Source organism: Micrasema longulum, unplaced genomic scaffold (assembly GCF_059751315.1).
Source record: "Micrasema longulum isolate JH-2025_06_02 unplaced genomic scaffold, ASM5975131v1 h1tg001558l, whole genome shotgun sequence".
NCBI lineage: Eukaryota > Metazoa > Arthropoda > Insecta > Trichoptera > Brachycentridae > Micrasema > Micrasema longulum.
The window spans coordinates 71,613-359,970 of record NW_028278741.1 but is presented as its reverse complement, the minus strand read 5'-3'; the positions used below and the strand labels follow the sequence as shown (position 1 = coordinate 359,970).

General features: G+C 32.8%; 3 protein-coding genes and 1 long non-coding RNA gene across 11 annotated transcripts; 3 read left to right on the top strand and 1 right to left on the bottom strand.

Annotated features, from left to right (window-relative positions):
- Nucleotides 1–73,242: 73,242 nt before the first annotated feature.
- On the top strand, nucleotides 73,243–194,269 carry dsb (scavenger receptor class B member debris buster). Its single transcript, XM_088236456.1, has 11 exons — nucleotides 73,243–73,451; nucleotides 119,020–119,111; nucleotides 128,335–128,495; nucleotides 153,013–153,151; nucleotides 169,320–169,538; nucleotides 181,433–181,566; nucleotides 183,749–183,870; nucleotides 185,493–185,630; nucleotides 187,699–187,817; nucleotides 191,133–191,255; nucleotides 193,922–194,269. The coding sequence occupies exons 1-11, from the start codon at nucleotides 73,307–73,309 to the stop codon at nucleotides 194,267–194,269; spliced, it is 1,740 nt and encodes a 579-aa protein (XP_088092582.1). The 5' UTR covers nucleotides 73,243–73,306.
- A 20,547-nt stretch (nucleotides 194,270–214,816) lies between these two features.
- LOC148274899 (GDP-L-fucose synthase-like) lies at nucleotides 214,817–247,868 on the bottom strand. 6 transcript variants are annotated; one of them, XR_015824171.1, is made up of 9 exons: nucleotides 247,820–247,868; nucleotides 232,513–232,674; nucleotides 231,832–231,946; nucleotides 228,603–228,731; nucleotides 225,693–225,766; nucleotides 223,024–223,163; nucleotides 221,011–221,139; nucleotides 216,224–217,040; nucleotides 214,817–215,652 (listed from the first exon to the last, which is right to left on the bottom strand). XR_015824171.1 is itself a non-coding variant. In XM_088236459.1 (8 exons), the coding sequence occupies exons 2-8, from the start codon at nucleotides 232,665–232,667 to the stop codon at nucleotides 216,805–216,807; spliced, it is 978 nt and encodes a 325-aa protein (XP_088092585.1). In that variant the 5' UTR covers nucleotides 232,668–232,674; nucleotides 247,820–247,868; the 3' UTR covers nucleotides 214,817–216,804. The 6 variants fall into 6 exon arrangements, 5 of the variants coding, with proteins under 5 accessions (XP_088092585.1, XP_088092587.1, XP_088092589.1 ...); XM_088236459.1 differs by having other exon boundaries at nucleotides 214,817–217,040; XM_088236461.1 differs by having other exon boundaries at nucleotides 214,817–217,040; nucleotides 247,645–247,843.
- On the top strand, nucleotides 233,511–281,322 carry Gmer (GDP-L-fucose synthase-like protein). 3 transcript variants are annotated; one of them, XM_088236467.1, is made up of 7 exons: nucleotides 233,511–233,592; nucleotides 262,165–262,314; nucleotides 264,050–264,164; nucleotides 266,183–266,311; nucleotides 268,608–268,681; nucleotides 278,712–278,851; nucleotides 280,410–281,322. In XM_088236467.1, exons 2-7 carry the CDS (start codon nucleotides 262,166–262,168, stop codon nucleotides 280,772–280,774), a joined length of 972 nt encoding a protein of 323 aa, XP_088092593.1. In that variant the 5' UTR covers nucleotides 233,511–233,592; nucleotide 262,165; the 3' UTR covers nucleotides 280,775–281,322. The 3 variants fall into 3 exon arrangements, with proteins under 3 accessions (XP_088092593.1, XP_088092590.1, XP_088092592.1); XM_088236464.1 differs by lacking the exon at nucleotides 233,511–233,592 and adding an exon at nucleotides 253,949–254,109; XM_088236466.1 differs by lacking the exon at nucleotides 233,511–233,592 and adding an exon at nucleotides 259,421–259,561.
- LOC148274898 (uncharacterized) lies at nucleotides 269,774–272,213 on the top strand. The gene is made up of 2 exons (XR_015824172.1): nucleotides 269,774–270,643; nucleotides 271,172–272,213. It is a non-coding gene; the product is annotated as an uncharacterized LOC148274898 (long non-coding RNA).
- Nucleotides 281,323–288,358: the final 7,036 nt, after the last annotated feature.

The following is a 288,358-nucleotide window of genomic DNA, read 5'->3' as shown; positions in this document are numbered from 1 at the left end:
GATTTGATAGATATGAGGTCTTTAGGCCAATCTTACATACATACGAAGAAGTAAAATGAATTGTCTCATTCGCCCAAGCCAATATTGAATCAACCGCTTCACAAGTGTATGTTAGGTTTTTGTTCTTTCGTTGTGCGTTTTGTAATATAAATAATAAAGATGTACATAAATGAATTACAAACATAAATACGTATTCAACAATGCTTGATTATGTCCAAATGCTTGCAGACTGGCTGGATTTCCTCCCTAAGGAGTTATTCATATTTAAATTTATTTCAACAGAGAGGGAAACATTTTCTGAGAAGGGAATATGGAAGTCTAGGCATTTACAGGGCTTATGACCTGTCATTGGCTGGTTTAAGTGGCCACTTTATACACTGTGTAACATTCACCATTCTGCCCATGTTTGAACATCCACATTTCCTCAACTCTTCCATCTGTTGACTTTTGTGAAGTAAAAGAGCTGAAACCTTTATCACGTGGGTGAGATTCATCCGGCTGAACCAAATCACCTACTAGGCAACGCCTGAAAACAATTTTCCAATTTTTATACTTCTTCTTTTACCAGGTAGTAATTCAACAATGTTTGATTATGTCCAAATGCTTGCAGACTGGCGGGATTTCCTCAAAAGGGAGTTGTTCATATTTAAATTTATTTCAACAGAGAGGGATAAATCTCACCCACGTGATAAGGGTTTCAGCTCTTTTACTTCACAAAAGTCAACAGATGGAAGAGTTGAGGAAATGTGGATGTTCAAACATGGGCAGATTGGTAAATGTTACACAGTGTGTAATATTATGCAGAGCTCTATTAACTCTCGATAGTTATCTCTTACAATTTCTTTGGTAAATTCAGTTCTGTAATACTCTAAAAGTTCATCAATTTTAGAATCGTTCAGACGTAATAGCGTTTCTTTGATAATAGAACTTTTATTAAAAAAGTGAATATTCAAATCTACACAACAGTGTGACAAGTTTTTGACTTTGACAAATGATGAACAACGAATACATTAGTTTCTCATTATGTAATTAACCAGATTTCATGATTTTTAAAGTGGCGTAAGGTTTTTCTAGTGTTGTGGGTGTTTTCTGCAAATTGAAAAATGCCATTTTTGTGATCGACACTATTTTCATAAGGTAATTTTAAGTTTTTGGTATGAAAACGGTCTGGCGGTTTTTAAAAGAACATAGAATTGACCTTACTGCGTCCGATAACACCAATGTCTCTTTTTTTTCTTTTTTTTACTATGGACTTGCCCCTGTCTCGAGCTGTGCTTGCGGAGATAACCATCAGTCGGCCGAACACATCCTGTGGCACTGTGTGCTATTAGATGACGCCAGAGATGAGATGCTGAATGGTCTGACAGGGGTCATGCGACCAGCGTGGAATGTGGATCTGATGGCCAACGGTACGCATTTTGCACTCTTCCGTCAGTTTGTCCGGACTTGGGTATCGCGCTGGGAGCTCCCCAGATGCGCGGACGCCTAGGTGGGTAAAATATGGTGGGACAGGCAACCGTTCCTGTAGGATGCTCATTCAGTTGGGTCTGTGCTTCCTTCCGAGCGGAACGCACACGTTCTTTTGTTTTGTCCTCCCCTTACGGGGGTGGTATTCGGATCCTCTGCCTCTGACCACCCAGGGAGTCCTTCTTTATCCAAAGTTGTTCTCTTAATGTAAATATCAGTGTTTTTACTTATGTTTTATGTCAGTTATGTTTGTTATGTTACTATAGTTTTAAGAAAATGTTTTTGTATATTTGGATACGTTTATTTAACGTTACGATACGATACGTTTGTTAACATATTTTTTTGAATAAAAAAAAACAGAAGCATTGAGGGGATCTTGAGGGGTGGGGGCGACGTGTTGGCCTCTGTTCATACGTCCTCCTCCCCCCTCCTTAATCTGCATAGAGTTTGTATTCCTTAGGAATATTTATAATAACTTTCTTCTATGCGCAGCTGACAGAGAGTCCCTCAGGACTCTATAACAGCTGCGGGTGGATGGTGGGCTTAAGGGTCTCTCCCCTCAATGGCTGCTTTCTGCATAACTCTCAGAACCAGACGACTCTAGTCGTGGTTTTCTAGTGGAAGTTGCATGCTGGTGTAATTAGTGTCCCGACGGAACCGGCAGACGCAAATTCGGTAAACGGCCAAGTACAAATATTTACTAGCAGTTCGAGATTCTAACAATGGTTAGAATTTCTTTTGGTAATCTAAGTTCAATACTAAATGTTTCATTATCAAAAAAACACAATGATTTTGTATTTACTTGAAATACTGTCATTGTCAAAGGGGACATTAGTTCAAAATGACATGTTAACTTTCCAAGAAATACAATAAATTGCTTAGTGGGTATTCTATACCAAAACTGCGATAATCGCAGTGATGATGTCATAATACGCCACAGCGGCTCGAGCGACGGGTGTTGAATGTCAATAAAAATATAGCATCGGCAGAAATTTGAAATGAACAATAATAAATATATAAATAAACCAAATCCAACAAATAATCAAAGATGGACATGTCAAAAGTCGGAATAATCGGCGCGCGTGCACGTGAAGATGAATGAATGTAGAGGAAGCGAGATCTGTATGCAAAGATAGAGTGATGTGGCGTTGTATCTTCTCTACCTACCCTTACGGGGAAACGGCGTGATGGTTTTGTTGTTTTTTTTGTTGTTGTTATTTTTAGATAAACGGCATGAATTGCCTTTAACAAATATTACTTATAAACATGAATAAATAAATAAATAAAATAAATAACAAAAAATGATAAAATTAAATAACTATAACAATTTTATTTTATGTTATTTTATATTCTAACAAATTTAAATATGAACAACTCCCTTGGGAGGAAATCAAGCCAGTCTGCAAGCATTTGGACATACTCAAAAATTGTTGAATTAACTACCTGGTAAAAGAAGAAGTATAAAAATTGGAAAATTGTTTTCAGGCGTTGCCTAGTAGGTGATTTGGTTCAGCCGGATGAATCTCACCCACATAATGAAGGTTTCAGCTCTTTTGCTTCACAAAAGTCAACAGATGGAAGAGTTGAGGAAATGTGGATATTTAAACATAGGCAGAATGGTAAATGTTACACAGTGTGTAAAGTGGCCACTTAAACCAGCCAATGATAGGTCATAAGCCATGTAAATGCCTAGACTCCTATATTTCTTTCTCAAAAATGTTTTCCCTCTGTTACAACAAATTTAAATATGAACAACTCCTTAGGGAGGAAATCCAGCCAGTCTGCAAGCTTTTGGACACACTTAAACATTATTAAACTATAATAATTGTAATAAGTAGGTAAATACACATAAGCAACCAAAAATTTTGACGACATATATACATGAATATTAAAATTCAATAAAGAAAAACATTGTTCAACATAAATAAAAGTTTAAGAATTATATTGCGTGAAAAAAAAAAATGACTCGTTTTTATAACTATCAAGTCCAGAACAAAATAAATTAGCCTCGTCTTCATACTGACTACCATATCTATGGAGCCTAAGGATCAAATCAGGACAGTCAATGAATGAATTGATCCCTTTATAAAGTAATATTAGGTCAGTTGGGATTCTTCCATCAGAAAGTTTGAAAAAATTTGCTAAAGATAACAATTGGTTATAATTAAATAAAGTTAAATTGTTATGTTTATTATATTGGGTTGTTTTTTTTCCTTCCTATAATTACATGGGTTTACAGTACACGAGAAGAATAGCACAACAAAATGATAGGAAAAAATATCCCATATAGGCATAGCCTGTGCGTAGATATACTGATTTAATCAGTTAAACGTGACAGTACGGTTTTGTGAACAAAATCACACATGCATGCATGTGTATATCGGGGGCGAATCGTGAAAACAAGCCATTATGCACAGCGTACCATTATATTTAACTTTCGATAGTAATGTTTAAAAGTAAATATGTTTTATGCGAAAATAAATACCACAATTTAAATATATATATATATATATATTACTCTTCTGTACGTGTGATGTTATTGAAGTTTTCCTAAGCGGCTAAACCTATTTTTAATGAAATGTAGATCTTTGCACTGCGCGTGCTTCTAGATATTCAAAGTTTCAATTGAATCTGTCAATAAAAGTTAGAAGCATAAATATTTTTTTCATCGACGTACCAGGATTGCATTCGACGAGAATGCATATACAAAAAAAACGGAAGGATGTTGTTTTTTTGTGTTTAAAACAAGTTTGTTTTTTAATTTTTACAAACAAAATTAGCTTTTTATGGATCCCAATAAGTTTATTTCCTTACATTCCTTATAATTTATTCCTATTTATTTATTTTTACTGGACTTTTAATGATACTAAAACAATATATTAACTGACATTCAACACATTTTTGAAAATCGCATTCACGAATAAATTGCACCCCTGTTGGTGAGAAGAGCCGAGTTTAACATTTGCAAAAGGAATTCAATATTTGAAAATTATTTATTTTATGTTTTGGAATTCAATTATAACCAAGTATCTACTTAAATTCAACAATTGAATATTAATATTTTTTAGTTCTGGAATACAATTAGAAACAAGTACCTAGGTACCTACTTATTAATGAAATGTTTTTTTCCAATGTAATAGCAGACAAGCCAACGTCTGTCGCGTCCGCTCGTTTTTAATAAAATCCTGTTAATGTTTATGTAATAAATTTTTAAAACATTTTGTAAGACTTTAGGACTTCAGTTTTGAATTTTTGTATGGCTGTTTACTTCAGTCTGTGTATGGCATGGGTGGCGAAATTTAAAACCAATACGAACGATTTGCTTTAAAATTTTGTGGCGGTATTCTACTAACAATAAAAATAGCAATTCAAAGCCGAAAATACGTTCAAATTGACAATAAATATAGAAAATACCAAAACCAATTCAGTATATTTTTTTTTTATATCTAAATATGTTTTTTATACAAAACTGCCGTGTTATATAAATAGTATTTATGTAAAATAATACTTTTATATTTAATTTTTAAGTTTTTCACATCACATTATTGAAATGTTTATATTATTTTTAACATGTATCTTTTTGAGGTAAAAGGTACTGCGTGTGGTGTATGTTAATAAATAAATAAATCAAGTTATTTTAATGACAACAATTAATTACAACTTCACGCAAACAAAAAAACAGTATGTAAATAATAATAATTATAATGTAATAATAATCATGGTTTACTAACAAAAATAACAAGTTTTTTATCTACTACACACACATTTAGGTAATAGAATTTTCTGGATCATGTCTAGTCTGCCTAACTAGGTACAACCTGTTTTAAGGCAGACATTTTTATGCAAAATTACTACCTACCAGTTAATTGACTACACAGTTATACAATATTAATTTTATTTTATTTTTATTTATTCATATTTTTCCTTACAAACTATAATTAATAATAAAAATAATGTGACCTCACTGGGGTTTCCCGTGCCGAGGACACTTAACAATTTAGTTTTTTTTAATTACATTTGAGAATAAGCAAAGAAGACTCACTTAAAAAAAACATAATTAACGAATATTCAGACAGTTTTAAAAACAAGGTATTTATGTACATCTATATTATTTATATTACAAAACACACAATAAAAACAACAAAAACCTAACACAAGCTATACAGTTGTGGAGCAGTTGATTCAGCATTGGTATGGGCGAATGAGACAATCCATTTTACTTCTTAATAATACCATTTATTATTTAACAATGTATTTTGAGTAAATTTTCCGATTTTTCTCGACCTAATAAACCCAGTAACCATTTTTTTACAAATTCATTAAATTGAATCCGGGTCGTGGTTTTGCAATGTTTGGGTAACATATTAAATATTTTGGGGCCCAGAAACTTGAATTTTTCAAACTAAATTTCTTTAATAAATAAAACAAGATGTTCTTTATTTTAGCTTACTTACGCAACCAATATGCTTTTTACCTTTACAATTCGTAAATAATAACAATTAATTAACACGGCATCAAAAGACGCGCTGGAAACATGACATTGCATATTTTAAGCAAGTTTGTAATAATTTGGTGCGTAGGTACTAAACATGTAAATTCGCAGAGGAAAATAAAGACTAAAAAGTTGCCGAATACTCCGCGCATCACAAACATAGATATTGTTCTTCTCAATGTAAATTCATGAAATTACTTCACAACGAATTTCGTAATTACAAAAATATAATATATATCGCATTTCAATTCTCAATCAGTATTCTCTAATCAAGTTACCTCTTTGGGGGGTGGACAAAACTATATCGAAATCATTTACATTAAAACTGCCTCCTGGAGGCCTCCGTGGTGTAGTGGTCAAGACGCTTGGCTCACACGGAAGGTTCCAGGTTCGAAGTAAAACTTATATGAACGGCATTTGAGTAGTAAAATGTTATTGTAGTAATAGTAAGATTGTTGGTAATATCTGTGTTAAAAATGAATGTAATACCGTCATATGAGGTATGTTTAGAAGGTTCTGCTACTACTACTAATACTACCATCACGCCATTTCCCCGTAGAGGTAAGCAGAGAGAATGGACACATGTCTATCCCGGCATACATTCCTAGCTTCTTCCACATTCATACATCTTATCATACATGCCCTTCGGTTCTGTCTGCTTTAGACATGACCAGACTTAAGATTTTGGTTTATCTGATCATGCCACGTCTTTCTTGGTCATCCTCGTCTCACGTTGCCGTTCATTTTCGCCGTATATACTTGCTTTACCATTCTTTCGTCGTCCATTCGTTCTACGTGACCAAACCATCTCAGAGACCCTTTCTTAATCTCATCAATTATACCTGACTCAGATTTACACTCTCGCCTGATTTCATCATTCATAACCCTGTCGTACATTGATTTCCCACACATTCGTCTAAGAGATCGTATTTCAACCGCGTTCACTCGGCTTTCATCCGTCTTCTGCTAGTTCTATGTTTCACTTCCATACATAAGTGTTGAGACTAAAACTCCGTTGTGCAATGCCAGTTTAGTTTCGATAGACATTTTCTTATTAGCAATTACTGTGCTTAGTGCTCCGTTCATTTTGATGCCCGCATTTACTCTCCTTTCAACATCTTTTTCTATTCTTCCATCTCTTGAAAACATACTTTCCAGATAAATAAATTCTTCTACTTGTTCGAGACATTCGTTTTTTACATTTATTATGCAGTCAGTAACCTCACTATCCCTTTCAAATACCATCACTTTTGACTTACTTTAGTTCATCGCCAGTTCACTCTCCAGGCACACATCATACATTCTGGAGAATATTTGTTGCAAATCATCCTTGCTGCTTGCTAACAGAACTGCATCATCAGCATACAACAAGCAGCTTACTAAAAAATTATCTATTTTTGCTCCAATACCCATGCATCGTATCTCTTCCAAACAGTAGTCAATGTATAGATTAAACAACCATGGTGACATTACACGTCCCAGTTTCACGACTTTTGAGATCGTAAATCAAGATGTGAATCCCCCATTGGCTCTTACACACCCTGAACTCTCCTCATAGAGACGATACTCCACGTATAAGTTTATTGTTTACGTTTACTGTTTACTGTTTAAAAAGACACTGAACTTCCTAATTGGCTAAAAAGAAAAATTGAATTTTCTGTTCGAAAAAAAAAATTCATCTAATTATTTTTTAAAACATCTTCTTAGTGAAAAAAATTTTTTTTTTTACAAATATACACATTTTCGTACAGAAATGAGATTTTATATTTTAGATAATTGAAGATTACTCTGTTAAATTTCCATTGTAATCGTGCCTTCCTGACTTTTGATAACAATAACCAGTTGATAACATTAAGCAAAAGATAAATAATATATGGCAAACCTTCATTTAAACACAAAACAATATCATAATTCCCTTTGCCCGCTTAGTCGAAGAAAGATAATCATGATCATTTTCGTTACCAAAGAGGAGAAAAACAGTCTCAAAACTCATTGTACAAGGGATTGAAGCTGTACAATGAGTTACGTGCAAAAATAAAAAGCATTGTAAAATAATTTGAAAAAATATGTTGTTAAGATGTTAAGAACTTAATAAAGCATAAATAAATAAATAAAGGTTATCTGATCATCGACACATCACAACAGAGATGAAGAACATTTTAGAGAAGGTAATATAGATGTCTAGGCAACTATATGACTGATGACCTGTCATTGGCTGGTTTAAGTGGCCACTTTACACACTGTGTAACTCTCACTATTCTGCCGGTATTTAAACATCTTTATCCCTTCAATTCTTTCATCTGTTGACGTTTGTGAAGTTAGAGAGCTGAAACCTTTATTGATGCGGGTGAGATTCGTGTAATTGATTTATTTTACCTATATACTAGTGCCCACAAAAATTAAGACAAGCTCAAAATATTGTTAATAAATCCACCTGGTCCATGAAGAAGAATAGAAATTTCAAAAAATAAATTTTCAGGCGTTGCCTAGTGTGTAGGTAAAATAATTCAATTACACGAATCCCACCCGCATAAATAAACAATGAAAGAATTGAAGGGATATAAATGTTCAAATACGGGCAAAATGGTGAATGTTACACAGTGTGTAAAGTGGCCACTGAAACCAGACAATGATTAGTCATAAGCCCTGTAGATGATATAAGACTTCTATATTACCTTCTCTAAAATGTTTTTCATCTCTGTTGTAATGTGTTAATATTAACAGCTCCGCGGGGAGTTGAATCGAGTCCTTGTCAACAAAAATTTGGACAAACGTAAAATATTTTTATCTGATCAGCCTTATGCTCCGGTCCAAGGACTATAAAACATTCTAGTAAAAACTATTGTTGAAACGGATGGTGGTTTGGCCGGATACCGAATACTGGATATCCGTCCGCCGGATATTTTTTTGCGTTTAGATCATTATCCGTTATTTTTCGACATAGACCGTCCGTGTCTCTTGCCTATACTTAATAGCTATTATTGTATAATATAATCTGAAGTAAATAAATAACTCATTTTGCGCTCGTAATAATAAAGAAACCTCTTTTATAACAATCAAATAATACTTCATATTTTCACACACGACTGTGAACTCTGTCAGGTTGATTCCAAAGTCCTCTTTATTGCGTGGTTACATGTGTCTTAAAATCGATCATTATGAAGATATTCGAAAGTCATAAAAATATTGACAGAAACACCTATTTTAGTACTAAATTTTTAAAACAGAGATATAGAATATAAAAAAAGGGAAAATAGAAGTCTGGGCATATGATCTGTCATTAGCTGGTTTAAGCCATTATTATTATTATTTTATATATTAATATACACGGAACGCAGTGCTTTTTACCTTAAAAATATACATATTTAAAATAATATAAACATTTCAATATAATGTTAAAACCTTAAAAAATAAATTGAAAAGTATTATTTTACTTCAATACTATATATATAACATAGCAGTTTTGTATAAAGAACATATTTAGATATACAAAAATAACTAAACAATGTGTGCAGATAAAATTTTAAAGGAAAAGAATTTATATATTTTTTTCTTTAAAAGGTACAAAATATAAGTGTATTAAAAATACAATTAAATTCTTTTGTCTCAAAATTAAAAAAAATAAAAAAGTCGTAATAATGACAATCAAAGTAATTTAAAAAATAAGTAAACACGTAAATATGGTACACAATAGTAACCATACAAAAATAAACTTAGAAAGCACTGTTATTTATTTAAATTTGTTGTAACAGAGAGAAAAAACATTTATCAGAGGGGAATATAGAAGTCTAGGCATTTACAGGGCTTATGACCTGTTACACTGTGTAACATTCACTATTCTACCCATGTTTAAACATCCACATTGCATTTTATCATGCCGTGTAGATTTTTGCTTTGGTGTGAAATGGGCCAATCATGCGATATCACGCAGTGGGCTCGTGATTTGCACGTGCACAGCGGTCCAGTCTCCGTGAATGTACTTTAGGAATGGAAACGCAGTCGATTGGTCGAACACGATCAACGCTTTGGCCACCCATAGTATCTATATACCAGTAGCGAACGGCGATTTTATTTATAGGTAAGCAATAAAAAAATATCATTTATTTGTACTTTCATAGTACGTACATAATATAATCAAGATCTTTATAACTCCCTACGGAGGAAATCCAGCCATCCTGCAAACATTTGGACATACTCAAAACATTGTTCAATTATAAGTGAGTATCAACGTCGTTTTAAAGGCAACCGGAATCAACGGTGGTCGGAAATGTTTGGTTTAAGTTTCCGGTCGTGGGCGCCGTGTTGCGTCTCTGTACTGGCAGGCCTGGCACTTGAGAATTTCATGTACCCAAGTGTTGCAAGTGCCTATACAAGAAAATACAGTTTTTTGCTACCATTCGTGTTTGCAATATGGCCATGCAAATGAGAAGATAGGGAGGCAAAATGCAAAATTGGGTGAAAAAATGTACTGAACACAATTTATTTCATATTGGATTGTTTTAAATGATTCTTTGTGTGTGTTATTACGAAAAAACGATTGCTCATTTTCGTTTATGGTGATATTTTAATATTTTGTTAAAGGCATTCATTGGCCGTTGAATGAATAAATAAACAATTGAAACCGAAATGGATACCTCAAGCACACGCGTCAACCACTATACCATAAAGATAACAAATTTGTAAGTGGTACTACACGACGAAAACCCTAAAAAATATGTCAATTTGAGTATTTGAGACTTGAGTTATATTTAAGGAAAATGGCATCGAAAAAAACAGGAATTTAAAAGAATTCGTTGATTCTTGCTTTTTTATTAAACGTGTTTTTTCAGAAGGCAGTTGAAAAGGGGATTTAAAAAGTCAACAAGTTTTTCGAGTGTATTCTTAACTTTTTTAAATAATTTAAATTTCTCATTTTCCCGTTATTTGACCCTTTTACATTTTATTATAAAGGTAAAAGCCAACTCACAAAGAAAACACAAAAAAAGGTAAAAAATATATATATTTCTCAGCCTCCTTTTAGTTTGATTCACTTTTCCCGGCCACGTTCAATTGCTTTGATACCCTATTTATAGTGAGAACCGTCGAACTTCCTTAATATAGCCGCTAACCGCAGACTCCACTTCTTTCACCACCGAGATATTTTTTCATGTTTTGAAGAGAAAATAACCCAAAATGGCTGAGTCTGGCAAATAGGGTGCATGAGGAATTAATTCGGACTTGGGGCCTTATGCTGGACTCATTCGTCTTTAGAATCGTATGTGACTTCCATAATTCGACGAGTGACAGTATTCTTGAACCACCCATACGAATGCAGTCGATTGAAGACAAATCGACTTTATCTCGAGTGCCCCAAAGCACTCGACATTGACAATCGAATGCGACATCGTAACTCCAGCTATCAAATTTCCTTATGGTAAAAAGCTCGGCATTTATGTTTGAATGACGAGTACGTATTTTTGTTGCATTTAACTTAAAATTTACAACACCGATCAATATTATAATGATGACGTATCAACAAATGTGCAACAAATACAACTGTACTTATTTTTAATCCATTATCAAATGAAGTTTCACTAGAAACATGATTTAAAAATTATTTTATCGCTTGTCGTATTTGAGATATACTCGTATATTTATTTATTAACGGACATTGTCCATGTATACAATTTATAGGGTTTGAATATTACAATAAAAGAATAGTTGAAAACATAAGGGACATAAATACAAGATCTGGACTATTTATTTAGTGCTCGTTTAAATGTTTGTAAACTTAAACAAAAAAAGTCCAGATCTTGTTTTGAGTTAACAATACGACAAAGACGGGTCATTGGAGAATTAAGGCCATAGTATGTTCTATTCTGATCGATGAACAGTAATTCATTTTTTCTCAATCTACGAATCTACGATAACCTTATCAGAAGATGTAACAGTCTTCAACTTCTTTGGAGCCGATTCTAACATTGTATCAGTGGCGAGCCATGATTTATTTTATAGGTAATCTACAAAAAATGTTCATTAATTTGTACCTACATATATACAACATAATATGTAAGTAAAATAATTATAAATGACTATTTTTTCTGTGGTTCTGTGAAAATCAACTCAAACAACAATTATTATGAACTATTTATATGTATTTATCTTTATTCTACACTATTTGAATACAATACTTGTGCAAGAGTTTATTAACAAATACCACAATGACATTCAGCAGTAACTGTCAACCCTGAGCACTGGCCAAAAACAACCACTATGATCGCCACATGTCCTATGTGATACGTAATATGTCGATGGTATCCTATAAAAGAAAAATAGTCTATCGGAAATAATGATCGAAAAACTCATTTTCAAATAGAGAATCTTCAAATGATATTTGTAATCTGCAAGCTTGTTTTAGTACTAGAAAAGCCGACTTGGGTTAAAGGTGTAAAATATACTGTAGCTTTTTTATATGGAGAAATAAGCCGAGGTGATCGGCTAGTTTTATCGTTCACTAATAATGGGCTGGGCGCACTTCATAAATATTTTTTTCTAGGAAGATATAAACGGTGGTGGTGGTATATAATATATTACAATTATTTTATTTATTTTCGCAAACGCATATTTACGATAAAACATTATTATCAAAAGTCAAAAATAACGGTAAGCTGTTCATAATTGCTTATTTTGAAGATTCGCCCCTGCCTTGTAGTCTACTGTTTTGTCTTTTCCTTTGTATCGGGTGTGAATAAGTGAACCCATTTTTCATCCATGGTTATAAATTTATTCAAAAATATATCTATACTAGCGGACCCGACATACGTTGTCCTGCCCGAACGTTGGCTTACCTGCTATTATTATCTTGGAAAAATACTTTTCATCTTGGTACTTGTTTGTGATTAAATTCCAAAACTAAAAATTGTTGATATTCAAAAAGTATTGAAATTAAGTAGGTACTTGTTTATGGTTAAATTCCAAAACATAAAATAAATATTTTTTTCAAATATGGCATTCTTTTTGCGAACGTCAAACTCCGGTCGTCTCATCAACAAAGGGGTGTACTTATGTAGGAATATGTTTTTTTTAATGTATTGAATTTACTATTATTTTGGTGTCACCGAAAATCCAATAAAAAGAAATAAATGGGTACAAATTATAAGGAATTTAAGGAAAGAATCTGATTGAGATCCACAAAAAACAAATGCTGTTTGTAAACTTTCAGAGACAAACTTTTTTGACACACAAAAAAATAACATTTTTCCATTTTCTTGCAAATGCATTCTCCTCGAATGCAACCCTGTTAGATCGATGAATAAAACATTTATGCTCGTAACTTCTTTTTTGCATATTAGATTGAAGATTTTAATATCTACGAACATGCACAGCGCAAAGATCTATATTTCTCTGAAAACCGCACGTAAATCGGTTAAGTCGTTTAGGAGGAGTACGGTGACATCACACGTGCAGAGGAATTATATATATAAAAATATATAATACACATTTCATGTACAGCTTTCTCATGTCCAAATTTTCAGTCAATATGCCATGTACATCAATACAGGCACTATTTAAAATGCCTACCATGTCTGCTAGATAATGCATTCTCAATTGACGGTCATTAACTGCATTTTGTGCAAAACATCCTCAATCAACCCTTGTAATGAATGCATGGAGAAAAGTACCACTTGCTTCATTTGATTTTGAAGGGCAAGATTGAGGGTCGCTGAGAGGCTGGAAGAAGACATATGTCCTTGCATTCGAGACTCGACTGGCTTCGGATTTTGTAAAGTATTTACAGTGTGTAAAGTAATCATTTAAAACAGAAATGAATGGCGGTAACAGATATACCTAAATATTTATCGAATGTGTTAAAGAATACCAACATCTCTCATATATACGTATTTCATGTTTTTTTCTTTATTTCCAAAGAAGCTAATATTTTATTTCAACACAAGATACATCAATACAGGCGCTAATTAATGAACCTTGATATTGTTATTCCGAATCGAGTTCTGAGGCCCTTGTGTAGAATTTAAGAAACTTAAACAATTTTCACGTAAGTCCTTATTAAAACTGTCCAAAAACCACAATTTTAAAGTTTAAATTAAATTGGAAAGCCAATGTAAAATAACGATGATACAATGCACTACACGGGTGTAACGATCATGTTTTTATTTATTTTTAATTTATTGATAATGTTAATTTATTTGTGGAAATACACTTATATTACAATATGAACGACTTTAGAATTACATGCATTGGGGTAGGACAACATTATTTTCGTGTGATGTGGAGTGGTGTGTTAGGGAACTATCTGGTGCGTATCGCTTGTGTGAATATTTTATGGGCAGAATTACACTGCTCTAGCGTATCCTGCCACAACACAACACAACACACTAGAGCAATGTAGGTAAGACCCATGAACGGATTATAAGCCCTGTAAATTTCTAGACGTCCACATTCTCTTCTTTTAAATGTTCTCTATCTCTGTTAAAATATATTTTGTCTTTAAATTTATATTAATATTTTGTCTTAATATTACAATTCATATTTTGTCATTTTATAATTTTATAGTCTTAATATGAATATTTAGATTTGATATGAATATTTAGATTTAATATGAATATTTTGTCTCAATTTCAATATTTTGTCTCCTTACTTATATTTGGTCTTAATATGAATATTTTGACTTAATATGAATATTTCGATTTAATATGAATATTTGGTCTCAATTTCAATATTCTGTCTCCGTATTAATATTTTGTCTTAATATGAATATTTCGCCAAAATATTAATATTTCGACTTTATATGAATATTTTATCTCAATTTCAATATTTTGAGTCAAAATTAATATTTCGATCAAAATGCATACTAACAACTTGTTTTTATATGTTAATTTTTTTCTACATACCAATTTCAAGGCTAAACAAGTTACTTTATCAAGGTATACCTGACTTAGTTATAAAAAATAAGAATAAAACCAAAAAGTTTATGCTTCAAAAATAAAATTCACTCTCATATTTTGATTAAACATTAATCTATTTTCACAATATTAATATGACATCTTAATATTTAAAAAAAAACGAAAAATCTCTTCAGATTTCTGATTATTTTTTTTCTTCAGTTTTCCGATGCGTGTTATACAGCCTTTAGAGTAATTGCCAGTTTTATCACAGATTTAACGCCAGATGCACACCGCAATCGCAATTACGACCAATTTTAATAAGGAAGTACCGATTGGACTGTGGGATTACGAGACCGCTGTGATATTCATAGTCATTTAATATGAAATTGTGTCACTATCTATTTATTGCAAAGTGGTGGAGTAAGGGATAGGAATATCATCCTTATTACAGCGGTAGAATAAGAATTCTCCCTCACTCATTTACGCACACACACATTAACGTACACATGAATACAAACGTCACACACATACAATTACGTTAACTCTTTTCTTATATATTATGTGTCATTAGATTTACAGTGGATTTTTTTAATTAGCTTAAGTATTGTTAACATTTTTCCACTAATTTTGTTGATGTAATAGCTGTAAAAATCCTAAAATAAAATAGAATAGAATAGAATAGAATAGAATAGAATAGAATAGAATAGAATAGAATAGAATAGAATAGAATAGAATAGAATAGAATAGAATAGAATAGAATAGAATAGAATAGAATAGAATAGAATAGAATAGAATAGAATAGAATAGAATAGAATAGAATAGAATAGAATAGAATAGAATAGAATAGAATAGAATAGAATAGAATAGAATAGAATAGAATAGAATAGAAGAGATTAGAATAGAATAGATTAGATTAGAATAGAATAGAATAGAATAGAATAGGATAGAATAAATTGAAATGAAATGAAATGAAAAACATATTGTTAATTAAATATTTCATGTCAACCATGTCAGGAATTGAAAGAAAAATAGAGCTAAGTTGCTGTGTTGGTGCTTTCGGCAAACTTAAAAATATTTTAAAAAATAAAGAAGTCCCTATATGCCTGAAAAGACAAGTGTATGAATCGTGCATATTGCCGGTGACAACATGCGGACTAGAAACCATGTCTGTAACACAAAAAAGTAGCCAGAAAATAAAAATACACGCAACGATCCATGGAAAGACAGATGCTCGGTGTATGTCTAAGAGACAATGTAAGAAATGAAGCAACAAGCCGCCGAACCGGAGTCGTGGATATCATGGATCGAGCAGCGAAATTGAAATGGCAGTGGGCAGGACACTCGGCGAGACAAAATGATGGCAGGTGGACACCCAGAATAATAAAGTGGAGACCGTGGGCAAACAAAAGAAGTGGTGGAAGGCTACAGAAAATATAGGTCGACGACATTGCCTCTATTGCCAGTAAAACGTAGATGATGAAAGCGGGTGATAGGAAGTAATGGAGGCGTTTGGAAGAGGCCGCCATCCAGCAGTGGAGAGAATAAGCCTGAAGAAGAAGAAAAAAGAAGATGTCGGGAATCGAATCCAAGACCTCTTGCATGACGCGTTGATTACTGCACCGTGGGGCTGACTATATATAATTTACTTAATTCAAAAATAATATACCTTGACTTTTTTCAAATAACTAAAAAATATTTCAATTTTATGCAACAGAGAGGGAAAACATTACTGTGAAGGGGAATATGTAAGTCTAGGCATTTACAGGGCTTATGACCTGTCATTGGCTGGTTTAAGTGGCCATTTTACACATTGTGTAACATTTACCATTCTGCCCTTGTTTGAACATCCACATTTCCTCAACTCTTCCATCTGTGGACTTTTATGAAGTAAAAGAGCTGAAACCTTTATCATGTTTTCCTTCTCTGTTGAAATAAATTTAAATATGAACAACTCCCTAGGGAGGAAATCCAGCCAGTCTGCAAGCATTTGAATATAATCAAACATTGTAAAAAATATTTAAATTTTATGCAACGGAGAGGGAAAACATTACTGAGAAGGGGAATATGGAAGTCTAGGCATTTACAGGGCTTATGACCTGTCATTGGCTGGTTTAAGTGGCCATCACTGTGTAACATTCACCATTCTGCCCTTTTTTGAACATCCACATTTCCTCAACTCTTCCATCTGTTGACTTTTGTGAAGTAAAAGAGCCGAAACCTTTATCATGTTTTCCTTTCTCTGTTGAAATAAATTTGAATATGAACAACTCCCTAGGGAGGAAATCCAGCCAGTCTGCAAGCATTTTTTTAAATATATTTTTTTATTTATTTCTTAAGTTAGCTTATATTAAAACTAATATAAACTATTATGTACATTTACATCATCTATATATATTTACATTTCCTTACAGTAACTTATACATTTATTTTTAAATTCTTTCAGACACTTTTCATTCTTCATACATTCAGGCATCTCATCATACATTTTTAAACCCTTGTACATCAAACAATTTTGCGACTCAGCTCTTTTCAATAATGGTAGTCTTATTTTATCCTTTTGTCTAGTAGCATATTCATGACAATTTTTGTTTAAGACAACTTTATCCTTAAAATATTTTGGTAATTTATCGTGAAAAAATTTATGTATAAATATCAACATATTAAATTTAAGTCTCCTTCTTACAGATAACCATTTTAGTTCATCTCTCATTTTTTTTACATTGCTTTATTTATTTTTCTTAAGAACTATTCTCATCGCTTTATTTTGTAAAATTTTCTAGTTTATTTAAATTTCCTTCGTTTGCTTATAATAATATTGTTGAGCAGTAATCTATATGTGGAAGAATGATTGTTTTGTAAATTAGTTCTGCAGTATCTTTATTTAATTTATTTCTCAATCTACTAAGGAAAAATATTTTGACATAATCAAACATTATTGAACTAACCACCTGGTAAAAGAAGAAGAAGTTCTATAAAACATGCTTAAATCCTATGAGGCGGAAGTATGAGATTACTTACAGCTGTGATTTATGATCCTAAAATGTTGCAATCCTAAATGTTAAATAATAATATATTATATTATTGCGACTAAGAGAAATTTTCAGTAACTCCCATGCGTTTCAAAATTCGCGATACATTTCTTGCAAAACGCAGCACATACATGTGAGCAGTATAATAACAGTACCTGTACGAACGTCTAATTGAACGTTCAATATACGAACATATTTATTTTCATCATCATTCATAACGCAGTAACTATAATATAATTCATTTTTTTTGTTAACGATTTACGCTTCGTGAAAATTTTTAACGTTTATCGGTTCGTTTACCACTTCGTTCTAATTCACAAAGCACCCTTTAACTTTTATATTTTTCTTACTGTCCTAAAAACATCCGCGCGTTACGGTGCTGTGTAGTCACCACACTTTGAAAAAAAAAAGATATTTAAAAAGGGAAAAATTGAATATTTATAGAGATTGGCTTTAATTAACCATAATTTAATTCAAAGATGATAATATTTTAAATCTCACTGCTGAAAACATGCAAAAACCCTTAGGTATCGCTAACGACTCGGGCGAAACGTGCACCTAAGCCAACTTCCCGAGAACTACTAAGTAGCAAGTACTGGACTACGTGACTGGACGTGTAGTGAACGTGTAACGCGGCGTTACACGTTCACTGTTGGCGGCCTCCGTGGTGTAGTGGTCAAGACGCTTGACTCACGCACGGAAGGTTCCGGGTTCGATTCCCGGTGAGAACACAAAAATTTAAAAATGTGATTTTTCTCAAGCCTGGTTGATCTGTAATGTAATTCACCACTGTAATTGGGCCTCCTGGCCTGTTGTGGTGCAAAAAAATGAATTGAAATGAAATGAAAAAAAATGAAAATGTAGTAACGCCAGGGGTGGTATTCCAAACGCTCTCATGGCCAATTTATCAATTTATCCCCGATTTCCGATAAAATGTTTTTTTTGTGCCTAATAAGTACTTATGTATTATTTAATGACAAATTATTTCAGTCGATACGAAAATGTGCAATGGAGGAATACTGAAAATCTAAACCCAATATTTATTATATTTATAAAGATATCATAGTTATCAGACGCAATGACTGTGTTAAATAATCCCTTTGCGCGCGGTGATAATTAAATTAAAGATATGAGTGGCGATACCTCGTTCTGCTTGGCGAATGAAGATTTACGAGAGCATCCATGTACGTAATTATGAAATACAGTGTTACAATAGTATGTACGCAATTGAAAAATAGCACGGTATCACTATTTTTAAGATACCATATACTATTTCTCAATAAACCAAATTAAATGTAGATGTTTGCATTTTTTACCGAGTGACGTAAGAATGTGGAAGTTATACTCTACGGAAAATTGTATGCAAATATGTTTCTTATGTGCCGTAAAAATAAGAGCGTTAAATTGTACGGCAACGTTTTTTGAATTGTATGAAAAAAAAATCATATAAATAATTTTAATAAAATCGAGCTACCTTGAGCGACGTCACTAATTCTTCCGAATCAACCAGTGATAGTGCTGTGATATTTTATTTATTGTGGATAACTTATATAGCGCCATTTTCGTAATAAAATACCTCAAGGGCGCTTTACATGGTGATTCTATTGTTAAGTTAATTTAATTGAAGCTTTTAAATTTGTAATTTAATTAAAATAATTTATTTTGTTGTCACGTGCTACGGATTTATTCAAATGATTTAGAGAACAAGTGGGTTTTAAGTTTTTTCCGAAACATCACTTCACTTTCACAGCCTCGCACCTCTGCTGGGAGAGCATTCCATGCCATAGGGCCTGCGACCGCAAATGCGCGCTCACCAAATTTAGTGCGCCGTTTGCGTAGAGGTATAATAACTTTTCCTCTCGCCGTAGACGCAGCTGATCTAAGCGTGAGACGCCTGTCAGCTAGTTCATCTGGAATGCATAGTTCCCTTAGATATTCCGGAGCCGAGTTGTGCAGTGACTTATACATAAGCCAACAGAGCTTGTATTCGACCCTCTGTGGAAAACGTAGCCAGTGTAGTTCCCGAAGTAGTGGAGTGATATGACTGAACTTAGAGATTCCGAAAATAAGTCTCGCTGCGGCATTCAATACAGATTGTAGGCGAGTCATTTTGTTCATTGGTAGACCTGCATAGATACCATTACAATAATCGACTCTAGACACTACAAACGCATTTATTAATTGACGGGCGGCATCAACCGGCAAATTTTTGCGTATGCATTTAATTTGTCTCAGCTGGTAGAAGCATGAACTTATCGTTCTACTAATTTGAGCGTCAAGAGATAGGTCAGAATTGAGTAAAACTCCCAGTAGTTTAACAATGGGTAAAACGGTACTCCCTACATTGGGTAGAGCCGTATCCTGGATCAAATTCTGTCGTCTGGCTGAAGCCACCCACAGCTGTTCAGTTTTTGATGGGTTTAATGTTAGTCTGTTTTCAGCCATCCAGTTTCCTATTTTCTTGATGCATCCATCAATTAAATTGACAAGCACACTTCTCTCGCCTGGTTTGCAATAAAAATAAATCTGCGTATCATCTGCATAGCAGTGCGACCACAATCCACATTCTTTGATAATGTTCTCTTTATCTTTAGTGTAAAGGAGATAGAGAAGTGGTCCGAGTACTGACCCTTGAGGCACTCCTGTAGACACCTGAAAGTTGGTTGAGCTTTTACCCTGGAACACGACTGCATATTCTCTTTTATTAAGATATGAACTGAACCACATATGTGCCTGATCACAGATACCATAAGTTTTCTCCAGACGTTCAAGCAAAATATTATGGTCTACAGTATCAAATGCAGCACTCATATCCAGAAGAGCCATCAACACCAGATTACCAGAGTCCACCGCCGTTATAATGTCAGACAGTACTCTTATCACTCCCGTCTCCGTGGAATGAAAACGTCGGTATGCCGATTGCCTTACCGAAAATAAAGAATTCCGCTCGATATAGTTAACGAGCCTGTGAGAAACTATTTTTTCTAGTATTTTTGATACGATGGGAAGATTTGAAATAGGGCGAAAACTGGAAAGATCTTCCACATCTAATTGTGAATTTTTTAAAAGTGGAGTTACATTTGCTTTTTTTATGGCTCTCGGAACAATGCTGCGCTCCATGGATGTATTAAATAAATCTGTTAAAAATGGAGCTAATACGTTAATGCATTTTTTCAAAAGCCTGGGCCTTTTGCTGGTTTAAAGCAAGCCAATGCAATAATCGGCAGAACTTACCGAAGAGAACTTGTACGTCACACGCAGAGTAATTTCAAAATTACAAAAATTAAAAAATCAAAGAGCTGGTAGCTGGTTTTTATTTTCTTTGTGTAAGCAGAATATGGTCCGAAACTACGTTTGAAAGACCAAGAGGGGGTTGGTCAAAGGAATGCATGAATCGAGATATAGAAGATATTTAAAAAGGGAGAAAAGGATATAAACTAGCTGCAAGATTATATTCAATTCCTCAAACTACTTTGGAGCGAAAAGTTATGTTGGCCAGGAAAAATAATAACAGGATAGATAAGGTGAAGGTTCTTTTGGGTCCTGAACATACAGTTTTTAATGAAAATGAAGTAGCCATCGAAACGATCAAGACGTGACTCTTCTTCCATAAATGATGAAGATGATACACAGTGCCTGTTTTGTAGAGGGTCATACGTTGAGTCAAATAAGGCTGGATAGCGTGTCAAATGTGCCAGAGCTGGACACACTGTTCATGCGCTGGAGTAGACGAAAAAAAACAAGACACCATCCTTGTCTGTCCTAGTTGCGAACCGCAGTAGGCGGTACCCCATCTTTCCCCACCAGTGGGGCAAGACGGGATAATTACGACTGTTTTTAATTGATTTATTTCACTAGTTTTTTATCTTACTTTTAGTTTTTTTGTAACAAGTTTGTTAGATGAAAAATCAAAGTTTATAAAAATAAGCTTTTTTTAAGGATTTATAAAAAGAAACGCGTTTTATTGACGTATTACCTTAAAGGCCTCATCATGCCCCACCCTCCCCTACATGATCTTCAACACATAGCGTATTTAACGCAATCTAAGGGCTTGAATAATTATTACAGACTTCTTAAGAAAAGTATTTTTTCACATTTCATCTCGAGTATTCATTCAATGACTCGTCAAGTACTTCCGTTTAGTTGCAATAATTCGCGAACAGTATAAAACATACAGTTTAAAGACAGACCAGCAAAGTTTCTAAATAGAAATCATTCGTATTATTAAATTGTGTTACAACAAAAGGGTGTGTTTATGTGTATTTTTATGAGAGTAAGTGTAGATGTGTGTTTCTGTGTATTAGTGTAGGAGTAAGTGTTCAGGTGCGTGTAAGTGTGAGCATCATTAAACAGTAAGTGGGATCGTATCGCAGCCAGAAATAATTAGTCTTAATTTATTTTTAAATAAATTAAGGGGCATGTTAAATATATCAAAAGATGAAAAAAAAGCATAATAATTAGAGCAAGAACGATCGAGGAAAGAGTGTTGTGCATAGTTAGTGCAACAGAATGGCAGATATTTAAAAAAAAAAAATTATTAGTGAATTTCATAGTAACTCGTTATCACTGTAACTCTCTAAAAAAGAGACTAACTCTTGTGCTTGGAGAGTGACTTACACTGTTGTAGTTGTTTATTGTTTAATATAAGAGTTTATATAATTTTAAATACGAGTACATGAGAAAAAAATAAGAACATAAGACATACCAAGAAAAAACATAAAACGATAATACATTCATACTAATTAAAATTTAATGTAGTTTTTACACGTGTTCAAAAAATTTCTTTGGATTTTCTTTAAATTTATTTTTTGATATATTATTTTTGATAGTTTTTAGTTCATTGGGAATATAGATGGAATAAATACTTATTTCTCGTCACGCGAAAGGGAACATTGAAATTAATTTTGGAGAGTAGGTATTTATTATTTAATAATTTTTGTACATAGCATAATTCAGATACAGTGCGTCTATTTTTAAGGGTAAAAAATCCATTTTGTTTGGCAGATTGGCTGTAAGTACAAAGCGTTATATAAATTGTACTTTTTAAATTTTATGTTGTTTATATACTCAGTTTTATATAACTTCCATGTATGTAAATGCCTTATGGGCTTGAAAAATTAATAAAATAAATTTTTAAAAAATAATAGTGAAAACATATAATTGGATGGCAGGCCTTGCTATGTATACATTTTTTATAGTTTTTATTTATATTCATTTAACCTGTGCATCTGTTTGTATTCAAAATAAATAATATTAAATCATTACACGCAGCTGATTGTCCATAGGACACTGGATTGATGTAGAAATTTATTTATTATTAAAAAACCCGTGTTGAGTAGTGTCATTTAAATGTTATAATTTTTATATAAATAAAATACCATAAGATACATAAAATTGACAAATAAAATGCGTTAATATTTATATAAAAAAATGCATCTTGATGGATTTGTTCACCTTTTCTGTCTCACTTAACCTTTCACGACGGTGATAATCTTTCGCAATAAGTTAAATTAAACATGATCAAATTGAAAATGCACCAGAAAATTATTTCCTGTTCATATGATAAGTTATATAACATTAATACAGTGTTTTAATGGCTTCCTTGGTGTATTAATACACAATTTATTTTTTTATTTATTCATACTAATCTAGCCACTAGCCAGGAGCTGATGTACGTTCAAATAACTGGTTCGCGGATTTGCGTTATCATTACATTCTTTGCCACTGAACCCTAACACAAATAAATGCAAATACCTACCTCATACTGGGGATTTTGGCACCTTATTTTACGGAACTTCTCTTAAGGCAGGCAGGATTAGATCCTGTGGTCAAAAAGGCACTTGTAATGGTTTCTCGATTATTGATATGTGATAACACGACACAGTGGATTATTGATCGCTAAAACAAATTATTCGCGATCATGCTGGGAATATGAAATCACATGTTCACTCGGTGACAGTTCGGTTGTTATTATAGGGCAATATTCCATTGTAGGAATTGCAACATTTTTACTAGGGTCCAGTAGGTAGCACATAAATCCTAATGCCGCAATCGAGCAAATGTCTATATACATCCTTAGAATCGGAAGGAGTCAGCCAGATGACGTTCTAAGAATAATAATTTAATGCTGCCTTTAATCTTTAATTTATTTTTTTTATTAATTTTTTGTCAAACTTTCATTTTACACAACTAAAGCATCTTAGAGACCCTTTCTTAATATTATCAATTATCATTCGTAACCCTGTTGATTTTCCACACATTCGTCTAAAAGATCGCACTTTAACCACGTTCACTCGGCTTTCATCCTTCCTCTACCAATTGCTTGCCTACTTTACAAAGCATCAGGATCTCGACGTTCTGGACGTCAACTGCTGACTGTTCGTCGGCAGTTTGTGTCAGAACAACGGGACGCGAACCTGACTTGGGAGGATGCACAGAAGCTGGCAGCCGACAGAGATGCTAAGAAAATCTTTGTGGACACCGCATGCTCCAACTAGGGATTGGACATGGAATGATGATTACTGCCAATTCCATGTTTCACTTCCATACATAAGTTTTGGGATTAAAACTCCGTTGTGCACTGCCAGTTTATCGATTGACATATTTTTATTGGCAATTACTGCGCTTAGTGCGCCGTTCATTTTGTTGCCCGCATTCACTCTCCTTTCAGCATTTTTTTCTACTCTTCCATATCTTGAAAACAAGCTTCCCAGATACACAAATTCTTCTACTTGTTCGAGACATTCGTTGTTTACATTTATAATGCAGTCAGTAACCTCACTTCCTCTTTCAAATACCATCACTTTTGACTTACTTTTGTTCATCGCCAATTCACTCTCCAGGCATACGTCATACACTCTAGAAACTATTCAAGTAACTATTCAATACAAATCATCCTTTGCTGCTTCTAACAGAACTACATCATCAGCAGACGAGTACAGCAAGCAGCTTACTGAAAAATTATCCGTTTGATGTCTGTAATCAGTCAATTGATAAAACCAAGATATTTGAGAGATTTATTTACAATATTATCAATGCGTTCACGATAGGAGAGTTTACTATCTAAAGTAATGCCAAGATCCTTTATTGAAGAAACCATCTAAAGGAAAATATTTGCAAATACATATGCGAAGTTGAAGCATAATTTCGTCAAAACCTCTTTTCTCTCTTTTTGACGTACCAAAAATACTTGAATTGATTAATTTTAGAGTCCCCGCTGTCAACACTAGGAGTACTTTATTGTTTCATTGCTCCAGTACTTCTTCCAACCAACAAAACAATTTATCGATACCGAGACTGCATAGGTTAGGTAACACTTATGGAACGGCTGCAGACATTCTGTCCAATTCTTTACTATCTTATAAGTCCACAATATCACGTTTATTTGTAGCTGCTCGTCAAACTATTATTGACAATCCAATTCCATAAATTACAAAAAATACTTACTTGTTTATTTTTATTACCTTATACTTGTTTTTTTTTTTTTCTATTATATCAAATTGCATTGTCGTATTGGCAAAAACGCATTTCATAAGTACATATTTTTATTTCTTTTCGCAATATATGCTTGCTTGTTTATTAATTTAACTAAAATTTGTCTTTCTTGCTTACCGTAACACTTTATTTATTGTTTGCTTTACATAATTTATTTCATAAGCTTATATCTTTGCATTTTTTTTTATATGCTTAAGCTAGGGTTTCCTAGAACAGCGGTGCCCGTATCTTAACGGCCGTAGTGAACGGTGGTGCAGTAGACAGCCGTCGTAACGGTGACTAGAGAGTGGTTTCCTAGGAAAACGGCGTTATCAACACCATTTAACACCGTTTTCATAGAAAACCATTCTGTAGTCACCGTTACGACGACTGTCCACCGCATCACCGTTCACTACGGCCGTTAAAATACGGGCACCACTGTCCTAGGAAACCCCAGTTTTACTGTTTTTCTTGCATACCTTTGTTATTATTTTATTTTTTTTACTTTGTAAAACTTTTTATTATATCCTTTCTAACTAATTTCACATATTTTTTCTGTATATTCTGTGTTTATTATTTAGTATGTTAGCATGTATTTCATTTTTATTTTTTGTAAATGCCTTTTGGGCGTTAATGAACAAAATAAATAAAACCGGGACATTCTTACGGCGACAAGAGTGCACGTCGCTGTTACAATAACATGACATTCATATTTAAAAACATTTCATTGAGTAATTTAGGTGGGAGATATCTTCAGAGACAGAATCAACATTTCTTTATATGTTGCAATACTTATATACGCTATTAGGTCAGACTGTCGATTGACATGAATAAATTATATATTTAATGCGTAACTTGACAACAGTTGTACAAAAATATATAATTTTGCGTGCGATATCGATACATTGTTATGACTGCTTTTTAAACGAGTACTTATTTATTTAATTATTTAATTATATCTACGGCCTAAGCCAATTACAACAAATACATGAAGAAACATAAATGCGAGAAACTGAACAAAAGGAACATAAAACTATTTAGCAAAGACAAACAAGAGCAAAACAATAATAGTACACAATATATTCATAACAACGAAAGACTTAAGACTTCGAGTTAAACCATGCCAATCAAACTTCATCCCACACTGTTTAGTCGCGAAGAGATCTACGAAAAGCCGGAAGATCTATCCCAAAGAATTTCAAGTCGTGTGATGAATTGACTAATCTACACATTCTGGACATTGGGGCATAAAAACCAAAGTTGCTCTTAGAAGATTTAATAAATAGCAGATTTTGACTTCTGGTGACACGGTTGGGAACATGAAAAGAAATTGATTGCAACAGAGATGGGACATCACTTGTATCATTAAGTATTTTGAAAATGCATATAAGGTCCATCTCAGTTCTACGTCTCTCTAATGAAGACAGATTAAGAGATTGCTCTATTTCAAATTAGGAATAATTACGAGAGAGAGAAGTTTGAGAGATTTGTTTACAATATTATCAATGTGTTCACGATAGGAGAGTTTACTATCTAAAGTAATGCCAAGATCCTTTATTGACGAAACCATTGAAAGGGAAGTATTTTTTAGTTTGTAGTTGAATTGTATAGGTTTTTTTCGTCGCGAGAAAGATATTATTTTACATTTGTCAATGTTAAGTTGAAGACAATTGATGTCACACCATTCATTAAAACAATTAATATCATGTTGAAAAAGAAGACAATCACTGGAAGATTCAATCAGTTTAAGTACCTTGTTGTCATCAGAAAAAAGCCAGAATTTTGTATTTCGGAAAACACCGATAATATCATTTATAAAAATATTAAATAATAATGGAGCAAGGTGGGCTCCTTGAGGTACTCCAGAAGTAACAGTGATTGGAGAAGAAAAGGAATTATTAATTTGAATCAACTGATTTCTTTCACTTAGGTAAGACCTGAAAAATGATAATATACCAATGGCTTGTAATTTAGCCAGAATAATTGTGTGATTGACTTTATAGAAAGCTTTAGAAAAGTCTGTATAAAGCACATCAGCCTGAAGATTGTCTTCGAGAGCACAAGTAATAGCAGTAGTATGAGCAAGCAGATTAGTTGTAGTGAATTCGGCAGCTCGAAATCCATGTTGTTGATCTATCAACACATTTTTGAATACAGGTGTTATTTTTTTTGTTATAATAGATTCAAATATTTTTGGAACAATAGATAACATTGATAAAGGTCTATAATTTTTGACATCAAACTTGTCACCTGACTTAAAAAAATGCTGTTTTTGTGATCGACACCCTTTTCCGAATGTGATTGAAACAGTTTTTTTAGTATGAACGCGGTCTGGCTGTTTTTAGCAAAACATAGAATTGACCTTACTGCACCCGATTACATCAATATCTCATTTTTCCAAAATTGTGGAATTGCTTTCTGCATAACAACGTTCAAATGTCATTTTGTTCATACATTCACCTAAGGAGACTGCTGCCAAATATTGCATAGATTTATGCATACACTATTAAGCGTGTTGTCCAGATGCCCTTTGAAATATATGTAAGTTTGTATAGTAATATTTAATTTGTTATTTTTGCAACCAAAACAATATGGATTTTCAAAATACTTAATGCTTTCATTGATGTCCCATCTCTGTTGCAATCAATTTCTTTTCATGTTCCCAACCGTGTCACCAGAAGTCAAAATCTGCTATTTATAAAATCTTCTAAGAGCAACTTTGGTTTTTATGCCCCAATGTCCAGAATGTGTAGATTAGTCAATTCATCACACGACTTGAAATTCTTTGGGATAGATCTTCCGGCTTTTCGTAGATCTCTTCGCGACTAAACAGTGTGGGATGAAGTTTGATTGGCATGGTTTAGCTCAAAGTTTTTGATCTTTCGTTTTTTTTAATATATTGAATAGTTTGGCCCTTGTTTGTCGTTGTTAAATAATTTTATGTTCTTTTTGTTCAGTTTCTTGCATTTATGTTTCTTCATGTATTTGTTGTAATTGACTTAGGCCATATATATATAATAAATAAATAAATAAATTTCTCAATTTGCAGAAAAAACCCACAAAACTAGAAAAATCATATCGTACTTTAAAAATCTTTTAAACTGGTAAAATACATAATAAGATTCTTGTGGGTAATATTAAAAAAAACTTATGTATTCATTGTTTATCGTTTGCTAAAGTCAAAAACATTCCAACTATTGTGTAGATTTTATATTTCACTATTGTCACAAATGGCTATTATCTCAGTTTCACTTTTTTATGGCTGGCTGCTGTCTGTATAACTACGTTAATTTATAACTCAATTTTAGCGGTGTTTTAATATGTAAGCTTATATACACGGAATGGACTTTTATGAAAATAAAATTTTGAAAATTGGATTTTTGACAGACTTCGGAACAAAAATGTTTGAATTTCATGTATTTTTTGACAACTTTTTGTAAAAAAAAATAATTAAAATTCTGGGGTGATAATACCCGTAGATTATTCTATGCGTCTATATATGTCGAGTCGACCTTATAAATTTGAAGTGAATCGGCCTAGCCGTTCTCAAGATATGATGGAGGCATGTTTGAAAAACATAGTATTGAGAAAAACACGCTTGAAGTTTCAAGTACGGTTACAACTCATACCAGCGCTCCAAATACCTGCCTCTTCTAACTGCTGTATCTATAAAAGGCTTCAATTTTTTTTTAAATTACTATACCATACAACTGATCTGTCTTTCCTCTTCAAAATTAAAAAAAAAATTATCGATAGTCCATATCTCTTGGAGCGTATTTCAATCAATTGTCCCGTAAAGTCAACACGACAAGTTCATTTTTTTTATAATTTATTGCCCAAAAAAAATTATGTTCAAAACTCGTTTATTCATCGTAGCTGCTCTAAATTTAATTTACTTTGTCCCCATTTAGATATTTTTAGTACAAAATTTTGTGACTTAAAAAAAATTTTTTGAAACACTGTAAAATAAAACATTTGTCAGTGTGTAATAAGTTTATGTTCTTTTAATTATGTTTATTTTATTATAATATCAAAATTTTGAATTGGTCAAATATATTATGAAAATCCCTCTCCTCCACTCTATTTCCTCATCCCTTAACCTTCTTAAGAGCTCTTTTTTTTCTCATGTCTTTTATAATATATTATTTTTCTCTTTACTGTGTAACATGTTCTCTCATTATATTTGTGAAAAACCTTAAATGGATGTATGTACTATTTTTTATATTTTGTATTCTTATTTTAAAACTGTTGTTTTTCCTTAATAAATCAAAGTAAATAGATATTCTAGAAATATTAAGAAAACAATTTATGCAAAAAAAACGATTTTTTGAACCCAATCTAGCCAGAGAACCCCCCGTAAGATATTTGCTGCTAATAAATAAACAGTAGAATAATTGCGTAGGTATTAAATTGACCAGAGATAATTTACATATTATGAATCTTGTAACAATATTTATGTATTGCGGTTTCTCCGTCAATCAGTAAACTGACCATGTTGCGAATATTCTACTAATTGCTTCTGTTTTTACCGCAATGACGCGTTGTGCTGTGTAAAAGCATCAAAGTTGGGAAAATAATGCTAACAAAATAAATGCTACAATGTAGAAAGCCAATGAATAGATAACTCAAAGCAGGATGTTGAAAATAAAATACAAAAATAAAAATAATATTTTAAAAAACACAAATGGCAATCATGAAGTTTCGCATATATGAATTGAATGGTGTATCTAAAATTTTCCTCCTGTAGCTCAATCACAAATAACTATCGACGTGCTAATAAGCGACGTGATAACAATATTTTTAATTGAATTGGCATTCACTTCGTAACACTTCATTATAAATTATTATGATAATAAAACTTTGTTATTAGTGTTACACAATTTTTATTATTTTACAAGAACACTACTATAGTTTTGGGAGAGCACTCCTCCCATCGACGGGTGATATATTTCTATATTAGTTTTATATCACCAGTCGATGCGAGGAGTGCTCTTCCGAAACTATAGTAGTGTTCTTGTAAAATAATAAAAATTGTGTAACACAAATAACAAAGTTTAATTTTCTTAATAATGACGTGATAACAATTTCTCACTATAATTGTTTATCGTATTCGCGATCACAGTGGAAAATCCATGAACACCTAACAATAAATGTCAAAATATTTATGTTTCGCGACGTACGACTGCTGCGCAATCACATATTTGAATTTCACCGGTGTAAATAGGGAAAATATTCCAAAACTGCTATTTTTATTTATTTATTTATTATTTATCACGCTATTTATTGCATTTAGCTGGTGTTTAACGAGCCGAATGTCAAAAAAAGCAGTCGCCATAGTAATTGTAATTTAATTTCCATTTTTTTGCATTAGATACTCCTTACTATTTTGCAAATGCAAAATATTGTATTTTTTTATAGTAAACGTTAAAAAGCGACGTGGTAATAATTCCTCACCATGATTGCTTATCGTGTTTATTTATAAAACAAATTTACGGGCAATGTCTTATTTAAACAAATCATACAACGAAAAACAATAATTATTTAGTAACAAATAAAAGAAGCAATGCAACAAAGAAAAGCAAAGACAATTTAATCCATTAGACAGGCATTATGGAATCCAGGTTAATTCTTCAAATTTACAGTAAATTAATTGGGAATATTTCTTCAGTCTATTGGTAAAAAAACTCTATTTACAATCAAAATAATTTAGATCTTGATTTTCATTCACAAATCTAATCATTCTGGGTAGAGGCGCATGGAGACCATAATTAGTCTTATGATGACCGAGGAACAGAATTTCATTAGCGATCACAATGGAACATCCGTAAACAGCTAATATTAAATGTAAAAATATTTACGTTTTTTTTTTTTTAAAGTTTTATTCATTTTAACAAATAAGTAATATACATAATTGTATTTTTGTTCCCGCAAAGCCGAAGCTTGTCTGCGGGTTACATTTTTTTTCAATTTATAAGTAAGTACATAGTTTAATAATAATTGAAGAATAAAATATATTTATACACTTAAGTTTCACTTGCTGTTTAATAATTTTTTGACTATTTTTTAAAATGAAATTAGGTTTTTTTCTTCACGATTTTTAGCTAGTATTAAATTGTACAGTTTTGGTACTACACTACCCATTGTTCTGTCACCATAGTAGTTTTTCTGTCGTGGCACCATCAGCTGCTGTGCCGATACTTGTCGGGTGGTTTATTTTGGATTTAAAATTGCAATCGAGGAAATGATCTGTCACTATCTTATACTGACACTGTTTGTTAATTGGCAAAACGTTAACAAATTCAAATAATATTTTATTGTTGTCTTTTGCCTCATTCTTTATTTTTACAGGTATGATAATTTTTAAAATTTGTACCTGTAAGTTCAAGACTCTATCCGTACAAGATTTAAAACTTAGTCCACATATTCTTAATCCATATTGAATAATTGGGTCAACTAGCCCCAAGTAAACTAGTCTCAGCACTGGGTATGGTATGGTTTCGCGACGTATAATCCTGCTGCGCAATCACATATTTGAATTTTACCCGTGTAAATATGGAAAATATTCCAAAATTTACGATATTGATTTATTTATTATTTATCATGCTATTTACTGCATTTAGCCGGCGGGTGACAAGCCAAATGTCAAGAAAAGCTGTCTCTAAAAACATTGGAGTCTCCTGGCATACCACTACTGAAAAAGCTTGTTCTAAAACACTAGTAGTGCAGTACCTAATACTTTAGAGCTGAATACCTTGATGTTCATTTACAGGCTTTCAACAACTTTCAAAGGTTTGCTGGTATTAAAACAGCGCATACCGAATAAATTCCACAATTTTTAAAACAAACTACCCAGAGTCAGAACGCAGCAAATTAAGTTTTATTGTCATAATCAACTTTACTTTATTCACGTACTGTCTACATTCAATTACTGTTTTATGTCTATCAATAACATCTCATTAAATTTATATTTACCAGTTATTTTTATAAATAATTAATGGCATGTAATTTAGTGTTTTAACATTAAGAAAAATATTTAAATACTTAAATTTGTTGTAACAGAGAGGGAATACATTTTTGAGAAGGGAAATATGTTAGTCTAGGCATTTACAGGGCTTAAGACCTGTCATTGGCTGGTTTAAGTGGCAACTTTACACACTGTGTAACATTCACCATTCTGCCTATGTTTGAACATCTACATTTCCTCAACTCTTCCATCTTCTCATATTTATATATTATTTCATTAATTTATTTATTCAATCAGATATTTAGAACATTACAGAAAAAAGACCCAATTCATTATAAATACAATAATAGATCACAAATTACAGTGGATAGTTATGTTATTAAAATAATATAACAAAATATAAAAAGAAAAATTAAAAGTTAGAAAGTGCTTTCCTAAGGGAAGGCCCACTGTCGTGAAATATGTCGACATCCGAGGCGATGCGATAAATTAGCAAGATTGCTCTACCAACCGGCATAACCATTGGCAGGTTGGTTCTGTATCGTGGTAGGTAAAACAATCGATGCTGTCTTTGTCGAAGATAGTTATTAGGTACGAACAGACCTACATCCATCAGAATTTCTGAGTTGTGTATGCGACCACCGATCACCTGGAAAAAGTGAACACCCAAATGAACGTCCCTCCTCCTCCATAATGACTGATAGCCTAGCATCCCCAGTAAAAAGTCGGTTGGGAAGAGCCAAGGATAATATCCACACATATCAATATCATTCACAGGTACTCGAGGACCTCAGCATAAAAGTGGGACACAATAGCCATTTTAATAATTTTTCAATGGAGATTTCGGATACACAAGAAACCATTAATAAATATATTTTTATGCCTTCATAAAATAAATGAGTAATGAGTAATTATTTTGTATACTTCATACATCTAAGATAAGTATTATTTAAATTAAAAAATACAAATTAAAAATGTCTTTGTCCGTTTTTGAAAACAAAATATGCAATTGTCCGTTTTTGAAACCCACGGAACTGCAACTGTCCGTTTTAGATTTTTTTTTACTAAGGTCAAGATTCGTAAAACAACGAGAATTGTATTCATCATCATCATCATTCCCTTTCCGCACCTAATGGTGCACGGGACACTGCATTGGTACACCAATCGCAGTACGTCTTGATTATTTTTGTTACACACATTAATATACATTTTATAATATAATGAATTTACATATTTAATACATAACGTGCAGTTTACTTTAATTACTCGTAATTATTAAGAACTAATTATTATGTAAAATAATGATTTGCATTTTAAATTATTAAAATTGTCACCCCGTTACGAGCTATTCTAGAATAACCAATAAATAACCTTGATCTAACCCTTTTATACCTCAAGCTAATATTGAACCTCACATAAGTATTATTTTATTGAATGAAATATTTGCAAGCGAGAAGTAAAACATTTTTGTAATATTGTTTTGAGTATGTCAAAATGTTTGTGGACAGGCTGAGTTTCCTCCCTAGGATAATTAAATGTCAATTTGTTGCAACATAGAGTGAAAACATTTTGGAATTGAGATTTTTAAATATTTCAGTCAGATTTTTTGCATGCAATTTGAAATGCAGGACAAATTTACCGTTGTTGATGCTTGTGAGGAGAATAATTGGTCTGTTGAACAGCCTACCGGGAGAGGTGGATCTTTTCCATGCAGATTACCAGCTTTAGACTCTTCCTCTTTAAATATTATACGTATTTTCATGAATATCATAGAATCATGGAATAAAAATTATAGAAATATTGAGAGAAGTAGATATTTAATTAAATTCATTATTATTTACATATTTTTCATTTCTTATCAATTACATTTGTTATATTTAACAAAAAGTTAATTTTTGAATTAGGCGTAAACAATTGTTTTGGTGTGTGCATGAGTGTCTTACACTAAAATACAAAGAAATGGACAATATTTGTTTACACACTGTTTGTTTACCCAATAAAATAAATAAATAACTCTTATAAATAAACAACTAAAACAGTGTAAGTCACTCTCCAAGCACAAGAGTTAGTCTCTTTTTTTGGAGAGTTACAGTGATAACATTTACTACATGTGCAAAAGTAGTTATGTTTAGAATTTTACCAAAACTTGTATTTTTTATGAAATTTATGAATAAAATTAAAAAAATAATAATAATAATAATAATAATGTATATTTATGATTTCTTTCTAAATATGTTTGTAGATTTTTTATTTATTCACACTGCTACAGTTTTATTTCAGTCAAATTTTATAGTTGTCCTTGTTTGTTATAGTTTTGATGCACTTATTATTGTACCGAATTAATCTATTGTGAAATTTTAAACAAATTTTATTTTATTTTATTCAGACAATTAAAAACAACAATTTTTTAACATAAGACCAATTAAGTTTTCATAAATTAAAAAGATATAAATATTAAATGTGACAAAAAAATAAATAAGAATTTTAAGTGAGAAAAGAATAATTGTTGACATTTGCGTTTTCCATGGAGGTAATAAATTAAAATAAATAAAAATACCGAATGTACACTCCGAGCCAACCACGCACACACATGAACGCACATATAAAACATACACAAACATATACATTACATGCGGCACATATACATAGCATAAACCACTCAAGATGCACATTCAGTTAATACTTATCATATGTGTACAAATTGGCAGTTTTGCTGTATTGTACATTTAATTAAATAAATATATAATCATATTTCTCATATATAGTGCCCATTTGGGATATTTGTGAGATGTTCAATCAAATTATCAATAAATGGTGTTTTTAAGCAATAATTGCTAATAAACTTTTATAAATAATAATTTAATAAATTATTATAATAAATTTATTATTTTATTTGAACTAATATTGACAACATTCTTCCGTCCATTTCCTGAAGCTATATAAATTATTATTGCTTGTTTATATTATAAATATAAATTTATTAATAGATTATAATTAAATTATATATTGTTTTAATAAGTTGCGTAATGAACTAAATCGATTTATGTGTGTTTTATGAAATAATAATTTATATGGCTCAAATAAAAATATTTATTTATAAACGGGTATTTAAACGTTGTGTATCCAGCCGAATGAAGAATACAGTTCTGTGCGTGAAATAGAGCCAGAATCCCGGACGAATGTTTTTAACTCGATGGCTTTTTAAAATATTTTTTTTTTTTTACAAAGGTACATACACACCCAATGGGCATTTTTAAGGACATATTTGTACATAGAAAAAAAATATAATAGAAAGCAGAAATACACAATGGTATATAGTAGACTTGGTGGGAGTGGAAGCGGGAGAGAGGTGTTTATAATTGAATTTGATTCAGTGAACGTTTGAAAGAAGACAACTTGTTATCAAAGAAATCAAGACTGGTATGTTTGTTGGCAGACCTGAGAATTCTGGGCATAGGGGAATGAAAACCATAGTTGGTTCTATGTAACGTAAGGCTGGTTGACTGCTGCCAACCGGCCTTACGTTCCACTAGAGGAGTGTTCGGCATTTTCTTTCCTACTTTGGTTTATTTCACCAATTGCCTGCACTATATTGACCATGTATAATACTACCTCTCGTGTGAGTTCTTAATTACCTATCACCGATGGGATGTCGCGTAGATCATCACCCAGGCTTCTGCATCGCGCCTACGCGCCTCCTGACTTCTGACTCGACTTCTGCTCTCGAATTCTGCTTCTCGACTCTGACTTCTGCTCTCTGGTAAAAATCCTGAAAAGGCAAATTAATTTGAACAAATTCCGCCTCGTCGTGTTTTGCGCATTGTAGGTATATTAGAATCTTTTAATTTTAATGTAAAACAAAACATAGATATACACTGTATTTGGTTTACGAATTCAGTGCCATATGCATCATCTGATGAGAATAGAGACATGATAATGCTGATGTCACTTTTTGTACTGAGAATTTTGAGAGATTTTTCCTATCTACATAGTAATTTTTTTCAACCAACCACTCCATCTTAGACCAAAAATGTATTAGGCGTTAACAAACACAATGTTATTTATTTATTTGTTTAGATGTAAATTTACTTACTAGTATAACAATAATATCTCTGACGTTCCAAACAGTTATTTGGTTTTTCTATTTAGGTTTTGTATTTAGTTTTTTTTAACTTGGTTTTTCGTATTTTTTATTTTCTCTCTATCTATCCTCACCTATTGTATACACCATGATCGGTCTGACACACGTTTTGTATTTACGAATTATGTTTCCAATAATCATGTGTTCATTGTACTATACGACATTTCTTGGGCATCCAGATGTTTACTAACTGAGATGGATATATTCTCATCATCACTATGGCTGCATCATCTGCGTGGCATGTGATGTTAATGACCTTATCTCCCTTAGTAGATTCACTACTTTTTTCATTCTTAAAAGCGTTTTTTTAATATATTTATTCTGCTTGTGTAAGAAAAGGTTTTTGGCGTACACATTGTTGTGCTATATTTAGTTATAAAGGTGCTAAACTTGCTTTATTTCTTCGTTGTTCTCAAAATGTGTTATTTTTTAAATGTTAATATTATTTATGTCCCGAATTGAGTTGTTGTAACTCCTGGGAATGTAATTCAACGTATTATACTTGTAAAATACTTCGTGTTTTATGATTTATACATTTATGTATATATTTTTTTAAATAATATTATTAATTTATAATCAATCTAAATACACAAAAACTAAATATATCTAAAAGACTACATCACACAGATTAAGTATCTCTATCCTTAATATTCAAAAATCATTTCGCTGGAAAGCAGGAGATGCTTCCAGCTTCCCTAAAATTTTCTGGCAACTCATTTTTTAATCTGTATACTCAATTAATGACAATAAATTTATTTAGTTAATTAATATTACACGTTTTTCTGACTACGACAAGAAACCCCGGACGACCCCGATAGACGATAGTATTAAACGTGGAACAGCATGGATGCGAATAGCCCAAGACCGTTTAACATGGAGAACGATAGAGGAGGCGTTCGTTCAGGAATAGACGGCTACATTTTATTTACCTAAAAGAAAACTAATTAAAATATGGCCATGAGAAAGTATGAAAATAGCCGACGCATACCTTCCTTAAAAATGTACATTGAGTGGGACGTGGGACAATGAAAGCTGATAAAAGAGTTATACACGGTTTTTCAGGGCCAGACCGCGAAACTTCAGAGGAACATTCCTCATGGTAAGCTTTAAAAAAAATCCTAATAATTTTTTTACAAAAAGTCATTTTTAAAAAATTTTTTTTTTTTGTATGATCTCAAAATAGAATAAAACTTTAATTTTTCAGACTAGCATCCCTTCCGCAAACCCCACATTTTTTTTCATGAAATGATTTTTTGGAAAAAAATTATTAGGATTTTTTTCAAAGCTTACCATAAAGAATGTTCATCTGAAGTTTCGCGGTCTGGCCCTAAAAACCCGTGTATAATATTTAAATCGTCATTAAAATCGATTTTTGTAAAATTAACTGTAATTTTTGTATCTATGCAGTGCCCATTGCATCACTGTTAAGATGAGTTAGATAATTTAATGCGTACTGCCGAAGACACGATAAAAAACAAAAGACCTTCCGTCATCAGACGGTCACCGAACTTCAAGTGGAGAAGGTTCAGAAAAAAAGACATTTTCCTTCTCCCAAACACCATTTTGTCGCAATGATGCGCCGCCGCACAATGTTTCGTTTCATACAAGCCAGACGCTTTAATTTACTTTTGAATTCTTGAATGATGACGTCATTCATTTATTTATTCACAAATATACACGGCACGCAGTGCCTTTTACATAAAAAAAAATCATATTAAAAATAATACAAACACTTCAATATATTGTGAAAAACTTAAAAATTAAATTGAAAGGTATTATTTTACATAAATACTATACAGGGTGTTCATTAACCCCTTGTACATCCGAAACCACGATGATCAGTATGAGCAAGAAGATATATTGGCACATGAAAATAAATTTTTAGTATGAATAAAATTTTAAAAATTATAATATCAGGAAAAGCAAATGGTTTCTGACTTCTGCAAGGGTGAACCAAGGAGGGGGGAGAGAAAGTCTGATACGCCAAAAATGCGCGGCCGCGCTCCCCTCGCTCCTCCTCTGCAGAAGTAAGCAACCATCTGTTTTGTTTAGTATTTTATATTTTTAAATTTTCTTTGTTCTAAATATTGTTTCTTCTTCTTTCTGTGCCATATCAGGTCTCCCCGACGTTGGCGATCACTCTAGAGTAGGCATTCCGGTCCTGCGCCAACTGGAACAGCCTCAACTGCCCTCAACCCCGCGCACTCCCGTCCAGTCGCGGATGTTTCTCAGCCAGGACATCTGTCGCCTTCCAACCCCACGTTTTCCCTCGATCTTTCCCATCATAATAAGCTGTAGAAGCGTATATTTGCTTCCGCGCATAATATGGCCCAGATATGCGAGTTTTCTCTGTTTTATTGAGGACAGTAGTTCTTTTTCGGCACTGGCTCGTCTCAACACCTCCACGTTGGTCACTAAATCTGTCCACGGGATTCTCAGCATTCTCCGGTGAAGCCACATTTCAAAAGCCTCTAATCGGTTCATGGAGTTCACCTTGAGAGTCCATGTTTCAACCCCGTAGAGCAGTATTGACCACACATAGCACTTGACCATCCTCTGTCTCAGTTTTAAATTAAGACTATCACTGCAGAATAATGATTTCATGCCATTGAATGCTGATCGTGTTATTTCTATTCTGCATCTAATTTCCTTATCCGGATCCAGATCAGAAGTGATTTGACTGCCGAGGTATTTAAAGTTAGTCACTCTCTCTATTGTTTACCATTTATTCGCAATACAGCATTATTGTGAGGGTTTCGGCTAAACACTATCATCTTTGTTTTGGCCACATTGATGTTCAAGCCCATTACTCTACTCTACCAGCTTCGTCAATTTTATTAAGAAGTTCCTGAAAGACACATGCGTTGTCAGCCAGTATAACGGTATCGTCAGCATATCGGATGTTATTGATAATTTCGCCGTTAATTCTTATTCCCTTTCTGACATCAGAGAGAGCATTCTTAAATATCTTGTCCGAGGATAGGTTAAAAAATAAGGGCGATAATATGCAACCTTGTCTCACTCCACGCTTAATTGCAATATCTCTCGTTACATTGTGACCTAATCTTATCACAGCTGTCTGCTGCCAGTAAAGGTTAAATATTGTTTAAATATGCTAATATGTCTTCTTGCCCACACTGATCATCGTGGTTTCGGATGTGACAGGGTTTAAAGAACACCCTGCATTTATATATGTTATACAGCAGTATTGTCATTTAAGCATTACCAAATAATAAGTGTGAAAAAGTCATGCTTAATTTGGATGATTAATACAAGCATTGACATGGGTGAATACGAAATTATAAATATTTTTTGTGATTAAAATTTGCTTTTATTCTCTCTAATTGTCGCGTTACGAACAAAGCTGTATTTTAAGACTTTGAGAGTAAATAAGTAATTTTATGACCATCAAATAAAATGAAAAAACTTTTCGAAAGTTTGTTCCAAAGGCGTAAAAATATGGTTTCATATATTTTTTTGTACATATAATATAAGAAAACTTATGCTTAGCTTAACTCACTTCAGGTTTTTTGTCTTAACTCATTTTTTATTTATTAAAATAAAGATACATATTGCAAAAAACAAACGTATCCCTTACTCAATGTTAAGTTGGGATAGCAAAAAAATGGAAAGTGGAAGCCTGGATATTAATTAAAAATAAAAATTATTCCACGACAAACTTTAATAAACATTTGGACAACACGCTTAGTAGTACTGCATACGGGGTGGAGTGGAGTTACTTGTAAGTAGACCCGATCCTTTCAGGACGTGATAGTGTGGTTCAGTCGAAACCAATTTGACTATGAGATACCCTGGTCTAAAGCTGAGCTTCTTCGAGATTAATTGGATTAATATTTTTAATGAAAATGTCACCTTGAAGCCAAAGATTAATGAGATTTTTTTTTTAATAACGTCTCTTTTCGTAAATTTTTTTAGTGTTTTTTTGTAAAAAATAACTCACTTAACTAGAAAAGTCTTTTAAAATGTAAAAAATATGGTTAACGCTAGAACGGTTAGCCATTCAAATCTGAATCTAAGGTAAAATTTGGGCAAAGTATTTCTTTAAATCGACGTTTTCTCAAAAACATCTACCCACATTATTTTGTGCGGGTTATTTTTAAAAAATCTGCATGTTTCTAGCTATCCAAAAAGGTGCAATAGTTGAGGCCTCTGAGTACGATCTTTTGAAATATTTGATAACCAAGGACTCAGGTAGTCAAATTCAAAGTAACAGTATTTTAAGAACAGATTTAAAAAAAAATCATATATTGAGTTAAAATAATGTAATCTTTAAATTTAAGATTTTATTTTGTATCCAAAATATGGTTTGCTTGTACTTTTACTTGTTACGTGGCACAAGTGGGTTTTGAGAATTTTCCCTTTTAGCTAAAATGAAACAAAACGCTGTGCGCCGTTGGGAAGCGTTTAGCTGACTGACCTTAATGGCTACTCGTCGATAAATTGCTTCCTACAGTTGTGAAATTACCTAAAACGACTCAAAACTAGTTTCGGCTGACTTCCTAGTATTCGGAATCAGTTATTGATTGTCTTAATTGGGACCGCCTAGCCCTCAACTGTGTCAGCCAAGGATTTCAATTCTTGCGTATACTAATGTTCAATTGCGCACGACTTCGCTCAGCCGGTATAAGGGAGAAATTGTTTATTTATTTATTTATTAATATACACGGCCCGCAGTGCCTTTAACCTTAAAAAGATACATATTAAAAATAATATAAACATTTAAAAATAATGTGGAACACTTAAAAATTAAATATAAAAGTATTATTTTACATCAATACTTTAGGTACCGTAAAACGGGGTTAAATTGCATCACTTTTTAATAACTTTTCAGCTATAATGATTTTTTTCATCGAGGAGATGAGTAGTGTTTTTGACAATAAATGTCATGGTTATATAATATATTTCCTTTACTTTTTTGTGGTTATAAGTATATTTTGTAGTTTCATATACAAGCTATAATTTTTTGAAAAATGATGCAAAGTAAGCCCTCGGGCGGGGTGACATTGCATCACTTTTTTTTCCTTCGGTATCTTAATAGATTCCACATGGACATGGAAATATTAATATTAATATTTTTTGGTAAATTTAGTAAGAAATACTGGTATTATCAAATACATGACAAAATTCAACATACGAAACCACTTTACTCACCTTAGAATGATACACACTGTTGAAGATGTGATAAGAATTACCTATAGAAATTATTCATAAAAACTGCACAACCAACCCAAACCGCTAATCGCTCAGTACTAAAGTACCATATTGAATGGAAAATAACCTTAGGTAAGAGTGAAAAGTGACATCCATTGAATATTTGGAGAAACAATGAGTTATTGTTAGTAGCAATGACAACAGGTGTCTCTAAAAACTTTTTTTTTGTTGATGCAATGTTACCCTTGATGGTGCAATTTAACCCCGTTTTACGGTAATTAATTAAATTTAGGTTATTAACACTTTGAGTACCGGCCGAATACACATAGAATTTACCCTGTGCCCGGCCCGTTTTTGTGAAATCTCACGCTTTGTGAAGGGTTTCTTAAAAGTGTCATAATTATGAAAACACTGAGTTAAATCAATTGAAGCTGCTCATATTTATTTGAAGCAATTCAATAAGTCATTTTTGGATGATATTTTTGCCAACATTGGCCTTTATGGAGACCCACATTGCAATGTTTGCACATATAAAGGGTCTCACTCCTTTTTTGTGCTTTGTGTCCCGGAGCCGTGTAAACACGTGATTATAATAACCACGCGTTGTGTCCCAGGCCCATGTTTTCACGTATTGTTATGGTTGAATAATTTATATAGCGCCATTTTTGTGAAAATCGCCTCAAGGTAGTTTACCAACAGCGAAAAAGTACTAATAAAAGTCACTGAATGTCAATAAAATGCATTTTTATGGACAGCTGGTAAACCACGTGAAAACACGGAACCGGGACACAGCGCGTGGTAATCACGTGTTTACACGGTTCCGGGATACAAAGTGTTAATTAATTTAGTAAGGTTTTACAATTGAAGCTAGAAAAATGAACTTTATTTTAATGTCGAAAAGTGTAGTACAGCGAAGTTAATATATTTCGTCCGTCTTTATATACAAGTTATTATGGGTTAAGTATTCTAAAGGTTTTAATTGAATCTAACTAAGATTTTTTAATATTGTTCTTTATTTACTAAATTTTAAAAAAATGTGTCTTTTTTGTTATGTATACATCTATAAATACATATATTTATGTGTATGTATATATATATGTGTATGTATATATATAAATATATATATATATATATATATATGTATATATATTTATATACATATGTATACATATACAGGATGTTCATTAAGCCCTGTCACATCCGAAACCACGATGATCAGTATAAGCAAGAAGACGTATTGGCACATTTAAATATTTATTTAAAACGAATAAAATTTTTAAAAATAAAATATCAAAAAAAGCAAATGGTTACTTACTTCTGCAGGGGAGAAAACGAGGAGGGTGGAGAGGGAAGGCTGATACTACGCCACGCTCCCCTCATTTCTCCCCTGCAGAAGTAATTAACCATTTGTTTTTTTAAATATTTAAAAAAAAAAAAAAATCTTTGCTCTAAAAATTTTTTTCAATATGCTAATATGTCTTCTTGCCTATACTGATCATCGAGGTTTCGGATGTGCCAGGGTTTAATACTCGTTTATAAATGTGTGTACACATGTATGTATAAGAGTGTGTATATGTGTGCATATGCATGTTTATGTATGTGTGCGTATTTATGTTTGTAAATATATTAAATATCTTTTTCTGTATACCCCTATACCTATGAAGGTACATTTCCTTATTTTGACTTAGAATCGTTTCATTTAATTTTTCTTATGTTATTCTTACTTTTTATCTTATAAATATACTTATGTTACACTTCTGCACTTGAATGTATTACCAATAAATGTAAAAGTCCGTAGGGCGAATAAACAAATAAATAACATAAACGTAAAAAGTGAACGGACGCAGCAAACTCCGGTGATAACTGTCACCATGAGCTGCGTATGCCTCTTGAGAGCCTTAACCACGCTAGCCTACTTTACAAGGCATCAGGTTCTCGATGTTCTGGACGTACACTGCTGACTGTTCGTCGGCAGTTTATGTCGGAACTACGGGACGCGGACCGCGGACCGCGGACGGAAATGGAATGATTATAAAAATAACAGTTTTGTCGACTCACGACAAAAAAGGTAGATCAATAGGGCCATACTTACTAGTTCTTTGATCAATGTATTATTATTGTGTTTTTTAAAATTATTTTTTTTGTTAACTTTTTAAAATCATTCTTATGTTGTTGAAATTCCATTTTTCAACGCGTTTTAAAGCTTCAAGACTTTTTGTGATGTTAGCTATCATATTTTGTAAATGTTATCAACTATCAAATATCTAAATTTAGTAAATGGGGTCTAGAATTTCAACCGTCCATGCGCTCAGTAGCTGCAAGACTTGTTGTTATCTTACTTCTGTTATTATAATTTGCTTTTTGTTTTGTTTTTAAAATATCACTCAAACTTTAAACTTCACTGTTAAATAAAAAAAAATAAGGGCTAGATTTCTTACTATCCATGCGCTCTGAAGCTGCAAGACGTGCTGTTATCTAGCTCTTACATATCATAATTGTTATATATTATAATTGGAGACGAGGAACTAGAATCCCAACCGTCCATGCGCTCTGTAGCTGCAAGACGTGCTGGGATATTTATTTATTGTACAGCGCCCTTGAGGTGATTTTCCCAAAAAGGGCGCTATATAAATTATTCAAATATATTCTTAGCCAAAAAAAATGCGACCCGCTGCCTTAGGTAATGGAATCAGGTTCGTTTACAAACATTGAGCAATTTATGCCGTTTTCGGAAAACAAATAATTAAATAAACTTTTCGATAAAATAAAAAAATACATTTTGTTCCAAGCAGGATATTTAGATTTATAAAAATGGCGGATGTGAATTGCCTTGCCAACATAAAACATTAGCCGTGTTCTTAAATATTTAAAAAATAAACATTCATTGATCAAATAATAGCCATCTATTGTTTAATTAGATAGGGCTGCCAAAAGATATTTGTTGCGTAAAAAATATTATCCGTAATTCCTCCTTCTCTAGAGTTAAGGTATCCTAAGAAAGCGGTGCCGTCATTTAGCGGCCGTTATTCATTTAAAAAAGAACAACAGCCATTATAACCAAAAAAATACAAATACAAACAAATCAAATAAACCAAAATTTTAGACCAATAGGGAAATATCACGTTTGTTTTACAATTTGTAATTAATAAGAGTCTATGAAATAATGTCGAGTAAAAAAAGGTACTGTCTGTTATTAAATTAAATTGTAATCGTACGAGTGAACGAGGAACTATATTCTCAACCGTCCTAACTTAGCTTTGCTAAAGCCAGGTTTCCTAGGACAGCGGTGCCCGTATCTTAACGGCCGTAGTGAACGGTGATGCGGTGGACAGCCGTCGTAACGGTGACTAGAGGGTGGTTTTATTTTTAAACGGTGTCATCAACATCGTTTTCCTAACAAACCACTCTCTAGTCACCGTTACAACGGCTCTCCGCCGCATCACCGTTCACTACGGCCGTTAAGATACGGTCGCCGCTGTCCTAGGGAACCTAAGCGCTGTAGCGCGCTGTATAAAACGAAATACGCAGCAGCGTTGAGAGGATCATTCCCGCGCTTCTTCTACAGACAAAATCACTAAACCCAACGCTGGCTGATGCGGCAAACTTCCGTCATCATCACCAAAGTACTTTCAAAATGACCCAAATTTTAACCGGACACGGAGCTATGAGAAGTAACCTTTATATGTTTAACAACGTTTGATTATGTCCAAATGCTTGCAGACTGGCTGGATTTCCTCCCTAGGAAATTGTTCATATTTAAATTTATTTCAACAGAGAAAGAAAACATTTTTGAGAAGAAAATATGGAAGTCTAGGCATTTATAGGGCTTATGACCTGTCAATGGCTGGTTTAAGTGGCAACTTTTCACACTGTGTAACATTCACCGTTTTGCCCATGTTTGAACATCCACATTTCCTCAACTCTTTCATCTGTTGACTTTTGTGAAGTGAAAAAGCTGAAACCTTTATCACGTGGGTAAGATTCATCGAGCTGAACCAAATCACCTACTAGGCAACGCCTGAAAACAATTTTCCAATTTTTATACTTCTTCCTTTACCAGGTAGTAATTCAACAATGTTTGATTATGTCTAAAGTGGCTACTTTAACCAGCCAGTGACAGATCATAAGTCCTGTAAATGCCTAGACTTCCATATTCCCTTCTCAAAAATGTTTTCCATCGCTGTTGAAATAAATTTAAATATATATGTTTAAATTAAGGAATGATGACTATTGTCCATGCAATGATATTTCTTCACAGAGTATCGAACATCTGTTATTTCAGTGCCCATTTTTTAGTTTTCAACGCCATAATCTTCAAGCAAACAGAATGCAGAAAAGATGGGATATCCTTAACAGATATCCACACTGTAGTTAAAAGTAGTTATCACGCGCCATTGTTCTTGAACTTTACAACAATGGTGATTGAACTCATAAAGGTAATAAACTAAAATCAGTTATGAAACATCCCATTTCCAAGATAAACAATAACGATTTTTTCCAAATACCTTAGCCTTGCATATGATGCGTAAGGCAAATATATATATTTAAAAAAAAATCCTAACAGTTCATGCACTATGTAGCAGCTGCACGACGAGTTGAGATATTTATTGTACAGCGCCCTTGAGGTGATTTACAAAAAAATGGCGCTATATACACTATCGACGATAATAATTATTTTGACAGTTAAAATAACGAAATTTTCATTTATTTTTTTAAGAAAATCGTGAAAATTAAAAAAAAATAAAATTCTTTTCCACATTTATAAAATAAAATACAATATTCACATAATTAAAACGCACAGTTATAATTATTAGGCAAAAAACACAAATTGTTATCTCTAATAGACCTTTGATTAATAAAGCTCGCAATGTTAATGCTTTTTAAAAAAAATAAGGAATAACCTGCCAAACTTTTTTTTAAAAGGCTTGGCAGGGGATGAGAAAGAGAGGGTATGGAAAAACGTATTTAAGAAACACCACAATACTCACCCTAATTTAAAAAAAAATCTGTATTAGTTTTTTTTTTGTAACGAGGAATCAAACCCGCTAATTCTAGTCTCTAGATCTAGTTAGAATTTCTAATTTCTTGTTGGAAAATGTATGTTTTTGCAGTGTTTGGCCTACACACACATTTTATCTATCGACCATTAAAAAATATCTTCGACTAAACCTTATAGCACTTTTCGGTAACCGATTTTCGACCGAGTTTTTTAATGTTCATCCCTGTTTTCAAGTTGTCACCAGTATTATGTAACCAGCTAAGCCTCAGACACGCACATGTACACCCTCTTATATATATACTCGTACACACTTAGGTCTTTATTCACACAGACACACTTGCAAGGACACACAATACTTTATACTGATCAATCATTCCTATACAAATTGGGTACCCATCACAAAGAAATGAGGCTAGCCAATTAATCTTAGAAACACGTGATAATTTCGTTTTATTAATTTATTTATTAATCCACAAACAAACAAACCATTTCGCCCTTTTCCAGAGAGGATAAAATGCCACATTACTCTTTCTTCCTATTACCATGTCTTTCTAGAACCATTCCTGATTTCAAGAGAAAGATTCTCAGAGTTTTCTATAGCTCTGTGAAAGAAAACAACCATTGGCGTCGCGCTTCGCTACAATAGGGAGCTTTATGACGTCTACGGAGCACCCGATGTGATCAGCGCCATATGATTAGACTATTAGGAGGACGAAACCCCCATTAAACACCTGATTCTCTCCGTACAAGGACGACGAATACCAAGAAAGTTCAAAATGCGATGGATGAACTGGATCAGCGTGCATACGACAACGTTGGAGGTGTAAAGCTGGAGAAAAAGAGCAGCAGACCAACAAGAATGGAGGAGACTCCTGGATACAGCCAAGGCACACCTAGGGCTTCATCCACTCATACGGATTTATTTTAAAGATCTCGTGGCCTTTTTTAATTCCGCATATCGCAAAGACATTTTTTAAAAGTTTTTTTTGAACGGTTAATTAATTCGTGAGTTCGCATTTTTTTAGAATTTATATTTACTGCTTTCAATGCTTTTATCGCCGTCAAAGCAACCCCAGTATATATAATGCGACGGTAAAAAAACCTCAAGATGTCCCTCGCCTGTTGTAAATCCACTTTTGAAATATAAACCTTGTATATTATAAGCAAGGTAAATAATAAAGCAACTGCCATATAAAAAAAATATTTAAAAAACCCCAATATATATAGTTAATTTGTGTGACACCCTCGATCCAATTTTTCCAATTCTGATGGCAAAATTAGTTAGATGTTAGTTCATAAGCTTGGTAAACCGGAAAAAAACAATTCGATCGGAAGAGTCGGAACCGTCCACACCCCTCCATCGGCTAAATAATTCAAACCTTTAATAGGTTTGAATTTAATGGGCTTCGTACCCAAAAGAAAGCCATTGTTCATAAATTCGCTCTATTCCTGGCACCACCCTATTCATGAAGAAAACCTGGCATCATCCTATAGTCAAGACCTATCAATCAATCTACCAACCAACCTTTCAACCCGCCCAAGCCCACCGAGGGCTGTCCAGCTTATTTTTTTATTTTATTAACATAAACGGCAAATCTGCCTTTTACAATCATTTATAATACTAACATATTTGGCTTAATATATATATATATTAAAAACATTAATTTCCTTATACCCAAGATCTATAAAAAAAAATCAAACATAAAAATTGTACAAGATTTATATTTTTTAAATTAACCCTAAAGTTATACAGCATATTCAGTAGAAAGTTAAAATAATAAAACATTCTACAGTAATTCAACAAGAATATTATAAGTACTGTTACATACAGCTGGGCAAAGTTAACAAAAAACTGTGTTTATTATGAAATGCATGAATAAATAAATATAATTACCATTCACCATCTTTGAAAAAGTTCAAAAGGTTTGTTCTATAGGAACAATACCCTACACTAAATATATCAGATACGTGGGAATAACTATTGCCGAGTTTCAATTTCAATTTATTTATTTTATAAACGTTTATGTACATTATAAAAAAGTTCAATGCATACATAAAACGAAAAAAATAATACTAAAATTTAAATATACAAAAATGGTAAAATAAAAATACCCAGCAATTATAGAGAAATAATGCTATCCTCTCTGAACTTTTTTTCACTAATATGAAAGATGTCAATATCCGAAGAGATACGGTTGAGAAAAGACATTGCTCTTCCTACTGGCATTACCATCGGCAGGTTGGTTCTGCAAGCAGGAAGATAAAACAGCTGCCTATGTCTAAGGTAATCATTGGGAACATAAAGAAAAATACTCTCCGTTACACCTATGTTGATTGTAATACCACGGATCAATCGGAAAAAATACATAAGCAAGTATGCATTTCTCCCAACTATTGTAGCCAAGCATTCCCAGTATGAAGTCAGACGGGTACAACCACAAATAATATCCGCACTCCCTTAAGTAAAGATACATATAGTTCATGCAGTCTGTTTAATACGGCATTACAAGTATACACTGTCCGTGAATTGTTGCTACAAAACGGTGGCACCTGTCTAGTCATTCTTCCAGGCACCCTGAAGTTGATGAGATAGAATAGTTCAGGGCAATTCCGTATTGAATTTACAATTTTGACTAAATTTAAAAGGTCTATATTTTTTCTACTATCGTTAAGTTTTAACAAATTTAATGTTTTTAGTAAAAAAATCGTAATTTAAATATTATGATGATGATGATGACGTCTTTCTGGGTCTTCCTTGTTTTCTGCATCCATCAACATTCGCATCATAAACTCTTTTATCCGTTCTCACTGTCCATTCACTCTACATGTCCAAACCGACGCAGCCCTTTTTCCTAGGTTTTATCGATAATGCTCGTCTCAGCCGTACACAATGCACGCATTTCGACATGTGTACACCCATCATGCATGTTTTATTTTTATTTATTTTTTATTTATTTATTTAGTTCTATGTAACATAGTCTAATATATATTTACAACACAATATTTACATCTATACTTATTTTTACATTATACACTTAATATCCTAATTTATAATATTAACTGTTTCATATGTACATTTTCATCAATTATATTCACTATTTACACTATATACTACCTAATATTTTTCACATATATACTTTTTACATTTAATTTTAAATATATTTACATTAATTTCATTTTTTATGCTTTCTGGCATTTCCTCAAATAATTGTATTCCCTTGTATTCTGATGATTTCTTTTCCAGTCTTATATTTTTAGATCCTCTTGTTGCACAGTTTCTATGAAAGAACTCATTTTTTTTTAGTTTATTTGGAAAATATCTCGGAACTATTACTTTAATAATTTTGTTTATTTCATTGGCAACATTGAATTTGATTCTTTGATCAATTGTCATCAATTTTTACCACACACTTGCCTGGGAAATCGCGTGTAAGTGGTCATTAAAAAAGTGTGTAAAGTTGCCATTTAAACCAGCCCAATGACAGATAAAAAGCCCTGTAAATGCCTGGATTTATAAATTCCCTACTCAAAAATGTTTCCGCTTTCCGTTGCAAAAAAATTAGACGTAAAAACTCATTAAATGTTTACATTTGGCTGTTTTAAAATCAGTTTTTAAATGCCTTGACTAAATATATCTGTCATTCCAATCCCGGACTCCTCTTGTTTTGAACGTTTCAATCTCCAATCAGAAGAAAGCGATTCTTCGTCTTCATTCGCTATCGAGAGACAGAAGATGCCGAACTACTATACACCAATACACACGCATACCTTGTTGGCCTACATTAGCCGCCTTACGTCACATGCTGTAATACATACAACCTACTTCCGCTTCTCGCGCGAAACCGGTAAGGCTCGTTTGGCAGCCCGGATCCTCGCCACGGGCCGATCCGACTAACGAAAGTGTTCGCGAACGAAGTTACGAAACATCGGAATTAGTCAATAATTTATTTTATTTTATGCAACTAACTTCATGATAGGGAAATATCACACGCCACGAATACCGATAAAAAAATGTGGTATGTTTGCCTACCATGCAAGAGCTCTCGGGCTCGATTCCCGGTATGGTTGAGATGAAATATTTATTTAAAAAGGTGTTTTTAAACGGGAATATTTCACACCTCACGTGAAACATTAGACTGATCATCATGATTAAGATTCTCTGCGATTGGTGTGCCAATGCAGTGCCCTATGCACCATAAGGTGCATAAAGGGAATTAAGAAGAATAATTGAACGCAGTTATGCAGAAAGCAGCCAGCCATAGAAAAGTGAAACTGAGATAATAGCACTTTTGTGAAAAGGGTGAATAATCCAATCTTCACAACAGTCAGAATGTTTTGACTTTAACAAATGATGAACAATAAATACAAAAGTTTTTTTTGTACAACAAATTAGAATTCAATTATGCATTTGATCAGTTTTATTGATTTTTAAAGTACCGTAAAATTTTTCTAGTTTTGTGGGTGTTTTCTGCAAATTGAAAAATGCCGTTTTTGAAATCAACACCATTTTCAAAAGGCGATTATTACATTTTTTTTGTATGAAAGCGATCTGGTTGTTTTTAGCAAAACATAGAATTGACCTTATTGCACCTGATAACATCGATATCTATTTTTTTCAAAATTGTGGACAGGCTGCTTTCTGCATAACTACGTTTAATTGTCAAAATCAATGCAGGTATTGTGGAGAAATGTTTTCACACATGATTTAAAATATATATATATATATATATTTTTTAATTTCCTTACAAAAACGCAACACGTTTGACATTGACAATTGTAACGTCAAGATTCCTGACGATGATCTTTTTAAATTTTAACGGTCACAAACAAAGTTCAACATTCAACTGAATCGTGACGTATTAGGGGCGTGGCCAATGCAATCAACCGTATTCACGGAAATTTAAATTATAATTTTTTTTTAAATAGTCGACAGTATTTTATAGACCCTTATTAATTTGAAATTGGAAAAAAAAAAGAAATTTATATTTTTCTATTTTTCGAACCTTTGATTCGCTGATCAACATATAAATAGGTCTATTTGTTGGAACATAGAGGGAAAACATTTTTAAGAGGGGAATAGGGAAGTCTAGGTATTTACAGGGTTCATGACCTGTCATTGGCTGGTTTAAGTGGATACTTTGGACATACTCAAAACATTATATAAATATGCATTTGAAAAAAAAATACATTACAACAAGCCAGGAGACCTAATTACAGTGGTGAAATACAGCACAGTACACCCAGGCGTGAGAAAAATAGCATTTAATGTTTGTGTTCTCATCGGCAATTGAACCTTTTAACGTGTGAAGTTTCTGTGTCCAGCAAAATGATGAATACAGTTTAATAGAACCAGAATTCTGAATAAACATTTTGGCCACGATGGCTGCCTTCAGATAAAAATTCTGAATCAAAGAATCGAGTCAAAACAAATGCGGCTTATTCTGGTCATCTGATGCGTGAAGGTATGTAAGGTGATTGTTCTTACGCTTCAAATGACAGTCCAGAAATGATGAAATGCTGCTTTTCAAAAAACCCAGGACCTCAAGAAAGGTCGGCAAACGCGCCAATTACTTTAGTAAATTTTCTTTTTCAGATTTTGTTTTCAATCGAGTTATAAACAATCGTCCTGGGTTCTTGCGCTTTTTAATTGAATTGAATTTATTTGATTTAATAGCATAATTATACATTTTTACAATTTAAATAAAAAATCACTTGTTATATTTTTACTAAAACTAAAATCCCATCAAGCCACTTTTTGTAGCTTGTTGGTGAAGATTATATTTATTCTGACTTAATAATATTATTTACATTTATAAAAACAATGAATAACATATAAAAATTAACAGCCGGAAAGATCAGAATAAACATGTATATACAAATAATAATATATAAATTAATTTTTAAATACAAGAAAATATATGAAAAAATAAAATATTTACACCTAAGCTACTATTCATATAAACTCATGATCGAGTAGCCACTCTCTTATTTTGCTCTTGTTACAATGTGAGTTAAATTTAAGTTCTTTTGGTAATAAATTAAAAATTGTAGGTACTAAATATTTGAGAGTTCTATTTCTATATTTATTACATACTTTTGGTACTACCAAGCCATCATTAGACGTGAAGCGTGTATTATGGTTATGTTTGAGAGGAAACTTGAATGTATTACTATGAAATTGTTCCAAAATGATGCAAAGCCACAGTAGTCCTCGAATAGGCAGAGTTTTGATTGTTTTGTACAGGAGATCATTATTACTTTTTTGTTCGTAAATCTCTGCAGGTACAATTCGCTTAACTATAGACTTATTTCACTCTGAGAACTGTGTTCTTTATCCGTCCGGTCAATAAAGGTTATATTTTTAACATGTAACTTTAAATGTTTATATGTACTATGTACTCGTATAAAATTAAGCTAATCAACAGGCTTAACAGAGCCATTGTAAATTAACAATAATTATTTATAATACAATGGATTAACTTAACCTCCACAACCTTAGAATCAATTTAAATTTACAGTGGGTATAGTCATGGCATGATCTAGGCAGACATGGAAAGTGTGTCATATCAAGTCAGGAGTTAACACCGCTTGCTTCTGGAATGCATGCCTTTGCTGTGGGAGCACATCGAAAGTACTGTTTAGAAAGATTTTGTTAACTGTTCTGAGGATCCTTGGCAGAGGAGAAAAGAATCTGTCGTTGGTTCTAAAATAAGTTGGATAACCCACTGAAATAAAGGAATCAGAGTAGATCTTTTGACGTTTGTAAAAAGAAGACATTCGCGTTCGTTTTCGTCTTTGGATTCATACAAATTATTTAAGCATGAAACCCAACATGCAAGGCCTACTCGTGAAGCCTACTTTTCAGAGGTGTCTGCAATACAGAGGCGAAACGATGGACACGCGAACAGTTATTAATTACACTAATGATTATATCATTCGATCGGCTGACACTGAATTTTTTTCTTAATCTTCTTTTATACAATTTATTTTTATTTATATATTTATACGAATATAAGTAATGCAAAAAAAAATATTACACAAACATAAATTTCAATAAACATCGGGACAAGGAGCTTAATTTGGTTTTGGAAAGCTTTAAATGTTCATACAGGACTTAAAACACTCTTGGGGCCACAAATTTTTTTTTTTAAGCAAAGACGTACGTGTTTTTGGTATTGACTCTTGTGTGGCTGTGATGCCACACTAGTCGACATAGGACACAAGACTTGATATATCTCTCTTATTTAAAAAAAATATGAATTCGTTTTTACTGTAATCTTCAAATGGACATTTTCACACCCGATTTGGAAAGTAAAATTTGTGTAACTATGCTAAATGTTAATACAAAAATAAATATCCTTGCTACGTAAAGATTGAATGTTCGCTAATTCAGCAACACATCTATACAGATACCTTATACAAGAGAGAGCACGAAAATAGAAGTCATAACAAGGAAGACAGAGACGCTGTTCTGCGGTGGGTGTTGTCTAAAACAGATTCAGTCTTCAGTCGGTTGATGACGTATTTGTGATTTTTAAATTATTTTGCTAAAACAGGGCTAAATTATATGTTTATTCTCATAAATTACGGAAAAAAAACGTTTAAACAGTTTGACTTCATGTTTTTTTTTCCAAATGTCTGAACTTAAGAATATTCCGTATTTTACTAGTGGTATTTACATTTTTTTTTTTGCACCACAACAGGCCAGGAGGCCTAATTACAGTCGTGAATTACATCACAGTGCACCCAGGCTTGAGACAAATCACATTTTAATTTTTGTGTTCTCACCGGGAATCGAACCCGGAACCTTCCGTGCGTGAGTCAAGCGTCTTGACCACTACACCACGGAGGCCGCCATATCACGACGTTACATCACCGCGCGCGAAGGAATTATTTACCACAGTCTATTAAGAGTTAAATAATTTTAAATACAGCGAAACCTCGTACGAGCATTCTGCTGGGATCTCCTCTTGTAGCCGCATGACCAGAAATGTGTCAATGACTATTTTAAAAAAATTGTCTAAAGTCCAGTACTTTCATAAATTGAACAATTTCTCTGATAGAAAGGTGTATGGGAGCGATGTATGGAATTGGAAAAGAGGGTAGAAGTAGGCTGAATGTTGTCGAAATGAGATCTCTCAGGCGATTGTGTGAAATACTTAGGTGTAACTTTATGCAGAATTTATGGGCCTTACTTATAAACTTCGCATAACGTAACACTTAATTATAGTGGTATAATTCGGATGGGAATACCATCCTTATTCTAAAGAATAATACTACTTTACTCTGGCGTAACTTTACGCCGAGTTTATGTGCCTTACTCATAAACTTGGCATAAAGTTACACTTAAGTAAAGTGGTATAATTCGGATGGGAATACCGTCCTTATTATAGTGGTAGAATAAGATGGTATTCCTATCCGAATCATACCACTTTACTTAGGCGTTACTTCACGCTAAGTTTAAATGCCTTACTCATAAACTTGGCATAAAGTTACACTTAAGTAAAGTGGTATAATTCGGATGAAAATACCATCCTTATTATAGTGGTAGAATAAGGATAATATTCTCATCCGAATCATACCATTTTACTCATGCGTAACTTTACGCGGAGTTTATGTGCCTTACTCATAAACTTGGCATAAAGTTATACTTAAGTAAAGTGGTATAATTCGGATGAGAATGCCATCCTTATTATACTGGTAGAATAAGAATGCTATTCCCATCCGAATCATACCACTTTACTTAGGCGTTACTTCACGCCGAGTTTATGTGCCTTACTCATAAACTTGGCATAAAGTTACACTTAAGTAAAGTGGTATAATTCGGATGAAAATACCATCCTTATTATAGTGGTAGAATAAGGATAATATTCTCATCCGAATCATACCATTTTACTCAGGCGTAACTTTACGTGGAGTTAATGTGCCTTACTCATAAACTTGGCATAAAGTTACACTTAAGTAAAGTGGTATAATTCGGATGAAAATACCATCCTTATTATAGTGGTAGAATAAGGATAATATTCTCATCCGAATCATACCATTTTACTCAGGCGTAACTTTACGTGGAGTTAATGTGCCTTACTCATAAACTTGGCATAAAGTTATACTTAAGTAAAGTGGTATAATTCGGATGAGAATGCCATCCTTATTATACTGGTAGAATAAGAATGCTATTCCCATCCGAATCATACCACTTTACTTAGGCGTTACTTCACGCCGAGTTTATGTGCCTTACTCATAAACTTGGCATAAAGTTACACTTAAGTAAAGTGGTATAATTCGGATGAAAATACCATCCTTATTATAGTGGTAGAATAAGGATAATATTCTCATCCGAATCATACCATTTTACTCAGGCGTAACTTTACGTGGAGTTAATGTGCCTTACTCATAAACTTGGCATAAAGTTACACTTAAGTAAAGTGGTATAATTCGGATGAAAATACCATCCTTATTATAGTGGTAGAATAAGGATAATATTCTCATCCGAATCATACCATTTTACTCAGGCGTAACTTTACGTGGAGTTAATGTGCCTTACTCATAAACTTGGCATAAAGTTACACTTAAGTAAAGTGGTATAATTCGGATGAAAATACCATCCTTATTACAGTGGTAGAATAAAGATAATATTCTCATCCGAATCATACCATTTTACTCATGCGTAACTTTACGCCGAGTTTATGTGCCTTACTCATAAACTTGGCATAAAGTTACACTTAAGTAAAGTGGTATAATTCGGATGAGAATGCCATCCTTATTATACTGGTAGAATAAGAATGCTATTCCCATCCGAATCATACCACTTTATTTAGGCGTTACTTCACGCCGAGTTTATGTGCCTTACTCATAAACTTGGCATAAAGTTACACTTAAGTAAAGTGGTATAATTCGGATGAAAATACCATCCTTTTTACAGTGGTAGAATAAGGATAATATTCTCATCCGAATCATACCATTTTACTCATGCGTAACTTTACGCGGAGTTTATGTGCCTTACTCATAAACTTGGCATAAAGTTACACTTAAGTAAAGTGGTATAATTCGGATGAAAATACCATCCTTATTATAGTGGTAGAATAAGGATAATATTCTCATCCGAATCATACTCGTACTATTTTACTTAGGCGAAACTTTACGCCGAAATTATGGGCCTTATTCATAAACTTGACATAAAGTTACACTTAAGTATAGTGGTATAATTTGTATGGGAATACCATCCTTAATATAGTGGTAAAATAAGGATGGTAAACCATCCTAATTATACCACTTTACTTAGGCGTTACTTCACGCCGAGTTTATGTGCCTTACTCATAAACTTGGCATAAAGTTACACTTAAGTAAAGTGGTATAATTCGGATGAAAATACCATCCTTATTATAGTGGTAGAATAAGGATGGTAAACCATCCTAATTATACCACTTTACTTAGGCGTTACTTCACGCCGAGTTTATGTGCCTTACTCATAAACTTGGCATAAAGTTACACTTAAGTAAAGTGGTATAATTCGGATAAAAATACCATCCTTATTATAGTAGTAGAATAAGGATAATATTCTCATCCGAATCATACTCGTACTATTTTACTTAGGCGAAACTTTACGCCGAAATTATGGGCCTTATTCATAAACTTGACATAAAGTTACACTTAAGTATAGTGGTATAATTTGTATGGGAATACCATCCTTAATATAGTGGTAAAATAAGGATGGTAAACCATCCTAATTATACCGATATACTTAGGTGTAACTTTACGCCGAGTTTTTGAGTAAGGCCCCGATTTTTTTAATCAGAATTTTACCAGAGAGCAGCCATCGAGTCGAAAGCCTTCGTTCGGGAAGCTGATTCCGTTTCACACACAGATTTCTACGGCTGCCAGGACGCATAAAGAAAACGTTTATGGCGAATTGAATTCATTGGGGATTTCGCGTGTTCTCATTAATAAAATTCGCCATGTGTGTGTTCACGGAAAATGGATTACACGATGTTTTAAATAAAACAATTACATCAAATCAAACGTTTTATTACATTATTACCCACTTTCTATTTGACCTACATATTCAATATTCGATTCGGTACGGAATTGAATCAAAACAACTAAATGATTCGTTGTAACTAAATCGAATAAATATATGTTATTTGAGTGGGTACTCGATATAAATAATTGTTAAATTTAAAACAGTATTATGTTTGTACAGTACCGAACAGATTACCAAAAACAAACCTATTTTCACAATATTTTTTTCGTTCGTTCAAATGCTTGTAGTTAAAAGACTAGAATTTACTCCCTACGGAGTCATTAAGATTAACAAATTAAAGCGGGAAGAAAATAAGAAGTCTAGGGATTTACAAGGCTTTACAGTATTTTACAGGGATTTACAGGACTTCATTAAAACTCTGGTCTGGAGCATGCTATTGTATGGAAGTAAAACATGGACTGTCGGACAGGCAGAACGGGGGCGGCTGGAGGCGTTAGACATGTTGGGGATTCATCGATCCGAACATGTTGAAACATCCACTAATAAATAAATTGAAATTGAAATTAAAAATAGGAGTTGGAAGGAAGTGGAAACGTTTGGAAGTGATAAAAAAAGACGATTAAAATATTTTCCTAAATATTTTAATCTCTTGTTTCAATTAATCTGTACGGTACTGTGTGATCTTCTTGATTTCACTTTTTGTCGTAACGGCAAATCGAGGAGGAAAGAGCACAGAGTTGTTCTGGTGTCTCTCTTTGATTGTTATTAAAAGCGAAACCGGTTATGGAAGTTATCTTTGCTGAGAGGATTACAAACTGTTTACTTTACACATTGTAATGGAGTGGAGAATATTGTTGCATTGAGACGTGAAAGGCACAGGATATAAAGGATTAATATAAAATTGTATGTAAAACATTTAAGTTTGTAAGTGAAAATTCTTGATGGAAGTTCATTGTAATTTATTATATAAATAAAACACGAGTGATACTTTCATCCACAAATTTGAAATATCCAGTTGATATTGCAGTTGATATCCACTGGATATTCCAAATTTGTGGATTAAAGTATCACTCGTGTTTTATTTATATAATAAAATTGTATGTGTTTTAAAACTAATTTATTTATTATACGGCACAAGTGCCTTTACAATATAAATTATAACATTATAATGAGTTCATCATCATTCCCTTTCCACACCTAATGATGCATAGGGCACTGCATTGGTACACCAATCGCAACATACCTCGATCTACTTTGTTACATGAAAGTAGGGTCATCAGTCTTACGCTTGAGGTACCAGTCAGGGATTATGAAATATTCAAGTGTGAAAACACCATTTTTAATTAACATTTCATATCAATCATAATGAGTTTAGTTATATTAAAATAAAAAAACAATATTAAAACATGGATATTTATATATTTTTTTATTTTTTTTTGTTTATTTTCCATACATATATTAATTTACGTAGAAATATAATTACAAAAATGCACTTTAGAAAAATACACCTTAAAATTAAGACAAAACATGAATAGGAAAAAATGCCCACAAAGACTACAGCGTCTGAGCGTGGGCCATTCCTTTTTTAATTATTAAAAAGTTTAAGGCACATATATATGGTATTACATGACCATGAAAAGAAAGAAAAGAAAAATAAAAGAAAATAAAAATAAAAGTAAAACCAAATTAACATATGCTGATATTACGAAAATTTATTTGAAGTATGCATTTTTTTTTAAGAATGTGTATCTGCTCTTTCCATGCTAATCCGACACCTCAAACCTACTTTAAACTGTACTGATTTAATGTTTTGTACATACATTAGTTTATCGGACATATAACGGACTAGTTGCGGGGAGGGGGTGTCCGTTAAAGCCGAAAGGCCTTTATACAAAAAAAAGTTTAAAATAAATAAATAAACTTTTCGTTTTAAATATGTAGGTACACTGTATTTAGATATAAATATCACCATTAGGTGCGGAAAGAGAATTATGGTACTGATAATGACTATTATTCCAATTTAAAGCATCAACTTTATGGTCAAACATTCTACTAAATGTTATTAAATATTTGTATAAAACTACTTACCGACTTGTCTATGTCTACCGGTTTCGAGACGCACCTGTCTCCTCGTCAGAACACCAATTTAACCAACATGCAAAACCCACTATCCACCTTCACCATAGTTGTTGCACAGAAATATAAAACCAACATGCCATACATTTTAATAAGCAACCCTTACATGTATCGATTTTTATAGGTTTAATAGGGTGACCACTTTTTAAAAAATAAATTTATAGCAAAAAATAAGTATACATATTTAATAACAGGGAATCTATATAAAACGCGTGAATAGAAAATAAAAACGGAGTGTTCTCTGTTAAGAATTGTTTCCATCTAAAATGGCTCAGCCTGTTCTCAGATGGAGATTTTTTCCCTTTAAAGTATAAGTAGTTCTTTACTTATATGACAATAACAAAAAAAACTAAAACTGCTTAATTATAAATGCCTAGCTAATCAAATGTAAGAAATCAATAATCGTTATTATACTACTATAAAAGTATATATATGTGCCAAGAATACATGTAACTTAAATATAAATAATATTTATTTATTTATTTATTTATTTATCAATGAAATCATACAGTCTTTATATAAAACAAGGTACAAAAGAACAATTTTAAAAAGTAAGACCAATTACAGATTTCACACTAATGAATGCAGGAGGAGAGGGGAAAAATAATTTAATTCTAAAAAAGTAAAAATAAAAAAATTACATAAAAAGTTCATAAAAAGGAGAAGACATTGTAAAGCTACTCTACTTTCCTCCCTCTCTCTTTGCCTCCATGAACATTTCAATTTAATTGTAAAAAAATCACAACTAACAATAAATTATTCGATGCAGGTAGTAGATGTAGGTAAGTATAAAATAAGAGTTGAAATCAAATGATTAAAATTAAAAGTAAAAGTTAAAATTAAAATGAAAAGTTCAAATTAAAAGTTAAAATTAAGAATTAAAATTAAAAAGTTAAAATTGAAAGACAAAATTAAAAATCAAGTTAAAAGTCAAGCAGGAGATTAATTTAAAATGTCTTTAACTGATCTGATAAAAATATGGTATTTACAATGTAGTATGTCGATGTCACTAAAACTGTCATAAAAGGTAATCTGTATTCTTCGTAGAGTGCTATTTTTTAAATAATTAGTCATTGAGTTAGGAATGTCGAAGAGTACAGATTGACGAGTTCTACGGACAGGGACTCGATATGAAATGGCGGTATAATATATAATAAAAAACAAATATTAAGTAATGAAATACATAAGAATATAAATAATATGTGTACCAATTATATAAAGGACTACGTTTATAAATCTACATATACTTTTCAAAAAAAAATCTCGCTGCACTATTTATATGTACAGTTATTTTTATTTTAAAATTTGTTTGACATTTTGAGTCTTTTATATTTAGCATTAAATCATTAAATATTTTTGGAGCAATTACATTATATTGCTTTTTACTAAAGGCGGTTGATACAAATGGGACAATACAGTTAATTTGGGTTGCTGAACGAGTGTTTATATTTTGTTGGGTTCTATTGACCTCACTTAATTTATCATACGATTTAAGTAGTAGACACCTCACAAATAATTGTAACATCGTATAATGGGCTATATTGAAAGGTTGTTTGATTATTGATCAATAGAACTTAATTTTTAAAAGCTTTTCGAATGTGAAATATTACATTTTAACTCTTTATTATTTGTTTGTAAAATTTTAAGCCCTGTATTCAAGTCATGATTGATTCAAAATTGATTAGGTGATTTGCGAATTCCGAGAATCTATTATTGTGAAGACGCCTCATAATATGTTTTTTAACACGAATTTTGCAACAGCTATGGTGAAGGCGTATAGTGGGTTTTGCATGTTGGTTTGATTGGCGTCTTGACAAAGAGACGGGCACGTCTCCAGTTGGTAGATATAGAAGAGTCGGTAAATGGTTATATACAAATGTTTTATAACATTTAGTATGATAAGGACTATTTATGTACATTATTTATTTATTTAAACACGTTAGATACATATGCATTTTACAAACATATGAATAAGGGCGATTGCCTTAGGGCGATTTCTTTCTACCTACCAAAACCGTTCAATTTGAGAAAATCAGTTAAGTATATATGAACAAGAACATATCCTCTCTTCATGCATCCTTGTCCTAATCCCGCCCAATTTACAATAACTTACTGTTCTAAAAAAAAATTGAAATTCTTTTATTATTGAAAAATATTTACGAGTACATGAAAATAACATTTTTATATGTATAAACTTGTATGTATTTATTTAATCTGTAATATATTTTCTTTACTAACTTTGTATATTTTGTGGAATTAGTCCTGAGTTTATACACTATATCTGTTTGTTTACTTTAAATGTGTAAGTAAAACTGTTGATTTCCCAAATAAAATAAAAAATAAACTGTCGATTTATAAATAATTTTACTGGGGGTTAAATTAATATTATTATTATAAATAGAAAATTGACTAAATATTAACACTTATGGTCAAAATTGGTCATAAGCACTGTGAACGGCTTGACTTCCATTATCATGTCGCTAAAATGTTCTTATCTTTGTTGTAATCTTTATATATGTGATTCTTCCTTACATGTGATGTCCCTGAACTCCTCCTAAACGGCTTAACCGATTACGCCGGTTTTCAGCGAAATGTAGATCTTTGCGCTGCGCGTGTTGTAGCTATTTAAATTTTCAATCGAATCTGTAAAAATAAAGCTAGAAGCATAAATGTTTTTTCATCGACCTACCAGGGTTGCATTCGACGAAAATGCGCGTGCAAAAAAAATGGAAGGTTGTTGTTTTTTTGTGTTTAAAAAAAATTGTTTTGAATGTTTACAAACAACATTCGCTTTTTATTGATCCTAATCAGATTCTTTCCTTACATTCCTTATAATTTCTTCCCATTTATTTATTTTTACTGGATTTTTGGCTATACTAAAATAATATTAACTGACATTTAAAAATCGCATTCATGAATAAAGTGCATTCCTGTATATATGTTATTAAATGAGAAACCATTCACTAGCGTGTTGGAGCGCCATCTATGTATTGATATTGAAGTTAAGTATTTTTAATTAGCATATTACTTTATTTTATGTATTTAAGACTCTTCCGAGTTAAATTAAGTACTAGTACATTTAATAACATATGTACAAAAATCAAAAAAATGTTACCTGTGTCGATATTCGCTAATAAGCGGAATGGGGAATGTTGTAAAATACGTAAAGTGGCCACTTAACCCAGCCAATGACAGGTCATAAGCCCTGTAAACGCTCGAATATCCATAATCCTGAATTTGAAAAAAATTCTACCTCATCTCTGTAGGGATATTAATAAAAAAAATAAAAAAATAAACAAGTACCTTGGTACCTACTTATCAATGAAATGTCTTTTTCCAATGTAATATAGCCGACAAGCCAACGTTCGTGCAGGACAACGTCTGTCTGGTCCGCTAGTGTGTTAATTTTTATTTTTTATTTAACCCTTTATAAACATATACAACTTATATACATATAGGGGCGGGCATATTGCCTTAAGGCAATTTCTTCTTACGTACCCAACCGTTCAGTTTGAGAAAATTACAAGTACATGGCATATTGAATTTTTTCGTCCGCAGTTATTTTGTTTTCGGCGACACTTTGAAAGGATTACTATTTATGTATTAAAAAAAAACAGTTATTATGTAAGTAAATGTTAAATCATCATCTCAAATAATTAAGAGGGTCCTTCAAACATAAAAAAAAAAAATCGATTTCACCAACGCCAACGCTCACTAAGCTATAGGAACCAACATTTTACTTAGCTAAGCTAAACTTATACAAACAAACCATCGCGCCGTTTCTCCGTGGTGGTAGACACAGAAGATAGAACGCCATGGCACTCTCTCTTTGCATACACACCTCGCTTTCTTTTCATTGATATATATTCTCATGCACGCACGCTGATTATTCCGACTCTTGACATATCCATTTTTAAGTATTTATTTATCATTAGTATATTACAACAGAGATGAAGAACATTTCAGAGAAGGTAATATAGAAGTCTAGGCATCTACAGGGCTTATGACCTGTCACTGGCTGGTTTAAGTGGCCACTTTACACAATGTGAAACATTCACTATTCTGCCCATATTTGAACATCTATATTCCTTCAATTCTTTCATCTGTTGATGTTTGTGAAGTTAAAGACCTGAAACCTTTATTTATGCGCGTGAGATAAAATTCAACTCTGTTATAATCCTCCAGGGATTTGAATCCAGTCCTTGTCTACAAAATTTTGGGCAAACTCAAAATATTGTTTATTTATTTATCGCTTTATTTTTTTAATAACACGATGGAACATATTTTATTAAGATACAGGGACACAGTTTATAGCGACACAATCAGGATCGACCTCAGCCTGTGAACTTGCCACGACTCGCTAGAAAATCCATGTTGAATCGGGGCACTAATTATGCATTTATAAAAATTTATTCACACATATATATACATATATATTCGCGTATACATATATTATATTACCAATTACATTTGTATATATTGGTCGTTCACCAGTTGTTCCACATTTGTTGAACTTGATCATGCCATATCTTTCTCGGTCTATCTCATTTTCTGCATCCGTCAACATTTGTATCGTAGATCGTTTGAGTTCTTTTTTAGCTGTCCATTCGCTGTATATGTCCAAACAACGCAGCACCCCTTTCTTGATTTTGCAGATAATGCTTGTCTCAGTCTTACATACTTTAACAATGTTTGATTATGTCCAAATGCTTGCAGACTGGCTGGATTTCCTCCCTAGGGAGTTGTTCAAATTTAAATTTATTTCAACAGAGAGGGAAAAAATTTTTGAAATTCTCAAAACTTTTTCCCTCTCTGTTGAAATAAATTTAAATTACATACTTTAGTTCACGAATCTCGACATTTGTGCACCTATCATACATAGTTTTACCACATATTCGCCTGAGAGAGCGCATTTCGATGACGGCAATTAACCTATTTTCAATGACATTTACTTAAAGTACAAAAAAATTTACGCACAATTATACGATCAAAGATAATTCCATATCACGGTGTAGCGAGATTCGAGACTTAAGAGTTATTCTTGATAATAGATTACTGTTCCGGTCACACATAAATTCTATTGTTGAAAAAGCTTACCAAACGTTGGGCTTCATTTGAAAAATTTCCAAACCTTTTAAAACAGCAAATACATTAAAAAGTTTATACAACACTTTTGTACGCAGTAATTTGGAATTTGCATCCGTTGTGTGGAGCCCACAATACATAACAAACATGGAAAGGATTGAAAATGTTCAACGAATTTTTTATAAATATCTAGATTATAAAAACAATACGACGCTTTGTACTTACAGCCAACTTGCCAAACAAAATATATTTTTTACCCTTGAAAATAGACGCATTGTATCTGAATTATGATACACACATAAATTTTTAAATAATAAAGTAGACCTTTTTAACCTACTCTCCAAAATTAATCTTAATGTCCCCTTTCGCGTGACAAGAAATAAATATTTATTCCATTTGCCAGTCTGTAGCACTAACTATGCACAACACACTTTCCTCTATCGTTTTTGCTCTAAATATAATGTTTTTTTTTCATCTACTGATATATTTTACATGCCCCTTAATTTATTAAAAAATAAACTAAGACTCATTCTTTCTGGCTGCGATACGATCCCACTTACTATTTAGTGATGCTCACACTTACACACACCTGAACACTTACTCCCACATAAACACACCTGTAACCCTTACCCTCATACAAATACACATAAACACATCATTGTGTTCTACCACAACGAAATTTCGCTGGTGTGTCTTTAAAACGTATTTTTTTAATGTTATTATATCATTGTCGACTGTTCTTTTCTTTCAAATAAATCAATTATAATATTTTTTTTATTCCATACTTCGCTCCCAAACATAAGGATCGCACCATAACTCCATTGTAAACTGCAAGCTTTGCCTCCTGAGACAAACATTTGTTAGCCAAGGTAGGTTTCAGTGTTTCAGTACACAGTTTACCCTGTTCCCAGTACTCACCCTCTTTTTAATATCTTTCTCATTCATTTCATCCCTTATTTCCCAGATTCACAAACCCATCTTCCTGATTTAGAATATCTCCGTTCACACTGATCTCATATGTTGTTATACTTGCATCCCTTTCAAAAACCATTACTTTCGATAAATCAACATTCACGCATGCGCGCAGGCGGAATGTCGGTTAGAGGGGGGACTTTTGGGCACAGTATGACGTATACAAACTTGGTTATACGCGCCTAATGGTCTGTTATAATTATTTGGGTACTGGAAACATTTGGCATACTCTGAATAGTAATTGGTGAGATTTTTATTTTAAATACTTGTTTACGTTGAAAACGATACAAAATACTTATCCAAAATAGAATTCAATGAAAGAAATATATTTTTTGACGTGGAGTGCACTCTGTCAAAATTCCAATGATCTTAGGATGAAAATTAAATTGGAAGTATACGGTGAAACGTGAGTCAATATCCATTATCATTATCATTCAAATGTTATATAAAATATAGTTAACAACAACAAACCATCACGCCGTTTCCCCGCAGGGGTAAGCAGAGAGGAAAGAACGCCATAATACTTTATCTTGGCATACAGACCTCGCTTCCTCTACATTCATACATCTTCTCATGCACGCACGCCGATTATTCCTACTTTAGACATGTCCATCTTCAAGTATTTGATGGACTTGATCGCGCCATGTCTTTCTCGGTCTTCCTCGTTTTCTGCATCCATCAACATTTGCCTCGTAGATCCTTTTAGCCGTTCTTTCGCTGTCCATTCGCTCTACATGTCCAGACCAACGCAGCACCCCTTTCTTGATTCTGTCAATAATGCATGTCTCAGCCTTACACACTTCACGGATCTCGACATTTGTGCATCGTTTTACCACACATTCGCCTAAGGGATCGCATTTCGACAGCATTCAACCTACTTTCATCATTATTTTTCCAATTCCATACTTCGCTCCCATACATTAGAGTTGGAACTAGAACTCCGTTGTGAACTGTTTAGATATATATATTATATAGTTATATTATAGAAAAAAAATTGTGTATTTAGGAGGTATGTTTTCAAGAGATGGAAGAGTAGAAAAAGATGTTGAAAGGAAAGTGAATGCGGGCAAGAAATGAACGGCGTACTAAGCACAGCAATTGCTAATAAAAATATGTCAATCGAAGCTAAACTGGCAGTGCACAACAGAGTTTTAGTCTCAACACGTATGGAAGTGAAAAATGGAATTGGCAGAGGAAGGATGAAAGTCAAGTAAACGCGGTTGAAATGCGATCGCTTCGACAAATGTGTGGGAAATAATTGTATGACAGGGTTACGAATAATGAAATCAGGCGAGAGTATAAATCTGAGTCAAGTATAACTGATAAGATTAAGAAAGGGTCTCTGAGATGGTTTGGTCATGTAGAACGAATGGACGACGGAAGAATGGCAAATCAAGTATATACAAGTGTATATATCAAGTTGAAAATGATTACGCCGCATCTTTGATCAATTTTAATATAGAATCACTACAAAAAAGGCGCCTTAGATATGATTTAATTTTTCTTTTCAAAATTCTCAATAACATAGTTGATTCGCCGTATCTTTTACAAAATATTGGTTTCCGTTGTCCTCTTCGCTATACTAGATTAAATTCCCTTTTTTATGTACCAACTTGTAAAAACAATTATACCTCAAATTCATTCATTAGACGTACCTGTAGAAATTATAACGGACTCAGTATTGATGTAGACATTTTTAACTGCACGTTGCATTTGTACAGAAAATTTCTTCTTGGGGTCGATTATTTGGGATAGTTGCTGAATGTGCATCTTGAGTGGTTTATGCTATGTATATGTGCCGCATGTAATGTATAAGTTTGTGTATGTTTTATATGTGCGTTCATGTGTGTGCGTGGATGGCTCGGAGTGTGCATTCGGTATTTTTATTTATTTTAATTTATTACCTCCATGGAAAACGCAAATGTCAACAATTATCCTTTTTTCACTTAAAATTCTTATATATTTTTTATTTTTTGTCACATTTAATGTTTATATCTTTTTAATTTATGAAAACTTAATTGATCTTTTTATGTTAAAAAATTGCTGTTTTTAGTACTTATTTTGTATGACTGTATGTTTTCTAAATAAAATAAAATAAAATAAAATAAAATAAATAAATAAATACGGCGAAAATGAACGGTAATGCGAGACGAAGACGACCGAGGAAGACGTGGCATGATCAGATAAACCAAAATCTTAAGTCTGGTCATGTCAAAAGCAAACAGAACCGAAGGGCATGTATGAATGTGGAAGAAGCTAGGAATATATTTATTTATTTATTTTTATTTTCTTTTATTCGGGAAACATACAGTACAGTTACAAAGTTTAATATTTTACACAATTAGACTTAATTCTAATGGACCAGTGAAGTTTCCATATTAAAAAGCAATTATATGTAAGGTTAATTATGAAAGTATAAAAAAGAGAAGAAAAAAGAAAAACATAAATGAAAGTTGTTTAAAAATTAAAATTTGAGTGAAAAAAATGTATTTTAAAGTTTGTAGTGAGTATTTACAAATGGAAATAATATTAAAATTAATAATATAAGGAGGGTTAGTGCCGGTAACAGAGTTAATGGTGCCTTAAAGTCTGTCGTAGCAAATAAGTGTCTATCGCAAGAGGCTAAATTAGCAGTTCATAATGGAGTTCTGGTACCAACCCTAATGTATGGAAGCGAAGCATGGAGTTGGAAAAAAGGGACGAAAGTAGACTGAATGCTGTTGAAATGCGATCCCTCAGGCGAATGTGCGGAAAAACAATGTATGATAGGTGCCCTAATGTCGAAATTAGAGCAGAATGCAAGGCTGAGTTAAGCATTATCGACAAAATTAAGAAAGGTCTTTTGCGATGGTTCGGTCATGTGGAGCGAATGAATGATGAAAGAACGGCTAAAAAGATTTATGATGCGAATGTGTCTGGTTGTAGAAGTCGAGGAAGGCCGAGAAAGACATGGCATGATCAAGTACAACAAATTCTTGAAAGTGGTCATGTGAAAAGTCGGAATAATCGACATGCGTGCATGAGAAGATGTATGAATGTGAAGGAAGCAAAGGAAGTGTGCCAGGACAGAGTGGTGTGGCGTTCTATCCTCTCTGCCTACCCCTCCGGGGAAATGGCGTGATGGTTAGTTAGTTAGTTAGTTAGAAATAATATTAAAGATGAAAAAAAATTGTAAGAGTAATTAAAAATTAAGAATTGAAATAAAGAATGAAAAACATGCTCAGATGTAAAAATGAAATAAAATAGTAATAACATTTAAAAAAAAAAATGAAAAACATAAATATACTTTCACAAAATTATGACGGGAATAGTTGACTGTGCAGAATTACTTAGTTTAATAACTATACATGTTTCCGCCAGAATTTGTAGACGGTACTACCTGTTTCATGTACCAATAAGTTAAACATCCTATGCTAAAAATGCTTTTTTTCGAAGGATTTTTTCAGTGTACAATACAAAATTTATAGACAAAGATTACACAAACATACTGTCAGATTTGAAATTTACACTAAAAATGCATCATGTAACTTAGTAGACATTATAATAATAAACATGTACATCTCCCTTCCCCTCCTTATCCTCTCTCTCTATGCATCCTTGTCCTCATCCCGCCCAATTTACGATCACTTACTGTTCTTTTTTTTAAATGTAATTTTTTAGATTATTATAAAATAAAAACACAAAAATAAAAATTTTATATGCATAAACTTAAACGTTTTTATATAATATGTAATTTATATTATTTACTAACTTTGCATAGTTTGTAGAATTATGTTAATGATTCTAAGTTTATACACTATATATATTTGTTTACTTTAAATATGTGTGTAGAACTATTGGTTTCCCACATAAAATTAAATAAATTAATTTTTTTTTTTTTTTAAATAAATAAAAATAATAATGTGTTAATCATTACACTTGAATAGGTTCTGTAATGTTTTGTTAAGAGCTTTTGTAATGTTTAAAGGCATTAATACGATAAAAATAAAGGTCTTTCCCTTACATTACTTTACAATTGACATTTCAAATTATCTTGTCTTGAAAATCACTTTTATGTTAAGTGCTTTGATGTGCACCATGCTTAAATGTTAACTTAAATATGCAATTAACTTCATAAATTAATTTTTTTAATAAGTTTATTTATTAAAAACATTAACAATATTTCTTAAATATTATTTTTATTTACGTGAAAAAATCTTCAGTCGATTTTCTTTTGCAAGATTTTTATTTGTGAGTACTCGCTAAACGTAACTATGCATCCCAGATGAACTAGCTGACAGGCGTCTCACGCTTAGATCAGCTACGTCCACGGCGAGAGGAAAAGTTATTATACCTCTACGCAAACAGCGCACTAAATTTAGTGAACGCGCATTTGCGGTCGCAGGCCCTATGGCATGGAATGCTCTCCCAGCAGAGGTGCGAGGCTGTGAAAGTGAAGTGATGTTTCGGATAAAACTTAAAACCCACTTGTTCTCTGAATCATTTGAATAAATCCGTAGCACGTGACAACAAAATAAATTGTTTTAATTAAATTACAAATTTAAAAGCTTCAATTAAATTAATTTAACAATAGAATTAACATATTACAACAGAGATGAAGAACATTTAAGAAAAGGTAATATATAAGCCCTGTAGATGCCTAGACTTCTATATTACCTCTTCTTAAATGTTCTTCATCTCTGTTGTAATATGTTAATATAAACAGCTCCCCGGGGAGTTGAATCCAGTCCTTGTCTACAAAAATTTGGACAAACTCAAAATATTGTTAACCATTGAATCACCATGTAAAGCGCCCTTGAGGTATTTTATTACGAAAATGGCGCTATATAAGTTATCCATAATAATAATATTAGTGAATAATGATTTTTATAAAATTTGTACCTCAGAGGCAGACGGATGCAAATCCAGAATTTGATGTAATGACATTTCGATTTTTGTTTCCAGTTTATGATCACGTCCATTGATTTTGAAGAAATTTAAGCCATATAATGAAAGAACCAATGTATAAAGATGCTGAAAATACAAATTAATGTTCTGATTTATTAGAAATCGCTTAGTAGATTCTTTAGGATATTGTTGAACATTTGACATTTGGGTTTACATCCGTCTGCCTCTGAGGTACAGAAATTATCATCAAAATCAATTTTTTTACGTTTTACTTTATTATTTGAATCGGTTTGTGGTCCCGTGGCTAGTGTTGCGGACTCACGGATCAGAGGTCCGAGGTTCGAATCCCACTCTACCTCAACTTGATTTTAATTTTTCAATAGTGAGTTATTTACAACTCGTTGGCAGTCAAATTAAACTCGGTCAGCAAAATTAATATTTGGTAAATTATAAGAACGCTAATATTTTTATTTAAAAATATATATATATATTAACCGAGACCTCTTTATTGGTATTTTTATTTAAGTCATTAACTATGAAATTTTATAAAAAAATAAAAATATTAGCAAATTTAAATAGGTACTAAGGAATTTAATAAATGAATTTTAATCCACTATAATTTTACCGTGCCGTTTAGATTAAGATGATATGTGTGAAATGGGCTATTCTTTGTCGGGTACCACGTGACTGGTTTGTTTATTTGGAAATTCTTGTAATAATGAACAGACTTTAAATCAAGTGATCGTGTTATATATACATAATATCAGTACGAGTTTGATACTATCACATCACTGTCAATTCGAATGTACGACAACCTTCTACATTAATATTTCGCCCAAAGAACGTACCTAATGACATTAACCGTAATTAAGGTCAGTTGCCTCTAATAATTTATGATTTATTTAATTTGTTATGATTCAAATTCAACGTCTTTAAAATCTTTAAAATGCGTAAAAGAATAATCTGCTTTCGCTGACTGTTACATGGCGCTGAATTCGGCCCTTCGGGCCTTGTGCAACGGCCCTCCGGGCTTCATTTGATCTGCCCCTCGGGCCTCAGTCAATCGGCCCTTCGGACCTCGGCTGGTTAGGATCTCGGGAGGATTGAAATATCGCCCCTTCGGTTCAAAAATTGGCGGAAACTTCAGCTCAGCTGAAACCTGCGCTCGGGATGTGTCGGATTACGTTCGGCTGTATTCGGGTGGAAAATTAACACAATTCAAAATATTGGATTGTTGTTCAATCGAATAATAAGTAATTGTATTGCCATTGTCGTACATAAGAACAAGACTGATTTTGTGATTTTTGTTTTATTTATTTGATTGGGTAAACAAACAGTATGAACAAAAATGTTGACTATTTTTTTGTATAACATATTAATATTTTAGTTCCGGCCGAAACTAAAACAGATGCTGAAAATCTTATTTTAGTTGGCAAGTAATGTAAAATGGCATAATGGAAAAATGTCTTTGTTGATGGGTATTATGGAGTTTATATGGTTTTTGACCCATTAGTTTCTTTGTAGACGTCGCTCAGTACGCAACTCCTGATTTGAATTCAACTATGCCGTGTTGTGTCCTTTTAAAGTGTTGAAATACTGCTAGGATCTTAAAGAAACAGGATGCAATCACATTTCATGTATAATTAGCTAATGAATGTGTATATAACGGATGCATTACTTAAAAATTAAATTATTTTTCCACTTGTCAGATTGTCGAAAAAACAAAATGGAAATTTCGTTAGTGTTGCCAGGGTAGTATTTTTTTTTACCCTACTTTGCTCATCTAATAAGAGAATTAATGAAAATTAAATCTCGAATTAAACAACTCTGTAGTGGACGTTTGACCGATATTATCTTCAAAACATCAAATATTATTTTACATGATATAAAAATATCCGTTTCATGTCAAATAAAATTTTATTTATATTTTAAGTTCAGAGTTTATTAATTAAATTACTCTTATTTAATGACCCTTTACTTATCTACTCTGTTGTGTCAATCAATGTTTCCGCGTGCATAATAAAATTTTAGAGAAATTAACAGATTGCTTTTTTTTATCATACATTTGTGTTATGGTTATATTCTTCGCGATCTGGCAATATTACCCGGTGACTTCAAGTATGCGCGCGGCGAAAGTGTGTCTAAGTGAGGGAATTATTGGACACAGTCCGATGTATACAAATATGGTTCTACGCTCCTTCTGGACTATTCCTAATTCTATATATAGCGGTTTTTTTTTAAATTTCATCTAAACTGTAGTATAAATGTAAATGGTATCAAAACATTAAATTAAAATTCGTGAATTAACAATTGTATTATTTTTTTCAGATATTGAATCCAGAATTGGTCGTGTGAAGAAGAAATTCAATCAATCAAAATATGGTTACAAATTTGCTTAGCAAACGTAGCTCAGTAAACAGATTAAATAGTTACTTTTTAAATATAACAATAAATAATAGGACTAAATAACTAAAAATAATTATCTAATTAATAAATATTGTGATGTTAATCAAGTGCCTTAGATTAAATATTTAATTTCTTACCTAATTATTTTATTGGAGTGGTTATATCTGTGATAAGTTTTATTAATTTTATTACTAGTGATTTATTTAAAATTCCAATAATGGGTTTACATAAGCAATATTTGAGGGTGGGGCAGAGTGCTAGGAACAAGGTTTTTGGGATTAATCCCGAAACAGGATTTGCGGAGCGAACCGGGAATACTCCGCTGAATATGCTGATTTCTGAACAAGGAAAAATCAACCACGGTGAGTCTTTCTTAAATATTTTTAATTATTGTTGTTTATATGTAATGCCTATTATTATATGGACCTTACTTATGAATCGGGTATTTTTTTATATATATATATTTTTTTTCTTTTATTCAGGAAACATACAGTACAGTTACAAAGTTTAATATTTTACACAATTAGACTTAATTCTAATGGACCAGTGAAGTTTCCATATTATAAAGCAATTATATGTAAGGTTAATTATGAAAGTATAAAAAAGAGAAGAAAAAAGAAAAACATAAATGAAAGTTGTTTAAAAATTAAAATTTAAGTGAAAAAAAGATATTTTAAAGTTTGTAGTTTGTAGTGAGTATTTACAAATGGAAATAATATTAAAGATGAAAAAAAATTGTAAGAGTAATTAAAAATTAAGAATTGAAATAAAGAATGAAAAACATGCTCAGATGTAAAAATAAAATAAAATAGTAATAACATTAATAAAAATAAAAAAAAACCAATACACACATTTATTTTAAGGGATTCAAAGAAAAGATGAGAAGAATCTTTAAGTGAAATATAAGACAGTTAATTTAGGTCAATTTAAAAAAAATCTTCAAAATTAATGACACATTGTAGTAAGAGCAGCAATATATTGATTTTATTTACATTTATAATATAAGTAATTAAAAGTAGTTTAAAAGTATAAAAACATGCCAATGCAGCAGAGAAATAAGAAAAGATAAAGAAGGAATAACAAGTATAGCAAGTCATCTTTAAAATTTGAAAAAGCAATATAAGGAGAAGATTTTAAACCAAGAGCTATAAATCTAAGCTTGAGAATAGTGGTAGAATAATGATGGTATAGCAAAAAGTATTACTTATAAACCTCGCAAAGAGTTAAACACGGTTAAAATCTGGGATAGCGACCATAAAAATTTATGACTGTACATTATTTATTTATTTATTTTGTTCATTAACGCTCAAAAGGCATTTACAAAAAATAAAAATAAAAATAAAATACTCGCTAACATGCTAAATAATAAACACAGAATATACAGAAAAAAATATGTGAAATTAGTTAGAAATAATATAATAATTTTTTTACAAAGTAAACAAAAAAATAATAACAAAGGTATGCAAGAAAAAACTGTAAGCATATAAACAAAAAATGCAAAAATATAAGTTTATGAAATAAATTCTGTAAAGCAAACACAGTAAATAAAGTGTTACGGTAAGCAGGATGGACAACTTAAAGTTAAATTAATAAACAAGCAAGCATATATTATCGCGGAAAAAATAAAACATAAAAATTGTGATAAAAAATGAAACATGAATAAACTTACGAACTCGTTTTTACCTTCTCCTCTTCTTTACAATTTTGATTTATTTTTCTAACGGTTAAGTAGTGTCGATTCAATTATGACGCTTGTTTGTTGTTATTATAAAAGTTACTGCGCACGCGCACATATCAGTGTTGACTGTTTAAAAAATAAGGCATGAAATAACCTAAAATAAATAAAAATTTATAAATAAGCTTTTTTTTATAATTATTAATCAGTTATAAATAGTTAATTCGGGTATAGTTATTTATTAATGTAATCCTTGTGTAAGGAAATTTAATAAGTAAGGTCCTATGCATAATACTGTTATGCCTCTCTTTATAAGGGAAAAGGTTTAAGAGTGAAATGCGGAAATTATGGAGCAAGCAGTCTTTTGAGCGCTGTTGGCAAAATGTATGGAATAATACTGATTGCGAGAGTTACTGAGGATAGATTGTCGTATGTTCAGAGCGGTTTTATTAATGGAAGAGGATGTATGGATCAAATATTTGCTTTACGAAACATGACAGATTTTTTTTGCCATAAACCAGAAAAATATTTTAATAAATAATAGAATTTATCAATGCAACATTTTTTTTCTGTTACTGAGAAGGTTTACAAACGCGGTCCGACTTTTCTTTATATTTATTTATTTATTTATTTTTACATAAACGGCATAAATTGCCTTTAACATATATTGAACATAAATATTTTTAAAAAAATACATATTTAAAAACATAACAAAAATCATAAAATTGCATAACTATAACAATAGTAACAAGTAGGTAAATATACAAAAGCAACCAAAAATATTAACGAAATAAATACATAAACATGAAAAAACAAAAAAAGCAAAAACATTTTTAAATATAAAGAAAAGTTTAAGAATAATATTGCGAGAGAAAAAAAGAAATCAGACTCGTTTTATAACGATCGAGTCCAGAACCAAATATATCAGCCTTGTCCTCATACTGATTGCCATATCTATGGAGCCTAGGGATAGGCGAGTGCATGTGATAGTTGGTTCTAGAACTTGCAGAACAAAAAGGAGATCTGTGGCGGATATGTCGACCAGGTACAAGGAAACACACCAACTCCAGCAAATCTGGACAGTCAATTAATGAATTGATCACCTTTAAAAGTTAAGTTAATATTAGGTCAGATAGGATTCTTCTATCAGAAAGTCTTAAAAGATTTCGTGAAGACAACAATTGATTATAATTAAATAAAGCAGCTGGAATATGAAGTTTAAAATTAATATATTAGAATGTACACGATAATGGGGCGACCAGACTGGAGAAATATATTCTAAACGACTTCTAACCAGGGAGCAATAAAGTGACTTGATTGGTGCGATACTTTCAAATTTATTAGTAACCCTACAAATAAATCCCAACATACTTAGCGCCTCATACATACGTATTTACATATTTTCTCCCTGGATTCACTGAATTCAACTCAAAATATTATACCTGGGGTGGCGGTTATAATTTTGTGTGGGTATTATTTGACTGAATCGTTGATCTGTCATAATTTTGATGATGATAATGATGGCAAGAACGAAGAAGAAAAATATGCGGCCAAACAAATTACACCAGACAAAAATCCTACCTTTAGGAAGATAGGAAAGGGAATCAGGGGCAGGAATCCGGATGCTATCTCCAAGTCCTGGCTTCTGGGTAGTTTTTCCCTTTTTCGGTGAACTCAGCACTTTCTCTTTAGTTATTTGGGAAATATAAAGTTGAATGTGGCGGCGCGGCGGTCAAATGATGTAAAGGTGTTCAGATGCGGGCAGATGATTAAAGGACGAGCAGATGCGGGCAGATAAAATTATGAACATGCGGTAGTTAAAAAATAATATCAAGAAGAAAAAATGTGATTGTTGATGTTGGTTGTTGGTCCTGTACTCAGATGCGGTGTGCTGTATGTGGTGGGTAAGCTGAAGCTGTTGATGTTGGTTGCTATGGATATGAAAAATTGTTCTCGTAGCAACCGTAGCTACCCATGGCCATAGAGACGAGGAGAATAAACAAACATTGAAAGTTGGGAGATCACAGGATGGGTAGGATAGGTGGATCTTCATCTAACAGCCACACACCACTCGATCCCACCAACCACTCGCACGACCAATACCCCTTTCTCGGAGGTTCTTCACCGTCGTTGAGAAATAGTTTAAGTAATTAATCACTTGACGATTGAAATAATGAAATGCTTTAATCAAATCAGTGTTTACAGAATATATTTTTAGATTTCACAGAGTATGATAAATATGTAAGTTTGACCCACTTTTGAAGCGCCGCACATACAGGGTGGCCAGATAATCGAGGCAAAAAAAAGTTATATAACACCCTTTAGAACTGTAAAATTAAGTTGAATCATGCTTCCAGTTTAGACAATATAAAAAAGTACTTTTGACAGATTACAATAGTGTTGTGACAATCTTTTTTTGATATCGATTTTACATAATTTTTTGTCAGATGGGGTGAATTTAAATGGGTTTTCGTGACCAAATAGCTTAGTACGTAATAGTTCAACGTCGAAATTGTCGTCGATCAGTTTTAATTAATCGTATTGAGAACTCTTTAAAATGAACACGCCCAATATACGCCGATCTACCAATGAATAAAATGACTGCATTGACACTCATTTTTGGAATCTCTAACTTACATATCACTCCACTAGTTCGGGAATTAAACCGGCTACGTTTTCTACAGAGGGTGGAATACAAACTCTGTTGTCTTATGTATAAATCACTGCACAACTCTGCTCCAGAATATCTAATGGAACTCTGCATTTTACATGAACTCGCTGATAGACGTCTTTCGCTTAGATAAGTCAAGAGGAAAAGTTATTATACCTCTGTAAATTCGTCGAACGCGCATTTTCGGTCGCAGGCCTTACGGAATGGAATGCTCTTCCACCAGAGGTGCGAAACTGAAAGAGTGAAGTGATGTTTCGATGACAAAGTAAATTATTTTTCTTTAATTGCAAATTGAAAAAAGTTAAAATTAAATTTTTTTTTTTATATAATCACTTTGTAAAGCGCCCTTGAGGTAATATATTACAAAAATGGCGCTATGTAAGTTATCCATAATAATAATATAATTTAATATTCCATATAAAGTCGATATTGTCGATCGATCATGAAGTTTCCTGGGCCCCGATTATAATGGGAAGCTAAAATTTATCTTCAATTTTATCCACAAAAGTTTTCTGTATGAAAAGCAGAATATGCATACATTTCTTTGAAACATGTTCAAGTATAGGTAAAGCTAGAGTTTCCTAGGACAGCGGTGCCCGTATCTTGACGGCCGTAGTGAACGGTGATGCGGTAGACAGCCGTTGTAACAGCGACTAGAGAGTGGTTTCCTAGGAAAACTGTTTTGATAACATTTATTAGCACCGTTTTCCTAGGAAACCACTCTCTAGTCACCGTTACGACGGCTGTCCACCGCATCACCGTTCACTACGGCCGTTAAGATACGGGCACCGCTGTCCTGGGAAACCCTAGCTTTACCGACCAAGATACTTTATGTCCATGCAAATTAACTTCCCATTGTAATCGGGGTCCTGATGGTGATCACTATTGCGGTGACTCAACAATAAAGTACGGCATTTGTTTACTACACTTAACTGTCAATATTTACAGAACCTTATGAGCGTGCAAACGTCAAAAGTCTCTTCTTAAAATGACTAGAGAATAGTAAAGTATTTACCGTTTTTTAGATAAGCAAATTTTTACTGTTTTTTTTTTCCTCTTAATTTCACTTAAGTTACCTTAAATTATATTTTAGTGGACAAATATGTAATTATTTTTTCTTATATTTCTTAACCGTTAACTTTTACGAGCCTGAGCGTGTAAAAAATCCGCAAGTTCCTGAGGAGGATAACAGGAATACCCCAAGTAAAATGCCATAAATGACCTCTATTACGGCATGGGTTATCTCTTTGTTTTATTAAGAAAAGAACCCTTTCAATACCCACTAACCGCTTTGTTTTTTCCCCTTCTCTTTCACATAAGTAGCTGCCCGATTATGGAATAATCTATCCACTATTTTTTATATATTTTTTTATTTATTTATGTATTTCACAGTTTTAAAATGTACAGAGTTTATTTGTTTCAGGTCCCGACTAGCTAGGAAATTCCTGTGTTTAGGAAGGACCTTTTTTTTTTCATGTGTTTTTTTTTTTATTTCATTAAATGATGCTTAATAAATTCAAAGAATAATAATAACATTAGGAAAAATCTATATAAATATAAATTAGAAAACATGCAAGTAATAATAATAAAAAATTGAATCATAAAAATAAATTAGAAAATATGCCATTAATAGTAAATAAATGAGACATAATTATTATAAATTAGAAAACATACCGATAAAAATAAAAATTGAAACACAAATACACATTTTAAAATATAACATTAGTAATAAAGAAATTGAACAAAAATATAAATTTGGAAACATACCGATAATAATAAAAATTGAAGCATAAATACAAATTTGAAAATATATCGTTAGTAATTACAAATTGAAGAACAAAAATAAATTACAGAATATACCATTTATAATTTTAAAAAATTAAGATACGTGTAAAATACTAGTATTAAAAAGAAAAATAAAACATATGTAAATGAATAAACATAAAAAGTAAAAATGAAATATACATAAAAACAATAAGAGATTTTTTTTCAATTAAAAGCAACATAATTTTTAGTCATGAAAATAATTACAGGATATAAAAAAAAATGTCAGAGATGTTTATATTCATATCACGTCAGAAATCTCACTTCTTAAATATTTTAATTTATCCTTTCTCCTCTCTCTTTCAATCCCTCTTTCCTTCCCCCTCTCTTCATAATTTACTGTGGATAGTCAATTTTTATTATTTGAAAAAATGTGTAAACATTTATCTATGTTTTTATTATACTGAAAATATTATAGTATACACACAATATGTTCATATACCACTAATTTTCTCAAATTGAAAATTGTGGGTAGGTAGGAAGAAATTTCCTTAAAGCTATTTATCCGCATATATGCATATGTATTTAAAGTGTTTAAATAAATAAATAACTTCGTGATTAACACAGGTTTGGACGGATACCAGATATTCGGTGAGCCTCTAAGCCAGATAGCCGGATATCTGGCCCATTGTCTAAAAAAACACGCCGGTTCTTGAATGTCTGTCATAGTTAAAAACAAAACTTTTAATAAGCATAAAAAGGAGGATAAAATATTTTATTGGTCGCTGAGTTGTATATCAAGATGGTTTAAAGGATGATTGTTTAATTGGGAAATTTCACCCCTTTTTCTTAAACTTTTTCGGAAAAATAAAAAAAAATTGGTTATCATTTTTTATTTTCAGGTTAAATTAATTTTCTAAAGTGCATACTGAATACTGATAAACGTTTTATGCAAACACGACATTTTTTTAAACAATGAGAGCTATTCTATTTATACCAAACACAATCGATATTAATAAATTATTTTAGTGGTGTTTATTTCATGAATTTTTTTGTAGTTTATTGAGTATTAGGTATCTGCCGGATATTGAGCTGGTATCCGGTATCCGGCCGGATGCTTAAATACGGCTGGTAGGCCGTATATCAGATATATGTTTCGTTTCTACTACAAATACATAAAATTATTTATTTATTTATTTTCATTTAACGTTTTACATAACTTATTCTTAGTGGTGAGGGTCAGTGCTATGCAAGCTGCATCACTGCGGCTTGTGAACGTTTGACATACCACTTTCGTTTTTAAATATGAATACCTCACTGGGCACAACCCATGGTCATGATTTTGATAGTGGTGTTTTTTTTGGTAATGGATTATATTATGTACGGATTTATGTAAGGATAGCAGTGGCAAACGGTGATTTTATTTACAGGTAAGCTAACAAAAACAATAATTTATTTGTTATTAGTAGGTGCATTATTTAATGGTATTTATTTATTTATTTGACGGATTTATGCAGTCCATTCTAACGATGGTAAATACAATTTCCTATAATTAATACAGGCACTAATAAAATAAAATACAACTAAATAAAATTAAACTTTTTAATACTTGACACTGAACTTTCTTTAGCAATTCGTATTGAACATGTTATCAATAAATCCTTAAAACTCCTTGGATTTATTAACAGCAGCACAACTGACTTCAAAAATATCAATACCCTTAAAACTCTTCTGTTCCCTAGTCCGCCCGCACCTATTTCTACCTCTGTCTCGGTCTCCATATTATGATGTTTACATCAAAAATATTGAATCAGTTCGACGTTAATTTTTAAGAAAGATAGGCTTGAGGTTGGGCTTATTCAGAAACCGATGTACGTACAATGAGTTAGAAACTATCTTAAATATATCTTCTTTTCAAGACCTTTGAAATAAATTCAACCTTCTAGTCCTATTTAAAATTCTCAACTCACTATTTGATGCGCCTGAACTACTGACATAACAACAATCAAATTAAATATCCCAACTAGAAACCCCAGACAAAACTTACGCTTTCATACCGATATCCATAGAACTAACTATGGTTTTCATTCCCCTATGCCCAGAATTCTTAGGTCTGCCAACAAACATACCAGTCTTGATTTCTTTGATAACAAGTTGTCTTCTTTCAAACGATCACTGAATCAAATTCAATTATAAACACCACTCTCCCGCTTCCACTCCCACCGAATCTACTAAATACCACCGTGTCTTTGTATTTTCCTTTAAAATAAATTTTAATGTATAAATATGCCCTTAAAAATTCCCATTGGGCGTACATATAAATAAACAATGTAATTAAAATATACTATAAATTGCTATTTTTTCTGTGGTTCTGTGTGATTTTTGACAAAAACTTTCATCTATGAAATCAACTCAAACGACGTAACTTCGTGTAATATTATATTGTGTAGCTAAATTATCCATTCATTTAACACTTAGCTTATATAAAAGTTTATAAAAAATTGCACAATGAATTCAGTCAATATTTTGTATTCTCATAACGATTGAAATATCAACTGGCCGATTTGTTCTAGAAATGAATAATGATAAAAACGGCCGCGTTGAGCGCCACATGTGTTGCGAGTAATATGTCAATAGTATCATCTCAATGAAAAATAGTCCAATGTTTGAAATACTGTTTTCCAAATCGAGAGCCTTCAAAGAATTTGTTAATCTGCAAGTTTACTCTAGGAGAAAAATCCCACCACTGGGTTTAAGATGTTTAAAATATAGTACGCTTATTTGTATGAAGAAATAAGCTGTAGTAATCGGCTAGTTCTTTGGCTCATTGTTAGCGCTGGGCTCACTTTATTAATATTTTTTATTATATTTGGAGAAAAATTCAAATAGTGGTAATGTTCGTTTGTTTTTTTGTAAATAAAGTTACCGTAAAACATTATTATGGATAATCAAATATACTGGTAAGCTGCGCATAATCGCTTCTATACACGGTTCGCCCCTGAAGGATATACATGTGTTGTGGTACATTTTATCTGCGTACCCCTGCGGAAAATGCCGTGGTGGTCAAATAAGTAATATTATTCATTAGAGACATCCATCAGTACAGTACTCGATCAAAAAATAATATTTATATTGGATCTGTGAAGTCTACGACGTTTGGTACTAGATCTTTACAATACATAGGTTTCAAGGAATTTAATAAATTGCCACAAAAATTTAAAGTACCAATTTCAAAATATAGAAACAGGACGCGCGAATTGAAGAATTATTTTTTCCAGAAGTACTTTGAGTAAATAATGTTAGTTTATCCAGAGAATGCGCATCTTGAACATATTACTTTTAATATTTTACCGTTTTTGCTTGTATATGTAATTTTTAATACTATTAAAATGTTATTTGTGTTTTTTTTATACTTTTTTAGCTTGAATTGTGTATACGTAATTTCAATACGTTTTTGATATTTTTTAACCTGTATTGGGTGCGCATATTTTGTTAATTCAAAAACAACTTTTAATTTTTTTTAATTTTTAACATTTGCACTCTCGTACTAGTTCAGTTGGTACATACGTGTAATTTTTTAAACATATTAAATTTTTAAATTTTTCTTTCCCAGATTGTATAATGTATATATCATTTTGAATTTAATTCCATACCTAGTAATATGTTTATTTTGTTATTATTAAATATTTTTTCATACCCTTTTAATTTGTAGTGTGTCATAATTTTTATTCTGCTTTTGTAAATAATGTTTTAGTTTAAAATATATAAACGTCTTTAAATAAATATTGTTATTTGCATGTCCCTAAATGAGTTTTTTAAATAAAACTCATTGGGAATATTATATAAAATTATGATATGTTTTTCAATTTAATTTTTTTAAAAGTAGCAGATTTCGAAAATTTATTTATTATTTTTTTAATCGACCTGTATAATAGTATAAGCGGTCGTCCTTGCTAAGTGTAGAAGCACATTGACTACGTATCTGCTACCTGTTTTAAAAGCGGACAGTACCTACATAGTAATATTACTAAATGCTATAAGCGCCATGATATATTTACTTATCTACTACAATAGAGAAAATAAATTACTGAAAATAAAGTGGTTCCTTAAGCGGCTAACTAATCTGCTTTTCAGCAATACTTCGAGTATCTCCAAATGTTTTCAGGCAGGCCGGATTTCCTCCCTAGGGAGTTATTTTTTTTATTAACTCTTGTGTGGCTGTGATGTCACACTAGTTGACATAGGACACAAGACTTGATTTATCTCTCTTATTTTTTTAAATGATTAATTCGTATGTTTCGTAATCTTCAAATGGACATTTTTACACCCGATTTGGAAAGTAAAATTTGTACAACTATGCTAAATGTTATTACAAAAAATATTTATCCTTGCTACGCAAAGAATGAATGTCCGCTAATTCAGCAACACCTCTATACAGATATCTTATATAAGAGAGAAACGAAGATAGAAGTCATAACAAGGAAGACAACAACGCTGTTCTGCGGCGTGTTGTCCAAAACAGATTTACTTTCCAGTCTGCTGATGACAGTGATGGGGGACGCACGCCCATAACATGAAAGGCGTATTTGTGATTTTATATTTATTTTGCTATAACAGGGCTAAATTATATGTTTATTCGCATATATTATGGAAAAAAAATTATTAAACAGTATAATCTCCATGTTTCTTTTTTTCCAAATGTCTGAAGTTGAGAATAGTCCGTCTTTTACTAGTGGTAACACGATGTTACATCACCGCTCGCAAAGGGATTATTTACCACAGTCTTTAAAGAGTTAAACAAGGTAAAAACATGTACAGAAAATATAAAAAGAAAAATAATGAAACCCATTAAACCGCGAAAACGGCTTGTCAGCAGGTTTCTTATTTTTCCTTTACAAAGAGAAACGTTAGAGAAATTATATAAATTTAAAAAGTAATAAAAATATTATTAAGAACTAAAGGCATACCTAATTTTCACACAAAATTTATTTGTAAAAATTAAAATAGATGACATTAAATGCTATTGAATATAAAGCTCTGTTACACATTAACCATTTAATTATTTTTTTCTTAAAATCTTTGTCAACATCTTGGGAATTTTTAAAAAAATTTAGTAATTGTATAAAGAAGTGTTCTTTGGCCATACTTGTTTACAAACCTCGGTACTGACAAGCTTTCGCGTTGTTCTAGCCTTGTATTATGTTAATGTAAATGCCTCTTCTGGTAGTTACTGTCAAATTGGTATCTAGTAACAAATTTGAGCCATAGAATAGCATTTACGGACAGGCACCCTTGCTTTTTAAAAAGTTCGGGTACTTCTTCTTTTTAAATTTAAATATGTCTCAACACTAGAACTATAAAGGGTTTGAATCATTATTAATATTTTAAGCATTAACTTTGTAGTCAAACATTTTACTAAATGTTATAATATAGTTGTACATAACCACTTACCGATTTTTCTATGTCTACCGGTTTCGAGACGTACCCGTCTCCTCTACTTTTTTTCAACTAATTTCAAAATTAGTTGAAAAAAGTTAGAAGGGTTTGTATGTGTATGTAAGGGTGTGTATGTATATGTGTGTGTATATATGTATTTATATGTATGTGGATATGTGTATATGTTTTTGTACACTACTAATCATCGTTTATTATTTGGTAAAAAAATTAATAAATAAAAATCTACATGTATAAAGTTTATATTTGATGCACTTATTTTGTGGTTATTCACTATGATAAAATATATAAAACAAATTTGTTTTTAACCACTAATTTTTTTTTTCCACCGAACGGTTTCAAAGCAAACTAACTTCTACACTTAAACAATGGAACAAACTCACCTTTTTTTTTTGCTAATAAAAAAATTAACGCTTTATAATTTCTAACGCATAAAAGATACAAAAAAAATGAAAATACCAGATAAAATTTAAACAATTGTTTTTGTATCAACAACTATTAATTCAGGTCTGAAAGGGTGAAAACAAAAAAAACGCTTAATACTTAATAACGTAAAAAAGATAAAAAAACACAAAAAATACAAAAAAAATCTCGAAATTTCTTCAGTAAACACATTTTTTTTAGATCACCAGCAATTTATTCAGGTCTGAAAGGGTTAACACAAAAATACGTTTTATGTACTAATAGTTCTTGTTTGTATGATTAGATGCGAATCGCAAATGAGAGCAGAGACTACTTGTGGTCACAGATAATAGGAAATCGATATAATAATGACGTTTACGGTAAAATATGAACAGTAACATCAGAAAACGTGAGACGATATACCTTTTATCGTTTTTTTTTTCTATTTGTTTATGTTAGAGCCGATAAATATCAGGTGTTGACGTAAGTTGTGTCCATTTTTTTCCAAGTTTAAAAATGAGCACCAAAATTAAAACAAAATGGTAAAAGTTATACGTCATTCGAAAGAAATATTTCTTGTTATTTGGTAATGTATCCTAAAGAAAACAAGTTTATTGGATTATAATTCTACTTTATTTTTTATAAAATATACAAAGGGTATATTGTGAAGGGTAAATTGTGAAGGGTATATTGTGAAGGGTATATTGTGAAAGGTATATTGTTTTTTTTTTATACATTACCAAATTAAATAAAGAATTCTACCAATTGTCTGCATACACAATAAATAAGAAATATTTCTGCTCTATACGATACTGTATTTTTTTTTACGTTCCATATTATACCTTAAGCATAATTGAATGTAGTTATGCAGAAATCAGCCAGTCAACAATTTCCAAAATGTGATATTGGTGTTATCGGGTGCAGTAAGGTCAATTATATGTTCTGCAAAAAACAACCAGACCGCTTTCATACAAAAAACTGTAATAATCACCTTCTGAAAATGGTGTTGATCACAAAAACAGCATTTCTCAATTCGCAGAATACACCACAGCACTTGAAAAAATATGATACTTTAATTATCATTAAAACTGGTCAAATATATAATTAGATTCATGTCTGTTATAAAACGAATGAAACGAATGAAACGAATGAAACGAATGAAACGAATGAAACGAATGAAACGAATGAAACGAATAAAACGAATGAAACGTTTGAAATTAATTAAATTAATGGAATTAATGGAAATGAATTAAATTAATTAAATTAATGAGATTAATGAAAGTAATGAAATTAATAAAATTATTGAAATTAATGGAAATTAGTGAAATTAATGAAATTAATTAAATTAATGAAAGTAGTGAAATTAATGAAATTAATTAAATTAATGAAAGTAATTAAATTAATGAAATGAATAGATATGAATGAAATTAATGAAATTAATGACATTAATGAAAGTAATTAAAGTAACGAAAGAAATAAAATTAATAAAATTAATTAAATGAATCAAAACAATGAAATAAATGTAATAAATAAAAAAATATTTTTAAAAATACCTAGACTTCCATATTCCCTTCTCAAAAATGTTTTTCCTCTCTGTTGCAATAAATTTAGATTTAAATAACTCCGTAGGGAGAAAATCCAGCCAGTCTGCAAACATTTTGACATGATCAAAACATTGTATCAGTTTTGTTGTACTTGACGACCCTGATGAAGTACTGCAAATAAACCATTGATACTTACTTGGTAAATTTTTGAGGACAAGTGAATGGATTTCCATTGAAAATTCTTATTTTTCGTTTTATATCAATACGCTGTGGCATCGTTTTGCACCGTTTCAAAATAACACGGTCCAAAAAAAATTATAAAAATTCTAACAGTCGTTTAGCAGTATGCAATAGTGATGTAATTTATTTATTTAAATGTACAATACAGCAATACTACAAATTACATTATACATAAATTATATAATTAGGTAACTATAAAAACATGATAAAAAAAGCAAAAGAAATTAATAAGGTCAATAAAAACAACCGTAAACAAAGACGTATAAGTCATTTATACGCATGTGGGGTCCATGATCAATGACACACTCACGTGCTTAATAATTGTTTTGATTATTTTGTATATTGTTTTGATTATTTTGTATATTGTTTGAATATGTTAATAAATATTTTTTATTTATATACCGAAAAGTCCCGACTTAACGCGGAATTTTCGAACAAGTCGGGACATAAAAAACAAAGAATTGTGTATTTTGTGCATTAAATAAAAAATATAAAAAATTAAAAATTTCACCTAAAATTAGATTTCGACGACCGAAGAAGCAAGTCAGCGTTTTCTATTGAATTCAATACATAACATTCTGCGAAACACGAGATTAACGTCGTGCAGTACATTAACATCATCTCTATCATGGAGAAATTTTTCAGACTGGCGCCCCTTCCACAAACCCCCACCACTCCTCAACAATTTTTTAAAAATTAAAATGAAACGTATTTTATGGATGAAGCTATACGCACCAGACGCCGACAAGTGTAGCGGCTGGGTAGGAAAGAGGTGGGGGTTGTGGAGGGACTGCTTGTCCGAGAAATTAAGGAAAATACAAAAAATTTATGACTTTTTGGAAAAATTTAATTGGGATTTTTTTTAAAGCTTCCTTTAAAGTTTCGCGATCTGGCCCTGAAAAACCGTGTATATTGATAGTGAACAATCTTTGTTACATTTTTTATATTCTATGAGTATTCCGATGTCATCCTATATTTATGAAAAAAATATAAATTCAGTAAAAAGTAAGCAATTTTATTATTTTAATTGCGAATTTATTTTTATACCCATCCATTATTGTTTTTTTTATAATTTTTTTGCACGGTACTGTGTGGATTGAATCCTCGTGTAAAAAGAGGTTCCAGTTTATTGCAATATAAATGTATCGTTAAACTAAATACGTTAACAGACATGTAAACCTCCTTGAAAAGAAATACGGAACTCGCAAATAGAAATGCGCATGGCTTTACAAGGGCGCTGTACAATAAATAAACCACTTACAAAGACTTGCAGCCACAGAGCGAATGGGCAGTTGGGATTCTAGCATGCGTGGTCCGTCCATAGATTGGATCAAACCAATACATCCCTAAAAAAATTACTGCTGAACAATCTTTTTAACAAAATATATATTTAACCCCTGTATTCAATATTAGTAGCCTTACGTGTCATGTACAAGGCTAAGGTACTCGGAGAAAAAATATTTTTGTTAATCTTGGAAATGGGATGTTCGATCACTTATTTTGGTCTATTTTTTTTATTTTTTTATATGGGAGTTGCTTTATTATTTACCTTGCTTATAATATACAAGGTTTATATTTCAAAAAGTGGATTTTTCTGCTATTAAATATCTTAAAATTTATCTAAACTATTGGGATCAGGAGGGATATATTAATGTGGGCTAATCGGGAACTTCTCAGCATTTGCTCACGTGGAGAGGAAACCACTTAAAACTCTTCAGGAGAAGCCGGCCTGTTGGCAGCAGTCAGCAGTCAACAGGCCTTCCGTTCCACTAGAGGAGTGTTCGGCATTTTGTTCCCTACTTTGGTTTATTTTACCAATTTCCTGCGCTATATTTATCATGTATGAGATTTTGGTCTATTACCTTTATGAGTCCAATCACCATTGTTGCAAAGTACAAGAACAATGGCGCGTGATAACTACATTTAACGACAGTGTGGATATCTGATAAAAAAAATATATAAAGATATCTCATCTTTCCTGCATTCTGCTTCAAGATTATGGCGATGTAAACTGAAAAATGGGCACTGAAATAACAGATGTTCGATACTCTGTGAAGAAATATCATCGCATGGACACTAGTAATCATTCCCTAATTTAAACCTTTATAGGTAACTTCTCATGGCTCCGTGTCCGGTAAAAATTTGGGTCGTTTCGAAAGTACTTTGGTGATGACCACGGAAGTTTGCTGCATCAGCCAGCGTTGGGAAAAACATTTTAGTTCTGAATAATCACTACCTATTTTTGTTTGGGTAATAAAATCAGCCATTAATCTTTATCAATAAATATTAATTCAATTAGTTTTTTGTTAATCGTAGCGATCTAAGATGTGTTCAAAGTTCATTCATCAATAACTTCTGAAAAATTACGACGAGCCTACACACAACCTTTCGCCTACCCATTTATGCGAACAGAAGTAAAATTCACTGCGCTCCGACTAATTTTGAAATGAACAATTGCGTTAGTCTGTTGGATCCTATGAAGTGGTCTTCATAATATAGTGTTATTTTTTTATATTCGTAGTATAGTGTTATTTTTTAATAAATTTTTTATTTTGTTAATCTTTGTTTTTAATTTTTGTATAAAATTGTAAGATTCCATATATTCACGTATTTGTAATTTTCTCAAACTAAACTGTTTGGGTAGGTAGGAAGAAATTGCCTTAAGGCAATATGCCCGCCCTTATATGTATATATATTGTGTATGTATATAAAGTCTCTTCCCTTAGACAAAATCCAAACTTGTACTTCTTCTTTTCCATATCCACTCCTAAGTGGAGCATGTGGACATCACCAGCATTTTTGCCTCTTCCCACGTCAATCCAGCGCTCCTTAATTCCGCAGAATATAGTCTAAAGATCGCCATTGACGGCCTTCCAGGACGGCGTGAGCCGCAGGTTTAGGCAACTTTGTAGACTCCTCCTGAAAATGGCTTTCGTTTTGGAGAAGCTAATATGTTCATCCAGGACATTGAACACTCTTGGGGCCACAAAAAAGAAATTCTTCTGAGCAAACGTCGTACTTTGATGCGTGAGTCCGTACCACGGAACCATGACCGATTCAATTAAACTAATTAACTAGCACAGCAAATCAAATAATCGAATTGCATTTTTATTGCATCTTAATTAGATAAAAAACGAATTATTATATTGTTGCAACCTAGAAATTGCACAAAAACAATACTCCAGATCACAGGTCAATTATTTATAAAGGTAATTAAAAATCAATGTCAAAGTCTTTATTACTCTGAACAGCCGTGAGGTAATGCGCGTGACTTGTAATCGCGGTTCATGGAATTGACAAAAATTATTCTGTGTTTACTAAAGAGAAATACCATTTTTTTTTTAATTTTTCAAGTATTAAGGGTCTATGAACTACTTTCACGTAAAAAAAAATTGCTACTTATTAGTAGCATAAAAAATATTTTTAAATCTGTTATTTTTAATTCCCGCAAAAACAGTCCCTTCATTGACCACGCCCCTAATACATCACAATCCATGATAACTTTCAACTTTATTTCTAACCGTTTAAATTTTTACAGAACGTCGTCACGAACCTTGACGTCACAATTATTAATGCCGAATATGTCGCATTTTTCTAGTGACATATTTTTTTACAATTTCTTTTTTAAAGTTATATATGAAAATTTTTCTCCACAATATCCATATTGATTTTGAAAATACAATAAATTATTCTAAATCTGTTTTATATATATTTGTTGGTGTTCGTTGTATGTGATATTTTCCTATTAGGTATTTGAAAATTGTAAATGTTTTTTTTATCTTTTAAACTATAGAAATTATTGAACGTTATTTTTTATAAACAGTAGATCTCAAACTCATGATCAACTCTAATATTTTATTTTTTTTATTTATGCTTTATAAAGTTAGTTCATACGAGAACATCGTAACATCTTAAGAACGAATACGTTAAAAAAAAAGTTTTTTTTTTTCAAATTTTCAAATTTATTTTTAATATTTCAACACTTTCTATTTCTTCAAGTAATTCATTGTACGGCTTCAATGCCTTGTACAATGAATTTTGAGAGTTTTGAAACGGAGAGGGATTTTTTTTGAAAAACGTGAAGGGAAAATAGAAGTCTTTTTTCTAAAAGATCTATTTTCGTATTAATTTTTTTTTTCAACAGAGAGGAAAAACATTTTTGAAAGGGGAATATGGAAGTCTAGGCATCAACAGGGCTTATGACCTGTCATTGGGTGGTTTAAGTAGCCACTTGTAATATTCACCATTTTGCTTACGTTTAAACATCCACATTTCTTCAACTCTTTCATCTGTTTGCCTTTTTTGTGAAACAAAAGAGCTGAAACCTTTATTTATGCGGGTGAGAGTTATCTAATCGAAATATTTTACCTACATACTAGGCAACACCTGAAAATTTTATTTTATAAATTTTCCATACTTATTAATAGACCAGGTGGATTTATCAAAAACTTCAAAAACATCAACTGATGAACGAATTGAAGGAATATAGATGTTTGAATATGGGCAGAATGGTGAATGTTACACAGTGTGTGAAGTGGTCATTTAAATCACCCAATAACAGGTCATAAGCCCTGTAAATGCCTAGACTTCTATATTAGCTTCTCTTAAATGTTCTTCGTCTCTGTTGTAATATGTTAAACATTTAGAAGATGTCGTTTTCAAGCGGATTTTGCGGCGACGCGACGTTCTATGGGAAACCCAATTAACTAAACTAAAAAGATGGTGAAAGACGGTAACAGAGTTAATGGTGCCTTAAAGTCTGTCGTAGCAAATAAGTGTCTATCGCAAGAGGCTAAATTAGCAGTTCATAATGGAGTTCTGGTACCAACCCTAATGTATGGAAGCGAAGCATGGAGTTGGAAAAAAAGGGACGAAAGTAGACCGAATGCTGTTGAAATGCGATCCCTCAGGCGAATGTGCGGAAAAACAATGTATGATAGGTGCCCTAATGTCGAAATTAGAGCAGAATGCAAGGCTGAGTTAAGCATTATCGACAAAATTAAGAAAGGTCTTTTGCGATGGTTCGGTCATGTGGAGCGAATGAATGATGAAAGAACGGCTAAAAAGATTTATGATGCGAATGTGTCTGGTTGTAGAAGTCGAGGAAGGCCGAGAAAGACATGGCATGATCAAGTACAACAAATTCTTGAAAGTGGTCATGTGAAAAGTCGGAATAATCGAGGTGCGTGCATGAGAAGATGTATGAATGTGAAGGAAGCAAAGGAAGTGTGCCAGGACAGAGTGGTGTGGCGTTCTATCCTCTCTGCCTACCCCTCCGGGGAAATGGCGTGATGGTTAGTTAGTTAGTTAGTTAAAAAGATGGTGTGTTGACCAACCACAAAAAAATACATTAGAAAAATTGCGTTTACATGGCGATGGAAACTTGGAGCTTAGTTAAGACAGTCACATTAAGACGTAGTGGAACAAGTTGAAAGGTATAGAAGCTTAAGAAAGGGAAAAAGAAGAGACAGGATAATCTCTTAAGGAATTCAGAAACATTTTGAAAAATCCATGTTGTTTAGAAGTTAGCGTTGAAAATATAGGAGAGTGGATGGCGTGTGATTCGCTAAACCTTGGGTTTCAAATTCTACATGTTGATTAACCTATTGAAAGAGTGAGAGAAGAAAGTGCCGAGGAAGAAAACGACACTAATGTCGAAATTGTCGAAGCAGACACAAGACCAGCAGCTAGTGGAGCATTTGCCGGCCTTGAAACTGCTTTGATGTAGCTGGAGCGTCATGCGTCATCCCGAGTGTGACTATAGGCAACTTCTCACTGTCAAACGGATGATCAAACAGCTCATTTTGACTTAGATATTCAGCAAGCAATGACTTTCAATTACAGTACGGTACGTACGTACTGTACAGCACTTGTAACTACGCTTAACATGTAAAAGTGTTGCCTTTTCATTTATTCATTTTTTTTCTTTTACAAACTATAATGAATAATAAAAATAATGTGACCTGACTGGGGTGTCACAATATTTCTGCATTTGAGAATAAACAAAGAAGACTTACTTAATAAACAGAGATAATTAACAAAATGTTTAGACAGTTTTAAACACTACGTATTTATGTTTATAATTAGTTTATGTACATATGTACCTGGCTTGGACACGTGCTACGCATGCTTCAGGAGAACTTACACCCGAGTCGCCTTTTCTTTAAACCTGCGGGCTCACGCCGTCTTGGAAGGACGTCAATGGCGATCTTTAGACTTTATTCGGCGGAATTAAGTGGCGCTGGATTGACATGGGAAGAAGCGAGAGTGCTGGCTGGCGATAAGGTCTCCTGGAGGCAACTGGTGATCTCCACATGCTCTACTTAGGAGCGCATGTGGAAAAGAAGAAGAACATATTATTTTTTTTACAAAACACTCAATGAAAGAACAAAAACCTAATATAAGCTATACAATATTGGTTTGGGCGAATGAGACAATCCAATTTACTTCTATTCAATTAATTAAAATCTCTTTTTCTTTAAAAGATTGTTTTTTTCTCCCATTTTCAACATACATACGTACAGTAATTAATTGAAATATAACTCCAATGAAGGAAAAAATCTAATGATCGAATATTTCGATTATGCGAATAGGGTCCAGTTCCAATTGATACTATTCTAATGCTTTTACTGTATTGTGTTTTTAAATCTCATTTCTTGAATTCGCTGAAAATGTTTTTCGGCGGATTGCACATACGTATTTCGTAATAGCAGATCGATAATCTATTCAGATTTGATCCAAGGGTAAAAATGTTGTAAAGTTTTATGATGTTTGATTAGTTTAATGCACTTTATTGCAATACCCAATAAAACTAATTATTTTTATAGTATTACTTAATATTAAAATCATTAAACCAATCTGAGTATCGTCTGTGATTTATTGCATCGATTTATTTGTTTTAAATTATTCCTTAACCAATAGAGATATCTAAATAAAAATGGAGATAATTATTAAGAAAGAAATATAAAGTTCTAGAGTAGCGGATCCCATTTTTTTTGGCTATGCAACCCTAACAATTTAAGGTGAAGAAAGCAGCTAACCATAGAAAAGTGAAGCCGACGAAATAGCACTTTTGTAAAAAGAGTGAATAATCAAATGTATTTTTATTTTAACACCTTATATACATATATACAATTTACATACATACGCATAAGGGCGGGAATATTGCTTTTAGGCAATTTCTTCCTACCTACCCAAACCGTTCAACTTGAGAAAAACTGTGGTGGTCACGCCACATTACTCTATGTGTGTAAAGCACATTGACTTGGTTGAGGCGTTCGAATTTATTTGCTACCTACTGGGCCTTGGTTAAGATGTTGCAATGCCTACCGGGGGTACCAATATTGTCCCGGCCCCAGAAAAAATAAGTGAACTGATCGTGTGTGCATCTGCTTTGATATTCTTACCGCGATTGCGAATTAGTTCTTTGAATAAGTGTCAAAACTGCATTCAATTTTAATTGGGGTGAATGTATTATTATTTTCTATTTTTTTTTTAATATCCTATAAGTTTTTTTTATGTACTCGTATATTCAAAATTATATAAATTCTAATAAATAAATAACTAAAACAGTGTAAGTCACTCTCCAAGCACAAGAGTTAGTCTTTTTGTTGGATAGTTACAGTTATAACATTTACTAGATGCATAAAAGTAGATTTGTATAGAATTTTTAAAAAGATGTACTATTTATGCAATTTAATTATTGATTTGAATCTGTCCATTAATGGAATTATTGACGTAATATCTTCATAATCTATTAATTATGCTCTGGGTATATTTCTACTTGGTTTTTTGTATTTTTTATTTTCTCTCTATCTATCCTCGCCTCTGTTGTATACACCATGATTTAGTCTGACACACGTTTTGTATATCCGAATTATGTTTCCAATAATCATGTGTTCATTGTACTATACGACGTTTCTTAGGCATCCAGATGTTTACTAACTGAGATGGATATGTTCTCATCATCACTATGGCAGCATCATCTGCATGGCATGTGATGTTAATGACCTTATCTCCCTTAGTAGACTCACTCCTTTTTTTTTACTCTGAAAAGCGTTTTATTCTGCTTGTGTAAGTAAAGGTTTTAGGCGTATATATTGTTGTGCTATATTTAGTTATAAAGGTGCTAAACTTGCTTTGTTTCTTTGTTGTTCTCAGTATGTGTTATTTTCTATATGTTAATATTATTTATGTCCCGAATTGAGTTGTTGTGATTCCTGGGAATGTAATTCAACGTATTATACTTGTAAAATACTTCGTGTTATATGATTTAGATATATATATATATATATATATATATATATATATATATATATATATATATATATATATTAAAAATAATATTATTCATTTATAATCAATTTAAATACACCAAAATTAAATATATCTAAAAGACTACATCACACAGATTAAGTATCTCTATCCTTAATATCCAAAAATCATTTCGCTGGAAAAGAGCTGCTTCCAGCTTCCCTAAAATTTTTTGGCAACTCATTTTTAAATCTGTAAACTTAATTAATGACATTAAATTAATTTAGTTTAGTTAGTTAATATTACACGTTTCTCTGACTACAACAAGAAACCCCGGACGACCCCGACAGACGATATTGTTAAACGTGGACGTTTTTAGGCGTATATATTGTTGTGCTATATTTAGTGATAAAGGTGCTAAACTTGCTTTGTTTCTTTGTTGTTCTCAGTATGTGTTATTTTCAAAATGTTAATATTATTTATGTCCCGAATTGAGTTGTTGTAACTCCTGGGAATGTAATTCAACGTATTATGCTTGTAAAATAATTTGTGTTATGAGATTTAAAAAAAATAAAAATAAAAAAGTAAGTAAAATTAAAGATTAAAAAAAGATATTGCTTATTAAATTATTGTTGCTAATGGCGATAGATTTGCGAAACACCTTTTATTAGACAGGTGATGAAAGAATCGTCAATCTCTAGACATATCGATTTCGATGATCTTACAGATTTATTTCCGATACTAAATATCGATTACGTAAAAAAAAGCTTTGATTAATTACATCTCAGCCTCCAAATTTTAATACCGGTTTTGTTAACATAATTTGTGTACACGAAGACCCAAAATGTGACCGTCTTTTTATGAATAATAATTTATTTAACAATTGTTAGTAAATATAAGTTTTCAACCACCAACCGACTTTTTATGTCTACCGCTTGCGAGACGAACCCGTGTCTTCATCAGGACACTCACAGAAGGAAAACATTTTTCAGAAGGGAATATGGAAGTCTAGGCATTTACAGGGCTTATGATCGGCCATTGACTGGTTTAAGTGGTCACTTGATACACTAAGTAACATTCACCAGTCTGCCTATGTTTAACCATCCACATTTTTCAAACCCTTCCATCTGTCGACTTTTCTCGAAAAAAAAAACGCAAATCTTTAAATCGTGAAAAACATTCATTATTGTTCGTAAATATTAGTATTCAACCACTTAACGACTTTTTATATCTACCGGTTTCGAGACGTACCCCTCCCTTCGTCAGGACACTCACTACACCAACATGCAAATACTAGAATACACTATGTAGGTGTAGTAAGAGTTCTGACGAAGAGACGGGTACGTCTTGAAACCGGTAATCATAAAAAGTCTGATATTTGGAAACATTACTTCAAATGTTTGAGCCGAAAGTTAATGGTTTGAACATAAAAATAAAATGTAATCTTTTTATTTTAATTCTTGAAATAGTGGACACATAATATGTAAATATTATATATGTATGTTTGAATATTATACATATTCCTACGCGTGCTCTAATAATAACATCATGCATGTATCTAGTTTTACAAGTATTTCGCCGGCCTCAGGTAGGTACCTGAAGCGTAAGACTGATAATCTTGCTTTCCTGTAACAGATGATCTAGACACGCTGCATTTTATCCAGGAATGCGGTACTCTATCTACCATCATGTGTGAATAAGAAATTTATGATTAAAATGATCAAGTAATTATTTTGTGTTTGCCTTTTATTTTGTATAGAAATATAAAATAAAGTTAAAAACGAATCTCATAATCATCACCATTTTCTTTTCACACCTTATAGTGTACATATTGATTTTTCAAATTTTAAACATAACTTGCTATACTTGTTATTCCTTCTTTATTTTTTCTTTTTTCTATGCTGCATTGGCATGTTTTTATACTTTAAAACTAATTTTAATTACTTATATTATATATTTGAATAAAATCAATATATTGCTGCTCTTACTACGAGTATAATGTGTCATTAATTTTGAAGATGTTTTTTAAATTGACTTAAATTAATTGTCTTATATTTCACATAAAGATTCTTCTCATCGTTTCTTTGAATCCCTTAAAATAAATATGTGTATATTTATGTTTTTCCTTTTTTTTATTTTCATGTTATTACCATTTTATTTTATTTTTACATCTGAGCATGTTTTTCATTTTTTATTTCAATTCTTAATTTTTAATTACTCTTACAAATTTCCTTCATTTTTAATATTATTTCCATTTGTAAATACTCACTACAAACTACAAACTTTAAAATATATTTTTTTCACTTAAATTTTAATATTTAAACAACTTTTATTTATGTTTAACTTTTTCCTTCTCTTTTTTATACTTTCATAATTATCTTACATATAATTGCTTTTTAATATGGAAACTTCAGTGGTCCATTAGAATTAAGTCTAATTGTGTAAAATATTAAACTTTGTAACTGTACTGTATGTTTCCTAAATAAAAGAAAATAAAAAATAAAATAAAAATAAATAAATCAATAGCACTGCCTTGATCATTTCGTTCATTTTTGTTACATGAAAGAAAGATGATCAGTCTTACGCTTCAGGTACCAGTCCAGAGATAACGGAATTAAAATATTGTAGGTGTATATATACACAGGTACATTAAAAAATCAAAAGAAATGTGTGAAAAGATTTTGAAACATATCTACATGAATAAAATGAGAAAAAACTTTCAAGAAATTAAAATTACATTCTGATATATGAAACATATTCCTCGGCTTCTTGTCTAAACATTTTAGTACTCCATTTATGGACTAAAGTTTTATGCAATATTAGTAAATATTAGTTTATAACCACTTACCGACTTTTTTAGTCTACCGCTTTCAAGACGTACCCGTCTCTTCAAAAATGAACCAATCGGGTATTGACTAAGCTTAGTGCATGTTTGGACATTGTGGCATTCGCATCTCTTTAAATCTGCATGTGATTTATGTACTTTTGAAAATACGATATATTTATTTATTTATTTATATACGGCATTTCTGCCATTTACATATATGTGGTATAAAGAGTGCTTAGAAATAAAGAAATACACATTATTAATTACTTGAAATACATACATATTTTAAAGAAATTATACAATAACAAAATACATTAATCAATCAAATTATAACTATTCCAACCCAATCTTCTGAAGATGATTTGCTCTTTTTGATAAAAATATGTTGGTCACTTTATTTTTTAAGTTAGGCAGAGATAAACTAAATATATCAAAATGTGATGCATATTCATTCCCGGTATTCTGTAATCTAACAATAGGTGAGTTATATTGAGCTACCGTTCGACAATTTTGACAATAAAATATTGTAGATGTTCTGCTTAATCTAGGTGGTACATAGAATGAAATCAATTTCAGTAGATCAGGGGTATCAAACATTGGTTTTATTATTTTATATAAAGTCATAAGATCGGTCGATGTTATAATATTGCGATTTTGAAGGTGTAGGTGTATTTTAGTATTTGAATGTTGGTGTAGTGAGTGTCCTGACGAAGAGACGGGTATGTCTCGAAACCGGTAGACTTAAATAGTCGGTAAGTGGTTATATACTAATATTTACTAACATAAGTTAAAATTTTTGACCACAAAGTTAATGCTTTAAACATAAATAACTGTTTACGTTTTTATTTACCAACATTTAATAAATTTTACATGTGCTATAAAATGCGGACTACCGTGTACTCGTTGATTTAATGCACCTTGTAGTATTAAATATATAGAGAGAAAAAAATCTAAGAGGTCAAAGCTCTGGTTACCTTGTCGACTTGATTTAAAAAATGCATTTTTTAATAATGCGCTTCCGGATCTTACTGATAACATCTGACAGTAATTATGGCGATGGTCACAGATCAAATAAATAATTGCATCAATGAGATTCTAAATTAATTTTCGTTTTTTTTTTAATTTATGTAAATTTACGGCACTTAGTGCCTTTTGCATATTAGTTGCAAATACAATAATATACATACATGTAAGTTTCACATTTTTCGATTTTGCTGTATTATATTCATTCATTATTCCACGTCCGCTCCCTAGTCGGAGTAGATGGTTTCCACAAAGATCCTCCAAGCATCTCTGTCGGCTGCCAGCTCCTGTGCTTCCTCCCAAGTCAGATTCGGGTCCCGTAGTTCTGGCACAAACTGCCGACAAACAGTCAGCACTGAACGTCCAGGACGTCGAGAACCTGATGCCCTGTAACGTAGGCAAGCGTGGTTAGGGTTCTCAGGGGGCATCCGCTTGATGACATTTGTCACCGGAGTTTGCTGCGTCCGTTCTCTCATTACTTGATTCCTCACAAAGTCAAAAGATTTTGGCGTTGTAAACTGAAAAATGGGCACTGAAATAACAGATGTTCGATTCTCTGTGAAGAAATATCATCGCGTGCACAATAGTCCTCATTCCTCAAGTTAATTTAAACCTATAAAAGTAACTTCTCGCAGCTCCGTGTCCGGTAAAAATTTGAGTCGTTTCGAAAGTACTTTGGTGATGACGACGGAAGCTTGCTGCATCAGCCCGCGTTGGGTTTAGTGATTTTACCTGTAGAAGAAGCGCGGTAATGATCCTCCCAACGCTGCTGCGTATTTTGTTTTATACCGCTCCTTAGTAGGAGCATATGGTGTCCGCGAAGATCCTCCGGGCATCTCTATCGGCTGCCAGCTCCTGTGCACCCTCCTAAGTCAGGTTCGCGTCCCGTAGATCTGACATGAACTGCCGACACAGTCAGCAGTGGACATCGCAGACGTCGAGAACCTGATGCCTTGTAAAGTAGGCAAGCGTGGTTAAGGCTCTCAGGAGGCATCCGCAGCACATGGCCAAGCCAACCGTATCGCCTCCGCTTGATGAAAGTTGTCACCGGAGTTTGCTGCGTCCGTCCTCTTATTACTACATTCCTTACACACCCAAAATTATTCCGAGACACCTTTTCTCAAAACTCTGATTTTTGCTGCTTAGGGCCCTAGTGAGGTGCCACGATTCGCATCCGTAGAGGAGAATAGATGTTATGCAGGCGTTATATAGGCGGCATTCTGTTTTCAATGAGTAAATTCCCGATCTTCAGACAGCCTTCATACTATTGAATGTGGTGCCTGCTATTCCTAGCCGCACTCCCAGGTCTTTTCGATATTGTATTGTACAGCGATAATTAAAACAACACTATTCCTTGATGTTAACTCCAAATATCAGGAAGCTGATGAATACACTGTATAGTAAATGATTTTAAATTTTACTCTTTTGCTTTACAATTTTTAATCAAAAATCTTATTTCCTTATAATTATAAAAGTTCATGCTTTTACCAGCTGAGACAGATTAAATGCATACGCAAAAATTTGCCAGTTGATGCCGCCCGTCAATTAGTAAATGCGTTTGTAGTGTCTAGAGTCGATTATTGTGATAATATGTACGCAGGTCTACCAATAAATAAAATGACTCGCCTACAGTCAGTATTGAATGCCGCAGCGAGACTTATTTTTTTGAATCTCTAAGTTCAGTCATATCACTCCACTACTTCGGGAATTACACTGGCTACGTTTTCCACAGAGGGTGGAATACAAACTCTGTCGGCTTATGTATAAGTCACTGCACAACTCTGCTCCGGAATACTTAAGGGAACTATGCATTTCAGATGAACTAGCTGACAGGCGTCTCACGCTTAGATCAGCTACGTCTACGGCGAGAGGAAAAGTAATTATACCTCTACGCAAACAGCGCACTAAATTTAGTGAACGCGCATTTGTGGTCGCAGGCCCTATGGCATAGAATGCTCTCCCAGCAGAGGAGCAAGGCTGTGAGAGTGAAGTGATGTTTCGGAAAAAACTTAAAACCCACTTGTTCTCTAAATCATTTGAAGAAATCCGTAGCATGTGTCAACAAAATAAATTGTTTTAATTAAATTACAAATTTAAAAGCTTCAATATATTTATTTTTTTTAACTATAGAATCACTATGTAAAATTCAAATTCAATTCAAATTCAAATTATTTATTCACAAAGTAACATAACAAATAACAAAGGATTTAAGACGTTAAATTGGAAATTTATATCAAACCAAGAACCCTTGAGTAATGGTTCGACATTATTGAGGTATAATACTCTCTAATAGCAAGAGTATTTGCCTCTTAAACATAGTTTCACTAATGTGAAAGATGTTGATCTCCAAAGTGATAATGTTCAGCTGCTTGACTGCTCTTCCAATCGGCATGACCAGAGGCAGGCTGGTTCTGGAAACCGGGAGGTAAAACAGTCTGTGCTGACGCTGTCGGAGATAGCCATTGGGAACATAAAAATTGATACTCTCTAAAATGGCCGAGTTATCGATGAAACCCCTTAACAGTCTGAAAAAATGGGTCAGTGTAGACCCATCCCTTCTAAGTTGCAAACTATTGGTCCCAAGCATACCCAAGAGGAACTTAGTGGGATAGAGCCACGGATAACTACCATACTCCCTCATGTAGAGATACCTCAGATTTTTTTTCCGAACCCTCTCCAACGTGAGGGAGTATCTCGCTTCGTGCGGACTCCATATCACCGATGCACTCTCAAGCCTCGAGCGAACCAACGAGTTGTACGAAATTCTGAGTGTACGGGGATTCTCAAAAACCCTTCCAGTTCGGAGAATAAAAAAAAAGAAAATACGAAAACTGCGCTGTATAAGTTATCCATAATAATAATATGATTAAATGATTAGCGGAATACTTGAGAGGATCTATTGGTTCCTATATAGGCAATGCTTGTTCTAAGGAACCGATATGTTGCGGCAAAAATAATATCATCATTTAGGGTCGCATTTGCAAAAATGTACCCGGATATAATAAGTATGTATCTAATATAATAAATATATAAATAATATATAAGTATGTTGGTACAAATTAAGTTATAATTCAACAATATTTTGAGTTTGTCTAATTTTTGTAGACAAGGACAGGATCAAACTCCCTGGGGAGCTGTTTATATTAACATATTACAACAGATTTTCTTTGGGTTAACTAATGAATTGATATAATGCTATTTTAATGAGTTTAAGTATTTTATTTTATGGTTGGTGTCCCGTCCTTCGTGAGTGTGGTTTTGTAAATAATGATTTCTGAAAAACAACTTTAAAAATAACTTTATTTAATTTACTTACATATAACTTTGAATTATCTATCCTTACTTCTGTTCTGTATAAATACATTTAACTTTTTAATAAAGATACCAGTCTCGAAGATGTCGCGAAAGCGATGAAACCGGTCACTGGATATTCCAAATTTGTGGATTAAAGTATCACTCGTGTTTTATTTATATAATAAATTACAATGAACTTCCATCAAGAATTTTCACTTACAAACTTAAATGTTTTATTACAACAGACATCTCAAACATTTAGGAGAAAGTAATATAGAAGTCTAGGCATCAACAGGGTTTTTGACCTATCAATGGCTGGTTTAAGTCAGGTTATAAGCCCTGTAGATGCCTATACTTCTATATAACCTTCTCTTAAATGTTCTTCATCTCTGTTGTGTGTCCATGGCTTACCATTATATTTGACTAACCAAAATAATGTTTTATGGTAACTTTATTAACATAAAAACAAATAAGCAATTAACATTTATTTTAAATCATTTCTACCGTTTGTATTTTTATCCTAATATAAATTTACATTTTAATAAAGCGCGCCCAGCGCCTGCGGTTAGCCAAGAAACTAGCCGATTATTCCAGCTTATTTTTCATACAAATAAGCATACTATATTTTAACCCCAGTGCGGGTTTTTTCTCCTAGATTAAACTTGCAGATTACACAAATTATTTGAAGATTTTTGATTTAGAAAACAGTATTTCAAAAATTGTTTCCTAAGGACTATTTTTCTTTGAGATGGTACTTTTGATATAAGAGCATAATTGCTTCCATGCGTCATATTGCAGGACATATAGCGCTCCACGCAGCCGTTTTCAGCACTATTAATTACTAAAACAATGCGGCCAGTTGACATTTCAATTGAATGCCTTATATCGACTGAATTCATAGTGGTATTTTTTTTAATGAATTTTATATTAAAGTAATGGATAATATATCTATATAATATAATATATCACGAAGTAACATCGTTTGAGTTGATTTCATAGATGAGTATCACACAGAACTACAGAAAAATATAAATTTATAGTATATATTACTTACATTATATTATGTACCTCTTATGTAGCTTACCTGTAAATAAAATCACCATTCGCCACTGGTGCTTGGTACATTTCCCTGAATTCATTTTTCCACAACCTTTTTAGTTAAAGTGGCTACTTTACACACTCTGACACAATTACCGTTCTGCCTATGTTTGAACACCCATGTTTCTTCGATTTTTCATCAGATAAAATGTAACGGCGAGCCGTTTTATTTCACTTTCATTATCCAACGTAAATAAGCATCGTGATTAGCCTTTTTGCGCGCCAGTCCGTACATAAATCATAATGCTGCAATTAACACTGAAATTTCAATCGCATAGGCGAGGAACGCCTCGCATGCAGTTAGGTAACAACTTTTTGTTTGTTTATTTATCACTTTTTATTAAATTCTGTACAGTATTTTGGGTTTCTCCAAATGTTTGTAGACGAAAAACTGGATTCCACTCTCTAGGGAGTCACGAAGATTAACAAATTACAACAGAGATGGTGAACATTTAGAAAAGGAAATATGGAAGTCTAGGAATTTAAAGGGCTTAGGACATGTCATTGGCTGGTTTAAGTAGCCGCTTTACACACTATCTAACATTCACCATTTTGCTTATGTTTAAACACCCATATTTCTTCAATTCTTTTATCTGTTGATTTTAGTGAAGTTACAGAGCTGAACCCTTTAGTGTTGTGAAGAGATTCAACTCTGATTATCATCAACCATTATTTTTGGCTATGATTTTTGTTGTATTTAATTCTTTTTCGTGTGCAATTTTATCTAGAGGTATGTTTATTAGTCTGTGTATCATAGAATGATATGCTGAGAGTTTATGAGACCATGGGTGCATAGATGCGACGTGTATTGTAGTATCTGTAAAGTTGGTTTTCTAAATATTTCAAAAGTTTGTTTATTGTTGTGTTTTCCAATTGTTAAATTTAAAAAAAATATTTTACCGTTTTCCTCGTGCTCTACTGTGAATTTTTTTTTTGCATTTATTGAATTGGCCCATTTTGTAACATTATATTTATTTTCTACTTAAGTACCTTGAATTATATAACTATATAAGGACATTCAATCCAAATAATCTTCACATTAGTTTGAAAATGCCCTTATAAGGCGAAACAATTGTCACGAAGTTTTTATTGTAATATGTTTATATTTGTAAAAATAAAATAAAGTGTTCAGTAGACTCAAATCAGTGTTTGATTTCTAATTATAAATTTAAAACAACTTTGTTTTTAACCACTAACTTTATTATTTTTTTTCCACCGACCGGTTTCAAAGCAAACACGCTTCTTCGTCAAGGTTAACGTAACCAATGAATTAATTCCTATTTTATTTTTATCATGTTTACTAAATACTACACGCGGGCCCAAATAATCAAGTAATTTTTTCCGTACAATGGTGGTAATTTGATATCAAAATTTTCAAAGCTAGACAGGAGAGGACTAAAAAAATTTTTTTTTATTTGAACGTATTACAACAGAGATGAAGAACATTTAAGATAAGATAAATCCAGTCCTTGTCTATAAAAATTTGGACAAACTCAAAATATTGTTGAATTTTTATTTGGTTATTATTTTTTTTTTAAATTATGAATCGCTTTTTTGATTTCTAAAATTTTTAAGATACCTAATTTTAATATTTTATTTTCAACATGAAGTACTTTTAGTCCAGTGTCTTTATTGAAGTTATGATTATTTTCCATCAGATGATTTGCGAATTCAGAAAAATTATTATCATTTAAGCATCTTAAGCGTTGTTTAACTCTAATATTAAAGTTTCATTTAGTTTTTCCAATGTAAATTGTATCGCAATCTTTTCAATTTTATTGGTATATCCCAGATTTATTTTTTATTTGTAAAATTTATTTATTTTCAAATTTATTACAAAAAAATAATATACATACTTAATAACAGGGAATCTATATAAAACCAATTAATGTAAAATGAAAACGGAGTGTCTCTGTTTATGATAGTCTCAGATAGACACAGCCTGTTCTAAGATGGAGATTTTCTACCTTTAGAGCATAAGTAGTCCTATACTAATAAAACAATAACATAAAAAATAAAAAATAAAATTACTAAATTATAAATGCCCAGCTAATCAAATGAAAGAAATTAAAAATCGTTATTATACAAATAAATGTGCCATAATACATGGACTACAATATATTTATGGACTTTGTCTTTGTGATTTTTAACAATGTTCCTACCTATATTATTAGTTGTGAAGAATGCAGGTTTAATGTATGATGCTAGGGAATCAGATAATTGTTTTGAAAAAATGTCATTTTTAAAAAAAAATCCGCCTTCATTGTTTAGGTGGGTTTGTCCCATTGTTTAGGTGTAGAAGTTTGTTTGCTTTGAAACCGGTCAGTGAAAATAAAAAAAAAAAAGTTGGTGGTTAAAAACAAAGTTGTTTTATTTATTTTATCATAATGAATAACCACAATGTTAGTGCTTCAAATATAAACTTTATAATTCAACAATATTTTGAGTTTGTCCAAATTTTTGTAGACAAGGACTGGATTAAACTCCCCGGGGAGCAGTTTATATTAACATATTACAACAGAGATGAAGAATATTTAGAGAATGTAATATAGAAGTCTAGGCATCTACAGGGCTTATGACCTGTCAATGGCTGGTTTAAGTGACCACTTTACACACTGTGTAACATTCACCATTCTCTCCATATTTTAACATCTATATTACTTCAATTCTTTCAACGGCCTGCCGCTCCGCTTTTTGACAGCCAGCGGCGTTAGTCCTTCAGCTTCGTTACAGCGACGAACACATCATCTAACAGTGCTGATATCCACTGGTTGCATCACCGTGCACATTTTTTAGTATTTCATGAATGCAAATGGGTGTTTCATCTTCTGCATTCAAGAATTCAATTACAGAACGCTGTCTAAAACGAACACCAATGTCGGCCATTTTGCGAGCAACTGCAGTGCTGCCACTTGTGGACGTAGAAAGTAACTATAGTGGATTGTATAGGCAACGCCTGAAAGTGATATTTTTTCAATTTCTATACTTCTTCATGGACCAGGTGGATTTATCAGCAATATTTTGAGTTTGTCCAAATTTTTGTAGACAAGGACTGGATTCAACTCCCTGGGGAGCTGTTTATACTAACATATTACAACAGAGATGAAGAACATTTAGAGAATGTAATATAGAAGTCTAGGCATCTACAGGGTTTATGACCTGTCAATGGCTGGTTTAAGTGACCACTTTACACACTGTGTAACATTCACCATTCTGTCCATATTTGAACATCTATATTACTTCAATTCTTTCATCTGTTGATGTTTGTGAAGTTAAAAAGCTGAAACCTTTAATTATGCGGGTGAGATTCATCTAATTGAATTATTTCACCTACATACTAGGCAACGCCTGAGAATGTTATTTTTTTTCAATTTCTATACTTCTTCATGGACCGGGTGAATTTATCAACTTTACAGTTTGATTATTATTTCGTTTTTTCGACTCGGGCTGTTTTTTACAAGGCGATTGAATTATAAGTGTTTTTTATATCGCGTGCTAGGCTAGTAACGCTCTAAATAGCAGGAGAATCCAGGTATTTAACCCGAAATATGTTGTATTAGAAACGGCTCGCTGTTACCACTGCACTACCTAAGAACGGACCATCCGTAACGACGACGGGCAACTCACACCGCTTTCCCCTTATCGGACACATGTCGATACGGCTCGGCCGAGCAAAGTGTGAATTAGGGATGCATCGATACGCGCTTTTGTCGCTACGACACCAACACAGATTTTTTTTTTTTTTTTTTAACTTACTTGGCACGTTAATTTGACAATTTTTTTTTTTTCAATAATATCTACTCATATATACATATGTATATTACGAAATATGGTATCTTATTTTCTACACACGTGCGTTTCCAGAAATTCTCCAGCAGCCTAGTGGACAACATGGTGACGATATCTACCTACTGTCTACAAAAGATTCTCTTCGGACATCTATCTCCCTTTGTTAACCATGGAGTTGATACAGTGCTTTATTTATTTAGTTTTTATTGCTTAGTTCTTGGCATGAACACTTGACAAACTTACTACTATGCTCTATATTTTATAAATTTATTAATATCATTCTAACTTTGCTAGAATTCCACTCGTCCATGCGCTTTGCAGCTGCACGATGATTGGTTATCTAGCTTTCATATACCAACTTAAAAATACCTAAATTATATAAATGGGGTCTAGAATTCCAATCGTCTATGCGCTTAGTAGCTGCAAGACGTGTTGTAATCTTACTCCTTTTTATTATTCATATTATTTTTAATTTTTTTTAGTATCATTAATACACTAAATTTATTTGTCAATTTTTAAAATGTGTAGATGGGGGCTAAATTTCTAACTGTCTATGCGCTCTGTAGCTGCAAGACGTCCTGTAATCTAGCTCCTATCTGCTTTAATTTTTTTATTGATCTTAATTGAAAAACGAGGAACTAGAAATCCCAACCGTCCATGCGCTCTGTAGCTGCAAGACGTACTGGGATATTTATTAATTGAACAGCGCCCTTGAGGTGATTTTCACAAAAATGGCGCTATATAAATTATCCAACTATATATACAGAATTTTCCATTTTCAAATTTAAAGATTACTTGATATACTTGTTCTTTTTTCTTTTTTCCATACTGCTCTTGACATGTTTTTATTTATTTGACGGACTTATACAGTCCATTTTAACGATGGTAAATACAATTTCTTACAATAAATACAGGCACTAATTAAATAAAATACAACTAAATAAAATTAACGCTAGGACAAAAAAATATTACTACCTCAAGACAAGATCCGGCCTATCTTAGTGATTTTTTTAAATCTATAAAGACTTACACCAAACAAATCCAGATCTTGTATCGAGTTTACAATACGACACAATCGGGATATACTTTTTTTAATACTTTTATAAATATTGTTTTTTTTTACTTGTTAATGTCAATATTTTTGAAGATTTTTTAAAATTTATCTTTATCTATTGTCTTTTTATTTCTTTAACATTATTACAACAGAGATGAAGAACTCTTAAGAGAAGGAATATAAAAGACTAAACATCTACAGGCCTATGAAATGTCATAGGCCTGTAGATGTTTAAGTTTAAGTGGCCACTTTTACACACTGTTTGACATTTAATTTGGACAAACTCAAATATTGTAATAAAACCAACTGATCCAAGAATAAGTTCTAAAAATTGAAAAATTTTCAGGCGATGCCTAGTATGTGAAATTTTATTTTTTTATTATTTTTTTATTTATTTTTTTTTGTTTTTTTACAATGAACATAATAATAAAACAGAGTATTAAAAAAATAAAGTTTAATTACATTTCAATAAAATACATATTAATAGAAAAATGGTTAACAAAAAAATCCCACAAAGGCATGGCCTGTTCGTGGGTATACAAGAAAATGTTAATGAATTTTTGCTCCTGTAATAAATAATGGACAGTTATAATATTTTTGTAATAATTCGACCAGATGCATCTCTTCACAACAATAAAGGTTTCAGCTCTGTAACTTCACTAAAATCAACAAATGAAAGGATTGAAGAAATATGGATGTTCAAATATAAGCAAAATGGTTAATGCATAGTGTGTGAAATGGCCACTTAAACCAGCCAATGACAGGTCAAAAGACAGGACAAGACAGCCCTTTAAATGCCTAGACTTCCGTATTCCCTTTTGAAGGAATTCTCCAACTCTGTTGTAATTTGTAAATTTTAATGACTCCCGAGGGGGTGAAATCCAGTATTTTGTCTACAAACATTTTGACAAAATTTTATACTTTGCTTTCTAGTCATAAAAAATACGGTCAATCGGCGATCGCAAAAAAGTCGGTCAAATTATTTAATATTTGTTAATATTTTCATATATTACGAAGTTCGGACCTTAATTATATTTAGCAACTGTTAGCGAATAGCAAGTTTTCGTTTGTTATATAAGTCTAATTATTAATCACATAATTATTGCGTTTGGCTTAAAAACTGGATTTACGATTTGTTAACTGATCAGTGATATATATTTTTTAATTCATTTTATTTACTAAAAACTTTTTCGATATGTTAGTTGATTGCAGAGACACAGTTTAAAGTGATGCAACTGGGAAGAACATAGGAACATATGGCATAGGCCATTGCCTATCTTTCATGAACCTGTCCCGACTCACTAGAAAATCTGTGTTGAGTCGGGGCACTTGCATTACACTCATAAACATACATGCGTATTAGAGTGAGCCGATGATGTATGAAGTTTTTTATTTTTTTAGACATAAAGTAAAAGGGGTCTAAAAGTAGCATTTTGGATCACAATGAACGTAAAAATTATTTAAAAAAATATTTAAAACTACTTTTGGCCTTAGCCGAGGTTTGAAGTTTATTAACTGTCCGAACATTTTGTTAGTTATCAATATTGATAAGTCAAGTGTTCGGTCCCGTCTTTCACTAGAGCCTAAAAAACTCCTAAAAAATATCGCTTCAAAATAAATGACCAGAATCTGATATGAACTTCAAATATTAAGGATCTGGGCGTTAGATTTCTGAGCACCCTGACATTTCATGATCACATAGAAGTAATCAGTGGTAAATCATTGAAGATGTTAAGATTCGTTCTGCGTACTGCCAGGGTTTTCGAAAATACCCGCGTACTGAGAACTCTTTACAACTCCGCGGCGCGAAGTAGACTCGAGAGATTTGGGGGCCACATGAACTGAAGTACTCTCTTATGATAGAGAAAATCCAAAAGATATCTCTACATTTGAGAGTGCGGGTATTATCCTCGGCTCTACCCGACCGAGTTCCTCCAGGGTATGCTCGGTTACAACAGTTTAGAGACTAGAAGGAATGTGTATTTGGCAAGCAAATACGGTAATCAGCATACATTTATAAAAGTCAAAGAAATATTTTGAATGCTGAACTTATGAGACAAATTTACTTTGCTTTTCGCCAAAACAAACTATCATATTGCAATTTAGCTTGGGGAGGTTGCTCTCGTTCAATCCTTGAACCAGTAAAAATAGCACAAAAAATGATCATAAAAATCATTCTCAAAAAACCCTTTAGGTATTCAACGGAAGATCTATTCGCTGAGTAAAAGATATTGGATGTAAGACAATTGTTTGTGAGGTGCCTACTACTTAAATTTTATGACAAATTGAGTGAGGTCAAAAGAACCCAACAAAATATAAACACTCGTTCAGCAACACAAATTAACTGTACTGTCCCATTTGTATCAACCGCTTTTGGTAAAAAGCAATACAATGTAATTGCTCCAAAAATATTTAATGATTTATTGCCAAATATAAAAGACTCAAAATATAAAACAAATTTTAAAATAAAAATAACCAAACATATAAATAGTGTAGCCAGAGATTTTTTTGAAAAATATATGTAAATCAATAAACGTAGTACTTTATATAATTGGTACACATATTATTTATATTTTTATGTATTTCACTGCTCTATATTTGTTTTATTATATATTATACTATATTATTTATGTTTAAGTTACATGTATTCTAGGCACATATATATACTTTTTATTTGTATAATAATGATTTTTAATTTCTTACATTTGATTAGCTAGGCATTTATAATTAAGAAGTTTTAGTTTTTCTTTTTTATGTTATTGTTTTATTAGTATAGGACTACTTACGCTCTAAAGATAGAAAATCTTCATCTTAGAACAGGCTGTGCCATGTTAGATGGAGACTATCATACACAGAGAACACTCCGTTTTCATTTTACATTAATTGGTTTTATATAGATTCCCTGTTATTAGGTATGTGTATTATTTTTTTTGCAATAAATTTATATGTAAATAAATAAAATAAATTATGGAAAAGGAATTATTAAACAGTATGTATCTATGTTTTTTTTTTTTATGTCTGAGAGTTAGAACATTCCGTCTTTTACTAGTGGTATCACAATGTCACATCAGCGCGCGCAAAGGGATTATTTACCACAGTCTTTTAAGAGTTAAGCACATCGATAATCATTTGTGGTTGAGCTACTGGTGTGATATTATGTTGTCCCAATATAACGACTTATTTTTTTTGTTATTTCGGTAAAATAAATTGATTTGAATTTACAGACCTACCTGTTTATCGAACCGCCCTTCGCCGCATTACTCTCGTGAGTTCTTTAATTATCACCTTACATGAGCCATCATTAGACCTGTGTAATCATTGAGATATCCGGTAGACATTATATAAAAAGCAGAATTCCTTTTTACCGTGAACTCTTAAGGCCAAGGGTGGCGTGCTCTTAAGTATTGAAAACATCACGCGAGACGGGTAATCACGGATAGTCCATAGGACACTGAGCAACTAATACAGCGATGGCTATCACACACGTGACAATTTTTATTCGAAAGACGGTATCTTTGTCGTTACATATTGTAACGTTGTAAAAAACAAGTCCAACGTGCCCCGTTTAGAAAGCATTTTAGTACTGGATTATAATTCTATGTTGCCTGATTTAGCGCCATCTGACGGCCGCGGTAGTAACTCATCCATACGATATCCGTGCACTAGAAATAAATTTCTTTTCCATTTGAAAACTCGGGACGAACAGTCCAACTGTCGCGCAAGGACTCAAAGAGAGGCGACCGCACATTTTAAAAATGTAGTCCTTCAAGAAAGGGAACGTTCAACGTAACGTAAGCCTATTTGTTTTTAATTAATTAGCGAAATTCTTGTAGAGAGAGATATCATATTCTAATGAGATTGTATTTTATACAGGTCCTCTTTTTCTTACCCTTTTTCTACCTTTTGTCTACCTTTTTTTTTTCCAATATTCCGCCTTATTCTATTTTTATCTATTCCACCTTTTATCTATTTTGTCCGATGATGAAGATTTTACCATATAGTATATTTACTCCATGATTTGAATGGATCACTAATTATTACGAAGTTTATTCGTAAATACCTGGAAAAGTCGGTGTCAGATTTTAAAATTTTCTTCAAGATCATGAGACACAAATTTACAAATGAAAGGAAGCAGACGATCATTTACTGAATTAAAATGTCGACAAACAATCTTCTAGGAAATCATCAACTGAGCCAACCATGAGTTAAAAATATATCAACCGAAGACGTCGCATATCGAGTTCCATCTGCGGATTTTATTTTGTAAAACCACAGATATAAATAAAACGAAAGAACCACAGAAAAAATAGCAATTTATAGTATGTGTCACTTACAAATTAAAATTAAGGGGCATGTAAAATATATCAATAGATGGAAAAAAAATATGATTAGAGCAAGAACGATAGAGGAAAGAGTGTTGTGCATAGTTAGTGCTACAGACTGGCAGATGGAATAAATACTTATTTCTTGTCACGCGAAAGGGGTCATTGGAATTAATTTTAAAGAGTAGGTAAAAATAGTCAACTTTATTTTTTAATAATTTATATAAATTGCATAATTCAGATACAGTACGTTAATGTTCAAAGGTAACAAATCCATTTTATTCTGCAGATTGGCTGTAAATACTAAGCGTTTTATTGTAATTCTAGGTATTTTAAAAATTTTCGTAGAACATTTTTAATCCTTTCCATGTTTTTTATGTATTGTGGGCTCCACACAACGGAAGCAAACTCCAAATTACTGCGTACAAAAGTGTTGTATAAAGTTTTTAATGTATTTGGTTTTTCAAAAGGTTTGGAAATTCTCAAAACGAAGCCCAGAATTTGGTAAGCTTTTTCAAGAATAGAATTTATATGAGACCTGAACAGCAATTTACTATCAAGAATAACTCCTAAGTCTCTAATCTCGCTACCGAGATATGGAATTATCTTTGACCGTATAATTGTGCGTAAAAAAAAAACTTATTTTTATCCTTCTCTTACGAGATAGTTACGTTTTAACAACTACTCTAACATATAATTAAATTAATACTCAAGAGTCCCGATACAGACCTGAAGAAATATTCCACAAATCACAACTTATGACACCAAAACAATTATACGCTATAACATTATTTACTTACAGATTCAAAAACTACTCTTACTCAAATTAAAGACATAACCCCAACAATACAAATAATATAATCACTAGATCCTCAACACAAAGACAACTTAAACAAATACAAACTAATACCACTTTCGGACAAAAGAATTTTGAGTATTATTCAATTAAAATTTATAACCTACTTCCACTATCTACCAAAACAATTAGTAACGAGAAAATGTTTAAAAAGATAGACCGAATTTAATGTGTCTTTCGGTTTCGTCAGGACACTAACATGAAAATCCCACTGTACGCCTTCACCATAATAGGGAAATATCACATACTACGAATACCGATAAAAATATACGAAATGGGTTTAGAATAATTAATTGTATTTTCAAAATCAAAATGGATATTTTCGAGAAATGTTTTTGGAACTTTAAAAAACTCACTAGTCACTAGAAAAACGCGACATGTTTGATAGTTGTGACGTCAACGGTCAGGAACAAAATTGAGAATGAACATGGAGCGCAACGTATTAGGGGCGTGGCGAAGGAATGACCGTTTTTGCGGGAATTCAAAATTACAAATTTAAATATATTCTTTATACTACTTATAAGGAGCTTTTTTTTTTTACTTAACAGTATTTCAAAGACTTTTATTTCTATAAAATGCATAACAAAACAGTAATATTTCCGTATTCCACCAAAATACAAAACCAATAAGCTAATAGACACATGCTAAAAGACACATGCTATTAGAAGTCAGCAGCTATCTTGGTGTAGTGGGCTAGGGAGGTTGCGCGGCGTCCTCCACCTTCTAATGAATGTTCGAAAATCGATAAGCACTTAGAGTGAATTATTTTTTTTCCAAAATTACTTATTATACTATTTTTTTTAGAGACGAGAAAACCCGATGAATTTATGAATATTATCAGTTTTAAAAATTTCTGAAAGTTTTGACGTAATTTAAGAAAAATAACTATTTTAATGAGGCGATGAAAAAAAATTTTTTTTTTCAAACATTATCGATAGTTCAACATTCAATTGGGTTGTGGTCTTGTGGCTAGTTTTTCTGATTCACTGATCAGAGGTCCGAGGTCTCTAACTTGATTCCCGTTTTCTATGTATTTACGAAACATTGAAAATGGCCCTAAAATTGAAATATGATAAAAGATCACACGAACGAATTTTAATATTTTTATTATGAATAAATAATGGCAAGCTGCGAATAATCGCTTAAATGGACGATTTGTCACAAACCATTTTACCGACGATTTATACAAACATTGTAAACAACACTTAAAAACTACGGGTACATTCCATGAATAAATACAATAATAAAAAACTTGCTCCGCTTTGTATACATTAATAAATAAGAGTATTGTATAATATGGTATACGTTTTAATTGATCCAATCAGAATCGCTGGGTAATTTATATTCATAATCTCGCGATAGTTATCGGTGTATTAATAATTGTCGTGTAATTAGATTAATGACTGCTTTTTTTATGACACATAAATAAATATGTGGTAAAACGTGAACATAAACGTGACACTAAAATGTCAACAGTTATTTCACTAATGTACGTAAGCAACTTATTTAAATGACATAAGCATAGACACATTTTTTCATGATGCTACTACAGTGGTTGGCAGTAGAGGTGTGTAGTTCGCGAACGACCCTGTCATACTGACAAGGTCAGAAACATTGAACCAGAGACATGTTTTCTTCATCTCGGTCAGTTATTTTGCCAACTAAATGGCTCTTTGTGTCATTTGGATCTTTCATATCTTCGTGTCTTATGGATCTCTAGCTCATTTCGTTCATTCATTGAAGGAGATTGTGTCCTTATCTCTGTGGTTGGTAGGTAGATTAGATACCCACATTAGGGTGGGCCAATAATATTTTTTTCCGAATTTTAAATTAAAAGGGGTCTAAAAGTTGCCTCTTGGATTACTTGGAATGCAAAAAATATTAAAAAAAATATTCGAAAATTAACATATTACAACAGAGATGAAGAACATTTAAGAAAATGTAATAAAGAAGTCTAGGCATCTACAGGGCTTATGACCTGTCAATGGCTGGTTTAAGTGGCCACATATATATAAACAGCTCCCCAGGGAGTTGAATCCAGTCCTTGTCTACAAAAATTTGGACAAACTCAAAATATTGTTGATAAATTACCTGGTCCATGAAGAAGTATAGAAATTGAAAAAATAACATTTTCAGGCGTTGCCTAGTATGTAGGTGAAATAATTCAATTAGATGAATCTCACCCGCATAAATAAAGGTTTCAGCTCTTTAACTTCACAAACATCAACAGATGAAGGAATTGAAGGAATATAGATGTTCAAATATAGTGGCCACTTAAACCAGCCATTGACAGTTCATAAGCCCTGTAGATGCCTAGACTTCTATATTACCTTTTCTTAAATGTTCTTCATCTCTGTTGTAATATGTTAATATAAACAGCTCCCCAGGGAGTTGAATCCAGTCCTTGTCTACAAAATTTTGGACAAACTCAAAATATTGTTGAAAAATATTCGATACTACTCTTGGCCCTCAACCAGAGCTTGAAGTTTTCGAAAAAGTCAATTATTTTCGCTAAACCGGCTGTCATTTCGTATTTAGATAAGAAAATCAGTCCAATTAAATTTTATAATATGCATTAAACCTCATTAAATAAGCATTTAAGGGCGTGAGTTGCACTTTGTTTTGTAAGAAATGGGTAGCATTGTTTTAATGAGCCATTGTTTTCGTCAATATCAGCCAGGCGCTCAACTGAATCAGTTCCGCGGAGTGTAAACTTTTTTCATTTTGGTGGTTTAAAAACGCGTTTGAATTTGTAATAAGATTAAATTATATCCTCACTAACAATTTTTTTTTTATCAATATAGATAAATTATAAAATGTTCAGACACTGATAAACTTCAAGCCGCCAAAAGTAGCATGGAATATTTTTAAAATATTTTTTACGTTCAATGTGATCCAAAATGCAACTTTTTAGACCCCTTTCATTTTGATGTCTAAAAAATTTAAAAAACTTCATACATCATCGGCCTACTCTAACCTACATATACACTTTATATTTATAGTAGGTACCTAAATGCCTAAACTGGCTGCTTTGTTTTTCTCCCGCGCGCCGCACTTGAAATTTAATTGACACTAATTATAAAATGTCGCGAGAAAAGTGCTATTTTGTGAATTATTATTTACGTTGAGATGAAAACATTAGATATTCGTATTTCATTAATGCCCTCTTATGTGAACAAGAGGTTAGTTTGTTCACTCTAATTCATTAGATTATATATTTTTCTGTTCAGTATAAATAATTACAGAAATAATTTAATCAATTAATTTATCTGTTTATTCATTACAAAACATTAATATTCACTAACCTAATACTGGCTTTTTACGCTGTGCCCGCGTTAAACCACAATAATTAACATTAAAAAAATATGGATTAAAATATATCAATTTCAGAATAACAGTCCAATCGGACGATATAACATAAAAAAATAATTACAAATGAAACAATGTAAAAAATAACAACCTAATTGTAGAATAATAATAATTAGGTCAGTTTTTTTATTTGCCTTAGTTTATTTTATAATAAATATATTATAACTGCACACGTTATACAATTGAAAACCTATTTTTTTAAATGTAAATGTAAAGGGGTTTTAAAAATTAATTGTAAAAGTGAATAAAAATAAATAAAGCTAGCATGAAATATAACTTTCTGTAATATATAATATAACTGTTGAATTTTAAAAGGCATTGTATCAAGTTACTATCTTCAAATCGTAATACCTAAATAATACTTTGTTGATTTCAATTGTTTGCCGTTTATTGACTTATATATTTATTTATTTATTTATTTATTTATTTATTATATACATACGGCCTAAGCCAATTACAACAGTTACATGAAGAAACATAAATGCAAGAAACTGAACAAAAATAACATAAAACTATTTAGCAAAGACAAACAAGGGCAAAACAATAATTGTATACAATATATTCATAACAACGAAAGACCAAAAACTTTGAGCTAAACCATGCCAATCCAACTTCATCCCACACTGTTTAGTCGCGAAGAGATTTACGAAAATCCGGAAGATCTATCCCAAAAAATTCCAAGTCGTGTGATGAATTGACTAATCTACACATTCTGGACATTGGGGCATAAAAACCAAAGTTGCTCTTAGAAGATTTTATAAATAGCAGATTTTGACTTCTGGTGACACGGTTGGGAACATGAAAAGAAATTTATTGCTGTTGAGATGGGACATCAATTAAAGCATTAAGTATTTTGAAAATCCATATTGTTTTGGTATAACCAAAAGTCCAGTAAAAAGAAAGAAATGGGTAGAAATTATAAGGAAATCAATGGAATAATCTGACTGGGATCCATAAGAAAAACGAATGTTGTTTGTAAACATTCAAAAACCAGCTTTTTTTTACACAAAAAAATAAACTCCGTCCATTTTTTTCGTACCCGCATTCTCGGCGAATGCAACCCTGGTGATAAAAATATTTCACATTTCATTTACCTACCGTGCAAGAGGTCTTGGGTTCGATTCCCGACATGGTTGATATGAATTATTTATTGGCGGCCTCCGTGGTGTAGTGGTCAAAATGCTTGACTCACACACGGAAGGTTCCGGGTTCGATTCCCGGAGCGAACACAAAAATTTATATGTGATTTTTCTAAAGCCTGGGTGTTCTGCGATGTAATTCACTACTGTAATTGGGCCTCCTGGCCGGTTGTGGTGCAAAAAAAAAACAAAAATGGGTGTTTTCACACTAGAATATTTCATGGTCCCTGGACGAAGCGTAAGACTGATCACCTTACCTTCATGTAACAAAATTGATCAAAATATGCAGCGATTGGTGTACCAATCCAGGGCCCTATGGATTATTAGGTGCGAAAAGGGAATGATGATGACGATGATGATGTCACATGTCATTTTAATATCTAAATTTATTTGATTCTTCCATTGTTCATTTTTATTAGTTTAAAGAGCTGATACACTTGTTAATGAGCTTGATATTTTATTTTATTTTATTTTATTTTATTTTATTTTATTTTATTTTATTTTATTTTATTTTATTTTATTTTATTTTATTTTATTTTATTTTATTTTATTTTATTTTATTTTATAAACATAAACGGCAAATCTGCCTTTTACAAACATTTATAATATTAACATATTCGGCTTAATATTTTTAAATTAAAAAAAAAAACATTTACGCTCCTAACTTTCTTTGTACTCAATAAATCGAAGATTTTTTGCGCTTTAAACCTTTCCGTGGCAAAGATGTACATTTATCTGAAAACCGCACGTAAATCGGTCCGGTAGTTATCGAGTCCATCGAGGAGAACCGTTCGAACATTGCTTTTTATATATATGGATGATGATGTATCTAAATCTGAGTATTATTTTTACTGGGGTAGTAGTGGTCATTTACTGGTGATTCTGCTTTTTTTTAGAGTAATATTAATTATAATTTTAATACTCGTATTTCAATAAAAAATTCAAAGTTAAACGGTCATTCATTGGTGCTTTGACCCTAAGTTGAGTATACAGTCGCAATATGAACAGATGAAGAGATAGCATTCATAATTGAGACTCTGTTCTTGAATTTGGTGGTGTTCAATAACACAGTAATGTAATTTATTTCTGACAGCAAATCGCAACAATAATTATAAAATGAATTTCGTATTCTAATCTTGTTTTTCTTCTTTTTCAGGGCGGCTATGTGTCATTATGATCGGGGTGTTTGCCCTTGTACTTGGTGTCATATTGAGCTCAGTACCGTGGGTCGACTATCTAGTTTTAAAGGTAAGATATTTATTTTATTACTATGCAAATATTTTACAGTAAAGTTAAAAATGCAGAACTTAAAATTAGAAATCAAACACTGATTTGAGTCTACTGAACATGTGTTCAGATTTGATTTCTAATTATAAGTTTAAATATGGAGTTCTACAAAATAAACACCAAATCAATCAATTAAAAATACAGCGCTCAAAACCAGCGTGAATTTGCTCAGAAGGACCTTTCCTTTATTGCATCGCGTGTATGAAATTTTAGATGAGCAAATTAAGCTCTCAAAAGAGAGGCAGAATGGTGAGTTTATTTCAACAGAGATGGAAAACATTATTGAGAAGGGATTATGGACGTTTAGGCATTTACAGGGCTTATGACCTGTAATTGGCTGGTTTAATGTGTATGTGTATGTGTAGCATTCATCATTTTGCCCACGTTTAAACATCCACATTTCCTCAACTCTTCCATCTGTTGACTTTTATGAAGTAAAGGAGCTGAAACTTTTATTATGCGGGTGAGATTCATCCGGCTGAACCAAATCACCTACTAGGCAACGCCTAAATCAATATTCCAATTTTTATACTTCTTATTTTACCAGGTAGTTAATTCAACAATGTTTGAGTATGTCCAAATGCTTGCAGACTAGCTGGATTTCCTCGCTCGGGAGTTATTCATAAGTGCATTTAGAGGGCTTATGATTTTTCATTGGCTGGTTTATGTGGCCACCCTTCACACTGTGTAACATTCACCATTCTGCCCATGTTCAAACATCTAGACAAAAATGCCTAGACGTCCATATTCCCTTCTCAACAATGTTTTCCTCTATTTTAAAATAAATTTGAATATGAATTACTCTTTAGAGAGGAAATTCAGCCAGTCTGCAAGCATTTAGACATACTTAAACATTGTAGAATGGTGAGTGTTACACGTCGATTAAAGTGGCCACTTAAACCAGCCAATGACATGTCATAAGCCTTGTAAATGCCTAGACTTATAAAGGGTGGTCCAACCATAACCCACGATGTTAATTGTAATTAAAACAAAAAGTTTTCAGAGAATTATCTATTTTTTTTTTAGTAAAACAGAAAGATCTATGACAATTATGAGTGAAACAAAACATCGGCCACATGCTTGCCATGGCTTCGGTAGCATTCAATTAATTTATTTTAAATTAATATTTACATTACAAACATATATTCAATACGTACATATTAAAAAAAAAAAAAAAATAACCGATAGAGACTCATGTCAAAGTAGTAGCAGAATCCTGTTCCGGAAAACCCCATCGGATATGGAATTTGGTCTACAAGTCTATTTGAATTTGTTATGTTTTTTACGATTATTTTAGTTTTGATTTATTATTACGTTTTAGATGATAATTAGGTTGATTTTCAGAGTAATAATGCGTTACCTAGAGAGAAGCCCTATCACTATGATTAATAGAATGCCAGCGATGTTGGTTTGTTGGTTAGCAACCATTTTGTTTAGTTTGAAAACATAAACATAACGTTTCTGTCGGATGCTTTTGTCGCTGTGCTTGGCTTTGTTTGTAAATAACTTGAATATTTACGTTATAATAAATAAAAAACGACTATGGTGAATTGCAGTATGTTTGGTTGCAGCAGTAGGAGCGTCAAATGTGTTAAAGGAGTCAATTTTCACAGGTAATTGATTCCGAATATTTTCCCATATTTACATTGATTTTTGGCATTTATTGTCCCGACACGTGTATAATGTTGCTTAAAAACTTTCCTAATATCAATATATTTACTTCAGATACTATTTTTTCTCAATTTACGGGATGAATGTGTGAATTAAAGTATTTTCACTGTTGATAATGACAGTTTATTATGGGCAATATGTGAAGGCCGCACTAGGCATCCATATAAAGTTTGAGTTTTTATCGAGTAGAGGTCGATTAAAATTTAACTTGAAAATAGCAACGTTAACCTTGAAATTGCATCTAAAATGACGTGTCCAAATTTCAGGCCGCTACGACTCGCCGTTTCGAAGATGTGACGGACAAACAAACAATCTCAACACAGGACTTTGGTTCCATGGAGTTGGGATTTATGTCTCAATAAATGTAACATAAATATATTGTGAATAAAATGAATAAATGAATTTAAAAAATAAACACACACATGTATTTTCAGTTTTATAAAATAAATATAGGCGAATTATAGAAAAATAAATTGGAATAACCCTGCAATAATTAATACACAGTAGTAGTAATTTTAAAGTATTAACAATGCAAATTAATATCTTTTCGACAAATCTCGACCTGAGTATGGCCCATTGCTTTGCTGCGAAATGTAGCTAACTTAATACCCAATAGTCATATAATGGTTTTCCTACGTTTGGGCTCCTCTATACCTTGGAGCATTATTAGTCTGAGGGTTAATTAGATTAATTACGTTTTTATTTTCTTATTATATTAACTATGTTATATTACTAATTTAAGTCATTTTTTACTTATTGTAAAATGTTTCCCTCGGCACGGGACCCCCAGTAAGGAAATATTATTCTGTATAAAAAAAATATTCAAACATTGTTAAAGTATAAATAAATGAATGAATGAATGTACTAATGATGAATATAGCCTTTATGATCGCGGCCATGGTCCTTAGTTTTACCACACTGAGATCGCATTTCGACAGCATTCAGCCAACTTTCGTCCTTGTTTTTATCAGTTCATACGTAATGAACTGCAGCAGGACTCCATAAAATACTGAATAAATAATATATCGAATATCTAGTCCTTGGGATATTATGAGTCCGGTTTCTTTTGCATGCTTCGAAACCAGATAACGAAAATGATTTCAACGCGAATCCGTGCAACATTGACAAACAGGTTTAGCATTTCTTCTTAAGATGAAATGATGTTTTTTTAACTGTCAGAGATGCTGGTGCATCGCTTAACATAATACGTAATTTTGAAATTTATTGAGGTCCCATGCAGGTAAAAAAATACCTTTAATCTTACAGCGAGAGAAAGATTCAGAAAGGTTAAAACCTTTTAACCTAAAGGTTAACGAATTTTCAATAGGGTCTTTGACCTTTTGGGGCTGAAAATATTACATATATTATTTATTGACTCGGCGTTAACATTGTGGAATAACATATTGAATTGTATAAATAAAACACTTTGTTTTAAGTCCACTGAGTTTATATATTTAACACGACATGTTTCGGACACGCAGTACTGTCCATCTACAGGTGTATTTAAAAACTAAACATAAAATTACAAAGAGAAAGTTTAGGTACTGACAGGGGTGGGGTGGAACTAAGTGTGGAAGGGGTGGTATGGGGGGTAGGGGGTCTAGAAAGTGGGAATATATTAAGTAGTGGTGATGTATTTTGAAAAGTTATGTTATTTATTAAGATATTATTTGAATTTAAGTTTTTTTGAATTTCGATGTTTTTTTTTTTTTTTTTTTTTTTTTTTTATATTTTATTTAGAAAACATACAGTCATACAAAATCAGTATTAAAAACAACAATTTTTTAACATAAAAAGACCAATTAAGTTTTCATAAATTAAAAAGATATAAACATTAAATGTGACAAAAAATAAAAAATAAATAAGAATTTTAAGTGAAAAAAAGATAATTGTTGACATTTGCGTTTTCCATGGAGGTAATAAATTAAAATAAATAAAAATACCGAATGTACACTCCGAGCCATCCACGCACACACATGAACGCACATATAAAACATACACAAACATATACATTACATGCGGCACATATGCATAGCATAAACCACTCAAGATGTACATTCAGCAACTATCCCAAATAATCGACCCCATGAAGAAATTTTCTGTACAAATGCAACGTGCAGTTAAAAATGTCTACATCAATACTGAGTCCGTTATAATTTCTACAGGTGCGTCTAATGAATGAATTCGAGGTATAATTGTTTTTACAAGTTGGTACATAAAAAAGGGAATTTAATCTAGTATAGCGAAGAGGACAACGGAAACCAATATTTTGTAAAAGATACGGCGAATCAACTATGTTATTGAGAATTTTGAAAAGAAAAATTAAATCATATCTAAGGCGCCTTTTTTGTAGTGATTCTATATTAAAATTGATCAAAGATGCGCTGTAATCATTTTCAATGTTACCAAAACGATATTCCAGGCTCCTTATAAATTTCTTTTGAATGTTTTCAATTTGATTAATATATACATTATATTGAGGGGACCATAATTCTCCAAATTGTTCATTATTTTTCCTTTCTTAATATTTGAATGTAAAAGTTTGAGAGTATGTGAGTGAAAAGAATGGTTTGTTTCCATGATGTGGTTGGCAAACTCTGAGAAAGTGTTTGAAGTTAAGGCTCGGTGGTGTTCTTTAAGTCTAATGTTTAGATTTCTAGCTGTTTGGCCAATGTATCTATGGCTACAATCTCCACATTGAATTTGGTATATGCCATTTTTGTTGAGGAAATCTATTGGTGATTTAGAGTTATCTAAGTTTTTTCCTAAATTATTGATTGTGTAATATGCCGGACGGACGTTTGACGGTAGTAATTTAATGATTTTATTCGTTACTGGTCCATTATATAGAATTTTTTGCCAAAATTTATTTTCCGATATACCACTATTGCGTGCTGAGTACAAATATGTGTTAGACAATTTATTTCTATTTTTATTTTTTAACATTTTTTCTATGAGCATATTATTATAACCATTATTATTAGCAATTTGTTTGATGATGTTTAATTCGAGTTTATAGTTTTCGGTATTTAGGGGAACATTAATGAGTCGATTAAGTAATGAATGGAAACTAGCTATTTTATGTGTAAAGGGATGTGAAGAATCAAAAGGAATTACGGTATCAGTATGTGTAGGTTTGCGGTAGATACTGAATTCTAATTTATTATCACTAACATTTATAGAAAGGTCCATAAAGTTTAAACAATTATTATCGTTTTTTTCCAAGGTGAATTTAATATTGTTATGTATAGTATTGATATGGGTGAGGAAGGAATCTAATTGTATTTTTGTAGGTACTGACAGACAATACATCACCACTACTTAATATATTCCCACTTTCTAGACCCCCTACCCCCCATACCACCCCTTCCACACTTAGTTCCTCCCCCACCCCTGTCAGTACCTAAACTTTCTCTTTGTAATTTTATGTTTAGTTTTTAAATACACCTGTAGATGGACAGTACTGCGTGTCCGAAACATGTCGTGTTAAATATATAAACTCAGTGGACTTAAAACAAAGTGTTTTATTTATACAATTAAATATTACATACGCTGGTAGATAGGTCATTAGAGATCAAGGGCCTGTTTGAATACGGAATTCAAAAGAAGCATTTTAGGGGTTAGAACTTTTGTTTGTTCTTGTCTCATTTTTTACTTGAATTATGTCATTTTTAAAACTTAAGGTTGTTTAATTTTTTTTGTATTTTTTTTTTTTTCATATATTTCATAAAAAGTACATATTTTTGTAAAATTCTAAACATATCTACTTTTACACATCTAGTAAATGTTATCATTGTAACTCTCCAAAAAAAGAGACTAACTCTTGTGCTTGGAGAGTGACTTACACTGTTTTAGTTGTTTATTAATAAGAGTTTATATAATTTAAAATACGAGTACATGAAAAGAAAAATAAAAAGATTTAAACATTTACACATTTTTTTTTGCACCACAACAGGCCAGGAGGCCCAATTACAGTGGTGAATTGCATCACAGAACACCCAGGCTTGAGAAAAATCACAGTTAATTTTTTGTGTTCTCTCCGGGAATCGAACCCGGAACCTTCCGTGTGTGAGTCAAGCATCTTGACCACTACACCACGGAGGCTTTTTAGATAGGATATATAAAGAAAAAACATAAATCAATAATACAATCATACTTATTAAAATTTAATGTTGTTTTTACACGAGTTCAAAAAATTTCCATAGATTAACTTTAAATATATTTGTTGATATTTAAATGTTTGTAGAAAAAACGTCGCTTTGGTTTATTTTTGTCCAACAGACCATTTTAAATTAAATTGATTTAAGTGCGTAGGGCCTCAATTATGATGGGAAGATAAAGACGTCATACCTTCACCTAGACGGTATAGTTGGAAGATGAATTACCTCTAGCGATTATAAAGATATACTACAGAAAGCCCCCCCCCCCCCGCCTTTTAGTTTTGGGTAGATACATCGATATGAAACAAGGGGAATCGTACGTCACGGTACACATATCTACCCTCTAAAATGACATAGCTTCAGTTTGACGTCATAGTTGAAGATAAAAGTCTCCCGACCGACTACAAAGGTACACTACCGATACCTTCATCGTCAAGTTTTGATTTAAGTACATCGGTTTATAACGACGGGTCTAGAACCCCTCGATACGTTTATCTACGCATTACAAGTGTAAAAAAATTTATTCCGCCGAGCAATTTTTCCTTTAATTATGATTTATTAAAAATTTTAATCGTTTTAAGGTTGGCACTTTTTTTCTAAAAAGCCTATTAAAAATATGAGAGAGAAATAAGTCAATTTTGAAGTCGAATTAAATTCCGACATAACTGTCACTTTAATAAAACGAACGCCTTGATGTAAAAATAATGTCGCTAGGTTCTGTCCTATTAACATATAAGAGTATCTAGGCGTAAGGAAGTTACCACAGTAAAAAATAAATTTAGTTATTACATTTTTCCATCTGTTTTATTATCTTTCCGAGTGTATGTATCGAGACGTTAAAGGAGCCGGCTTTGTAATCGATTAGTAGATATATACAGACGATCGTTAAGCTTACCGTCTAGGTGATTTCCAAAAGTCATACAAAGTTCTGGTTCAAGCGAGCATTTTTGTTTGAATTGGGATTTATTGGAGTTCTCTTTTAAATGTTAATGACGTAAGGAGCGCGAACTAATTGTTTGCTGTCATTCCATTGGCTTGTTTTTATCATATGATGTCGATATAATACGTAGGTAGAACATATCGAGGTAAGATACAGATAGTACAGAAGTTAAGTATACCGTCTCGATATATACAGATGAAGAAAGCGTTCATAATTGTAGCACAGGAGTTCTAAGAAAACCTTTGTTTATAAAATTCAAAAAAAATATATTTAAATAAAATTGTTTAAGGGTTTCTGACTTAAGTTGCGGTCATTATTTATGCCTGTTTCGTAAAATAAAATATTTAAAGCACAATTCCTGCAGATTGGTGTTTTAATCTGTTCGAGGAAAACGATAAAAAGGCTAGATTTCACCTCCTAGGGAGTCATTTAGATTAACAAATTACAAAAGAGATGGAAAATATTTCAGAGAAGAGAATTTGGAAGTCTAGGTATTTACAGGGCTTGTGGCCTGTCATTGACTAGTTTAAGTGCCCACTTTATTTATTTATTTACATTTTTTTTGTTTACATTTCTTACATTTTTTATTACATAATATATCACATTATTTTAAAAACTAAAAATCCCACATTGGCAAAGCCTAAACTAAATCTAGATTACATTATGAAATTTATGGTGTAGATGCATTTATAATACATAAAAAAACATGAATAAAAATTTAAAGTTACATTTTTTAAATCATTTCACAAAAGTCAACAGATGGAATAGTTGAGGAAATGTGGATGTTGAAACATAGGCAGAATGGTGAATGTTAACTAAAACGTTGCTATTTTTTTTATTAGAGACAACTTCGCCATACTGACGGCTATTATTGTTTGATTTAACAATGGACGTGTGACGGACGTTTTTAAAGCTGTACTTGACTTTGTTTACAAATAATACGGTAATTTTCTTATTATAATAATAAAAAATCGTCAATTTGAACAAAAAATAAAGGAAAACAATTTATTCAGTCATAACTCGAGGTTTTTCAAAAATTTAATTCTCACATTTCGGGATAGTAAAATATAAATATGAGTTGAAAAAATATAAATCGGAAAAACTCCATAATAATTTTTTTATTCGAAAAAATATTTATTTTATGTTATGAAAAATTAACCATAAACAAGTACCGACTTTTATATATATATATATATATATATATATACATTTAAAATTATAATTATACATTTTTACAATTTAAAAAAAAAAATACTTTTAAAAAAAAAATATATTAAAACTAAAATCCCACCAAGCCACTTTCTGTAGCTTGTTGGTGAAGATTATATTTATTCTGACTTAATAATATTATTTACATTTATAAAAACAATGAATAACATATAAAAATTAACAGCCGGAAAGATCAGAATAAACATGTTTATACAAATAATAATATATAAATTTATTTTTTAAATACAAGAAAATATATGAAAAATTAAAATATTTACACCTAAGCTACTATTCAAATATAAACTCTTGATCCTTGAGTAGCCACTCTCTTATTTTGCTCTTGTTACAATGTGAGTTAAATTTAAGTTATTTTGGTAATAAATTATAAATTGTAGGTACTAAATATTTGAGAGTTCTATTTCCATATTTATTACATAGTTTTGGTACTACCAAGCCATCATTAGACGTGAAGCGTGTATTATGATTATGTTTGAGAGGAAACTTGTTTGAGAGGAGAGGAATGTATTACTATGAAATTGTTCCAAAATGCTGCAAAGACACAGTAGTCCTCGAACAGGCAGAGTTTTGATTGTTTTGTACAGGAGATTATTATTACTTCATCCATATCCGCTCCCTAGTTGGAGCATATGGTGTCCACAAAGATCCTCCGAGCATCTTGTTGGCTGCCAGCTCTTGTGCATCCTCCCGAGTCAGGTTCGCGTCTCGTAGTTCTGACACAAACTGCCGACGAACAGTCAGCAGTGGACGTCCAGGACGCCGAGAACCTGATGCCTTGTAAAGTAGGCAAGCGTGGTAAGGCTCTCAGGAGGCATCCGCGGTATGTACATGGCCTGGCCAACCGTATCGTATCTGTTTGATGACAGTTGTCACCGGAGTTTGCTGCGTCCGTTCTCTTATTACTTCATTTTGCACAAAGTTAAACCACCGCACACTCAAGATTCTTCCGAGTCACCTTTTCTCAAAACTCAGTATTTTGCTGTATTGGGCTCTAGTGAGGTGCATAGAGGAGAATAGGTGGTACGCAGGTGTTATATAGGCGGCATTTGTTTTTTACTATATATTTCGTTGGAATAAGAAAAGAAGCCAGTGTTAGTTTAACCCACTGCTAGCAAAATGTCATTTATTTTAAAACCACGTACCATAAACAAAGACGTTCCAAAGATTTTTTCTTTTTCTTTTTCAGAATTTAAAGCTGACGAATGGATCTCTTAGTTTCCTCTACTGGCAGAAACCAGGGGTCGTCAGATTAACTAAAGTATTCATCTTCAATATCACAAACCCCCAAGAGTTCCTGGATCACCGGGCCAAGCCAAACCTCACAGAAGTTGGCCCATTTGTCTATAGGTAAGTTGCATTCTTACGATTTTTTTTAACATAATTTTTTTTATAAATATTTTTTTGTTTTTTTTACAACATACATAAGAGAAAAATACACAGAGTATTAAAAAAATAAAGGATGATTACATAAAAATTAAATAAACTCTTTTCTCTATCGTTCTTACTCTAACTATAATGTTTTTTTCATCTATTGATATATTTTACATGCCCCTGAATTTATTTAAAAATAAATTAAGACTTATCATTTCTGGCTGCGATACGATCCCACTTACTATTTAATGATGCTCACACTTACACACACCTGAACACTTACTCCCACACTAATACACATCAACACACATCTACACTTACTCTCATCCAAATACACATAAACACATCCTTTTGTTGTGACACAATTTAATAATATGTATGATTTTTATTTAGAAACTTCGCTGCTCTGTCTTTAAATCGTTTTTTTTTTTATTTTATGATATTATATCGTTGTCGACTGTTTGTTTCTATAAAATAAATAAATACACGTTAATAGTAAAAATAGTAAAAAATCCCAAAAAGGCATGGCTGTTCGTGGGTATACAAGAAAATGTTAATGAATTTTTGCTCCTATAATAAATAGACAGTTATGATAATTTTGTGTAACATAAGAGAAAATAAAACATTTTCTAAAAAAAATATATGGTTTTTCTATTGTAATTAAAAAAGGAAATGAAAAATATAAAAAAACTCAAAAATGTTCTTTATTATTAAAGGGCAACAAAATATAACATAGAGAAAAAGAGTTCATATCTTTAGTTTGAATCCAGGATAGTGCGTGTTGTTTAAAATAAGGAAAATTTTAAATATTTGGAATCAATGAAATATTATCAGTAAAAGGGGGATTAAAATATTTTGAGCCTATAAAATATGCATGTCTCTGTGCGAGCCTCTTGCGAGATTTACTTAAAGGCTGTAAATTTTACATTATTAAAGACATAAGTCTGAACTCCATGGGACTCCAAGTCCTGTGTTGAATTTGGACGAGCAATTAGTTGACACAGACGTATGAGTATATCATCACAAATATTACATATTATTTGGTCGCCACATGAGGCTCGATACTCTTTAATGGTGGAGAGAGTGCAGAAAAAATGTCTGCGCTATCTGTACCTAAAAGAGTGTGGATATTATCCTCGGCTCTTCCCAACCGACTTTTTACTGGGGATGCTAGGCTATCAGTCATTATGGAGGAGGAGGGACGTTCATTTGGGTGTTCACTTTTTCCAGGTGATCGGTGGTCGCATACATAACTCAGAAATTCTGATGGATGTAGGGTCTGTTCGTACCTGATAACTATCTTCGACAAAGACAGCATCGATTGTTTTACCTACCGCGATGCAGAACCAACCAGCCGATGGTTATGCCGGTTGGTAGAGCAATCTTGCTACTTAATCGCATCGCCTCGGATGTCATTTCATTTCATTTTTTTTTCGACATATTTCACGACAGTGGGTCTTCCCTTAGGAAAGCACTTTCCAACTTTTAATTTTTATTTTAACATTTTGTTATATTATTTTAATAACATAACTATCTACTGTTATTTGTGATCTATTATTTTATTTAGAATGAATTGGGTCTTTTTTCTGTAATGTTCTAAATATCTGAATAAATAAATGAAATAAAAAATAAATAAAAAAATGAGTAGATCAGGGCCCCGATTACTATGGGAATTTAATAGAATTTTTGTCGACTGTCTTAAAAATAAAATTTAAATTTATGTCCGAAAATATGCATGTTTGTATGAAAATTTCAAGTATCATCGTCGGTTAGCTGAAATCGAACATGCTTTAAAAAATGTACGCATATTCTGTTTTCATACATAAAACTGAATTATACTTTGTAAAAACACAACAATTATTTTAAAAAAAACATAATTTATGGTAAATAGTAAACTCGAACATTCGGAAAATCATCAAGGAGTTTTCCACTCAAATCCAGTCTTCAACTCCTCTCATGAAAATGGTTTTTGTCCTTGAGAGTTCAATACGCTCTTCCAAAATATTGTACACTCTCGGTGCGACAAAGGACAGATACAACGAGCATATAGATAATACAGTAAATAAATCACTGAAATTGCTTGGCTTCATTAACAGAATATCCTCTGATTTTACTCATGTCCGTATAATCAAAACTCTTTAATGCTCAAGTGTTCGCCCTCTTCTAGAATATGCCTCCTAGAATAGCGGGCTGGTCTCCATTCTATGTCGATCGCATAAATCACATTGAATCAGTCCAACATCGCTCGCTTCGAAAAGTAGCGTAGATGCTTGGACTAGAGAGAGGTAATTATTCTTATGCTAAAATAGAGTCAATGTTCAATATTTCTAGTCTACAAAAACGTAGAACTAATATTGACTCCATATATATGTTCGGCATACTAAATTGTATAATCGATGTTCCATAATTACTGGGACAAGTAAAATTCAATATTCCGACTCCTAGATTGAGAAACAATGAAGTACTGTTCATCGACCAGCATAGAACAAACTGTGGCCTTAATTCTCCAATGACCCGTCTTTGTCGTATTGTTAACTCGATACAAGATCTGGACTTTTTTGGTTTAAGTTTACAACGATTTAAACGATCACTAAATAAATAGTCCAGATCTTGTCTCGATGTCCCTTATGTTTGTCAATGCTTCTTTTCTTTTTTTATGTTTTAAACTATTCTTTTATTGTAATATTTAAACCCTATAAATTGTATACATGGACAATGTCCGTTAATAAGTAAATAATAGATGTCTCTGAACAAAAGTCGTACGGGTTTTGGGTATGACATAATAGGGAAAGATCGCATACTACGAATACCGATAAAAATATATGAAATGGATTGAAAATAATTCATTGTATTTTCAAAATGAATATGGATATAGTGGAGAAATGTTTGAAAATTTGAAAAAAATATATATAATACGTCTCTAGAAAAACACGACATGTTTGGCCTTGATGGTTGTGACCTTAAGATTCGTGACAATTTTCTTAACAAATTGGAATGAGCAGGAACATATAAACATGAATCGTGACGTATTGGGGGCGTGGCCAATGGAATGATGGTTTTTGCGGGAATTCAAAATTACACATTTGAAAATATTTTTTATGCTACTAATAATTAGCGAATTTTTTTTTACTGGACAGTATTTCATAGACCTTAATTACTTTAAGAATGTCTTAAAAATGTTATATTTCCCTATTCTGTTCTCTGGAGCTATTCCATGCTGCAGGTTGGGTATCATCATGGACATTTTTACTTTGTCCGCAGCCAATTTGAATTTAGAATGCAACCGGTCTCTTTGAACCAATAAATTTGTATTCCTTCACTGCGTAGAAAGAGATACAGGCGTGAAGATGCAAACCAATCCCGGGGATTGAACCAGAAGAAGTTTATTAGATGGAACAGAAGAGAGCGTTAACCATAGAAGACGGCTCCGTGAGAGAAGCTAGTAAATAAGATACAAACCACACATCATATGGCCAGATAAAAGATAGTATAGAATGGAAAATGAAATGCAGGTGTGCAGATGCAAATCAATCCCGGGGATTGAACCAGAAGAAGTTTATTGGCTGGAACAGGAGAGGGCACGAACCATAGAAGATAACCCCTTGAGAGTGCTGGTAAAGAAGATATAAACCACACATCATATGGCCAGGTAAAAGACTGTACAGAATGAAGACGGAGATGCAAGTGTGCAGATGCAAACCAATTTCGGGTATTGAAACCAGAAGAAGTATATTGGATGGAACAGAAGAGGGCACGAACCCTTGAGAGCAGCTAGTAAAGGAGATATTAACCACACATTGAAGATTGAATGAATAGAGAAGAAGATGCGAATGTTTGATGGAAACTAATTTCATGGATTGAACCGGCCAAATACACATAGAATTTACCCTGTGCCCGGCCCATTTTTGTGAAATTTCATGATTTGTGAAGAGTTTCTTAAACGTGTTATAATTATGAAAATACTAAGTTAAATCAATTCTAACTTCTCATATTTATTTAAAGCAGTTTAATAAGTAATTTTTGTACGATAGTTCTGCCAACATTGGCCTTTATGGAGAGCCACATTGCAATGTTCGCACATATACCTACTGCGTCTCACTCCTTTTTTTGTGCTTTGTATCCCGGAGCCGTGTAAACACGTGATTATAATAACCACGCGTTGTGTCCCGGTCCCGTGTTTTCACGTAGTTTACCAGCAGTGAAAAAGTACTAATAAAAGTCACTAGATGTCAATAATGTCAAATTGAAATTGAATTGAATTGAATAAAATGCACTTTTTGAACAGCTGGTGAATCACGTGAAAACACGGGACCGGGACACAAAGTTAACCTTGGCTAACAATATTCTGGAGAATGCATCGAAGCAACGTATCACTGTTGATATCTGATTACCTTTGAGATGCGGAAGAATTACCTTAATAAATTGGCAACAATACAACAATGTAATGTGCTACTTTTAAGGTAATTCAAGTAACCATTAACTAATTAAGAATATTTGTACCATCTAGTAAATTGCACATTTCCTGTTAGTATAATCTATTGCTAGGTTAAATGGACATTTTAAGCCCTTAAATGGGCGCATATAGGTCAATTCAGCTTCCATTCAAGTACAAGATTGTGAATAATTAGCATTGCTAAAAGTTTTCTATAGAATCTCAATCCTTAGTTAACCCTTTGCTCCTTGACGGTACAAATTTGTCCTGATGTAAAATAACTCATTTATCTCTTATACAGGGTGTACATTAAGCCTTTTCACATCCAAAACCACGGTGATCAGTATGAGCAAGAAGACATATTGGCACATTGAAATATTTTTTTAAAACGAATAAAATTTTTGAAAATAAAGTATCAAAAAAAGCAAATGGTTGCTTACTTCTGCAGGGGAGAAACAAGGGGAGGGGAGGGGAAGCTAATGCGCCGACACTGCGTGGCCGTGCTCTCCTCACTTCTCCCCTGCAGAAGTAAGCAACCATTTGTTTTTTTAAATATTTTATTTTTAAAACGATATTTTGAGTTAGTCCAAATTTTTGTAGACAAGGACTGGATTTAACTCCCTGGGGAGCTGTTTATATTAACATATTACAACAGAGCTGAAGAATGTTTAAGAGAAGGTAATTGAAGGATGAAAGAATTGAAGGAATAAAGATGTTCAAATATGGTCAGAATGGTGAATGTTACACAGTGTGTAAAATGGCTACTTAAACCAGCCATTGACAAGTCATAAGCCCTGTAGATGCCTAGACTTTTATATTACCTTCTCTTAAATGTTTATTATCTCTGTTGTAATATGTTAATTATTTTTTAAAGTTTTCTTTGTTCAAAATATTTTTTTAAATATGCTAATATGCCTTCTTGCCCGTACTGATCATCGTGGTTTCGGATGTGACAAGGGTTTTTCAATCGTCTATGCGCTTAGTAGCTGCAAGACGTGTTGTAATCTTACTCCTTTTTATTATTCATATTATTTAGATTTTTATTTAGTATCATTAATACACTAAATTTATTTGTCAATTTTTAAAATGTGTAAATGGGGCCAAATTTCAACACTTGACAAACTTACTACTATGCTTTTTTAAAATAAATTTATTGATATCATTCTAACTTTGCTAGAATTCCACTCGTCCATGCGCTTTGTAGCTGCACGATGATTGGTTATCTAGCTTTCATATACCAACTTAAAAATACCTAAATTTTATAAATGGGGTCTAGAATTCCAATCGTCTATGCGCTTAGTAGCTGCAAGACGTTTTGTAATCTTACTCCTTTTTACTATTCATATTATTTTTATTTTTTTTTAGTATCATTAATACACTAAATTTATTTGTCAATTTTTAAAATGTGTAAATGGGGGCTAAATTTCTAACTGTCTATGCGCTCTGTAGCTGCAAGACGTCCTGTAATCTAGCTCCTATCTGTTATAATTTTTTATTGATCTTAATTGAAAACGAGGAACTAGAATCCCAACCGTCCATACGCTTTGTAGCTGCAAGACGTACTGGGATATTTATTCATTGTACAGCGCCCTTGAGGTGATTTTCACAAAAATGGCGCTATATAAATTATCCAACTATATAATATATAAGGGTTAAAGAACACCCTGTATATTTTGACATTATTTCGGCTATTTTGAAGTAATTAGTTACAAAAATTACTCCTGGAAAACAGTTTTGAGTAGAACTGTTACCCGTTGGTTATGTAAAATTACTTCTCCTTTAAAAAACTTTAATATTATAAATGAAGGATACAAGGCAAAACAGGGATTGATGCATTTTTTTGAATTTTGAGATATTAAAACTAGAGACTGAACCAAACAAGATTTTCACCGGAAACCGAATTTCTGTTTCTGTTCTAATTTCGGTCAAAGCCAAAACTTATTTAAATAATAGCAAATTACAACAGACATGAAGAACATTTCAGAGAAGGTAATATGGAAGTCTAGGCGTCTACAGGTCTTATGACCCGTCATTGGCTGGTTTGAGTGGCCATTCTACCGATGCTTGAACACCTACATTTCGTCAACCCTTCCATCTCCCCTCTGATGCAAATAATTTAAATACGAAGAACTCTCTAGGGAAAAATTCCAGCAAGTCTGCAAGCATTTAGACATACTCGGAACATTGTTGAATTAACTACCTGGTAAAAGAAGAAGTATAAAAAAATTGAATGTTGTTTTCAGGCGTTTCCTAGAAGGTGAATCTGTTCAGCCGGATGAATCTCACCCACATGATAAAGATTTCCGCTCTTTTACTTCACAAGAGTCAACAGACGGAATAGTCGAGGAAATGTGGATGTTCAAACATAGGCAGAATGGTGAATGTTGCACAGCGTGTAAAATGGCCACTTAAACCGACAAAACCGACCGATTAAACCGACTTATTGACAAGTCATAAGCCCTGTAAATGCCTAAACTTCCATATTCGCCTCTCGAAGTGTTTTCCCTCTCCGTTGCAACAAATTTGAATATTATATCTTAAAATCAGAGGGATGATTATTCAAATATGCTGGATAAGAGGACATGCTGGTGTCGTAGGAAGTGAGAGAGCGGATGAACGAGCAAGAGCCGCAACTTGTAAAAGAACGGCACCTTTTCTCTCAGAATTTTTCCTAAAGCTAGGGTTTCCTAGGACAGCGGTGCCCGTATCTTAACGGCCGTAGTGAACGGTGATGCGGCGGACAGCCGTCGTAACGGTGACTAAAGAGTGGTTTCTTAGGAAAACGGTTTTGATAAGATTTATTGACTCCGTTGTCCTAGGAAACCACTCTCTAGTCACCGTTACGACGGCTGTCCATCGCATCACCGTTCACTACGGCCGCTAAGATACGGGCACCGCTGTCCTACGAAACCCTAGCTTTAGTTTTGCTAAACGCCGTATTAAACAAAATACGCAGCAGCGTTGGGAGGATCATTACCGCGCTTCTTCTACAGGTAAAATCATTAAACCCAACGCTGGCTGATGCGGCAAACTTCCGTCATCATCACCAAAGTACTTTCGAAACGACCCAAATGTTTACCGGACACGGAGCTATGAGAAGTTACCTATATAGGTTTAAATTAAGGAATGATGACTATTGTCCATGCAATGATATTTCTTCACGGAGTATCGAACATCTGTTATTTCAGTGCCCATTTTTCAGTTTACAACGCCATAATTTTGAAGCAGAATGCAGGAAAGATGGAATGTTCTTAACAGATATTCACATTTTTAATATAAGAAATTAAATTCTCTTTTGAGTCTACTTAACACTTTTTTATTTTAACAAATTTAAAACAAAAATTTCCTGACAATTGTTTCACTTTGTTAGGGCATTTTCAAGCAAATGTGAAGATTAGATGGATTGAATGTTAATGTATGTGATTTATTTTAAAAATCATAAAATTCGTATCTCAAATAAACCAATTCCATTACGTGTTGAAATAAAAGGGCGTAAACTTAATGTACTCGAACAATTATAAATTCATAAATATTTAATCAACCCTAATTTAAAAATAATAAATGAACAAACCAATATAATATCTTCAACACTATTAAACATATTAAAATAGACTGTGATTTTTGGATTATTAAAGTGTTTTCTCATTAGAATTATAAAACCTAACATGCTCAATGCTTTGGAGGTAATTTTATTGATATGCGATTCAAAAAGTAGTTTTGAGTCTAAAACAATCCCAAGATCTTTAATTTCGGGCTTTCTCATTAGTACATTATTGTTTAGTTTGTAATCAAAATTAAGAATTTTCATTTTCCTTGTGAATGTAACATAGCCACATTTATTAATATTTAAAAATATATAGTATACTTTGAGAAAAATTTCCTTATTGAAATTGTTCGCCTACAGTTTGAAATGCGTGCTGATACATTACCTGCAGAATAAATCAATTGATCGATTAATTAATGTTTTACGTTTTACTAAAGTAATTCTATGTTCACTGCAATTAATTTAGTTACAATGTATTAAAAAACCATTAAGTATATTTTTGTAATAGTTACATATATATATCAACAATATCAACAACAATGTTGATAAATTACCTGGTCCATGAAGAAGTATAGAAATTGAAAAAATAATATTTTCAGGCGTTGCCTAGTATGTAGGTGAAATGATTCAATTAGATGAATCTCACCCGCATAAATAAAGGTTTCAGCTCTTTAACTTCACAAACATCAACAGATGAACGAATTGAAGGAATATAGATGTTTAAATGTGTCGTTTTATGATGTCTTTATTGGTGTTGATTGTCTGGAGAAAAAAAATAGCACTAAGTACTTGGGACTGTTAGTGGACTCGCAGCTTACTTGGAATGAACATGTTGAGCGCGTGAAAGGAAAGATTGTCCCTGTAGCTGGAATACTGTACAGATTTCAGAGAATGCTTCCAGTTTCGCTGCTTCGAGCAATCTATTTTTCTATGGTCCATTCGCATTTATCATACCTATGCTGTGTTTGGGGTTTTGCAACTAAGAGCAAAATTTCTGAGGTGCAGATTATTCAGAATAGAGCGATCAGAAATGTGTTTCACCTACCGTATGATACTCATGTAAGGGACATTTATTTTGAAAAAAAAATCATGCCTTTTAGCATGCTTTCCTATTTCGAGATAACTGACACTATCATTAATACTACTCTCGACTCAATGCACAGTAACATAAAGCCAGCTTTCATTGGAGACATCCATCGGTACAGTACTCGATCAAAAAACAATATATATATTGGATCTGTGAAGTCTACGAAGTTTGGTACTAGATCTTTACAATACATAGGTTTCAAGGAATTTAATAAATTGCCACAAAAATTTAAAGTACCTATTTCAAAATATAGAAACAGGACGTGCGAATTGAAGAATTATTTTTTCCAGAAGTACTTTGAATAAATAATGTTAGTTTATAGAGAATGCGCATCTTGAACATATACCTTTTAATATTTCACCGTTTTTGCTTGTATATGTAATTTTTAATACTATTTAAATGTTATTTGTGTTTTTTTCTTTTTATATACTTTTTTAGGCTTGTATACATAATTTCAATTTTTTCAACGTTTTTGATAAAAAAAATTAACCTGTATTGGGTGTGCGCATATTTTGTTAATTAAAAAAAATGATTTTATTTTGTACTAGTTCAGTATGTATATATACATCCATGTAATTTTTAAACTTTTTCAATTTTCTTTCCCAGATTGCATAATGTAAACATTTAATTTGAATTTATTTCCATGCCTAGTATTCTGTTTATTCTGTTATTTTCAAGTATTTTTCATACCCTTTTTAATTTGTAGTATATCATAATTTTAATTTTTCTGCTTTTGTTAAATAATATTATAGTTTAAAATTTAAAAACGTCTCTAAAAAAATTATTATCTGTATGTCCCTAAATGAGTTTTTTTTTAAAAAACTCCTTGGGAATATTGTATATAATTATGTATAATATGTTTTCAATATAATAAAAAAAATAAAATAAAAAATAAATATAGGCAGAATGGTGAATGTTACACAGTGTGTAAAGTGGCCACTTAAACCAGCCATTGACAGGTCATAAGCCCTGTAGATGCCTAGACTTCTATATTACCTTTTCTTAAATGTTCTTCATCTCTATTGTAATACGTTTACATATATATATAGGTATATAAATGCAATACTTTGTAAAGGTACCAGCTAAGATGTCTTACAACAGCGGTTCGGTGGTTCGGCGGCCTCCGTGGTGTAGTGGTCAAGACGCTTGACTCACGCACGGAAGGTTCCGGGTTCGATTCCCGGTGAGAACACAAAAATTTAAAAAAATGTGATTTTTCTCAAGCCTGGTTGTTCTGTAATGTAATTCACCACTGTAATTGGGCATCCTGGCCTGTTGTGGTGCAAAAAAAAAATGAAAAAAAAAAAAATGTAAAAAAAAAATTTAAAAAAAAAACATTCATTTTTCTACGATTTTTAAGTGACTACCGTTTTGATATTTAAAAAAAAACACGTAATTTTTTTTTAACAGTTTTATTTTCACATGAAAGACCACAGTTTTATTTACTTTTCCACATAATTACCACTAAATCTAAGACCATTATTTACAAAACTCTCCTCAGACTGATTGTTGCATATGGTGCCGAATTTTGGGTTATGACCAAAGGAAATGAAAACATGGTATCAGTGTTTGAAAGTAAAATATAATAGAAAGAATATATTTGGTGCTGTCAACCAAAACGGAGTGTAGAGGAGACGGTTTAATCATGAATTAGAGGCACTGTATGGCGAACCCAACGTTGCATAGTTCATCTAAATACGAAGATTACACTGGCTGGGCCATGTGCACAGAATGAATGATAACCGCACCCCAAAAGAGATTATTTATACCACTCCGGAAGGCAGACGAAGCAGAGGCAGACCAAAATTAAGATGTAATTACAAACGAAGTCAGCCTCGTGGTGTGATGGTCAGTGTGTTTACCTACCATGCGAGAGGTCTTGGATTCGATTCCTGACATGGTTGATATGAAACATTTATTTAAAAGGGTGTTTTCACACCAGAATATTTTATAGTCCCTAGACGGGTACCTGAAGCGTAAAACTTACCTTCATGTGACAAAAATGATCAAGATACGCTGCGATTGTTGTACCAATTCAGTGTCCTATGGACCATTAGGTGCGGAAAAGAAATGATGAAATAAAAATTATGATGATTTAAAAACTTGTGGGTATTACAAGCAAACTTCCACCAAAAACGGAAAATTAGTTAGTGATGCCAAAATAAATTATAAATAAAAAACCTTCGTACCTTAATAACAGCGTAATTCAAAACTGTCTCTTAATCTTTCAAAAACAGATTTCAATTATTCTTGACACTTCAAACCTAGCATTCTCCATTGAGTTGGTGAAGCATAATTAGAAATTAACATATTACAACAGAGATAAAGAATATTTAAGAGAAGGAAATATAGAAGTCTGGGCATCATTAGGGCTTATAACCTGTCACTGGCTGGTTTAAGTGGCCACTTTACACACTGTGTAACATGCACCATTCTGCCCATAATTGAACATCTATATTCCTTGAATTCTTTCATCTGTTGATGTACCTTCTCTCAAATGTTCCTCATCTCTGTTGTCAAAACATTGTTGATAATTAGAAATCCCACAATTCTTTTTTCAAAGTTTTTCGCAAAAATCTCCGTTACTCCTTCAATGGAGACTTCTAAGTTTGATACGCATACCTTCAATTATCTGAAAATCTGGGTTGAAATGAACGCGTCAATGTGGAAATTGAACCAGTAACCTTGCATTGAACCAGTTATCAGCTGTGCCACCATATCACTATTTAAATAAAACATAATTTGCCTAATTAAAGTAATTAAAATTGCATTGTATTATAAAATTATGTATTAGTCTAGAAACTAGAATGTGCAAGCTAGTAATTGGTACGATTGAACTTGAAATACTTAAACCTTATACAAATGCTAGAACTTAATCGTCGTAAAGATTGGCCTTCTGAACTAAACCTTTACGAGGTGTGTTCAGAAAATAACGGAATTTTTAAATTTCGCGGGTTCGGAGAGTCCGATTGTCAATTTTTTCATTATGTTGGTGTACATGCCTCTGAAATATGCTAAAATTTTCAGCAGTATTAACTGACATTTTACAACAGAGATGAAGAACATTTAAGAGAAGGTAATATAGAAGTCTAGGCATCTACAGGGCTTATGACCTGTCAATGGCTGGTTTAAGTGGCCACTTTACACATTGTGTAACATTCACCATTCTGCCTATATTTGTACATCTATATTCCTTCAATTCGTTCATCTGTTGATGTTTGTTAAGTTAAAGAGCTGAAACCTTTATTTATGCTTTTTTTCTTCATCTCTGTTGTAAAATGTTAATATGAACAGCTCCCCAGGGAGTTGAATCCAGTCCTTGTCTACAAAAATTTGGACAAACTCAAAATATTGCAGTTTTAATTGTTTACTTTGTCTGTGACAGCCGCTAAGGTTAAACGATTTTTAAAGGCCCGAGCAAATCGCCGACGATTTTCGTTTGTCAAAAAAAATGTATCAAAGAATTTAAATATTTTTTTTTGTAAATAATGAAAGTATCAAAGTGTGACAAAGTGTGACAAAGTGTGACAAAGTGTGACAAAGTGTGACAAAGTGTGACAAAGTGTGACAAAGTTTGACAAAGTGTGACAAAGTGTGACAAAGTGTGACAAAGTGTGACAAAGTGTGACAAAGTGTGACAAAGTGTGACAAAGTGTGACAAAGTGTGACAAAGTGTGACAAAGTGTGACAAAGTGTGACAAAGTGTGACAAAGTGTGACAAAGTGTGACAAAGTGTGACAAAGTGTGACAAAGTGTGACAAAGTGTGTGATATGTTAACAAAGGCCTATGGTGAGTCTGTTATGAGTAAAACAGACGTTTACGAGTGGTATAAGCGTTTTCAAGATGGTCGTGAATACGTTGAAGATAACGAACGGCCCGGACGCCCCAGCACATCAACAACCGATGTAAACGTAGAAAAGGGTTAATGGAATGGTTATAAACGATCGCCAAATCACATTTAGAGTAATTGCTGATGATGTTGGCTTATTGATCGACTTATGCCATGAATTTTTTTTTTAATATTTTGGGTATGAAACGCGTGGCAGTAAAATTTGATCAAAAATTTTTGAATTTCGAACAAAAACAGCGGTGAATGGAAGTTGCTCAGATGTAACAAAAAGGAAGTCAACGACGATGCAGAATTACTTAAACGTATTGTAACTGGTGGCAAAACATGAGTTTACGGATATGACGTCGAAACTAAGGCTCAATCGTCCCAGTAGAGGCATTCTGAACCGTCAAGACCGAAAAAGGCTCGACAAGTACTGTTGAACGTGAAGGTGATGCTCACTCTGTTCTTCGATTTTAATGGCATAGCACATCACGGATTTTTGCCACGAGGTGAAACGTTCAGTATTTTTTTATATTTTTTTATTATTCAGAAAACATATAGACATACAAAATAAGTATTAAAAACAACAATTTTTTAACATAAAAAGACCACAACATTATTTTTGGTACGTGTATTTTTTTACATACACAAATCTGGATTTCTCCCAAGGGGGAGTAGGTATATATTTTTTTATTAATATCCCTACAGAGATGAGGTAGAATTTTTTCAAATTCAGGATTATGGATATTCGAGCGTTTACAGGGCTTATGACCTGTCATTGGCTGGGTTAAGTGGCCACTTTACGTATTTACAACATTCCCCATTCCGCTTATTAGATTAAAAATACTTAACTTCAATATCAATACATAGATGGCGCTCCAACACGCTTGTGAATGGTTTCTCATTTAATAACATATATACAAAAATAAAAAAAATGTTACCTGTGTCGATATTCGCTAATAAGCGGAATGGGGAATGTTGTAAATACGTAAAGTGGCCACTTAACCCAGCCAATGACAGGTCATAAGCCCTGTAAACGCTCGAATATTCATAATCCTGAATTTGAAAAAAATCTACCTCATCTCTGTAGGGATATTAATAAAAAAATAAAAAAAATAAAAAGACCAATTAAGTTTTCATAAATAATGCAAAAGATGTAAACATTATATGTGACAAAAAAAAAATTAAGAATTTCAAGTGAGAAAAGAATAATAGTTAACATTTGCGTTTTCCATGGAGGTAATAAATTAAAATAAATAAAAATACCGAATGCACACTCCGAGCCATCCACGCACACACACATGAACGCACATAAAAAACATACGCAAACATGCAGACTGACTGGATTTTCTCCCTAGGGAGTTGTTCATATTTAAATTTGTTGCAAGAATCTCACCCACATAAGAAATGTTTCAGATCTTTTACTTCACAAAAGTCAACAAAAAGAAGAGTTGGGGAATTGTGGATGTTCACACGTAGGCAGAATTGTGAATGTTACATAGTGTATAAATTTACCACTTAAAACAGCCAACGACAGGTCATAAGCCCTGTAAATGCCTAGGCTCAAATATTCCCTTCTCAAAAATGTTTTCCTTTTCTGTTGCAACAAATTAAAATTATTAAAGCTCTTTGCCGTATATTTTTTGCAATCGTTAATAAAAAGGAGCATTTTCCTGTTTTTGTCTTTAAATTTTGAAAGAGTTGTTTTTTTTCAATATCAAAACAAAAAAAGACGTAAATAATACAAGGTTCAATTTCACTTTATGTACATAAGCATTCGGCAAACTAACAAAAATGAATAAAATACACGATTGAGTAAAATATGTGTACGCGAAAACATGAAGAATTTATTGCACGGTCATGAACTGAACGTTTTATTCTCCTGACGCCATATACAAGTAGGCGCTGGGGTCGTTTGGTCCCCCCGTTTGGATTATGTGTAATTTTTGGATGGTTAGTGAGGGAAAGGTTAAGAAGTGTTTCGAGGGTTAGAAGAAGCGCTGGCACGAGTGCATAATATCTAATGGGGACTATTTTGAAAAAAAAAAACGAAAATTACCGTTATTTTCTGAACACACCTTGTATGTGAATTCTAATTATCATTATTTGAACCTTTTTGTGTTGCTAGGTATTGCTATGGAAGTTCCCAGCAGATCACGAATTTTAGGCAATTTTAAGAAAATATAAAACCTAAAATAAAATAAACAAATTTTAGAGAAGGGATATGGAAGTCTAAGCATTTACAGAGCTTCTGACGCGTCATTGGCTGATTTAAATAGCCACTTTACACACTGTGTAACTTTCATCATTTTGACTGTGTTTAAAAATCCATATTTCTTAAATTTTTCCATCCGTTAATTTTAGTGAAGTTAAAGAGCTGAGAAACATGTTTTTTAAGAAAAAAAAACATTTTGAATAATGAAAATTAAAATCACGGTTAGAATATTAATAAACACACAAAAAAACCATCATGTCGGTTTTCCATAGGGGAAGGCAATGAGGATAGAACGCCACATCGCTCTGTCTTTGCATACAGACCTCGCTTCCTCAACATTCACTCATCTTCTCATGCACGCACGCCGATTATTCCTACTCTTGATATGTCAATTTTCAAGTATTTGATGGACTTGATCGTGCCATGTCTTTCGTGATCTTCCTCGTTTTCAGCATCCGTCAACATTCACGTCGTAGATTATTTTAGCCGTTCTTTTGCTGTCCATTCGCTCCACATGCGCAAACCGAAGCAGCACCTCTCTCTTGATTCTGTCGATAATGCATGTTTTAGCCTTACATAGTTCACGGATCTCGACATTTGTGCACCTATCATACATCGTTTTACCATACATTCGCCTGAGAGATCGTATTTCTACAGCAATTAACTAACTTCCATATATCGCACCCATACATTTGAGTCGGCACTAGAACTACATTGTAAGCTGCTAGTTTTGCCTCCTGCGACATTTGTTTGCCAAGGTAGATTTCAGTGCATCGTTCACCCTGTTCCCGGCACTCACCCTCCTTTCCATCTCTAGTAAACATACTTCCCAGATACACAAATTCTTCTACCTGATTCAGAATATCTCCGTTCACACTGATCTCACATTTAGGTATATTTTCATCCCTTTCAAAAACCATATCTTTTGATTTATCAACATTCATTAGCAAATCGCTTTTCTTGCATAAATCGTAGAATTGTTTTACCAAGAATTGCAGGACTTATTTGCTGCTAGCAAGAAGCACGGCATCATCAGCAGACAGAAGACAGTTAACAGTTAAAAAGCAAACGTAAACATAAATATGAATTCAAAACTAGGAAAATTAATAAAATATACATAAAAGAAAGGGTAGGAAAAATAACTATAATTCAGAGAGAAAATACAAACACGTTTTGACAAAAAAACTCAAGCGGCGTTCGTCTTTAAATAAAATTTAAAAATTCGACTTAAATCTGAAAAAAAAGGTGCGATTGATAAAAAACGAAAAATATTGACCATTTCTTTGTGCCTTATCGTCGGCCTAGCTTGCTTCTCAAACATTTTCTCTTTGTCTCTTTTTCTCTTTTTCACTTTTTCTCTTTTTCATTTTTTTTTTCTCTTTTTCTATTTTTCTATTTTTCTCTGTTTCTCTTTGTCTCTTTTTCTCTTTTTCTCTTTTTCTCTTTTTCTCTTTTTCTCTTTTTCTCTTTTTCTCTTTTTCTCTTTTTCTCTTTTTCTCTTTTTCTCTTTTTCTCTTTTTCTCTTTTTCTCTTTTTCTCTTTTTCTCTTTTCCTTTTTTTCTTTTTTTCTCTTTTTATCTTTTTCAGGGGAGAGTTAAAATAAATTTTACTTCAGAAGAAGAAAGCGTAGGTTTTTTTTTAAACGCCAAAATATCATTTATGACCATTTGCGGACTAAGAAGATTTGCAAGTCAGGGTGACGATATTTTGCAAATTTAAAAATTTCCCTTCGTACATGTAATGGTTTGATAATTACATAGTAAACGACAATGTTCCACCTTATTTTGTTCCCTTATGAGGTCAAGATAAAATAGAATATAATTCTCGCATATATTAAAGAAAACGGCTCACCCGTGTCAAGGATTTGCAGATGTAATAAGTTATATTATTATTAACTTATCTCGCTATTTTACATGACCTTGACTCATATTAGTAACGAGAAAACATTCAAAAAGGCTATAAAAAAATAGATACTGGAGCTGGGTAGAAGTAAAATGGATTGTCTCATTCGCTTAAACCAATATTGAATCAACTGCTCCACAAGTGTATAGCTTATGTTAGGTTTTTGTTCTTTCATTGTACGTTTTGTAATATAAATAATAAAGATGTACATGAATTTATTATAAATATAAATGCGTAGTGTTTAAAACTGCCTGAACATTTTGTTAATTATCTCCGTTTATTAAGTTAGTCTAATTTGTTTATTCTCAAATGTAAAAATATTTTTAAAAAACGAGTAAATTGTTAAGTGTCGTAGGCACGGGTAACCCTAGTAAGGCCACAATTTTTTTTATTATTAATTATAGTTTGTAAGAGAAAAAATATTAATAAATAAATATCGACTCATTTTTCTCCGCGTCCGGGCGAATGAATAGTATATTTATGTGTGTGGACTGAAACAGGAATCCTAGGCGAGTCTTTATCACTCGATGGCTATTTGCAGTTAAAAGTTATGATGGGACTCCCTAATATGTTCCACAATTGTAGAAATAAATGAAAATAGGACACAAAATGCCGAACACTCTCAAAGTGGAAGGGAAGGTCTGTTGATGCCTGTCAATAGTCCGGCTTTTCCTGAATGAGTTTTCTGTGGTTTTCTCTTTATCAAGCAAATGCGGATTAGCTCCTTAACAAGACCGCAGCTGATTGTCCCAGCAGATCTTCACATTAAAGTTAGAGAAATAAAAAGGATCAAACCTTTTGCAGTAAATATAAGCCTTTTCCATAATAATTAAGGTCAAAAGTAAACGACTCCCATTAAAAAATAATTTTGAAATTCCTAGTGAAAAAGACCTTAAAAAGGCAATTGATTTAAAACATCTAAAAATATTTTTTAAAAAAACAAATCGGTTTGTAATCCCGTGACTAGTATTGCGAAATCACGGATACGAGGTCCGAGGTTCGAACCCACTCTACCCCAGCTTGTTTTCCATTTTCTAATAGTGAGTTTTTTACTACTCGTTGAAAATGGCCAAATGAGTTTTAGTCCCAACACTTATGCATGGAAGTGAAACATGGAACTGGCAGAGGAAGGATGAAAGCCGAGTGAACGCGGTTGAAATGCGATCTCTTAGACGAATGATTGGGAAATCAATGTATGACAGGGTTACGAATGATGAAATCCGGCGAGTGTAAATCTGAGACAAGTATAATTGATAAGATTAAGAAAGGGTCTCTGAGATGGTTTGGTCACGTAGGACGAATGGACGACGAGAGAATGGTAAAACAAGTATATATGGCGAAAATGAACGGCAACGTTAGACGAGGACGACCAAGGAAGACGTGGCATGATCAGATAAACCAAAATCTTAAGTCTGGTCATGTCAAAAGCAGACAGAACCGAAGGGCATGTATGACAAGATGTATGAATGTGGAAGAGGCTAGGATTGTATGCCAGGATAGACGTGTGCGGCGGTCCATTCTCTCTGCCTACCCCTACGGGGAAATGGCATGATGGTAGTAGTAGTAGTAGTAGTTGAAAATGGCCACCGAAATTTAAATATTTAGCTAAATTTTGAAAATGCTAATATCTCTTTTTTTTATTAATGTTTTAAAATTATTGATTCAAATAATCCTTATTATTACCTCGAAACTTCTCCTCGACATACCCGGAAATCGTTTTAAACTTTAAAGACCGGGGGTCTTTCTATCGGTTACAGCTATACTGCCGTTATAAGCAAAAAGGCAATTATTTGCATATTTTGAGATGTTATTTATTTATTATCATTATATTACACACACAAAATTATAATTTACTCAAAGTTGCTTTGACTGCCTAACTAGGGTTATTTACCCCGTTCTAAGACAGTAAAAAAAATATAAAAAACAGTAATCAATATATAGAAACCGTTATAAAGATAGAGTACAAAGTGAAAAACAAAGTAAAAAATGTAGCAAAAACATAGTTAAAATGTAGCAAAAAAACGAAGCAAAAACATAGTAAAAAAAAAAGTAATAAATGTAATGAAAACATTAAATATATATAAATATGTACATAAAAATAATTAAAATTCAGTTAAATGCCAAATAAAATCAGAATACATAGTTAGAAACATATTTAAAGTCATAGTAAAAAAATGAATGATTGTGTATCGCAAAAAACATAGCAAAATACCGAGTAGAAAAAGAAAAAAAAACATAGTAAAAAATAAAGTAAAAGATGTAATAAAAAAAATACATAGTAAAAACAAATTAAAAAGTCATGAGGATCTTAAAGAATTAAATCATTAAATAACTAAAAATATATATTAACAATTCAAATTAAAACATGTGTTGGCCATTTAACAGCCACCATCAACTCCTCAGACTCTCTGAGACCAGTTTCTCGTAGGAAAGTAATCAGCAATCTCTTTAGCTTGTGATTCTTGCAACATTTCCATCGCTCTGGCATTTTATTACATAGCTTTTTTCCTATGTAGAAGTATTGCCTCTGTGCTAAAAAAGTTCTAACGATTTGTCGGTAACCATCAGATCGTCACTGGAACTCAGAGTCTCATAACATTATTAACATACATATTTGGATAATGGATGTACTGCTTTTATCTTACTCTTTCATACTTATCGTTATCCCTTTTCCTCTTGTACCTATCCTCATTGGAACAACCTACCCCGCGAAATTCAAGCCTCTTGTTCCCTACACAATTTTTGTTTATCTTTGAACTATTTCAAGATTTGAAAAAAAAAGTTATTCCCTCAGATCACTAATTGCAGTGACCTGTAACTATCATAATAATGTCTAAGAACTATAAAATGCATATAAACTTAATGTATAGTTTTGTTATAGACAATTTATTTAATTTTAATAGCCTCTTTATAGCTTATGTCGCACTCGTAATTTTCATATGACGTTGAACAAACGTCATGTATAATCATAATTCTAACAGAATATGAATAAATTAGCGACATAAAATTATGTTTTTAATACCATTTTATGACGTGGGTTTAAACGTGGTACATTATTTCAAATTCCAAGGCAGTAAGAAAGATAGATATTTTATTTATTTGTTTATTTTTTATTAAATATATACGGGCTAAGCCAATTGCAACAGTTACATTTCATTTATTTATTTATTCAGATATTTAGAACATTACCGAAAAAAGACCCAATTCATTCTAAATACAATAATAGATCACAAATTACAGTGGATAGTTATGTTATTAAAATAATATAGCAAAATGTAAAATGAAAAGTTAAAAGTTAGAAAGTGCTTTCCTAAGGGAAGGCCCACTGTCGTGAAATATGTCGACATCCGAGGCGATGCGATTAAGTAGCAAGATTGCTCTACCAACCGGCATAACCATCGACTGGTTGGTTCTGCATCGCGGTAGGTAAAACAATCGATGCTGTCTTTGTCGAAGATAGTTATCAGGTACGAACAGACCTACATCCATCAGAATTTCTGAGTTATGTATGCGACCACCGATCACCTGGAAAAAGTGAACACCCAAATGAACGTCCCTCCTCCTCCATAATGACTGATAGCCTAGCATCCCCAGTAAAAAGTCGGTTGGGAAGGGCCAAGGATAATATCCACACTCGTTTAGGTACAGAAAGCGCAGATTTTTTTTCTGCACTCTCTCCACCATCAAAGAGTATCGAGTCTCATGTGGCGACCAAATAATGGAACTAAACTCCAAACTACATGAAGACGCTGGGGTACCTGAAGGGCTTTTTAAAAATTATTTTAATAATAGAAAATTATAATTGAAAAACTGAAAAATTAATAATAAATAATAAACGAAAAATTGTCTTTTGTATATCATGTCAATGAAATTTCAAGCGAGGCATTAAAAATGTTGGGCTTTATTTTGAGAAATACAAAAAATTTCAAGTCCATCCGATCATTGAAAATATTATACTGTTCTCTTGTAAGAAGTTATTTAGATTTTAATTCATCAATATGGTCACCCTGCTATAATGTTCATGTTTATAATATGGAAAACATTCAACATAAATTTCTACGATATATAAACTACAAACTAAACACTCCAATACAAAATGTGAATTACGACTATTTATTAACACTGCTTAACCTAACAACACTTTCTGAAAGAAGAACTATTAATGATCTCATTGTACTGTATAAAATTGTAAACTCTCTTTTTGACGCACCAACAATACTTGAATTAATTAATTTTAGAGTACCTGCTGTCGACACTAGGAGTACTTTATTGTTTCATTGCTCCAGTACTTCTTCCAACCAACAAAACAATTCGTCGGTGCCGAGACTGCATAGTGCGTAGGTTAGGTAACACTTGTGGAACGGCTGCAGACATTCTGTCCAATTCTTTACCATCTTATAAGTCCACAGTATCAAGTTTATTTGTAGCTGCTCGTCAAACTATTATTGACAATTCAATTTCATAAATTAAAAAAAAATACTTACTTGTTTATTTTTATCACTTTATACTTGTTTTTTTTTTTACTATTATATCAAATTGCACTGTAGTACTGGCAAATACGCATTTCATAGATACATATTTTTATTTCTTATTTTTTCGTGATAATATATGCTTGCTTGTTTATTAATTTAACTTAAAAATGTCTTTTTTGCTTACCGTAACACTTTGTTTATTGTTTGCCTTACAGAATTTATTTCATAAGCTTATAGCTATGCATTTTTTGTTTATATGCTTACTGTTTTTTCTTGCATACCTTTGTTATTATTGTTTTTTTTTTTTACTTTGTAAAACTTTTTATCATATTCTTTTTAACTAATTTCACAATTTTTTTCTGTATATTCTGTTTATTATTTAGTATGTTAGCGTGTATTTTATTTTTATTTTTTGTAAATGCCTTTTGGGCGTTAATGAACAAAATAAATAAACAGATTTTTGAGCAGATTCGAGAGGTTTTAATATTGATTTATAAGTGCCTCCCCATCTTATTATGCCATAAGTTATAATTGAGTTACATAAAATAAAATATAATTGTTAGAGTTTAATTAGGGATAAGATGTTACGTATCGACTTGGGAAAGTTTTCTAATTTTTTGTGTTATTTATTGTATGTGTTCTGTTCATTTAAAATATGTATCAATAATTATTACCAAATATTTTATATGGTGTACCGATAGGTATGTATCTTTTGATATATATTTATGGTTTTTTGACCAATTCTTCTTTTAACATACTACAAAAGAGATAAAGAACAATTAAGAGAAGTTAATATAGAAGTCTAGGCATCTACAGGGCTTATGACCAGGTAGAATACTGTACTCCTATTTAGTCACCTTACTATAATGTAAGTATTAATAGACTAGAAAGGGTCCAACAATTTTTTTAAGCAGGTCGACTACCGGTTAAACATTAACTTTTCTAATCATGCTGAAAGTATGCAGTACCATGGAATAAACTCTCTTAAAAATCGAAGAATAATGTTTGACCAGTTATTTTTATTCAAATTAAAAAATAATAAAATTGATTCTCCTTACCTACTAGAAAGACTTCCATTCTGTGTGCCATCTAGACCGACAAGACAAAATCTTTTGTTTTACACTGAAAATGCGTCAACAAACTATTTTAAACAATCTACAATACCTAGAATATGCGACCAATATAACAATATATTTACCGAGGCTGATATTTTTTGTGACAATGTATGTAAATTTAGGTCAAAAATTATAGAAATTTTGAGAGAAGCAGACATTTAACATTATTATTTTATAAATATTTTTTCATTTCGTTTCTTTTACATTTATTATATTGAACATAATTTTATTATTGAACATAATTGTATTAAGTGGAAACAATTTTTTTGGTGTGTGCATGAGTTTCTTACACTAATATACAAAAAAAATTGGCAATATATGTGTACATACTGTTTGTTTACCTAATAAAATAAATAAATAAATAAATGACCTGTCATTGGCTGGTTTAGGTGGCCGCTTTACACACTGTGCAACATTCACCATTCTGCCCATATACATAATTTTAAAAAAGAAATAACCCGCTAAGCCTCTATTTTGAGCAGGTGCGATAGAGGGAAAATAGGTAATAAAAAATGCACCACAACACCCAGACCAATTGAGAAAAAAACCTTCCTTGGATTTTTTTTCTTGCGACTGGCGGGAATCGAACCCGCGACGCCAGTTTCACAGTTGGCTGTCTAACTAACTGCGCCACGGCGCCTTTCAAACATCTTTATTACTTCAATTATTTCATATGCTGATGTTTGTGAAGTTAAAGAACTGAAACCTTTATTTATGCGGGTGAGATTCATTTAATTTAATTATTTCACCTACATACTAGGCAACGCCTGAATTTTTTTTAATTTCTTTACTTTTTCATGGACCAGAACATTTTAGTTAAGGTTATTTAGAAGTCTAGGCATCTTCTTCTTTTGTCAGTCATAATTCATAAAATCATAATTCTTCTTTTGACCAGTCTGTTTTTTGGTTGACTGGAAGATATTGATGTTAGCAAAAAGTCTGCTAAAGTACTTATTATTTGTACTTTTAAGTTTTAAATAAATCAATTAATTTTGCGAGTAATCGTGATAATTTGTATTTTGGATTAAGTTTACTATTCATTTTATGTTTGAGAATATATTTTAACTTAATGTGGTGCTGCTTGTGAAAACCTCCAAACGGCTTATTAATCATTTGTTTTGTTTTTAAAAGGTTGTAATTGTAGCTGTTGGTTATCCAAATACATATTTTTTCCACTTAAACCAGTCAATGACCAGTCATAAGCCCTGTTGATGCCTAGACTTCTATATTACTTTTTTTTTAATGTTCTTCAGCTCTGTTGTAATATGTTGATATTAACAGCTCCCCGGGAAGTAGAATCCAGTTCTTATCTATAAAAAAATTTGGACAAAATCAAAATATTGTCGAAAAAAAAAGTAATCAATCATCATCATCATTCCCTTTTCGCACATAATGGTGCATAGGGCACTGTTCTATTGCAGCGTATCTTGATCATTTTTGTTAAATGAAGGTAAGATTATCAGTCTTAAGCTTCGGGTACCAGTCCAGGAACTGTGAAATATTATAGTGTATAAAAACCCTTTTAAATAAATATTTCATGTCAAGCATGTCGGCAACTGAACCTGAAAGCTTTTGCATGGTAGGCAAACGCGCTGACCACGAGCCCGAGTAAACAATAAGTTATAATAAAACAATACATGTATAGTTTTATTCCACTTTTATTTATAATTTTTACCAGTGATCGAATTTTGTCGTGGCCGACATAATCGTTGAGATATGAATGAATGACGGACATGGAATGATGGTGATGATAATGGCGTTTCCGAGCCGGTGTAGTCTGACGATTGGAGAATTAAAAAAAAATCTTGTCTACCAGATGAGAATATAATTATTATTATTTCGACTTTTTATTATTATTATTTTTTAATGTGTAAAATGTTTTCTTTTTTACAGGGAAGAAATGGAAAAAGTAAACATAAAATTCCACGACAATGGAACTGTGACATTCCAGCATAAAAAGATTCTGGAATTCATTCCAGAGCTGTCGGTTGACAAGGACGAAAAGTTGGTGGTGCCGAACATCCCTCTTTTGGTACGTGGAAATTTTAAAAAACAATAAAAATTATGTGCATCTAGTTAAAGTTTTTCACAAATATAAATATGTTATTTATTTATTTATATATATTTTTGTGCTAGTGTTGTATTATTTGCAGTGGTAGTGAAAGAGTCTAGTTAGTCTGGACACAGTAAGCAAGTTGATGATTTGGTTCGAGGGAATAAAATTTATTATTTACAATGTTGTAAAGCAGGATCTGCATGAAAATATCTCTTCTGCGTGCTAATGAAATTTTAAATAAGCTACATAATTTGGAAAATGCAAATAAAAATTGTATTATACTTGTTTCGAGATTTTTTTGGAACACTCTCGATTCTATTAATATTAAATTTTATAAACAGGGGTTAGATAGCAGTGCGTATATGAGGATATTTAGATAGCAGATAGCAGTGCGTATATGAGAGGCGTTAGATTTGTGAGCGCTCTGACATTTCATGAACACATATTGACAATCAGTGGTAATGCATTGAAGATGTTAGGATTCGTTCTGCGTTCTGCCGGAGTTTTCGAAAATGCCCGCGTACTGAAAACTCTTTACAACTCCTCGGTGCGAAGTAGACTCGAGAGTGGCTCGATGATTCTGGGGCCACATGAACTGAAGTACTCTCTTATGATAGAGAAAATCCAAAAGAAGTTTCTGAGATATCTCTACATGAGAGAGTGCGGGTATTATCCTTGGCTCTACACGACTGAGCTTCTCCGGGTTATGTTTGGCTACAACAGTTTAGAGACTAGAAGGAATGTGTATTTGACTACACATTTTTATCGATTGTTGTGCAGTATGATCGATAATTTTGAGATTATGATGAGCATTGGTTTGTATGTCCCTGACACACATACCTACGACAGCGTCAGCATATATTGATTCATATTCCGATATTCAGGATCAACCTGCTTATGGTTATGCCTCTTGGAAGGGCTACCGCTATGCTGAACAACATCGCTCTGGATATTGATCTGTTCCATGTATACGAAGGGGTTTTCCGGAGCAGGATTCTCCTACTACTTTGACATGAGTCTCTTTCGTGTATTTTTTTTTCTTTTTTATAATAGGTACGAATTTAATATATGTTTGTAATGTATATTTTTTTAATATTTTTTTTGCACCACAACAGGCCAGGAGGCTCAATTACATCACAGAACACCCAGGCTTGAGAAAAATCACATTTTTAATTTTTGTGTTCTCACCGGGAGTCGAACCCGGAACCTTTCGTGTGTGAGTCAAGCATCTTGACCACTACACCACAAAGGCCGCCAATATTTGTTATTTTTAAAATAAATTAATTGAATTGAATTGATATTTGAAGCAAATTTAAAAATTTCCATTGAAGGAGTTTATTTTATTTATTTTATTTATTTGGATAACCAACAGCTATATTATATCATATTTATATAACAAAACAAATAACAAATAAGCCAATTACAGGTTTTCACAAGTAGCATCACAGTAAGTTAAAAAAGATTCTCGAACATAAAATGAATAGTAATTAAATGTAAATTTAAAAGAAAAGAAAAAAAATACTACGAGTTATTTTGAAAGCAAACGCCGCACGTTATTAAGATTATTTTCGAATAAATCTATGTTAAATGATTTATTTAGTACATTAAAATTATTAAAAGTTCGCCATAAATATGAATTTTGCCTATAATTAGATGAAACAAGAGGTATGTGAAGAAGAGGGTTATTTCTTAAAACTTTGGAAGGAACATTGATAGAAAGTTTGCAAAGTAGTTCAGGACAGTCAATTGAACCAGAGGCAATTTTAAGTAAATAAATTATATCCGCTATTTCACGACGTTTTTGCAGAGGCAGTAGGTGATGTTTTTTACATATATGAATATACTGGTCAGATTTAAACTCAAGTTTCAACCGGAAACACATGAACTTTACGAATTTTTTTTGAATATTTTCAATGCGTGATATCTGCACATTGTACATAGGATTCCATATTTGTGATGCATATTCTAAGTTGCTTCGCACTAATGTACAGTAAAGGATTTTAAGTGTCTTTGCCATAGTGAACGACGTAGAGCTACGCATAAGAAAGCCAAGCGCACGCGATGACTTTTTTATGATGCTGTCAACATGGGCGTCAAAAAGTAATTTACTATCATGGAAGACACCTAGATCCTTTACACATAATGAGCGTTGGAGGTTTTGACCCTTAAGCACATAGTTAGTACGTAAAAAATTTACTTTGCGACTAAATGTAATAACTGAACACTTAGAAGGATTAAGGTCCAAGCAGTTGGAGTTGCAGTAACCCTCTAGACGGTCGAGATCTGACTGCAGATCAAAAACGTCAGCTGGGGTCTTGATTGTTGCAAAAATTTTCATGTCGTCAGCAAAACAAAGCAAACGCGAAGAGGTAAAGCATTTATCAATGTCGTTAACAAAAATTATGAAGAGCAAAGGTCCCAGAAGAGACCCTTGAGGCACCCCGCTGGGGACCCGTACCCAACTAGAAATAAAATTATTAACCACTACCGCTTGCGACCTGTTGTCTATATAAGATGAAAACCATCTGAAGAGGTCACCTCTAATACCGATTTTAGTTAATTTTTTTAATAGTAATTTGTGATCGATTCGGTCGAAGCATTTACTGTAATCGGTGTAAATAACGTCTACCTGATGACCACCGTCCATTGAATCAGTAAGGTAATCATTAAGTAAGATTAAATTTGAAACGGTAGATCTCCCTTTTAGAAAGCCATGTTGAGATGGACTCAGTGAGTTTTTAATGGCGGAATATAGTTGGTTATAGATTATTCTTTCAAATACTTTAGACACTATACACAGTTTAGAAATTGGTCTATAATTGGCAATATCGGTTTTAGGCCCTTTCTTGTGGACTGGTGTTATAAAAGCGGATTTCCAAATATGTGGGATTGTGCATTCTTTGAGAGATCTTTTGAATAGCAAAGTGATTGGTACACATATAGTACTAGCAGAATTTATGAGAAAACATGCGGGAAGGTGATCAGGTCCAGCTGATTTTGATGTATCTAGCTTTAAGAGTAGATTTTTTACATAGTCTGTGGTAATCACTATGGAATTAATATCTGAGGTATACACATGAGACGAGGTAGATGAGGGATTAGTGGAATTTCTCGATTGGATACTAGCTGGATTTAGAAAAGTGGAGTGAAAATATTCAGAAAATGCGTTGCAAATTTCAATACCAGTGTTTACTCGCATATTACCTAATACAAGACTATTAGGAATACAGTTAGATTTGGATTTGGACTTCACATACGACCAGAAATTTTTAGGTGAGTCCTCGATGGACTTTTCCACGAAGGCAATGTAAGAATCGTGACAATCCTTTTCAAGATGTTTGATTCTATCACGTAATAATTTAAAAGTTATTAGATTGGAGTGATTACCGTAAGTCTTATATTTTCTTAAGTATTTATCCTTTTCTTTAATTGCTTTTACTAGCGCGGGGGAGTACCATATAGGATATGAGCTGTTCAAAGTCTTAACAGCGGGTACAAATTTATCTCTCAGATTTGTAAAAGTATTGTAAAAAAAGTTTACGGATTCGTCAAATGATCTAATTGAGAATTCAGTATGCCAGTCGATGTCAGAGATTGTACTATTTATTGAATCAAAGTTTGCTTTATTAAACAAATATTTAGTTAGCGGTGCAGGCTTTAGGTAAGTAAGTTCAATAAATTGAGCATTAATGAAGAGAGCATTATGATGCGGGTCAATAGGTACCAATGGGTCCATACATTCACTAACATTAACAATGTCATTAGAAATTACCAAATCTAGGATCCGTCCGTGTTTATTAAAAATTCCATTAAATTGCGACAAGTTATGTGTATCCAATTCATCGATAAGTAGGTACTCATCGTGACTTTGAGCATTAGAAGGCAAGTATGAAACATTATCAGTTGAAAGCCACTTAATACCGCTCAAGTTGAAATCACCTATTATCAAATATTTGTCAAGCGGGTTATTAGAAATTGTCATATTTAACTTAGAGAAAAAATTTATCAATTGGTCGGAAAAGGAATTGCCTGATTTTTGTTTACATAGGTATAGAACACATAAGTGTAGTTTGGTGCGCGTACGGGTACCTGCGAGATTAAGAGATAATGTTAGCCACAGATCTTCAGCGCTGGAGTTGAATGTCGGCTGGGCAATAGCTGATATTTCTTTACGTACCGCTAGGAGAACACCGCCGCCCCGCGACTGTCCCGTTGCCGTGTAATCCCGATCGCGACGCCAAACCATATAGCGGCTGTCAAATAGTTCACTATCGGAAATGTTGTCGTTTATCCACGTTTCGGATAGAGCTATAATATCGTAACTAGATATGCTTAAATTACGTTGGAATATAGTAGTCTTAGAACGTAATCCCCTTACATTCTGGTACAGTATATTTAAGTTGGTGTTAGCCATAAGAAAGATCGTAAATATTAATTAACCTAATTATGAAACAAAATAAAATAGAAACATGCGAGTATTGATTCCGAAGATTACCGGTACGTAGTTTAGGCAGAAAAAAATAAATGTAATGTGTTAGAGCGGGCGAGCGGATATAATTTTTTTTATTTTTTTTTTTTTTTTTTTTATTAACATACACGGCATAATTGCCTTTTACAAATTTATAATATAAACATATAAGGTTTGATATTTTTTAAACTACATATTTGCACTCAAAACTTAGGAACAATAATCAAGCCTAAAAATTATATAACATAATATTTAAGAAAAAAAAAGTTTAAATAAAACAAAAGTTTGAAATAAAAAGTATACGAGAACTTTAAAAATTAATATAAAAAGTAAATCAAATTTTAAACATAATAAGGTTTATAATAAAAATATATATAAAAACAGAAAATCATATATGAAGTAACTACATTAAATATGATTACTACTCATCTTTGAAAAAGTTTATAAGGTTTGTTCTATAAGAACAATACCCCACATTAAAAATATCCGATATGTGGGAACAACTATTGCCGAGTTCATGAAGTCGGCTCAATACGGCATTACAATCATACACTGTGCGTGAGTTACTACTGCAAAACGGTGGCACCCGCCTAGTTATCCTTCCAGGCACCCTGAAGTTGACGAGTGACAAAAGTTCTGGGCAATCCCATATAGAATGCACAATTTTATACAAATTTAACAGGTCTATAATTTTTCTTCTATCGTTAAGTTTAAGCAAATTTAATGTTTTTAATAAAAAATCGTAATTTAAAAATTCATGACTAATTCCAAGTTTAAAATTTATGTATCTTAAGAATTTTTTTTGGACCCTTTCCAGAGAATTTTGATGACAATTGTAGTAAGGAGTCCAAATTGTCGAGTTGTACTCTAACTGACTTCTCACTAAGGAAGTATACATCAACTTCAAAGTGCCTATGTTTTTGAATTCATTAGTCACACGTTGATCACGTCAATTCATTAATTTGCAATAAATGTGCGAATAAAAGAGACATAAAGATGTAGATACTTGCGTTGTAGATAAATAAAGTTAAATTGTAAGTAAACATATGAGTATATAATAATATAATAAAGCGAGCGTTTGCTTTCGAAAACAGGGGTTACAAACACATTCAAAACAATCATTGACAGTAATGCGAGTACATAAAAAATACATAAGGAAAGTGCGAGCGATATAAATAATAATAAACATATTAAACGAACTTGTTTAAATCGGTCTCAGTGTTTATAATGTGGACACTCGAAGTATCATTCAATCTTGCATGAATTTTGCCATATTTTACCCAAATATACTTATATCCCTTTTCATCCTTCAACTTGGATTTGGTCATCGTAAGGAGTTTCTTGGTCAACGGAGTCAGATGGTCGTTTATATATATTCGATTGGTCGAATGGAAGCCTAAATCGTTAGCTGATAAGTTTTTCATGGCGCGAGCGGCTGATGTGAAATCTTCCTTTAAATATCGATTAATAAAACTCACTATTATTGACTTCTCTTTAGAGTTATGAACCGGTACCCGTGATATATAATTTATTTGGGATTTAGGAAAAGTGTAGTCCACCTTTCGACTGATGCTGTCTAATATTGTGAATAGATTTTCGTCCTTTTTCTGTGGTACACCCTTTATTTCAATGTTGCTTAGTCTAGACCATTGATCTTTGACAGCCATCTCTGACTTAAGTCGATTCACGTCGTCTTGGACGCTCTTGACTGCTACCTTGATTTCATCTATCTCTAGACATTTTTTTTCCATAGCTGTGATTCTTGTTGTGCAGTCAGTTAGTTTATTGCTGTTAAATTCGCAGGATGCTCTTAGATCCGCTAACTCACTTTTAATAAATTTGACATCTTCTATCAGAGTGGAGAGACCCGCCAGTTGACTTTTAGTATCAAGGATTTCACTTAAAATCATATCAAGTGATACCAAGCTGGCTGGGGATTTAGCTAACGTGGATTTTTCGTAGAGCCTCTGGCTCGCAAACTCTTGGTTTGCAATCCCTGGTTTCACCGCGTTATCAGCCGTGTCTTGAGAAATCTGTATGCATAGAGTGCATTTCAGCGCCCGGCGTCTGTCAGCAGTGAGGCGTTTCGATGGTCCCTCAGGTAAACCGCCACACTTGTAATGGAGTGACCCTTTACACTCGCAGCACGTAAATGAATTGTTCGCAGTGATTAGCTCAGGGCACACGATGCATTTATTAGACATTTTGTACTCTACCCACAATCAAATTATAATTAGTTTAATAGTTGTTTACCGATTAATTGCACTGAAAAAAGATTTATATTTTATACACTGTAACAGGACACGCACTGAATTCAATTTGGTTTAAGTTATGAGGCACAAAATAACTTATTTAATGGTTAAAATGTTTTTTTTCTAATACGGATAAAACAATAATCACTATGGTTCTATGTTGAGTTTATGAATGTTACTGAAATATTTGCGAAAAACTTTGTAAAAAGAATTGTGAGATTTCCAATGATGCTTCTTCATCAACTCCATGAAGAATGCTAAGTTTGCGGCCTCAAGTAGTATAATTGAAATGTGTTTTTGCAAGATTTAGAGACGGTTTTGAATTAGGCCATTTTTAGGTAGGTAGGTATCACTGGGTAATCTTTCGATGGAGATTTCTAAGTTTGCTTCCCATACCCTAATATATTTATTTATAAAATTCTTTTAATAACAAAATACGTGTTATTCTTTTAAAATTTCCAAAGGATGCCCCGCATCCACAATATGAACGCGTCTATAGTATTTAAAATATGGTCATAAGCCCTGTAGATGCTTAGACTTCTATATTGCCTTCTCTTAAATGTTCTTCATCTCTGTTGTTATATGTTAATGTCAAGCATTGTACTAAAAAAAAAATAACCATGCCAAATACGAATGATTTTTCGTGTGTCAATACAAAAAATCACTCCATAGATGTTACTGCAAAGTTATGTCGTCACTTTTGCTGACAACTGTCATTCTAATCAAGCTTTATTGTAAGAACTATAGTATAACTGAATGCATGTATTCTGAATGCTTCGGAAATTTAGTTGCTCCAAAAGTTAGGCAATTTACAAAGCGTTAAAGACGTGTAATTGTATACTCAAGGCGCTTTTTTTTACTAAACAAAATTTAATTTGGAGCATCTCTTCAGATGATATGCGGTGACAGAGAATTTGATAAATATGTATTTGGAGTTGCCTCCCCAATACTGTACATAAAAGATGTCGGACTGATTATGCCTAACAAAAGTCGATAAAATTGAGTTTTCGTATTCTCGATTTCCGCGCACAAAAACTGTACCGATTTTGTTTTTTTTTATGAAGGAGTATCAGAGTTAAATTTTCTGTATTCGCATCTAAAAATAAACATATCTCATATGTCATATTTTCGGCCCCGTGGTGTAATGGTCAGCGCGTTAGCCTGCTATGCAAGAGGTCTCGAGTTCGATTCCCGACATAGTTGATATGAAATATTTATTGAAAAGGGTGTTTTCACACTATAATATTTCATAGTCCCTGGACTGATACCTGAAACGTAAGACTGATCGTCTTACCTTCATGTAACAAAAATGATCAAGACACGCTGCGATTGGTGTACCAATGCAGTGCCCTATGCACCATTAGGTGCGGAAAGGGAACGATGATGATGTCATACATCGATTTCCCACACATTCATCTAAGCGATCGGATTTCAACCACGTTCACTCGGCTTTCATCCTTTCTCTGCCAGTTCCATCCTTTTTCTGCCAGTTCCATGTTTCACTTCCATACATAAAGGTCGGGACTAAAACTCCTAGTTTTATTAGTAATTACTGTGTTTAGTGCGCTGTTCATTTTGTTGCCCGCATTCACTCTCCTTTTAGCATCTTTTTCTACTCTTCCATCTCTTGAAAACATGCTTTCCAGATACACAAATTCTTCTACTTGTTCGAAACATTCGTTTTTTACATTTATTATGCAGTCAGTAACCTCACTTTCCCTTTCAAATACCATCACATTTGACTAACTTTCGTTCATCACCAATTCTCTCTCCAGGCATACATCATACATTCTAGAGACTATTTGTTCCAAATCCTCCTTGCTGCTTGCCAAAAGAATTGCATCATCAGCACACAACAAGCAGCTTACTGTAAAATTATCCATGTTTGCTCCAATACCCATACATTGTATCTCTTCCATACAGTTGTCCATGTATAGATTAAACAACCATGGTGACATTACACTTCCCTGTTTCACGCCTTTTGAGATCGCAAACCAAGATGTGAATCCCCCATTAACTCTTACATACGCTGAACTTTCCTCAAAGATGACAGATAAATGGTAAATATCTGCATTGTGGAATGAAATCACTGCTCTAGCGCCATAGTCCAGAGAGAAAATACGGGAATACGTTTATATGAAGTAAGTCAGATCTCGTTTCGTATTAATGTTTACTGATAAGTAACATTCCAGAACATTTTATAAAAGAGAATATAGAAGTCTAGGCATCCACAAGACCTTACATTGGCTGGTTGAAGTGGCCACTTTACACTCTGTGTAACATTCACCATTCTGCCTATATTTGAACATCTATTTTCTTTTGATTCTTCTATCTGTTGTTGTTTGTGAAGTTAAAGAACTGAAACCTTTATTGTTGCGGGTGATATTTATCTGATGAAAAATAGTTTCAGGCGTTGTCTAGTATGTAGGTGAATAACTCCGTGTGTAATGGTCAGCCCGTTTTCCTACCATGCAAGAGGTCTCGGGTTCAATTCCCAACTTTTTACACTAAAATATCGGTTGAGGAAAAAGTCGTTTCGTATTTTTCGCTTTTATTTCATTGCTTTATAAAAAATATTACAATTATCTGATTTAAGTAAAATATGCGCCGTTATGTTTGATAACTTGTTTTTTAGTAGAACCTTACTTCATAATACCCCTCTCGTAGAAGCCCTTGTCCCTATTGGTAAAAAAATCAGACTACCAATTTTCGCAGGCCTCTATTGAGGCCAAATTTGTACCCCCAGGCGCGTTGACGCGTTGGCCATCGACAAGAGCAGGGGGTTGTCACTCGGTGCCAGGTCTGGACTATAGGGTGGACGCATAAGAACTTCTCATCCAAGCTCCCGGAGCTTCTGGCGCATCATCAAAGATGTATGCGACCTGGCGTGTCCTGATGAAACACGATTCCTCTCTTATTCACCAATGCTAGCCACTTCTGTTCGATCGCCAGCTTCATACGGTCGAGTTGTTCACAGTAGCAGGCAGACTTGAGCGTTTGGCCATGATATAAAACAAAATGGCCACCATTTGGTTGCTAACCAACAAACCAACATCGCTTGCGTTCTATGAAACATAGTGATAGAGCTTCTTTCTAGGTTACGCATTATTACTCTGAGACTGCACTACAGTGCACTTTGCATCATTAGATGCGGAATGGTAATGATGATAATAATGATATGTACAATAAATATACGTATTTCATTAGCTCGCAATTTTGCAGGTACCTTTTCCTTATTTTTTGGACAAGTGTTTTTTTATTTATTTTATTATTCACTAGGCCAAACATTTGAATAACGAACAGTGTAAGATTCCTGTGTTAACTAAATATTTTTAATTTATGTTCATTTCTTTAAAAAAGTAGGACTTTGTCTCACATCATTATTTTATGCTAATATTGACATTCGCAACAAAGCACAAAGTAACAAAAAATACTGTCGTGCGAAAATAAAACATAATTTTGTAAAAAAAAATATGCAAATACTAAATTTTTTTATATACTTAACTAATACATAATTACTTTTCGACAGGCAGATTACGCATTTTAAAGTTGTGCCAAACTGTATGTTGATGTTCATGTATGGTAAAGGCGTAGTATTAAAGCAAAGAAAACGGTTCAAAGATTATAAATTGAATACAAGAACTGTGTTTTGTTTGTGATAATAAATAAAAACGATTTAATTTTCATAAATTTTTTGGTATTTTTCTTTAACTCTACGTGAAATTATGCAATGAATCATAGTATTATTATTTTTAAAAACAGTTAAAATATTTTGTTCATGACATTATAAAAAAAATAAAATGAAATATTTGCGTTCTTATGATTTACACAAATATTTCATTTTGAGGGCCATTTTCAACGAGTTGAAAAAAACTCACTATTAGAAAATGGGAATCAGTTGGGGTCTAGTGGGATTCGAACCACGGACCTTTGATTCGTGAGTCCGAGACACTAGCCACGGAACTGCAACCCGATTATTATATTTTTTCGTAATTATATTTTTATTATATTTAATATATTATAATTTCTATTTTTTATTTATTACTACTACCATCACGCCATTTCCCCGTAGGGGTAGGCAGAGAAAATGGACCGCCACACACGACTATACTGGCATACATTTCTACCTTTTTCCACATTTATACATCTTATCATACATGCCCTTCGGTTCTGCCTGCTTTTGACATGACCAGACATAAGATTTTGGGTTATCTGATCATTTAGTTTTTTTTTTTTTTGCACCACAACAGGCCAGGAAGCCCAATTACAGTGGTGAATTACATCACAGAACACCCAGGCTTAAGAAAAATCACATTTAATTTTTGTGTTCTCACCGGGAATCGAACCCGGAACCTTCCGTGTGTGAGTCAAGCGTCTTGACCACTACGCCACGGAAGCCGCCATACCACGTCTTCCTCGGTCGTCCTCGTCTCACGTTACTCCATATTTCGCAATATATACTTGTTTTACCATTTTTTCGTCATCTGTTCGTTCTACATGACCAAACCATCTTTTATCTTAACTTAATTAATCTTTTATTTATTTATATATACGCCCAATGGGCATTTTTAAGACATATGCATACATAGAAAATTTTAATAAAAGAAAGTAAAAAGACACAATGGTATATAGTGGGACTAGGTGGGAGTGGAAGCGGGAGAGAGGTGTTTATAATTTAATTTGATTCAGTGATCATTTGAAAGAAGACAACTTGTTATCAAAGAAATCAAGACTGGTATGTTTGTCGGCAGACCTAAGAATTCTGGGCATAGGGGAATGAAAACCATAGTTAGTTCTATGGTTATCGGTATGAAAGAGTAAGTTTTGTCTGAGGTTTCTAGTTGGAATATTTTATTGAGCTCAGTAGTTCAGGCGCATCAAAGAGTGAGTTGAGAATTTGAAATAGGACTATAGTCCTTTAAATATAGCTTGATTAGGATGACAAGCTGTCAAACTTATTTCATTAGTAATGGGAAATTACTGATCACTGTTTAAATCGATTTTATCAGGTATTTCATGCAATCATGAAATTCTTTTTCCGAAAATTGATATAAAAAACGCAAAAACAAGGCTACCATAGTGTTTAACACAATTATTCACCAAAAAATGAGACATTTTTACTTTTTTCATGAACAACATCAAATGAATTATTATTATTTATTCGATCAATTTACATTGATCAATTTGTCCCATTTCTAACGTTTTTGATAAAGCCTTGTAAGAACGTCGTTAATAATAAGGTTTATTTTAGTTTTAAAGCTGACTTTATATATTAATGTTGATTTATGTTTCAAGCACTGTATTAAAAAAATTAAATTACACGCCAGATACAAATGGTTTTTCGTGTGTCAATATAAATAACTCCTTTGACGTTTCTACAAAGTTATGTCGTCACTTTTTCTGACAACTGTCATTCAAATCATTTTACATTTTAAGGACTATATAAGGTCGGATTTATTTTGATGGTCTTAAAGAGAAGATATAGGATCATTTAAGAATAATGTTTAGGTTGTAAGATTTTATTTTCTACGGTATTTATTTATTTATTTGACACTTTACATACATATTTTATTTTATTTTATTTTATTTTATTTAGAAAACATACAGTCATACAAAATAAGTACTAAAAACAACAATTTTTTAACATAAAAAGACCAATTAAGTTTTCATAAATTAAAAAGATATAAACATTAAATGTGACAAAAATAAAAAATAAATAAGAATTTTAAGTGAAAAAAGGATAATTGTTGACATTTGCTTTTTCCATGGAGGTAATAAATTAAAATAAATAAAAATACCGAATGCACACTCCGAGCCATCCACGCACACACATGAACGCACATATAAAACATACACAAACATATACATTACATGCGGCACATATACATAGCATAAACCACTCAAGATGTACATTCAGCAACTATCCCAAATAATCGACCCCATGAAGAAATTTTCTGTACAAATGCAACGTGCAGTTAAAAATGTCTACATCAATACTGAGTCCGTTATAATTTCTACAGGTACGTCTAATGAATGAATTCGAGGTATAATTGTTTTTACAAGTTGGTACATAAAAAAGGGAATTTAATCTAGTATAGCGAAGAGGACAACGGAAACCAATATTTTGTAAAAGATACGGCGAATCAACTATGTTATTGAGAATTTTGAAAAGAAAAATTAAATCATATCTAAGGCGCCTTTTTTGTAGTGATTCTATATTAAAATTGATCAAAGATGCGCCGTAATCATTTTCAATGTTACCAAAACGATAAATATACATATAAGGGCGGGCATATTGCCTTAAGGCAATTTCTTCCTACCTACCCAAACCGTTCAGTTTGAGAAAACTATAAATACATGGACATATTGAATCTTACAATTTAAATACAATTAATCAATTAAATACGGTACGTTCCTAGCAAAATATTTATGCTCATCTCGACCGTTTAATGGCGTTCAAATTTTACTAAAAACATTCTCCAGAAGTTAAATATTTTATTAATGTGTCAGCTTGTAAGAATTGGACTATGTTCGCTAATAAATGAATTTAATTCTCAAAAAAATATCAAGTATGCTTCATTTGTACGTTTAACCTTAATCTTGATATTGAAACACGTGGATACGAAATGATATTTAAGCAAAATAAATATTGAATTTTCATGGTGACATTTTATGTCAAATTTTCGATCATTTAAAAAACGAACAGGAAATGTTAAGATGTCGTGAAATTTGGTATTTGCTTGCGAAACAACAGCCATTTTTAACACTTTTTGAGGAAAAATTTGCCTCGTGACATTCTGCGAAAAAAAGCTTTACCAATTCAATAATACTAACAAATGTAATATAATTTTTTTATTTATTTATTTAACTTTTTGTACATAATGTTACTTGTACATTGGCGGGCTTATTGCCAAATGGCAATTTCTTCCAACCAACCAATAAAATAAAAGTTTTATTTTTATAATTCAAGTTACAGAACATATTCAATAGAAAAAGAAAAAAAAAGATTAAAAAGTGAAAAATATATAAAAATAGAAATAAACGTATTTGTTTATAAATTACCTTAAATCAAAACTATTACTCAATGGGAAAAAGGAAAAAAGCGGAAAGAGGAAAAAGGAAAAGAGGAGAGATTAAGGAAGAGAAAGGAGATGTTTCTTCAGACGTGATTTAAACAGAGATAATATAGTAACATCTTTGATGGTGGATGGGAGATGATTCCTCAGTCGAGCCGCATGGACACTATATGAGTTAGAGAAGAAAGAGGAATTGTGTATGGGTATTAAGAGAGTGCCTTGAGAATGAGAACGAAGAGGTAAACCATGAACTGATAAGCGTTGAAATTTTTTACACAGGTATATAGGAGCGTTAGGACTATGAAGTACATTGAACAGAAGTGAGAGGGAGTGATAGTCTCTCTGCTGTCTAATTTTGAGCCATTTCAGTTGCCTACGATAATCAGAAATGTGGTCATATTTCCTAAGACCAAAAATGTACCTTATGCATGTATTCTGAAGTCGTTCAAGTTTATCGAGTTGCTCACAGCTTAAATCAGTCATGGAAACATCAGCGTAATCTAGAATGTAATAATATAATATTAGGTGTAACATAAGTTGTGTCTTTTTATTTTTTTAAACTAAAAAATGAGTAACGAAATAAGGGCTAGTGCCTTGATGCTCAAAATCCCCTGACTCTGTCATCCAAATCATCGAAAGGGGCGAGAGTTTCAAATACCTGGGAGAATACGTTACAGAAAATGGCAGCTTTTAAAAAGAACTGTGAGTGCGGTTAGGAGTAGCCGGCGCCACATTCAACAGTATAAAGGCTGTCTGGAGATCGGAAATTTACTCAGTGAAAACCAAATGCCGCCTATATAACGCCTGCATAAAACCTATTCTCTTTTGGTTGCGAGTCGTGGCACCTCACTAGGGCCCAAAACAGCAAAATTCTGAGTTTTAAGAATAGGGGTCTCAGAAGAATCTTGAGTGTGCGGTGGTTTGACTTTGTGAGGAATGGGGTAATAAGAGAACGGACGCAGCAGACGCAGTGACAACTGTCGCTAAGCGGAGGCGATACGGTTGGCTAGGTCATATACTGCGTATGCCTCCTGAGAGCCTTAACAAGGCATCAGGTTCTCGACGTCCTGGACGTCCACTGCTGACAGTTCGCCGGCAGTTTATGTCAGAACTTCGGGACGAGAACCTGACATGAGAGGACGCAATGGAGTTGGCGGCTGACAGAAATGTATGGAGGCTCTTTGTGGATACCATATGCTTCAGATAGGGAGCGGACATGGAATGACGATGGGTCATTCGAAAGAAATTTTTCTGCTTTACAAGATATTGTGAATTTTTTCATTTAAGCAGTGTTGAGTTTGATGATACATGGATAGATGGTTGGAATATTTTGTTAATGTTAGTAAATATTAGTATTTAACCACTTACCGACTTTTTATGTCTACCGGTTTCAAGACGTACCCGTCTCTTCGTCAGGACATTCATGCAAATACTAAAATACACTTTCACCTTTACCGTTACATTTATAGGACTTATTAAAAAATACATAAATTGCACCCAGAGTTAAAGGGGATGCAAACACTACCATGTCCGAACATGCACTAAATCATGTCCGAACATTCACTAAAATTAGGTTAATAATATTTAGCGATATGTCGCAGAATGTGTGTTGGGGAATTAGGAATGTAAGGGGCTAAGAACTGTCTTGTGTATTTTTTCGCTTTTCGCTTATGCTTTGAATAAAAAATAAAATTTTATGCAACAATGTTTTGAGTATGTCTAAATATTTGTAGACTGGCTGGATTTCCTCCCTAGGGAGTTATTTTAATCAAAATTTGTTGCAACACAGACGAAAAACATTTTTGAGAAAGGAATATAAAAGTCTAGGCATTTACAGAGCTTGACTTGTTGTTGCTTTGTTTCAGTGGCTACTTTCACACTGTACAACATTAACCATTCTGTCTATGTTTAAACACCCAAATGTCCTTAACTCTTCCATCTGTTGACTTTTGTATCCAGCCAGTCTGCAAACATTTGGACATACTCAAACTTTGTTGAATAACCTAACAACTGGTAAAAGAAAGAATTTAAAAATTGTAAAGTGGCCACTTAAACCAGACATTGACAGGTCATAAGCCTTGTAGATGCCTTGACTTCTATATTACCTTCTCTTTAATGTTTTTCATCTCTGTTCTAATATGTTAATATAAACAGCTACCTAGGGAGTTGAATCCAGTCCTTGTCTACCAAAATTTGGACAATCCCAAAATATTGTTATTAAATCAATTATACATTAGAGCACATTGGCTGACAAAAAAAAAATACCATGATGATAGCTATCCTGGACGGTGGAGTGGCATCACAAGAAGATGAGGTTTCAACATAAATATGCTTTGTTTAATTTTCAGACCTTGACTACCCAAAGTGCTGACCTGAACGTCTTCGCCCAGGGCAGTTTGTCCATCGCCCTTATGGCGGCCCGCAGCTTCAGCAACAAGTTGCTCCCCTTCGTCAATGTGACTGCTGACGAGCTAGTCTTCGGCTACGACGATCCCCTCGTCTCTATGGCGCATCGCTTCTATCCGAGGAACAAGAGGCCAATGAGCAGAATGGGACTTCTTATTGCCGTGAGTTTTATTTAATTAATTCGTTAGAATTAGACACTTTTAAAATTTAAATTTTGATCGAGGATGTTCAGTTCATTTTCATTTTTATGTATATTATTATCTTTTTAATTTTTTTTTCGACCTCGTGGAGAAATGGTTTCCTATCATGCAAGAATATAAAAATTATCTTAAGAGTCACAATCAGAACTAGCTCCCTCGGTGTATTTGAAAATTTTAATGTAAAATCTATGTAGCACCACTTTTCAAGAGTTACGGTAACATCTTGCACGGCACTCGAAGACTAGAAGCATTTGATGTTTTATTTTTGGAATGAATTAAATCGCATTTTTGTGGTTCATGCACTCGAGTTTTAAACTGTACGTTAAAAGTAATCACTATTGCAATTACTAAGTAATACATTTGCGCTTCATCTTTTTTACGTGTCATGTCGGGTCCCCGATGACGATCACTTGGGAGAAAGCTTCCCTATCTTGAGCAGTGCGAAACAGCTCCTCCACAGTTCTAATCCTGGTCCATGCTCGGATGTTTCGAAGCCAGAAAAGCTGTTTTCTTCCGACCCCTCTACGTCCCTCGATCTTCCCCTTCGTGACAAGCTGAAGTATGGCATATTTATCACCAAAATATGAAATCTTACGGAGCTTAACAGTGGTGAATAGTTCTCTATTAGTATTGGCTCTACGTAATACTTCATTGTTGGTTATCATATCGGTCCAAGATATTCTTAACATTCTACGGTGGATCCGCATTTCAAATGCTTCAAGGCGGTTTTTATATTAACTTTTAGAGTCCACGCCTCTACAGCGTACAGTAAGACAGACCATATATAACATTTGGCCATTCGTTGTCTCAGCTTAAGGTTTATATTATCGTCACAAATAAGATTTTTCATTTTGTTCAATCCTGTTTGGGCTGCTTCTATTCTGCATTTTATCTCAATGTCGGGGTTTGGATTTTCAGTGATGATACTGCTTAAGTACCTTTACTGTTTCACTCTCTCAATATTGATACCTTTAAGTTGGAGATTTACATTTAGATTACTCTCTCGGCTAAAAACCATACGTTTAGTTTAATTTCAATTAATATTTAAACCAAAACGTTCACCGACGGAGTTCATCTTATCAAGCAGTTCTTGGAGGTCTTATATATTATCAGCAATTAGAACGGTATCATCTGCATATCTAATATTATTGATAGTTACACCGTTTACCTTCACACCGAGATTTGTATCAATCAGAGCTTCGTTGAAGCCAAGTCAGAGTACAGGTTAAACAAAGTAGGCGAGAGAATACAACCCTGTGGGACCCCTCGCTGGATGGGAATACCTTGTGAAGTATTTCCATTTTCCAGCTTAATGATAGAACTCTGGTCCCAATACAGGTTTTTTTATTATTCTCACATCTTTTTCGTCTATACCGCAACTCAGTAGCTTTTTTATCAAATCTAAGAGTTTTACTCTGTCAAATGCTTTTTCGTAATCAATAAAACAAGCATAGGTGTCTTTTCTTTGGTCAAAACCGTTTTGCAGCAATACATTTATTGTTGTAAACGCTTCCCGGGTACCAAAGCCATTTCCGAACCCAAACTGAGTGTCATCTAAATCTCGTTCACACCTTAGTTTTATTCTGGCATGTGTTATTTTAAGAAATAATTTCAATACATGGCTTAACATATTACAACAGAGATGAAGAACATTTAAGAGAGGGTAATATAGAAGTCTAAGCATCTACAGGGCTTATGACCTGTCAATGGCTGGTTTAAGTGGCCACTTTACACACTGTGTAACATTCACCATTCTGCCTATATTTGAACATCTATATTCCTTCAATTCTTTCATCTGTTGATGTTTGTGAAGTTAAAGAGCTGAAACCTTTATTTATGCGGGTGAGATTCATCCAATTGAATTATTTCACCTACATACTAGGCAACGCCTGAAAATATTATTTTTTCAATTTCTATACTTTTTCATGGACATGGTAATTTATCAAAAATATTTTGAATTTGTCCAAATTTTTGTAGACAAGAGATTTGGACAAACTCAAAATATTGTTAATATGTGGCTCATTAGACTTATTTATTTATTTATTTTATTTTATTTTATTTGGGATTTTTACAGCTATTACAAAAACAAAATAATTTGAAAAATCTTAACAATACTAAAGCCAATATAAAAAATCCACTGTAAATATAATGACACATAATATATAAGAAAAGAAGTTTAGTAATTGTATTTGTGTGACGTTTGTATTCATGTGTATGTGAATGTGTGTATGCGTGAATGAATGAGGGAGAGGATACATGTGCGTGTGGGAATGAATGAGGGAGAGGGTGCGTGTGTGTGGGTGCCGAAGTATGAAAATGATATATTTGCTTAAAACTTGTAAATTGTATTAAAAATGGTACAAGAAAGAGCTTAGTAAAAAGTTAGAAACCTTTTTGTTAAAATTCAAATGACGAAATGATATAAATTGTTTTTTTTTTTTCAAGTATGTTATATTTCAAAACCGTATTCTGAAAAAAAAAAAAGGATTTTTTTTTTAAAGTTTAACTGATACACATCGAATGAATAATGTGCGACGAGTCCTATACAATACGAGTTTGGTTGGTAACCACGAAATGCAGTAAATACGAAATAATGACAACAATAAAATAAGGGCGATAATCATTGTGTGCTTCATCGAGACATAAATCTGCCGTTTATTATTTTTTACACAATGGATGATATTAAGTACAGTAATTTGAGACGAGGAAAAACCTTAACCTAGCGTGCTAGGTTTTACTATTGTTTTACTTTTTGTAACCTGGTGTTATCGTTCTAAGGCAATCACTATAAATTTAAAGCATTTTACGCAACTAATAATTTAGAAAAATTGTTAAAAAATCACATAGATAAAGTCTCTGAATATAATGTAATAAATCTGGCATATTAAATTGTAATATGCCAATTTATCAGTAAGGGCTCTACTTTGGTACAACTTTTTTTGTTTTTTTACAAAATACATAAGAGGTAAAACAGAGTACCGTAAAAAGGGGTTAAATTGCACCATCAAGGGTAACATTGCATCAAAAAAAAAAAGTTTTTAGAGACACCTGTTGTCATTGCTACTAACAATAACTCATTGTTTCTCCAAATATTCAATGGATGTCACTTTTCACTTTTCACTCTTACCTAAGGTTATTTTCCATTCAATATGGTACTTTAGTACTGAGCGATTAGCGGTCTGGGTAGGTTGTACAGTTTTTATGAATAATTTCCATAGGTAATTCTTATCACATCTTCAACAGTGTGTACCTATCATTCTAAGGTGAGTAAAGTGGTTTCGTATGTTGAATTTTGTCATGTATTTGATAATACCAGTATTTCTTACTAAATTTACCAAAAAATATTAATATTAATATTTCCATGTCCATGTGGAATCTATTAAGATACTGAAGGAAAAAAAAAGTGATGCAATGTCACCCCGCCCTAGGGCTTACTTTGCATCATTTTTCAAAAAATTATAGCTTGTATATGAAACTACAAAATATACTTATAATCACAAAAAAGTAAAGGAAATATATTATTTAACCATGACATTTATTGTCAAAAACACTACTCATCTCCTCGATGAAAAAAATCATTATAGCTGAAAAGTTATTAAAAAGTGATGCAATTTAACCCCGTTTTACGGTATTCAAAATAATAAAGCATAATTACATAGCAATGAAATATATATAAATAGTAAAAATAGTAAACAAAAAAATCCCACAAAGGCATGGCCTGTTCGTGGGTATACAAGAAAATGTTGATGAATTATTGCTCCTATAACAAATAATGGACGGTTATAATATTTTTGTGTAACATAAGAAAGAGGAAATAATGTATTATGTAAAAGATTATGTGTTTTTTTTATTATTGTAATTAAAAAAGGAAATAAAAAAATATAAAAGAAAACATAAGAATATTCCTTATTATTTAAAGGGCAACAAAATACATCATAGAAAAAAAGAGTAAATAGCTTTAGTTTGAATCCAGGATATTGCGTGTTTTTTAAAAGAAGGAAAATTTTGAAAGTTTGGAATCAATGAAATATTATCAGTAAAAAATAATTAAATATTTTTGGGCCTATAAAATATGCATGTCTCTGTGCGAGCCTCGTTTTACAATGTGGTATTTCTAATACGCGATTCCTTGTTTGACTTGATCTATTTGAATTACTTGTGAATAAATTTTGGTTGTTAAATATATATTTTAAACATTGAAAACAATATATTTGTCTTAGGTATGAAGTTTAGCTACTTGGAACAATTGGAAAGAGGGAAAAGTGCGATTTTTGTGAAGCATTATTTTTAATACAAATTTTTTAACAGTTTCGAATGGTTTAATATGGTTGTTGGAAGTTATGAGTATGCGTCGCACTCCGAGTATAAACACAAGTTGGTACATAATTACAACACCAGGTTTACTAGTATGGAAGGGCCAGCTGTTCCTCGATATATAAATAAATTAAATTAAGTGATTCGAAAATTATATTGAATTGAATTGCAGTAAATATGGCAAAAGGACACCGCAATACAGTATACCTAAAATATTTAACATGCTATCAATCCAATATAAAAAATACTGTGTTACATACAGAAGTGAGACGTATGCTCAAAATATGATTAATTGAAAAAAGATTTTTGTATTAGTGATAGATTTTAGTTTTTCATAGTGTAATAAAATATGGTATTATATGTAACGTTTTTCAAGTAAAATTATTATTAATGTTGGTTAAGTATGAATAATCGAAGCAATTTATAAGAACCTTTTAACGAGTTATATATATACAACTCAGCGGGACTTTAATTGAAGATTATTCTGAAAAAAAAAATGTTTTTTTTTTTTTTAATAATTGCATTCAATCTACATTGGAAAAACAAAAAAAAACTTTAAAAATAAGACATATTACAACAGAGATGAAGGACATTTTAGAAAAGGTAAAATAGAAGTCTGGGCACCCACTTACTTTTATGTAATATTTTGTCTTTATGTATATAAAGTATTAATCATAATGTAATTCGAGAGCCATTCGGATTCTAGACTGACAATTATGTCAGAATTTTATTCGACTTCAAAATTTATTTATTTCTACCTCATATTTGAAATAGGAATTTCAGAAAAAAACTGTCTACTTCGTTCCATACAAGTTTTTGCATTTTTGCATTTTTTTCATTTTGTAGAAGAGGAACCTCAGTCCGTTTCCTTTTTCTCAGCATTTTTACCAGAGTCAAAAATAAGTGTAGCTCGCTATCAGCGACTTAAATATTATTATGTTTATGTATCTTATATGTAATTCTTCTATACATGTAATGTCACTGAACATCTCTTCAACGGCTTAACCGATTTACGTGCGGTTTTCAGCGAAATGTAGATCTTTGCACCGTGCGTGTTCGCAAATATTAAAATTAAAATTTTAGTTTTAATGCAAAAAAAAAGTTAGAAGCATAAATCTTGTTTTCGTCGACCTACCAGGGTTGCATTTGACCAGAATGCATGTACAAAAAAAATGTTTTTTGTGTTTAAAAAAGTTGGCTTTTAAATGTTTACAAACAGCATTCGCTTTTTATGGATTCCAATCAGATTCTTTCCCTACATTCCTTATAATTTTTCCCATTTATTTCTTTTCACGGGATTTTTGAAAAACCAAAATAATATTAACCAGATAAAAAATAAATTTTTAAAAATCACATTCATGAATAAAGTGCACCCCTGCTGGTGAGAAGAGCCGAGTTTGACATTAGCAAAAAGAACTCTATATTTGAAATTTAATTATTTTATGTTTTGGAATTCAACCATATACAAGAAACTAGGTACCTATTGAAATACAATATTTGAATGTTAATAACTTTTAGTTTTTTTTTAATTCAATCATAAACAAGTACCTAGGTTCCTACTTACCAATGAAAAGTCTTTTAGAAAAAAGCAGGCAAGCCAACGTCTGTCGGGTCCGCTTGTTATTTATATTTTATTTTTAATATTGAGCTTTATATTCTGTTTATGCAAGGTTTAAAAAAAAAATCCTTACCATAAAGTAAAATTTGACTTCTTTTTCAACTTACCTTTTTGTTTGACATTCGTATTTACCTGTTTAATAATTTTTACATTTATATGTAATTTAATGATCGAAGCAATATCCTGTTCTATTAAAACTCACCATTTATAAGAAAAAATAATATTCATGTCCATTTCAAGACATCCTAAAAACTCTTATTAAATACATGATATTTTAAATATAATGTTTATTTAAATCTTTCAGAACACTAATATATTGGTGTAATTATAATTAGAATATTCACATTATAACGTGAATTAATGAGTAGTTTTCCAATGATTCGCATTATTCTAATATTTTCCAATGATTCAACTCTATTTCGTTTTTTTTAATGATTTTTTTTTTCAATAATTAACTTGATTAATAAAAGAAAAACATTTAATATTTTTGATGTTTGAAGCAGTTACTTTATGGAACATTATTATTTAATCTATTCAAATAAAATAAAATCACTTAGTTTTTGAGTACCACTTACATTTTTTATTATTTGACAACCAACGAGTTTCGGCAATACTATGCCTTCTTCAGAGTCAATTACAAACTAACATAACAATTCGAAATATAATTGATGTACAGGAACTTTTAAAGATTTATTTTGCATTGTGCCAATCAATTTTGGAGTACGGTATAATCGGTTGGGGTGGTGCGAGTGACACAGTTTTAAATGGTGTATTTGTTGCACAAAAATCCATCATTAAAATAATACTCAAAGTCCCGATACAGACATCTACTGAAGAAATATTCCATAAATCACAACTTATGACACCAAAACAATTATACGCTAAAACGATACTCACTTATAGATTCAAAAACTATTCTTACTCAAATGAAAGACATAACCCCCCCAATACATCACATACAAATAATATAATCACCAGACCCTCAACACATAGACAACTTAAACAAATACAAACTAATACCACTTTCGGACAAAGGGATTTTGAGTATTATTCAATTAAACTCTATAACCTACTTCCACTATCTATTAAAGCAATTAGTATTGAGAAAATGTTTAAAAAGGCTATAAAAAATGGATAGTGGAGCTAGGTAGAAGTAAAATGGGTTGTCTCATTCGCCCAACTGGACTTTGACTGAACTGGACCCTATTCGGATAATCGAAATATTCGATCATTGGATTTTTTCCCTTCATTAAAGTTATATTTGAATTAATTACTGTACGTATGTATGTTAAAAATGAGAGAAAAAAAACATATTTTAAAGAAAAAGAGCTTTTACCTTATTAAATAAAAGTAAAATGGATTGTCTCATTCGCCCATACCAATACTGAATCAACTGCTCCACAACTGTATAGCTTATGTTAGGTTTTTGTTATTTTCATTGTGTGTTTTGTAATATAAATAATATAGATGTACATAAATACCTTGTTTTTAAAACTGTCTGAATATTTGTTAATAATGTTTGTTTTTTAAGTTAGTCTTCTTTGTTTATTCTCAAATGTAATTTCAAAAAACTTAATTGTTAAGTGTCCTCGGCACGGGAAACCCCAGTGAGGTCACATTATTTGTTTTATTAATTATAGTTTGTAAGTGAAAAATATGAATAAATAAAATAAATAAAAATAAAATATATAAATTTTTCACAGTGAAGGTAGAGTGGGCGTGGCTACGAGGGTAGGAAGAGAGGGGGTTTGTGTCTGGATTTAAGGAGAGGAAACATATTTAAAATGGGACTATTACTAAGATTTATTTGATTATTAATAATATTTAAATTTTTATTTACAGTCTTTCTTATCTCCAATATTTCAAAAGAATCTTAAATATACCGATGTCAAAATTGAATTTTTAAATTGAACTAAACACAATTAAAGCAATTGCCATTAATAATGGTTACGATCCAAATATAAAAAATAAGATTTTAAACAAAAAACAAAAACAATATTTTAAAAATCAATTCATGTTTTCAATCAACAAGGATTTAAATATTAATTGACGGTGGAGAAGATTTTTAAACATTAACAATTATTCAAATAAAATTTTAAAAGATTTACCGGATGATATAAAACCAGCATTTTACACAACCAATAATATAGGAAGTATACTAAAAAACACTAAACAAAGAACTGATCAATTAAATCGATAAGGCATTTACATTTACAAGTTGATGTGCCATGTCTAAGAGTCATTTCGTATAGGAAAAACTTCACGTACTTTTAAATCTAGAGTTAAAAAACATATGAGATGTCTTAAAAACAATATTTTTTCTGAGTTTGCTGACCATATCCTAACGAATAGTCACTCATTCAACTTTGAAGATGGCATCGAAATTCTACATACAAACAAAAAAGGATACGCACTTGATTATTTTGAAATATTGGAGATTAAAAAGGCTGTAAATAAAAATTTTAATATTATTAATAATCAAATAAATCTCTTTAATAGTCCCATTTTAAATATGTTCACTCTCCCTAAGTTCACACACAAACCCCCTCTCTTCTCTACTTCCGTAGCCACGCCCACTCTACCTTCACTGTGAAAAGTGTATATATGTTATGTTAGTTTGTAATCAACCCTGAAGGAGGCATACTATTGCTGAAACTAGTTGGTTGTCAAATTATAAAAATATAAGTAGTACTTAAAAAAAAAGTGATTTTATTTTATTTTATTTTAATATATTTAAAAACATTTAACATTGATATTTGTAGGGAGATATTTAAATTTGTTGCAACAGAGAGGAAAAACATTATTGAGAAGGGAATATGGGAGTCTAAGCATTTGCAGGGCTTATCACCTGTCATTGGCTGGTTTAAGTGGCCACATCAATTTGTATATTATAATTTATTTTGTAAATAGTGTCTACTGTATGAAATTTAAATGAATTATATAGGTTTCCCGTATTGAGTGTTGAGGTTTTCTTTAAAATTACCTAAGACTTTTAAGCTTTATTGGCTATTATTTAATTTCTCAAATACAATGAATTCTGTTTACTTGAAAGGACTGTTTTGTCAATAAGGAAAATGGGCCCGAGCATTTTACATGGATGCATATTTTTTATATTCCCAGTAAACGAATAAAATAAAATATCACAAAGGCACATGTACATCCTTCGTAGGCAAACATAAACACTTTTTTTTTGCATATTGGTTTATTGTGTGTTTTGACATTTTATTTTACTAACATATGCAGGCTGGCCAGACATTCGAACTAAAAAAATGCGGTTATAAAAAGACCCTTAGATCTGTAACTTAAGGTAAATTATTTTCATTTTTCGAGATGTAAAACAAAGTATATTTTTTATTTATGTAGATGCATATAATATGTATTTGTATGTTCATTTTAAGCCAACATACGCGTGTTGTCATACCTACCTCGTTTGATTGTTGGCATTACATCGTATTCACTACATTTTGCATGGTGCTCGTTGCACATTATTCATTCAATATGTATTAATTAAATTTAAAATTAAATGATTTTTTAAGAATAAGGTTTTGAATAACATCATACTTTTTAAAATTTAAATTAAAAAAATTATTAACTAAAATATTTTTAACCGCTTCAGTAGCTCAATCACAAATAACTATCGACGTGCTTAAACACATGCTAAGCAATTGTGCGAAAAATAATGAACATGCTTAAGTTATCGCAGCCATAAGTCAACGCATGTGTAATCTCTAAGTCAACGCTCGAGTCGGTTTGTTTTTTGTTTTCCTCGTAAATAAATACAGTTCACTGGCGAAAAATCGTCGTTTACTATAAAAAATAATACAGTATATTGCATTTTCAAAATAGTAAGTAATAGAGTATCTAATACAAACAAGTGAAAATTAAATTACAATTACTATGGCGACTACTTTTCTTGACATTTGGCTTGCCAACCGCCGGCTACATGCAATAAAAAGCATGATCAATAATGAATTAATAAATAAAAATAGCAGTTTTTGAATATTTTCCATATTTTCACCGGTAAAATTCAAATGCATGAAGAAGTATAGAAATTAAAAATAACACTTTCAGGCGTTGCCTTTACAATCCACTATAGTTACTTTCTACGTCCACAAGTGACAGCACTGCAGTTGCTCGCAAAATGGCCGACATTGGTGTTCGTTTTAGACAGCGTTCTGTAATTGAATTCTTGAATGCAGAAGGTGAAACGCCCATTTGCATTCATGAAATACTAAAAAATGTGCACGGTGATGCAACCAGTGGATATCAGCACTGTTAGATGATGTGTTCGTCGCTGTAACGAAGCTGAAGGACTAACGCCGCTGGCTGACAAAAAGCGGAGCGGCAGGTCGTTTGTTTAAATTTCATTGATAAACCCTTAGGGGTTACAAATATTTAACAAAATATTTTTACTTCTAAATTTCACATTCTTCTGTTAAAAATAACATTTTTAACATCTTTTGTAAAGGTTGTCTGAGTCTTTTGTTTAGTTTTTTGTGGTAGTTTATTGTATAATTTCAGTCCATGGTTTATTAGTCTCGATTGTCCTTTTCTCGTTTTAAAAGGTTGTGTATGATATTTTTCTGATATTCTCGTATTGTGTTCATGTTTACTACAGTTTTTTCAAGTTTTAATTCTTCGTCTACAATTACATCAGTGGCTAATTTATGAATACATTTTAAGGATTCTAGTTTAAAGAGTTCAGTTACATTTAATTGTTTAGTTTGTTTAAAAAGTTCTTTAGTTGCTGTTAGATAGAGTAGGTCATAAACTAACTTAAATATTTTATTTTGCTGTCTTTGTAGTCTGTTTATGTCATTTTGATTTCCTGTTCCCCATAGTAGTTGCATATAACATATTTTATTTTTTACATTGGCTTCATACATTAATTTTTTTTTGTTTATTGGAACAAAGTTTTCGATTTAAAAAAAATACTCGATAAAGTCGCCACTTTGCTAATTAAATTGTTGATATGAATTGTCCATATCAATTCGGGGGCTTAGGGTCATAAGGGCGAAACTACAAAAAATGCTGTTTTGTGTTAAGTACTAATCTGATATACAAACAAAATATCCTGTTAGTGACAAAAAGATGAAACTCATCCGATAAGTAGTTACCTGGATAAATTTGTGTGAAACTGCAAATGAAGCGTTTTGTTTAAAGTCAGAAGAATAAAACGCCTTTTACATCAATTTGGTTATTTACTAATGTAAGCGCAATTTAGGGTCATATAGACGAAAGCGTAGTTTCATATTTTTTGTCTCTAAAATATTAATATTGCATTTTTTTTCATTAAGTGTAAGTAAGTTTGTGTTTGTCCATTTAGTCAACATAGTAAGTTCTTCGTTTATGTCATTGTTTGTTAATACGTCTGTTTGAATTTTATAGAATAGTCCAATGTCGTCGGCATACATAATAATTTTTCCTTTAAAATTATACAGTGATAAGTCATTAATATATAAAATATATAATAGTGGACCCAAAATAGATCCTTGTCGGACTCCAAAATACTGCAGTGACTCTTCGCAACATTCAGCGATTCGATGATATCATTCGTGATGTTCGCCGGATAACTACATACGAACTGTGTCGCATTCTCTCCCTCGGTAAAGGCAATGTGATGACGATTATTCAACAACTGAAGTACTCAAAAGTATGTGCTTTTTACCACAATGGAATACATACCCTTGTTAAAGGATGGACCAAAACTGTGGACTGTGTAACTTTATTTAAGTAGAAAAAAATAACAGACATTAGTTTTTGGCTGACTCTCAGTGTTTCAGTGCCAGACCGTGGAACTTCATAAGGACATTCTCAAAAACAAAACAAAAACTATTTATTTAATTATAAAAAAAACAATCCTTAATGTCGCGCACTACTATCACTTCAACAATTTTCAAATAATAAGTGTTTGCATTTTCAGAGAAACGGGACCCTGAATGAAGTTTCGACAATTCAAACTGGAACGAGGGGTATGGAGACATTTGGTTACTTGGACAAACTAAATGGATTGGATCATCTTCCTCACTGGAGGGGAAAACCGTGCACTAACATAACGTGAGAACATTATTTTAATTAAATAATAATGATAGATATGTCAACCTCAATATCAAATACATAGATGGCGCTCCAAACGCGCTAGCGAAAGCTTTCCTTGTTTCATGACATATATACAAAAACCAAAAATGTCACCGATATGGATATTCGCTAATAAGCGGAATGGGGAATGTTGTAGAATTCTACATAAAAGTGGCCACTTGAACCCAACCTATGACAGGTCGTAAGCCCTGTAAACGCTCGAATATCCATAATCTTGAAACAAAAATTCTACCCATCTCTGTAGTGATATAAATAATGATAGATATGTCTTTTATATGGCTGTTCAACGTGTATATCGAGAACTGAAAGGCTTAAGAATGGGAGCAAAAATGGGTGATTTAAATGTCAATTGTCTTTTGTATGCTGACGATGCTGTACTCCTTGCTAACAACAAAGAGGAACTGCAATTCTTGGTAACAAAGGTCTACGATGTATGCAAGAGAAGCGGTTTGCTGATGAATGTCGATAAATCGAATGTGATGGTTTTTGAAAGAAATGAAAGTATGACTAAATGTGAAATCACTGTGAAGTAGAGGAATTTGTGTATCTAGGAAGTATGTTCACTAGGGATGGAATGACTGAGAAAGATATTGAAAGGAGGGTGAGTGCCGGGAACAGAGTGAACGGTGCACTTAAATCGACCTTGGCAAATAAATGCTTGTCACAAGAGGCAAAATTGGCAGTTCACAACGGAGTCCTGGTCCCGTGCCTGATGTATGGGAGCAAAGAATGGACTTGGAAAAACAGGGATGAAAGAAGGCTGAATGCTGTCGAAATGCGATCTCTCAGGCAAATGTGTGGTAAAATTATGTACTATAGATGCACAAATATTGAGATCCGTACATTATGTAAGGCTGAGACGAGCATTATCGACAAAATCAAGAAAGGAGCTCTGCGCTGGTTTGGACATGTAGAACGAATGGACAGCGAGAGAACGGCTAAGAATATTTACAATGCGAATGTTGATGGATGCAGAAATAGAGGAAGACCGAGAAAGACATGGCATGACCAAATCCAACAAATACTTAAAGATGGACATGTCGAAAGTCGGAATAATCGGCGCGCGTGCATGAGAAGATGTATGAATGTAGAGGAAGCGAGATCTGTATGCAAAGATAGAGTGTTGTGGCGTTCTATCCTCTCTGCCTACCCTTACGGGGAAACGGCGTGTTGGTTTGTTTGTTTCTTTGTTTGTTTAAATTTATAAACATTATTTAAGAGGTACATGAAATCGTGATTAGACTGGGAAGACGTTAGACGTTAGGTGATCGTGTAAGGAACACCACAATCCAACTCTAACTGGTCGACATACCCGCCACAGATCTCCTTTTTGTTCTGCAAGTTCTAGGACCAACTATCACATGCACTCGCCTATCCCTAGGCTCCACATATATGGCAATCAGTATGAGGACAAGGCTGATATATTTGGTTCTGGACTTGAAAGTTATAAATCGAGCCTGATTTATTTTTTTCTCTGGCAATATAATTCTTAAACTTTTCTTTATATTTAAAAATGTTTTTCTTTTTTGCTTTTTCATATTTATGAATTTATTTCGTTAATATTTCTGGTTGCTTATGTGTATTAACCTACTTGTTACTATTATTATTGCTATGCAATTTTTTTATTTTTTATTATTTATTTATATGTTTATTTTTTTTTCATGTTTAAGTTCAATATTTCGTCGTTGCACATCAAATATGGGCCATGTGACTTGGAGCACATTGTGAGAAAATCAATAAAATCGATTTTAAAAAAAAACTTAACCGAAAATAACACTTCTGTGTATGGACGAAGTAGGAAAAATACAGTGTTATAAATAAACTTATCAATGAAACTTCTTGGTTTGGTTTTACTTTTTATTATTTTGACCAACGAGCGCTTTTACGATAGCAAACGCTGGCGAGGAGCGGGTGGATGGGTGACACGAAACGCCAAGATGAAATGTGCATATTATTTCACCGCCCGACGTTTAATTACTTGTCCGAGCTGACGTTGCGTCGGGTTACGCGTTGCGGGCCAGAACGGTGTTCGGCCCTGTCAACTTTACGGCCTGATGGTGATGTCCTCCACACACCAAATACTTTGTAGTTTTTGTCTTTTATCTTCTCTAATAAACTGTTTTTTTTTATTTTATTTCAGGGCGTCAGAGGGTTCTTTTTTTCCCCCGAGAGACATTACTAAATCAGATATTGTGTACATTTACGACAAGGACATTTGCCGGATTCTGCCCCTACAATATAGAGGACCGACCGTCAAAGATGGTAATGTATTTGATATAAAATTATTTTTTTGATATTTTTATATTGTGCAATGAGGAACTTCAGCCCTACGGGAAATTGGATAAAAAAATATACTTCAAACGCGGTAAAAATTAAAGCATTTAATTATACGGCAAAGTTTCTTGAAAATGTACGAAAAAAATATTTTAAAAATATTTGCAAACGAACTGCTTTGAACGACGTCAGTAGTTCATATGAATCAACCAATGAGTTGTGGAAGATTTCCGGTTGATTTACTGCCAAAGAACCGATCGGCAGAACTGTAACGTAATGTATTTATTAACATATTACAACAAAAACGAAGAACATTTTAGAGAAGGTTATATACCTCCGTGGTCTGGTCTCCATTCTATGTCAATCGCATAAATCACATTGAATCAGTCCAACATCGCTCGCTTCGAAAAGTAGCGTGGATGCTTGGACTAGAGAGAGGTAATTATTCTTATGCTGATATAGAGTCAATGTTCAATATTTCTACTCTACAAAAACGTAGAACTAATATTGACTCCATATATATGTTCGGCATACTAAATAGTATAATCGATGTTCCATCATTACTGGGACAAGTAAAATTCAATATTCCGACTCGTAGATTGAGAAACAATGAAGAAGTGTTCATCGATCAGCATAGAACAAACTGTGGCCTAAATTCTCCAATGACCCGACCCGTCTTTGTCGTATTGTTAACTCGAGACAAGATCTGGACTTTTTTGGTTTAAGTTTACAACGATTTAAACGAGCACTAAATAAATAGTCCAGATCTTGTCTCGATGTCCCTTATGTTTGTCAATGCTTATTTTCTTATTTTTTTTTAAGTTTTAAAGTATTATTTTATTGTAATATTTAAACCCTATGAATTGGATACATGGACAATGTCCGTTAATAAATAAATATAGAAGTCTAGGCATCTACGGGACTTATGACCTATCATTGGCTGGTTTCAGTTTCCACATTATCATATGATTGAATTATTTCACCTGCATACTAGGCAACGCCTGAAAATATTTTTAATTTACACACTTCTTCTTAGACCAGGTATTATTGGACCAATATTGATAAATCCACATGTAAGTATAGGAGAAATAATTCAATCATTTAAATTACACCCGCAACAATAAAGGTTTCAGCTCTTTAACTTCACAAACGTCAACTGATGGAAGAATCGAAGGAATATATATGTTCAAATATAGGCAGAATGGTGAATGTGTCACAGTGTGTGAAGTAGCCACTTAAACCAGCCAACGACAGGTCATAAACCTTGTAAATGTCTAGACTTCCATATTCTCTTCTCAAAAATGTGTTCCCTCTCTGTTTCAACAAATTTTAATATGAATAACTCCCTAGCGAGGAAATCCAGCCAGTCTGCAAGCATTTAGACATTCTCAAAATATTGTTGAATTTATAATAACTCAAGTTAGCAATACAATAAATCAGCTCTTAGGTAGACTTAATAAAAATCCAGCCACCTAATTTAAAGAGAGTGGATCCACTCTAGCTCCAAACTTTATTCAGAGGGGCTGTAGACAAAAGAAGAATAAGAAATGAATTATTACATTTTACGTTGTGTTTGATGTTCTTAATTAGTAATGTTTGTTTAATTCCAGGTATTGAAGCTGACATCTACACTCCTCCAGATGACGTTTTCGAGACTGTGCAGAATGCTCCAGAAAATAAGTGCTATTGCCCTGGAAATGAAGAATGTCCGGAAAATGGATTACAGAATATAAGTCCTTGTCAATATGGTAAGAAGTTGGTTCATTTTAGGTTAAAAAGCTTAGATTAAACTTTCTATGGGCTTATTGCGCAGAAAAGGTTGAGTTATTCTGTTTGATGCAGCACCCATTATTTCTAGCCATACTCCCCCCAGCTCTTTTTGAAAGCTAACAATTTCCGTTACATATACTCCTAGGTCAGTAGTCGGCAAACCGCGGCGTGAGCCGCATGTGGCTCTTTAGCCACTTGATTGCGTCTCACACAACCCATGTTTCACTCTTCGCTTGTTTTGTCAACGGGTACTAATGAAAAACTTTTAGGATCATTGCCGCTAAAGGTTAAACACGTGGCGACGATATTGTAAACGCTGTCATTAAATGCACAGAGAAACATCATCTTACACTCGATAAAATTGTTGAAATTGAGTCATCTGTCATCTGTTGAGATGAGACAAAAAGTGTGACCAGAAAGAGAAAAGATTCTGTTTCTATCATCACGAGATACTTGTTTATCGTTGTGTCATTCACCAAGAAGCACTCTGTGCGAAGACATCTCGAGAAGAAGTTCAATATTTTGGAATCGGTAATCAAGACTGTCAACACAATTGCTAATTCAAAGAATTTTTCGTTAAAATATAGAGAGAATACGCAAATCTTCTACCACATAATTAGGTCTGTTGGCTTTGAGGAAACCGTTTTATACAAAAATAAATTTGGCTCGCCAAAGAAATCTTAATTTTTGTACCGCTGATCTTTGGTTCTCTTGACTAATGAGTTTGCCGACCACTGTCCTGGTAATTAAATCCTCAACCCTTCCGACAAAATCAAGGGATGTCGGGCATTTAAGCATGAAATGTTACGTATTCCTCGGTCTGGTGGTTTCGACTTTCTTCTCGTGAATAGAAATGGTGCAAGGATGCACCCTTGTCGAACTCCGGTGATGGCTTGAAACCGATCTATGATTACATTGTTATTTCTCATCAGGCATAAGCCATTCAAGTGAAGGGCTTTAATCAATAAATATGTAAAGAGATAATCATGAAATAAAAAATAAAAAAAGGAAAAATATTTTTTAAATAAACAACACTGCAGTAGATTTTCTAAAAGACCTTTTAGAATCCCGTAATCTCAACTTGCTCCTACTATTTCTAAAACTACCTCTTCATAGCACTTACGTGATTAAGTTGGGTAACTTTTAACATACTTAGTAAAAAAAAAAAAAAAAAATATTTATATATTTAACTTTTTGTACATAATGTTATTTGTACATTGGCGGGCTTATTGCCAAATGGCAATTTCTTCCAACCAACCAATAAAATAAAAGTTTTATTTTTATAATTCAAGTTACAGAACATATTCAAAAGAAAAAAAATATATTTAAAAAGCTAAAAATATATAAAAATAGAAATAAACGTATTTGTTTAGAAATTGCCTTCAATCAAAACTATTACTCAATGGGAAAAAGGAAAAAAGAGGAAAGAGGAAAAAGGAAAGGAGGAGAGATTAAGGAAGAGAAAGGAGATGTTTTTTCAGACGTGATTTAAACAGAGATAATGTAGTAACATCTTTGATGGTGGATGGGAGATGATTCCACAGTGAAGCCGCATGGACACTATATGAGTTAGAGAAGAAAGAGGAATTGTGGATGCCTTGAGAATTAGAACGAAGAGGTAAACCATGAACTGATAAGCGTTGAAATTTTTCACGCAGGTATATAGGAGCGTTAGGACTATTAAAAATTCCCTTTAGTTACTGTGTGGTAACCTGAGGTTAGGAAATGATCGCCAGATAATCACTGTCTCTAATCATCTTATTAAAATTATACGCATGTCTTGCTTAGTGATCTAACTAGATTACATCTCTTTCTCTCAAATGAAGGTTTTATATTTTTGCCTCGGGGTACTCGATATTTTGTCATTTTTGAATATGACAAAATATTTCATTCAATATATTATATTATTTATATATTTTTTCTTATGTGTACTTACTTACTATTTATATAATACTTGAAAGTTACAAAAAAATGCAAATTGCAGCCCCATTTACAACACGGGAACAGGCAGGTTGATATTCTATGACATTCTTTTTTATTTTTTAGATGCACCAGTCTACCTATCTTTTCCCCACTTCTACAACGCTGATCCTAACCTTCTCGAGCCCTTTGAGGGCCTAAAGCCAGAAAAAGAAAAACATGAAACGTACTTCAAAATCCAACCAGTGAGTAATTTTTACGACCTTTTACTTCCTCGAAGATTTTCCCTTTCCTAGGCATCATGAAGAATTAGATTAGTTGGGATTCGTCTTGCGTACTGCCAGGGTTTTTGGTAACACACGAGTACTGAGAATTCTTTATAACTCGTTGGTGCGTAGACTCGAGAGTGGCTCGATGATTTGGGGACCGTGTGAGTTGAAGTACTCTCTTATGGTGGAGAGGGTTCAGAAGAAATTTGATCGGTTTCTCTACATGAGGGAGTGCGGATATTATCCATGGCTTTATCCCACTGAGTTCCTCCAGGGTATGCTCGGTTACAGCAGTTTGAAGACCAGCAGAAATGTGTATTTAACTACGCACTTCTTTCGATTGTTGCGCGGTATTATTGACAACCCTGAAAGTATGCGGAGCGTTAGCTTTTATGTTACGGATAATTAGACAGCGTCAGCATAGACTGTTTCACATTTCAATATACAGGACCAACCTGCCAATGGTAATGCCTGTTGGAAGGGCTATCTCTATGTTGAACAATATTACTTTGGACATTGACATTTTTCACGTCTCTGAGGGAGTTTTTCGTTACAAGATTCTCTTACTTTTTTGACTATGTGTTACTTTATAAAATTATGTGTTACTTTATAAAATTATGTGTTACTTTTATATATACCTAATTTAACCTTTTTATTTCAATTATTTCTATATGTAAACAACAACAAACAAACCATCACGCCGTTTCCCCGTAGGGGTAGGCAGAGAGGATAGAACGCCATAACACTCTATCTTGGCATACAGACCTCGCTTCCTCTACATTCATACATCTTCTCATGCACGCACGTCCTACTTTTGACATGTCTATCTTCAAGTATTTGATGGACTTGATCGTGCCATGTCTTTCTCGGTCTTCCTCGTTTTCTGCATCCATCAACATTTGCATCGTAGATCCTTTTAGCCGTTCTTTCGCTGTCCATTCACTCTACATGTCCAAACCAACGCAGCACCCCTTTCTTGATTCTGTCAATAATGCATGTTTCACCCTTACACACTTCACGGATCTCGACATTTGTGCACCTATCATACATCGTTTTACCACACATACGCCTGAGGGATCGCATTTCAACAGCATTCAACCTACTGTCATCATCATTTTTCCAATTCCATACTTTGCTCCCATACATTAGAGTTGGAACTAGAACTCCGTTGTGAACTACTAGTTTAGCCTCCTGCGATAAACATTTGTTTGCCAAAGTAGATTTTAGTGCTCCGTTCACCCTGTTCCCGGCACTCACCCTCCTTTCAATATCTTTCTCGGCCTTTCCGTCCCTAGTAAACATACTTCCCAGGTACACAAATTCTTCTACCTGATAAGGAATATCTCCGTTCACGCTGATCTCACATTTAGTTATATTTTCGTCCCTTTCAAAAACCATCACTTTCGATTTATCAACATTCATAAGCAAATCGCTTTTCTTGCATACATCGTAGACTTTTGTTACCAAGAATTATGTATGAATAAAGATATGTATGAATAAAGATATTCCATTCATTATAGAATCAACAGTGAATGACCACTACTACCCCAGTAAAAATAATACTCAGAGTTAGTTACATCATAACATTATAAAACACCCTAACACATTAGAATATGGATATATTCAAAGAATTGCATAAGAAATAGCATCAAATAAAACACTTACCACACCTTTCCTTGTAAAAACACTGTCAATCTCAGAACAATAACGGGAAGACGCACTATTACCTTTTGACAACTCACAGTTCAAAACTAATAGATTTGACTCTTACTAAAAAATGTGTCCGCCTACTGCTTTTGTCATAGTTTCTAGTGTTAAAAGTTTTTTGACTGGACACATGTAGCAATTCTTATTATATTATGTTTTATTTTGGTACGTGTATTTGTACACTTAACTTCAAATACTTAACTTCAATATCAATACATAGATGGCGCTCCAACTCGCTTGTGAATGATTTCTCGTTTAGTAAGACATATACAAAAATCAAAAATGTTATCTGTGTGGATATTCGCTAATAAGCGGAACGGGGAATGTTGTAGTATCTACTTAAAGTGGCCACTTAACCCAGCCAATGACAGGTCATAAGCCCTGTAAACGCTCAAATATCCATAATCCTGAATTTGAAAAAAAATTCTACCTCATCTCTGTAGGGATATAAATAAAAAAAATATTTGAAAAAAATATTATGTTTTATTAACCAATGGTCGTTTACTGAGGGGTGGTCATTTACTGGTGCTTTGACCCTAGATAATTAATAAAATGTTCAGACAGTGATAAACTTCAAACCTCGGTTGAGGGCCAAAAATAGTATGGGATATTTTTTTAAATTATTTTTACATTCAATGTGATCCAAAATGTAACTTTTTTGACACATTTTACTTTGATGTCGAAAAAAAAACTTCATGCATCATCAGCCCACTCAAATGAACATTCATTAAATTTATAAGTTATTTGACAGGCGCCGGCGCCGTGGCGCAGTTGGTTAGACGGCTAACTGTGAAACTGGCGTCGCGGGTTCGATTCCCGCCAGTTGCAAGAAATAAATCCAAGAAATATTTTTTTCTCAATTGGTCTGGGTAATGTGGTGTATTTTTCACAGCTTCCTGCCATATTCTTTCGTTCCTACCTGCTGACAAGCTTCTGAAATAGAGGCTTAGCGGGTTATTCCTTCCGAATTTTTTAATATGAACATATTTGGTTTATTTTTTTTCAGAAAACATACATTTCTTTTTACCCAAGATTTAGAAACAAAAATTATTCTTAAAAATTATATAACACATTCAATAGAAGTTTAAAACAATTTAAAAATAAATGTAAAAATCTAATTAAATAATAAAAACTTTCAAAGGATTAATATCATAAGAAAATCACAAAGTTACTGTTTTATACAATAATTATTTTAAAGGTTTAATTGCCATTCACCACCTTTGAAAAAGTCCAAAAGGTTTATTGTATTGGAACAATTCCCTACATTAAACATATCCGATACGTGGGAATAACTATTGCCGAGCTCGTGGAGTCTACAATTACAAGTATACGCTGCCAGTGAATTGTTGCTACAAAACAGTGGCTTCTTCTAGAAGGTGCCTAGGCACCTATGCACCCTGAAGTTGATGAGAGATAACAGTTCTGGGCAATCCCATATTCAATTTACAATTTTGAATAAATTTAATTGGTCTATAACTTTTTTCTATCATTGAGTTTTTTTTAATTTCTGTTTGAATTTTGATATTAAATTTCTTCATAGATGTTGTTATGTTTTTGTTCATAATTATTGTTTTTTCTTTTTAGAAATTGGGCGTTCCTGTGGAGGGGAAGGTCAGAGTTCAGCTGAATTTAAGAGTAAAAAGAGCCAGCATCTCCAGCGTGTCGGATTTCCCCAGTATAGTATATCCAATCATGTGGATAGAAGAGGTAATAAAAGTTTGAAATCACTGCGGTATAATAATGTTTTGACTTTGTCCAAATTTTTGTCGACAAGGACTGGATTCAACTCGCTAGGGAGCTGCGTATATTAAAATATTACAACAGAGATAAAGAAGTATATAAATTGAAAAAAATATAATTTTCAGGCGTTGCCTAGTATGTGGGTGAAATAATTCAATGAATCTCACCCGCATAAATAAAGGTTTCAGCTCTTTAACTACAAGAACATCAAAAGACAAGAAAAAAAGAAAAGAAGCATTGACAAATATAAGGGACATCAAGACAAGATCTGCACTCAAATAATAATATCATAATTAATAGTAATAATAAGGATAATCAAATATACAAAATAACAGTATCATTAAAATCAACAAAATAATAATATTTTGAGTTTGTCCAAATTTTTGTAGACAAGGACTGGATTCAACTCCCTGGGTAGATGCTTACATTAACATATGAATCCAGTCCTTGTCTACAAAAATTTGGACAAACTCAAAATATTGTTGATAAATTACCTGGTCCATGAAGAAGTATAGAAATTGAAAAAATAATATTTTCAGGCGTTGCCTGTAATTCAATGAGATGAATCTCACCCGTGCAAATAAAGGTTTCAGCTCTTTAACTACACAAACATCAAAAGACGAAAGAATTAAAGGAATAAAGATGTTAAAACTTGGGCAGAATGGTGAATGTTACACAGTGTGTAAAGTGGCCACTTAAACTAGCCAATGACAGGTCGTAAACCTTGTAGATGACTGGACTTCTATATTTCCTTCTCAAAAATGTTCTGCAATCTGTTGTAATATGTTACACTGCGGTATAGTTAAATATAGATGACGCTTCATAAAAGGCGAATTTAAAATTGTGTTCTAAAATTATCGAACAACATTGCCATCAATAATCAGTCAAAAACTTAGGTATTATCATTCATACGCATTTAGGGTGGCACGATCAGGTTAACGAAGTAAGTCGTAAACTTTATAGCAGTTTGCACTCACTTAAAAGATTACAGAATTTCTTGCCAATTAATGTTCAGCAAACATTAGTCCAGAGCTTACTTCTTCCACTCCTTGACTACGCGGATGTATGTTATCCAGATGCTAACTCTGAATTCCTTGATAAGTTAGAACGATTGCAGAATATTTGTATTCGTTATATCTTTAATCTTCGCAAATTTGACCACATAACCGAGTATCGCACGCAACTACACTGGCTCAGTATCAGGCATAGAAGAAACATTCACATTCTATCACTTCTTCACAATATTTTAAATAATCCCACTTCGCCTGTTTATCTGAGAGAGCTCATCCAACCTCTTTCACAACACGGACTATCTCTTCGTTCTAGTAATGAGAGAACCCATTTAATACCCTGACATCGCTCTAATTTTCTTGCCTCCTCTTTCACAGTAGTAGCCGCTCGATTGTAGAATAATCTACCCACTAATGTTAGAGACGCCCCTCTTTATTTACATTTAAGTCAAGATTGAAATGTCACTATCTAAATATTTAAATTGTTCCTTTATCCTTCTTCTTTCCTTCCCCTCCCCTCTTCTCTCTTTATAGTATAGTGTTATTTTTTTTTTATATGTATGTATATTTATTTTTGTTAATCTTTGCTTTTAATTTTTGCATTTCAAACGCAATTCGTAAAATAATATCTAAAATTAACTGCTCCTGCCTAATTGCTTAAAATATACATGGCATTAATTTCGAGAATGGGTTTTGTTTCCTGGCTATCTGAGTATTGTGAAAGGAAGGGAATTTCAACCGTGAACCTTTATGGGAACTTCTCCGCAATAGCTTGATTAAGAAAATACTAAAGGAAACAATTCTAGAAATGCTGCACTGTTGATGTCAAAAGACTTTCTTTTTCACTTGAACAGATCACGCCATTTTGTGTCGTGCTATCTTTATATATATAATTCCTCTGTACGTGTGATGTCACCATACTCCTCCTAAACGGCTTAACCGATTTACGTGCAGTTTTCAGAGAAATATGGATCTTTGCGCTGTGCGTGTTCGTAGATATTAAAATCTTCAATCAAATTTGTAAAAAAAAAAAATTATCCATCTACCAGGGTTGCATTTGAGGAGAATGCATTTGCAAAAGAATGGAAAGATGTTGTTTTTTTGTGTATAAAAAAAAGTTTGTTTTTGAATGTTTACAAACAGCATTTGTTTTTTGTGGATCTCAATCAGATTCTTTCTTTAAATTCCTTATAATTTCTACCCATTTATTTATTTTTATTAGATTTTTGATAATACTAAAATAACATTAAATTCAATACATTAAAAAAAAAAGTATTCCTACATAAGTACACCACTTTGTTGGTGAGACGACCGGAGTTTGACATTTGCAAAAAGAATGTCATATTTGAAAAAAATATTTATTTTATGTTTTGGAATTCAACTATAAACAAGTACCTACTTAAATTAAATATTTTTTGAATATCGACGATTTTGAGTTTTGGAATTGAATCACAAACAAGTACCTAGATAAAAAGTATTTTTCCAAGATGATAGCAGGCAAGCCAACGTTCGGGCAGGACAACGTCTGTCAGGTCCGCTAGTAATTTATATAATGTAATATCATAATTTGTATCACGGCATTCTTGTATGTGGTACTTATGCACTTTTGTTTCTTGCTTTTAGGGAATTTCCGAGTTGACTCCTTCCATCAAAAGATGGGTCTACCTCGCCACCACCGTAAGTGCCATAGCGGGTCCAGTCCTCTCCTACGGAACCATCTTATTCGGGCTGATGCTGCTCTCCTGCGTCTTCGTCAGAGCCTACAAGAGCTTCGTCTTCAACAGGGAGACCATAGAACTCATAGAAATGGGCAAGAAGTCCATTAGAAGAGGCTCCAGCATCATCATGAATGGTCCGCACAAACTCATGGTGGCCAGAGAGTCATACACCCTTCTTACGCCTTCCCCGCATACGGGACATAGGTTGGCGAGCCATACGAACGACGACGATGATCAGGGGCCCATGCTCTGACATACCCTTAAACTTGTACTCTTTTTGTGAGAAAACAGACAGTATACGACAATCTATATCGAAGCTGGTCAATTGGTCAAGCATGCAGCAAATTGTGTATTTTGGTCAACTGTGGTGGATGAAAACATGAATTTCTGTTCTGATATCAATACACAGGATTAGTTTGCAGCAAATACTCTCATCTTCTTGTTAATTCATTATAGTCCGCAGCAGCTTTTTCAACTCGCCATATAATATGTAATTCGTTCATATCTTCTCTAATTTGATTAAGGTACGCTCGGCAGGGTTTGCATGGTTCGCGGCCTCTTCTGTTCCTTCCAAACTAGTATGCGTGAGACTTTCTTGTTGCAAAATGTGGCCGATCCAACTGTTGGCCCGTCATATACTGTTTAGATTTTATTGCTAAATTCACCATTTGTCAAATGAAAACCAAAAACGACGGCATGCTTGATCTATAGATAATATTAGATATCACAGAAGAACAGGGTTGAAAATTAAATATACGGTGCTAGGTTTGAAACACAATATTATAATTTAAAAGTAGTTTTACACGAGGCATACGAGCTCAAAGAATGTACTCGTATTGCTTTTGATGACGTTTGATAGAAATTATACTGTCAGAAGCCCATATAAAAAATTTGACTTAACTAGAAATCTTGTGTCCAAGATGTTTTATCATGATACTAATGTGGAATTCTGTATTTTGTGGAAACCAGAAGTGCAAGAGGCGATCGTTTATGTTTGTTTTAAGTACTTGGGACTCCTGTAATTAGTAACCTAACATGTCATGTTAAATTCTATGGTACTCTGGTACAATCGCAATTTAATCTCTTGGAAATTGAAATATTGATACTTTAGAGATTTACGAAATTCTGCATGTGTATTTACTTTGTATTTTAATTGCTTTCCTGACCATTCAAATAAAACGCCTAATTTAGAACATTCAAGGTGAGAATTGATTTCACCATCAGTCTTTTTACGCAATGATAACACAACTGATGATTTCGTGTAAGATTACTCCGTGGTTCAAAGTGACATGGCAGCTAGTTTCCGATTTTTACGTAGAATTGATATGCACGTGCAATATTTAGGTAAAAATTGAATAAAAACTCTTGCTTTAAAATTTACCACTCGCATATAAGCTTTCCATATGGAGATTCCATTCACATTCAGAAATCCGTACACGTATTTCCGAGTGTTGCCAATCTTCCATTTGTCTTTGTGATTAAATTATCGTAAGGCATTCTAGCAACTTGAAAACGCAAACTACATGACAACTTGAAAAGGCAGTTTTCATGGCTTTTGTGGAGTTGGTGACAAAATATTACATATTTCCAGCATAAGGTCCCTGTAGCCAGTCACAATAGTGCTGTTGTCGGTAATAATCGACTCACAAAGTTCTGTCACCGCAATTGTTCATCGTTTTATCGATTCCAATGGTCTTCTCCTTCTTCTTCTTCAGCCTTGTTCTCTCCACTGCTGGCTAAAGGCTTCTTACAAACGTCTCCATTCCTCCCGTTTTCATCATCCATGTTTTACCGTTTTCATCATCAATGTCATCGACCCATCTTTTCTATTCTAATGGTACATCGACCTCAATTTATAGATCGGGAATCATTGTGTTTTTTAATATTACCACGCGTCGAGGAAAATAAACCTTGCAAAGTACAAAACAAACCATAAACTGAACTCGAGTCGCGTTGACTTTGACACTGGCGTTTGGCGTTTGGCCACGTTACCACGATAAACTAATATTTTCAATGCGCTTGCGCAAATTTATTATCTATCGCGGTCCGCTTCCATTGTGATCAGTCAAGTAACTTAAGGACTTTTAAACATCTGTGGTTGAGCTACTGGTTCTATTTTACACACAGAACTGTTTAATTTATTTTGCATCCTACGCGGAAAATATTTGTACCTCAGAGGCAGACGGATGCAAATCCAGTATTTGATGAAATGACATTTCGATTTTCGTATCCAGTTTACGATCATGTCCATTGATTTTGAAGACATGTAAGTTTTATGATGAAAGAACTAATGTATTCATATACTGAAAATACAGATAAATGCTATAAATGATTAGAAATCACTTAGAGAAAGTAGATTATTCAGGCTCTTGTTGAACATTTGTCGTTTGGATTTGCATCCTTCTGCCTCTGAGGTACAAATAGTGGCATTATCATATTATTCCTGTTACTGTCTCACCTCATTACCTAGGTAGGCTGCTGGGTCGGCTTTTCTTGTTCTTAGACTGTATCTTGTTCGGTTCTGGGTGTCGCTTTCATCTAAGCCATGGCTCTACAGTATTTGGAGCATTGAGTTATCCAGGAGTTTTATGATCTTCCTCTGGATGACTTTCGAGGAAGATCCACAGACAATGCCTGATTTACCGCATGGTCCGGCGGTCTCCGTTTTATGTGCCCGTACCATCTCTGCTATCTCTCTTCCGGCTTACTTTTATCTCAATGTCACCCAGATTATCACGAATCCGTTAATTCTTAATTCTATATTTTAGTAATTCTCCTGCCCTCCTCAGCATTCGTATTTCAGCTGTTACAAGTTGCCTAGAGTGAAAAAGTTGTACATAGTCCAGCATTCGGAGCCATACTTAATCACGGGTCTAACTATTATACCTATTCTTTTTGTTTTTTATTTATAGTATAATATAAAAACTTTAGCTGGATATTAAGTAACTAATGAAAGGTTAAACACATCACACATCAGATAAAATTTTGTGGGGACCAGAGAGTGAGTGGCGAGAGTGAATTGTCGTCTATTCGCACAGTGGCCAATAAACCTATATATATGGGCGCGCTACACGTCACTTGCCATTCTCTGCCTCCACCGGCAATCCGATCTACTACATAGTATTCTTTGTATCACGTCGGGGTCACCAGTTTTCGGAGGTTTAAAATTATTTTGTGGTTTATACAAAAATAGGAATAAATTAATTTAACCTAGAGGAATAAGTAAATAAAAGATTTTTAGTTACTTTTCTGACACTGCGTGCTTACAAAACTCATTGTCGTCTCTTTATCTCTGATCTCTACAACAGGAAAAACTTTAAAAAAAACAGAATTTCCAGTTACTAAAATATTTTTTTTATACCGTATCATTAGTTTCACACAAAAATTGTAATGGATGTTTTTAAAAAAATAATCCTGTGTACTATGTTATTAACAAAACGTTTAAATTATATGATCAAGCTTATAATTTGTTATATTATACTCTGGTCACATATTATTATACATACTTTTAATCAAAACATGTATTGTATGAGCGCAAATTTAGCTTTTACTAAATCTTTACAAATGTTATCAGTTAATGAGGTCTAGAATTCCAACCGTCCATGCGCTCAGTAGCTGCAAGACTTGTTGTTATCTAACTTCTATTTTTATAAATTTGTTTGTTATATATATTTTTTAAATATCACTAAATCTGACAGATGGAAAAATAATTCAATATTTAAGTAATGCATTTGCTACTTGCACATGCATTTGCTTCTTACACGTGAAATGTGATCCCATCCTGTTTCTTTAAGATCCCAGCAGTATTTTTACACTTTAAAAGGCCACAACACGGCATAGTTTAGTTGCGTACTGAGCGACGTCTACAAATAAACTAATGGGTCAAAAACTACTCCTTTAAGAGTAGTTTAGTCGCCTTCTGTCTACTCTTAAAAAATCTAATTGCGCCTTTATCATCAATCAATACGTACATGTTAATTTAATATAATATTGAATGAGAACGAATACAAATATCTACCTGTATTTAGCAAATGAATTGGAAGATAATTAAAATATTTTATATCTGTGATGTGTGCTTGTATTTTTAATTTATGTTATTTAAGATGGTGTCTTTTTTAAGAATTTTACATTTAACTACTTTTCAAATCAGATTTCATTTGCGCATAATGTTTTTACTTTGGCTAAAGTAACCACTTTCAAACAAAATATTTGAAAGAAACTTTTTAAAAACAAAAATGCTTGAGAAACGTATGCGGAAGTCTATTTGTTTAAATTTTAACCAAGTCATGTTTTAAACTATAGCTTTGTGTTTGTTTAAACTAGAGTTTTCATAGTTATAATTTTTAAAATCTAAAAAGGTGATAAGTTGTATCAATTTTTCTTTTACGTTTATTCTTGTTGATTAAAATTTTCTGGGCAGTTTAAATGTTTTTTTTTGTTCAATACAAAGTCAATTGACAATTTCTAACTATAAATATTTTAAACTCTTAATTTAGAACCGACTTAGTGAAAATAAAAAAACAGAAAATCTTCAATAATTATTACTATCGTCGTATTTATTTTGAAAACTACATAAGTTTTAGTCTAAAATTAATTTATGTAGAGAGAAATCTAATTTTGGCCAGTTTAGCTTTCGCGTTTATTTTAGGAACAATAATTTACAATGGTTGAACTGTTCGAAAAAATTGTTTAAGACTTTTCTTATTCAACAAATGACTTTCTAGTAACAAATTTCTGTACCTCAGAGGCAGACGGATGCAAATCTAAAATTTGATGGAATGACATTTCGATTTTCGTATCCAGTTTATGATCATTTCCATTAATTTTGATGAAACGTAAGTCTTATGATGAAAGAACCATTGTATCAAGATATTAAAAATACAAATTAATGCTATAAGTTATTAGAAATCACTTAGAGAAAGTATATTCTTAAGGCTTTTATTGAACATTTGACGTTTGGAATTGCATCCGTCTGAATCTGAGGTACAGATTTTAAGAGTAAATAAGAAAATAGCACGTATGATTAACACACAAGGCCCGAAGGCTCATTTATTTAACGCATTTTTAAAAAGAATCCTTAACAATATTTTAACTGTGAAATTTGTAATTTATCGATTTTTTTCATTATTTACATCGTACCGTCCATAATTTGCCCAACACAAGTTGTAAGATTTTTTTTTCGTTTCCATTTTTTTATCTAATTTGAAATAAAACGAACAAAATTTTAAAATTTTAATACGCATTACAATTTTTTTAATTTAGACTACCTATTCGAAATTGTTCCTTATTGGAAAATGGAAATCAAGTTGGGGCTGAGTGGGATTCGAACGTCGGATCCGTGAGTCCGCAACACTAGCCATGGGACCACAACCCGAATTAATTTACTAAGCAAAAAAATATTTTGTAATGTAGTTTGTATGGTTTTTTAATAAATTTTGCGGACATTCAACAATTTCGTTGAAAACGAATTATGCGGTGTGCTTTTAAGTTCTTTATCTGGGCAAAGTTAGAATGTTTTTCGGTACTGCTTCTGAAATATTTTTTTAGCAATTGCCCCAAATAACGTTCAAATGCGTTTTAAATGCTTTTTATTTCATTCAAATCACTGTGGTCTTTTTTTTTATTTGGTTTTTCAGGATAAATTAATATTATTTTTTTACATTTTTTTGTACCGTGGAAATTCTAACATTGGTCAGTAGAACCGAAAAATCAAATACCTGTAAAATAAATTGGTTTGAAAAATGTTAAATTAGAGTTTTTGTGATATTGTTCAAATTTTATGTTTGCACTTTTTTGTGAAAATTTTTTTTTGGCGTTTCATATTGTATTTCTTTATGGCAATTTGTTGTGTTTATGTTAAAAGTTTTTATAATACAATATTAGTATTAAGTCGATTTAGTATTGCAAATAAATGTACATTTTTAATTATTGAAAATGTAAACCAATTTTCTTAGATTCTAGATTTTATATGTTTATTTATAATATCAATCAAAATTTTACTAGTCTTTTTATACTGTTTATTTATTTATTATGGCTACTTGGCTTTTATATAAATTTTATTAACATACTTGTTTAACGCAATGACATATAATTAAATTTTCAGCACAAAGAAAATGGCATTTAACTTTGTGGGTAACCAATCGCCTTCCGTTGGTTAATTCTCTGACGAACTTCCATTGTGCTGCAGATTTTTATTTTTTGCATGCAACTAAACTTTGCTTCATTTTTTTTATTTTTTGCTCTACAACAGACCAGACGGCATATTTACAATAGTGAATTCCATCACAGAACACCCAGGCTTGAAAAAAATCACTTTGAATTTTTGTGCTCTCACCGGGAATCGAACCCGGAACCTTCCGTGAGTGAGTCAAGCGTCTTGACCACTACACCACGAAGGTCACCATTTATAGCCACCCTGATGATTAAATACCACTACGCAATTTTTCTGTAGGGATAGGCAGAGATAATGAACCGCTATACACGTATATCCTTCTCATCTTCTACCACATTCATACATCTTGTCATAAATGCCCTTCGGTTCTAAATGCTTTTGACATGACCAGACTTCATCATGCCGCGTCTTCCTCAATCGTCTTCGTCTCACGTTACCGTTCACTTTTGCCATTTTTACTTGTTTGACCATTATTTCGTCATCCATTCGTTCTACATGACCAAATCATCTTAATCTTACCAATTATACCTGACTCAGATTTTAAACGTCAAATAAATACGGGCTCGTGAAACCGTATACAAAGATTTTTATTTAGTACATTATTGTGAGCTTAAGCATTACCCAAAACACGTAATAAGATTGAATTGACCAAACCGACTTCGTTTTTTTCCATTTTTTAAACACTTTTATATATCATTTTACGTTTGACCATCAGTTTGGCCATTAAAGCAAAATGTCGTCACATTAAAAAAATAAAAATCCCCAACTAACCACTCTCTAGAGGGGAAGATTCAGAATATCACCCCTGGAGGGTGAAGAAAACGTTGCACGTAATGGACAATTTTCAGGGATTTTTTTAAATAGCTAATTAATTAACATAGAAAATCACGAGACGATCTGGTACTATTTTTATTTAAATCTGTTGGAAAATACGGAAGATATAATGTATTTAACTTTAGTTATTTGCATAAAGAGAAAAACTATCAATTCGTGACGTCATCAAGTATGACATCATTGGCTGTTTTTACCCAAAATGTTTATGGTTTTTTAAAATATCTAGCTACTAGCTATTTAATAAATTATTATAGAAAATAATTCACGAGACAAGCGGTAATTTTTTTATTGAAATCTGTAAAGAAATAAGGGAGATATCAAGGATTTAACTTTGGTAATTCAAATAAAGTGAAAAACGAGCATTTTGCGACGCCATCGATTATGATGTCATCGGATGCTGTGTGAGGTCATCAATTGTTTTTACCCCGAGTGTCACTTATAGTCCTTAAAATATAGCTTGATTAGAATGACAGTTATCAGAAAAAGAGACGACTTAACTCTGTAGTAACGTCTAAGGAGTGATTTATATTGACACACGAAAAATCATTCGTATCTGGCATGCTAATTTATTTTTTTAGTACAATGTTTGACGTATAATCAACATAATACCTTAAATAAGGGAATATGGAAGTCTAGGCATTTACAGGGCTTATGACCTGTCATTGGCTGGTTTAAGTGGCCACTTTACACACTGTGTAACATTCACCCTTTTGCCTATGTTTGAACATCCATATTTCTTCAATTCTTCCATTTGTTGATTTCAGTGAAGTTAAAGAGCTGAAACCTTTATTGTTGTGAAAAGATTCATCTGACTGAATTATTTCACATACTAGGCAACGCCTGAAAACAATTTTCCAATTTTTAAACTTCTTCTTGGACCAGTTGTTTTCATTACAATATTTGACTTTGTCCAAATGTTTGTAGACAAAAGACTGGATTTCACCCCCTCGGGAGTCATTAAGATTAACAAATTACAAAAGGGATGGAGAATACCTTAAATAAGGGAATATGGAAGTCTAGGCATTTAGAGTTTCACATTTCATTTACAGCATTCACTAAACTAACTAACTTCACATCAACAAATGGAAGAATTGAAGAAATATGAATGTTTAAACATAGGCAAAATGGTGTGTTAAGTGGCCACTTAAACCAGCCAATGACAGGTCATAAGCTCTGTAAATGCCTAGACTTCCGTATTCCCTTATTTAAAGTATTCTCCATCCCTGTTGTAATTTGTTAATCTTAATGACTCCCGAGGGCGTGAAATCCAGTCTTTTGTCTACAAACATTTGGACAAACTCATTTGATGTTGTTCATGAAAAACAGTATAAACGTCTTTTTTGTGAATAATTGTCTTAAACACACTATAATAGGCTTGTTTTTGCGTTTTTATGTCAATTTTTGGAAACAAGAGTTTCATGTTTGCATGAAAAAACTGAAAAAATCGATTTGATCGGTACATGGTCAGTGATCAGTACTTTCCCATCAGGTCACATTAGTTTGACAGCTGTCATTTTAATCGAGTTATATTTATAAGGACTATAGCTTACTAGCTACCTAATAAATTAATATAAAACATCGCGATAAGTAAATAAGAGCGATATAAAGGATTTACGTCTAGCAATTTGAATAACAAGAAATACGAACGATTCCTTAAGCAATGTTACGTCATCGGATACTTTTATACAGAATGTCTATGGTTTTATTTACCTAGCTACTAGCCGTCTATTTCTATGGATTGTTTGCTTACACCGTGCCGTTTTGATACCCGTCACTTGTCAAACACAATATCGAGCTGTGATTTATCATTTAAACAATGCTTTTAATTACAAGTGCAGAAATACATCAATAAATACGACGTAAAAACTATCTATTCCACCTAAGCACCAATGTACGTGCAATAAAGTGGTGTCGGGCGGTCTGTTTTTACCATCAGCTGTCATCTGTCAATTCCTGGAATGCGGAAGGTAGCGGGAAGAGGCGCAAACTTTAGCCGAGGGGTGAAAGAAATATAGGCTACAATATTTTTCGAGTATCATATTAATGTGAACACGTTCTTTTACTTTATGTCGATGGAATTACTGACTTTAAAATAAATGCGCAAATCGTTGACTTCTGACTAAATTTATTGCCAACTTACTAAAATGCCGTTTTTGAGATAGCGAATTTTGCAAATTAACAATGAAATTATTGATTATCAGGGTTTTTATAAACACTAATAGATTCTTTGAAATATCTTTTATATTTACCGTATGTGAAATCCGATATTCTTTCAGAGTGATTATACCCTGTAAGTGCCTAAATTACGTAAAGGAAAGCATCGATTTTTTATTTATTATTATTCAATTAACTTTTTGTTCATGGTATTAATTGTACATTGGCGGACTTATTGCCAAATGGCAATTTCTTTCAACCAACCGATTCATCATTCTCTGAAATATTCCCCATCTTCTTCTTTTAAATTTCCGTTGCTTTTTGTGCAAGACGTTTTTTTGCACATGACGTTTAAAGCTAAATTTTTCATAAACTCAATTTATTCACAATACTTTGTTTATAACCTCGGAGTAATAACAAGCGCGCGGCCGCTTATAGAGCCGCCCACACGCACAAAAGTTTAAGTATTATTATCAAATACGAAGTTAGCTAAATTTTGGAGTGAAACAATAAAACCGTACTCAGGTCGAGATATATTTTGTAATAATTTTATTTTTAGTATTTTATACATTAACACAATTATAGTTATGTTTACTCAGTGAAAACCTAATGCCGCCTGTATAACGCCTGCATAACACCTATTCTCCTCTACGGATGCGAATCGTGGCACCTCACTAGGGCCCAAAATAGAAAATTTCTGAATTTTGAGAATAGGTGCGGTGGTTTGACTTTGTGAGGAATGACGTAATAAGAGAACGGACGCATCAAACTCCGGTGATAACTGTCATCAAGCGGATGCGATACGGCTGGCTAGGCCATGTGCTGCGGATGGCGGCCTCCGCGGTGTAGTGGTCAAGACGCTTGACTCACGCACGGAAGGTTCCGGGTTCGATTCCCGGTGAGAAAACAAAAATTAAAAATGTGATTTTCCTCAAGCCTGGGTGCTCTGTGATGTAATTCACCACTGCAATTAGGCCTCCTGGCCTGTTGTGGTGCAAAAAAAAAATGAAAAAAAAAAAAAAAAAGCCTCCTGAGAGTCTGAACCACGCTTGCCTACTTTACAAGGCATCAGGTTCTCGACGTCCTGGACGTCCATTGCTGACTGTTCGTCGGCGGTTCGTGTCACAATTACGAGACGCGAACCTGACTTGGGAGGATGCACAGGAGGTGGCAGAGATGCTCAGAGGTTCTTTGTGGACGCCGTATGCTCCAACTAGGGAGCGGACATGGAATAAATGAATTATTACAGAGTTTTTCCGATACATATTTTTGCTATTCTTTTTGATATTTTACTATCTCGAAATGTAAGAATTACAGTTTTAAAAAACCTCGAGTAATGACTTAATAAATTGTTTTCCTTTATTTTTTATTCAAATTGTCGATTTTTTATTAATATAAAAAGGACATTACCATATTATTTATGAACAAAGCTAAGTACAGCTACAAAAGCGTCCGTCACACGTCCAATGTTAAACCAAACAATAATGGCCGTCAGCAAAGTAAAGTAGTCTCTAATTAAAAAATAGCAAATAGCACCGCTTTTGTCCTATACAATAAAGCGAAATTGCATCTCTGTAAGCGGTAGCACGAGCGGCTTTACTTTCAAACCAATGCCACAATAAATTAAGGAACATTTAAAATAATTTTAATAAAAATTAAATTTCCTTTTAGTCTTTATTATTTTTATTGGTTTATCGTTATTATTTCATTTGTCAAAATTAAAACAAAACAGTTATGGTGTTATTCAGAAGGAAATTTTCTGCTCTACAAGATTTTGTGATTGGTTTTACGTTACGTCGAGTGAAATGTCGTTCGCGTTCAATCGAGGAAATTAATCTCCACCAACAAGACACAGAAAGTGGCTTGGTGGGATTTTAGTTACTGTAAAAATCTTTTTATAAAAAATAAAAATGTTGAAAGGGTAAAAATGTATACTTATGTTAATAAATAACCTGATAAAGCTGATCGCGATATTCACACAGTGTACGGTGAAGATTCTATGACTTTTTTATTTTTATTTTATTAAAAACATTATGCAAACATTTGTTAATTACGGAGACACAGCTTAAAGTGACACAACCAGGAACGACCCGTGCCTGTGAACCTACCCGCACTCGCTAGAAAATCCGTCGTGAGTCGGGGCACTTTCCCTGCATTCATAAACATACATGCACATACATACACATACATATTATATATTCACACACACGTATATATGTGTACTAAGTTTATACATATCATACTACATAGCTATCATATTATTTTTATCATATTATGTAAATGTTATCAACTATCAAATATCTAAATTTAGTAAATGGGGTCTAGAATTTCAACCATCCATGCGCTCAGTAGCTGCAAGACTTGTTGTTATCTTACTTCTAATTTTATAAATTTGCTTTTTATTTCGTTTTTTTTAAATATCACTTAAACTCTAAACTTCATTGTCAAATATTTTTTTTTTTAAATAAAAATGTAAATAGGGGCTAGATTTCTTATTGTCCATGCGCTCTGTAGCTGCAAGACGTGCTTTTATCTAGCTCCTATATATCATAATTGCTATATATCATAATTGGAGACGAGGAACTAGAATCCCAACCTTCCATGCGCTCTGTAGCTGCAAGACGTGCTGGGATATTTATATATTGTACAGCGCCCTTGTGGTAATTTTCACAAAAATGGTGCTATATAAATTATCCAAACATTATTATTATTATTACATATTTATTTATTTATTTGTTCGTTTACACTTTGTGTATATTTTTTTTACATTAAAGACACTGAGGTGTCCCGTGCCGAGGGAGATATTTTATATTTATTTATTTATTCATATTTTTTCTATTATAAACTATAATTAATAATAAAAATAATGTGACCTCACTGGGGTTACCCGTGCCGAGGACACTTAACAATAAACTTTTTTTAAATATTTTATATTTGAGAATAAACAAAGAAGACTCAATGAACAGAGATAATTAACAAAATGTTCAAACAGTTTTGAACACAACGTATTTATGTTTATAATTAATTAATATGTATATTATTTATATTACAAAATGCACAACAAAAGCATAACATAACATAAGCTATACATTTGTGGAGCAGTTGATTCAATATTGGTTTGGGCGAATGAGACAATCCCTTTTACTTCTACCTAGCTCCACTTTCCGTTTTTTATAGCCTTTTTGAATATTTTCTCTCTACTAATTGTTTTAGTAAATACTAGAAATAGGTTATAGATTTTAATTGAATAATACTAAAAATCTCTTTGTCCAAAATATATACATTTTAAAACATGCCTTATAAAGCATGATATCAAATACATAAATAAATATAATTAAATACAAATCATATTGTGTCGCTGTAATCTGTGTCTCTGTCCCTAATAAACTTTTGTATGTATGTACATATAAAAAATAATAAAAACACATAAAACTCACAAATAAAATCTAATTTTTATCTGTTTTGCCTGATCCATTAATCTATTCGTTTAAACTATTATATATTTGAATTCCTTTTACATTTTCTTTTTTTAATGATTTTTGATGATCCTCATTACTTTTTACTCTGTTTTTACTATGTTTTTTTTACGATTTTTTTTACTTCTTACTACGAATCTTACTATGTTTTTTTAAAAAATGTTTTTTGCTATGCACGTGTATTTTTTTACTATGTCTTTAACTATGTATTTTGTTTTTACTACGGATTTTATTGGGTTTCAAATATGTTCTTACTTTGTTTTTTTACTATGTATTTTATTATTACTACGTATTTTACTGGGTTTTTTAAAAAAATATTTTTTTTACTGTGGTTTTACTACATTTTTGACTATGTTTTTTGCCATGTATTTCACTATGTTTTTAACGTTTAAGTTTCCTTTAAATGTTTTTATCTATTGATTACTGTTTTTTAAATATATTTTTTGACTAGCCTACGCTAACCCTAGTTAGATAGTCAAAGTAATTCTGTATAAATGTACAATTTTATGGATGGAATATGATAAAAAATAAGTAAATATATAAATAAAAAAATTTAATTATACATCTATATCTGGTCAATCACCAATTAATCCACATTCTATCACAGTTATTCATTGCCATTCGATGAAACCAATTATTTAAACTAGATTTAAATTTTAAAAAGGATTCAGACTCCTTTTATTGACTAATCTGTTAAAAAATAATGAAGGATAATATTATTGACTAATTACTAATTATGGAATATTTATTGTGTCCTCTCTCTTTATTTGAAAAAAAAACAGGCTCAACTAATGTTAACAACTTATATTTTGTTTTAAACCAGTACCATAATTTTATTCGCCTTCACTGTCAAACTACGTACACATATACAACGAGTTCTGAACATTTTGTGTTTATTTTTATTTTTGGTTTAAAACTTAAGTTACTTTTAAACTTTATTTTATTTTTTTATACTGTTTAACTAGACATATTTTGTAAATATTTTTTTAATGGAAATGTAAAATAAATACCTCAAATTTTAAGATATTATTAAAATATGGTTAGGTATGTTTAAAACACTAACCATAAATTGTCTTTTTGTTATGATCTGTATATAAAATTATTTTTTCTAGTAATACAATATAAATTTGCTCAATATATTTTTAACGTGTATTTTTTTATTTTAAAGTAAAATATTATTTGAAGGATGAGAATTAATGTGATAATTAGTTAGGAATTTTCAAATACAGTGTATCAATGAATTATGTAACAGAATTATATTAAAAATTAAATAGTTAAAAAATCAATGTGAAAATAACAATCGTTCTAAATACTTGGAAATAAATAGTTTAAATATTATTCTTAATTTTGCTAAATCATGTTTTTGTCTTTACGTTTAATTGTTTTTGTTTTTTGACACTTAGGACGGTTCTTATTTCATATTTTAAAAATTTATTGTTAAATTTTGTGCTGTCAAAAACATAATTTGATTGAGTTTCTTATTTTTGTAAAAAGATGGGAATAAATGCATTATTACATTTAATCTGCTTTTCCTTAACCCTTCCAGGGCCTCGATTATGGCTTCCTATAATCGAGGCCCAGACATAAATATTTATCTTTATAAAAACATTATACCTTCACCTTGACGGTATAGTTGTAGAAAAATTCTCTCTAGCGATTACAAATATACACTACCGACCCCGCACCTTCAAGTTTTGTGTAAGTACATCGATATGGAACTTGTCCCCTGGGGGAAGCGTACGTCGCGGTACGCATTCTACGCTCTAAAATGACATAACTTTAGTATGACCTCATATTTGAAGATAAAAGTCTCCCGACCGACAACTAAGATACACTACCGATCCCCACACCATCAAGTTTTGATGTTAGTACATCGGTTTATACCGACAAGTCTAGAACCCCTTGATACGTTTATCTACGCATTTAAAAGTGACAGAAGATTGGTTCTAACGAGCAATTGTTCCTTTAATTACGATTTATTCAAATGTTTAATCGTTTTGAAGCTGGCACTTTTTTTCCCAAAAGCCTATTCAAAATATAAGAGAGAAATAAGTAAATTTTTAAGTCGAATTAAATTCTGACATAACTGTCAGTTTCCGAAACGAGTGGCTAGACGCAAAAAATAAATGTCGCTAGATTCTGCCCTATTAACATCTAGGCGTCGAAAATGTTGCCTCTTCAAAAAATATATATATATATATATATTTGTTTTCCATCTATTTTACTATCTTATCTGAGTCCACGTATTGAGACGTTAAAGGAGCCGGCCTTGTATTCGCTCAATAGATAAATACAGACGATCGTTAAGAATACCGTATTGGTAATTGTCAAAAATCTTTTAAAAATCATGTTCAAGCGAGCATTTTTTGCTTGAATTGGGATTTTATAATCGCTTCGAAGTGGGCACTTTCTATCACAGAAGCCTATTTAAAATATAAATGAGAACTATTTTATATGCCAATGAAGTAAGGAACGCGGACTTATTTTTGCGATCATTCATTGTTTAATTTTGAAAATGTGATGTCGATATGACAAGTAGGTAGAACATACCGAGGAAGATACAAATAGTACAGAAGTTAAGTATACCGTCTCGATATGTACAGATGAAGATAGCGTTCATAATCGAGGCCCTGGTCTGAAGGAGATATACCCCAGATACCCCGGGTAGCATACTTGTATCAATAACTTTTTTTAGAATCATCACGTTGATTTCATTTTTTGCCATTAACATATTAATACACAAAGACATGCCCTGAGCCCTCAAAAATGATGACACTTAACTCATGCCCAAACGCTCAACCATGCCCAACGCGAAGGAGTGATGTTTAGAATTTAAAACCAAAATGAAAATGTGTCATGAAAACCTGTAAAAACCTTTCGAATAAACATTGTAAAAAAGATTGTGTATCTTTTCATTGTAAAATATTTGTTCATGAGTGATTAATAAAGTTTTATTTATTAATTTATTTATAAAAAGGAAATAACCCACTAAGCCAACATTTTAGAGGCTTGTCAGCAGGTGGAATGGAGGGGATATGGAAGGAGGTAGTGAAAAATGTACCACAACACCCAGACCAATTGAGGAGAAAATCTTTCATGGAATTTTTTTCGCAACTGGCGGGAATTAAACCCGTGACGCCCGTTTCACAGTCAGCCGTCTAACCAACTGCGCCACGATGCCTGTCAAATATGTCTTAAAACAGTTCATATTTAGACACATTTTTTTTGTAAACGTCAAACTACGCCTGGCGGCGCAGTTGCGAAGCTCTTCTTACCTACAGGGGCGCTTTGTTAAGAATACGTTTTTAAATTATAATTACGTGGGTTCATATAATTTTTGAATTCCGCAAAATCCAGTTAAAATAATAAATGAGCCAAAATTATCAAAAATTTAAGGAAATAATCTGATTGGGATCCATTAAAACGAAAGTTGATTGAATTTATTTAAAAATAAATTAACACTTATTATTTATGGCTGCGATACAATCCCACTTACTATTTAATGATGCACACTTCTGAACACTTACTCTCATACAAATACACATAAACACATCCTTTTGTTGTAACACAATTTAATTAAATGTACGATTTTTATTTAGAAACTTTGCTGGCCTGTCTTTAAACTGTATTTTTTTTAATGTTATTATATCGTTGTCGACTGTTTGTTTCTATAAAATAAATAAATAAAGTTAAAATACAAACTTTTTTACATACCAAAAATGAGTATAATAATAATAATATTTGGCTGATTTATATAGCGCCATTTTTGTCAAAAATCACCTCAAGGGCGCTTTACAATTGTATATCTAAACTTACATTCTAACTAAACTTAAGTGATACATTATATTTCCAGATTTAAAATTGAGAGTATGATAGTCTAAAGAAGTGGGATTTTAGTTGGGATCTGAGCTGACTGGGACTGTCGATGATTCGTAAGTTTGAAGGCAATTGGTTCCAGGCAGAGGGGCCGGCGGCGGCAAAAGCACGATCTCCAAATCTAGTGTTTGGGGAGCGCCGGATTTCAACAATTTTTCCTCTTCCTGAATCAAATGCTGACCCAAGAGTAGATTTTCTTTGACATGTATTTTCCCTAATACAAAGGTCCGATATGTATCTCAGAGCCATTTCATGAAGGGATTTAAATACTGTCCAGCAAAGCTTGTATTTTATTCTCTCTGTGCTTTTTAACCAGTGCGAATCTCGAAGATGTTGTGAGATGTGAGAATATTTTTTTACTCCCGTAATAAGCCTCGCTGCTGCATTGAAAACAGATTGAAGTTTATTAGTTTGATATTTTGGGAGATTTGCGTATATTCCATTACAGTAATCTAGACGCGAAACGACATAAGCATTTACAAGAGCTTTAGTTGCATCTATAGGAATATTTCTCCGCACGGATTGATCTGTCGGAGATGGAAGAAACCAGCACTTACCGTTTTATTGACCTGAGAATCTTCCAATTCTTGGTTATTTATTTTTATTGATTTATTTATTCATTCAAAATTACACTAGTTTAAATATAAGTAACCTAATTAAGGCTTTTTAGGCTGTGCCCATACAAATACATAGTAAAATTAATAAGATTCAAATATAATGACTTGTGATGCAATAGAACAAAAATCCCGAAAAACAACGTATAAGTAATAAATAATAAAATTCCAAAGAATACAATTTTAAAAAGATAATCAGACATAAATATTAAAATGTAAATTATAAATTATACAAATTTAGATTCAAACATAATTTATTTATTACGGACATTGTCCATGTATACAATTTATAACAACAACAACAACAAACCATCACGCCGTTTCCCCGTAGGGGTAGGCAGAGAGGATAGAACGCCATAACACTCTATCTTGGCATACTGACCTCGCTTCCTCTACATTCATACATCTTCTTATGCACGCACGCCGATTATTCTTACTTTTGACATGTCCATCTTCAAGTATTTGATGGACTCGATCGTGCCATGTCTTTCTCGGTCTTCCTCGTTTTCTGCATCCATCAACATTTGCATCGTAGATTCTTTTAGTCGTTCTTTCGCTGTCCATTCGCTCTACATGTCCAAACCAACGCAGCACCCATTTCTTAATTCTGTCAATAATGCATGTCTCAGCCTTACACACTTCACGGATCTCGACATTTGTGCACCTATCATACATCGTTTTACCACAAATTCGCCTGAGGGATCGCATTTCGACAGCATTCAACCTACTTTCATCATTTTTTTTACAACTTATTTTTCATATATTTTTCCAATAGGGTTTAAATATTACAATAAAAGAATAGTTTAAAACATTTTTAAAAAAGAAAAGAAGCATTGACAAATATAAGGGACATCGAGACAAGATCTGGACTCAAATAATAATATAATAATTAATAATAATAATAAGGATAGTCAAATATACAAAATAATAGTATCATTGAAATCAACAAAATAATAGTATTTTGAGTTTGTCCAAATTTTTGTAGACAAGGACTGGATTCAACTCCCTGAGGAGATGCTTACATTAACATATGAATCCAGTCCTTGTCTACAAAAATTTGGACAAACTCAAAATATTGTTGATAAATTACCTGGTCCATGAAGAAGTATAGAAATTGAAAGAATAACATTTTCAGGCGTTGCCTAGTATGTAGGTGAAATAATTCAATTAGATGAATCTCACCCGCATAAATAAAGGTTTCAGCTCTTTTACTTCACAAACATCAACAGATGAAAGAATTGAAGGAATATAGATGTTCAAATATAGGCAGAATGGCGAATGTTACACAGTGTGTAAAGTGGCCACTTAAACCAGCCATTGACAGGTCATAAGCCCTGTAGATGCCTAGACTTCTATATTACCTTCTCTGAAATGTTCTTTATGTCTGTTGTAATATGTTAACAAAATAATAGTTTAATAATAAAATATAGCAGTATTGAAAAAAAACAACAAAATAATAGTATCATTGAAATCCATAGAAAAAAAATATATATAATTTTGAAACTAGAAAAAAATGTCATAAAGTAGATGCTTACATAAATAATGAACGACTTACTGAAATTGAACATGTTAAATACTTGGGACTAACAATAGACAGACAATTAACATGGACAATTCATATCAACAATTTAATTAACAAAGTGGCGACATTATAGTCTTTTTTTAAAAATCTAAAATTTTATTCCAAAAACGGAAAAATTCCAATGTATGAAGCCTATGTAAAAACTAAAATATGTTATACGCAACTATTATGGGGAGCAGGATATCAAAATGACATAAACAGACTACAAAGACAACAAAATAAAATATTAAAGTTTGTATATGACCTTCCCTATTTAACTGCAACTAGAGAACTAAACAAACAAACTAAGCAATTAAATATAACTGAACTCTTTCAACTAGAATCATTAAAATTTATCCATAAATTAGCCACTAATGTAATTGTAGACGAAGAACTAAAACTTGTAAAAAATTGTTGTCAACATGGACATAATACGAGAATATCAGACAAATACCATATACACCTTTCTAAAACAAGACAAGGACAATCGAGACTAATGAACCAGGGACTGAAATTATACAATAAATTACCAGACAAAACTAAACAAAAGACTCAGACAAACTTTTCAAAAGATGTAAAAAATATTATTTTGAACAACAGAGTATAAATTTAAAATGTACATATTATTTTATGTAAAATGAATGTAATAATCCGTAAGGGTTTATAAATAAATTTTCAAATAAAAAAAAATAATAAAATAAAAAAAATCTAAAAAACATAATTGAAATGATAATTGAGATATGGTTTCTAGAAACTCACTCTACACTGTAGTAAGAAATAAAAGTAATAAATAATATGCCAAATAAGATTGAGTGCTAAATTAAATAATACAATAATACATAATGAAAAAGCATAAAAATATCAAGATATATGAAAAGCAAAAAAAGTCAAAGTAAAAATGTAATCAAACTCAATAACTATGGTTATGTTTTCGTGTCAATTTTTTTTTTTAAATTACTCTATGGGGGCACGTCTTTGTATTAATATGTCAATGGTTATGTCTTAGCTGGCAGCCTGTCGGTGGCAATTTGGTACGCATGCAAAAGATCCCAGTTTCGGTGAGTAAATTTAGTAATGGCATTTTAGTAAATGTCAAATTAAATGTTTTTTTATTCATGCAATCTAATGCACCGCTCGTTGCAATATGCAGGAAAATTTAGCACATTGGGCCTTAATTTTAGGGCCCTACGGGCCTCATCTGACGGACCACTTGTAATCTATTTCTACAGCGCTATTTTCGAGTCATCACTTTAAAAACTTATAAGTTATCAAATAACCCCGAAGAGGGCAACGTGCTGTTGCCGAAACTAGTCGGTTGTGTAAATGAATAAAGTGGTTCATAAAACAATGTTATTTTATTTTTTAATCGGGATTTTTACATCTATTACTTTTTAAAAAAGTAGATAAATAAAAGCACAATATTTTGAGTTTGTCCAAATTTTTGTAGACATGGACTGGATTCAACTCCCTGGGGAGATGTTAATATTAACATATTACAACACAGACGAAGAACATTTTAGAGAAGGTAATATAGAAGTCTAGGCATATACAGGGCTTATGACCTGTCATTGGCTGGTTTAAGCGGCCACTTTACACACTTCACAAATGTCGACAAATGTAAGAATTGAAGGGATACAGATTTTCAAATATGGGCAGAATGGTGAATTAGTAAAGCGGCCACTTAAACTAAGCCCTGTAGATGCCTAGACTTCTATATTACCTTCTCTAAAATGTTCTTCGTCTCTGTTGTAATATGTTAAATAAACCAACTTTGTTTTTAACCACTATTTTATTATTTATTTCAACTGACAGGTTTCAAAGCAAACAAGCTCACTCATTCTTTCTGGCTGCGATACGATCCCACTTGCTATTTAATGATGCTCACACTTACACACACCTGAAAACTTACTCCCACATACACACAAACACACCTATACACTTACTCTCACACAAATACACATAAACACACCCTTTTGTTGTACCAAAATTTAATCTGTATAATTTTTATTTAGAAACTTCGCTTGTCTGTCTTTTAAACCGTATCTTTTTAATGTTATTACATCATTGTCGACAGTTTGTTTCTGTAAAATAAATCAATGATAAATAAAAAATCTTTTTACTACTGAAATAAATATTTAATTTTATCGAAATAACATTATAATAATGCTAACCGCCACCATACGAAATCTTATGTTGACAAATGTCACTTTGATGAGGTGATGATGAAAATTAATGCTGACATAAATAGAAAGAATGGCTTGGTCAAATCAGTCGTGCCATGTTTAGCTGAATATTCAGAGGAGAGTAACTATTTCTGTAGCAGAAGAGATCGAAACATCTTTAACATCGTGGGTCTATTGAGGATTGAACGAGGGGAGAAAAATACCTCGTCCTAGGAGGCACATTTATATGGTGGACTGTATTGTCGGGGAAGGAAGGTTGCGCAACTCCACTTACCTGCTGATGATGAGGCGTGACGTGTGCTACAACCCTGGTGAAAAAGCTAGCGGCCTCGCGACGCTGCCACAGCTTGAATGGAGCTGGTGGTTTAGATGGACACCGGCACAGTTCACTTGTTACATGATTTGTTAGAAGCACTTAACTTAAAAAACTTAAAACGCTCTTGTTCTCTAAATCATTTGAAAAAATCCGTAGCAAATTCCAAATTTAAAGGCTTCAATCAAATTAACATATCTATAGAATCACTTTGTAAAGCGCCCTTAAGGTAATACTACGAAAATGTCACTATTTAAGTTACCCTTATAAAATAACTTGTTTGATGCTAGATTAGTACTGATGACATGACGTTTTTACCGGCACTCACATGTAGAATTATTGTTACCCGGAGTACGCTCGGAAATAGGAAGGACGGGTGGGTAGATATAGATTTAGTTGAGAGTTGGTCCGAACACCGTCTTTTATTTAATCCAGTAGATCAATCACAAATAACTATCGACGTGCTAATAAGCGACGTGATAAAAACTTCTCACAATGGTTGTGTATCGTATTCGTGTTCACAATGCAACATCCGTGAACACTTAATACAAAATGTCAAAAAATTTACGTTTCGCGACGTATAATCCTGCGCGCAATCACATATTTGAATTTCACCGGTGTAAATATGGAAAACATTCCAAAACTGCTATTTTTATTTATTTATTTATTATTTATCACGCTATTCATTTCATTTGGCCGGCGGTTAGCGAGCCAAATGTCAAGAAAAGCAGTTGTCATAGTAATTGTAATTTAATTTTCACTCTTTTGTATTAGATACTCCTTACTATTTTGCAAATGCAATATATTGTATTATTTTTTATAGTAAACGCCGATTTTTCGCCAGTGAACTGTATTTATTTACGAGGAAAATAAAAAACAAACCGACACGAGCGTTGACTGAGAGATTTAAAACGCGTTGAGTTATGACTGCGATAACTTAAGCATGTTCATTATTGTTCATTTTGATCGCTCAAATGCTTAGCACGTTTTTAAGCACGTCGATAGTTATTTGTGATTAAGCTACTCGTACAAAAATATTAATACCTCCATGGATTTCAAAACATTTAGATATTCCATCATTATTGACATACACAATAAACCATATTGGTAATGGATTATCCCTCTCTAAATAGTAATAATTCTCTAGAGAAGCCTTTTAGCTCAATCGCAGAGAACAAAAGCGTTCCAAATTTTTGGTATGGTTTTTAGTTTAACAACAAACGTGTAACAGACTGTTTCGGTTTGCGCTTGCAATTCTCGACCCGAGTACCTACGGCCCGTTGTATTGATGTAAGCTATAACTAACTTCGTAAAATCGTAGAATGGTTTTTCTCCGTATGTGCGATTCTATTACTCTAAGGATTACCCCAATTCGTTTGGCTGAGTTATTCCACCTGTTGAACAACGCTTAAAAATATTTTGCTTTTTATTTTTTAATATTGGGTATTTTAAAATATTAAGTACTTCAAAATGATTCTAGACAAGGTTGAATTTCACTCCCTCTGGAGTTATTAAGATTAAGAAGAAGGTTTTTTTTTAACCATACGATTTTGATAAAATATAAAATATTCACGTTTTTCAAAGAAATTTGACAATACAATGCATTTAATTTCTTGCAGTTTCGTGATTTTGGACGTACCAATCAACCGTTTCTTTGATTGCCACCTCAAATGGTGTGAATTTGAAATTAGGTAAATAGCTTCTTAGTCTTCTGTTGGAGGCCGTCTTCTTCATTTGGCCATCGGTCGCTGTGACGTCAGTTCCGATCTCGGCGTCGAACTGGAGAGCGTCTCGAATTACTTCGGCCGCTTTGCCAACTGGTATTTCGTCAGATTCGTCAACTGGAAAATGAGGCATGAAAGTGTTTTGAATATACTTGAATAAGTTTATTGGACATAAATAATGTTTTTTTTTTTTTAATACATGTTTTGATGGCAATGATTAAATGAGTAATTAGTGACGATGACGATGACGATGACGTCACTTGACTTTATCTGCGGAGGCAGAGAACCAGAGAGGTGGAGTCCAGCATTCTACGTAGTATTCGTTATTTTATTTGTAAAACCACTGCATTATTTTCCTTGAAGTTAAAATATACCAAAATTATGGCTTTAACTTTATTTATTTGGTTTACAAACAATGAAAAAATAATACAAAATACACAAAAATATTGAAATTAAAAAAATACGCACTACTTATTTTACATCAATTAAATGTAAACACCAACTAATTACATCTTCTTTATATACATAAGTCACCGTACTCCTTTTAACGAGCTCAACTTTTTTGTGTACATAAAAAAAATTGTTTTTAAATGTATACTAACAGCATTTTTTTGTGGATCTCAATCAGATTCTTTCCTTAAATTCCTTATAATTTCTACCCATTTATTGCTTTTTATTGGATTTTTGGTAAGACTAAAATAATATTAAATTAAATACATTTTTAAAAATCGTTTTCCTACATAAGTAGACCACTTTATTGGTGAGACGACCGGAGTTTGACGTTTGCAAAAAGAATCCCATGTTTGAAAAAATATTTATTTTATGTTTTGGAATTCAACCATAAACAAGTACCTACTTAAATTCAATATATTTTGAATATTGACAATTTAAAAAAAAAAAATAATCACAAACAAGTACTTCTAAAACGAAAGTTGAGTTTTACTATAGTTTAATTTATTAACGGATTCGGTTTGACTATTGTTCTACTCAATGCGTTGTTTCACCCGCATTTTTAGTTAAAATATAACCACTGATTCGGATTCATTTTCTTTTATTCAAGTGTCAAGCCATTCCTTCCTTTGATTCCGGTGGTCCTTGTTTTGAATCCCAATATACCTACTTCTCCCTGACGGCGAGTCAAGAAAGCAACGCGTGACAACACAAAAAAAAACCGTACCGCGAACAACAACGAAAACCGTACCGCGAGCGTGACAGTGATTTCGAATCACCAACATATAAGAAAACGTGCAAAGTGACCAGTGCAAACGATAACGGTGTCTTTCTGGACCAGTGCCAAAGGGAGGAAACCGTAAGTCCTTGCTCCTTTCATTAATTCCAGGATTGACACTCAAAACCATAACGTCAATTGGTTTGCCTAAAATCAAACGTTCCCTGTTTTCTTCGAACACGCGTATCGCGAGAGGGCAGGCCTTGTTTACAGTCCCGAGGTCGAAGGTATCGAGCATCCAACAACCACTGTTTTTTTTTATTCCAAATCTTAAAAATGGAATATCATGTTTTATTCATTTTTTACACATTGTTACACTGTGGAATGTGACTTTGCAAACGTCAAAAAGGCGAACAAATTAAACCACGTGACAACATGGCATATTTAAACGCAATCACATAATAACATCGGTCAACAGAATCTTAAAATAATAACAAAGTTTGACAATTCCATTTAATAAAAACCAAAAAACAATAACAATATTGTTTTTCGGTTTAAACAAGTCATTTACCATTTTTCTGATTTCTAAAGTTTTGTAGTCAAAGTGTTGGAGTCTCTTCATAATTAAGGGGTTGTTTTAGACTCAAATCTACTTTTTGAATCGCATATCAATAAAATGACCTCCAAAGCATTGAGCATGTTAGGTTTCATAATTCGAATGAGTAAACACTTTGATAATCCAAAGGCTCTAATTTCATTATATCATACGTTTGTCAGAAGCCATTTGGAATACGAATCTCAGATATGGAATCCCCAGTATGCCCAATATATAACAAGAATAGAAAATATTCAAAACAAATGTATAAAGTACCTAAAATACAAAACCGGTATTTCTTATGTATCAACTCTCACTGCCTCCACCTACCATAGAATCACTTCTATACAGCAGAATGTGTGCGGACCAACTACTGCTTCACAAAATTATGACAGGAATAGTTGACTGTACAGAACTACTTAGTTTAATAACAATACATGTGCCAGCCGGGATTTGTAGACGGTACCACCTGTTTCATGTACTAATAAGTAAAACATTGTAAGATAAAAACGCTTTTTTTCGTAGGATTTTTCAGTGTACAACACAAACTTTAAAAATATAGATTACACAAACACCACTTTGTCAGATTTAAAATTTACACTAAAAATGCATTATGTAACTAAGTAGACATTATAATAATAATATGTACATCTCCCTTCCCCTCCTTATCCTCTCTTCAAGCATTCTTGTCCTAATCCCGCCCAATTTACAATAACTTACTGTTCTTAAAAAAATAAAATAAAAATCTTTGATTATTGAAAAATATTTACGAGTACATGAAAATAACATTTTTATTAATATAAACTTATATGTATTTATTTAATATGTAATTTATTTTCTTTACTAACTTTGTATACTTTGTGGAAATCTGTTATTAGTTCTGAGTTTGTACACTATATCTGTTTGTTTACCATAAATATGTATGTAGAACTGTTTATTCCCCAAATAAAATTAAATCTAATAACTATTTAGTGTGGAACCCAATTGACATTTATGTGATAAAAGTCTAAGAATTTTTTTTGTAAAGATTCAAAAACACATATAAACCCTTTGTAATATGGATTCAAAATGGTTGACGTATCCTGTCGAAATCAGCATAATAATTCTACTAATCTAAGGTTTCGACCTCTTTTATGACAATGATAATGCTGATTACGATGAATAGCGTATATGACGTAATACGTGATTGGATAATGATGAAAAGGAGATTATGATAATATTGATAATAATGACAGAAAAAAATATAGACGGTTGTGATAAAGACGATAGCGTTTTTTATTATTATCCGAGGTGTGGCAGAAACGTAATGAGACTGGCAACACTGCGTTGTTGCCCTTTATAGAGCACGTGTATTAGTAACTTCGAACGTGTGAACACTCTTGGGAGATCAGACCGTCGGTTAACATTAAGAATGTTGAGTGAACAATTAAATTTAAACCGTTTTACCGTTCGTCAAATTTTGACTGAACATTTGCACATGAGAAAGATCTGTGCCAAGATGGTGCCGAAAAATCTCACTATTGAGCAGAAGGAGATTGGAAAAAAACAACTGTCTTGATCTTGACAGAATCGTTAATGAGCAAGATTTCTTTAGTCGTGTGATCACAAGTGATGAATCATGGTTTTTTTAATACAATCCTGAGACCAAGAGGCAAAGTGAGGAATGGCACACTGCAAACTCTCCTCGACCAAAGAAAGCTCGAATGATCAAATCGAAAATCAAATCGATGATGATTTGTTTTTTGACAGAAGGGGAATCGTCCATAAAGAATTTCATCCTTCAGAAAAAACTGTAAACCAAGTTTTTTATAAAGACGTGCTTGAAAAGCTTAGAAAAAGGGTCATTCGCGTGAGACCAGACATTGCAGGCAAATGGATGCTCCATCATGACAACGCCCCATGTCACAATACCCTCTCCATAACAGAATTTTTGACCTCTAAAGGTATTCCTGTGGTTTCCCAGCCCCCCTATTCACCTGACTCCGGTCCTTGTGACTTCTTCCTTTTCCCTAAACTGAAAAATGTCCTCAAAGGACGTCATTTCGGGACTTTAGAAAATATTCAAAAGAGTGTAACAGACATGCTAAAGACCATACCGGTTGAAGACTTCCAGCGCTGCTACCAACAGTGGGAACAGCGTCTCCACCGGTGTGTAGTTGCCCGAGGGAACTTTGAAAGGGATAACATTGATGTTTGAAAAAAAATATAAAAAAATGTAAATAAAAAATCTGTCTCATTACTTTTCTGCCACACCTCGTAGAACCATTCAAGATAACTTTTAAAAATTAATCAAAATGATACGAGTTATTAGAAAGCTTTCAAACCTGCTGTAATGATAGGCTCTGTACTATCATAGTCCCGTAATACCCATAGAAATAATTTAGCCAGATCTATCGAATATATAAATTGTCTCAGAGCCTTCCCAGTTCCACACATAATGAATTTCTTGTCACCTGAAATATAAACATTGAAATAAAAATCTTTGATTAAGATTTTTTAGTGTAACGCCAAGGTGATAGGATAACGAGAAAAAAAATCCAAATCATCAACAAATGCCGTCATTGATAACTCATCTGACCATCCTATTTTTCAAAAACATTCCGTATAGACTATTTTTATATCCAGTTAACAGTGATAATAATATTGATAACTAGCAAGCAATAGTCGGCTATAAGCTTCCTAAAGAATTTGACCCTTCAGGCCTCGTTTGATCGGCCTTGATTGCTGTGGTGAAATACCGCCGCTTTGGGCCTTACGATTTATTTTTTGCGTTTTAGAGCAGCCTAAATATGTTAAACAGTCATTTGTCACTTAGACTAATGCTACCAAAACCACAAAAAATTTACAGATATGGTATATTTAATATTCCGGCGGTCTCCGTGGTGTAGTGGTTAAGACTCTCTGAGAAGACTGACTCTTAAGACTGGCCTCGCTCAAAGTTCAGATGAGAAAATTCAGCGTGGTGTTTAAACAGAGACTTAAAACCACATCAATAGTCTTACCAGAAGCCTACTAAATGTCATTTGAGACGTAAGGTGTCTATTTGCATTCTGGATTTGCCAAATGGGTGGAATCTAAATAAAGGATATTAAAACTTTAAAGAGAATAAAAAGAGAAGTCGACTGCCGTATACACCAAGCAACGTAAGCAACTAGCCAAGACATATGTATGGAGCATATTGATGTACGGTTCTGAGACATGGTGCCTTACCGAAAGAGAGAAAATAAGACTAGAGGCCTTCGAGATGTGGTGCTACAGAAAAATATTAGGAATTTGCTGGAGAGACCACATCACTAATGCCGAGGTTCTCAACAGAATCGAAGAAGGTAGGCACCTAATCAAAACCATCTCAGAGAGGCGAGCCCGACGGATCGGCCACATTATGCGCCATGAGAGTCTTCTGTTGGAATATTTGGAGCAAGTGAGCGAAGATTTTAACTGCGCCTCTTATGTCGAGCTGAAGAGGGCTGCAGAAAATAGAGACCAATGGAGGACGAGATGCGGGACGTTGCTGCAAACCAATCCCCAGGATTAAGACTGCGAAAAAGAATCTTTAAACTTATTGCAACAGAGAGGAAAAACATTTTAAGGAGGGGAATATAGGAGTCTAGGCATGTCGAGGCTTATGACCTGTCGTTGGCTGGTTTGAGTGGCCACTTCACACACACTGTGTAACATTCACCATTCTGCCCATGTTTTAACATGCGCATTTCCTCAACTCTTTCATCTGTTGACTTTTGTGAAGAAAAAGAGCTGAAACCTTCATCATGTGGGTGAGATTCATCCGGCTGAACCAATTTACCTACTAGGCAACGCCTGAAAACAATTTTCCAATTTTTATACTTCTTCTTTTACCGGGTAGTTAATTCAACAATGTTTGAGTAAGACTGGCTGGATTTTCTCCCTAGGAAGTTATTCATATTTAAACTTATTGCAACAGAGAGGAAACACATTTTTGAGAAGGGAATATGGCAGTCTAGGCATTTACAGATTTTATGACCACTTTACACCCTCTCTGTTGCAATAAATTTTAATATAAACAACTTGGGAGAAAATCCAGGTAGTCTGCAAGCAATTTAACACACTTAAAACATTGTTGAAAAGAGATATCACCTGGCTCCTCCTTCTCAAGAAATCAATCAATAAACCTCCATAGCGTCTTACCAGTTTAGTGAGCCTACCAGTTTAAATAATGTCAAAAGAAATGTCATCTGATGACTCCTCTTACTAAAAAATCAACCAAAAATCTAAGTCCGAATATACAAATTTGAGAGTTATATGAAAATTTATTTTACTGTGATGACAGATCAATTTCTGTCACTCGTTAAATCCCTTACCTCGCATTTTAGCGTCGTACATTTTTCTAATCAAGCCTGGTATAGCATGACTTGCGTTCAGATCAAAATTGTCATGTGGACCAAATATATTGCAAGGAATTACAGCGGTATATTTTGTTCCGTACTGCTCGTTGTACGCCCTGAAAAAACAAAGTACATTCAAACTTTATTTATTTATTGGGGATATCAACAGTAATACATGTAAAAAAAATATAACAAATAAAATATACAGAGAATAAAACCAATGACAGATATCCACAGAAATACATTAAATACACGTACATTACATACATACTAGTGTGTGAGTGTAAGCGTGTGAGAGGGTGGGTGAGTGGGTGTTATATTGGAATGAGGGTGGACATGTGTGTAAATATTATTTCACGAGTGTCGAAAATATAAGTATATATAAAATATTAACAATTAGAGATAAAATAAAATAAAATTAGACTTGTTTTCAGACGCGCATTTTAAATGTTATTTTTTTACAATCAAATGGATCAAAAAGGGGAAATTTCAAAATATATTCACGAGCAAAACGTATAAGTGGAGAGTTCTGGGCATAGTTCGTTCGAACTGCTGGCACATGAAATAGAGAGCTCAACGTGTGACGGGTGCGGTAGCCAGGGACATTTAATGATAAAATTTGCAATAAAAAAACAATATGGCCCACTTAAATGCATTATCACGTATGTTAAGATTGTATAATAATGTAGAAAGTAATGCTAATATTGAATCTTTAACGATACATTTAATATTTATTGGAAAACTGTAAAGCAATTTATAAAATTAAATGGTCACGTATGTTAGTTAAGTAAAATAAATTATAATAACCTGAAAGTTATAATTTATTGTAATAACTTATAAAACAATCAAAGAATTCAATTAAGCTAGCCAATTTAAAAAAATATATTTTGTAAACTATTTTTTTTCTTCTTTATTTGTGCATGTTTTATTTATTTGACACTTTATATACATATACAATATATATACATACATATAAAGGCGGACATATTGCCTTAAAGCAATTTATTCCTACCTACCCAAACCGTTCAGTTTGAGAAAATTATAAATATATTGAACCTTACAATTTTATACAAAAATTAAAAACAAAGATTAACAAAATAAAAGTACATAAAAAAAATATACCATACTATGAAGAGAGGAGAGGGGATGGGAAAGAAAGAAGAAGGATAAGGGAACAATTTAAATATTTAGATAGTGACATTTCAATCTTGACTTAAATGTAAAAAAAGAAAGCGTCTCTAACATTAGTGGGTAGATTATTCCACAGTCGAGCGGCTACTACTGTGAAAGAGGAGGCAAGAAAATTAGAGCTGTGACAGGGTATTAACAGGGTTCCCTCGTTACTAGAACGAAGAGATAGTCCGTGTTGTGAAAGAGGTTGGATGAGCTCTCTCAGATAAACGGGCGAAGTGGGATTATTAAAAATATTGTGAAGAAGTGATAGAATGTGAATGTTTCTTTTATGCCTGATACTGAGCCAGTGTAGTTGCGTGCGATACTCGGTTATGTGGTCAAATTTGCGAAGATTAAAGATATATCGAATACAAATATTCTGCAATCGTTCTAACTTATCATGCAATTCAAAGTTAGCATCTGGATAACATACATCCGCGGTCGAGGAGTGGAAGAAGTCAGCTCTGGACTAATGTTTGCTTAACATTAATTGGCAAGAAATTATGTAATCTTTTAAGTGAGTGCAAACTGCTATAAAGTTTACGACTAACTTCGTCAACCTGATCGTGCCACCCTAAATGCTTATGAATGATAATACCTAAGTTTTTGACTGATTGTTGATGGCAATGTTGCTCGATAATTTTTAGAACACGATTTTAAATTCGCCTTCTATGAAGCGTCATCTATATTTAACTATACCGCAGTGTAACATATTACAACAGATTGCAGAACATTTAGAGAAGGTAATATAGAAGTCCAGTCATCTACAAGGTTTATGACCTGTCATTGGCTAGTTTAAGTGGCCACTTTACACACTGTGTAAAATTCACCATTCTGCCCATATTTAAACATCTATATTCCTTTAATTCTTTCATCTGTTAATGTTTATGGAGTTAAAGAGCTGAAATCTTTATTTATGCGGGTGAGATTCATCTCATTGAATTATTTCACCAACGTACTAAGCAACGCCTGAATTTGTTATTTTTTAAAATTTCTATACTTCTATATGGACCAGGTGGATTTATCAACAATAGTTTGAGTTTGTTCAAATTTTTGTAGACATGAACTGGATTCAGCTCCTTGGGGAGCTGTCATTTTAACAGATTATAAACGAGATGAAGAACATTTTAGAGAAGGTAATATAGAAAATATTACTTCTGTATTAACTTCTCTAAAATGATCTTCATGTCTGTTGTAATATGTTAATATAAACAGCTCCCCAGGAAGTTGAATCCAGTCTTTGTCTACAAAAATTTAGACAAACCCAAAATATTTAATTGGTGAGTTAAAAAAAAATTTGTGCATAATCAAAACACGGAAAAAATAATGAAAATATACAAGAACATTATTACAATACTAGAGAGACGAGATAAAAAATTCGAACTTCCACTACAATTTTTAACAAGGCAGTTAACACTAACACACATAAACCTAATTTAAAAATGTTTAATTTATTTATATTACATTTGTACCTGTTAGCAACCAAAATAAGTCTCTTAGCGTAGCTGTATCCAAAATTTGAATCATGAGGAACCCCGTTATCAATCTAAAAAAAAAAACTACGATTAAAAACCATCTTAAAAATAATTCAATTTAGTTCTTACTCCTAATGTACGAGGGGGGACCCAAAAGAAACGGGAATTTACTCATAACTTCTTAATTAGATCACCTTCAAAGTATTCTCCCGTGACTATAACGCACCTTTGCAAACGATCCTTCCATTGTTCAAAAAAATGTTTTAATTTACTTATCGGGATGTTCTTTAGGCCTTCCAGCGATTTTTGTTTAACCTCCTCCACAGTGACAAAACGCTTTTCGCTCATGTCCTTTTTGAGTCTGGAGAACAAAGAGAAATCACAGGGGGCTAGATCCGGTGAGTAAGGGGGTAAACAATTGATGTCATGCCGTTTTTGGTCAAAAACAGCTTCATGGAGAGAGCAGTGTGGGCCGACGCGTTGTCATGATGGAAGAACCAGTCGCTTGCGCGCCAAAGATCTGCCCTTTTCTTACGGATGCTCTCCTTTAATCTTTTCAAAACTTCTTAGTAGGACTTCCGGTTAACAGTTTGACCCGAGAGAACGAACTCGGCATGTACAACACATCTGCAATCGAAGAAACAAATGAGTTGTCTTGACGTTTGACTTTACTTTGTGAGTTTTTTTTTTAGACAATGAGAGCCAGGTGTCTTCCATTGGCTTGATTGCTGCTTTGTTTTGGAGTCGCATCCATAACACCACGATTCATCACCAGTAATCACCTTGAAAAAAATTCAGGGTCCTCTTTGAGCTGATTTTGAAGCTATATGCCTGAAGTCGACGCTCCCTTTGCTCGCATGTGAGAAGGCGAGGGACAAATTCGGCTGCAACTCTTCGGATAAAATCCTCTGAATTAAACTCCATGATATTCCAGACATCTCACAGAGTTGATCAATGGTTCGGCGACGATCTTCACGAACGAGAGCATTGATTTTGTCGTCAGCTCTTGACGTTGAGGGGCGTCCTGAACGGGGTTGGTCTTCAATTGACATTTCTCCATTTTTAAAATGTAAAAAACACTTGTAGACTCTGGTTTTACTTAGGGCAGCAACTCTATAAGCACTCTTAAGCATTACAATAGTTTCCGCGGCCGATTTTTACAACAGAAAACAAAATTTCACAGCCGCGCGTTGCTCTTGACAATCGGCCATCACGTTTTTGGCGAAATGGAAAAAGTTGTTTCGCAAAAAAAAATTCCCAGACGAACTGATACACTCGCAGCGACAGAAATTCACTCACTAACTCAGGAGACGTGTTCCTAACGAACACCGGATGTGGGTACCGAAAAATGGCTAACCCCACTCTCCCTTCCCACCACAGCGCGATTCCCGTTATTTTTGGGTCCCCCCTCGTATTTTCCCTAAGAATCTCAGAATAATACTTCGCATTCGCGCATAGATTTGCCTTTTCGCTCTGTAGCAAAAAAATAGCGTTTCATTTTTTTTGGTTTGGTTTAACAACTGAAAATTGATATAAAAACGCAAAAACAAGCCTATTATAGTGTGTTTAAGACAATTATTCACAAAAAATGAGACATTTATACTGTTTTTCATGAACAACATCGAATGAATTATTTTTTTATTCGATCAATTTACATTAATCAATTTGTCCATCTCTAATGTTTTTGCAAAATGATGTAACGTTGTAAGAACATCGTTAATAATTAGGTTTATCATAATAATTTTTTATTTTTTTTTGTATATTGAATTTTTTTTTTTTACAAAATACATTTTTGAAATACAAAATAGGTAAATATACAGAACATCTTATATATAACGTTTCTACCTCTCTAATAAAGTAGATACTTGTGTTTAGAGAGGGAGTTCGTTTCACATTTTTTTTTTTTTTTTATATAAACAAAGTAAATTAAAACAAAGTAAATTAAAAATAAACAAGGTAAATTAAAAATAAAAAATAAACATTCTTTGGTATGGAGTAAATAAAACAACTTTGTTTTTAAACACTAATTTTTATTTTTCACCGACCGGTTTCAAAGCAAACAAGCTTCTTCATCAACGTTTACGTTACTAAAAAAAAAAAACAAAGTTGTTTAATTTATTTTTTTATAACAAAGTTAAGTTAGTGCTTCAAATATAAACTTTATATAGGTTTATTTTAGTTTTAAAGCAGATTTTATATTAACAATGTTTGAGTTTGTCCAAATGCTTTCAGACTGGCTGGAGTCTCTAGGGAGTTGTTCATATTTAAAATTATTTAAACAGAGAGGGAAAACATTTTTGAGAAGGGAATATGGAAGTCTGGGCATTTACAGGGCTTATGACCTGTCATTGGCAGGTTTCAGTGGCTACTTTACACACTGTGTAACATTCACCATTCTGCCCCGTTAATGACAGGTCATAAACCCTGTAAATGCCTAGACTTCCATATTCTCTTCTCAAAAATGTTTTCCCTCTCTTTTGAAATAAATACTGATTTTATATATTTATGTTAATTTATATGTCAAGCATTGTATTAAAAAAATAAATGACATGCCAGATACGAATGATTTTTCGTGCGTCAATATTAATCACTTCTTAGACGTCACTACAAAGTTATGTCGTCACTTTTGCTGACAACTGTCATCCAAATCAAGCTATATTTTAAGGACTATATTGTTTGGGTTGCGCCGGATTTCGACACGTTTTCCTCTGCCAGAATCAAACTCTGACCTTAGAGTAGATTTTCTTTGACATGTATTTTCCTTAATACGGAGGTCCGATGTGTATTTTGAAGCCATTTAAAAGTAAAAGTTAAAAATAGGTCAATTAAAAAAAAGGGGCTATTTAGATTTTCAGATTTTAGCTTTTGTGAACTAACTTATGAACATAAAAAAATTGTAATAATTACCATTGACTCGTCTATTGGATACGTTGTCTTGTCTGGAAAAACACAAGTTGATAGACATGACACAACTTTTTGAATCCCATTTTCCCAACTTGTGTGAAGAACATTATCATTTATGTGAAGATTTTTTCTCTGAAAAACACATCCTTTTTAATTTATATTTTAGTATTCTTATTTATTTATTTTATTTAAACACTTTATATACATATGGAGTTTGCATACCAATTATGTAGTTTGTATACATATGCATAAGAATTGGAAAAATAATTATGAAAGTCGCTGAAATGCTGTCGAAATACGATCCCTCGAGCGAATGTGTGGAGAAAGATATGGCACGATCAAGTCATGTCAAGAGTAGGAATAATCGGCGTGCGTGCACGAGAAGATGTATGAATTTTGAGTTAGTTTATGTGGCGTTTTCGTAATTCTAAAATAATATTAACTGACATTCAATACATTTTTGAAAATCGCATTCCTAAAGAAATGCACCTCTGTTGGTGAGAAGAGCAAAGTTTTACGTTTGCAAGCATAATTCTATATTTGAAAATTAATTATTTTATGTTTTGTACCTACTTAAATTTTAGATTTGGAAATCAATCATAAACATGCACCTAGGTGCCTAGGTTCCTACTTTTCAACGAAAAGTAACACCATTTAAGAAAACCGAACCTGTTTCTTTGGTTACGTAAAAGCATTATGAAGCAAACTTTTGAAAGTATACTAAATAATGTTTTATACTGAAAGGAAACGCGGTCTGAATTTTTTTCATACAAACCAATTTTCACCCTGGGGCACTACAAATATTATGTGTACCCTTAAGTCATTAATTGATTTTAGGGTTTGATAATGACGCTTTAAAAAAACTGGTAGAAACGAATTCTAAACTGAGTATCCAGGAAATAGCAAACAGTCTTCAGGGTACTTGGTCAACAGTTCAAAGACATAATCACGAAATCGGGAAGGTTTGCAGACAGAGTATATGGGTCTCTGCACATTTCTTTTGTGCAAAGAAAGACGTGATCCATTTTTACGAAGGATTGTTACTAGTGACGAAAAATGGGTCTTGTACAGCCAGTAGCGGCGTTAGGGTAGGGCGCGGTTGGGAGACCGCCCAGGGCGCCAGATATAAAGGGGCGCTGCAGGCGCCCCATTTTATCCACTCGCTCATCGAGCGAGTCCAACTTATTCGTAAATTTCCTGAATCTAGCGACAAACTCGTTATAATGGCCCACGATGAGACTATAACTACCAAAAAAGTCATTTGAAGTAGAATTTTTCTACAGCCTTTTGGATTTTGGATTTTTCTACAGCCTTAATTTCACTCAATGAAAGATTTGAAAAGTTAAATGAGTACTCAAAATCTTGGTTTTTCCTGTTCGATATAAAAAAAGATTCTAGAAAAACCAGACCTTCTCAAACTCTGTGGTAATTTCCAATTAAAATTAACAGTAGATTCTAAATCCGATGTAGATGGTTGTCTGTTGTGTGATGAACTCATAAGTCTGAAATCATTTTTGCCTGATCAGAATGTGGTTAATCCTGTCGTTGTTTTTAATTTGATCAAAGATCGTAACTTACAAGAACTGTATCCAAATGTATGGATGGCGTTGCAAATATTGATCACTATACCTGTAACGGTTGCTATAGGGGAAAGGAGCTTAAACTGATAAGCTTAAACTGATAAAAACTTATCTACGATCGACAATATCTCAATTTCGATTCACAAACCTGGCATTTTTGTCAATCGAAAATGAAATTGTGGAAAACATAAACTTAAGTACGTATAAAAGAGTTCATTGATAGAAAGACTAGAAAAGTAAAAGTCTTGAAGAAAAGATATATTCAAGGTAGTTTCGAATTTTAAAAAAAGGGAATTAAAAGTCTACCAACAAGACGGCAAAAAGTCCTAGATAACGATGGAGATTATATAATCGATTAAAAATAAAATTGTTTATTTATTTAACTTTTTGTACATAATGTTATTTGTGCATTGGCGGGCTTATTGCCAAATGGCAATTTTTTCCAACCAACCAATAAAATAAAAGTTTTATTTTTATAATTCAAGTTACAGAACATATTCAATAGAAAAAAAAGATTAAAAAGCTAAGGATATATAAAAATAGAAATAAACGTAATAAATTACCTTAAATCAAAACTATTACTCAATGGGAAAAAGTAAAAATAAAAAAAGAGGAAAGGAGGGGAGATTAAGGAAGAGAAAGGAGATGTTTCTTCAGACGTGATTTCGAGTCCTGGTCCCATCCCTGATGTATGGGAGCGAAGTATGGACTTGGAAAAACAGGGATGAAGGTAGGCTGAATGCTGTCGAAATGCGATCTTTCAGGCGAATGTGTGGTAAAACTATGTACGATAGATGCACAAATGTTGAGATCCGTACATTATGTAAGGCTGAGACAAGCATTATCGACAAAATCAAGAAAGGAGCTCTGCGCTGGTTTGGACATGTAGAACGAATGGACAGCGAGAGAACGGCTAAGAATGTTTACAATGCGAATGTTGATGGATGCAGAAATAGAGGAAGACCGAGAAAGATATGGCATGACCAAATCCAACAAATACTTAAAGATGGACATGTCAAAAGTCGGAATAATCGGCGCGCGTGCATGAGAAGATGTGTGAATGTAGAGGAAGCGAGATCTGTATGCAAAGATAGAGTGTTGTGGCGTTATATCCTCTCTGCCTACCCTTACGGGGAAACGGCGTGATGGTTTGTTTGTTTGTTTTATAATGTAGTAACATCTTTGATGGTGGATGGGAGATGATTCCACAGTCGAGCCGCATGGACACATATGAGTTAGAGAAGAAAGAGGAATTGTGGATGGGTATTAAAAGAGAGCCTTTAGATTAAGAACGAAGAGGTAAACCATGAACTGATAAGCGTCGACGCAGGTATATAGGAGCGTCAGGACTATGAAGTACATTGAACAGAAGTGAGAGGGAGTGATAGTCTCTTCGCTGTCTAATTTTGAGCCATTTCAGTTGCCTACGATAATCAGAAATGTGGTCATATAAGACGTAGTTAAATTAGTTTTTTTGTTGCCACTCAAATAATTGATCTGTTATGGGTACACCTAATATTTACCATCGGCGTATCTAAACAGTTTTGTTTTTTTGATGAATTGTTTATAATGGGAACTAGATCCATCCAGAATCAATAATTTGCTAAAAGTTACGTTATTTTAATTTTAACAATACGTATAATTTATAATACCAAAAAATCCAAGTTGTTGGTTAGATGATAGTAGACTCCTCCGACCATTGCTGCTAAATGAATCACGTGAGTTGGTTTGTGCTTTTGAAAAAGAGCTTCAGTTTCTTTTTTGTCCCTGGAATTAAAATAAAATGATGAAAATCAACTCCACATGTCCAGAACATATCCAAATCTGAGCAAAATTTTAGAGAAATCAACAGATTGCTTATTTTAACCAAACATTTGTGTTATGATTTATTTATTTCTTACCAAGCAACATTACCCGGCGACTTCACGAATGTGCGCGGCAAAAGTGAGGCATAGTGGGGGAATTATTGGACACAGTCCATGTATTACGTAAAATATGGTAAAAATGTTTACGACTACTGTTTTTGACAGTCATTACGAATTACGATGACGTCACACAAACTTATAAATGTTGTGGATTAAATCAATTTTTTTTAAAAATAATTAATTAAGTGTGGATAAACAACCATGGTAAAAAAAAAAATATTACGTCGCTAATTACCACGTCGATAGTCATTTGTGATTGAGCTACACGTTAGTGAGTTGCGCAACCTTTCTTCCGCAACAATACAGTCCACCATCTCACAATGTATTTTCACACCTCGTGCTCTCCTTAACATGGCTTTCGATGCCGAATTACATCAAACTGAAAATTAATCAAACTAAATAACGTACATTAAATTAGCATCTTTGGACCCCACGAAGATCCAGGTCTCGCTGGCGACTTTTGGACATCCCCTTCTTTTCTCTTCTTCCACAACAGACTGGATGGCTTTGCCTACCAACCCTGATCCTCCAGTCACCAGAATGACTTTCTTGCTGCCTTCCATGTCTCAACTAGAAAGAGAAAAATTTTATACAGTTATGACACCAATATTTGAATTTGTCCAAATGCCTGCAGACTAGCTGGATTTCCTCCCTAGGGAGTTATTCATATTGTTCCGGACGCGCATGAATGCCCATAGGAACGGCCACGTTGGCCGTATTATTTGTATACAAGGTTTATGTTGCTATCAATAAATATAGGGCCCGGCATAGCTGTAAGTCGAGTGCTGAACCCTTAATAAAGACGCAGTTGTCACTTGCGGGTTCGGCCTCGACCTATGCCGGGAAAATATATAGAAATTTGTGCGATATACTGTCGATATTTGTTTGACATTATTATGTATTGTTGTAATATTCATATGCTTGTTGTGATTTGGTTACACGTGCCTCGCTCGTCGTGGCTAGTAGCGAAATGGCCCGCGCGCGCATAACGCGCCCGTATTTACGCCGCTCGTGGCTACTGCGGGGCCGGCAGTGGTGGGGATAGCCCACCCGCGCCGCCTCGAGCCAATCTGCGCGGCGCTACGGGGCAACTCGTCTAGCGCGGCGAGCGACGCTTTATAAGCCGTGTAACTCGAATGAATAAATTAGTTCTCTACTGTCCTCCGACACGAGTGTTTTATTTCTGTGCTGTGCTCCCGAGTCCGCCGCCGCCTCCCGCTCTCTCTTCGCTCCTTGCTGTGGCCGCCGCCTTGATCGCTCCGACTGCGCTCGCCTCTTTTTACCACTTGGACCGGGTGGAAAGTCCTTTTCAGGACTACTGAGGTTGACCTAGCTTTCGGTGCTTTCATCGCCGCGTGCCGGGTTCCCAGGCCTCCCGTTTACGCCGGGTGGGCCGATTGCGAGGAACCAGGAAGACGAAGCCGCGCCGACCCCCCACGATATTGAGGGCTGTCGGATACACATATTTAAATTAATTGCAACAGAGAGGTAAAACATTATTGAGAAGGGAATATGGAAGTCGAGGCATTTACAGGTCTTATGACCTGTCATTTATTTATTTTATTTTATTTATTCATATTTTTCTCTTACAAACTATAATTAATAATAAAAATAATGTGACCTCACTGGGGTTACCCGTGCCGAGGACACTTAACAATATACTTTTTTGAAATGTTTTTACATTTGAGAATAAACAAAGAAGAATTACTTAATAAAAAGAGATAATTAACAAAATATTCACAGTTTTAAAAACAAGGTATATATGTACATCTATATTATTTATATTACGAAACGCACAATGAAAATAACAAAAACCTAACATAAGCTATACACTTGTAGAGCAGTTGATTCAATATTGGTATGGGCGAATGAGACAATCCATTTTACTTCTATCTAGCTCCACTATCCATTTTTTATAGCCTTTTTAAACATTTTCTCATTACTAATTGTTTTAATAGATAGTGTTAGGTTTAGATTATAGATTTTAATTGAAGTTCTTAATAATGTTTACATTACTTGTTATATTTATATAATTTCTCTAACGTTTTTCTTTGTTGTTTTCCCATTGAGTAATAGTTTTGATTTAAGGGAATTTATAAACAAATAAGTTTATTTCTATTTTATATACTTTTAGCTTTTTAATATTTTTTTTCTATTGAATATGTTCTGTAACTTGAATTATAAAAATAAAACTTTTATTTTATTGGTTGGTTGGAAGAAATTGCCATTTGGCAATAAGCCCCCCAATGTACAAATAACATTATGTACAAAAAGTTAAATAAATTATTTTTTCTTTTATATTTTCTGTTCGTGTTTACCTTCTTAAATAAAAATAAATACAAAAAAAATAATTAAAATCCTTACCTGTGTTCAGTAATTAGAGCAATGCGTTTAATTCTGCAGCGTTTGCTAAACTGGCATTTAAAGCTAGTATTAAAATTGATCGCGATAAGTTTTCACTATAAAATGTGAAGTGTTGTCGTAAAAAAGGTTAAAAAATGAATTCATTTAGAATGTATATAACACGATTCAATAATAAAACAATATTCCAAGGTGACTCGTGCAGTGTTTATTATAATATTTAGTTTTTTATTGTTTAAAAACATAATTATGTTGTTATTTTATGTAATATGTAATAATTTTTGTATGGCTACATAAGCTCTTTAACCTATGTTTAGAGGAGAAATACACTCCCCCGGATTGGAGGAGAGCTGTTGTTATGCCTCTATACAAGGGAAAAGGCTCTAGGGTGGACTGCGGAAACTATAGAGCTATCAGCCTTTTGAGCGCTGTTGGAAAGATTTATGGCAGATTTTGTCTCAAAAGGTTCCTCTCTAGCAAGCCTGTTTCAACCGGTTAATATCAAATAAAGGCGTCACCCGGTCACCAGGAGATAACAGACAGATCTCTCATAATATGGACTCCAGAAATCAATTCAGAACACATAATATTGGAGTTTTACCTACCATTAAAACTCTTATTATGTTTCTATTGATTTCTGGAGTCCAGGTAACACCTACCCGGTGCATTATGAGCTTTATGAAAAAACAAAATCCATGGATGACCGGGATACCAAATTGGCGGAAACGGACAGAGCGAACATAGATTAAGACATTGACCCAGGAATAGACGATACGAAATCACAGACAACGGGAAAGAAAATGAACGCTTCTCTTGAGAGAGTAAGAAAAGTGACTAAAGACAGAGTTTAGGATATACAAAGTGGATTTATGAATGGAAGAGGATGTATGGATCAAATATTTGCTCTGCGGAATATGACAGAAAAGTTTCCAGAAACTTTTCTGCGCATTTGTCGATCTGCAAAAGGCATTTGACAGAGTTGACAGAGAGAAATTGTGGAAGGTTTTATCGGAGTATGGAGTAAATGGTAACCTGACGAGGGCTATCGCGTCACTGTATAAGGACAGCACAGCATGTGTAAAGGTGAATGGGTCATTCACATCGTGTTTTAATATTCCGAAATGAGTCAAACAGGGATGTGTAATGTCACCATGGTTGTTCAACATATACATCGATAACTGAATGAAAGAACTGAAAGATTTAAGAATGGGAGCAAAAATGAGTGGTACAACTGTTTACTGTATTCTGTATGCGGATGATGCCGTGCTTCTTGCTAGCTGCAAAGAAGACCTTCAATTCTTGGTAACAAAAGTCTACGATGTATGCAAGAAAAGCGATTTGCTTATGAATGTTGATAAATCGAAAGTGATGGTTTTTGAAAGGGATGAAAATATAACTAAATGTGAGGTAAGCGTGAACGGAGATATTCTTAATCAGGTAGAAGAATTTGTGTACCTGGGAAGTATGTTTACTAGGGACGGAAAGGCCGAGAAAGATATTGAAAGGAGGGTGAGTGCCGGGAACAGGGTGAACGGTGCACTAAAATCTACTTTGGCAAACAAATGTTTATCTCAGGAGGCTAAACTAGCAGTTCACAACGGAGTTCTAGTTCCAACTCTAATGTATGGGAGCAAAGTATGGAATTGGAAAAATGATGATGACAGTAGGTTGAATGCTGTTGAAATGCGATCCCTCAGGCGAATGTCTGGTAAAACGATGTATGATAGGTGCACAAATGTCGAGATCCGTGAAGTGTGTAAGGGTGAGACATGCATTATTGACAGAATCAAGAAAGGGGTGCTGCGTTGGTTTGGACATGTAGAGTGAATGGACAGCGAAAGAACGGCTAAAAGGATCTACGATGCAAATGTTGATGGATGCAGAAAACGAGGAAGACCGAGAAAGACATGGCACGATCAAGTCCATCAAATACTTGAAGATAGACATGTCAAAAGTAGGACGTGCGTGCATGAGAAGATGTATGAATGTAGAGGAAGCGAGGTCTGTATGCCAAGATAGAGTGTTATGGCGTTCTATCCTCTCTGCCTACCCCTACAGGGAAACGGCGTGATGGTTTGTTTGTTTGTTTGTATTTTATGTTTATGTTACGAATCTGCAAAAAGTCCATGAACTTATCAATTCAAAATACACTCGTTTTTTTAAATATTTTTTTGTTTGAAGTTTTATTTATCAACCCTTACGGATTATAACATTCATTTTACAAAAATAATACATAATTTTAATTGCAACTCTGTCGTTGATAATAATATTTTTTACATCTTTTGAAAAGTTTGTCTGAGTCTTTTGTTTAATTTTGTCTGGTAGTTGATTGTATAATTTCAGTCCCAATGCCTCGATTATGAACGCTATCTTAATATGTATACATCGAGACGGTATAGTTAACTTCTGTACTATCTGTATCTTACCTCGGTATGTTCTACCTACTTGCCATATCGACATCATATGATCGAAACAAGCCAATGGAATGACCGCAAACAATTACTCCGCGTTCCTTACGTCATTAACATTTAAAATAGTTCTCATTTTTATTTTGAATAGGCTTCTGTATTAAATAGTGCTCACTTCAAAGCGATTATAAACTCCAATAAATCCCAATTCAAGCAAAAAATACTCGCTTGAACATTAATTTTGCATGACTTTTGGAAATCACCTAGACGGTACACTTAACGATCGTCTGTATGTATCTACCGATCTGTACCGATCGACTACAAAGCCGGCTGCTATAACGTCTCAATACATACACTCGAAAAGTAAAACAGATGGAAAAAATGTAATAACTAAATTATTTTTTTAGAGTGGTAACTTTGTGGCGCATATAATCTGTGTCTGACGCCTAGATACTCTTATGTGTTAATAGGAGAAAACCTAGCGACATTATTTCCACATCTAGGAGTTCGTTTTATTAAAGTGACAGTTTTGTCGGAACTCAATTCGACTTCAAACTACCATTTAGCCATTTGTAGGCAGAGAGAATGGACCGCCACACACGTCTATCCTGGCATACATTCCTAGCTTCTTCCACATTCATACATCGTGTCATATCTTGTCTTGTCATGTATCCCTTCGGTTCTGCCTGCTTTTGACATGACCAGACTTAAGATTTTGGTTTATCTGATCATGCCACTTCTTCCTCGGTCGTCCTCGTCTCATGCTGCCGTTCATTTTCGCTATATAAAGTATATATACCTACTAGGCAACGCCTGAAAACAATTTTCCAATTTTTATACTTCTTCTTTTACCAGGTAGTATTTCAACAATATTTGATTATATCCAAATGCTTGCAGACTGGCTGGATTTCCTTCCTGGGAAGTTGCTTATATTAAAATTTATTTCAACAGAGAGGGAAAACAGTTTTGAGAAGGGAATTTGGAAGGTGATTTGATTCAGCCGGATGAATCTCACCCACGTGCCAAAGATTTCAGCTCTTTTGCTTCACAAAAGTCAACAGATGGAAGAGTCGAGGAAATGTGGATGTTCAAACATGGGCAGAATGGTGAATTTTACACAGTGTGTAAAGTGGCCACTTAAACCAGCCAATGACAGGTCATAAGCCCTGTAAATGCCTAGACTTCCATATTCCCTTCTCAAAAATGTTTAACCTTTCTGTTGAAATAAATTTAAATAGTAACAACTCCCGAGGGAGTAAATCCAGCCAGTCTGCAAGCATTTGGACTTAATCAAACATTGTTAAAACACATAAAACTTGCTCGTAAAATGCTATTGAAATACGATATCTCTGTGGTAGATCGACGATAAAATTAAGACCTGATAAAACGATTCTTGCCAAAACAAGATTATGGAGACGTGATAAAAATAGTAATTGCATGGATTCCTGTGTCAATCCATATAAAAATGTATAACCCTGTAGCTCAATCACAAATAACTATCGACGTGCTAAGAAGCGACGTGAAAACAAATTCTCACCGCGCTTGTTTATCGTATTCGCGGTCACAATGGAACATCCGTGAACACCTAATATTTTATTTTTATTCATAAATTTCACAAGAAGTACATATTTTGAAAATTTTTAAACATATCTACTTTTACACATCTAGTAAATGTTATCACTGTAACTCTTTTAAAAAGAGACTAACTCTTGTGCGTGGAGAGTGACTTACACTGTTTTAGTTGTTTATTTATTTGGGTTTATATAATTTTAAATACGAGTACATGAAAAGAAAAATAAAAACATAGGATGTATAAAGAAAAAACATAAAACAAAAATACATTCATACTAATTAAAATTTAATGTTGTTTTTACACGAGTTCGAAAAATTTCTTTTGATTAACTTTAAATTTATTTATTGATATATTATTTTTAATAGTTTTTAGTTCATTAAGAATATTATTATAGTTTCTTACACCTTTGAATACAAAGCTAAGTATGGAATTCAGTAATTTTAATATTATGTTGGTATCTGATTTGACTTATTTATTTCAAATTCATTTATTTTTATTTTTTTATACATTTGTATAATATAATTTATTTTAAAAAGAGTGTCTACTGTATGAACCTTAAATAGTTTATACAGACTTTCCGTATTGAATGTTGAGGGTTTCTTTAAAATTACTTAAATAATAAATTACTATTTTAAAAAGGTTTAATATATTGCCATAAGCACCACCCCATCCTACAATACCATATTGTAACAAAGATTGTACAATTGAGTAATAAGCTATTTTTAAATGATTGATTTTTAAAATATTTCTTAATCTAATAAATATGTGTATACATTTTCTAATTCGTTTAACTAGTTCACTGATATGGTCTTTCTATTAAAAATTTTGGTCTATGTATACACCGAGATATTTAATTGTATCTGTTGTATCAAGTACTGAACATGTGAGATCGCAGTTAGTTTTGTTGCAATTGCTTTAGTGAATAATTATTTTTACTACTGAATCTCAATTTGTTTTGTTAATAAAAAATGGGATGATTTTTGTCTTTTCCGTATTTAAAGATAATATATTTTTGTCAAACCATAATTTCAATTTATTTATAACGTCATTAGCTACTAATTTACTGAGTTCAAGTTAACTCCCTCAACTAAAAGAACCGTATCATCGGCATATGATATTATTTTTGAGTTTAAATTATTGACATAGAGAATAAATGAAAGCAGACCTATCACCGTACCCTATTATGTAAAAATATATATATATATATATAAAGTTATAATATATATAAATATATATATTACAACTATTCTGCACATTTGTCGATTTGCAAAAAGCGTATGATAAAGTAGATAGAATGAAATTGTGGGGCGTGTTGGAAAAGTATGGAGTAAACAATAAACTTATACGTGCAGTATCGTCTCTCTATGAGGAGAGTTCAGCGTGTATAAGAGGTAATGGGGGATTTACATCTTGGTTTGCGATCTCAAAAGGCGTGAAACAGGGATGTGTAATGTCACCATGGTTGTTTAATCTATACATGGACAACTGTATGAAAGAGATAGAATATATGGGTATTGGAGCAAAAATGGATAATTTTTCAGTAAACTGCTTGTTGTATGCTGACGATGCAGTTCTGTTAGCAAGCAGCAAGGCTGATTTGCAGCAAATAGTCTATAGAATGTATGATGTATGCCTGGAGAGCGAATTGGCGATGAAAGAAAGTAAGTCAAAAGTGATGGTATTTGAAAGGGATAGCGAGGTTACTGACTGCATAAAAAATGTAAACAACGAATGTCTCGAGCAAGTAGAAGAATTCGTGTATCTGGGAAGCATGTTTTCAAGAGATGGAAGAGTAGAAAAAGATGTTAAAAGAAGAGTGAATGCGGGCAACAAAATGAACGGAGCACTAAGCACAGTAATTTCTAATTAAAATGTGTCAGTCGAAGCTAAACTGGCAGTGCACAACGGAGTTTTAGTCCCAACACTTATGTATGGAAGTGAAACATGGAACTGGCAGAGGAAGGATGAAAGACGAGTGAACGCGGTTGAAATGCGATCTCTTAGACAAATGTGTGGGAAATCAACGTATGACAGGGTTACGAATGATGAAATCAGGCGAGAGTGTAAATCTGAATCAAGTATAATTGAAAAGATTAAGAAAGGGTATCTGAGATGGTTTGGTCACGTAGAACGAATGGACGACGAAAGAATGGTAAAACCAGTATATGTGGCGAAAATGAATTGTAAGGAAGACGTGGCATGATCAGATATACCAAAATCTTAAGTCTGGACAAAAGCAAACAGAACCGAAGGGCATGTATGACAAGATGTATGAATGTGGAAGAGGCTAGGATTGTATGCCAGGATAGATGTGTGTGGCGGTTCATTCTCTCTGCCTACCCCTACGGGGAAATGGCGTGATGGTAGTAGTAGTAGTAGTATATTAACAAATTACAACAGGGATGGAGAATACCTTAAATAAGGGAATATGGAAGTCAAGGCATTTACAGGGCTTATTATGACCTGTCATTGGCTGGTTTAAGTAGCCACTTTACACACTGTGTAACATTCACCATTCCAGTCTTTTGTCTACGAACATTTGGACAAACTCAAATATTGTAATAAAACCAACTGGTCCAAGAAGAAGTTTAAAAATTGAAAATTGTTTTTCAGGCGTTGCCTAGTATGGGAAATAATTCAGTCTGATGAATCTCTTCACAACAATAAGGGTTTCAGCTCTTTAACTTCACTAAAATCAACAAATGGAACAATTAAAGAAATGTGGATGTTCAAACATAGGCAAAATTGTGAACGTTACACAGTGTGTAAAGTTGCCACTTAGACCAGCCAATGACAGGTCATATGCCCTGTAAATGCCTTGTTTTCCATATTCCCTTATTTAAGGTATTCTCCATCCCTGTTGTAATTTGTTAATCTTAATGACTCCCGAGGGGGTAAAATCCAATCTTTTGTCTACGAACATTTAAATTAGAGTATTAAATAGATCACAGTGAGTACTTAATTAAATAATACATAAATAAATAATGAAAAAACATAAAACTTGCTCGTAAAATGCTCCTGAAATTCTGTTAGAAAAAATATTTTTGCAGTCAATCACGAATAATACCTTTTCTTTTTATCAGACTACAGCCTTAATATTTTGTGAAACTGTTGGGCAGTCTAAAAACAATGCCTTTTTAAGTGTCGAATAAAATTTACCTTGCGATTGTTCCAAAACCTATCGAACTTTTAATATATTTTGAATAAATATATTTCTACCGAAAACCCGTGGTCTATGTTGGACCACTCACAAAACAAGTACTGAATAAATGTGCTTTGCAATTTCATTAATCGTGAATGGTGATGAATCGGTATCAAATGATAATTCACACATAATGCAGGTAACCTCCTACAACACGATAGATTGTAGGGCGGAAACAGCGATTTTTATATTATGTATTTATTTTTAATTGATTTATTTATTTATTGATACATTTTATCATAAATACAATTTTTATGTTCACTTTACCCAACTAACAAGGGTACATACCCCGTTCCAAGCTAGGCAATTACATTATAAAATATGATAAATAGATAAACTAACTGTATTACAAAATAAATCCTTTAGAATCATTTTGAAAAAAAACAGATATACGAGGGTAAAGTCGATGGTAAATGAAATGAAATTATTAACAAATAAACAAAGAATATTTTACAATACAATGATATTTGTTCATAAAATTATAAACTCTAATAAAAAAACAGAGTTTTGGAAAAAAATTGATCGGAACCAGCATGAACACGATCACAATACTAGAGAAAAGAACAAAATTAGACTTCCATTTAGGAAAAAGGTCACAAAATTCAATTTTATTTAAAGCAATTAAAAAGTATTACGAAATGGAAAAAAATATTTATGAAGAAAAAAACATATCAAAATTTAAAATAATGGTCAAGACATATGTGATAAACAATTTATAAATTAAATATATTTGCAATGTTATTATTAGAACACACATAACAATATGTATGATATGTGTGCCCTACTTTAAGATTTAAATATAAATATATATATATATATATATATAATAGTTTACAAGTTAATAGAAAGCACAGGCTAATAAAAATAACTTACCCGTATACACATTTTGAGACATATACATACACACCATATCAGTGGTGAATGGTGATTTTATTTACAGGTAAGCTATAAAAAATATCATTTATTGTACCTACATAACAGCACACTAAACATTAAAACAAAACTACTCATATACACAGCACTTCTTCGTCCTATCATCACCTACGCCTGCCCCATCTGGGGTACCCCCAATCATATCTATAAACTACAGTCTTTCCAAAACAAAACTCTACGAATCATTCTACAAGCCCCGTGGTTTGTCAGAAACACAATCACACACCGGGACACGAATACGCTAACACTCAACACTTACATAAAAAAACTAGCTACAAAGTTCTTCCAATCTCTGCACCAAAATTCCAACCCTTTAATCGCAGGCCTCGGCCTGCTAGATCCCATAACCGACCCCCTTAATCTCCGACCGATATCCATCATTTACCCAACCCCTCCCGTCCCCTGATATACGGAGAAAAGAGGTAAAAAAATATATAAAAAATACTTTTTTGATTTCTTAAATTTAAAATGTATTAAAAAAAAAAAACTTCTTTCTTTTATAATATTTCTTTAAAAGATAACCAAATAAGTAAATAAAAAAATATATATATTTATCAGCCCACCATCAAAAGACCTATGAGGCACCCCGTATATCGGGGACAATACAACCCATCCCAAAGCCATGACTCACCATAGACTATGGAGGTGTGAGGGCAACCCTCGGAACTCCATTATGATACATGATACACACCTACATAGGAGGTACATAATATAATGTAAGTAATATATACCATAAATTGATATTTTTCTATGGTTCTGTGGGATATAACAACTCTCATCCATGAAATCAACTCAAACGATCTAACTTCGTTATATATTATATAGATATATTATCCATTACTTTAATATATAATTCATAAAAAATAAATAAAAAATACCTCCATGAATTCAGTCGATATTAGGTATTCAATTGAAATATCAACTGGCCGAATTGTTCTAGTAATTAATAGTGCTAAAAACGGCCGCGTGGAGCGCTATATGTCCTGCAATATGATGCATGAAAGTAATTATGGTCTTATGTCAAAAGTACCATCTCAAAGAAAAATAGTCCTTAAGAAACAATGTTTGAAATACTGTTTTCCTAATCGAGAATCTTCAAATAATTTGTGTAATCTGTAAGTTTAATCTAGGAGAAAAACCCGCACTGGGGTTAATACATTCAAAATATAGTATACTTATTTGAATGAAAAAATAACCTGGAATAATCGGCTAGTTTCTTGGCTCACCACAGGCGCTGGGCGCGTTTTATTGAAATTTATATTTATATTAGGATAAAAATACAAACGGTGAAAATGATTTAAAATAAATGTTCATTATTTATTTGTTTTTCTGTCAATAAAGTTACAATAGAACATTATCAAAGATAGTCAAATATAATGGTAAGCTGCGCATAATCGCTTCTATACACGGTTCGCCCATGACACATACACATGCACACGTAGGTATTTATACATACATATACCTATATATACACACATATATACATACACACACATATACACACACCCATGCGCATGCACATACATACATTCATAAATCATAGACAATTTATTTGATAAAATGCGAAACTTCATGATTGCCATTTGTAGATATATATATTCTTATTTTAATATTTTATTTTTGACATCCAGTAAGCATCTCTTCTTGCCAACTCAATAGTGTTGTCTCGATGCCAGAACAGTGTTGACCCCTTCACTTAGTATCAGATCCCTATTGGAGTATCTTGTATTATGGTTGTGGTTGACGCTTGAATATTTGTCTCTATTTATGTATGTGACCACTACCGTTCTCAATAAATACTGTTGAATTGAACGTTAATATTATATATATATATTTATGTATATATATATATATATATATATATACTAACTGACTCGACAGACGTTGTTGCAAAAATTTTCATGTCGTTTTTATGTTATTGTTTTATTAGTATAGGGCTACTTATTATCCAAAGATAAAAAATCTCCGTCTTAGAACAGACTGAGCCATGTTAGATGGAGACTATCATAAACAGAGAACACTCCGTTTTCATTTTACATTAATTAGTTTTAAATAGATTCTCTGTTATTAAGTATGTATACTATTTTTTTTTGCAATAAATTTATAAAATAAAAAAACAAATACTATAGCTGTGATCTTACAATAGAACAAAATAAAATTGCGATTGATTCAATATTTTGAAAATGCTGAGTATTCACTCTTGTACAAGCATTACTACTACCCATTCTAGATTACGCTGATGTTTCCATGACTGATTTAAGCTGTGAGCAACTCGATAAACTTGAACGACTTCAGAATACATGCATAAGGTACATTTTTGGTCTTAGGAAATATGACCACATTTCTGATTATCGTAGGCAACTGAAATGGCTCAAAATTAGACAGCGGAGAGACTATCACTCCCTCTCACTTCTGTTCAATGTACTTCATAGTCCTAACGCTCCTATATACCTGTGTGAAAAATTTCAACGCTTATCAGTTCATGGTTTACCTCTTCGTTCTCATTCTCAAGGCACTCTCTTAATACCCATACACAATTCCTCTTTCTTCTCTAACTCGTATAGTGTCCATGCGGCTCGACTGTGGAATCATCTCCCATCCACCATCAAAGATGTTACTACATTATCTCTGTTTAAATCACGTCTGAAGAAACATCTCCTTTCTCTTCCTTAATCTCTCCTCCTTTCCTTTTTCCTCTTTCCTCTTTTTTCCTTTTTCCCATTGAGTAATAGTTTCGATTTAAGGTAATTTATAAACAAATACGTTTATTTCTATTTTTATATATCTTTAAATTTTTAATCTTTTTTTTCTATTGAATATGTTCTGTAACTTGAATAATAAAAATAAAACTTTTATTTTATTGGTTGGTTGGAAGAAATTGCCATTTGGCAATAAGCCCGCCAATGTACAAGTAACATTATGTACAAAAAGTTAAATAAATAAATATTATAAATAACAAAACCTAACATTTGCGTGCCCTCATTGGAGATAATTTCATCGAGAGGTGAGAAAGTATTAAAAATGACACCTAGGTCATTATATTAATAATGGACTTGTTCAATGGCTACATTATTAACTCTTGTGTGGCTGCGATGTCACACTAGTCGACATAGGACACAAAACTTGCTATATCTCTCTTATTTTTTTAAATGATGAATTCGTATGTTTCGTAATCTTCAAATGGACATTATTACACCTGATTTGAAAAGTAAAATTTGTAAAACTATGCTAAATGTTATTACAAAAAATATTTATCCTTGCTACGCAAAGAATGAATGTCCGCTAATTCAGCAACACCTCTATACCGATATCTTATACAAGAGAGAAACGAAGATAGAAGTCATAATAAGGAAGACAAAGACGCTGTTCTGCGGCGTGTTGTCCAAAACAGATTTACTTTCCAGTCTGTTGATGACAGTGATGGGGGACGCACGCGCATAACATGAAAGGCGTATTTGTGATTTTATATTTATTTTGCTATAACAGGGCTAAATTATATGTTTATTCGCATATATTATGGAAAATTAATTATTAAACAGTATAATCTCTATGTTTCTTTTTTTCCAAGTGTCTGAACTTGAGAACAGTCCGTCTTTTGCTAGTGGTAACGCGATGTTACATCACCGCTCGCAAAAGGATTATTTACCACAGTTATTATTAAGTTTTTGTTTTTGTTTTTTGTTTAAAATATTATCTATTATATTTGGGTTATACCCATTATTACCTACGTACACCAGTGGCGAGCGGTGAGTTTTTAAATTGGTAAGCTATGAAAATTCTGATAAAATGTCCATAGCGGTAGTATGGCATATAAAAAACAAGTCTATTTTATATTTAATAAATAATTCCTAACAAATGGCTCCAGCGGCTAATAGTTTCAGTAAAAATATTTTTAATGTAGCACAAACATTTGATTTAAAAAATACAATTTAAAAAAACATAATTACAAAAAAAAATTGGAACCTCCGTGGACTCAAACCCCCGCCTTCATGGTTAGAAAGCAACGACCCAACCGCGCAGCTATATAGCGTTTTGGGCCAAGGGTCGAAAAAGTTATTAATAAACTGGATAATTCATTGGCGCACCAGTGCATCTTTGGTTAAATCAGACTATTATAACTTGTCTTTAAATAAAACACTATTTCTTAATAAATGATAATAATTAAATAATTTTAAAGTATTCCTTACCGAGTACGATAGTTCACCAAACAAAACATAAATTACGTTTTAAGAATCATTGTTTCATCGACTTTTATATCACATTTTTATTCACAAAACGACATAAGTTATACATATTATAATTCTTCATATATATTTATTTTTAACACTATACACTAGTAACGTTTTTATCATAACTCTAACTAAATTTTAAAAGTTTAAATGGATACTGAAGAATAACCTACAATATTCAACTGTCATCGTATGTACAAAAACGTATTACAATAAAAAAACAATTAGCGAATCTTTGTTTTTTTTTAAACCCACTAAAGGATTTATACTATATTATGGATTAAAATATCAATTCGTTTCGATTGAAATATCAATATATTAATTTATTTTAAAGCAAATTTACTTTCAAACTACCGAAACATAAATATGATCAATTACTGTCAATTACTTACTTATTATTGTAACTTTCGTGTTAAGACAAACAAAATATATTCGTTATCTCTTTCTCACACATAACGAGTGCGTAAATTGTCACCTCCCTTAGACTGTCGTAAGTCAAATTGATGTATTTTAAAGAATACTAGCCCTTATGAAAAAGTATTGAAAGACTAAATTGCATTAATGAAAGCTGCAAGATTTTACTGTAATCGCAAGTGTAATTTTTCGAACGAGATTCTAAAGTTTTAGGTTAAAGACGTATTTGAATTAGTGATTTTAAAGTGAGCAGAATAATCTCGTGTAATCCAGTAGTAATAATTTTGGCCAATAGAGGCGCAACTGGTCGCTGTATGGAATAAAGGAATTTATAAATTTACTTACCCAAGAAAAGTAATACATTTTTTTGGTGATGTGTTTTTTTCTAATAATACTACAGTGTTATAAAACATTACTTACGATGTCAAAAAAAATATGGTAAGCTGCATGTAATCGATTATAAGGAGCATTCGCCCCTGGCGTACACTGACATAATAACGGGGTTTATAAATAAGATTTTTTACTATACCATCCTTATTATATCACTATGCCTAGGTGTAATTTTATACCAGGTATGCTTTTTCTCATAACTTACCGTATTGATTGAATTTGAACTACTATTTAATAAACTGAAAAATTTACATTGTTCGAGAGTTCTTTGATGTTTTTAATCCCTAAAGCTCGTATTACATGGGTCGGAAAATGGTACAAGATCTTGTGCCGTTCCTTAAACGTTCTTCTGCCAAATTGTTTGCTGTTTCACACGGAGAAGTCTCTGGATCTAAATTTGTTGCAACAGAGAGGGAAAACATTTGTGAGAAGGGAATATGGAAGTCAAGGCTTTGTCTTTGATAAAAGTACAAAATTAATGATATACAATGCTTTTATACTTTCACACTTTGTATATGAATTAATAATACGGTCGCAATGTAGTAAACAGATGCAAGAATCAATACAAAGAACAATGAATAGAGCATTTAAAGTAACATTTAATTTTAATAAATATACTAGAACCACAGATTTATATAGAATAACAAAAATGCTCAATCTAGAGGAATTGATCTACACAGAAAACATAAAAATGATATTTAAGATGAAAAAAAATAAAATAAAGACAAATATTAAATATAATTTTAACAACAACATACATAAAATAAATACAAGAGCATCAAATAATTTCATTTGCGAACAACCTAGGACCATCTGAAAAAGAAACGGTTTTTTGTATACAGCAATAAATTTTTAAAATTCACTTTCTAATGATCTAAAAAATTTATTTATTTATTTATTCATTTAAAATTACAAAATTAAATATTTATGAACTTATTAAGGCTTTTTAGGCTATGCCCGTGTCAAGCCACAATAAATAACAATAAAAATACATAGTAAAATTAATTAGATCAAATTATAATGACATAGAATCACAATCTAGAAAAAAAGGGAAATGTAATAAATAATCAAATTCCAAAGAATACAATGCAAAAAAGATATTCAGAAATATTTTTTAAAATATAAATGTTACAAATTAAGAATCACACATAATCAAATATACAAAATAGTGGTATCATTAAAATCAACAAAATAATAGTATAATATAGTAGTATTAAAAAAATAAAAAAAAAACACAAAATAAGAGCATGATTTAAATCAACAGAAAAAGAATATGTATATATATAAAAGCATAAAATATACAAAACATATACGTACTTAAAAAACACCTAAATAAAACAGTTCTTACAGCCCGTGTGACGAGTGATATGTGATGTTATTTTATTGAATTTTTATTTAAACTATTGTTATTATATCTAATATCCCCTCATACCAGCATTTTTGCTGATTGGGAATATTTCGAACAAATAAAATATGTAATATAATGTAATATGTAAAGTTTAAAAACCTTGTATTTTGTCATAAATAAATAAATTTATTATGACGTGTCATTGGCTGGTTTAAGTGACCACAAACTTCGTAACATTCACCATTCTGCCCATGTTTAAACATCCACATTTTATCAACTCTCCCATCGGTTGACTTTTGCGAAGTGAAAGAGCTGAAACCTTTATTATGTGGGTGAGATTCATTCGGTTGAACCAATTCACCTACTAGGCAACACCTGAAAGTATTTTTTAAATTTGTATATATTTACAGGATGTTCTTTACACCCTGTCACATCCGAAACCATGATGATCAGTATGGGCAAAAAGACATATTAGCATATTAAAAAAAATATATAGAACGCTGAATTTTTTTTAAATAAAATATTTAAAAAAACAAATGGTTGCTTACTTCTGCAGGGGAGAAGCAAGGTGGGCGTGGCCATGTGGTTGACGGTGTATCAGACTCCCCCCTCCCCTCTCCTCACTTCTTCCTAGCAGAAGTAAGCAACCATTTGTTTTTTAAATATTTTATTTTTGTAAATTTTATTCCTTCTAAAAAAATATTTTAATGTGCCAATATGTCTTCTTGCTCATACTGATCATCGTGGTTTCGGATGTGACCGGATTTAAAGAACACCCTGTATGTAATATACCAGTTAACAGACAAGGACTGGATTCAACTCCCTGGGGAGCTGTTTATATTAACATATTACAACAGAGATGAAGAACATTTAAGAGAAGGTAATATAGAAGTCCAGGCATCTACAAGGCCTATGACCTGTCAATGGCTGGTTTAAGTGGCCACTTTACACACTGTAAAACATTCACCATTCTGCCTATATTTGAACATCTATATTCCTTCAATTCTTTCATCTGTTGATGTTTGTGAAGTTAAAGAGCTGAAACCTTTATTTATGCGGGTGAGATTCATCTAATTGAATTATTTCACCTACATACTAGGCAACTTGATAAATTACCTGGTCCATGAAGAAGTATAGAAATTGAAAAAATAATATTTTCAGGCGTTGCCTAGTATGTAGGTGAAATAATTCAATTAGATGAATCTCACCCGCATAAATTAAGGTTTCAGCTCTTTAACTTCACAAACATCAACAGATGAAAGAATTGAAGGAATATAGATGTTCAAATATAGGCAGAATGGTGAATGTTACACAGTGTGTAAAGTGGCCACTTAAACCAGCCATTGACAGGTCATAAGCCCTGTAGATGCCTGGACTTCTATATTACCTTCTCTTAAATGTTCTTCATCTCTGTTGTGATGTGTTAATATACCAGTTAGTTTGATCGACAATGTTTTGAGTATGTTCATAAGAAGAATGGTGAATTTTTCACAGTGTCAGCCATTTATCAATCGAAAACCGACCCCAAAAATGTTCATGTTTTTCTATCCTGGGCACTCCATAGACACTCCTGGGTTTCCATCCATGACCCACGAGTCCGACGACGTCGTCAGTCCATCTCCTCTGCTGTCTCCCTACTTTCCTTTTACTTCCGTAGGGTCCTGTTTAGTATTCTGGGAGTCCACCTATCGACTTCTTGTCTCGCCACATGATCCGCCCACAGCCATTTTCGTCTTCCCACTCTTTCTGCGATATCGGTCACCATTGTACGGCGTCTTATCTCCTCATTCCTTATTCATTTGTCATGACATTTGTCTTGCCATAGACCGCTGAGTGCACTTAATTTTGTGAACGCCTCTAACAGTGAGTGACATGGTTTCAAGACCGTATGTTGCTGTTGCCTAGCGTCTGACCCAGGGCGGCTACAAACAGCGTCTGTGTTAAGTTAAAAAATTAAATTCACCGACCTGCCTGGCAAGCGTGGGGTTTTAATGCCAAAAACCTCCAAAACCATGATCTTGAATTACTAAACTACAGTGAGTGACAAAAAAAGTCCGCACCCATAAAATCTTGGAAAATTCGATTTGTACTCTTAATGCAATTTTTTTTTTAATAAGTATTTTTAAATTATACCTTAGTTCATGTTTTACCTAAATAATCCTTTTTTGTTTTTTTTATTTATTAAAATGGAACACTATTTGACTGCAAAATTTTGCGCAATATATAAGAATGCACACACATACAAATAAACACAAAATACATCAATTCAATATAAAATAATCTAAAATAAATCCTATTCTACATTTTCCTCGGTATAGCCAAGGCCGAACCCAAAAGTGGATCAAATCGCCTTTATTATGGGTTCAGCCCTTGGCTTTCACATATACCGAGGACCTAAACTAAAAAGAATACAAACAGTTAATACAATATTAGAATGTGGCTTTCATCGCTCCCAGCGCGTCCGGAACAGCAAGGTAGATTTTAATGTATAGTTTATTTTGGCATCAATAACTAATTTCCCGTTTTTGGTGGAGATTTCAAAGTTTTCTTCGAATATTCTCTAATATTTTTTACCGCTGAACTTCTTAATTTGTGTATTACACGACGTAATATTTGAGCCAAATCTTGGACAAGATCTTGTGCCATTTTCCGTCCCATATAAGATTTGTGTTTGTTTATTCAAGTGTGATATGAATTTCTGAAAATGTGTATTATCTGGCAATTTAGTGATTTATTGGGCCACGTTTATTACAGGTGTATCAATTACTCATACTTACATTGATCGTGTCCTCTGTGTCCGGCCTCCAAGGCTCCGACTACAATTGAAAGTCAAAAGGTTGCGCATTCTGACTTTTCTTCATACAAACGTACTCTAGTATTTTCTTCCGGCGAAGAAGCTATAGCTTATAACAAAAAATCAAAATTTAAATATTTCAAACACAATAAAAATTTGTTTCATATTACCCCGATAATTTTTATTCAGTAGGTACTAAAAAATGACAACGATTTTCAATAAAGCTACATTTCCGATTTTTTAAATAACATTTTACTAAATTCATTGTCATCATTGACACACATAGACTGTTATTACTTTCTGTTTATGTTGTTATTTTGTTTTTGGCCGATGTTATCAAGTTTTGGTAGAAGGCCCTAATAAAGGAAAAAAAAGAAAGAAAGACACATCTAGACATGCTCATGATGACACTTGACTCAGCTCGCTCAGTTATGCCCAATGCGGTTTTAGTCGTTCTTGACCGCCAGCCAGAGGTGGCATTCATTTTTTATTATTTATTCATACAAATGCGAGCATATTACAAAAAAGTACAATAATAACGTATCCCAAACTCTGTGAGGCCAATGGCCCTGTGTTGAGTTGGGATACAACATTCTGGATCTTCTTTACCGCATAGAGAGTGATTAATTTGAATATTTCCATTTTTTTATTTGCTTAGGCCACACTGATGATTGAACGTCAAGTTGCATATAAAACTGCTTCAAAAATGGAAAAAAGTAATACGGTTTGGTCAATTTAAACTAATTAAGTGTTTTGGGTAATGCAAGGTCGCAATAATGGTCTAAATGAATGTTTTTATATTTATTTGCACGTGTTCGTATTTGTTTGACGTTTAATAATCAGTGTGGCTATTATATGAAGCAAATAAAAAAAACTTCAAATTAATCACTCTCTAGGGGGTAGAGAAGATCCAGAATACCACCCCAGGTGTGACGTTTAGAATCGAAACCGAAATGTCTACTTGTGTCATGAAAGCGTGTAAAAGCCTTTCGGAAAAACATTGTAAAATAGGTTGTGTAACTTTTCTTTGTAATTTTTTTGTTACAAAGCTTAAAACCATAGATTTATAATAGGCCTGAAGATAATTAATATTCTAATAAAAATATTATTTTTTGTAAACGTCAAACTACGCCTGGCGGCGCAATTACGAAGTTCTTAAGTTACATTTTTTTAGTCGTATTTATAGCATTTTAACTAAGGTATTTCTGGTACCCCCCTGATGAACTCAGGTGTTTTTTTCACGTTAAGGCTCGAAAAGGTTAATATGAACTAAAATTTTATTTAAAAAAAACAGTATTTCGTAAATTATGAAAACCTTTTAATGGTGACATCTTTGTCAATACAATGAGACCAAATAAAAAAATACGTTATTTTTTTAATTTTTTTATAGTTCTAAATTTTAGGATTAACTTAAGTCGGCGATCGATTTTCAAAATTCCAATTTGTTTCAATTCAAATTTATGTTGAAATTATGGAAAAACAAAGAATATTTAAATACCTTGTTTTTTAACTCAAAAGCGTGTTCTTTTATTACAATTTTCTCATTTTAATTGAAAAAATATTAGCAATTTTATTTTATTTTTTTATATCTATCGTATTCTTCTAGTAGCCTTTATTGAAACTTAACATTAAATGTATATCCTCACACAGGCCAAGCCCTTGTGGATTTTTGTTTGTGTTTAAGAAATGATATATTTGTAATTTATACAGTGGGAATCGATTTCAGGATTAGTTCTATATTTTGATGAAATTCTACTTAAAAACTTTGTTTTTATAATATAATATGTGTTTTTTTGTATCTTAAAATTCAGAAAACCTGGGGTCGGTTATGTAAATAAATAAGGTATTGACGTCACTGTGACCTATGTAGATCTATTTTGACATTTGACTTAATTTGAATCTAACTTCAAGACCGTATCTGCCGCTCAAAAATAATTTTATTTTAATAAGGCTTTATATTTTTTATGAGAAATGACTAAGAAAATGATTTTTTTTATCTTATGCTAATTTAATTTTTTTAAATCAGGGCGCTATTTTGAAAGAGCGGTGTTTTAAAATTGTATGATTTCCTTACTTTTTATTGCCAGTACAGCCTAATGTTATTTGGAATTATACCATTAGCTATTTCAGCCGAGTGCGTTTTGAAACAGTAAGCGACTGCAAAAAAATACACTCGCTAGCCATAAACAATATTTTAAAAAGGCAAAAAGCAAACGTCAAATCGTCAGACAGTAATACGAAAACAAAATATTGCGGTACTTATATCTATGTTCGCCGCAAAAGTTTAATTTGTCAGCAAATTATAATTTTGGATCAAGATTAGTATTTTTCTCTGGGATCTTGATAAATTCAAGTAAGTTAATGACGTGGTTTAGGAAACCGTCCTTCACCGATTTTATAATACTAATAAACTCCTTTCTCATAACCTAATTGCTACAATTAAATCTATCCGCAGATAAGCTATAAATGAATTTATTGCTTATTTACTTGTGCCGCGTTGTATTATTAAGACTTAGTATGAAACTTGATAAGGAAATAAATAACTAAAAATAGTTTAAGGAGTGTTTCTAAGTTAATCCTAATCAGGTACCTAGACAGGTACGAATTCCGTTCGTAGCTTATCTTCGCCTTAATTCGAGTTCAATGTAACCCATTATTTCTGTATTTGAGATTATGGTTGAATCACCTTACGAAATAGCATCTATCTCTGTCATTCGAATGAAGAAATTGCCGACAGAAAAGAGATAAATCACACTTTTTGAACAACGCGTATCTCAAGGAAGACGTATATTCCTTGAAATACAGCTTACGCTTACGTCGGTGGTCAGTAGTACAGAAGTTTACAGTTGTTTGGATAAATCAGCGTTGCCAATGCTAATTTTGCATATTCCCCAAAAATCTAGATCAAATTACCCAAATGGGGAGAAAACAAAGTCCCGATTCCCCACAAATTCCCCACATAATTATCTCAAGAAAAAACAGTTGTGATAATATATGTATATAATAACATGAAATAAAAACTGGCTAGAATTGTGAGTGAAGTGAGGGTGCACCATCGGTAACTTTTCCATTTATGCACATATCATCATCGTCCCTTTCCGCACCTAATGGTGCATAGGGCACTGCATTGTCACACCAATCGCAGCGTATCTTGATCATTTTTGTTACGTGAAGGTAAGATGATCAGTCTTACGCTTCAGGTATCGGTCCAGGGACTATGAATATTCTAGTGTGAAAACACCCTTTTAAATAAATATTTCACATCAACCATGCCGGGAATCGAACCCAAGACCTCTTGCATGGCAGGCTAACGCGCTGACCATTACACTACGAGGCCGACTAATGCACATATAATATTACAATATTTTTTAATTCAAACAAAATAGACTTAAGGTCCAATCATCCTCGATATTTCGAGGGGACGTTTGTGGGCTCTTAAGAAAAATTTAATCAAATTTTGTTAATAATCTACCTTAAGATTATCTTGCGCTTTTCTATCAACAACTTTTAACAACCATTTATATTTTTTTGCAAAAAACCATTATTATTTTGAAAGATAATAAAACAAAACGCAAGCAGTCATTTGTACTAGTACCTAATGTGCCCATTCGACTGTCATTGTTTTAATTTTTCGTTCAAAGGGGGATCCCCGAATTACTATTTGAAGTTGATATTGTGTTACTATTAAAAAATATCAATTTCATTCATAATAATATTAATGTTTAAATCACTTACCATCAAACTATTGATGTGTTAGCTAAAGATAAATTAATAAATGGTAAAATGTTCAAAGCCCCGCATTTTCGCCGCATAATGCCAAACCCCACAAAATCCCCAATTGAGTTGAGATTCCCCGCAGTTTGGGAAATTCCTCACAAATTGGCAACCCTGGGATAAATCACTTCTAATCATGTATTCAATGTAGAATTCTTTTTGCAAATGTCAAAATCTGCTTTTCTTACCAACAGGGGTGCATTTTAACATTACCAAAAATCCACCAAAAAGAAATAAATGTACAGAAATTATAAGGAATTAAAGGAAAAAATTTTGTTGGGATGCATAAAAAACTAATGTTGTTTGTAAACATTAAGATACAAACTTTTTCATACACAAAAAAATAACATCCTCACAAATTTTTAGTATATGCATTCTCGTTGAATACAACCCTGGTGGTCGATGATAAAAACATTTATGCTCCTAAGCTTTTATCTATATATTAAATTGAAGATTTCAACAGCTATAAATATACCCGTGGCAACGCTCATCATTTTGCTAAAAAGCGCATGTAAATCGGTCCAGTAGTCTATCGAGGACACACATACGAACATTGCATTTTATATATGTAGAGTGGATTTTTACGATTCTAATTATCAATATATTCAAATCATGTTTTCATTTATAACTTTCGGGCTTAAAAATATCAACAACAACACGCCGTTTCTCCGTAGGGGTAGGCAGAGAGGATAGAATGCCATATCACTCTATCTTGGCATACAGATCTCGCTTCCTCTACATTCATACATCTTCTCATGCACGCACGCCGATGATTCCTACTTTTAAGATGTCCATCTTCAAGTATTTGATGGACTTGATCATGCCATGTCTTCATGGTCTTCCTTGTTTTCTGCATCCATCAACATTCGCATCGTAGATCCTTTTAGCCATTCTTTCGCTGTCCATTCGCTCTACATGTCCAAACCAACACAGCTACTACTGCGTACTCCTACTCGCAATACGAGAAGCTTTTGAATGGTTATTAAAAAAACCACCAGAGAGATGGGTTATTGCAAAAATATTATTAGATTGTCGTTTGGGCGTTCAAGCTTTAACTGATACTCGGTCGGTAAATCCATTAATTGTAGATATTCAGAGTAAAATTAAGCTTCTAAAAATCAGAAGGATGATCATTCAAATATGCTGGATAAGAGGACATGCTGGTACCGTAGGAAATGAGAGAGTAGATGAACGAGCAAGAGCCGTAACTTGTAAAAGAACGGCACCTTTCTTCTCAGAATTTCCCCTTAGCTTTGCTAAACGCTGTATAAAACGAAATACGCAGCAGCGTTGGAAGGATCATTACCACGCTTCTTCCACTGGTAAAATTACTAAACCCAACGCTGGCTGATGCAGTAAACTTCCGTCATCATTGACCCAAATTTTTACCGGACACGGAGCTATGAGAACTTATCTACATAGGTTTAAATTAAGGAATGATGACTATTGTCCACGCGATGATATTTTTTCACAGAGTATCGAACATCTGTTATTTCAGTGCCCATTTTTCAGTTTACAACGCCATAATCTTGAAGCAGAATGCAGGAAAGATGGAATATCCTTAACAGATATCCACACTGTAGTTAAAAGTAGTTATCACACGCCACTCTTCTTGAACTTTGCAACAATGGTGATTGGACTTATAAAGGTAATAAACCAAAATCAGTGATCGAACAGCCCATTTCCAAGACAAACAAAAACGATTTTTTCCGAGTACCTTAGCCTTGTACATGACACGTAAGGCTACTAAATACAGGGGTCCAAATATATATTTAAAAAAAAAAAACCATCACAGCACCCCTTTCTTGATTCTGTCGATAATGCATGTCTCAGCCTTACACAGTTCACGGATTTCGACATATTATAATAGTAATATTTGCCAGGGGCGAATCGTCAAAATATGCGATTATGCACAGCTTATCATCATATTTGACTTTGGATAATATTTTTTTATAGTAACCATGTTTATTGAAAAATAAATAAAACAATTGTTATTTATTATAAATCACCGTTCATATCTCCCTACAAAAAAATATCTATAAAATGCGCCCAGCGCCAGCGCCCAGCCCATTCTCAGTGAACGATGAATATAGCCGATTACCTCAGCTTATTCTTCCATACAAAAAAGTGCACTGTATTTTTCGTCTTTTACCCAAGTCGGCTTTTTTAGTACTAAAACAAACTTGCAGATTACAAATATTATTTGAAGATTCTCTATTTGGAAACTAGTATTTCGAACATTATTTCCGAATGACTATTTTTCTTTGATAGGATACCGTTGACATATTATGTATCACATAGGACAGGTGGCGTTCGCAGTGGTTGTTTTTGGCATTATTCATTTTAAAAGAAATCGACCAGTGCTCAAGTGTTGACACTTTGACAGTTCTGTCAATGACAGATCATAATTTTTTTTATGTACCAACTTTTAAAAACAATCATACCTCGAATTCATTCATTAGACGTACCTGTAGAAATTATAACGGACTCAGTATTGATGTAGACATTTTTAACTGCACGTTGCATTTGTACAGAAAATTGCTTCATGGGGTCGATTATTTGGGATAGTTGCGGAATGTGCATCTTGAGTGGTTTATGCTATGTATATGTGCCGCACGTAATGTATATGTTTGTGTATGTTTTATATGTGCGTTCAAGTGTGTGCGTGGATGGCTCGGAGTGTACATTCAGTATTTTAATTTATTTTAATTTATTACCTCCATGGAAAACGCAAATGTCAACAATTATTCTTTTCTCACTTGAAATTCTTATTTATTTTATTTTTTTGTCACATTTAATGTTTATATCTTTTGCATATTTTATGAAAACTTAATTGGTCTTTTTATGTTAAAAAATTGTTGTTTTTAATACTTATTATGTATGACTGTATGTTTTCTGAAAAAGTAAAATAAAATAAAATAAATAAATAATGGAAATATCTGCTGAATGTCATTGTGGTATTTGTTAATAAACTCTTGCACAAATAGTGTAGAATAAAGGTAAATACATATAAATAGTTAATAATAATTGTTGTTTGAGTTGATTTTCACAGAACCACAGAAAAAATAGTCATTTATTTATTTAAATTTATTTCAGCAGAGGGAAAAAAAAATTGAGAAGGGAATATGGAAGTCTAGGCATTTACTGTAAAAAAATTTAATATGAACAAGTCCCTAGGGAGGAAATCCAGCCGGTCTGCAAGCATTTCGACATACTCAAACATTGTTGAATTACTACCTGGTAAAAGAAGAAGTATAAAAATTGGAAAATAGTTTTCAGGCGTTGCCTAGTGGGTGATTTGGTTCAGCCGGATGAATCTCACCCACGTGATAAAGGTTTCAGCTCTTTTACTTCACAAAAGTCAACAGATGGAAGAGTTGAGGAAATTTGGATGTTCAAACATGGGCAGAATGGTGAATGTCGCACAGTGTGTAAAGTGGCCACTTAAACCAGCCAATGACAGGTCATAAGCCCTGTAAATGCCTAGACTTCCATATTCCCTTCTCAATTTTTTTTTTCCTCTGGTGAAATAAATTTAAAAATGAACAACTCCCTCGGGAGGAAATCCAGCCAGTCTGCAAGCATTTGGACATAATCAAACATTGTTCATTCATTTATTTCTTACATACATGTAGGTATAAATTAATGAACATTTTTATAGATTACCTATTAAATAAATCACCGCTCGCCACTGGTAGTTGGTTGAATGACTGATATGGTAAGAGCCCCTTGCCCTCGCTTGCGAAATGTTTTAATTACTTTGTCTGCTTATAATTAAATGCAGCCACAATATAAAATACTTGTCAGGTAAAAATATCATAAAACCGTAGCAAACTTTGATCATAAAAACATTTAAGTTTGTAAGTGAAAATTCTTGATGGAAGTTCATTGTAATTTATCATAGAAACAAAAGACGAGTGATACTTTAATCCACAAATTTGGAATATCCAGTGACCGGTTTCATCGCTTTCGCGACATCTTCGAGACTGGTATCTTTATTAAGGAGTTCAGTGTATTTATACAAAACAGAGGTAGGGACAGAGAATTCAAAATTGTATGAAAGCAAATAAAATCAAATTAAACAATGCTTGAAGTTATTATATGTAATAATTAAATAAATATTAAAAACATCTGTTCGGTTTAGGGTACCTCGTATATATCTTGCGAATGTATTTAAAAAAAATACTCTAAAGTATGTTAATTTAAATAAATAAATAAAATAAAATAACCCAAAGGTTGATTTAGCAAAGTGTACATTAGTTTATTAAGTATTTATTTGATTACTTCGTGTGTACTTATCTTGATTACAAAATAAAATATATTTTTATTATTGTGTACCCAATCAATCAACCCCTGCCATAAAGTAAAACATTATTAGAATTAATTAGGGTAACTTTTTACTAGCCATAATGTAACAATGTTTGAGTATGTCCAAATGCTTGCAGACTGGCTGGATTTCCTTCCTAGGGAGTTATTCGTATTTAAATTTATTTCAACAGAGAGGGAAAACATTTTTGAGAAGGGAATATGGAAGTCTAGGCATTTACACGGCTTGTGACCTGTCATTGGCTGGTTTAAGTGGCCACTTTACACACTGCGTAACATTCACCATTCTGCCCATGTTTTAACATCCACATTTCCTCAACTCTTCCATCTGTTGACTTTTGTGAAGTAAAAGAGCTGAAACCTTTATCACGTGGGTGAGATTCATCCGGCTAAATTTAATTTATTTATGAAACATAGTGATAGGACTTCTCTATAGGTTCACGCTTTATTACTCTGAGGATATATCGGATTTTAGACCAAAAATATGTTTAATTTTACTCATTTAGGGAGTGTTTTTTTACCATCTAGCATCATTAAATCAAAACCTTAATATTTCGGGTTATTAAAAAAAAAAAAAAAAACTAGGTTATCAAACTTTACTCTTCGTGTGCCTGGACACAGGGATATAAATAAATAGATAAAACACATTATGAACAATTATAATTTAGAAAATATTTGTTAAAAAAATACTGATAAAAGAAGTTACTCATTAATGGGTTGATGATTTGATTTTACTGCTCGAACAGGTTTTTAATTTTCCACTTTCCAGTCATCCAATTAAAAGACGAGTCATAAACTTTTAGCTTACTATGTGCTGATAACAAATGGATAGGTAACTCAAAATGGCAATTAAGGCATAGCAGTGACGAGCGGTGATTTTTTGGATGGGTAATCTACAAAAAATGAATAAATTTGTGCCTTCATATCGGTACATATAAATCACACATAAGTGGCTGTTTGTTCTGTAGTTCTGTGAGCATCATCTCTCTGCTTCAGCTGTTGATATCAGAAGATTATTACCAATAATCTATCAAATCGACTCAAAAAGCAATAAGAAAAAAATCACCTTTTTTTACATTTTTTAAGTAATAAAAGTCTATGAAATTATCTATTATAATATGCTAATTATTAGTAGCATGAAAAATATTTTTAAATTTGTAAAAATACCATAATGACATTCAGAAGACATTATTTTCATTATGATTGAAATGTCAACACAAAGCTCTATGCCGACTCCTAGAAATTAATAATGACAAAAAGGGCCACGTCGAGCGCCACATGTCATATGCCAACTGTATAATATTAAAGAAAAATAGGCCTTAGGAAATCATGTTCGAAATACTACTTTTCAAATAGACAACCTTCAAATAATCTGTAATCTGCCAGCTTACTTAAGCGGGAAATAACAGCAACTGGGTTTTTTATCATTTAAATACAGTATACATATTTCTATGAAGAAATAAGCTGAAGCAATCTGCCAGTTATTCGACCGGCGTATGTATGATTTTAAATTTGTTTTGCTAAAACAGGCCTAAATTATAGAAAAGGAATTATTTAACAGTATATCTTCTCAACAGTAATATCTTCTGAATAATCTGTCTTTTGCTTGAGGTAACACAATGTTACATCACCGCCTGTAAAGGAAATTTGTAGAACAGCCTTTTAAGAGTTAAAAAAAACCTTTCTCGTTCCAATAAAATCTCTGTATTGTGCTCTGGTTCGATCACAACTGGAATATGCATCGTCAGTCTGGAGCCCTTTGTACAACTGTAACTATTTTAACTTGGAATGAGTTCAGCGAAAGTTTTTACACTACACACAGTTCAAAAAAGGGTAATAGATAATAGGGGGCTATAGATGAAATTTGCCGCCAAACGTTAATGTCCGAGTTGAGGTTACCATTGCTCTCCACCAGAAGGACAATTGCTTATCTCACTCAAATGCATGAAGTGATATGCACCATAATAGATTGCCCAAAATTACTGTTCCTGATAAACTTTCGTGTACCCACAAGGACCACCAGACTCTGACTATGTTCCAGTGCGAGTACAGTTGGACAAACTTCACCCACCATTCTCCCCTCCCCTAGTCAGCATCCACAGAACCGCCAATAGTTATGCTGAGCTGTTGGTCTTGCTTCACACCACTCCTGCTGCAGTCAAATTAGCTATCCTTTCCATTGAATGTGCTAATGACAAAATTGAGTGCTGTTTATAGCAAAAAAGAATCTAAAAAAATATATTGTCGTACTTTTTTTCCATGAAGAAGTAAGTTCAACACTCTTCTCAATTTTGCAAATTGTTTTTAGTATGACGGAGAACATCGTTCTAGTAACAGGAGGATCGGGTTTAGTTGGCAAAGCGATACAAAAAATTGTAGAAGAAGAAAAACAAAATGGCAAACCTGCTGCTAAAAACGAAAAATGGATCTTTGTCGGGTCTAAAGATGCTGACCTCAGGTATTTACTGTGCTTATTCTTACTTACGTAAGGCCCATAGTCCATAATCGATGACACACACGTGTTAAATTAGTTCACCTGAAGTAGACTAATGACCGACGATGCAATGTCATCATTTTCTATCGAATCCAATACATACGTACAATGCAACTCTTACAGTATTTCACGTTAAACCGGGAGCATTGTTCTGCAGGCATTCACATCGTCCCTACCATGAAGAAATGAACTACAAAGGAACATCGTCTATAAAGAAGAGACCACAGGACACAGCCAAAACAGTCAGCCCAACAAGTTCAATCCAGTTCGCTCAGCTCCAGCATGTAGTTCAAGTGCAGTCTCTTCAACTCCTAATCGCCGTAGCACTCGTGCGACAATTCATTATTTATTCGCCATGTAATAAATAAACATCAAACAGCAACCTTGTGTCTTCTGTCAATCTCTAACTGGGGTAGGACTCTAACACCCAACAACCTAATCCTACACATATTTTTTTTAAATTTACATGTACGAGGTATGTTCAGAAAATAACGGGAATTTTCGTTTTTGAATTCTCTGTTTGTAAAATGACGGCCCATAAAGGTTGTCTTTATTTTTGGAAATAGGAAAAAGTCACACGGAGCCATGTCTGGCGAATATAAAGGCCGGGGCATCGTTACAGTATTCTTTTTTGGACAAAAATTCACAAACTAGCAATGAAGTGTGAACAGGTACATTATCATGGTGCAACAGCCATGAATTGTTTTGCCACAAATCCGGGCTTTTCATACCCAAAACATCAAAAAAAAAATCATGGCTTGAGCCAGTCGATATGCCAACATCATCAGCGACTTCTCTGATTGTGATTCGGCGATCGTTCATAACCATTTCATTCACTTTTTCCACGTTTTCATTGGTTGCTGTTCGTCATCTTCAACGTCTTCACGGCCATCTTGGAAACTCTTATACCACTCGTAAACTCTTGTTTTACTCATAACAGACTCACCATAGGCCTTAGTTAACATTTCACACATTTTGTTGCACTTTATTTCATTTTTTACACAAAATTTGATGCAAATTCTTTGATCCATTTTTTTAGATAGGCTTCTGTGATAAAAAGTAGCCACCTTAATTAAACCAAAAAGTGCTAGCTTGAACACGATTTTTGTAACTTCCAGTCCGTAGTTATGTGTACCGTGTGGTACAAGTACCCTCAATAGCCATTGATGTACTTACCTCAAGATACAGGGTCAGTAGCGTATCTTCATAATCGCTCGGGAGAATTTATCTTCAACTGTACCATTGCTGAGGAGTGGACGAGGTGTTTAGAATACCTCATCCTAGGATGAGGAAAATTTAGTAAGTGGACTGTATTGTTGGGGAAGGAAGGTTGCGCAACTCCACTAATCTGCTGATGATGAGGCGTGACGGGTGCTGGAACCCTGGTGAAGCTGGCGGCCGTGAGACGCTGGCACAGCTCGTATGGATGGATCTGGCGGTCTAAAAGGACGCAGGCAGAGCTCGCTTGAGGAGAGATTAGTTGAGCACTTCTTTTGTTTGATGTTAGATTAGTACTGATTTTTAATGTTGTTACCGGCACTCACACATAGTATTATTGTTACGTGGAGTGCGCTAGAAAATGGAAAGGGCAGGTAGGTAGATATGGATTTGGTCCGAACAACCATCATAATTGTAATTGCCCCCCAGATCTTTTGGCTACCGAATTATTTGTTCTTAAATATTTGGTAATATTTTTTAGCGATAAGATGCAAACAGAAGAACTATTTAAGAAACATAAACCAACACAAGTCATACACTTGGCAGCGATGGTCGGAGGACTGTTTCAGAATATGTCTCACAATTTAGAATTCTTGGTGAGTTATTTTTCCATTTATGTTCAAAGCATTAACCTTGTGGTCAGACATTTTAAACCACATACTGTTAACGAAAAAGGCGGACTGTAAATGAAAATCGAATTTCATTCAGTTTTGTGATTTGGAAATATTTGAGAAAGGATAGGAACATGGAATGGATACCTACCTTTAATATGATCTAAATTTTCTACAATTTCTGGCACTGGATGACAAAATGCACCATAAAATATAACAATGTTTTCCACGACGCACGACGATTCCAACCACCTTTCATCCGATTTTATGTGAAGTCAAAAATGTTGTTTGGTTTTTGTTCTAAATCCGAATCTTCTAATTTTGAATTTCTTCTATCTTGATGTTAGGTAGGTACTCTTTATTAATTCTATAATATCAATATTAAGTCTGTGCTCTATATTAATTTGTCAACTATTATAATATATTAAAATGTAATTGCCTAGCTTGGAACGGGGTATGTACCCTTGTTAGCTTAGCTGGGCAAAGTGAACATGGAATTGTATTTTGATAAAGAGTGTAAATAAATTAACTTTTGTTCCCCATATGAATGAGATGGTAAATAGAGCTACAAAAATCCTAGACTTAGTTATCAGAACAACAAGAGAGTTTAAGTCTGCTGATGCATTGAAAATATTATACATGAAGCCAGTTAGAATGTGGGGCCTCATTATGTTACCCATACAAACAGTGTGGAGAAGGTCCAACACAAGTTTTTAAGATTTTTAAATTTCAAATTAAACATTCCAATTAAAGAATTAACTATAAACGTTTAATGAAGCAGTTAAAATTAATATGTATTAGTGATAGAAGGGAAATTTCAGATTTAGCGCTGCTTTTCAAGTTATTAAATTATGTTCTTGACAGTCCCGAACTTTTCAATTGTGTGAATTTTTATGTGAGTCAGCGTGGGACGAGACAAAATACTTCTTTTGCTGTTGATTTGCATAGTTCAAACTATGCCAAATACTCACCTATTCCACGGTTCCACGTGTTAGCAAACAAACATGGAAACTTAGATTTATTTAATTTATCTTTATACCAATTAAAATCGGTACTTTTTAATCACTTCTTTTCTAAATTATAAAAATGTACTGAGTGTTATACTTGTTTTACTGTTTATGCTATGATACATCGCCTCTGTTACTTCAATACTTTTTATATTTAAATTCTTTATTTATTGTTAATTTACTGCATATTTATTTATTTTTATTTATTTGCACTTTATATACATATACAATATATATACATACAAGGGCGGGCATATTGCCTTAAGACAATTTCTCCCTACCTACCCAAACCGTTCAGTTTGAGAAAATTATAAATACATGGACATATTGAATCTTACAATTTTATACAAAAATTAAAAACAAAGATTAACAAAATAAAAAAATATATAAAAAATTAACACTATACTATGAAGAGAGGAGGATAAATGAACAATTTAAATATTTAGATAGTGACATTTTAATATTGACTTAAATGTAAATAAAGAGATTTAACATTAGTGGGTAGATTATTCCACAATCGAGCGGCTACTACTGTGAAAGAGGAGGCAAGAAAATTAGAGCGATGACAGGGTATTAAATGGGTTCTCTCGTTACTAGAACGAAGAGATAGTCCGTGTTGTGAAAGAGGTTGGATGAGCTCTCTCAGATAAACAGGCGAAGTGGGATTATTTAAAATATTGTGAAGAAGTGATAGAATGCGAATGTTCCTTCTATGCCTGATGCTGAGCCAGTGTAGTTGCGTGCGATACTCGGTTATGTGGTCAAATTTGCGAAGATCAAAGATATAATGAATACAAGCATTATGCAATCGTTCTACCCATGTTAACTTTATTATTTAATTATTTTCTGCTGATTTTATTTCATGTATCTATATTTTCTATACTGTGTACAGGTGTTAGGTTTCATTATAATTGTTTTTCAATATTATTTTATACTTTTTCAAAGGCGTAAGCCGTCAAAATAAATAAATATTGATCATGATGTATTTTGTTTCAGAGGAGTAATATTAAAATCAACGACAATGTCCTACAGACAAGCTTCGAGTTTGGTGTTAGAAAAGTTGTGTCTTGTTTATCCACGTGCATATTTCCTGACAAATCGTCGTACCCCATAGATGAAACAATGGTAAAAACAATGTTTTTTCTTAAAATTAATAATGTTTTTTTTTTAAATTTATTTCAACAGAGAGGGAAAAAGTTTTCGAGAAGGGAATATGGAAGTCTAGGCATTTACAGGGCTTATGACCTGTCATTGGCTGGTTTAAGTGGCCACTTTACACACTGTGTAACATTCACCATTCTGCCCATGTTTGAACATCCACATTTCCTCAACTCTTCCATCTGTTGACTTTTGTGAAGTAAAAGAGCTGAAACCTTTATCACGTGGGTGAGATTCATCCGGCTGAACCAAATCACCTACTAGGCAACGCCTGGAAACAGTTTTCCAATTTTTATACTTCTTCTTTTACCGGGTAGTAATTCAACAATGTTTGATTATGTCCAAATGCTTGCAGACTGGCTGGATTTCCTCCCTAGGGAGTTGTTCGTATTTAAATTTATTTCAACAGAGAGGGAAAAAGTTTTCGAGAAGGGAATATGGAAGTCTAGGAATATGGAAGTCCCCAAGGGAATATGGAAGTCCCTTCTCGAAAACTTTTTCCCTCTCTGTTGAAATAAATTTAAATACGAACAACTCCCTAGGGAGGAAATCCAGCTAGTCTGCAAGCATTTGGACATAATCAAACATTGATGTTTTTTTTTGTTTGAATGCTTCTATTTAGCCGGGGCGAATCGTCCATACAAGCGATTATTTGCAGCTTACCTACCGTATTTTTTAAAAATCAGTCATGTTTTATATTACATATCTGTAACATGTTAATTGAAAAAATACGTTACAAACCATTATTTGCATTAATAAATATTTCATAGTCCTGATGCCGACCCTTGTGTATGGGAGTGAAGTACGAATATTGCCAAACTCTTTTTTAGCAAGTTCAGCTTTAAGTTTTCCATTTTTTTTTGTATGTATTGTTTTTTATACTAATACAGGTTTTTTAATAAAAAAATAAAAATGAACACAGAGGGAAAGGTGTTTTCCCTCTCTGTTGCAACAAATTTAAATATGAATAACTCCTTAGGGAGGAAATCCAGCCAGTCTGCAAGCATTTGGGCATACTCAAAACATTGTTGAATTAACTGTGTACCTGGTAAAAGAAAAAGTATGAAAATCGGAAAATTCTTTTCAGGCGTCGCCTAGTAGGTGAATTAGTTCAGCCGGATGAATCTCACCCGCGTGACAAAGGTTTCAGCTCTTTTACTTCGCAAAAGTCAACAGATAAAAGAGTTGAGGAAATGTGGATGTTCAAACATAGGCAGAATGGTGAATGTTACACAGTGTGTAAAGTGGCCATTTAAGCCAGCCAATGACGGGTCATAAGCCCTGTAAATGCCTAGACTTCCGTATTCTCTTCTCAAAGGTGTTTTCTTTCTCTGTTGCAACAAATTTAAATTCTATCCTATTTTATTTTATCGATGTTTACTAAATACCGCATACGGAGCTAATAAATCAAGTATTTTTGTCTTGTAAGGATGGGAAGTGTGATGTGAGACGGATACGATCTTTACAACTAGACAGGAGTGGACTTAAGGAAATATTGGTTTTTTAAAATTTGTTGCCCTTTTTTTATATTTTTTATTTCCCTTTTTAATTACTATAAAAATAAAAACCATATAATCTTCTATAGAATATTTTATTTTCTCTTTCTTATGTTAAGCAAAAATATTATAACCGTTTATTTATTATAGGAGCAAAAATTCATTAACATTTTCTTGTGTTAATTTTTTTTTTATACAATACCTTTTTTTTTTTTTTGCACCACAACAGGCCAGGAGGCCTAATTACAGTGATGAATTACATCACAGAGCACCCAGGCTTGAGAAAAATCACATTTTTAATTTTTGTGTTCTCGCCGGGAATCGAACCTGGAACCTTCCGTGCGTGAGTCAAGCGTCTTGACCACTACACCACGGAGGCCGCCAGGCCCATACCCACGAACAGGCCATGCCTTTGTGGGATTTTTGTTTACTATTAATATGTATTTCATTGCTATGTAAATATCCTTAATTTTTCAATACTCTGTTTTTGTTGCAAAAAAAAAAACAAAAAAAAATATTTGATAACTTATTATTTTTTTCTTATTATGAATCGCTTTTTTAATATCTTAGATTTCCAAGTCGTCTAATTTTAATATTTTATTTTAAACGTGAAGTACTTTAAATCCTGTGCTGTTATTGAAATTATGATTCTTTTCTATCAGACGGTTTGCGAATTCAGAAAAATTATTACTGCTTAGGCACGGTAAGTGTTCTTTTACTCTAATATTAAAGCTTCTTTATTTTGATTATATTATATTTAATTTCAGGTCCATAATGGTCCCCCTCATGATTCTAATTTTGGGTACAGCTACGCCAAACGATTGATAGACATATCTAACAGGTAAATTAATATTTTGTAGAAGAATACTCGATTGTGCCCCCTATTTTATATTTTCTTTTATTCAGGAAACATACCGTACAATTACATAGTTTTCAGAGTACAAAATATGACTTAATTCTAATGGACCAGTGTAGTTTTCATATTTTTTAATTTTTATTTTTATTATAATTATATTTTTTTCCATCGTGCAACATTACGCGGCGGTGTCACGAATGCGCGCGGCGAAAGTGAGGCATAGCGGGGGAATTATTGGACACAGTCCGATGTATTTTTTTTATTTTTTATTTAAATCTTAAAGTAGGGCACACATATCATACATATTGTTATGTGTGTTCTAATAATAACATTACAAATATATTTAATTTATAAATTGTTTATCACATATGTCTTGACCATTATTTTAAATTTTGATATGTTTTTTCTTCATAAATATTTTTTTCCATTTCGTAATACTTTTTAATTGCTTTAAATAAAATTGAATTTTGTGACTTTGCCTTTTTCCTAAATGGAAGTCTAATTTTGTTCTTTTCTCTAGTATTGTGATCGTGTTCATGCTGGTTCCGATCAATTTTTTTCCAAAATTCTGTTTTTTTATTAGAGTTTATAATTTTATGAACAAATATCATTGTATTGTAAAATATTCTTTGTTTATATGTTAATAATTTTATTTCATTTACCATCGACTTTACCCTCATATATCTGTTTTTTTTTCAAAATGATTCTAAAGGCTTTATTTTGTAATACAGTTAGTTTATCTATGTTTTCTTTGTTTGATAAAAATAAAATGCTACTACAGTAGTTAACGTGTGGTTCAATAATTGCTTTGTAAATAGTTTTGCAGGAGTCCTTATCAATAAATCTTCTGATCCTTCCCAAAATTGATATTTTTTTTGCAATCTTATTTATTACCATCTTAGCGTTTTGGTGAAATGTAAGTTTTGAATCCAACATTACACCTAAATATTTAATTTCAGTGACTTCATTAAGTTTTTCATTTTCTATTACAATTGATGGTGTAATTTCTATTCTTTTGTTTCCTATATTCATATATTTAGTTTTGTTAACATTTAATTTTAATTTATTAATTTTTAGCCACAGTGATTCAAATATGATTCTACGCTTCTTCTGGACTATTCTTAATTCTTTGGCCCTAACTGATAATTTATTTACAGATTTATACATAATTGATATCGAAATATTGTGTCTCTTGCGGTATACATCTTTATGTAGTAGCAATTTGATTATAGAATTTTGCAAAGTTCAGTTTGCAAGATTCAGAGAGAGATAAATAAATAATTCGTAAAGTATTAACAGGGACATAATATTTTAATATATACATTCCATTACTTATTGCTCTTAATCGCTTACACAATTTTCTTATATGTACATCCCATTTAAAATAACAATCTATTGTTAAACCTAAGTACACGTACTGCTCAATATTTACACACATGCACGGTTGTACAATATTTAATTTAATAAAAATTCAATCAAAATATAAATCAATATAAAAAATATATCAACATATTACAACAGACGAAGAACATCTAAGAGAAGGTTATATGAATACCAGAAACTTAAAAGGGTGTAAGTGCCATAAATAACGAAAATGATTTTATTTAAGAAATGGATAGTATGTGCCAAGGCCAATGTCCTACAGAAGGGTATAAATGCCATTGTAGTACAAATAATATTTTATAAAAAATTCTAAAGATGGCGTTGGTTGTAAGTACCAACATCTGTTTTCCTTTAAAAGGTGTTAAGTGCCATCGCCAGTCATATGCTATTTGTATCAAAATGGTTGACAATGAACCGGTCTCTGTGAATAGTGGTGGCGTTAAAAGACGTAAAAAGGGGGAAAAAAGTGCCCAAGTGGCCCGAAAGAAGCTAAAAGATTCTGGACAAGAATATTTTACATCCAATAGAAAGTTGATTCCTGCAAAACGACCCCCAAATCAAGAGGTTTGTACATTGTTTTAAATCTTCACCGGTTGTCTCTACTAGATAAAATGTCACTCATCATGCGCTAGGGATGTGCCAACCTGTAATTTTCTGCCAACCATGACATAGTTTAAATGGAGTATTTGTATTGAATTCAATTTTTTAAATCTCCCGGTCAGAGGTATTTGGGTGAAACTTTATTTTTACTTGTTTTTAGGAGAGCAAAAAAAAGAATTTAAAAATATATTTTTTATTATAAATTCGTTTAAAGATAATTAAACCTTAATAATTATATTTTCATGGATATTTTCGTAAATATTATTATTAATGTGTAAATAACTATGTTAACGGCATATCAGAAAATAAGTTACGCCCTAATGATTGCAACCGGGAGAAATTACTATATCATTATTACACTCCACCACATTTAGTTCCTCTAGTTTAGTTTCTACTGAGTGATAGATATTGACCCTAAGTCCCTAAGATACGCCCACGGTTGCGTACCTATATTATCTATGTTGCTTTCATTCACTTCATTTTTTATTTTAGTGTATCTGCAAATGCAGCTATAACTGCAAAGAAATACCTTTCGAACAAAAGATGTCATTGTTCACGGAATTCTATGCGTTAAAAAACAATGAAAAGCAATCTTCTTTTCTGATGGGATTAATCCATTTGACAGAAATTAAAAGAAGAAGGCATGGAACCTATGAATCTCCTGCTCTAAGTAGGCGACAATGCACCGCATATTATATGCTTCCAGATGGCAAGGGAAATGTTGTCGGTGTGTGCAAAGCAACGTTCATGAACATTTTTTCCCTTTCTCCAAAAAAGATTCAAGTACTACTCGATAAAAAGAAACAAGGACATACAACCTACTTGGAATCAAGAGGAAACATCAATAAGAAAAAACGAAAATATTCAGACGAAGATGAGGATGAAATTAAACAACATGTAAATATGTTTCCCAGACTTGTAAGTCATTATGGTCGAGCGAGATCAGAGAAAGAATACTTAAGTCCAGATTTAAATATACATCGTTTGTTTAAAGCATTTAAGATATCTTTTCCGGAGTCAAAAGTCACATATAAGTTCTACTCTAAAATTTTTGGAAAGGAGTTTCCGAATTTAAAATTTGGCCAGAAACGAACTGATACATGTGCAACGTGCGACCTCTATGTTGCTAAAATAAATGCCGATCCATCTAATAAAACAATACTGAAGAATCAACTTGAATTACACCATCGAAAAGCAGAAAAAGCAACAAAACAGATGTCACTTGATATAAAAAAATCACAGATGCCGAGTAGTAATATATGCACTGCCGCCATGGACTTGCAACAAGTTTTGCTGACACCAACTTTAACTCATGGGCCCATGTACTATTCGCGACAATTATCAAATTTCAATTTGGGTGTGCATATCGAAAATACCGGTGATGGGTATATGCTTATGTGGCATGAAGCTATTACAGGAAGAGGGGGAAATGCGATAGCATCCTGCATTTACAAAATGTTTTCTAATAATTTTATAAGAAAGGAGAATCTCATCATGTGGAGTGACAATTGTAGTGGACAAAATAAAAATAAAATGATGATATTTTTATGGGCATATCTTGTGTATAAAAAAGTTTTTACATCGATAGAGCATAAATTTTTAATGAGCGGGCATTCATTCCTTAGCTGCGACAGGGACTTTGCTTTAATCGAAAAAAGGAAACGAGTAACACATTCCATTGTTCCTGCAGATCTTGTTGATATGATGAAAAATACTCGTGACAAGCAGCCTTTTAATGTTATTTCAATGACATCACATGATTTCATGGATTTTAAATTGGCTGCCGAAACATTTTTGAACAATGCAGATATCGAAGGCTCATCGCTTGAAATTCGTAAGTGATAATCCTTTCGTTGTCAAAATGAAAGAGACCCACAACTCTATGGAGCCCTGGAAAATTGTAAGATTATTGAAGAAGAACAAAAAGTTATCGGATTTAGATAATTATTTCTTACCCATGCTGAATTGCAAGAGCAAAATAACAGAAGATAAGAAAAAAGATCTCAAAAATCTAATACCTTACTTGCACACGGAAGAACATAAACAGTTTTATAATAGAATTTTAGATATACACGATGTTGGGTGCTAAATAGTAATTATACTGAATTATAAATACCATGGGAATTTTCATCGTCGTCACATCACTATTATAGATAGATGAAACAGTGGATGTACCTATTTCTTTATTCTCACTAAGGCACTAACACCTTTATTGCTTTAGAGAGCAGGGCACTTTGGCCCTTTTAAAAGAAACTAACAACGGTACATGAGACTTTCTTTTAAATTATTTGTTTTTTTGATTTTATACTTAGTTTAATATGTCTTTTTTATATATTTTTTACTAAACTACATTAAAATATGCTCTTTTGTTGATTTGGCATAAAAATAAAATAATGTTTTCTTTGAATTATTATGTGTATTTTTAATTTCCCGTCTGCTTTCCTTTTTTGTCCATGGCACATAGAGCCTTTTAAGTTTCTGGTATTCATATATGGATAGTGGAGCTAGGTAGAAGTAAAATGGATTGTCTCATTCGCCCATACCAATACTGAATCAACTGCTCCACAAGTGTATAGCTTATGTTAGGTTTTTGTTATTTTCATTGTGTGTTTTGTAATATAAATAATATAGATGTACATAAATACCATGTTTTTAAAACTGTCTGAATATTTGTTAATAATGTTTGTTTTTTGAGTTAGTCTTCTTTATTATTCTCAAATGTAATTTCAAAAAACTAAATTGTTAAGTGTCCTCGGCACGGGAAACCCCAGTGAGGTCACATTATTTTTATTATTAATTATAGTTTGTAAGCCAAAAATTCAAATAAATAAATAAATATAGAAGTCTAGGCATCTACAGGGCTTATGACCTGTCAATGGCTGGTTTAAGTGGCCACTTTACACACCACAATACACAATTTGGACAAACTCAAAATATTGTTGTTTAAAAAAAAAGTCAAAAGTGTCTAGTTAGTGTTTCCATAAGTGGAAAAATATTAAAAATGAAAAAAAAAATTACTGAACGTAATTAAAAAGTTAAACTTTAAATAAATACGAATGAAAAACGCAAAAAATACACAAAAAAACATTTTCAAAAAGGAAAAAAAAGTTCATTTAAAAAGCAATTCTAAAAGTAATTCGTCATCGTCGTTCCCTTTCCGCACCTAATGGTGCATAGGGCACTGCATTGGTACACCAATCGCAGCGTATCTTGATCATTATTGTTACATGAAGGTGAGATGATCAGTCTTATCAGTCAGGTACCAGTCCGGGCACTATGAAATATTCTAGTGTGAAAACATCCTTTTAAATGAATATTTCATATCAACCATGTCGGGAATCGAACCCGAGACCTCTTGCATGGCAGGCTAACACGCTGACCATTACACCACGAGGCCAACAACTAGACAACACGAAAAGTAATTAAAAGAAGTTTAAAAATATAAAAACATGCTCAGAGTTACTGAGGCTCTCAGTATCAAAGATGGCCAAGCGATTTCATAAATATTTTTGAGAAAATTTCGAAAATCTGTAGTAGCACTTTTTAATTTAAATATTTACAAAAATTATTTTTAATTTGATAATATTTGGTGCCATTAACACTTTGAACAATTAACCTGAAGATTATGTAACATAACATAAACTCTATTTTTATCGAGTATTAAATATGCAGTTGGCCACTTTTGATAATATTTTTAGCTTTTGGCCATCTTTGATACCGAGGGCCTCAACTAATGGAAATATAAAAAAAACAGTATATCAAGAAGTCTTTATAATTTGAAAAAGCAATATTAAGGGAACAAGACAGAAGAGCAGAAACTAAAGGTAGTTTAAAAAAATATCAAAGCGATATTAACAGTAATAAAAAGCTCTTAGGAGCTTATGAAGATTGGTTGATAACTTAACACATTGTCGTCGGGACACGGCATTTGCCGTTTTTCGCGGACTGTCGGTCAACCGCGGGACACGGCAAATGCCGTTTTTGTCGACTGTCGGTTGTTGGCGGGAAACGGCATTAAACGGGTTTGTTATCAGCGTGAAATAAAACGCCTTGAAGGGTGATTTGCTACCTGGGGTGCTAGGCGACAGTCTGTCGACGTTATTTGAGATGCCTTGTCCGGATTGGCTAGTGTGCCACTTGTAAAGGCGTCGCCAGAAATCTAGAGTTTTATGCGATCTCAATCTCCAGTTTAGTTTGAGTCATTTCACGTATTGGACTATTTTTCATACCGCTCGCACTGTTTTGTTTACTGTTTGGTATTTTCTTATTTGAATATATTAGCATTGTATAGGACGTTACCCCTACAAAAATGTCTTTACAAGCCAATGATAGTGACGATGAAGTGTATGCCGACAATTTATCTAATTGTTCATGGAATGATGACATTGAAGAGTTGTCAGACAAAGAACCGAGTGATGATGAACAAATACCAAGACCTAGAACGTTTCACCGTCGCACTATTGAAAGTGATTCTGATTCGGAGACGAGCTCAGATGAGGATGTGGACGAGTGGTCATCGTTTGATAATCCTCCAGTTCTGGAATCGTTTTTAGGCCGCCGCGGTTTGAATTCAAATGTCCATTGTCCTCAAACTGTAAGTGATGCGATAGAGTTATTTATCGGTGATGATTTGTTTGAATATTTTATAAACGAATCTAATAGATATTACCACCAAAACTCACATAATTACAAATTATATAAAAAATCGGGAAAGTGGAAAAATATTACTTTGAAAGAAATGAAAAAGTTTTTGGGGCTGATTATTTTGATGGGACAAGTTCGAAAGGATATAAGGGACGAGTACTGGTCTACTGAACCAACAACCGAAACTCCTTATTTTGCTAAAACGATGTCCAGAGACCGGTTTCGGCAGATATGGAAAGCGTGGCATTTTTCTAACAATGAAGAAATCATAGATAGTTCCGACCGATTATGCAAAGTAAAACCAATTATTGACCACTTTTTACCTAAATTTATTTATTTTTGATGATCAAATGTCAAATATGATTTCTTTGAAAATTTCGATCGAAAATATTATTTGGTTTAGAAATTGTGTCAATTTTAAGAAAGCGATATATTTTTGCGCTAATCGCGAAAAACACCCGCTATAGGCTAGAGTCTATTGTTCGAAGCGCCCGACTACAATGTGTTAAGATGATGCAGGATAAATCTCACCTCCATCAACGAAGATTTCAGCTTCGCCACTTCATAAGAATTCTGAATCAGCAAATCGAGTGGAGAAAAGTCCACCTCGTAGTGAAGTGGTTGGCGTATTTTACCGTGCTTGAGATCCTGGAAACGATTCCTGGAAGAGAGGACGTAAAATATTCTTCTTCGTAAAAAAACTTCGCGCTCAGCCACCGTACGGGCTGGGCGTGAAATATAGTTCCTCCCCAACCGTAGCTTATAATCTTATAATAAATCTGAAAATAAGTTGTCATATGTTAAAAAACAATGAGTTAATGTTTATAAATCATTAGTGTGTAGTAGTGTAGTCATGTTTCAACAAACAGTGGAAAAAAGAAGACTATTTATTTAATAGCATTGTTTTATACTTTATTCTTAACAAAATATGTGACAAATAGTGAACAATGGAAACTTACAAAAATAGTGCGTCTGTAACCTTAGAATCGTAAAATTTTATATGAATCCTTTAAAACCGTTTAAGAATGCATCAGTTGATTTCATGATTTTTTTCTCAGTTCAATAAGTTTTAGGTATCCGCCGGATATTGAGCTACGATCTGGTATCCGGCCGGATATAGCTACTATCTGGTATCCGGCAGGATATTATGCTACTATCTGGTATCCAGCGGGTATTGCGCTATTAGATGGTATCCGGACGGATATTGCGCTACTATCTGGTATCCGACCAGATATTCAACTACTATCTGGTATCCGGACGGATATTGTGCTACTATCTGGTATCCGGCCGGATATTGTGCTACTAGTCGGTATCCGGTCTGATATTAATGTACTATCTGGTATCCGGTTGGATATTGAGCTGGTATCCGGCCGGATATTTTGCTACTATCCGGTATCCGGGTAGTAAAATTATGCCGGATACAGGATACTTACCGGATATCCGTTTTGCCTCTACAGCAAAGGGATTTGTACAGAGAATGAACACAACCATACCTCCTTATATTGCACTAGACAATCAGCCTCACAGGACTCCCGAAAGATGGAAAAACAGCCGGTGGTCCACGTCGCAGAAGGAGCAACCCTCTAGAGAACAGACCACTATTAATGGTTAAAACTTTAACCACCCATGATACAGGTCTATATCATGGGTGGTTAAAGTTTAAACCACTACTAACGGCCTGCTTTTGAAAATTTTGGCGTCAATCTACTAACACTGAAAGTAGTAATTTATATCCAAAAATAAATTAAAATTGAAAATCAAGGTATTTTTATAACACAAATTATTGGTGTCTTCTCGCAAACATAAAAATAGCGTGTATTTAAAGAAGATTTATTTTATTTTAGTTTTATTAACGAGAGCAGTTTGCTTATTATTAGCTTTACAAAAGGAAATACCACATACTACAAATACCGATAAAAATATATGAATTGGATTAAGTATAGTTAATTGTATTTTCAAAATCAATATAGCTATTGGGAAGAAATGTTTTCAGATATAGATTATAAAAAAATACGTCACTAGAAAAATGCGACATGTTTGGCCTTGATAGTTGTGATGTCAAGATTCGTGAAAATGTTCTTAACAAATTTGAATGGTCAGGAACAAATAAACATGAATCGTGACGTATTAGGGGCGGCCAATGGAATGACGGTTGCGGGAATTCAAAATTACAAATATACAAATATTTTTTATGCTACTAAAAATAACAAAAATATATTTTTGCTTACTGGACAGTATTCCGTGGAATATTATTACTTTAGAATGTAAAAAATATCTTTTAATGACTGACATACTTCACAAAATCAATTAGTGTAAAAGATAATTAACTAAAAGAGTGAACAGACCAACACAATATATTATTTTACTGATTGAAGATTGAAAACATTAGCATTAAATTTTTGCATAGCGATTAAAGTGTGAAAATATCAGTAGGCAGATAGCAGAAGGGACACTCTGTAATTTTCAAAAATATTCAAGAGTAACAAATTACAACAGGGATGGAGAATACCTTAAATAAGGGAATATGGAAGTCAAGTCATTTACAGGGCTTATGACCTGTCATTGGTTGGTTTAAGTGGCCACTTTAACCCGCCAACTTTTGTCTATGAACATTTGGACAAACTCAAATATTGTAATATTCAAGAGAGCTGAAACACGACTCAGTTTTTTTTATTTTATTTTTTTATTTTTTTTACAATAAACATAATAATAAAACAGAGTATTAAAAAAGTAAAGCATAATTACATATTAATAAAAAAATAGTAAACAAAAATCCTACAAAGACATAGCCTGTTCGTGGGTATACAAGAAAATGTTAATGAATTTTTGCTCCTGTAATAAATAATGGACAGTTATAATATTTATTACAAGAGACTTAAATCGATAAACTAAAATATTTTAATGCTACTTTTCAATAATAGTCGGCCTTGTAGTGTAATGGTCAGCGCATTTGCCTACGATGACTATTACTGCAGCACGATACTGTGAGATCCTGCAAAAGCTCAAAAGAGCAATTCAAAACAAACGGAGGGGAATGTTGACAAAGGGAGTGTGTTTGTTGCACGACAACGCCCGGCCACACACGGCTAAAGCCACCAAGGCGCGTTTGAACTCGTTCGGTTGGGACATTTTAAACCACCCTGCATACTCCCCTGACTTCAGATTTTCATCTTTACACCTTCCTGAAAACTCACATGGGTGGAAAAAAAATCTAACTGATGAGGAGGTGAAACAAGGGGTGTCGAAGTGGACGAAGGAGATGGCGGGAGAGTTCTATGAGGAGGGCATCAAGAAGCTTGTGCCGCGACTTACGCCCTGCGTAGAACGGGAAGGTGACTACGTAGAAAAATAAGTAATATACATAATTGTTCAATTATTTTTTTTGCAGAGCTTATAACGAGAAACATGGATCCATGTTTACTTCGGTTATTCCCTGCAATGTGTTCGGGCCTTATGATAATTTCAACTTACGGAGCAGCCATGTTATACCGGCTTTGATTAGAAAAATGGTAGATGCAAAAGAAAATGGTAAGTTCATTCCTTATCTTAATTTTTTAATATCTCTTATTCCCTTTCTCAATTAATGCCGAATGGAACTTTTCGCTACTATCTGTGGCCATCTTATAGGTCTGTCTGCAGATATGAGATCTGGAGGCTTCCAAAAAAATTTCAGAGGTTTGAAAAGGTTTTGTAATGAGAAATTCCACTGTTTTCTAATTTATTTATTTTATATTAGCGTACTATTTAACTAAGCAAATTTTTTATTTTTTTGTGCGTTATTTACAAAGATATGATTTTTTAAAGTGACATTTATCAAATAACGCGCCAAATGACTGTAATCAGTGTGTCACTTGTCAGTAGTGACGTCATGAAACGGTTGGCGTTCTTACTGTCACTGACCGCGGTAAGTTGTATTTCTCCAGCCAATAACAAAACTGACAAGAATCTATGGAATATTGCTTTGATTACTTCATTTAGTTGATCGTAATTTGCTCATTTCTATGTTATGGTTGTTTTTACGAACGTTTCGCAAATAAAAAGAGCACAGACATAATACTGTATACATAAAAAATAATAAACATATATTCTTTTGTTTTTGATGCTTTGAAAAATATTATTGAGAAGATAGAAAAGAAAAAATGGTTTAAAAAATATTTTTTTTAAAGTAAGCAAATAGAGAAAAATATTACAATCAAAATTAAAAAATAGTCACCCACTTGAATATATTTTAAACATAGTAAAAAATGTATGTACATACAGGGTGTTCTTTAAACCCTGTCACATCCGAAACCACAATGATCAGTACAAGCAAGAAAACATATTGGCACATTAAAATATTTTTTTAGAACGACTAAAATCTTAAAAAATAAAAGATAAATAAAAAACAAATGGTTGCTTACTCCTGCAGTGGAGAAACGAGGAGGAGGGAGCCTGATACACTGTCAACGGCGCGGCCGCGCCCCCCTCGCTTCTCCCCTGCAGAGTAAGCAACCATTTGTTTTTTTTTTAATATTTTTTTTTTAAATATTTTCTTCGTTCTAAATATTTTTTTAAATATGCCAATATGTCTTCTTGCCCATACTGATCATCGTGGTTTCAGATGTGACAGGGTTTAAAGAACACCCTGTATATAAATAGTGTGTGCTCATAAATGTAATCAAGACGAGATAAAAAATAAAAAAAGTAAATCGAAAATTTTAATTCATATCTACAGAAAGAAAAAAAAATTAAAAGTACCTATTAATATTAAGATCTAAAAATTGTAAATAAAATAAAATAAGAAAGAAATAAAAGAAAAAGTCAACGTCAAAGGTCAAGGTAAAGAATGTTTTCCAGAAATAATAAATCAGTATAGGAACAGCCAAAAGGATTTATGATGCAAATGTTGATGGATGCAGAAAACGAGGAAGTCCGAGAAAGACGTGGAGTGACCAAATTCAACAAATACTTGAAATCGGAATAATCATCGCGTGTGCGTGAAGAATGTAGAGATAGGTCTGTACGCAAAGACAGATTGAAGTTGCGGAACGGTGTGACGGTGTGTTTTGCCATTTGTTTGGAGAAATTCAGCTAACCTTTTTTCCAGGTGCTGATAAACTAGTTGTGATGGGAACGGGGAAACCACTTCGCCAATTCATATACTCGGCGGACCTCGCCAAGCTGTTCCTCTGGGTGCTCAGGGACTACAACAGCGTGGCGCCCATAATCCTATCCGTGGACGAGGAAGACGAAGTGTCCATCGCAGAGGCGGCGGAGGTCGTCAAAGAAGCCGTCGGCTACGACGGCAAGCTGGAATTCGACACGACTCAAGCCGACGGGCAGTTCAAAAAGACGGCGTCTAACAAAAAACTCAGGTCGTTTTTGCCCAATTTTAAATTCTACGATTTTTCGTCGGCTATTAAAGAAAGCGTCGATTGGTACGTAGAAAATAAAACCATTGCTAGGAATTGAATCTGGTCTACGTTTTCAATGTGCCGTTACTTTTTGACACTTTGCAACCACCTAACCCGATCGCGGTCTCCAGTATACTGCCGTCATAAGAAAGAAAGACGCATCTAACATTTTGTACATATTCGGAATCAGGAAAAAAATACGCGTCTACTGGTACTTGAATTATCGTCCTAAAATAACCACAACCCTATTATTTTCACAAATAAATGAGACTAAACTGCAAAAAGTCTCGAAGATTACTAAATATAAAAAACTGTTCTGACTTATATAATTATTAAAGACTGATTAAAATACTTATATTTTCTTCTATTCCGTTTTTGAAAACATCTGAAATAAATGTACCTACTCGTTTTCAATTAAATTTAAGATCTGCTGGTAATTTCGAAGTTAATTGATTATTAGGTCGGCGTTACTAGTTTGAAAAACAGTAAATGGCCAGTAACGTCTGTTTTATTTTGTTGAGTAGAATCAATAATTGGCATATTAACACAAAAAAAGTAAGATGTTTACTTTATTACCAAATAAAATGGGCGTTTCTAGCTAGAAAAGTCTTTTCATTGCAGTATAACATATTTTCTTGTATTTTTTTTTACTAAAAAGAAGATAAAAATGTTAATTTTTAAATATATGACGTAAAATTGATTAAAATTAACACATATAATTTGGTAATGTATCCAAAATAAAACAAGTTTATTGGATTGTAATTCTACTTTATTTTTTATAAAATATACAAAGGGTATATTGTGACGCGTTTCGTCTTGTTAGGACATTTTCAAACAAACGTTTGTTTGAAAATGTTTGAAAGTTAGTTTGTTTGAAATGTTTGAAAGTTAGTAATGTTTGAAAGTAGTTGGTGGGTTTGTTTGAAAATGTCCTAACAAGACGAAACGCGTCACAATATACTCTTTGTATATTTTATAAAAAATAAAGTAGAATTACAATCCAATAAACTTGTTTTATTATGGATACATTACCGAATTAAATATGGAATTCTACCAATTGTCTGCATACACAATAAAAAAAATAATTTATATATTCCGTTAGGGCAAACCATAATACATACTGTCGCATAATAATATACTAAATTTTTGTAGTATTTTTCGCACAGCTAATTTTTCAATCTCCGAGTTACAAAATATTTATTAGCTCTATTTTTTGTTTTATGTAGAAACATCCTTCTTTCTCATGACGGCAGTATAAGAGATGCTTTAGGGATAATATGTAATATTAAGTTTTGCATGGTTTATGATACAATGGTTAAATATGTTTTTTGATTATATTATTGTTTATAATTTTATTGGATGGACGGTTTTACGTTTTATTGATATCCGAAAAGTTAGTAATCGTATCGTCTCAAATATATTTTGTCACAAATTTTTACTGCATACTTTTGTTTACTAAAAAGTATCAAATATTTATTGCTCATTTGTGTCTCAAAGGATAACTCTCCCTTCCCGGTGATGTGTAGCCAGTACACGTATATCTCTGTTAATATCTAAGAGTAATAATGCACCAAGCTATAGAGGAGCCCAAACGTAGGAAAACCATTCTATGACTATTGGGTATTAAGTTAGTTACAGTTCGCAGCAAAACAATGGACCGTACTCAGGTTGAGAATTGCTAAATGGATATCAATTTGCATTGTAAATACTTTTAAATATGTACCTGTGTATTTATTATTGCAGGGTTATTGATGTTGATGTTGATGTTATTGATGTTATTTTTTTTTTTTTTTCCTTTTTATTTTTTTTTTGCACCACAACAGACCAGGAGGCCCAATTACAGTGGTGAATCATATCACAGAACACCCAGACTTGAGAAAAATCACATTTTTTAATTTTTTTGTGTTCTCACCGGGAATCGAACCCGGAACCTTCCGAGCGTGAGTCAAGCGTCTTGACCACTACACCACAGAGGCCGCCGTTATTCCAATTTATTTTTCTATAATTCGCCTATACTTATTTTATGAAACTGAAAATACATGTGTGTGTGTATTTTTTTATTCATTTTATTCACAATATACTAATGTCACATTTATTGAGACGTAAATCCCAACTCCGTGGAACCAAAGTCCTGTGTTGAGTTTGTTTGTTTGTCCGTCACATCTCCGAAATGGCGAGTCGTAGCGGCCTGAAATTTGTACATGTCATTTTAGATGTGATTTCAAGGTAAACGTTGCTATTTTCGAGTCAAATTTGAATCGACCTCTCCTCGATAAAGACTCAAACTTTATATGGATGCCTAGTGCGGCCCCGACATATTGCCCGTAATCAACTGTCATTATCAACAGCAAACATACTTTGATTCACAAATTTATCCTCTAAATTGAGAAATAATAGTATCTGAAGCAAATATGTTGATATAAGGAATGTTTTTAAGCAACATAATACACGTGTCGGGACAATGAATGCCAAAACTCAATGTTAACCATGGGAAAATATTCTAAATCAATCACCTGTGAAAACTGACTCCTTTAACAGCTTTGAGGCTCCTACTGCTGCAACCAAACATACTGCAATTCACCATAGTTGATTTTTATTTATTATAAAGTAAATATCCAAGTTATTTACAAACAAAGCCAAGCACAGCGACAAAAGCATACGATAAAACCGCTATGTATTTGTTGTCAAACAAAACAAAATGGCCGTCAACTTGTTGCCGACCAACATCGCTTGCGTTCTGTGAATCATAGTGATAGGGCTTCTCTATAGGTTGACGCATTATTACTCTGAGGTTAATATATTAAATACTGAGGGGTGTAAGTTTTTTAGTATTCCTTCTTTTATATACTTACGTATCGATTGAAATAATTTATTATCATAAATTGGAGGTGAATCACTATACAATCAATAGCTTACCAATGTGTTGTCCTTTTGGTCATAACCCAGCATTCGGCACCATATACAATGACCGGGCTGAGGAGAGTTTTGTTAATAATGGTCTTAGTTTTTCTAGTGAGCAATTTGGATCCCGGTGTTTACAACAACAAGCCATAATAACATCTGTTTGCTGCTGATAGCCGTGCTCTAATCTCGGTACTATAATTGTGAGCGCACTGTCATTAGCCATTTGGTGGCTACAGCAGTGTGAAGTTGGTAACACTTCGAGCGCCTACTCCTGTATACATCTGACCTTCTAGTCCTATTTAAAATTCTCATCTCACTCTTTGATGCGCCTGAACTACTGAGCTCAATAAAATTAAATATCCCAACTAGAAACCTCAGACAAAACTTACTCTTTCATACCGATAAACATAAAATTAACTATGGTTTTCATTCCCCTATGCCCAGAATTCTCAGGTCTGCCAACAAACATACCAGTCTTGATTTATTTGATAACAAGTTGTCTTCTTTCAAACGATCACTAAATCAAATTCAATTATAGACACCTCTCTCCCGCTTCCACTCCCACAAAGTCTACTATATACCATTGTGTCTTTTCCTTAATAATAATGTATAAATATGTCCTTAAAAATGTCCATTGGACGTCCTCGTATATTCTGCTTCCTCCTGGCTGTATGTCCCATTTATTTAGGGTCAGCCCTCCTAGTCTTCGAAGCCGAACTCGGAGATTTGCTGGCTGCATTTAGGTATGACAGGCAATAGTTATCGGTTCAGCTGGATGAATCTCACCCACGTGATAAAGCTTTCAACTCTTTTACTTCGCAAAAGTCAACAGATGGAAGAGTCGAGGGAATGTGGATGTTTTAACATTGGCTGTGGTGAATCCGTGTAAATAGAATTCACCTTTTGCAATTTAAATAAATTTGTGATAGCGGACAATTAAATTATTTTCTCTAAAACTGACAATGTGAGCCAGTGGATTATGCAGCCAACAATCTATTAAGATGTACTCGAACCAGAGAAATTCAATATTTAATAACACGGACTAACCTGGTGTTGAGTATTCTTCCTTGTCGGCGATCAGCTCACGCCATCAGGGAAACCGATGGTCAGGAAAACTGCAGGCAAACAATTGGCTGGAGTCTGGAGGCGGCGCGGCGGATGATTATGAATGACGATGGATGATAAAATGTTTGCGGCGTTGTGCCAGTTTAAGCGTTAAGTTATATTAACTTTAACGTCGAAATAGCGAAAAATACTTTTCAACAATTCGAAAAGCATGTGAACATAACTCGCTGAAAAAGCGAAGAGAGAGCGGGGGAACAAGAAGTGTTGCCACATCAACAATGTCCCGTCAGGCGTGGCAACCTCACAAAACCAAAATTAGCCAGTACCTACTTACATGCGATTCTTCTGGCTAAAATACATCGAAACAAATTATCGGCTCAACCAGGCAAAATGGTGAATGTTAGACGGTGTGTGTGTGTAAAGTGGCCACTTAACCAGCCAATGACAGGTCATAAGCCTTGTAAATGCCTAGACTTCCATATTTCCTTCTCTAATATGTTCTCCATCTCTGATGTAATTTGTTAATCATCAAGCTATTTTTTCAAAGTAAGAATATCTCTAATGTTAGTGAATATTAGTTAATAACCACTTACCGACTTTTTATGTCTACCGGTTTCGAGACGTACCCGTCTCTTCATCAGGACACTCACTACACCAACATGCAAATAGTAAAATAAACTGTCACCTTTACCATTACCGTAGTATTTACGAAAAAATATATCAATTACACCACAGACTGGTGAAGTGAGGACAAAGAGACTGGTATGGATTATGATTCTGTGACTGGACACATTTTGGCATAACACCGTCCATATATCGAGGCTTTACTGACAGAATGCATTAAGTCATTAAAACAAGTTCCGAGATAATCGCATTAAAGCCTTTTTATTCTTTCAACGCATAGAATTAAGAATAGTCCAGAAGGAGCGTAGAATCATATTTGAATACATCGGACTGTGTCCAAAAACCTCCCACTTTCGCCGGGCGCGTGCATGAAGTCGCCGCGTAATGTTGCCAGATCGTGAAAATATAATCATAACACAGATGTAAGATAATTTTATTGTACACGCGGAAACATTGATTGACACAACAGAGTAGAAAAATAAAGGATCATTTAATAAGAGTAATTGAATTAATGAGCTTTGAACTTAAAAAAAAACTAATTTAATTTTACATAAAGCGTATATTTTTATGTCATGAAAAATAATATTTGATGCCATTATTTTTTTAAGATAATGTCGGTCAAATGTCCACCACGGCGTTGTTTAATACGAGAGGTCCAATTTTCGTTAGTTCTCTCATCAGATGAGCAAAGTAGCGTAAAAAATTTAACTAACAAAATGTCCATTTTGTTTTCTTTGACAATCTGTCAGATGGAAAAATAATTATTTTTTTAAGTAACGCATTTGCTACTTACACATGAAATGTGATCCCATCCTGTTTCTTTTTGATCCCAGCAGTATTTCTACACTTTGAAACGACACAACACGGCGTAGTTGAATACAAATCGGGAGTTGAAAAACCACTCATTTATGAGTAGTTTAGTCGTCTTCAGTTTTATGCGCGTATGCGGCTTCTAGACTATTCTTAATTCTACATTTCAACGCATTATTTCTCCCGCAGTTTTCCTTTAATTTGAATGTTTTTTTAAGCTTTGAAGACAAAGCATAAAATTTTTAATCGACATCTTGCAAAATGTATTTGAAATATATAAAGACTGTTGACTTAATGCATTATGTCAGTATTACCTCGATATCATTCTTAAATATGTTTTCCTTTTTTATTGTGATGAATTTCAACGGATTTTTTTACTGTTTTATTTAATTCTATGTTCTGTACTTATTTTGTATTAAATACCATAGAATATTATATTTTTTTGTTATGTAGTTTTATTATTGTGTTTACCTCAGAGTAATAATGCACCAAGCTGTAGAGGAGCCCAAACGTAGAAAAACCAGTCTCTGACTATTGGGTATTAAGTTAGTTACAGTTTGCAGCAAAACAATAGGCCGTGCTCAGGTTGAGAATTGCCAAATGGATATTAATTTGCATTGTAAATACTTTTAAATATGTACCTGGGTATTTATTATTGCAGGGTTATTCCAATTTAATTTTCTTTAATTTGCCTATATTTATTTTATTAAACTGAAAATACATGTGTGTGATTATTTTTTTATTTATTTATTCATTTTATTCACAATATACTTATGTTACATATATTGAAACATAAATCCCAACTCCGTGGAACCAAAGTCCCGTGTTGAGTTTGTTTGTTTGTCCGTCACATCTCCGGAAACGGCGAGTCGTAGCGGCCTGAAATTTAAACACATCATTTTAGATGCGATTTTAAGTTTAACGTTGCTAATTTCGAGTAAAATTTGAATCAACCTCTACTTGATAAAGACTCAAACTTTATATGAATGCCTAGTGCGGCCCCGACATATTGCCCTTAATCAACTGTCATTATCAACAGTAAACATACTTTAATTCACAAATTCATCCCCTAAATTGATAAAAAATTATATCTGAAGTAAATATGTTGATAGAAGGAAAGTTTTTAAGCAACATAATACACGTGTCGGGACAATAAATGCCAAAAATCAATGTAAATCATGGGAAAATATTCTAAATCAATTACCTGTGAAGACTGCCTCCTTTAACAGGTTTGACGCTCCTACTGCTGCAACCAAACATACTACATTTCACCATAGTCGATTTTTATTTATTATAAAGTAAATATCCAAGTTATTTACAAACAAAGCCAAGCACAGCGACAAAAGCATCCGACAGAACCGTTGTGTGTTTGTTGTCAAACAAAACAAAATTGCTTACCAACATCGCTTGCGATCTATGAAACATAGTGATAGGGCTTCTCTATAGGTTACGCATTATTACTCTGAGGTGTTTACTAATATCCAAATGTTTACAATTGGATCTATTGACGTTTTTTTATTCTTATTTTTAAATAAGCTAAAAGTTACAACGATAAGGTATTATTATCTTTTCCACGCAGCACTAGATAATTTCCTAAAAAATGTATGTATTTTAAATTATTTAAATTACCTGTAAACAAAACATTTTGAATCCCTGTGGAACAAACTGAACAAATCGCACCTTTAGGACGAAAACGACTTCACTAAAAAAACCAACTTTTTGGGAAATTGGGTATTATCACTCGGAGGAATATCGGATTTAACCTACTCTACAAATAAAAGATTTTTTAAAGATTCTCCTAGTGTTTATACAAACCCTTATAATTAATATTTTCATTCATTATTTTCGTTTCGAAAATAAGGTCTTTTGAAAACGATCGTTTCGTAAGTTGGTAATAAATTTTGTCACAGAAGTTCACGAGTAATGCGTTAATTTTAATGTTGGTAATGCCACAGGCCGCAGATAGAAATATAAGGAGAGTTGTCTATGCATATTATCTTAAGCCCCCCCCTTACCCACTCCACACTCCAGTTCCAGGCGCTGACAGATGAAAGTGAAAACGGATTACATCTTACATCTCAATTTTTTTAAATTATTTTATGGTTTTCAACCTCCTCTTCTAAATATTAATCAATTTATCATGAAAATGAAAATCACAACTCGTAGCGTTTGATAAGTGACAGGATGCCGTAAATGTAAATAAACGACACATAGAAAAAGGAAGCTATCTACAATACTC

Excerpts from the sequence above, each read along its gene's own strand:
- dsb (XM_088236456.1), top strand. The coding sequence starts at position 73,307 with ATGGGTTTACATAAGCAATATTTGAGGGTGGGGCAGAGTGCTAGGAAC. Across the intron at positions 128,496-153,012 it reads GTTGGCCCATTTGTCTATAG|GGAAGAAATGGAAAAAGTAA; the intron begins GTAAGTTGCATT and ends TCTTTTTTACAG. Across the intron at positions 153,152-169,319 it reads TGCCGAACATCCCTCTTTTG|ACCTTGACTACCCAAAGTGC; the intron begins GTACGTGGAAAT and ends TTTAATTTTCAG.
- LOC148274899 (XM_088236459.1), bottom strand. The coding sequence starts at position 232,667 with ATGGAAGGCAGCAAGAAAGTCATTCTGGTGACTGGAGGATCAGGGTTG. Across the intron at positions 228,732-231,831 it reads CCAACAACTTGGATTTTTTG|AGAAAAAATCTTCACATAAA; the intron begins GTATTATAAATT and ends TGTGTTTTTCAG. Across the intron at positions 225,767-228,602 it reads ATCCAATAGACGAGTCAATG|ATTGATAACGGGGTTCCTCA; the intron begins GTAATTATTACA and ends TTTTTTTTTTAG.
- Gmer (XM_088236467.1), top strand. The coding sequence starts at position 262,166 with ATGACGGAGAACATCGTTCTAGTAACAGGAGGATCGGGTTTAGTTGGC. Across the intron at positions 266,312-268,607 it reads ACCCCATAGATGAAACAATG|GTCCATAATGGTCCCCCTCA; the intron begins GTAAAAACAATG and ends ATTTAATTTCAG. Across the intron at positions 268,682-278,711 it reads TTGATAGACATATCTAACAG|AGCTTATAACGAGAAACATG; the intron begins GTAAATTAATAT and ends TTTTTTTTGCAG.